The sequence below is a fragment of the Xyrauchen texanus genome, chromosome 2, assembly GCF_025860055.1.
Source record: "Xyrauchen texanus isolate HMW12.3.18 chromosome 2, RBS_HiC_50CHRs, whole genome shotgun sequence".
Classification (NCBI taxonomy): domain Eukaryota; kingdom Metazoa; phylum Chordata; class Actinopteri; order Cypriniformes; family Catostomidae; genus Xyrauchen; species Xyrauchen texanus.
The window spans coordinates 49394238-49657087 of NC_068277.1; the positions used below are offsets into that span (position 1 = coordinate 49394238).

The 262850-nt window shown below is 39.3% G+C and overlaps 7 protein-coding genes across 13 annotated transcripts; 6 read left to right on the forward strand and 1 right to left on the reverse strand.

Annotated features, from left to right (window-relative positions):
- The first annotated feature begins 1032 nt into the window (after window positions 1–1032).
- On the forward strand, window positions 1033–26601 carry LOC127655457 (histone deacetylase 8-like). Its single transcript, XM_052143289.1, has 9 exons — window positions 1033–1204; window positions 1715–1856; window positions 2175–2287; window positions 3772–3849; window positions 4331–4436; window positions 5666–5841; window positions 6240–6334; window positions 16966–17071; window positions 25152–26601. Exons 1-9 carry the CDS (start codon window positions 1033–1035, stop codon window positions 25172–25174), a joined length of 1011 nt encoding a protein of 336 aa, XP_051999249.1. The 3' UTR covers window positions 25175–26601.
- Window positions 26602–30644: 4043 nt separating this feature from the next.
- cited1 (Cbp/p300-interacting transactivator, with Glu/Asp-rich carboxy-terminal domain, 1) lies at window positions 30645–34112 on the forward strand. Its single transcript, XM_052150451.1, has 2 exons — window positions 30645–31065; window positions 32362–34112. Exon 2 carries the CDS (start codon window positions 32369–32371, stop codon window positions 32804–32806), a length of 438 nt encoding a protein of 145 aa, XP_052006411.1. The 5' UTR covers window positions 30645–31065; window positions 32362–32368; the 3' UTR covers window positions 32807–34112.
- Window positions 34113–36257: 2145 nt separating this feature from the next.
- On the forward strand, window positions 36258–50421 carry rps4x (ribosomal protein S4 X-linked; the record flags this gene model as incomplete). The annotated part of the gene is made up of 6 exons (XM_052143302.1): window positions 36258–36353; window positions 36483–36663; window positions 48786–48883; window positions 49066–49237; window positions 49509–49666; window positions 50268–50421. Coding segments are annotated over 6 exons (807 nt in total), but the record flags the coding sequence as incomplete, so codon positions are not given.
- A 2657-nt stretch (window positions 50422–53078) lies between these two features.
- Window positions 53079–171348, forward strand: nhsl2 (NHS-like 2). Of its 4 annotated transcripts, XM_052147035.1 has the most exons (9): window positions 53079–53171; window positions 53308–53890; window positions 148324–148476; window positions 161423–161565; window positions 162090–162279; window positions 164448–164585; window positions 164859–167354; window positions 167489–167627; window positions 167836–171348. In XM_052147035.1, exons 2-9 carry the CDS (start codon window positions 53614–53616, stop codon window positions 168155–168157), a joined length of 3858 nt encoding a protein of 1285 aa, XP_052002995.1. In that variant the 5' UTR covers window positions 53079–53171; window positions 53308–53613; the 3' UTR covers window positions 168158–171348. The 4 variants fall into 4 exon arrangements, with proteins under 4 accessions (XP_052002995.1, XP_052003004.1, XP_052003011.1 ...); XM_052147044.1 differs by having other exon boundaries at window positions 53117–53890; XM_052147051.1 differs by lacking the exons at window positions 53079–53171; window positions 53308–53890 and adding an exon at window positions 64303–65045.
- Window positions 171349–172372: 1024 nt separating this feature from the next.
- Window positions 172373–220723, forward strand: arhgap36 (Rho GTPase activating protein 36). Of its 4 annotated transcripts, none has more exons than XM_052145894.1 (13): window positions 172373–172642; window positions 196983–197139; window positions 201056–201124; window positions 204043–204323; window positions 209001–209202; window positions 210426–210481; window positions 210827–210977; window positions 211090–211238; window positions 214853–215029; window positions 216141–216229; window positions 217400–217572; window positions 217808–218124; window positions 219760–220723. In XM_052145894.1, the coding sequence occupies exons 1-13, from the start codon at window positions 172550–172552 to the stop codon at window positions 219826–219828; spliced, it is 1983 nt and encodes a 660-aa protein (XP_052001854.1). In that variant the 5' UTR covers window positions 172373–172549; the 3' UTR covers window positions 219829–220723. The 4 variants fall into 4 exon arrangements, with proteins under 4 accessions (XP_052001854.1, XP_052001847.1, XP_052001871.1 ...); XM_052145887.1 differs by having other exon boundaries at window positions 172375–172642; window positions 217397–217572; XM_052145911.1 differs by lacking the exon at window positions 172373–172642 and adding an exon at window positions 191358–191557 and having other exon boundaries at window positions 217397–217572.
- On the reverse strand, window positions 220270–237199 carry LOC127657221 (ubiquitin carboxyl-terminal hydrolase 12-like). The gene is made up of 9 exons (XM_052145922.1): window positions 237045–237199; window positions 235380–235460; window positions 234853–235066; window positions 232071–232342; window positions 231435–231511; window positions 231265–231348; window positions 230747–230944; window positions 229533–229611; window positions 220270–223619 (listed from the first exon to the last, which is right to left on the reverse strand). The coding sequence occupies exons 1-9, from the start codon at window positions 237090–237092 to the stop codon at window positions 223518–223520; spliced, it is 1155 nt and encodes a 384-aa protein (XP_052001882.1). The 5' UTR covers window positions 237093–237199; the 3' UTR covers window positions 220270–223517.
- Window positions 237200–244297: 7098 nt separating this feature from the next.
- On the forward strand, window positions 244298–251192 carry rasl11a (RAS-like, family 11, member A). Its single transcript, XM_052149642.1, has 6 exons — window positions 244298–244779; window positions 245454–245510; window positions 245591–245673; window positions 248231–249608; window positions 250047–250155; window positions 250966–251192. The coding sequence occupies exons 1-4, from the start codon at window positions 244629–244631 to the stop codon at window positions 248699–248701; spliced, it is 762 nt and encodes a 253-aa protein (XP_052005602.1). The 5' UTR covers window positions 244298–244628; the 3' UTR covers window positions 248702–249608; window positions 250047–250155; window positions 250966–251192.
- Window positions 251193–262850: the final 11658 nt, after the last annotated feature.

Here is a 262850-nt window from a genome sequence, read left to right on the forward strand (position 1 = left end):
CAAAATGTTTGACCCAAGTTAAACAAGTTAAAGGCAATGCTACCAAACACTAACACAGTGTATGTTTGGTAGCATATGTATATAATTAAAGCTGAAATAAATCATTATTAAACTATTATTCTGACATTTCACATTCTTAAAATAAAGTAGTGATCCTAACAGAACTAATACAGGGAATGTTTTCTACGATTAAATGTCAGGAATTGTGAAAAACTAGTTTAAATGTATTTGGCTAAGGTGTATGTAAACTTCTGACTTCCACTGTATGCAAGAGTGTGTTGTTGTTGTTGTTTTTCGTGCTTCTATAAATCATATCTTTATGATTATCTCATATCCATTTGTTTACCATCATAGAATCTATTTCTTTGATAAATTAGTACAAATGACTACTATATCATGTTGGCATTCTGTGACAATAGTGAATATTCAGTAATCAGTACTCCATATGTGTGTACACAAACATATTATACATGCATTTTCTTTCTCAAGGTGGCGCTGTTGTTTCAGTGATTGTCGAAGAAGCTAGTAAACTATAGCAAGTGTAACACATGAATAGTATGAGTTTGCTATTTTCATTTGGGTGTACTATTGAAATTATGTAAATTATGCGTCTATTTAGACTATTTGGCTGATTAGCATCTAAATCAGTGTCTCATGAAATTTCATTGTTGAAGTAATGAATCCTGTTCTAGATTTGATGTATCATTTCTTTGATAAATATCAAAATAAAACAGAATATATTCATTATTTTCTAATTGTCTTGTGAAAAAAAATGGACTCTGGGTATTTTGTAAATCCATTTGTGATAGATATACACACTGGGTCTCTCGAGTGTGTTATAATGTTTGCACCCATGCAATTAAGGGTTAAACAACATTGAGAAATCCAAAAGCAAATGTTCATTATTTCAATGCCAAAATTTTATCCAAAAATAATTGTGTAAAGAAAAATATGAAGTGCAGATTAATCAAAAACAAGGCAACAATATGTATGACATAATTTCTTTACATTTAGGGAAGATTTCTCTTAGAAATGAGTAAAATAGTGTTGAAACTGTGTTTGTACCTCTGTAGAGTTGTAAAGCCTCATTTTGCAACAATAGAAGAGATGGCAGTGTTTCACACAGACTCATACCTGCAGCACCTGCACAAGATCAGCCAGGACGGAGACAACGATGACCCTCAGTCTGTGGATTTTGGAGTGAGTAAGAATTGTGTCTCAGACAGTTCTTCTGATCTCCGATAAACAGGTCTGTGGTTCTTCCATCCTTTTTTGATCCATGAACTATCCATTGTTTTTAGCATATCAGTATTTAAAAAACAAAATAAATCAGTCAAGCAGTATTATCCCATGTGTTAGTGCATGCAGTGCCCTCTTTCTAACAGCAGTTGGCAGTATGATGCTTGAAACTTCCTCAGAACTTTGAGTTATTATGGGCAGAGTTTGAATTTGTACTGGACCAGGGCCATGAGTAATTTAAATACCTGACAAACTGACACATCATTCCTGTCTCCAGGGATAGAGAATAGTGGTATTGTTTTGAGGGGAAAACAAAGCTCTTGCCAAAGGATCTGTTTTAATTTAGCTCACTGTTTATTGTTCTTTCTCACTCTCTCTTTACCCTCTCACTTTCCTGTCGACACCTCATCCCATTGTCTCTCTCTCTCTCTCTCTATCTGTTATCAAACACCCCTCCGATCTCTCTCTTGCTCAGGTTATGACTGTCCAGTGGTGGAGGGTATTTTTGATTACGCGGCTGCCGTCGGAGGAGCCACTCCGACTGCTGCCCAGAATCTGCAGGATGGAAAGTGTGATGTGGCCATCAAATGGGCTGGAGGGTGGAATCACGCCAAGAAGTAATACAGCACAACAGGCCTTGTGCCCACCCTCTTGTGTTTCACCTCCACATCAATCATTGAGATGCCAGTGTGATCTTTATGAATAGCATAAGCACTTGGAAGATATGCTTGTTTTACTTTTAAAATTGTTACAGTTTAATTGTGGACAGCTGTAAAAAAGAGCTTAATTCTGCGTGTTTGCTTTCTTTAAACTAGTTCTCACTTTGTAACTTCACAATGTATGTTTATTAAATATGTGTCGGAAACATTTTATATAATTGTTCATTGGGTCACCGGAGCAGCTGGTGTGTTTGTGACTATTTGTTGTTGTATAAGGGACGAGGCATCTGGGTTCTGTTATGTGAATGACGCTGTTCTTGGAATCCTTAAACTGCGGGAGAAGTATGTGAGAGTTCTCTATGTGGATGTGGACCTTCACCATGGAGATGGTAATAACACTTGACTGTTAATAAGAGCCTTTGTAACCATAACAATCTGTGTCAGTAGTAGTATTTTGTCATCTTTCTTGTCTGCAATTAGTCTTTGAATAGCTTTAGAATTGGATCTGACTCCTAAATCATTGAATTAAATTCAGGTTGACATCAATAGTGAATGTTGGATGTTTAGATGTTGTTGGAAATCCTACATAATCACACTGGAATTTGGTGTGTTATTTCCAAATGTTTTTCCACTTAAGGTCAGAAACAATATGCAAATTATATAGAATAAAAATGGCCCTTGCAATACTCTTTCCTGTCACATAAATGTTCACCTGCATCTAGGGAGATACTACATTTGAAGTGCTCAAATGTTTTGGAAAATCAAATGTTTGAGAAAATTGGACATGCTGCGCCTTTCACATCACAGCCAAAGAAGTAAAATTACAAGGGCTTGGTATTTATACATGTTTCCACGTTCGATTTGATTCCGATTCACAAGCTTTTGATTTGATTTCAATATCGATTCATAATGGTATATTTAATTTGTAATGTCAATTTTGCTTACATATGAAAGAAATTCTCTTCCAGATAATCCTTTTAATTATACAGGGGACCTACTTACATTGATTTGTATCACATGTTTATAGTATAATATAAAATTAAGAGTATTTACAAGTATTTACATAGATTTTTAGAACAGGTGCTACAAATCGTCTCTGTCTCTTTAAGAAAACTAGCAGTTCTTCAAAGAGCCTCTGCAAATGACCGCATATTAAAGGGATATTTCAGCCAAACATGAAAATTCTCTCATCATTTACTCACCCTCATGACATCCCAGATGTGTATGACTTTCTTTCTTCTGATAAACTCAAATGAAGATTCTTAGAAGAATATTTCAGCTCTGTTGGTCCATAAAATGCAAGTGAGTGGAGTCCAAAACTTTGACCCTCCAAAAATCACTTAAAGGCAGCATAAAAGTAATCCATAAGAATCCAGTGGTTAAATCCATATCTTCAGAAGTGATATGATAGGTGTGGGTAAGATACAGGTCAATATTTAAGTTCTTTTTTTTTTTTTTTTTTACTATAAATTACACTTTCTCATTCTGAAAGTGAAAGTTGAGATTTAAGGTTTAAAAGGATTGAAATATTGTTCTGTTTCTCACCCAATGTGATTGCATCACTTTAGAAGACATGGATTAAACCAATGGAGTTGAATGGTTTATTTTTATTCTGCCTTTATGTGATTTTCTGAGCTTCAAAGTTCTGGCCACCATTCACTGAAAAGACCTACAGAGCTGAGATATTTATTCTGCAGAAAAGGAATTTCATACACATTTGTGTTCGAGTACAAGTATAATGGTTCAAGGGAGTCTCTGATTCTACATCAATGAAAAGGGCACTTCCTCTATGCTACATCATGCTACTCAGACCTGGTATATTATCCTTTACTGAAGCTATACTAAGTTGACCTCTGGATTGTTTGCTATCCAGGTGTAGAGGACGCTTTCAGCTTCACCTCTAAAGTCATGACAGTGTCTTTGCACAAGTTCTCCCCTGGCTTCTTCCCAGGTTGGTCCAGCATGACTCTACGCATCAGTTAAGATCAGCACATCTTTGAATTCCCTTAACTGACAGTCATGCTTTAAGCCATGCCAGAGCAGGAGCTGCAGGCCCCACTCCAGTGCCCAGAGTCTGATTACCCAGCTGATAACAAAGACTGGAGCTCTGTGGCTCCATGGAGATTCTGAGAGTCACTTCAGTAGTTTAACAATGGAGCTTCTGAGGGTAACTGGGCAAATGCTCTTTCAGGGCAACAAGTAATACATTGTGGAGTTATTATTTAGTTTTTTCCCCTTTTATTCACTTATTGGTTTGTTTTGTCACAGATACCAAATGACCTTAACAAGTATGACATACAATTGTGTTACTGATATTAATGGGCTTAAAAAGAAATGTTATAGATGGATTGATATCAGTAGTAGAGGTCTATGACCATTAAGTGAGACTGAAGTAAGACGTAATGGTTGGTGGACTGATCATTCTCTTACAGGTACCGGTGATGTGACTGACACTGGGCTTGGAAAAGGACCCTGGTACGCTGTTAACATTCCCTTTGAGGATGGAATCCATGACGATCATTACTGCCAGACCTTCACTTGATATCTAAAGATTCCAATAACCAACCCATCTAACCAGTTTTCATACGTTATTTGTAGGGATGCATTGATATGACTTTTTTCTCTCCCGATAATGATTCTAATACCTGGCCTCTTAAGTTTAGGCTGATATCGATCCAAAAGCTGTGTTCTTTTTTCTTTAGTTTAGAATATCTATTTGTCACTGTGTAGAGCTAATTGGCAGTACCCTTTTATGTGGAAAGGCTTAAACGTTTCTTTACACATTTCATTATGAAAAAGAGAAAACAGAAAAACAATTTCATAAAAAATGCGTTGCCCATATGGATGACTTTTTTCTGCTAAACACAAATTAAGATTATTAGAAGAATATTTCAGATCTGTAGGTCCATACAATGCAAGCCAACAGGTCCAAAACTTTGAAGCTCAAAAAGCACATAAAGGCAGCATAAAAGACTCCAGTGGTTTAACCCATTACTTCTGAAGCGATATGTTAGTTGTGAGTGAGAAACAGATCAATATTTAAGTATTTTTTTACTATAGATCTCCAATTTCAAACAGCTCACCTAAGCGCTCTTCTCTCCTATATTGTTTTTGGCGAGTCACATTCTTCATGCATATCGCCACCTACTGGAGAAGGAGGAGAATTTATTGTAAAAAATACTTAAATATTGATCTGTTTCTCACTCACATCTATCACATCACTTCTGAAGACATGTATTTAACCGCAGGAGTCTTATGGATTACTTTTATGCTCCCTTTATGAGCTTTTTTGAGTTTCAAAGTTTTAGTTTGTATTGAAATATTCTTCTAAAAATCTTCATTTTTGTTCTACATAAGAAAACAAAATCATATATGAGGGTGAGTAAATGATGAGAGAATTTTCATTTTTGGGTGAACTATCCCTTTAAATTTTATTATAATTTGAAATATCATATTTAAAATAATAATAATAACAAAAGCATAAATAAAACAGCTTTTGGCGACTCGTATTCAGGAAACTTGAAATGTTATGCACAAATCATATGGACTACTTTAATGGTGGTTTTATGGTTCTTTTAAATCATTCTTGGAGCTCAACAATAATGATAATCAGTACCACACACTATCAGATTTTGATTGGTCTCGTCATACCTTATCCATTAAAAACTGTCAGTATTGGAGCTGGTACTGATCCAGGTTTTGGATCTGTGCATCCCTAGTTATTTCAGTGTTTAAACTGGCTTATCTCTGCTTTTGATTTTTTCTTTCAGTGTAATGCAGGAAGTGAAAGCTTACTTCAACCCTGAAGCAATTGTGATGCAGTTGGGAGCAGACACCATGGCGGGTGACTCCATGTGTTCTTTCAATATGACTCCTGTTGGAGTGGGAAAGTGTCTGAAATATATACTGGGCTGGGAGTTACCTACTCTGCTGCTAGGAGGAGGTATGTTTCATTTTATTAGTTGAATTACCATGTGCTCTTAAAGACATAGATAGTTTTAGCAATGTTGCCTTGGTTTGCCAGCCCCATGCCTTAACACTGCCAACTCTCTCTTTTCTCCTGGTTGCCAGCTTGCTGTCTTGGCCAAAAAGTTTATTAGTGTGTTGTTACTGGCAAGGGGGGGTTGGGTTGCGAGAAGAAAGTGAACTTTGTGATTTTAGCCCGTTTTGAAATGAGCTCTAAGCTGCAGACCTGCCTAGCCAAGCACTAGATGAAAGGTAGTAATTACACTAGTACAATGAAGCCCTTTTGCTGACTTCAATCCCCCTTCTCTCTCTCTTTCATTCTCTGTGTACACAACTATGCCTCTCTCTCTCTCTCTCTCTCTCTCTATCTCTCAGGTGGCTATAACCTTGCTAATACTGCCCGCTGCTGGACCTACCTAACAGGGACCGTCCTAGGACAGACTCTGTCCTCTGAGATACCAGACCATGAGGTGAGACCCTGTTCCCTCTCTTCTTTCAGCAGCTGTCTAAAACCCCACTCACTCCTCTGTCGTCCTCGCCTCTTCCTCTTCCATCCCTGCTGAGTCACTCACTCTAATCAAAGATGCCCAAGCACTTCTCAATAACCGGGTTTGTTTTCATGTGATTTAGAAGCAGGGAGGGGGACTTGCGTGCGTACATCAGTGAAGGGGGTCTTAACAATACTACTCTGTGCCTACCGACCGACTGAGAGGGACTTGTGCTTTTCTTTCCTCAACAGTTTTTTTCCCTCAACTTTCTTTTCTTTCCTTGGAGAAAGAGAATGTGTGTACACTTTTCTGAGAGAGTCCTTTTAAGTGCTTTTTCTTGAGAAGTTTCACGGTAGAGATGAAGGGATGGAAAGGCCCTCTGAGTTTGATGTCTCTCTTTTCTTCATACGTACAAAGAAGGTCTTTTAATGTTTATAGAGAGCGCTTTCATGGTCACCACAATAAAAGATGCTGTTGTTTCAGCTGACATGGCCTCCTGCATCATGTTGACCTTTGACCTCTCTTTGGGGCAAGCAACAAAAATAAAGCAATGTAGATTATCAATAGGGCATTCACTAATGACAACGATGGTGATGATGATAATGAAAACATTAATAAAGTTGGACAGATTTGTTTTGTTGTAACATTAGGAAAGGTGCATTCATTGGCCAACACAGTTGAAATACTTGCCTCATATTTCTATGCCTGGTGGATAATTAAATGGGTGAAAAAAATCCCATAGATTTACATTGATGGAGGGACCAGTCTACAGAGAACCTTACAGGATAGGGTGGGAATTTTTTTTCTGAATAGTTTGCGTTCCTCCGCAATACGTTTTGTTCCCTCGCAATAAGTTTTGTATGCCCGTGCAATAAGTTTTGAGTTGCCTTGCAATAGTTTGTGTTCCCTCGCAATAATTTTTGTATGCCCTCTGCAATACTTTTTGCGTGGCCTCGCAGTAGTTTGCATTCCCTCGCAATTTGTTTTTCCTGTTCCTTGCAATAGTTTGTGTTGCCTCGCAATAAATTTTGTGTGCCCTCACAATAATTTTTGTGTTGCCTCGCAATAGTTTTCGTTACCTCGCAATAAGTTTTGCGGGCTCTCGCAATAAGTTTTGCGTGCCCTCGCAATACGTTTTGCGTAGCCTCGCAATAGTTTGCGTTACCTCGCAATAAGTTTTGCGTGCCCTCGCAATAAGTTTTGCTTGTACTTGCAATATGTTTTGTGTTGCCTTGCAATAGTTTGCGTTCCCTCGCAAAAGGTTTTGCGTGCTATCGCAATACTTTTTGCGTGCCCCTGCAATAAGTTTGAGGTTCCTTGCAATAGTTTGTGTTTGTTCGCAATAAGTTTTGTATGCCCTCTGCAATAGGTTTTGCTTGACCTCGCAATAATTTTTGCATGCCCTCACAATACTTTTTGAGTGCCCTCGCAGTAGTTTGCATTCCCTCGCAATTTGTTTTTCTGTTCCCTCGCAATAGTTTGTGTTCCCACGCAATAAGTTTTACTTCCGCAATAAGTTTTACTTTCCCTTGCAATAATTTTTACGTGTCCTCGTAATATGTTATGCGTGTCCTCGCAATAATTTTTGTGTTGCCTCGCAATAGTTCGCGTTCCCTCGCAATAAGTTTTGCATGCCCTCGCAAAAAGTTTTGTGTTGCCTCGCAATAAATTATGTGTGCTTCTCGCAATAAGTTTTGTTTCCCATGCAATGTGTTTTGCGTGCCCTCACAATAATTTTTGTGTTGCCACGCAATAGTTCGCGTTCCCTCGCAATAAGTTTTGCATGCCCTCGCAAAAAGTTTTGTGTTGCCTCGCAATACATTTTGTGTATTTTCGCAATAAGTTTTGCTTTCCCATGCAATATGTTTTGCGTGCCCTCACAATAATTTTTGTGTTGCCTCGCAATAGTTTGCGTGCTCTCGCAATAAGTTTTGCGTTGCCTCACAATAAGTTTTGCGTGCTCTCGCAATATGTTTTGCGTGCCCTCGCAATAATTTTTGCATGCCCTTGCAATAGTTTGCGTTACCTCGCAATAAGTTTTGTGTGCTCCACAATAAGTTTTGTGTGCCCTCGCATAAAGTTTTGCGTGCCCTCGAATATGTTTTGCGTGCCCTCGCAATATGTTTTGCGTGCCCTCGCAATACGTTTTGCGTGCTCTCGCAATACTTTTTGCGTGCCCCTGCAATAAGTTTGAGGTTCCTTGCAATAGTTTGTGTTCATTCGCAATAAGTTTTGTATGACTTCTGCAATAGGTTTTGCATGACCTCGCAATCATTATTGCATGCCCTCACAATACTTTTTGCGTACCCCTGCAATAAGTTTGAGGTCCCTTGCAATAGTTTGTGTTCGTTCGCAATAAGTTTTGTATGCCTTCTGCAATAGGTTTTGCATGACCTCTGAACTATGGTAATACAAATACTAATTATTTGGTTATGTTTTTTTTACAAGTATTTGTTGTAAACTTTAGTAACCAGAAGAATTACCATGATTAATCTATAGTAAAACCAAGATTACTATATGGATACAGTATACTGCATTAAAACTATGGTTTCTGACAAAAAATATGGTTACTTAACTTAATTTGTATAGTTACTACAGTATTACCATAGGTTTTGTCTTGTTGTGAATATTTGATGAAACTATATTTAAATATTTTTTTCTCTGTATTCTTTCCTATTCTACCCACATAATGCAGAAATTTGTATCTTCTAATTGCAGACTCATGCAGTATTATAGTCCCCACATGATGTCCAAATGAACCGACCCTCTATAAATTCAGCTGTTCGGAACTCTTCCAGTCCCCGTCATTTATAGTCTCTAGACCACCACTCTTCCTAACCAATTACCTCATCTCCTTCCCGCTCCTCTTCACTCTACCTGTAGCTTTTCTTTCTTTATTGTTCCTTCCATCAGCTTTTCAAAGAATGAAACTCTTCTCCCCTCTTAGAGAGATGAACCCCCATCTCTTCTACACCACCACTGTTATTGTGTGTCCATCCTGGCCAAACAAAACACTATTTAACTGTAGTGTGAGTCCATAAAGACAAAGTGGAGAGAGACAGAGATAAGGCTGTTAAAAGACAGAGAGAGACATCCACCTATGGGGGCATAAAAAAAAGAAGTGTATTTGAGTATTGAAGAAGCTGGGAAAGGAGAGGTGGAACAAGAAGCACTTTGTACCTGTGCAATCTCTTTCTCTCTCTCTTCGAGCCGGTCCAGCTGCTGAGACTCAGAGGCGGCTCAGTCTGGGTTCTGCCCTGCCAGGACTGCAAACAATGAAGACAGACTGGAGTGGAGGCATACAACGAGCTCATTCAGGCCCTGTCACAGACACAGAGAGAGATGAAAAAGTGAGGGTTATCTAGACAGTCCTCTCACAAGAGAGAGTCCGAAAAAAAAGAAGAGGAAAATTATGTGGCTTTCATTTAGAGATTATGTGGCGAATTTACTAAACAGTTTTGCCTCTTTTGCTGTGGTGTTTCAGTGTTTCATCTTATTCACAAATTACCTGTAATCTAGTTTGAGCAGGTGCAATCAACACTTAAAAAGAGTGCTACGTTACCCACCCACTTTTTCAGCTGTCTGGGTTTTAATATTGTTTTTAGGCAAAAAAGCATTTGAAATTGGACAAAAAGACAAAGGTACAAGAATCCCATGAAGCATTGCGAATACCATAATTGAATTAAAAATTATGGAAATATATTAAACTATTGATTTTAGGTTGTTGATTATAAATAACAATACATTTTACATATATTGCAAAATATTCCGATATACACTAATATACAGTACACTCACTGAGCACTTTATTAGGAACACCTGTACACCTACTTATTCATGCAATTATATAATATAATATATAATTATATAGTGCAATGAATAAAATCATTCAGATACAGGTCAAGAGCTTCAGTTAATGTTCACATCAACCATCAGAATGGGGAAAATTTTAGATTTCGAACATGGCATGATTGTTGGTGCAAGATGGGCTGGTTTGAGTATTTCTGTAACTGTTGATCTCCTGGGATTTTCACACACAACAGTCTCTAGAGTTTACTCAGAATGGTGCTGTGGCAGGCGGAGGGCGGGGCCAGGTCGTGATCCTACACATCCGGTCCTGTATTAGGCTAATTATGCCTCCGTGAGGGTTATAGGTCGACTGCAGAGGATCGTGCGGGAGAGAGAGATCGTTTACGGACATGTCCGTCATGTGTGCGTTTATGTTGTCTTTTAAGTGTACTATAAAAAATTTGATTTATATGGACAAGTCGGTTCTCCTATACGCCGCAGCTTGTTCCTCGGCCACTCCTCCACCCTCTATCGGACGACAGCTGCTCCTCTCTGGGCGGATCAGAGGCAGTCCTTCAGCCCCTGGAGGACGGAACGCCCCGCCGCGTTCTCGAGGAACAGAAGGGGTCTCCCTTGCCCCTGGCAGCGGTCCTCCAGCTCAATGCGGTCGCCAGTGAGCCCCTCCCCGCTTGCGGTCAGCGGTCTTAAACCCCGCTGTGTTTCAGCGGCCGGTAGGCGACTCCTGCGCCCCTGGCAGTGGCCCTGACCACTCCAGGCGGTCGATTAGGAGCCCCTTCTCCCCTCGCGGTCGGTGGCCATCGTCCTCTTTCAGGCGGCTGGGCTCCTCGTCCCCCGGCAGATGGCCACGGCTGCTCCGTTGGGGTGGCGGTAGTGGCGAGAACTCTACTACAGCGTATCCCTCCTCCTTCCCGGGCTTCGGCACCAGTGTAAAGGTGATCAATGGAAAGGAGGAGGCGAGAACGGCTTTTCAATATAAATAATAGTTTAATGATAAACTTAAAAGAAGACACAAACACACACATGACGGACATGTCCGTAACGATCTCTCTTTCCTGCACGATCCTCTGCAGTCGACCTTTAACCCTCACTGAGGCATAATTAGCCTAATACGGGACCGGGTGTGTAGGATCACGACCCGGCCCCGCCCTCCGCCCTGTCACAGGTGCCAAAAACAAAAAAACATTGGTCATGAAAAAACATGAAAACAATTAATGGGATTTTTGCTTCTGGAACAGACTGTTGAGGTCTATGGTGCTGGGTCTTGAAGTCATTGTCAGTTATTTTTGTGCAAACACGCCAACTTTGTATGTAAATTAGGCTCAATATAGATTGCGATTCATTCACAAAACAATGTGGGGGTCAAATTTACAGGCAGTAAATTGAATTTTATTTAAGAGATGTTTGTGTACATTTTCTATCACAATCACGTTATCGATTCTTAAATGACGATCTTTTACTCTTATCTACAATGCAAGTAAATCACTCACATATGTGACTAAATTTTGCTCTATGTGACTGAAAATGTCTGTGTTTAGCCAATGGCTGGTAAACTTTTAGATTTCACTGAGCAGTATATTGGCAAAGAAGTACAGCAACGAGATCCTTTCACGGCGTGTTAAGAGTAAAAGTTTGGTTTGACTCGTTCTTTATGATCAAAGACGTGATCATGCATTTGTCATTTAATAATGTAAAGAAACGTATCCTCTTGTAAGTATGCACCCACTATTAGTCTTAAAAAGACAAATTTAGCATGCATTCTACATATCAATGTAAATACTAAAAAGTACAGATTATGCAATATGTGCAATATAATGTTTGCCATTTCAAGACATTTATTGATGTAATATACAGAATTAGAATATTTTTTAAAAGCTAAAATGTGACCAATATGATGATAAACAGAGGAAATTATTTGTAAAATTAATATTTTTAATAGATCCTAGAAGGGTTACCTAAAAGGTAAGAAGGTCCCCTGTATAATTAACATCATTAGCTGGGAGATAATTTTTCATATTAAGCGATATGGACATTGTAATTGAAATATAAGCACATGAATCAATATCGAATCAATTTGAACTCTGAATCAAATAGAATCGAAAGCTTGTGAATCAGAATCGAATCAGGAAATCTGTATCAATACGTAGTCCTAGTGGAGTGATGCTGTACAGTCCCGGCAGAGTGTGTCAGATCGTGGTCATCTGCTGTCTGAACGGGACTCTCTCTAGTCTAGACTCTCTCAGTCCTTAAAGTTAATTTGATTTGATCTAAATGTCCCTTTAACATCCTCTGTATTGGTTAACAAGACATAAAAAGAGTTAAATCTACAAAAAGTCCCAGTTGATGGGCCAATATGACTAGGTTGAGAACAAATGACTTTGTCCTGGTCGAATCTTATCAGCGAGTGGTAGGAAATATGCTGTGTTTTTGTTTCAATGCTGTCAGGGACTCTGTTTGGCCTGTGGGTGGAAACGGCCCTCGCCACTCTCTGGCCAGTCACCATCTGTACATCCTCTCTTTCTTTTTAAAAACGTATTTTCTCTTGTTTCTGCCAAGTTATTTTCAGTACAGCCCAGTGAAATAACAAACACCCAGAGCTCTGTTTCCCCCTTGTAGTTGGCTAGTCAGATAAATGGTCTGTTGAATTGTCTCACTCTCTTTCCATATCTGGTTCTGCTTTTAGTAACTCAACTTTAGTGGGTGATTTCGGGGAGACTGAGAAATGGACAATCTGCATAATTTCCCCTGACTGTCCAAGCTGAGTCTCTCACAGACCAACTGTTTATAAAGTTTGGTCCATACAGTTTACAGGTTCACACACTGTCATGAGCTGAGCTCACACACAAAACACACACAATATTTCAGAGTGACAGCTCTTGTTACGCTAGTCAATTGCTGCTAAAGGGATTGTAAGGTCTTCTGTCCTGACTGAATGGCTAAAGAACGGGTTGAAGACCCCACTGGGCAGAGCAGGGTTCCTTTAGTGTGTGTGTGTGGTGCTGCTTTTGAGGAGGTGTGTGTGATTTAAGAATGAGGTCTGTTTAGGTTAAGATGCATTAATGTGAAATTCATTTGTATGCTGCTTTTTTGCAGTATTTAAATCTGATATTTGCAGTATCTATATCTTTCATCATTGACAATTTTCATCCATATTTTTATCCTCAATTTAATACATATTTAGTTTTTTTGATTAGATAATCAAGTGTTCTACTTCTAAATTGATGCGACAGCACGCAAAGAAAAATATGACTATATAGAAACATGCCTGTCAGAACATATAGTACATTGTTTCTCCAACTTCATGTCTTGTGAATAATAATAAACCAGTGTTTCCCACCCACTGTGCCATGGCACACTAGTGTGCTGTGAAATATTGTCATGTGTGCGATGGAAAATGATCAGATTCCACTAAATAAATGAATGCATGAAAAAATTATAATAATTTCAGGGATCCAAACTCCTCACCTTTCGGTAATAATCGATATAGTGATATTTATAGAGTTAAGGGTCTTTCACGTGACTCGCGTCAGCGCTGCAAAATACATTGAAGTCTATGAAGTGACGTCACACCAAAGTGTGTGTCACACACGTTTTTGCTTCACCAACAATATCTTTGAGAGCAACAAGAAATATTTAAAAACTGTCCAAATTTGTGAAGAGACATTGAATGTCTCGTAATGTATTTTAATTAAATATTACCTTATCGTTTACGAATATCAGAGACCCCATTTATTGAACTAATTTAAATTCACCAAGAAAACGCTTCCTAAACATAAACAAGCCATTTAATTTATTTCTGCTATCAAAGCAACTGCAAGCTTTTTTTCTCTCTTCCAAATACATGTTTTCAGTGTTTATTGTGCACACCTCCCGCTTTTTTCGTGGCAAACTGGTCAATTCGCCCCTCTGTGACGCTTTCTGCAACTCTTGTCATGTGGAGGGCGATGCGGCGCTTAACGCTGAGTTCAGCCCCCAGAACCAAATTAAAACTGACACGAGAAATCGTCTGTCCGAGACAAAGATGCAAAATCTAATGACAATTACCTCAGCATCAGTCACCATTGATGCGCTTGATTACGCGCAGGTGAGTTTAAATTGATGCGGAAAAGGAGGAAGGTTTGAGTTGTAGACGGAGTTCTGTTCAGTTCAGTTCTTTTTTTTTTTGTTTGTGTGTGTTTTGTTCATATTTTAATCTAATTTATTTTTAATTTTTGTAATATTGCATTGTTCATATGTCGTGTTTTAGTGGCCTCCGCTGTCACTGCAGGGAAAAAACATTCATCTGCTTCCTGTGTTCATCTGTTCTCTTCATTATTAAATAAATAAATGCATAATCTGCTGTATGCTCGTCCTGTAAATTCATGATTAAAATGAAAATGTGAACGAAAATAAAAGCTATTAATTGTCTTATTATCATTAAAATATGAAAATTAAAATGACGGGTAATAATATTTTACGAATTTTTACAACCCTGTCCGTCAAAATGACGGACGATAAGAAAGTCTAACGCAAGCACTTTAATGTGACTTTTTTTATTTTTTTGCATAGACGAATTTCAAACATTACAAGTAAACAAGCAACTAAGATGCACAGAAAACATGGACAAGTTCTTAAAAAGGAAAAATATTGACGATGGTTAGCCTATGTGGGATAGTGGTCTGTCGTAGAATATTTTAGTGGTTGAATATTTCACTTCATTTTAAAAAGTGTGCCGTTGCAGAAAAAAGGTTTGGAAACACTGTAATAAACCTTATTCCTCATTAAACTCATCTGGTGAAATATGTATTTATATAATCAAAACCCTTCATCTGGTGAATATATAGACCACCAAATTAAGGTCATTTTAAATTAAAGGTCCCCGTTGTGTTTCAGGCTTGTTTATAGTTAAAAGTCCAAATCTGACATTTTCTGGTTATTATTGGGATTTTAGACTCTTGTAGCCTCAGTGTCTGTACCCAACACAGTAAGCAAAAATGAATATGATTTGTTTTATAAACAATTTGTGGATTAATTGGTTATCGGCCTTTTTCACCACCTTAGTTATCGGTATCTGCAAAATCCACTATTGGTTGACCTCCTTTGCCCATTCCACCTTAATGACATGATTCTGCCTCTCTCTCTCTCAGTCTAAAGTAAGGAATTATTGTTTCTTTAGAGTTTCGAAATATTTCTTAGACACACACATGCACAAACTCTCATCATCTGCCAATTTTTTAGAGTTAGACAGGATGTTGTGAGTGCCAGAAGTGTAATGCATTGTCTGTTGTTTTGCCTTTTGAATCAGGTCTGGTAGTGCACTAGCAAGTGACAGACAGACAGACTGTCAGCATGGGCTTAGCACATTATGGCCGACACGTATGGACTGATCTAGAGGGGAAGGATTCCAGCCATGGTGGATGTATCTTTTGAAAAACATAAAATATACCCTGAGTTCAGCAAATCAGACTGTATGGTGATTTTGTATTTTATGATAGTGGTTGATATCTTGGGGTGAGCCAAGCCTGGAAACACTCCTTTGGAGGAGAATACAGATCTAGGGTTAGGTATTACTCAACCTCTCCTGTCTGATACATCATGAACGCTAAGATTAACACAATAACAGCAACATTTATGGTGGCCTCCATCTCCTTGATTGGGTGGGAATGTTTTGCCATTGCGTCTGGGAAGTGGCTGGCTCCCAGTATTCCGGAGTGGGATAAATGCTGGAAATGAGCTTTGGAGAAGTCCATAATAGATGTTGGGTGGTGTTGATAGTTACAGGTTCAAAAGTTCAACAGGTCAGGAGATTAAACATAAACTGATCTTTCTGATGACCTCTTTGAAGTTTGTCTCTGTCCATATTTTGACCCATAGTGTATACTTCTTCCTTGCTGGATGTGTCTTGACTTGCCCTGTTGAGAAGGTCAGGTTATTGAACTTAAATTTTATGTGAAGTTTTGTCTAACAGTCACCATTATAGATGTCTTTTTTCATATCAATTTATCATCCCAGTTTTTTCATATCAGTTTGTTTTTTCAAATTTTTTAAATAGTAAGTTCATGATTCAATATAACACAAACACTAAATTTATTTTTTTTAGTTTAGTTATCTGGGAAGTGGGCAGTGCTGTTTCAGATTTGTCTGCTTGGGTTGAGTTTATGGGAAAACATTTGGCATGGTGGGGTGTCCTGTGTGTGTGCATACTCACGCATGTTAAAATGTAAGTATTTTACAAGTGTTTGTCATATAAGCACATTTCTGATTAAGTATGTATGTGTAAAAAGTAGAAAAAAACATGTAGGAACACACATTCGCAGACTCATATGTTCTATAATCCCTAGCAGGTTGAAGCGCATTGGGACCGGAGGTTAGCCGGATAAACAAGAGAGAAGTAATTGAAAGCAGAGTTGAGCTAATGCATGTAACAGACACATACAAGCAAATCTGATGCTTGTCCAATACCAGATACCTCACCAACACAATGCAGACACTGTCTTTCTAATGAGCAAGGCAACAAACTTGGCTGTATTTTTGGCCAGCCCAAATAGTTTCCATTTCTAAAACATTATGCATTACTAATTGTAATTCAGATGTAATTCATGATAGGGGAAATTTTAACTGCTTTTTGGCTTTTAAGCAAGGGGCTCTAAATACTGTGAAAGACTGAGTGTGACTCTCCACGGTGCATTGGGAAAGTGTATGTGTATGTCGTTTTTGGAAGAAAGACTGAAACTGTTCTGGTTCTGACTGGTATCTTTGAATCTTACAATGTTTCTGTACTATATTTTTAAGTATTCTTTGTCCGTTTCTTTTAATCCCTAATCCAGTACTTTACAGAATATGGCCCAGATTATTCTTTGGAGATTATCCCAAACTGCCGACCCGGCCGCAATGAGAGCCAGCAGTTGGAGCGGGTTATCAGCTTCATCAAAGGTAATCACCATGACAACAACCAGAACCTCACCATACATAACCACGGACCAGAATCTCAACCCTTCTCCTTCCAAATTTTCTCATAATTTACTAACCCTCATGCCATCCTTTTCTTTTTTTCTGCTGAACGCAAACAAAGATTTTTAGAAGAATATTTCAGGTCTGTAGGTCCTCAGAATGCAAGTGAATCCTGACCAGATGGTGAACAGAACTTTCAAACTCCAAAAAGTGCATAAAGACTGCATAAAATTAATCCATATGACTGTAGTGGTTAAATATACACTATGTCTTCTGAATCCATGCAATCATTTTGGGTGATAAACAGATCAATATTTCAAACTTAATTTTACGATAAAGCTCCACTTTCACTTTAACCACTGGAGACATATGGATTGTTTATGCTGCCATTGTGCTTTTTGGAGCTTGAAAGGTCTGGTCACCATTCACTTGCATTCTGAGGACCTACAGAACTGAAATATTCTTCTAAAAATCTTTGTGTTCTGCAGACAAAAAGGAAGACATATATTTATCTGGGATGGTGGAAGGTGAGTAAATAAGATAATTTTCAATTTTGGGTGAAATACTCCTTTAATAGAGTGCCATTTCCACAGATGGAATTACTTTTGCCCATTTCAAAAGGGCTGGCTATAATGTCCAGAGTAATGGTCTGTTTATTTGGACAGCCATTGATGATGGGTACGATGCTGTAATGCTCCTTTCTCATGTGTCATTCATTCATTCAGTCATCCATTCAGCTCTCCCTTTACTTGCTTCAAGTACTTTGCATCCACCCCCATCAGCGACCAGGGAGACCTTTCAACAAACCATACTTGTCCCCTGTGACTGGCTCTCCTCAGCTGTAGAAAAGAGAAACATGTCTGTTTGATGTTCCCAGTGATCAGTAAACAAATAAGCAAAGGATTCTTTGGAACAGTGGAAGTTGAAGTCTCTAGAGAGCAGCTGGGATGAGAATGAGAACTAAACTAAGAACATTTGCACACATGTACGCACATGCCTGAAGACACACACATATCCACACTTATATTAAATATATCCCATTTGTGCCTTGGTTTTGTTTTGTGATTTTCATATATGTTATAATTTGGTGTATTATTTTTTATTGCAGTGTTTGTGCATGACGTGTGTGTGTGTGTGTGTGTGTGTGTGTGTGTGTGTGTGTGTGTGTGTGTGTGTGTATTAGTCTATTCTTGCTCTGTTGCCTTTTAACCTTCTCCAGGGACAATCATCTTAAGACCCAAAATAATGTTTCAAAGCAAAGCTGAGAACATTTGAACAAATGCCCTTTGGATATGATAAAGAAAATAATTTTTCCCTCCTGAGCTCATTCAGACCCTAAGATTGAATGGGGTAAAATATGTAAGTGAAAAGGGAAAAGAGGTTCATTAACATTAGTTAATGCATTAGGTGTCATGAACTAAAAATATTCTTTCAAAAGAAAAATATACAACTGCACACAAGTCTATTTTATTACCAACATTTCAGCAACAAGCCTTTGTCAAGGTACAATTTCCTTGGCGATTGAACCCACGAATATTCCCACTTCTCTCCCAGAAATGGACAGTAGAGGGGGCTTCTACGACTTGGTTCATAGTAAAGTACAACCAATAGCTGGAATCAAGTAGACGCGCATATTTTCAGAACTTACCAGGTAGTCCGTCTTCCTCGATCACTTTCCTCCAAGCGATGTCTTTTTTTGTCCGGTCTCTGTACATGTATGACATTGTGTAATACAATTCCGGTTGCCCACACACCGCTACAATTATTTTTTCATCCATTTTTCCAGATTACTTCTGCTACTACGTCAGTACGTCATTGACTTCCGGACAATCTCAATGCTGATAGGCTTTCGCGACTACGCGTCATGTGGATTTTTCACGGATTAAGCGATTTCGCGTGTTCGAGTTGCGCCATTCGGTTCATTTGCGCCGCCCTGTGTGAATTTGAGTCTATTCGCATCTTTGGATGGACTTTGTATGTAATCGCGCCGCACGAAACGCTTGCTTCGCTTTGTATGTGAACGCACAATGAGTAACTGTTGAGATCTCGTGTTTTTATCACTTCACTCCTTATGGAATGACCTGTGGATAACCACCTCTAACTTGTTTTCAGCCTGTGAGGTTTATTGCACATCAGCAACCAGATAAAAACAGACAGCACATGTCAATACACTTTATCACATCTGCTGCACCTTAACTTCAGACAGCTTAACTTTTTAGTGGCTTTTTCAACTCGAACAAACATTTCTCTTACCATTAACATCTTATTGATCTCTCGCTCTGGCCCCTGCTCTGCTTAATGTCCACTACACTTACTCCCCTTTAGAAAAGGCCTCAGATGTCTGCTGTTGACCTAAAGTCCCTCAGAGGTCACCACCTCACCTTATTAGGAAGCAGTACAGTCTGACAGCAACCACATTGCTGACACCGACACTTTTTAAAGTACAGCTTAGTTGGAATCACATTCCCTCTGCCTCAGAACTAAATCTACAAACATCCAGCGTTTAGATATGTTGTTAAATATTTTAGCTGGAATGTTAACAGTAATTGACGTCACTTTTCAGAGGATAGATTCGTAAGCAAGAAAAGGTTATGATGCAACAGTGGTGCTTGCTGAAGACTGGTGTGAAACCTAAATCTAGGTTTTGTTTATTTGTGCCGTATGAGGGCTCTGCCTATTCCAGTACAAAGCAACAAACATGCCTATTTTCTGTGCCTACACGGTATGTGTAGCATGTGCCACATGTTTGCTCTGTCCCATAGCACTAGGGTCTAAATTAAAAGGGCTTAAGGCTCAGGCTGCTCAACTTCTATTTTAGACTGGTATAGAATCCTTTGTGAAGAAACACACAAGTACAGATCAGTTTAGCCTTTAGGATCTTGTGGTTAGCAAGGGTCATTAGAGATTGAGGTCAGCTTTTAGAAAATAGAGATTTTACTGGAGCTACATAAAGTGTATTTTCTTGCATGCATTGTTTTAGGAGAAGTGACAAATTCCTCTGTGAGCTCTACTTAAATTCTATATAGCTTCTTTAGGTTAACCAATGCATTTATATAGGCATATTTGACTTTTCAGCGGTGTCCTGTTCAGCCGTGTTGAAACACAGGACTTACATGTGGTATGTGAAATGATCTATGCAACCCTACTATGTCCTAAATAGAACTGTTTTAGGGGTATTGTCAGCATCACACGACTTTGTATAAAGCAATTATCTGAGTAACTATCGTTTACATCTTAAATAAGGCAGCCAGGGCAGATTCCTACAAATGATTGAAGATAGAAAACAGTATCTACACTGATGAACCAAAAAATTATGACCACCCAGGTTAAGCAAATAATGTTGATCATCTCCTAACGAGGCCACATGTCAAGTTCTGGGTAGATTAGATTGCAAACGAACAATCGGTTCTCGTAGTCAATGTGTTGAATGCAAGAAAAATGGGCAGGAGTAAAGACCAGAGAGACTTTGACAAAGGCCAAATTGTTATGGGCAGACAACTGGGTCAGAGCGGTAAGGCTTGTGGGGTGCTCCCGGTCAGCAGTGGTGAGTACCTACTGACAGTGGTCCGAGGAGAGTCAAACCACAAACCGGCCATAGGGTGTTAGGCACCCAAGGCTCACCAATGTGCGAGGGCCTTCCCATTTGGTCTGAACCAAAAAAAGGTCCAGAGACTATTTTTATTATGGTTACGGGAGGAACCTTGCTGTGTATGGGGCTGCGTAGCTGCAGACCAGTCAGAGTGCCCATGATGACCCCTGTCCACCATCGAAAGCGCCTACAATGGCCATGCGAGCGTCGGAACTGGACCTTGGAGAAGTGGAAGAAATTTTGTCCTGTGAGTCCCGTTTTCTTTTACATCATCTGGACGGCTGTGTATGTGTGCACCATTTACCTGGGAAGTGATGGCACCAGGATGCACTGTGGAAATACGACAAGCCGGTGGAGGGAGAGTGATGCTCTGGGCAATGTTCTTCTGGGAAACCCGAATGGGCCATTTCTGGCCATTCATGTGGATGTCAATTTGACACGTGCCACCTACCTAAACATCGTTGCAGACCAGGTACACCCTTTCATGGCAATGGCATTCCCTGATGGCAGTGACCTCTTTCAGCAGGTCCTCTTTCAACACATTGTTCAGGAATGGTTTGAGGACTTGAAGGATCTGCTGCTAATGATTTGGTGCCAGATACCACAGAACACCTTCAGGGGTCTTTTAGAGTTCATGCCTCAGCGGGTCGGTGCTGATTTGGCGGCATTCGGAGGACCAACAGCATATTGGAAAATGCTTAATTCATGTGATAATACATTATACATTATAGTGCCTTCAGTGGCCACCATATTGGGACAGCACCACTTGTTTTAAGTGACAGGTAAACTGGATGTGTTGTAACACCTGGCCAGTGAATTGGAGAAGGTTGGCACTATTTGTGTGCCAGTCGTCATTATTCTTTAACCTATTAAATCTATCCAGTAGGCTTTATTTTGACCTGTGGACTGTTATGTGTCATAGCATCGATTTCATAGCATGTCATAGCATCGATAATCCAAAATATCCATACCCTTGAATTAAAAGTTTGTTTTAATTAAATTAAATTATTTGATTTATATGGGAAGAGAAAGTAGATTGTGATAAGCATTTTATTAGGCACTAAATGACACCATCAAAGTGGTTTTTAGAGGGTTTTCTAAAGACTCCTATATTGTTTTTGACAAGCTCGCACACCCGTGTGCCTCAGCTTTCTAATCAACAGCTCACATTAATTAAACCTCTTTTAATTAGGAAGCTGTGGCACTCGCTGATTGTTTACGGTCTTATTTATGTCGCATAAGCGCTATGTTTACGAGGGAAGGGAAAAGTGTGTGGATGAGGAAACAAATGCAACAGGCAACCTGTGTGACGTGAGATATCCGTCAGCCGCGCTCGTTAAAGTCCGTTCAGAATGTCTGACCTTCCCAAACATGAGCTGTGTTAATAATACGCGAAACCATTTGTCTGTGAAGAACTGTGATTGATTAACGCAGGTAATAAATAGAGAGTCTTGCAGTTGTTACAAATTAGCGGAGTTTCCAAGCACATCTGGGTAACATTTACGACACTCCGCCTTGCAAGAAGGGCAGAAAATGGGTAAACACCATACATGATTGTTTTCAGCTATCCTGATCAGTATATTCTGCAGCAGTTTAGGCTTGATAGCCATATGATTGTTAAGTGGGTATGTAATACTGTACAGTAATACTGACTGTACAGTTTGCACATAATATAGCCCACACCAAAATAAACTGAAAATTTTTGTTGGACAAAAACCAAGAGCATGTACACTGAAACAAATATTTGAGTAGGGTTTACTAAGGTAAAAAATTCCACACAGAAATTGCTAGTAAATTTAACAGATCGTGTTTTCTAGTAAAGGCTACACATAATTATTGGTATTAGAAATTCTGAAGTAAAGATTACTTTGCAATACTGTTTCAAAGTAAATTGTACTCTTTGTTTATACATTTTATTCATGCAATGTATAGCACTGAATTAAGCCATGCTTTTAAAATTGTACTGGCTTTTCAGTGCTTTTTTATGTACTTAATCATGTACCACATGACATACTGAAGCCTTCCACTGGGAAGCATGATATGTAGTCTATTAGACAACACCTTGCTTTAATAGATCTGTGCAACTTGATTTTATAAAATATTTGGGGGGATTTTCTCCCAAATTTGGATTGCCCAGTTCTCAATGCACTCTAAGTCCTGGTGGTGGCGTAGTGGCTCGCCTCAATCCGGGTGGCGGAGGACAAATCTCAGTTCCCCGTCTGAGACAGTCAACCCAGGCATCTTATCACATGGCTTGTTGAGCACGTTACTGCGGAGACCCAGTGCTTGTGGAGGCTTCACGCTATTCTCCAGGGCATCCCCGCACAACTCACCACACGCCCCACCGAGAGTGAGAACCACATTATAGCGACCACGAGGAGGTTACCCCATGTGACTCTATGCAACCTAGCAACCGGGCCAATTGGTTGCTTAGGAATCCTGACTGGAGTCACTCAGCACGCCCATTCGAACTTGGAGGAACGTTGTCTCGTTTTGCTGTGTACTGTACTAACTGTATATGGTTGAAACGACAATAAAAACCACTTGACTTGACTTGAACTTGCGACCCCAGGTGTGGTATAATGGGTTTTTTTCAATTTAAGAGTAAAATAAGGTCTGTGGAAAACTTTACTTGATGATATGTGGACATTTTGGTCTACAACATAAATCACACACGTTCATACCTCAAATGTGAATTTTGAAGGTGTACTGAATTACATCCTTTTTTTTTTTTTTTTTTTTAAACACAGCTGCTCAAATTTTTTGTAGAACAAAACATATACACGTATCGTAAGTAATGTTTACCACAGACCTTATTTAAGTTGAAAACCCCCGTTATAAAAAGTTATAATCCATAGGAAAATCCAGAGGGAACCCATGGTGAATTTGACTTCCGGGTGACGCTACTGCTGAACAGCTCTATGACGATGAAACAAGATATTAAGCTGTGCATGCATACCTAAACACTTGGTGCACAAAACACGACTATGGTAACAATCAATAGCTCTTTTTTAAATTTTGTATCTTTAACTGGTAATTTTGCATAGAAAATGAACTTTAGACTTCACAAAACAAAATGTTATCAAACGTAACAACAAAATCAACAATAAAAAAACTGTAAATCAACTTTCAAACAGTGAAAACATGATTATTCAAGCTGCATGCTGGGAACACCAGCTTTGAAAAGTTTAGTAAAATGTGCTTGTTTTATTTACAAGTGACATTTACTCAAATTAGCAAATAAATATGACAAGGTTTTCTTCTTCAGGATTTATACATTATGTCACATTATAAAGATAAATATCTATTATAAATCATATTTAATTTTAAGATAGCTAGAACATACATTTTTACATGCTTGAATGTATAATTTACTTATTTACCAAACTAATTCAATGTAGAAACAACTTAATCTTTTCTGCTACATTTAATATACATATACACTGATTTTGTGTTGTTGTAGTCCAGTAAGGAATGATGTAGCCAAGGCCATTGGACTGCTGTTAAATGCTGGATGTTCTTAGATTAATAAACATTTGCAGTTTTCTTAAGTGAAACCACCTGAATTTAAGCAATGGAAAAGCCTATTCATTTCAATTTGAAGACATAAAAATCCTCAAAAGGGCCTCAAAAGTACAACTTTCGGGAAAGTAAAAAAAAACATAGTTACAATGCACTAAAATGTTAAATATCCTGCTTCCGATTAATTCTCTGAAGATGAGTGAATGTGTTTTCCCCCCATAGTTTTGGATATGCTGTTTTGTCCATATTTTGAGCAAATCCATGTTCTGAGTCATTGTTGCAAATTGTGACCTAATTTGAGGGCGTTTAGGTTACTACATTCAAAGAGCCAAACAGAATTTCTTGAAGCTGGATGAGCTATTAAATATTGCTGGTAAAACGTAACGAATGTGAATTCATTTAAACTTCTATTAAATGTTGATATGGCATTTTCAATATTAGGTGTGCTTTGTAAAGGGTGGAAACAATGCCTTTATTTGCAACTCCATTACTTTCTCCTGCAAGCCATAATGTTATCAAAACAGCAGCTGTCGAGAACAAAAAGGACATCCTTTGTCACTGCAACTGTATAATGTTTGAATGAATGGAAGGCACAATTCCAATGCAAATTGTGGTTTGTAAAAGCATTTTGATGAAGAACTATTTGAATCAATTTGAGCTTCCTTGATGGGCATGCTGTAGGAAATCTTGCTTTTTTAGGATGGTAGGTTATTGTACAGACGTGACACAGCTGTAGATATTCATGTTTAGTATACAGTATAGAGGTAATATATGCTGTTAAGTATTTATGATTAGATAAATGTACCAGTGATGTACAATAAATTAAAGTGTCAACCATTCCCATTACAACTGATGTCATTTTTAAGGGATCACCATTTCTCAATATGTTTTTCTGTGATTTATTTTGACCCATTTTTTAAATTATCTTTCTCCTCCCCTGCTTGTTTACAGGGAATCTGAAGAATGTAGTTTAGGAGTGGGCTCCCAGCTCATGTTTCCAAATCAGGCCCTTCTCCTCTAATGAAGACAGTATGTGGGATCCATCGCCAGAGGCGAGCTTGGAAAACATTACTTGAATGGGTACATTTTTTAATGCATAAATGGGCCAGTGTTGCCCCATTTGAAAGATTTCGTCAAAGTTTGATATGGGACAAATTTCTACAGGGTATATTTTTTAAAGAAATCCAGAGCTCTTTTCAGATGAAACGCAAAGTTCAAATGCAACATGTTTTGATTGAGGTATGTCAAAAATGACTTTGCTTTTTGTTCATTGTTCTGTTTCTAATGTGGCATATTTTTACGAAGTGGACTAACAAAAATGCCTCATGGTGGTGTCACGTCACAGATGTGTCCCAGAGATACATTTAACTAGATGGTAAGGATATTGCAAGTCTTTGCGGTCTGGCTGCAAACTTCTTGGTGAAATACATTTACAGAGTCCAAACACATATTCACATGCTCCAACAGTCTGCCACCATCGGCTATAAGAGTGTGTAGAACATTTTAATACTGTACAGTTAAACAATGTCTATTTTTGTTGTGACTATGTTTTTGGGGAATGCTGTTGGATGGTGAGTTGGCCCTTTCTAGCATCTTCTACAACTTTTTAACTGAAACAACAACCAACAACCAGTAATTAGGGTGCATCATAATCTCCAGAGGGTTGTTTATGGATTGAATAAATTCAACTTAATGGGCAGACTGTCCAAATTTCAAGTCTTGTTGGCTTCATGATACTTTATGTTGCCTATGGCATGCCTTTTACTGCAATTTTTTTTTCTTGTGTTTGACGAGTGAATCCTAACTGCTAAATGTTTTTAAGCTCTCTGTCTGCTTTTAAGTTTTGTATAAATGCCTTTGTTTTCTGATTTATATTCAAATGCAAAAAGCAAATGTGTGGCTTGTTGCCCTTTCATTGAGTCTTCCGAGATCCTTCAGCAACACTTTACAAGTGCCGCCACATGTGGAAGTTTAGTATGATCTTTATGGATTTCTTGGTTGCAGAGGTTTCTCTGAATGGCACACCAAGTGTGATTCATTAAGTCCTTTATTGGCTTTGAGAGATGGGGCTTATTGCTTTTTAGTCCAATAAACTGATCCATGCTACCAAAATGAACACTGTAAAACTTGCAGAATTGAGTGGAGAGACGGGACTGATTTTCAATGGCTCGCCCTATTAAAATCCTGATGCCAAACAATATACTCAAACTTCGTATTCCTGTTTTTTCTTTTTCTTTTCAATGTTTGGATCAGGTTGCTTTTGAAACATCTACTAGGAGTTAGATGTATTCTATCTACAGTGAGAGCATAACCTTTTTCACGATTTCTAAACATTTTAAAATAGTCATGAATATTGGATGAGCTATGTTATATAAAAACTATCTCTCCGTGGTTTTGTTAAACAGGCACCATTTATGTCATGGTCTCGGTGAGTCCACAGGTTTGTTCTGTTTGTTTTGGTGTTTTCTCCCTCATGTGTTTCAGGTGCATATGGCATGCCGAATCAGCGTTTCCATGGGAACTCTGATCATGCCAACCTTCAGCAAACTGACGGCACCTTGTTTTTTTCCTTCTTTCTTAAACCCCACTCTGTCTCGTATTCAATGCTAGATTGTTGTTGTGTGTGTTCATTAACTCACCTCACACTCTCTGCCTTAGTCGTCTGTAAGTGCATTCTGTGTCGGTTACCAGTCACCGCCTGTGTGCCCTGATTACGGTTACCTTCCAATCAGCCTCTTCGCTCACCTTGACGCTTCACCTTGAGGATTCCTCACTGGTTTTCCCTCTACACTGCCACAACACACACACACACGCCTACAAACATGCTCTCCATCTCCACGCTGCAGTCGGTGCAGGATTCCTCTCTGCACACTAGCCCTGTTTGAGTCTTCCTTGCTCATAAGCATTGTTGCCTGTGTCTGCACTAATAAATTCTGTGATGTGCCACCACGCCTGGATCGCTTGTCTCATCTGTGACAATTTAAGCACAAGTTCTAACCCCAATATGTTCCCTTAACGGTAGTGTATTGTTCCCCTTATTTTTGGAAACCAACTCTTAACATTATAGGAACGATGAATTTATTATAACCATAAACTAACTTTTTCAGAATGTTGCAATGAGGTTTTTGTGTGGAATTTTTATAAAACTAGTTCCGGTCCTGGATGCTGATTGGCAGTGCTGGGTGGATTACTTGTGAATTCAATCAGTATCATAATCTCATAATTTCATTTTTGGGATAATCTAATCCGATTACTGTTGTATTACTTTCTTGTATTATGCTGTTTTATTATTCCTTAACTGAGGTGCATATCTTACTGTTGTAACGTAAAAGGAGCTCATGCTAAAAATGTTCATCTGTGAGACTATTGCAATTCAGGGTAAGAATATGATGATATTTATATGAAAATGATCAATAAATTATTAACAATTAACTGCCTTGTTAATATGTAATCATGTAATCTATAAAAAGTAACTGCAGTCCAATTACACTTATTCTAAAATGTAATGTAATCCAATTAAAAGATCTTCATTTTCTAATCTGATTGCATAATCCAGATTACATGTGATCTATTACTACCTAGCACTGCTGATTGGTCAACAGCCACCCTTTACTCATGATAAAGCTCTGACCTGTTCACAGAACTTCTACTTGTATCGCTCCGCAGCAACTTTCTGTTTACTGTTCCAGAGACTATATTTTCTGGCGGAAGATGATTTTATTAATGATTACAAAAATTTTTTAATGAACATTTGTGTCCTTAATATTTTAAATATGTGGTGACTGTTTAATGAAAGCAATAATTCACTCAAGGCTTAAGCCATTGTGAATATAGTCACAGCTGAAGGGGTTGCAGTACTATTTTTAAAGTGATCTTTTCATTTTTTTCATAGAGAGGTGTTTGATAGACAACACTCACTCCCATTAGTGTAGTACATCACGCATGTTATTAGCCCCTACATGTCAAAATTAAGATCACAGAGTGTATTTGCAGTCAAAACGCATTATAATGGTCAGATGAACGTTAAAGTACACTTTGCACATCTGAAATGTTAAAATCATAGTTTGAAAAGCATGAAATAATCAAGCTTACCATCTATGTTAATACGTGTCTTACTCGCTGCTTGTAGGATGTTATTCATTCATAATTAATCTAAAAATAGATAAACAGTCTGAAACCCCTTTGTGTCCCGGGTTGGCTATACGTTCGTGGCACCTGTTCATCTAGTTGTATGTTTGACATCCCAACGAATTTTATGCAAAGCATTCATCTGTCCACCCTGAAGACGTGCTCAACCTTTCACTGAACCATTCATTCAGAAACAAGGATTTCTTTCCTCAGTAAACGACCGAAATGAAATATTGAAGAGTCTCAACCATTATTTTATACAAAATGTGTCTATATGATATTTGTTCTTGAGTTTTGACAAACAAATTCGTTAAACCCGTTTGTCTTATTTGCATAACGTCCCCACAGGAGTAAAGCAACAAAACAAAACAAAAAAGCTCCTTCGCCACTTCCCTCTTAATCTACGTTAAGTGTCTTTATGAATGACGACAAATGCAGCCATTAAACCCTTTTGCTGCATCTCGTCATTTTTCTTTTTCATTATTGAGATGAGTTTGTTTTCTACCCAGTCTTTCACTGTAAAACACACATCGGTTTGGTTGGGTATGAGCGGGTTTAATTATCACGGCTCAATTTAATTTATGCATAATTCAAAAATAACTAGGCCTATGTAAGACAACTTGATAACGTCAATTTTTTGTTGTTGTTTTTATTTGTATAAAACGTGCATTTTATGTGTGGTCTGATTTCCATAGCCTTTAAAAAACATGTACGAGTTACTTGTCCCAGGAGTAGAGATGTTGTTTTACTGCCTTTGGTGTTTCTATGAATGATAATTATTAAGTGAGCTATTATGGGAACAGTGAGCGAAGTGTGTGTGAATAGTGAGCATCTGTCTTTCCGCGCACTTCAGTATGGGTGAAAAGAAAACACGGACTGGCACACTGAGCCCATATTAGGCCTAATGAGTAATGTAAACGGCAGGATTTCAATTCCATATTGTTTTTATGTAATTTTTTGCATCCATCTCCGTTGTTTCAATTGTATTTTCTATGCTTGACCCCATTGTGCCCTATCTTTTTTAAGTGTGCATGTTTTAAGGGGCGGACACACTATAGGCTTTGAGCTTGCAAATCTCTTTCGGACCTACGGATTCGTGGTTCAAAGTTCATAAAATTTGAACTTTCGATATGCAGCGTATGAAATTTCTCCGCATGATTGTGTTTTCGATCTCCAGTGTTCGGATGCGTTTGAATGGGAGTGAATGGAGCATGGAGCAAATGTAGTGTGATCGCATTAGATGGCGTCTAACATTTAAATGCATCTCAAGACACATGCTTTCGGTTATATTTGTTGTGCTACCTAGATCTATGTTGTTTGTTTGTTTTTTTTCTGATATTTTTCTGCTCTGATGACTGACAGGGGCCCAGCAAAACGATAAGCCCCGGGGCCCAGGACACTTGGGGCAAGAGGCCCCAAGGGGACTAAAGCAGAGCCCTTCTATCAAGGTGAGCCTACAAGATTAGCATAGCAATGCATAATGCGGCAGTCCCAATAGACATTCTACGGTCGGGACACAGGCGAGGAGAACCAGAGATCTTCTTAACAGAAATAACAACTTTCGTGCTATTACCATAAGAGAGATAGTAACGTCAACTAGTTTCTACGACAGTAAGTCAGCGTTTGCAGACACCATAGCCTACATATGAATAAAGAAAGCCGTAAACTGACAGCAACATGCCGCAAAATTGTCTGTGTCTTCTCATATAAAACAGCTATTTTATCAAAGCAAACTCCACACATAGTTCACTCTGAAAGGATTGTTTAGTGTAAAACATATTGAAGATTAGTGGACAGGCAGTTAATTAATTATATGATTAGCTGTTTCCTTACAAAAGCAGTTTATTCAGCGGAATGAAGCATCTCCTCCATAGACATCCATTAAAAAAATGACTCTTGTCTCCTCACCAGTGTACCGCCCATAGAATGCATATGGGACCACTGCTTTACGCTATTTTAGGTTAAGCTTGTAGGCTCCCCTATAAGAAGGGATCTGGGAGAACAAATGCCATTTTTTTTATGAATGTCTATGGAGATGCTTCAGTGTGCTGAATTGACTCAATTTTTGAGGAAACAGCTCATAACTTAATGAACTGACCTTTTACACACACAAACATCCTTTTGGAATGAACTATGTGTGGAGTTTACTACGGTAAAATAGCTAGTATCATAAGAGAAGACGATGACAATTTTGCGACAGCTAGGTCATTTGTATGGTATCCGCAAACGGTGACGTACTGTCGTAACGCTAGTTTACTGTTACGCTCTATCCTGGCTAAAAGTGGAGGTTGTTATGGGAGTAAAAATTATTTCTGGTTCTGTTTGTTGTCCTGCATATAGATTTTTTTTTTTTATCAAATAAATTCGGTCATCCTAAAATGGTAAATGAAGTTTCACACTTGGAAGCGTCATCTTTTCTCAGTCCGGTTCCACGGATATTCCATGTCATGCTACAGAGCGGGCTCAGAAGCCTCTTGATTGTGTGTATTTAGGCTAATGCATTTGATTCAGTAACAGATCATTGAGAGAGCTCTCCTGGAGCAGAACAGGGAAGCCTGGAAACATTTCTCTAACTTCTGATCAAGCCTCGTTCTTGGCAAAAACTGTGAAAACGGGTTTGAACGGGTTTATGCAGTAACTATTTTCGCATGTTGACAGTTTTATAGGTTATTAGTCTAATTCTTTCCTCATTCTGGATTCAGAAAATGCACGCAATTTGACAATTTCTCCTATAAAGGTAAGTTATCAAATAAACGCAATGTACTTTTCAAGTTAAATTTTTTTAATTTAGTTATTTATTTTTGCAGTGTTTTTAACCTTTCAAATTACCTATAGATTATTGTTTTTTATTTATTTTTTACATTTGTTATGATTAATTAAATGACGGACGAACATATCGGAAAATAATTATATTTCTGAAAGAGAAACTGTCAATGAATAGTACGCTATTATTTTATTTTTTTTTATCTTGATTGCGCATTAAAGACACAATGAAATCCGCATTTAATCTCGAGCAGTCCACTCGTGAATATACCTACTCCATTTGGATATTTACTTACTATGCGACATATTATATCTATCTGTATTTTGTCTAATCCAGTGGTTATTGTAGCCTGTTTAAATCAGTTTTGAATGTCACAAACATTGGCTACTGACAGTAGAGAGAAATTAGCAGTAATCAGTTGTACACCAGGCAGATTGTTACACAAGATTGATGCTTTGGGGAACTCAGAAGAACTTTCTTTAGATAATCATTAAAAGATTGTTCTTTCCCACAGGACATGTAACAGTGTATTAAATAATGCACCTCTTTACTAACCTCAATTCAACAAATTATAATAATTCTAATTTTCTAGACTTTCCCATATTGAATGCAGGCATTGCATATAACAGCAAAATTCGGTTGAACATTTGCCTAATTAAGTTGTAGGCTTATGTTGTATGTGACTGCTTCAAGGCCATGAGTAATGAACAATGAGCTAACACAAAGATCTCAAGCTGAATGCCCCACAGCTGTCAATGTCTGAAGAGAGGCGCAGAGATGAGCTTGTGTGTTGCTTGTTGCCGGAGGTCCAATGCAGCTGCATGCCAGCCTTCAGCAATTACGCTTTTCCCAAAGAAAAACGGCTTAAGTGGGGATTGAGGAGAGAAGCACACGTGATTAACTGCCTCAAAATCCAGCCTCATTATTCTTTTCCTCAGTGTGCTTGCTTGCATACTAGACAGAGAAGGATGTGGAGTCACAGGACAGCATCACATATTCCATAATTAACTCCACTTCTGAGGGATTATGAATGGCTCATCTCTACAAATAGTGTTCTTGGCAAGTCATACGACTTGCTTCACTTCTGAGCCATTGATAAACTCATGTCTTGTGATCTTAGTTAATGCTGGCCTCAAAACTCTGAAGGTACTTTTATGGTGTTTTAACCAGAATTAATCTATGCACGCCAGGCTTAACATCAAACTTTATGACATTATTACTTTTCAATATTGCAGATCCTAATCCTTCTCTTTGCTTGCTGCTTTCTAGCTCCACCATGAAGGATCGTGACACACTTTCCCTCCTGCATTACCAAGGTTCAAGCAAAACTAGCTCTCAGTTCCCCACTGCTGCTCACCACCCAAGCTCTCCTGTGTTGGGGAAGCAACAGCCTTTCTGCCTACAGTCCGGCCAGCACCTCATAGCCTCCATGCAGCTCCAGAAACTCAACAGCCACTATCAGAATCTGGCTGTATCCTCTACAGTTACCAATGGACCCAGCAGAGTGTATGGGACCACCATGCTGGGCCCAGGACAGATTGCAACCCCTGGGGCAGCACAGGCACCTGGGATCATTGATTCGGATCCAGTTGATGAAGAAGTTCTAATGTCGCTGGTGGTGGAGCTGGGTTTGGACCGTGCCAATGAGCTTCCAGAGCTATGGCTGGGTCAGAACGAGTTCGACTTCATCGCAGATGTACCGGCTGGCTGCTGACCCTCTCGGATACTCCCAAATATCTCTAATGGCTACTGTCTTCCTTCTCTAAATGAAAGTGACTATTGAATGGCAGTCAAATTGGCCTATGAAAAGAGTGTTTAAGTGTAAGATTTGAACAGTCAAGAGCTGGATAAATAATCTCAAAGTCTTGTAAGTTTGCTGTTTTGAAACTGAACCTGAAGGCTGTAGACTTCTGTCCAAAGTGAGACTTTATATAGTTTTCTGTAAATGGAGGACAAATTTTTCTTTGACCAAGTCATCAGACTTGAGCTTATGTCATAAGCTATAAACTAAAACGGAGGACTACCTACACACACCAAAAGGGTCATGTGGCCAGCCTTAAGACTTTCTCTCCGTCCCATGGAAGTCTGTTGTCCCGAGCCCTCTCACACTACTTTATAAAATCCACATCATGCTATATGATATCGATTACATCTTCAATCTTTTTATATGGTTCCAAAATCATTGTCATAATCTCAGAATAAGGCTTGAGGAAGAGACATTTGGAAAATATGGTTTGTAGATATCAAAGGTTTTAAACCAGTCTGACTTCAAGCCCAGATCTAGACTAAGAGCCGAATGGTGTTGTATGTAATGGAAGGCTAGTGAAACTGGTCCATCATTTGAGATATTCTCTCAAGAAGCCATGTCATTGGTCACAGAGGAACTCGACCTGGCCGAGCGTTTTCCATGGTTGAATAAATTAATGAGAGATGTGTCTGTTTACTCCACAGTCAGCCTGCATGGACCGATAGCTTTATTTTTTGTTTATTCTTTGTTTAGCAATGATAGGGCCATGCACGTAGAGCAACTCTGGAAAAATGTCAACATGGTCATCCATTTACATTTCTCTTCTATTTATTTTCAATGTCTTGTAGGCTGTAAGAAAAAAGAGCTTCATTGTAATGTAGATTTAAGCAGGCCAAAATCGACAAATATGTTCATGCTTTAAAAACATATGGGAAGAGGAGGGGGATCATTTCTGTCTGTTGTTTTACTTAACTACTTTTGAAATTTGGGACTCACTGAAATGTAATCAAAGATTTATTGTTTAGCACTTTTCTCCCATCCATTTGTGTTTCTACATAAGATATGTTTAAATGTGTACTTTTCTATTTTTCTGAATTTGAGATAAAGTAATAAAGCATAACCTTTCGCCTTTTTCTTTCCCATTAAAACACTTTAACACATTTACTGATGTTTATAGTGCACCAAATGAAAATTGTTTTGGGTGGAAAGATTGCCTATACCAAATTTTTTCACATACAGTATAACTGAAACAATACAATTCTGCAAAAGACAATGTTATAAGGTGAAATAATGATTTTTTTTTTTAATCTAATAATTAACTATTCAAATAAAAACAAAAATCAGAATATAAAAGTAAATGTTGAATGTGTATATATTTCATGCAAAGTGAAATGTGCTCCAAAATGATTGGAATATAAAAATTTTGCTGTTTTAAGAATAAGTCCAAAACCAAAAATACTGTTAAAGACAAATTCTGAAATTCACATTATTATTATTATTATGTAAATATCGCTACATACAGTAAACGAGCAAAGGCAGGACTTTGGCCAGGGTCCGTGTGAGTGAAATGTTTTAAATGGTTGATACTGCCATCTAGTGTCCAACTTGATAATTCAGCCAGAAATTAGTGATCGAGTATATCCGGGTTCAATACAAGTTAAGCTCAATTAACAGCATTTGTGGTATAATGTTGATTACCACAAACTATTATTTTACTCGCCCCTCCTTTTCTTAAAAAAAAAAAAAAAAAAAAAAAGCAAAAATGGAGGTTACATTGAGGCACTTACAATGAAAGTCAATAGGGCCCATTTTATTTGGAGGATTGAAAGGCAGAAACGCAAGGCTTATACTTTTATAAAAGCACTTACATGAATTCTTCTGTTAAAAATCATGTATTATTTGAACTGTAAATTTAAATTGTCATTTTTAAAGTCGCTTCAGGGTTTTTAGGGTTTGTTGACATCGTCATGGCAACAAAGTTGTAAAATTGGATGAAAGTAAGTGATTTCATCACACTGAAATCATGTTAATGTGTATTCTGTGTACGTCCTGTGGTTATACTTTTTAAATAGTGAGTATTTTAACGTTTACAGATTGAAACCATTCACTTCCAATGTAAGTGCCTCACTGATTCACAGATGTTGTATTTTTAAAAAGAAAAGGAGGGCAAGTCAAAGTTAAGCTTTCTGAAAATCTATTTTATGCCACAAATTATGTCGATTGAACTTAATTTGGATCAAATATTCCTCTAAGAGGAAGCCGAACCCGTCTAGAAAGTGCCTGATCAGTACTCTTTACATCATCTATGATGTTTTGTGAAGTTGCCGCAATTTAAACATGTATTACTTATCTAAATATAGCGAGTAGGCATATCCTTTAGATTGCCTGATTGCATGAATTAGTGAATTAATGATATAACAGCACATAAAGCAAAGAGGACAAGGACAATGGAAATTAAACAAAGCAACAACCAATATAAACATCATAATAGGAATAATGATAAGAAAACTACACATCCAAGACTCAAACAGGCCACAGAGTCCAAACTATACAGTGTTATTCTTCTAAAAACAGAGCCGCCCTGTTTTTACCCAGCACGGGATTTCCGAGCAATTTTTCCAAGATTGTCCGATTAGGACTTTATAATGAACAATATAAGATTTAAATGATTTTTTTTCCCATTAATATCATTAAAACTTTTAATATAGCAAGGCATTAACTACCAACTGGTAAACCTTTATACTCTATTATTATTTAATAGTGTATTTATATATTTAATAATTCAATATCTTGCACAGAAACGATTCGCGTTAGACTGTGATTATTGACTTCCCCACTAGAAGGCAGACACTCATACGGCTGATAACAGAAGGTTCGCTTGTCCTTCTTCGGCACCGGTAGTTCAGTTTATCTTCCTGTGACAGGAAGTGAAAGGTCCTTTTCCCCAGACTCCAACATGGTGAGTGCGTTTCGTTGACGATTCCCTCCCTAAATAATCCACGACCATCAAGGTTGAAGAAGAGCAGTCTTTTCCATTTATGGCCCAAATAATATTCTTTCACACCATCTAACATGAGTAACACACAAATTGTCATGAAAAAGAGCTGATGGATGGTTTAAAATGTTAATGGAAAAAGCTTAGCATAGTTGCCGTCTCTCATAGTCGTTAAAGAGGACCCGGTTTCATAATGGGTTAATCTGAGGTGTGTAGTGGTAAAACGTTAGTAAATGTGAATTGTGTTAAACTTTTACATATTTAACGTCCCGCTTTAGACATCATGTTTTAAAAAGTGGAAACTCAAGTTCCCGAGTTTACCTAAAGAGTGGATGTGTGAGCTAACTTGTTGCTCACATAAACGCTTGATCTATCCCTAACTATTCAGTAAAGATGTTAAGTCCTCTTTAAATTCACTACATTTACCCTGTTCTTGTCCAGGCCCGTGGACCGAAGAAGCATCTGAAGCGCGTCGCAGCTCCTAAACACTGGATGCTGGACAAACTCACTGGAGTATTTGTAAGTGATCTATCTTGTACTAATTTTGGAACAACATGTCTTCAAAGATGGTCTTGTTCTTGTTTGTGGCATTTAAAAAAAGTTAAGGTCTATTCTTTACGCAAGTTTTCTTTGTGTGTGTGTGTTCAGGCTCCTCGTCCCTCCACCGGTCCCCACAAGTTGAGGGAGTGTCTGCCCCTCATCATCTTTCTGAGGAACCGCCTCAAGTACGCCCTGACTGGAGATGAAGTCAAGAAGATCTGCATGCAGAGATTTATCAAGATTGATGGCAAAGTCCGCACTGACATCACCTACCCCGCTGGCTTCATGGGTGAGTTTTGGTGCATTCTGTTGCATTAAATCATTTTATATGGCATTTTTGCATTGCTTTAGGCTCGTTCACACCAAGAATATCTTTTATTTAACCATTAAATTGAAAAAATTGTTGTAACTCATTGGAGTCCACTCTACAACTATAACGATAATGGCATGGAGGATATCGTTGGAATCACATTCAGAGCGATTTATTTTTCTTCAGCTGATGAACAATAAAAAATATTGACAGCCAATCAAAAATCCATCTGACTTTAAAGACCAGGTATACTTCAATTTGCGTGTTGCGTCCTGCGCACAGTTTTGAAAGTATACCTCATGCAGGCGGATGAGCGCAAATGGATGCATGCAGAGTACAATTGCGTTGTTATGCTTTTTGTTGTTGCTACCAAACATTAGATGGCAGCACAGGGTCGTGTCATTTACAGGACATCCGCTCTGATGGTTAAAGAAAAACTGAGGATCTGCATTTAGCTTAAAGGGCTCAAACATTTAAAATGACTGGCAACATTGCAGAGAAGCTTGTTGCTGAGGGTTGAGAACCTCACTACCGTTTCACCCCTTTTTCAAACCCTCTTTGTATGGAGAAAACAAAAATTGGGCAACAAGGGGAATCAAAAAAACTTTGCAATAGGGCTGGGCGATAAAACGATATCAATATTTATCACGATAAAAAAACTCCATGATATCGACAATAAGCTTTTTGAGTAATTTAGCTGGTGTTCTACATATAGACGTGCGTGTTGCTAAAAACACGAGCGCTTTCAATTCCTTCATATGGAAGCAGAGCGTCAAGCTCGCAAGGTGGATTGTAAAATTGACAGCAGGGCAAGCGGTTCCCTAGCGGTGGGAGTGGCTTTGTGTGGATTTCTTCCACGTCACTGGAAACGCAGCCTCTGACTGTATGAAGTTGCTATTGCCCCCACTATGCAGGTCACCACGTTACGGATCCGGACCCCAGATTGATTCTATCTTGACTGCAAGATATCATGACAGTTTTGTAAAACTATTTAGACTGTTTAGGATTTTGTTTTCTCTTCTAGTTTGGAAATTTAAAAAAATGTGCACTGTGCAAATGTGATTTGAATATCGTGATAAATATAGATATCGAATTATATGAAAAGGAATATTGTGATAATATTTTTTGCCATTTTGCCCAGCCCTACTTGGCAAGGGAAACCAAAACTGGCTAAAGAAATGGCGAAACAAAAAACAGGTAAATAATGCAGCTTCAAACTCAAACATGGGAAGCAGTTACATAGACAAGGGAAACATTTTCAAATGTAGGAACCAAAAAGCTGAGCAATACAGACCAAATCTGGACAAGGAAAACAAAAACTAAGCAAAGAAATGAAGGAAACGATCAAACAAACTGAGCAAGACAACGGATGCGGTCAAAATACGAAAGATGGATTTTCTGTTGTAGCCAAAAATAATGATAAAATTTTTTTAATCTAGCAGCACTTGGTAATGTTCGACCTCCAGCGCGGAGATTACTTTCACTTCGTTTTCACGCTCCCTATTATTGAGTTTAGCTTGCTTGAAAGCTTGGCTTAACTAAATGCTTGTGTTTAGTCTTTTTATTTTTGCGTCAAGTGACATATTGTGAAAATTAATGATGGGATGGCGAAGGAGAACACGAGTGGGGAGGTGATTGCCACGATCAAATATTTGTTGTGAAATCCTAAAAGACGTGTCAAAAAAACACTGACGATCCATTCACGTGTGGAGAGAAAATCTAAAGGTCAATCTCCTTCATGAGCATCGAGCGCCCTGTTTGAAGCAGATGACAGTGAACAGACAAATTCACTTTGTAGCACAAGGCACAGACAGAGTACATACAGTGTTTATTTATTTAAATGGCAACCTTTTGTGGTTTAATAAACACTTTGAGTCACATAGCGACCTGCTTTTCCAGAGTGGGGAAGCACGTCATGACGTCAGAGCTACTTGGTCATAATAGCACAGGCACTTAAATAAAAGCTCCGCCAAATAAAATGTTATACTACTACAACTAATAATAAGAAATCAATAGGAATTGCATTATATTTAGGCAACATATTACATCTGTGATGCTCTGTAGTGCGCTTTATTTGACAAAAATAACTAACATACTTTAGATTGTGCTGTGAGGTTCTGTATAAATGCACTTTATTAAATATCATGTTGAAAATTAATTTATACTTTCATTTGATTAAAGTAATAAAAAAAAATGTAACACCGTTTTGATGATAAAATTGAAATAAACTGTTGATATGTAGTTCAGATAAAGAAAAAAAAAATCTGTATTGGACTCCGTATCGGTACTCGTACTGTCCAAAATAAAAAAAACAATGGTATCGTGACATCCCTAATTTTTGGTCTTAGCCTACATTTTTTTACATTTATTTAAAACCGTGTCCAAAGTAGCCAAGTAGACCTGTCATATCCGTTGCAATGAAATAAATAATTAAGATTTGATCTATTTTCCATTGTTTTGTTTTATTAACCATCTCTACATTCTGAGTGAAAATTAGGAAAAGTGATTACATTTAGTAATGTATAACAATTTCTTGTTATTTACTGAATTGTAATGCTGTCTGTCATTTTGACAGATTAAAAAAAACACATGAAACAGAATTTGTGCATCAGTTTTCATTTTACCTATCTTAATGTGCCTTCATACTCTCATTGTCTCTAAATTCCTCCTGCTCGTTTCGGTGTCATCCCTCATTCTGTGTTCGTCTTAGGGATGGGCGATATCTTATCGTTTGCGATATATTGTTGAAAATTCTCCTCACGATAAAAATGTGTCTCCTCACGATAATAACGATAAGTCTAGTTGATGACGTAGTTTTGTGCACGCGCGATTCACTGTTCACGTGCGGACATTCTCTGTGCGGAGTGAAAACAAGCATGGCGGAAGGCAGACGTGAGGCTGAGGAGGAGCTTGTTGTTTAGCGAGGAGCTACCTCCACGTGGGCCACTTGCAGATGGTGAAAGCAATCCCCTTACGTGGTGGAAGGTACATGAGGTGAATATCCCTAACATCAGTCGTTTGGTGAAAAAGTACTTGTGCATCCCCGCCACTAGTACACCCTCAGAGAGGGTGTTCAGCGCTGCTGGAAATGTAGTGACATGCCAAAGGTCTCTTCTGAAACCAGCTACAGTGAATATGTTGGTCTTCTTGACCAAAAATCTTAAGGTGTGAGCCCTGTTCTCTTTTTGAAAGCTACTGAATCACACTAGTATGTGTGTTATGCAACTTGCACTACCAGAAATGTTCATGTCAGCCTAATTTCTATATTTTGCAAGAGTATATCAGTGTTTACAGTTTAATTACACTTTTATTTAAATTTAATTTATTGATTTGTTTTTTAATTTATCATCTTGTTTTGCACTATTTTGTAAACTATCTGAAGACATAGTTGGGATCATTACTTTTTGATACAGTGTTTGCACTATTTTTACAATTTGTTCCATGGGACAAGAGTGTTGATAATTTAACTACCTAATTGGTGTTAGCATGTTCCACTTACGTATTATATTTACATTCTAAGAGTGTGTTTCACTCTGAACTTCTTTACTTTATCAGGATTTATTTGCAGTTGTACTCTGTTGTAATTTTGAAACACAACTGAAGACATGGTTGGTGATTGTTACTTTTGCTGTTTGCTTTGCACTATTTTTCCACCATGAGAGTATAAATAAAGAATCTGTGTTTACATATTAAACTTGTAATTGATTTGAATTATTATTATTGTGTAATTGTTGTTGTTGTGTGATGTTTTTCAGCACAGTCACTGGAACACAACTTAAACATAACATAATCTGATATTTTACAGAAGAAAATAATTTATTGTCATTTGTATCGTTATCGCAAAAAATCCCTGAAATTATCGTGATAAATTTTTTAGGCCATATCGCCCATTATTAGTTCGTCTATCTCGAAGTCTCACGTGCTAGGTGAAGCGTCGCACACACACACACACATACACATATATATACATATATATATATATATATATATATATATATACACACACCTAAAGGATTATTAGGGACACCTGTTCAATTTCTCATTAATGCAATTATCTAATCAACCAATCACATGGCAGTTGCTTCAATGCATTTAGGGGTGTGGTCCTGGTCAAGACAATCTCCTGAACTACAAACTGAATGTCAGAATGGGAAAGAAAGGTGATTTAAGCAATTTTGAGCGTGGCATGTTTGTTGGTGCCAGACGGGCCGGTCTGAGTATTTCACAATCTGCTCAGTTGCTGGGATTTTCACGCACAACCATTTCTAGGTGTGGAGCTTTCCACTAAGGAAGACACGGGAACCAGCGTCTGCTTCAAGGTAAGGTTCTTTAATTATATACTTTGTTTTACACAATTGCACAACACAGGTTCCTTCTAGCTGCTACTCGGGGTGTAGGCACTCTCTCTTAGGCCCTGTGGCTGCTGCTCTTTTATGCCGCTCTCCTCATGCTTACTGCAATTAGACACAGGTGTTAGACATAATTTAGCTCAGGTGTAAGCGCCCTTACCGCTTTTCTCTCCCGGACGGGCGCTTGACCACGCCCCCGCTGCCACATACCCCCACCGCCCGACTCAGGCCGGGGCGTCATCCGGCCTGCCTACCACTCCTCCCCCCATTTCTGGAGAGGAAGTCAGCGGCAGCCATCTGCACCCCCGGTCTGTGGATCACCTTGAATTTAAAAGGCTGGAGTGCCAGATACCAATGGGTGATCCGGGCGTTAGTATCCTTCATGCGGTGAAGCCACTGGAGTGGGGCGTGGTCCGAGCAGAGGGTGAAGGCCCGCCCCAGCAGGTAGTAACGGAGTGTGAGGACCGCCCACTTGATGGCCAGACACTCCTTATCCACGGTGCTGTACTTGGTCTCCCTCAAGGAGAGCTTCCGGCTGATGTACAGCACCGGGCTCCTCCCCTCCACCACCTCGCGAGTACGGCCCCCAGCCCTCTGTCTGAAGCGTCCGTCTGCAATACAAAAGGGAGAGAGAAGTCAGGTGCATGCAAAAGCGGCCCCCACAAAGTGCAGCTTTAATCTGTGTAACGCCTGTTGGCACTGCTCCGACCATTGGACCGGATCTGGAGCCCCCTTTTTAGTGAGGTCAGTCAGCGGGCTGGTGACATCCGAATAATTAGGCACGAATCTTCTGTAATAGCCAGCCAGCCCCAGGAACTGCCTCACCCCATTTTTGGTCTTGGGTCTAGGGCAAGTCGCAATCGCCGCGGTCTTGTCAATTTGGGGACGCACCTGGCCATGACCCAAGTGGAACCCCAGATACCGTACCTCCACACGCCCAACCGCGCACTTTTTCGGGTTTGCCGTGAGCCCCGCCCGCCGCAGCGATCTCAGGACAGCCCTCAGATGTTGCATGTGCCGCTGCCAATCATTGCTATAAATGATGATATCGTCTAGATAGGCAGCGGCGTAAGCAGTGTGCGGTCTGAGGATCCTATCCATGAGGCGCTGAAACGTGGCTGGTGCCCGAACAAACCGAAAGGAAGCGTCACGAATTGGTGTAATCCGAACGGCGTGGTGAAGGCCGTTTTTTCACGGGATATTGGTGTCAAGGGGATCTGCCAGTAACCCTTCGTTAGATCCAAGGTCGAATAAAATCGAGCCGTACCTAACCGATCGAGCAGTTCATCAACACGGGGCATTGGGTACGCGTCAAATTTAGACACCGCGTTGACTTTCCTATAATCCACACAGAAACGTACAGACCCATCGCTCTTGGGAACAAGGACGACCGGGCTGGACCAATCGCTGTGGGATTCTTCTATTACTCCCATCTCAAGCATCGCGTCCAATTCTTCTCGAACTACTTTCTTTTTATGTTCGGGCAAGCGATGGGGCGGCAACGTACCACCACGCCCGGCTCGATCTCGATATGGTGATGTATGATGTTTGTGCGGCCCGGTAGAGGAGAAAACACGTCTGCAAACTCCTTTTGTAATTCGGAAACTTCTGCGAGTTGGCGCGGTGAGAGGTGGTCTCCACAAGGAACCGGGGTGTTGAGATTGCGGGCTTTGTTTACCTCCGGTCCGAGCTCCGCTCTCTCCGGAACTACCGTTGCCAACGTCACAGAGGCCGCCTCTTCTCTCCACAATTTCAGGAGGTTGAGGTGATATATTTGACGCGCGCCCCTCTATCGGTACGTTTAACCTCATAATCGAGATCCCCTACTCGTCGTGTGACCTCAAAGGGTCCTTGCCACTTGGCGAGTAATTTAGAGCTTCGATGTTGGGAGTAATACAAGCACTTTATCTCCCGGTCGCGAATTCCGTAGCTGAGCACCCCTGTCATACAGCTGGCGTTGGCGTTCTTGAGCCTGGAGCAAATTCTCCTGTGTTAATTTCCCCAGAGTGTGGAGTTTTGCTCTAAGATCAAGAACGTATTGAATTTCGTTTTTACTATTAGAAGGTCCCTCCTCCCAAGCTTCGCGGATGACGTCGAGGACCCGCGTGGGCGTCGCCCGTACAGCAGCTCGAGCGGTGAGAACCCCGTGGAGGCTTGTGGGACCTCCCGTACTGCGAATAACAGGGGTCAAGCCACCTATCCCAATTCCTAAGCGTCTTCGTGTATCGAACTTACGAATCATATTTTTTAGTGTTTTATTAAATCGCTCCACTAGGCCATCAGTCTGCGGATGGTAAGCGCTAGTCTTGAATCGACTTAACGCTCAATAGTTCAGTAAAGCTCGTGAAGTGTACGTGACATAAGCGTTGTGCCCTGATCGGTGAGGATTTCTTTCGGAATCCCCACCGGAGATTATTTTGAAGAGTGCCCCTGCAACACTACGTGCGGAGATGTTGCTCAGGGGCACTGCTTCCGGATATCGCGTTGCGTAATCCACTAGGACTAACACAAAGCGATGTCCGCGTGCTGTCCGTTCTAATGGCCCGGCGAGGTCCATTCCAATTCTTTCGAAGGGACCTCGATCAATGGAAGGGGGCGCAAAGGCGCTTTTGGGGTGGCCGGTGGGTTTACCAACTGACATTCACGGCACGCCGCACACCACCTGCGGACGTCACCGCCAATGCCCGGCCAATAGAAGCGGGCTATTAGACGGAGAAGTGTCTTTCTTTCCCCTAGGTGACCGGCCATAGGATTATAGTGAGCCGCCTGGAAAACCATTTCCCGGCGGCTCTGTGGAATCAATAATTGTGTCACTTCCTCCTTTGTTTGAGCGTCCTGCGTCACTCTGTACAACCGATCTTTAATAAGCGAAAAATAAGGGTATGCAATGGCGATGCCCGGCCGGAGCTGTTGACCATCAATTACTCTCACTTGGTCAAGAGCATGTTTAAGGGTTTCGTCCCGCGACTGCGCTAGAGGGAAGTCCCCTCAGGGAATTCCCTGAGAGGTGAGGCGCCACCTCAGCCCCTTCCCTCGTTATTCGAGCAGCCGAGGACGGCCCGGCTCCGCCTCCCTGCCAAAGCATCGCACACCACACACCTCTTTATGCAGGACCTATCCACACAAATCCCCTCTAAAATATCTTTGAAATTCGGCCAATCAGTACCCAAGATTAGCGGATGGGTGAGGCGGGAACTAACCGCTGCCTCCACACTATGGATTTTTCCCCTGAATTTAATCGCCAAAGTCACCATGTGATACTTGTGAACATCCCCATGCACACACCTCACCCTCACCAGTTTAGCTAAACCCAAAGCCCCGGGTTGAACCAAGCGTTGGTGGATGGTGGTCTGGTTACAGCCGGTATCCAACAATGCTTGGTATGTACCCCCCTGGATCCTTACCGGAATATGGTACGCTCCAGCCCGATCGGGGGCAGCCTGCGGGAAGTCGGAGACCCGCACCACCGTCCCTATTTCCATCAGCGGACACTGATCCCGGAAGTGGTCCGGGTCTCCGCACCTCCAGCAGACCGGCCCAGGCGCCACGGCCGCACCCGTGCTGGCGGGCGCCCCCACCTGAGGAGGAGAGCGGCTGAAGGACGGGGAAGGGGTAGGCGGGTTCTCCCACGGCCGGGAAGTTGGTCTCATGAACCCTCCGCGCCTGCGGGGGGCAGGAACGGACCCTGGGGAGAGAGCAGAGCGAGAGGGAAGAGGGGAGGGGAGAAAAACAGGGGAAGACACAGGGGAAGGGGAGAGAGGGCTCATCCGCCCTTGGAATCGCCACCATGTGGTCCTCCGCGAGTCGTACGGCTTCCTCCAGCGACGCCTGGCGGTGGCACTGGACCCACTCCGCCGTTTTCCGGGCAAGCGCTGGACAAACTGCTCAGTACCACTTGATCGACGAGCTCCTCGACGTCGCGGTCCCCCGCAAGCAGCCACCTCCGACAGGCATCACGGAGCCGCTGGGCGAACGCAAACGGGCGGTCGGATTTATCCAGTTTCGTGGCCCGGAAGAGCTGGCGACTTTCTTCCGGGGTCCGACCAACCCGCTGCAGGATGGCTCGCCTCAAGTCGGTATAAGCTAGGAGACTTGTTGCCGGAAGTTGTTGTGCCGCGAGTTGTGCTTCCCCGGACAAGAGAGGGACGAGGCGGGCTGCCCACTGGTCGCGTGGCCAACCCCAAATTTCCGCCGTGCGCTCAAAGAGGTCCAGGAACGCCTCCGGATCATCTGCCGGCCCCATCTTCTGTAGCGCGGGTGGGGGCAGTGTGGCGCGGGTGTCCGGGGTCGCGGCTGCGTCTGGAGCAGCCTCCTGGCTGAGGACCTCTGCTTGAGCCCGCATGATCTCAAAGAACCGACGATCCTGGTCCTGTCGGAGCTCAAGCAGAGACTGTTGGTGGCCCTGATGGAGCGTAGCGAGGGACTGGAGGACTTCCGCCAGCTGGGAGGACTCTATGGGGCGAGACTGTTCCATAATTTGCAGGATTTTTTTTTTTTTTCCCAGCTAATTCCCGGGTTTCGGCACCAGTGTGGAGCTTTCCACTAAGGAAGACACGGGAACCAGCGTCTGCTTCAAGGTAAGGTTCTTTAATTATATACTTTGTTTTACACAATTGCACAACACAGGTTCCTTCTAGCTGCTACTCGGGGTGTAGGCACTCTTTCTTAGGCTCTGTGGCTGCTGCTCTTTTATGCCGCTCTCCTCATGCTTACTGCAATTAGACACAGGTGTTAGACATAATTTAGCTCAGGTGTAAGCGCCCTTACCGCTTTTCTCTCCCGGACGGGCACTTGACCACGCCCCCGCTGCCACACTAGGGTTTACAAAGAATGGTGTGAAAAGGGAAAAACATCCAGTATGCGGCAGTCCTGTGGGCGAAAATGCCTTGTTGATGCTAGAGGTCAGAGGAGAATGGGCCGACTGATTCAAGCTGATAGAAGAGCAACTTTGCCTGAAATAACCATTCGTTACAACCGAGGTATGCAGCAAAGCATTTGTGAAGCCACAACACGCACAACCTTGAGGCGGATGGGCTACAACAGCAGAAGACCCCACCGGGTACCACTCATCTCCACTACAAATAGGAAAAAGAGGCTACAATTTGCAAGCGCTCACCAAAATTGGACAGTTGAAGACTGGAAAAATGTTGCCTGGTCTGATGAGTCTCGATTTCTGTTGAGACATTCAGATGGTAGTCAGAATTTGGCGTAAACAGAATGAGAACATGGATCCATCATACCTTGTTACCACTGTGCAGGCTGGTGGTGGTGTAATGGTGTGGGGAATGTTTTCTTGGCACACTTTAGGCCCCTTAGTGCCAATTGGGCATAGTTTAAATGCCACGGCCTACCTGAGCATTGTTTCTGACCATGTCCATCCCTTTATGGCCACCATGTACCCATCCTCTGATGGCTACTTCCAGCAGGATAATGCACCATGTCACAAAGCTCGAATCATTTCAAATTGGTTTCTTGAACATGACAATGCGTTCACTGTACTAAAATGGCCCCCACAGTCACCAGATCTCAACCCAATAGAGCATCTTTGGGATGTGGTGGAACGGGAGCTTCGTGCCCTGGATGTGCATCCCACAAATCTCCATCAACTGCAAGATGCTATCCTATCAATATGGGCCAACATTTCTAAAGAATGCTTTCAGCACCTTGTTGAATCAATGCCACGTAGAATTAAGGCAGTTCTGAAGGCGAAAGGGGGTCAAACACAGTATTAGTATGGTGTTCCTAATAATCCTTTAGGTGAGTGTATATACACTGTTATATACACAAAATAGAAGATCTCTGCCTGTTGACATACTGTTCCCATGATATATATCAACATACCGCCAAGACCTGATCGTGATCCATGGCAACAGGTTGCAGAACTGGTGTTTTGAAATTGCGCTAATTGTACTGTAGTAAATTTAAGCTGATTGTAGGGCCAGTTCTCCACCATATAAAAAACACTGGCATAGAAATAGGACCCAGGTAAAATCAAATCACACTACAAGTTGTCTTGTAGACGAATGTGGTTTTTTATAATACGAGTGCGATTTTGTTCCCGGCATCCCCTGCAGCGTTGGTCCAGTTGGTTTAAAGATTTTGTCAAACCCCAGTGCTTTTGCATCATTATGCATCATCACAAACATGCGCATGATGGAGAATACAACGCGGATCGCTATATATGTGATTTTGTTTTTATTACAATTGTTTTTTATTTTGGTTTCATTATGCACACCAGAGTGAACTACACTTGCACCTCTTTATATCACATGCTGTAATTCCACAGATATGCAAGTCAGATAAAAGGTATCAGATGCTCGCAAAAGTTTCCATTGCAACCAAGCTCAGACCACTTCCTACAGGTAGTCTCTGGTTTGGTACCATGATCTGCTCCCTGGTCTGCAAAACGGCTTTCATATTACCAATTGTTCATGCTAACAGTGCTGTTTTGGACTAAACTGCTAGTGTGAAAGACCCCTAAGATGTTCACACGGACCGCTTTCTTGTCTGAAAAACGTTGGAAGTAGTGCAAATGGAACGATACAAAGCTTTTGGCATGTTTTTAACTTGACGTTGTGTAAGGTACTTAAAAATTTGACATTACAATGCCCAAAGTTGTCCAACTGATGCTTATGTTCATAGAGCAACAACCACAAATTTGAGAATGCATTCAGAACTGCTCATAAATGTGCTATTGAAGGCTTCCAGTACCATTTAAAATGGTCAGTTTCTCAGTGCCAAAGGTTCATAATGTGTAATTGCTTAAAAAGCAACTTTGATAGTCTCCTAAGCAACCAAATTGGCCCGGTGTCTAGAGTCAGAAGGGGTAAGCTCCTTGTGGTCACTATAACGTGGTTCTTGCTCCCGGTGGGGTGCGTGGTGAGTTGTGCATGGATGCAGCGGAGAATAGCGTGAAGCCTCCACACGCACTATGTCTCCGCGGTAATGAGATTCGTCCTCCGCCACCCTGATTGAGGAGAGTTACTACGCCACCACGAGGACTTGGAGCGCATCGCGAATTGGGCAATCCAAATTGTGTGTGTGTGGGGGGGGGGTCAAATTTGATCCACTTCAACTTGAGTGTTTTTGAAACACATTTTCAGCTGATTTCAGTACACATTTGTTGCAATATTAAGCATTAGCAACTGATTGGAATCTGATGCACTTGACTAGTTTTGCCATTGGGATATAGCAGAAGCAATGTATCTGTTCAATCCATCTCAGTGATTGGTAATTGTCTCAATTGTTTGTTCTGAAACAGTCCTTTTTCTAAATTGGCATCTGAAACTGTAATGGCTCTGTTTGGCCACATTTGTCTAAATGTGATAGAGCTGAGCACTGTGGTTTTATTATTCAGCAACAGTCTTAAAGCTTATTTGTTTGTGGTATTTCATTTGGCCACGCAGTTAGTTTTTTTTCGCAGTCATTTAGTTGGCTGCTGATTTCAAATTGAGTTTAATACATTAAATGACTACTCTGTATTTGCACTGAATCAAGTGTGTGAGCTGTAGCTTACCAGATGGTTGGACCACAAATGTCACATTGAGTGACTAATCCCTATGTGTTGTAACACACGTTCACACAGTGTTTCCACTGTGCACCCATACTTTCTTAGTGAGTGTCAACAGGATATCAATCTGTGATTTTTATTTTTAAGCTCAGGTGATGCAGAGAGCCGTTTGTAATAAGTGTTTAAAAACACAAGCTCCAAGACATGTGTTAATGAAACATGTTCTGTTGTGATTCCTTCAGATGTGATAAGCATTGAGAAGACCGGAGAGAACTTCAGGCTGATCTATGATGTCAAGGGACGCTTCACAGTTCATCGCATCACAAATGAGGAGGCCAAGGTGAGCTTTATTATTTTTGTGTAATACTTTGTTCATGCTATAGATGTTTCTAACACACAATAAAAGTTTGTCTAAAGCGCATATCAGTTTATTTTGTTGGACAGTTAAACATTTAGCATGTGTTCATGGATATCTATTACAAGCATTTGAGCTATTGCTTTTGCTCCATGTTTCCCTTTTAGTACAAGTTGTGCAAAGTGAGGAAAACCATCATTGGCACAAAGGGAATCCCACATCTGGTGACCCATGATGCCCGCACCATACGTTACCCTGACCCTCTGATCAAGGTCAACGATACTGTCCGTATTGACCTGGACACTGGCAAAATTACAGATTTCATCAAGTTTGACACAGGTTAGTGGGTCGTCAGTCATGCAATTGTTTTTGTTGCATTGGACTTACAAGTGTAGTTACTAAAAAAAAAAAAGTGGATTTTATTGGTCTACTGATATGACTAGAATTTTTATCTCATTCTGAGTGTACATAAAATTTTAGAAGTGCTATTTCTTAATAATTTTGGAAAATGACAGTGCAATTTTTGTTCAGATTTGGATCTTTTGTGGTGGTGTCTTGTTTGATTTCCACACCACTTATAATTGTTTTCCACTTCTCTGTGTGTAAATAGGAAACCTGTGCATGGTGATAGGAGGTGCTAACTTGGGGCGTATTGGTGTGATCACCAATAGAGAGAGGCATCCCGGCTCCTTTGATGTGGTGCATGTTAAGGACAGCACTGGCAACAGCTTTGCCACCAGGCTCTCTAACATTTTTGTTGTTGGCAAGGTGAGTTGGGGGGCTGATTCTGAATTCACAGAAAATGTTTACAGGTCATGTTGCAAAAAGTGGGTAATTTATTTTTGGAAGATAATTGTTCTCAATGTTAAAAAGCAGTTGATTTTGGTTTTGGACTTTTTATTTTTTTTCATGCTCAACCTGGGATGCAAACTACTCACTCGCCTTTCAGCTAAAGTCTCCTTTTCTGAGGCTACATACCAATCAACTGAAAATATACATTTGGAAAACCAGCTATGAATTTTTCGCCTTATGAGTTTGCATCCATGAAAAATACCCCATTGGTATTCAGATGTATTTCATACAGTCTGATTTAAATGGGGTCCAAAGTGTTTTGATATTTGTCCTTTTTGGTTGAAAACACATGTGACCACATTGTGTCTGGAATGTAGCCCATGCAATTAATGATAGTCTGTCTACTTGCCTGTCAACAGGAAATGAAAGGCATTAAATGTCTGATTGGAAAGTTTGAAAGCACATACTTGTAAATGCAGAAGAACTTCACAACCTTTTCCCCATGGAGTCAAATTACAATAAAAATGTAGTACAACTCAACTAGATAGTTTTACTAATATTATGTCTCTGTCATCAGGGCAACAAGCCATGGGTGTCCCTGCCCCGTGGAAAGGGTATCCGCCTGACCATCGCTGAGGAGAGAGACAAGAGACTGGCTGCCAAACAAGGCAGCAGCTAAATCAACAGGACTAGCACACACCTTGTTTCAAATAAAAAGTTATTTACAACAACAGCGAGTTGTGTCTTTGTGTTAAAGCGTTTTTAATGCATGTTTCGCTACAAGTTGCAGACTTAAGGGTTCAGAAACTATTAAACGGTCAAAATTCAGAAGCACCTTCAGTGTAAAAAAGGTTTAAAGAATGATTAATACAGACGTAACAACACCTACTGACTCAAGAGTACCTATGTTTGTACTGAGGGAATGGAGTGGATAACATGTTGCTCCAGTTGTTACTTTACTGAAAATGCATTTTTAAATGGGGATGAGTCACTAAGTTGTTTTTAGTTTTATACTGTGCGAAAAATACTTTTTTGCAGTCTTTCAGACCAAGTGTGCATCTGTAGATTTCCATAAAGCAAATGACCACAAGCTCATCATTTGAACTAATATGGCTTTGCAGTGCTTTAGACTATAGTTTGCATGAGTGGGTGTTTTAAAATGGTAGTCCACCCCAAAAATGAAAATTCTCTTATTTACTCACCCTCATGACATTCCAGACGTGAATGACTATTTCTTCTGAAGAACACAGATTTTTAGCTCTGTATGTCCAGGCAATGGAAGTGAATGGACACCAGCATTTTGAAGTACATATAGGCAGCATAATATTAATCCTTAAGACTCCTGTTTTATCCACATTTCTGAAGCAGTCTACTATTTTAGGTGAGAATAGACCAAACATTTGTTCCTTTTTCACAATAAATCTTGACATCTGCAGTCTCATAGGTGGATCTGGATTACTAGCTTTGAGTTGATAACTAAAATTTCATGCCAAATTAACTTGTTTACAAGTTAATTAGAATCAAAATTTAAGTTGGATTAACTGTATTTGCCATTTCAACTCCGTTGACTGAAAAGGCAAAGATTTGCCAGCTCCCAGCTGAGGTTAGTGTAGTGTTCGTGTTGTTTTTGTCATTACTGTTAGTTAATAGTTGTGTGGTGACGTTAATAGCTTATATTTTGTTTAATGGTGGAGCTTTGTATTGAAAAGTCTGTCTCCCATTCAAACAATTGAATATCTTAACATATGCTGGTGTTCTTAATGTTTGATAATCAGATCTTAAAACATCAAAACTCTAGGTGTTGCAATGCATCCTGGGTAGCATAGAGTGTCACAATTTAAAGTTATTAGAACATTCCATGTTAAACCCATATAACTGATTATAAACCGTTTTTTTCCCCCCCAGTGGATTGTTTCGTTTTCTTTCAACTTAATTTGACTGAGTCAAAGCAAAAAGACAACTAGCTTTACATTTTTTTTTAACAGTGCTCTGTTAAGTACTATCTAGCACTCTGTGCATGCATCAAGCACTAAGAAGTGTAATTGAGCTTTAAATTATGATTGTGCCTACAGACCGCAATAGCAAGGTGCACAGAGAAAAATATTGTTCTTTTCTCACCCAGAATCAATAAGATTGCTTCAGAAGACATGGATTAAATCATTGGTGTCTTATGAGTTACTTTTATAATACCTTTATGTGCTTCAATGTTCTGGCCACCATTCAGTTGCAGTGTAAGGATCAACAGAGCTGACATATTCTTCTAATGTGTTCTGCGAAAGAAAGAAAAACAAAGTGGCATGAGGTCGAGTAAATGAGAGAATTTTCATTTTTGGGTGCACTATCCCTTTAATGTAAACTAGAGCAAATATTGGTATGGCAACAGTTTCTAAATTTGGATTTGTGAGATGTAGAAGTTGGAGGAAGGAACACACCTGTGTCTATGTTCTTATTTGTGCCACATAGCTGAGGCTTGTCTCCAGAAGGCCATATGGGTCCAGCTGAGCTTCAGCCCATTTGTCCTGCAGCCTTTCTCCTGCTGGTCCACAGCGGCTCAGCACGGCTCACCTCAACACACATTTCAGGGGCTGTCTGCCAGGCCCAGAATGCAATAGAAACTAAAATAAAACTGACTGGTGTCCTTGAGTTTAAACATTCTGCAATATTTGAAACAATAGTCATCCTCATCCAGCGTTGTGTTTCTCTCTGAATATATGTTTAAATGACGAAAGCAACCACACAAGCTCATCTGATTTTAAATCAGTTTTTCAGCCATTACCCATTTGACTCGTCGCCTTGTGTCTGGTCCTCTATCGTAAATGAATTATGCCTAATAAAAGAGGTGCATGGTGATCTTGCCTATGACGTGGACTTGTTTATAAAAATGTCATCCTTTGAAAATGAAATCTGAGGCTTGCCAGACCACCTTGCTGCCTCAGAATCAACCCTGTCAGATATGCCCTCTCGGCAAGAGTCGAGAGACACGAAAAGAAGAGAATACAGTTCTTCCGATGAAACGTGGAGAAGCAGTGATGCAGTGAAGAAAGGGGCCACCAGGAGTGGTTCCTGTCATGTACAGGGCCATGTGTGGAGTGGGGAACCAGGAACAATGAAGACAGTCATACAATGAGGCAAAACAATCCCCAGATGTTTCCAATCAATTCCCCTGGATAAGATAAGGTTTCATATGAAGCCATGGAGAAACATGCTTGATAAAACTACGGATCATGGATGATTCTCAATCCAGTCCTCTCCTCATCATTCCTAGTTCACTGTACGCCCTCTATCTTGCAGTCCAGTGTGGAAAGACTGGATGAACAAAACATCTAGGTGAGCCAAGTTCTTGTCAGGGCGGGGGGTGCACGCGCGCACACACGCACGCACGCACGCACGCACGCACACACACACACACACACACACACACACACACACACACACACCAGATGTGTGTTTTGGGAGAGGCAAATGCAGAGGTTGTAATACAGTAAGTGACCATTGAAGGAATGTTTTTTTTTCTTTGTCGAATTTCAGTGCTTTCACAAAGTTTCATTTTTTGTTGTTGTTGCTTTTGCTGTCCAAGTGCAGCTGTTAACTAATTGTTAAAAACTTTAAATGTGTAGGTTCATGAGCAGAGCAAGAGATGGAGCTGGGTGGATTATGAAGGCAGGAGTTTCCTGCATAGTTCGGTTGTCATGAAAGATACAGCTCATTCTTGTTGCAAGAGTGGGTGATGTAGGAGCAGTTCACGAGAGTCTGAAGCTGTAATCTGAAGTGTAGCGCTGCAGAGCTCCTCACGGTGGACAATCAATTACAATGCATAAAACGCCTCAACTGTACGCGCAATCCCGAGGAAGAGTCTCCACCGACAGACTTCAACGCTTGGGAGAGAACACGCACTTTTAAAGGGAGTTTATCCAGGAGAGAAGATGCCCTTTTGCAAGAGGACCATCGTCCCTAAAGACGTGTGCAAGAGCAGCTCGAAGAGTCGCGGCGCGGTGTTCACGGATCTGGTGGATGTGTGCGGCTTGACTCTTTGCGCGCTGCTCCGGCAGCTGTCGGATTTGTCCCGTGAGTCGGTGAGCATCCTGGAGGAGCTGGAGGGAGAGCTCGCCTCTATCTGTTACCGCTCCGGAGCGCTGGAGAATAAACTTACCAGTCTCCAAAAACACATCTCAGCACTAGCTAGCAAGCCGCCGGTCAAACGTAAGGTCTCCAGCGTTAACTTTCCACTCTTACTGACTTACTGTAGATATTTGATAAGTTGTTTGCTTACTTATAGGCAAGGTCAAAGGTCAGAACTTCTGCTTGGATGATGATTCAGTTCTCGAAACATCACATTATTGCCGTATAAAATTCTGACTTGTGTGGTTACTATGTAAACAAAACATCATTTGACTCTCATTCTTGGAAAGCTGAAAATTTTTGAAGACATAACGTTGTTATTAAATCAGACTATATGTCTTTTGTTATAAATGCAGAAAAAGCTTTCCCCCCTCATATCTGTAAATATGTAGAGATGGAGAGATAATGGTGTTTTTGGAAAGGAGCAACAAGCCTTCTTTTGTTCACCACATTTGGGCATTATTTGGTGCTAAGTCACCAAATAATGAACTCTAGCAGAAATGTGCTGTTGTAATCAGGGTTTCCACCAAAATACCATAGTTATTACAGTTATTGTTTAAAATGAAAATAAATTAATATGATATCTTCTTTAAACAGTGTAGAAGTTTTAAAGTAATAGTTCACCCCAAAATTAAAATTCTCTCATCATTTACTCACCTTCATGCCATCCCAGATGTGTGTGACATTCATTCTTCTGCAGAACACCAACAAAGATTTTTAGAAGAGTATTTCAGCTCTGTATAGTTCATTCAATGCAAGTGAATGATGACCAGAACTTTCAAGCACCAAAAAGCACATAAATGCAGCATAAGAAGTGATCCACTCCAGTGGTTTAATCGATAACTTTAAAAGTGATATGATAGGTGTGGGTGAGAAACAGATACATTTTTAAGTTCTTTTACTATTAATTCTCCTCCCTGCTAAGGTGGCAAAGTGCACAACTTATGCGAATCACCAAAAACAAAGAAGAATGTTAAAGTGAAAGTGGAGATTTGTAGTAAAAATGACTTAAATATTTATCTGTTTCTCAGCCACACTGATCATATCCCTTCTGATGATATTGATTAAACCATTGGAGTCTTATGGATTACTTTTATGTTTCCTTTATGTGCTTTTTGGTGTTTCAAAATTCTGGTCACCATTCACTTGCACTGAATGAACCTACAGAGCTGAAATATTCTTCTAAAAATCTTTGTTTGTGTTCAGCAGAAGAAAGTCATACACATCTGGACTGGCATGAGGGTGAGTAAATTATGAGAAAATTTTTGTGTGAACTATCCCTTTAAGCTTTCATAGTTTTCAGAGATTTATCAAATGTACTTAATTTATATTTTATGACCATTATTGTCCCCCCTAATGTAACCGTTCTAGGTCTGGGCATGCGTGTGGTGTCTGTTTTTACTCTTCTTACTGTTGGTGTATCTAGGCTACATTGGAGACAGAGAGACCGATGCCATAAAACTGCAATTGTATGTAACTCCCACAAAAGTAGTCCTAGAAACAAACAAATATGAGATAGTCTTGTCTAAACGAGAAATCTGTGTCACTCAAAGTCAGTGTACAGAGTTTTAGGATACTGAACAACACAATCAGTTCTTAATGAACTGTAAACAAATGCTTTGGCCATGGCACATAGCCTGTTTATCACCAACACATTCACACATGCTTTGTGTTTTAATTTCGCATCCTGATCCGCTGTTTTTCAGTCTTTCCAATTTTTTAGAGATACATTTGGCATTTATTCCCTCTCACACCTCCTACACTGCTCTGTGCACTAAAGCAGGATAAAACCCCTGCCAACTTTCACCATCTGAAGATGTGCAGAGTATTTCCTTCCATTTCCTTTGTCTTATCAGACAGTGAGAGCCTCTCGTTGTATTGTTTAGCTTAACCCTGAGTCCGGGACATTTGGCAGTGTGCTGGAGTCATTCTTTTCCGGAGTCCTTATAATTTTAAAGTGAAACGAAGCATGGAGATTATCCTCCAAGTTCATGGAAATATAACTGATACTGTATTTGTTTAATACTCTGAACCTTCAACCAAAATTCTTGGATCTTAACACACCACCAAAAAACATGTGTTGTGTCTCCATCTTCTGATTGGCATCACCAGCAGGTGAGTTTGTTTAAGACCAAGCCTATACAATGTAGAGGGGGTCCAATAAAATCAATGTAAAATCTTTAATAGCATAAGGTGCATCCTTGCATCTCTAGATGTAGACTTGATGTTTTTTAGAATCCTAGCCCACACTCCCTCCTCCAATACCAAGTTTATATCTTTCTCCCATAATCTCTTGAGAGAAGCTGAAGCTCTGTCACCCAGACTCTGAATTAGCAGGGATAAATAAACTGCTGCCTCATGACCTTTTCCAAAAGCAGTAATCACCACTCCCAGAGTATCTGCCACTTTAAGGGGGTGTATGCTACTCCCAAAAATAGTACACAGCAGGTGACACAGTTGTTAATACCTGAAGAAGTGAGATCTGGGAATCCCAAAATGTTGAACCAATTTTTCAAAAGATCTCAACATCCCACTCTCATGTAAGTCACCGAGTGTATTAACCTCCCTCACAATCCACTCTGGCCAGTAGAAAGGGGACTTATTAATATATTATTTTGGGTTTAGACATATGCTCGAGGTGACATTTAAATAAATGTCCAAATTAAACACTCTTTATAAATTATAATTACCCCATATCTTCCAAAATTTTTCAGCTTCATGCAAGGAAAGATGAATTTCTTGAAGAAACACTATATAACATTTCTTATGCTTAAGAAGAGAAGTAACATTCCTTCTTTTTATGGGGTGCCCCAACCCATTCACATTCTCCGTGGAGAGAGACAATCCACTCATAATAACATTTTACATTTTGACATATTAGAAAAAATAAATTGTGTGTCAAAAACTAAATTATAAAGACCACATTTCAACATTAGAGCAACAATCAAACCCCAAACTTCCCCCCGAACAAAACAAACAGAAAAAAGAAAAACGTGCGCATTAACCCTGCGCTTGACTGCACAAATTGGCGTCCATCCCTCTAAACTCAAACAGTCCATGTATGCCTACAAGAGCCCATATGACAACTTTGCCATCGAAATGCTCCAGTTCAGTGTTTCTATACAAATTTTATGAGACAGAATTACACAGCAAAAGATAATCTATAAAACAATCTCCATCCAATAGGCGGAAATAAACACAAAGAACATGTAGATTCATCCTCATAACTGTACCGAAGGTGTTCCTCCACAAAAAGAATCCAGCCGCAGGCGGAACCATCACAAAAAAAATAAAAGCTGCTAATTTTCCTCTGACCGTAAAACAAATGTTCAGTGAGCCGGCCCACTTTTCCAAGAAAGCCTTCCTTTACTCCTCACCTCGCGTAACACGAGATCTTTATCAGATGATCTCAGAAATATGTCCAGAATTGATCGGGGCCTGTCTCCCTCAGCGGATCATCGAGCTGGATCCCTGTGAGCTTGCTCGATTTCCAGCTTATGGCCTATTATGTCGAGCAGAGTCAGAAAGAGCCCTCCCAGGAATTCCACCACATTCTGACCACACTCTGCTCCCTCAGGAATTACAACATTATGGATGTTATTCCACCGAATACGATTCTCCATGTCCTCCAGCTTCTCCCAGACATGCTCCAAATCCACTTTGGTCACTAGTGGGTTAGCAGCTAATTCCCTCTCCGATGACTCCAGATAATCAATCAGTTTCTCGACATCCCCCATTCTTGTAACCATCTCAGAGAATTTCATCTCCATGGCAGTGATCAATCGACGTATTACAGCAAGATCCTCCAAGTCAGCAATGACCTTCGTCAGCATTGCCGACACGTTCAACAATTTACGCCTAATTTACTTCACTTCTCCAGCCAAATCAGCTCCCTGGTCCGCGGCCTTCTCAGGGGCATCAGCTTGAGCACGTAAGTGTCTTTTAATGTCTCCAGAGCCAAAGGATTTTGAATTATTTGACATATTGTCCTCCTAGAACAGTTATGGAACAGGGTAAATCGAATCTCACCAGTTTATGATAATAATAATAGTGTTAAAACTAGCAAAGTGCACAGAGCTCGCCGTTCACACGTCCGTACCTCGCATGGTGTCACTTGACTACCAATACTGTAATTGTTAAGCATTTGCAGCTTGAACTTCTGCCATGCTTTGACATGTAGAAGACAAATGATCTAGATGTCTTTATGCAGTGGATTCTTTGGCTGGGAACTCTTCTCCAGTGCAATACAGGGACTGAGGTCAGGTCCCTCTTTAGACTGTTTGATGGGGACATGAGGGCAAGGAGCAGACTGAAGGCTTTCTTTTTCTGTGCCTGATCCAGGGCCAGTTTAGCTGTTGCATTAATACTGTGACAGTTGATTCAGGGCTTCCGGAGTGTCAGCCATTTCACCAGTTACTTCAGTGATAACTGCCTCATTCCTCAAGCGTTCATGTGAAAGTCAGAGTCAGTCACAGGACCATGTATAGCTTTACACGTGTGTTTTTGCAGAAGATAGAGGGATCAATTGGATAAAGTTAAGTTTTTCCAAACTTGGTTTTTTTAAAAGTCAACTTTTTTCCTCCCCTCTAGGAATACATTGTGAAAACCATAATCATAATCTAAAACAATCACTTCTGATTTCTGTCATAAAGGAGTCGTTCACCCAAAAATGAAAATTCTGCCATAATTTACTCACCGCCATGGCTTTATTTCTTCTATGGAGCAAGAAAGTCTGACTTTTCAAGTTGAAAGTTACTCACTATAAAGGAATTTTCTGGGTTCATTACAAGTTAAGCTCAATCAACAGCTTTTGTGGCAGAATGTTGAATACCACAAAAATGTATTTCAACTTGTCCCTCCTTTTTTTAATATTCCTTTATAGCTTAAATAGGACCTAAAAGTATCATAAAAGTATTCTATGCAGCTTGTGCGTCATATACCAAGTTGTCTGAGAAACAACCCAGTTAATACTGAAAGTCTTAGCGCTAAACAACACTAGTTCTTGAATTGTCCACATTTTGGTCTCTTTTGGTCACTTGGCCTTGGCTACTTGGTTGCCATAGAAATTATCCAATTGCCTTAAAAGATAAAAAAAGGAACGGACACATTTTGATTTCATTGACCTGACCATACAAGTAGGTGTCACATCTCACAGCCACCGTATTATCATACAGCAAAAAGCAATATGACATTTGACCTTAGATTCTTTGACCTTCTTGTTCTGAACGTTTTTCCCAAATATGAACCAACAAGCACAAAAGGAATTTTGCACAGTTTTTCTGCAATGAAATGCAACAGTTGTGCAACAAGTCCAAGTACTGCCATCTCAAGGAACTCTCTTTCTACTTCTCATGTTCTAGATTTATCTAGAGAGGTTTTTTTCCAAAGTAACTAGGGATGGGCTGATATAAAATTTGTGTGCCGATGCGGATATTCAATTATTTAGAGCAACATCTGCCAATACAGATAGTTTGGTGGTTCTGCTTTTTTATGCTGCCATGTCTCTAATCACTGATAATTCATTTACACAACTTCTGAAAAAATGTAAAGGAAAATTCCAGGTTCAATATAAGTTGAGCTCAATTGACAACATATGTGGCATAATGTTAATTACTACAAAAATGAATTTCGACTCATCCCTCCTTATCTATAAAAAAGCAAAAATCTTGGTTACAGTTATGCACTTACAATGGAAGTAAATGGGTCCAGTCTGAAAATGTTAAAATACTCACTGTTAAAAGGTACAGCCACAAGACACAAACAACACGTGTGATAAAATCACTTAATAACTTTTCTGTGTAAAGTTAAATACTATTTTACTTTGTTGTCATAACGGCATAAACCCTAAAATGATGATTTTTACAAACTCTCAAAAAAATTGCCTCATTCACTTCCATTGTAAGTGCCTCAATGTAACCTTAATTTGAGTTTTTTGAGGGACAAATCAAAATAAATTTAGTTGTAATCAACATTATGCCACAAATGCTGTTGAGCTTAAGTTGTATTGAACCCGATGTCTTCCAGTGTCTTTTCAGAAACTAGTCTCAGTTATTAACAAAACACTGAAATAAAAAGCAGATTCCACACAGTAGACATTTTCTTTCACACACAGCATGTTGTAGGCCAATTGTCTGACTCATTTTTCCCACCCCCTTTTGACCCTGATCATCAGATATTTTAGCTAATGGCTAATAGTTGGATAATTGCTTTTATCGGCCAATATTGATGTCTGACCAATACATTGGTACATTTCTTAAAGTGATGTACATTATATATTTGATCAGTTTGTGTGTTCCTTTGGTGTCAAACCCATGACCTCTACCAGTTGAGCTGCAGGTCAGAATGTGCTAAACTGTGTCTGGAACTTTCGGCTAAGAAATGGGAGCTGCAGGTATTGGCAGTATAAGCTTTTACACTGGAGATGTCACGCCGCTGGGACCAGCTCCATAACAATGTTTGTCTGTGTTCCAGATGCCTACAGAAATATAATGTGAAAGAAACTCTGCATTAGCACAAACTGATGAAGTCACAAGAGCCAAGGTTGTGCTGTAGAAACACTGTGCATGTGTTTTTTTATGTTGAACATAAGTAACACAGTGCTCGCCTTTCCTGTCCTGGCGTCCCATCTCTAGGCAGTTGTGAAACTCTTGGCAAGAATGTCTTTGGCTCTAAGACTATACCAGAGAGTGTGTGTTAGTAATACACTGCAGTCCTTCCAGCAGATACTATGACACAATAGTGTTGTAATGCAGCAGAGGTTGACATGCTATTGCCCCCCCAGGCATATTGAAGCATTACATAAACAGACACACTTTTGCTTAAATGCATGTGTAGTTTTGAGAGTATTGAGAGTATTTTTTTGAGTGTTTGCCATTTCTATAGTCCTGACTTGGATATGTTTTAAAAATTAGGCTGGGAAATGTCATGCACTTCATACACTATTTGAATGCTGTTGTGTTTACGCTGTCTTCTCCCTTTAGATTCCTATCGGAAGAGAAGGAGAAGCTACATTTCCTCTCTGCCTTGACACACACACACATCCCACAAACTGGATTAGACCAGTCACTAGTGTTTGTAATGTGTTTGTCTGAAGTTTAGCAGCTGTGCAGTTGCATCATACCGTAATGCATCTTTTCTTTCTCTCTCTTCATGTTTTAGCGATAGTAAACTAATTAGAATTACACTCAATGTAGCCTTAATAAAGTAATCAATAATACATGCCTATTTCTGTGAGTATGTAATGAAATACTTGTGCAAAAATGGCTGTTTATGTTGAGGTAGCAATTGAGATGTATGTTGTTGTAAGGTAACAAGACAGCCATATCGTCTCAAAAACCATCCACAAACAAAGAGTAACTATTATATGCTTGTTACCATGACAATAAGACAACAAACCTTCTTTTATGGGTGCAGAGATTTAGCTTTGACTGAAGTGACCTCATGTTACATCAAAAGGGGAATAAGTCATGTGAGGCATGATAGATCCATATTGCAGCTGCCATTACTATGGAGACATTTAGCTTTGGACCCTGATTGGTGGAATATGACAGGACCCTTCCAAGCATTGCTAGTTTACATGTTGTGCACCTACTGCAGTCTCTGCTCACACTCTGAGCACTGGGTGGCTGAAGAAAACAAAATCCCTCTGTTTTGTATTGTATGGACTTTAGCTGAATCACCACTCACAACTGTAATGTAATGAGAATGAATAAACAGAGCAATGCTCGAAATGTAACAGTCTCTTTGTTAAATAACTCTAGTTTTGTCTGTATCTACACCTGGTACTGGTGTAGTTCATTGTGTTTTATCAGTACACTAGCAATTAAAGAATTGATATTATGTTGGAGATTGGCTCCTTGTCAAGATCAACAAATAGTCTGGCAAGGATGTAATAGGTGAGAAATGAATTCAAGATGTTGGGGAGCAAGTGAAGTGGCTTACAGTAGAGGGACGCAAATAGAAGAGAAGGTAATAAAAGTTATTTTCGATAAGCAAAAAAATTATGTCAACTCACAGGTGAACTGAAAAACGCTGATCATCTCCCTACAAGGCCACGTGTCAAGGTCTGGGTAGAATAGATGGTCATAATGTTTTGGTTCATTGGTGTAAGTTTACTATCACAAGATACCCATTTCATTGTTTATCACAAGACAAATGAGTATTGTATTCTTAAAAATGACTTCTATATCACATTGAGTTTTTGTGCAACAATGGTTAATTATCAGTTTTCCATATATTATACATGCTGTTTGGTCATAATGTGTTGGCTCATCAGTGTATGATTAGAATAGTTCTTATCTTAATCACAGAGGCAGATTTGTTTTACTCAGAATAATGCACTTTGTGTAGTGTCATGTATGTTGCTTCTTAATTGTGTTGTATTTTTGGGAGTTGTTCCAAATAGCTCAACATCGAACTGGCAGGTTCATCACTCTGTGCGTGTTCTGGAGGAGATAGGTGTCAGAATGCAAGAGAACAGGCAGTACCAGCTTTGAGACTCACACTGAGTTTTAATTCTGGTGCCATAATGAGAACCGTATGTGTGAACACACCCCTGTGCTGTACAGCACCACAAGCCTTGAGCCCCACCCAGTCCGTACTCTCTGAAACACACGCACCTGCCTGCTGTACATGGATGCACTCAAATATGTGTGAACATTTCAAGGAATATGACTTATAATGATACTCTGCATGGCTTGCATTGCATCGCCATCTACATCAAGAGTTCCTGAGTGTTCCTGTTCCATTAGGGCCATTCCTTTTCAAATCAACCAAATTTCAGAATCATCCCAACTGTAATTTTAGATTTTGTGAATACTTTTTCTGAAAAAAGATAAACATAAATGAGGATAAGAGCTAAAATATTGGATACCATGGATCAATATTTACTGAGTTCAGTTCATCACAAAAAAATGGCATGTTAATGTGGTTATTGATAGGATATTTGTCTTAGTGGAACTGCTACGCTGATGCTGCAGAGCAAGTACAGAGACTTGCTACTGCTAGAACTTTCACAAACATACTGAGTTAAGAATCTAAACATGCTGCTGCTGCTGCACAATTAGACATAAATACAAGACATGTTACGTAAGCATGTATGACATAAATACAATATCTGTGTAGCAGATCTAGACAAATGGAGCTGGGGAGGTGGAGGGTTTCAGAGAAACCTCTTGCAGCTGTGCAGTGAAACTGGCTTACTTGCAAACTGAGAAATTTATATGTTAGGCAAAGACAGATACTCTCTCTTGTTGATTGGCTATCCGATTACACATCGAAGGACCTATCATCTTACACCATGTGAGCCGATTGGCTTGGCATATCACATGTGAGCGAGATGACTGGCTTACAGAAAACAAGTTTAAATAACCTCATCAGTTTGCACCATTCAGAGTTTCATGCCTGAAATGTATCCATTATTTTGTAGAGGTGTGTCAAAATGACATGACTATGATTTTGGAAAAAACTACAGGTAAACAATAACCTTAGAAGTGTGTCAGCATTTACCTTTACACAGAGATCAGATAAGTAGTTCTATTACTAAAATCAGTCGACTTCAGCACTCCTTGATGCATTACTGTTCTTGGTTAACATATATGTTTTTATTTATTTTCAACTTTTTACCTTCTAATTACTTGCCTATATACTTGTAAAAGAATTGTATTACTTGTATGCTTTCTATCATTACCTTTGTGTTTACATATTCTGTCTCCTGTTTTGCACAATTGGCTGTACTGTCAATGTCCTGCAGTCAGAGCCACATCTTAAGCATTTCAATGCCCAGTAAAACTTATGAAAGCTGTGGAAATGACAAATAAAATAACTCTACTTAACTTCAAAATAGCAGCCGATCCCTTAGATAAATGCATCAGCGACACAGCGCATGGCATATCCCATAAATGTATTGCTAAGTGTTTTTTTTACTCCACATCTCCAGCCATGAAAACTCAAAACCCACAGTGTGTTGCTTGTAAATAGGTTCCACTGGCCACTAATTTCCAGTCTTTGGAGTGCTTCTGACCACAACACAAACACAGAGAGCACTGGCAGATGCCATCACATCACTCAGAGCGAGGGTTGGCTTTACTGGCAGTGTATGATGAATTAATTTGAAAATATATAATATATATATATAATCAGTGTTGGGAAGATTACTTCTGAAATGTAATCTGGTACTGATAACAAATGATCAGGAATGTACTCTTTAGGTATAAATTTTTGGCTAATTGCAGGTTTTGACGAAAGTCTAATTTTAAGTGTATTAAGTTTACATTCCTTTCATTAAAAAGTAGCTGTAATCTGATTACGCACATTTCAAATGTAATGTAATATAATTACAAGTACTTGATTTTGTGATCGGATTTCATAATACAGATTACAGTACATTACTACCCAATACTGTGTATAATATAGCTCCTCTTGATTCAGCATTTTATAGTTTAATCAACTGCATGGCAACCTGTGCTGGTCCACCAAATAGAGTCCATAGAAGTATTGAAAGACATTGAAAATGCATATGATTAGTATAGCTCTCTTGATAGTTACTGTCCTGAACGGATTGAATATTGTAGGACAGCTTTTGTTAAGAGTGTCCTGAAATGCCTGTTGACACCTTGCTGACATTTTATGGGTGGGCTTCATTGGAGTTTTTCCAAGTTTTAAACTTTGGGAATGGATGAATTGGGCTGTATTAGGAGCTTCATGTTTCTTTATGTGTTTATTGAACAATAGAAGATGTAAACGATTTATTTTATTCAGTGCGTGATGAAGTAACAGGTAGGTGTGCAGTACTGGTGTTAGTTTAATTGTGCACGTTTAAGAGTGCTTGTGTGTGTGTGTGTGTGTGTGTGTGTGTGATTTAAGGCTGACGCTGTAGAATTGCTGCAGTGAGGATGGAAAGACACAGAACTGATGGGGCAAATAGAGAGAGAGAAAGAGAGAAAGTATTAAAGGGAAATGCATGCAGCTACATCCTCTCCTCCTGATTCTGTCTTAACTCTTTTAGGTGTGTGTTTGTGTGTGTGGAGTCTTCAGAGTGCGACACAAAGGTAAAAGCACATTCCAGACTTGTCATTTACCCAGCACAGACAATTTTACAGAGGATCAGCAGACAGTTTGAGTTTGTGTAATCGGACCGGTACAGTGATGCGTTGGAAAAGGCGGAGGTCTCCAGGACAGGGGAGGCTAGAGGATACCAGGGAATCGGAGACAGCGTTGGCTATGCCCTTCTTTAGAGGTAACGGACCTGTACAGCATTTATCTTTGTATTGCATCAGGTTTTAACACTGTTTGGTGTGTGTGGGGGGGCAGGTGTGTGCAAATTTATGTGACTCACAATGTAGTAACTGTGCATGATCTGTGTGTATAGGGATAGTAGTGCTGTGTACTGATGTTCGACAGTCTCAAGCATGCACTGGACACACATTCATGACACTGGACTTGCAACATACTGTAATGACACAAAATCATTGATCTGCTCACAAACGCACACTTGCTACTCCTCAGCAACCTCATGCACGCATTTCAACTGTAAAAAGCTTTACCCAAAAATCATTTACTCACCCTCATTTTGTTCCAAACCCATTTTACTTTTTTTTTTCTTCTTCATGGAACACAAATGATATTAGGCAAAATGTTAAGAAGTGACAGCTTTAGTCCCCATTCACTTTCTTTTTTCCATACAATGAAAGTGAATGGGGACTGAGGTTGCCATTCTGCGTAACTAACACCTCCTTTTGTGTTCCATGGAAGAAAGAAAGTGTACTGCAAAAAACATATTTTCTTACATTTGTCTTGTTTCGCATAAGACATTTTGTCTGCAAATATGTTGTATTAATGTATTTTTCTTTTTCAAAAGGACATCAAATATTAAGTCTTGTTTTCAGAGAAATATAACAAAAGTTTGTAACATACTTGGAATAAGAAAAAGCTATTTGCCAACGGGGTAAGAAAAATCAATTCAGAGTGAAAACACAGGTAACGTTTTAAGTGTAAAGGCCACAACATTTTGTTATATTTCTCTGAAAACAATATCTTATGCCATTCTGCTTCTCAAGTCATTTTTTTGTTTTGTTTTTACCTCGTGTGATCCCACGTCCTCAAATAAGCACATTGAATTTTGGCTTCCCTGTACCCTACACATAGTTTAAATTAATTAACCCAACTGTCCTCTATCAGGAGACTCTAAGCTTTCATTTGAAGCCTGAAAGATTATTAGAATGATTATTCGACTATTCAGGTGAATATTGCTACGATTGATCATTAGCTCTTAACCAATTATTCAGCTTGTGCCCTGACTTAAAAGGTTGTATTAATCATCTGCTTACTAACAATAAAGGGGACAAAATAATCGTTTAAAAATAACCTCTAAATGACATTCACTGCATTACATGAAAAAAAACATATTAGTAAAACAAATCATATTGTTATCATGAATTTTTTTGTTTGTTTTCCATTTAAAATTCCATCTAAAAATCCTTAAAACAAGACACATTTACTTGAGAAGCAACATATAAGATATTTAGACTCACTTTCAGAGAATGTATCTCGAATACACATACATAGATGAACCAAAACATTATGACCACCTGCCTAATATGCTGTTGGTCCTCTGCGTGCCGCCAAAACAGCGCAGACCCGCCGAGGCATGGACTCTTCAAGACCCCTGAAGGTGTCCTGTGGTATCTGGCACCAAGATATTAGCAGTAGATCCCTCAAGTCCTGTAAGTTGTGAGGTAGATCTGCCGTGGATCAGACTTGTTGGTCTAGCACATCCTACAGATGCTCAATCGGATTCAGATCTGGGGAATTTGGAGGCCAGGGCAAGACCCTGAACTCTTCATCATGTTCCTCAAACCATTCCTGAACAATGTGTGCAGTGTGGCAGGGTGCATTATCCTGCTGAAAGAGGTCACCGCCATCAGGGAATACCATTGCCATGAAGGGGTGTACCTGGTCTGCAACAATGTTTAGGTACACGTACACAGCCGTCCACATGATGTAAAAGAAAACGGGTCGACCAAGTCGACCTTCTTCCACTCCTCCAATGTTTAGTTCCAACACTCGACATTGTTGGTGCTTTCGATGGTGGACAGGGGTCATCATGGGCACTCTGACCAGTCTGCGGCTACGCAGCCCAATACGCAGCAGGATGCAATGCACTGTGTGTTGTGGCACATTCCTCCCATAACCATCATTCAAATTTTCTTTGACTTGTGCCACAGCAGACCTTCTGTCGGTTCGGACCAGACGGGTCAGCCTTCGTTGCTCTCATGAATTGATGAACATTGGGCACCCAACACCCTGTCGCCGGTTTGTGGTTTGTCCCTTCTCAGACCACTGTCAGTATGTACTCACCACTGCTGACCGGGAGCACGCCACTAGCTTTGGACTTTCAGAGATGCTCTGACCCAGTCATCTGGCCATAACAATTTGGCCCTTGTCAAAGTCGCTCAAGTCTTTACTCCTGCCAATTTCTCCTGCATTCAGCACATTGATAATTAACTTCACCTGTGAGGGGTATAATCTTACTAAAATGTTCAAACTTATTTACATGTGATCAGACATATTGAAGATCTGTCAACATGTGGAATGATGATGAATTTAAGGCCTCTTTCCTATACCTACATTAGCTTTGAATCATGTCTGATATGTTTGTCTTAAAGGGGCCATGACATGAGGAATACAATTATCCTTGATTTTTTTTACATGTAAGAGTTCATTGTACTATAACCATATACTGTAAGTTTCAGAACTCAAAACTTCCTCCTCAATACAAAAAAACATTTATTTAAACCAAGCGGCAAAAATGGCTTGTTTTAATTTATTCCTACTTTGTGACATCAGACAGATGAATAGATCAGCACATGGCTGCCTCTACAGCAAGACGTCAGTGCCTACTTTTACATCATTGCACACTTGGCCCGCCCACTTGCCCAAAGGTGTAGAGGAGAGAACAAGACAGATGGGCCTAATATTTCTGCACACCAAAGGGGACTTACAAAGAACACCTTCTTTTTCATCTTCTTGTGCCCATCTGGACAATTTTTTCCAATTAAACATTCATTAGATGAACTGCTTCAACCGTTATCATGCATCTTGTGCTGCTTTTAAAAGACACAATATCAAGATATAACTCCTAAAAGGAGACACCCATTCTGCGTCTTGCTTTTCTTCACCCATCTGTGCTAGTTTTAGTAAACATGATTGCTATGTAAACATGCATGTCTTTGAAGAACACTACTGGCTAGGAGAACCGCGTCACATCCGTGACGATAGACGATGGATAATGGCATTTGAGGTCATATTCGGTTTTCAGCTGAAAGAGAAAAAAGGCCAAAAACAGAAAACAAACATGGCAAAAACGCATTGTTTATGTTGCATATTAAAGTCCACATCCCCAAATGTTAAGGATCACTGTCTTGGTTATTAGCGCATTAATAAAGAGCATTTTCCAGTCCTCTGGTTTTCTGTACTATTGCGTGTCATGGTCATTAGTCAAGCTCTAATATGACTTGAAAGAAGCATGTGAAACTTATTATAAAGACAGTAAAGGAGAGGATTCACACTGAAAAGTAGATAATATGCTGCTGCTTCCTTTAAACATGAAGAAAAGTGAGTGTAAAGATGGCACATATCTTTTTTACATGCAATAAAAATTTGATTTAATTATCGAAGGTACAAAATATATTTTTGGAAGTTCAAATATCCTATTCAAAATCCTCTTGGATCAAAAATCTAACGGGGCACCACGCCTCTGGTCCATATGACTCGTGCATTATATTCAATGTCTCTTGAAGACACATAATAGTTTTGTAAATCGCAAAGGATGCATTTAATATGTAAACATACTGTATATAGTCTGCATGAGCAATGTGCTTTAATGAATGAGCGCTGCTTTGTTGACACACACATATAGCCCGAGTGGACACGTGATGAGCGGTGACTTTCAATATGTGAGCACTCCACACTAGCTCTATTTTAGAAATAGATATATTATGATATATCTATAAAGCATATATATATATATATATATATATATATATATATATATATATATATATATATATATATATATATATATATATATACACACTCACCTAAAGGATTATTAGGAACACCATACTAATACTGTGTTTGACCCCTTTCAGCCTTCAGAACTGCCTTAATTATATGTGGCATTGATTCAACAAGGTGCTGAAAGCATTCTTTAGAAATGTTGGCCCATATTGATAGGATAGCATCTTGCAGTTGATGGAGATTTGTGGGATGCACATCCAGGGCACGAAGCTCCCGTTCCACCACATCCCAAAGATGCTCTATTGGGTTGAGATCTGGTGACTGTGGGGGCCATTTTAGTACAGTGAACTCATTGTCATGTTCAAGAAACCAGTTTGAAATGATTCGAGCTTTGTGACATGGTGCATTATCCTGCTGGAAGTAGCCATCAGAGGATGGGTACATGGTGGCCATAAAGGGATGGACATGGTCAGAAACAATGCTCAGGTAGGCCGTGGCATTTAAATGATGCCCAATTGGCACTAAGGGGCCTAAAGTGTGCCAAGAAAACATCCCCCACACCATTACACCACCACCACCAGCCTGCACAGTGGTAACAAGGCATGATGGATCCATGTTCTCATTCTGTTTACGCCAAATTCTGACTCTACCATCTGAATGTCTCAACAGAAATCGAGACTCATCAGACCAGAAAAACATTTTTCCAGTCTTCAACTGTCCAATTTTGGTGAGCTCTTGCAAATTGTAGCCTCTTTTTCCTATTTGTAGTGGAGATGAGTGGTACCCAGTGGGGTCTTCTGCTGTTGTAGCCCATCCGCCTCAAGGTTGTGCGTGTTGTGGCTTCACAAATGCTTTGCTGCATTCCTCGGTTGTAACGAGTGGTTATTTCAGGCAAAGTTGCTCTTCTATCAGCTTGAATCAGTCGGCCCATTCTCCTCTGACCTCTAGCATCAACAAGGCATTTTCGCCCACAGGACTGCCGCATACTGGATGTTTTTCCCTTTTCACACCATTCTTTGTAAACCCTAGAATTGGTTGTGCGTGAAAGTCCCAGTAACTGAGCAGATTGTGAAATACTCAGACCGGCCCGTCTGGCACCAACAACCATGCCACGCTCAAAATTGCTTAAATCACCTTTCTTTCCCATTCTGACATTCAGTTTGGATTTCAGGAGATTGCCTTGACCAGGACCACACCCCTAAATGCATTGAAGCAACTGCCATGTGATTGGTTGATTAGATAATTGCATTAATGAGAAATTGAACAGGTGTTCCTAATAATCCTTTAGGTGAGTGTATATATATATATATATATAATATCGCATAATAATAACTACTGTGAACTAGCCTATACAGAGAAACTCAAAGCTCTTCTTGGAGTGTTCACCAAAATAAAAGCCAAAGGGTTTTAAAGCTTAGAAACTACAACAGAAATTTTTATTTTAACCACTGAGTCACCACTGCTGTCTTGTGTATGTCTCTCACTCCAATATCACTTGGATTCAATATCTGCAATTCTTTTTATACTGGCTACTGAAAAAGATAGAAAGCAGCAGAATAATGCAGAGCATTGAGTCATACCCTCTAGACATGGGGCATGGAGACCTTTAGCTCCAATCATCATATGACACTATCAGATGGGAGAGACTCTTACCTCAGTGTAGCCAAACTAAAGGTCTAGTTTTTCATGTGAGTGCTCAGTAATGGAGTGAACAGCTTTCACTGGCATTCTTTTTTCTTCTTCTTTTTTGTTGTTGTTGCCTTTGGTGCCCTATACCTCACAGAGCCTTTTGCAGTGAGTAAATGTTTTCGTGTGTGGTTTGTAAGACTTAATAGGACACCTCAGAAAAGTGTTTTGATCAGTTTAGATGTCTTTGTTGTCTTTTAAGAGTTTTAAGAGCTGGATGTTTGTGGCTCTCAGGGTGAGGCGCTTACATTTCATTTGATCCATATTTCATGAAAACCGGTTTCTCAAAATCCTCTGATTGAGATCCAGACAACGGCTCCAGAATGTTGAAGAGCCGAGATGCTCTTTGATTCTCTCTCGGTATTTGTTTTTGGAGGAGTTTAAAAGAGATATTTGAGGGACTGGTTAGTGCTGTATTGTTTTATTATTAACTCAAACAGACGGGTTTATGATTTGTTGTTACGGGTGAGACTGTTTTTGTTAAACATTTTACTTTGATGCATTTAAAGTATGTTATAATGCATTACCTGCATTTGACCATAATAGTGAATGTGATCTCAGTACACCTGCTTTAATTCAGATCCGTCTTTTATTAAAAATGTTTTAAAGAAAATTGTATAACCATTATATGCATATATTGGGTCTTTAGTGAAACGGGACCTCATTCCACCCCCTCTACTTCATAAATATTTTGGAGTTATGTCCACACCTCTTTAGTATTCCTCAAACTTTCTCTTATGAATAGTGTAACAATAATAAAAAAAATAAAAAAAAAGCCAAACTTGCAAATAAATTGCTTTACATTTGACATTGCTATTTGACGAAGAAGCACGTGGAAGTAAACTATACTATATTTCTGGCCATTTTATAGATCAACTTGTACCAGTTTGCTAAAGACATGAGGATAATGTTTGGTGAAACCAGGGACTAAAAACGGTTCAAGGAACAAAAACGAAAAACGAAAACGAAGGACATTTTTGCAGACTGTTACCGAAAAACCGTAACAAAGTGGTTTTCAATTTCAATTTTCGAGTGAAAACTTTATTTTAAAATGCTGGTAACCAGTTATAACTGGTTAATTTTGTCCCATTAATTTTTTAATGTAACTAAAGGCCAAAGGGTTTATCAAAGATTTTTTTTTTAAATACACTAAATACATTTTATTTTGCACAAAAATTTAAAAATGTTATTTGATCCTGAAGGAAACTGCTGCATCACACATTTCTTTGCTTAATTTTCCATTGTGGGTGTCTCATTCTGTGAATGAAGACCTTTTTAACAACTATGTATAATTACTACATGTACATACACGGCTAATCCAGATAGAGTAAAAACATTTCTCAGTTGTTTCCATAACTTCACTGAATTATTGTTAGATATTATGCATTAATACAGATTTGACACTGACAGGTTTTAACTGAGAAGCAGATGTGTAAATTATGCTTAATTGCTAATTAACTGTATGCTTATGATTTCTATTCTGATAAATCCACCAGACAGGAAAAAAAATGAATAGCTTATTTTTCCTTATTTTGGTGAGGCAAGTGGCTTACTTTGGACTTGTTTTTCCAGACCAGGTTTCTTGTTTCTTTTGGGAGATCTAGCAACACTGCAGTTGGTATTTCACCAACTGCCATTTTAAAGTTTTAACAGAGTACTGTCATTTTAAAAATAATGACAGTATTAAAAATAATGATATTAACCGTTCTTTTATTTTGTTCTAACCGGTTACCTTTTGGAAAGGAGGCTGCTGAACCTTTGAACCGGAACGAAAAAAGAACGTTTTTGCTTAGAACTGAAATGAAAAACATTACATTTTTAGTCCATTGGTTAAACATCAATCCATTAAAGGGTTAATTAACCATCCATTGCAACCTGAGATGGACCACAAATGCAGAGTACACTGAAGAATGTTAAGACTTTGAAAATGCATTTGATTATATGTCTGATTAAACATCCCTATGTACTTTATTTCTGTTTTACTCAAGCAGCCAAACTACCTCCAAGTAACTGACAGGTTTTGGCAGAGCTTCTTTGTAGGAAAAGTAGGCTATGTAGTCTGGGACCATTTCTTTACTCAGTTTAAGTCTTTATAAACATTGAGGTCTGGCTTGATCTGTGCCAATGCTTTGAAGGGGTTTTACAGAGGATAGCAGTGTTTTCAATCTTTAAATGTTTCTGGCGGTATTTAAAAAGTGAGGTAACTAGGGATTGTTCGGCATCATCGAGCAATTAGGCTGGTCAGATTCTTGAATTCCTGAGGTTACGCTGAGGTAATAGGTAGGTTGGATTTGTATCCGAATGAATGCCATTAGCTCATAGTGGGCAGACACAACTCGGCACTAACCCCAGTGTGTGTTGTTGTTGTTGTTGTGTTGTTTATTTTTAGAAGAAACTGCAGAGAGTTTATTGCCATCCAAGTGCCATGCTGTGAAGTCCAGAATGAGCATGCTGGGATAGATGAAACTCCATGCCTGCTAACAAGAACCAATAGTATGTGTCCAGTGTGGGTCTTCGAGCCAATCTGTGCATTATCATCATAATTGATATTTAGATTTATACAACAGATATTTCCAGTTCTCTAATCTGATTAGACAAGAGGCGTTCCAAGAGTGCTGATAGCTTACACCATCAGCACTGGGACGATTTACTGTTTGTATCACTCCACTTATGTTCGTGCCATTTTAAACGAATGTATAAGAGCAGCTAGATGTGTGAATTTGTTTTTATTTATCTCTGTAGCATTAAAGATTTTAGCCAGCAGGTGACTACAAAAGAAGAAGAGGCCTTTATTTTGTCACACATTATACATTTTGCATATATGCAGTGAAATAATTTTTTTCAGATATCTCAACTAAGCTGAGATATGACCCTCAGAACGCAGGGTCAGCCATGATACGGCGCCCCTAGAGCAAATAGAGTCAAGAGCCTTGCTCAAGGGCCCAACAGTGGCATCTTGACATCCTGACCTTCCAGTCTGTAATCCAGAGCCTTAACCACTGAGTCACCACTGCTGTCTTGTGTATGTCTCTCACTCCAATATCACTTGGATTGCTACTACACTACAGCTGAGAAATAGAGTTAAACCAAGAGCTTCAGCATTACTGCCGATCACAACTGAGCATCAATACAAACGGAAAAATCAAACACACCCGGGGCCCCTACCTGCTACTCACCGAATGTGGAGGAAAGTCTGGTTTCTGTGTCAGTGTCATTGTAGTTTTCTAGTTAGTAACGGAGGCTTAGGAGCATCTTGTGAACAAGCGGTTGCAGAACCTGTGGCGTAAGAAATTAGTTCCATATACAAGAGGGTTTTTCTATTGAACAGTTCAGTTTTTCCATACTTCTTTATTTACTTGTTAGTTGAACTGTTGTATAAAAGCAATATCACACTCGCAATCATGCTGTATTGTCCATCTAACAGTACGTCTGTGAATAACTGCGGTACTTGGCCTGTGGCCTCGTGCCTAAATCCGAATCACAGCCGTGCTGATAGCTGGAAATACAGCACTCTTGCTTGTGTGATATTTCTTTATTAGATAAAAAAAAAAAAAACACGGATCTGCAAAACATTTCTACTGAGAATGGAATCATCTACTCTTGGTTGGAATTCTAGTTGACTCTTAGCCAATCATCTCCATGGAAACAGACAGAATGACTTTCAGAAAGTAGGTATGAAGGTAGCCTGCTGAGAACTCACCTGGTGTAAAAAAGTTTGACGTGACAGCACAAAATGTCTTTATCTGCCTGCGTGGACTGATGCTCAACACTGATGCTTGTAATTACATAATCACACTTTAACGCACTCTATGCTTCGCCACTTTTCCTTTTTGCTCCATTCACTGATGTCATCATCTCCATTTTGTTAAGCTGGCTTTACATTCATTCCTCAGAGTGAGTTAGGAATGAATTTCGGGTGTGTGGTTGAATAAGTGTGCAGACCACTTGCTTATTTTGCCGTTTTACTATATTATAGAGCGGATGCAAAAAAGCCTAGCCATGCTGTCTCTGTAACTCTTTAAATTTTACTTGTGTTTTTTACATTTTGGGGGTTATGGGATGGGAGGTATAGAATGAGAATCAAGAAATGGTGCTGACGACCTGGCTTCACTTTCCAGACAGGAAATGAGAGCTGTGTGGATTGTGTAAGTGCAAGGGTGCATATGTGTCTTTTTGCATTTGTGTGTGTGAGACTCCAAGGCGCGAGAGGTGCATGGGCGTCCCCCGACGGCTCATAATGCTCAGCAGATGTTTTCCACTGTCTGTGTTTTTATTAATCCATACATAGTCATGTGAACAACAAAAAAGCAACCTTTTCTAACACAACTCTCTTGCACTCTCCATCTCTCGTCCCAATTTTCCATTCTCACAGAACTGATAGTTATCTCAGCTAGATGGCCATTCCAGAGCAATAACGTCCTCTCCATATTTCTCTCACACCCTTTTGTTCCCCTCCCTGCTTGAACTCCAATGAAAAACAATGTATCATTTTTTCAAATATACACTAAAGCCCCCCCAACTAAAGTTCTTAAAGGAAAGTTCACCCAAAGATGAAAGTTCTGTCATCCTTTACTCACCCTCATGTAGTGTCAAACCTATATGACTTATGAGATGTTAGGCTGAATGTGAGCCTCAGTCACTATGTGCTTTTATTGTATGATTAAATATGCAATAAAAGTAAAGGGTGATGTCGCTAACATTTAAGGCTTACATTCTGCCTATCTTCTTCTTTTGTGTTCCACGAAAGATCGAAAGTCATATGGGTTTGGAACAACATGATGCTGAGTAAATTACTGAATGTTCTTATTGGTCTGGTCTGCAATGAATTATAGATATTTCCTCCTTAAAAAGTCAATCGGGTTTCTTCACAGTTTGCTTTGTTTACATTTCTGTATGAGGCTTGAGGCAGAGGGCATAAGGGGGCACGGTCTTTCTTTTTTGCCATGAAAACCTTTTGTAAAAGCTCTGGTGCAAGATCAGCTTTGTTTACTTTGGGAAATTTGCGGGGTTAAGAGGAGAGAGCTGACAACCCAGACCAGTGTTAGGTTTTCTCCATACTACTGGCAATGTGGACTGATTGCACTCTGTCGTGCTCCATATGTTTGCTGGTGTCTTGACACGTGTCATTCTCGTGACACAGTTCATTCTTTGAAATGTTTTTGTGTTTGTAAGAGATGGAATTCGTAACCTATGTTTTTCGCTTGGCTGCATGCCTTTCATTCCAGTTTTCTTTTGAGTCAGAATGTTTGTTCTGGCTGCTTATTCTGGCACACACACACACACACACACACACACACACACACACACACACACACACACACACACACACACACACACACACACACACACACACTGATGCTGCAGGCCCACATTGGGAGCCTTTAACCTAACCACACACACCTCCCAATGGTGCATTGAGGCCACAGGCCCATTTATTTGTGCCGGTTAACCCATTTCAACTTCTGGGGCATCCTTCAGTGCAAGCAAACTTGTATCTAACGTTGTTAATGCACTTTGTGATCTATTATCACTAATAACAGTAATAAAACAGTAATAAAAACCTTTCAGCTAAAAGTGTTTCACAAGTCAGAGTCTCTAGACAGAGCAAAGAAAATAAAAAAATAATTATAATGAAAAAACAAGAATTACAATAAAAGCTTGAAATTGATTGAAAAAGAATTGGATTGTAGGATTGACAGCGATGCAAGCGGCTTTGAGCGGGTTCCTTCCGTGCCAGTTGAAACGCAGCCTGAGAAAGCTGAACTGCTTGCGTTTTTTGCAACACGCACCTGTTCATCTAGATATAGAACATAGGCTAAATATCGAAAATGAGTCAAAAGCTTGTCATCGATATCATGGATTCTTTTACTCAAGTTAAGCATCGAGATTGTTTATTGCCCAACCCTAGGGCGAGCTAGGTCTTGTAGTAGATATCATTAAGTACAGCTACTAAAGGACATGAATTAAACCTTGAAAAACTTTGTGGAATTAATTGACGATTTCTTAAATTAACCCTGAAGATAAGATCAGATTCTTTAGACAAGAATGTGGAGAGCACAAATAGGAGTTTTTCAGCCTCAGAAATGGAAAACATTCTTTCGCCTTTTTTCTATTATCCCTGTAGTTTTCTCCTTTTGAAACTAAGAGGTCAGAAAACTAGAGTATGTTTGCTTTTATGTCACTCTTGCAATGTGGCTGTCTTAATTATATCCTTATTGTGGAATCTCTGACACACACACACACACACACACACAAACGAGGACTCTCCATAGATATGATTTTTATACTGTACGAATTATAGATTCTATCCCCTAATCATAACCCTACCCCTAAACCTCACAAAAAAAATTCTGCATTTTTACATTAAAAAAAACAAAAAACAAAAAAAAAACATGGTTTAGTATGTTTTTTTAAACGATTTGAACTATGGGGACACTAGAAATGTCCTATTGAATCCCATTTAGAGCATAATACCCTTATAATTACCAGTTTGTGACCTAAACATTTTTCCTTGTAAACCACCCACACACACACACACCTCAGTGTCAGATTTAATGGTGGTGACAGAGTGTTATGCGAGTGGGTGTTTTGGAAGGGATGGCCACTGTTGGCATACCTTCTGGCCAGATAGAGGGAGACACACACAATAAGGTCTTTTCAGCATCACTCAGCATGCACTCCATTAGCTTTAGGTCAGAGTGAAGTGATTTAGTAGCACATCACCAGAGTATGGAACATGTGTGAATGGGCCTATAAATAATTCTACATACTACTCATGTGATACTGTGTTGATCAGCAATTTGACTGTTGCACAGTGAGTGTATCACAACATGCACTAGACTAACTGGTTTAGTTAAATACTGGAGAACCATCTTGGAATGTGACCTATTATCTTAAATTCCCCAGAATACTTTTTACCATGGATGCAACACAGTCTTGATCTGCACAAAGATATGTTCTTTCTCTTTTTCTTGATCAGTATTTGGTGAGTAAGTGTTTAGCCATGTAACCGAAGTGGGGCCTAATGTCACTTCTAAAAACCAACCAAGCTTTGTTGAGCTTTGTCAATTGAAAGTGCACATTTTCTGTTTTCAACTTTTTTTTTTTTTAAAGCATTTTGTGTGAACATTGTAAAAAAAGAAGTGTTCCTTTGAATAAATAGATTGTTTTTCAGTAATTTAATTAGCTATCAAATATTATATTAGCCATCAGCCACCCTGCTCTTTTGATATTTCTTTTGGTACTGGCATTGGTTATAAAAACACAATGGTCGAGCACTAGTTTAATCTCTAATGAGGTGTCTGCACTCTCCTTCCCTCTATTTTAAGATTGGAAGTTTAACTCAGCCCTGCTCAGGATGGGCCTTAGATAAACAAATACAGTGTAATTGCACTCACATGCCTATGTTACAAATGGGGCTCAAATTTCACTTGTCCATCAGCAGCAAATGGGCCAATTTCTTTAGCGTTCTTCTTCGTTTTTATAAACAGCTAAATTAACCTTCATAGCTTATCTGTACTTTAGCAAGTTGTAATCTCTAAAATCGGTATGTCTGTGCATTATGCAAAGAGGTGAGTTAGGAAAAAAACAAATATTACAGATAGTAAATAAAAGGTCAAGTGTGTAATTGACAGATATTACAGTGTTCCACAATATAAACTAAATAGATTTAAGAACTCATTTGTACGTTCATCGGTCAAAAATCTGTTAGCAGTTTACAGTGAGACCAAGCCAATTGTATGGGATGCAAGTGAGAGTTACCAGTTTAGACTGCATGTATTGTGTATCATGTATTGTAATGTATTCCTTTTTTTGTTATTTATGATTGTAAACGTTAACATTAATGTTATAGAGTATTCCGTACAACGTGATCATTCAGAAATTCGGCATGCTGTTTCCAAGAGTTCTGGTACCCTAGGATTGGCCACATTATTCTGACTCACCGACAAGTGGTATTTCCTACCAGACATTTTGCATCGGCTCCAACGTGTTTACACTTCCCTGTGGCGGGACCGGAAGCACGTTCCATCAGCAGCATGGAAGACGTGAGTTTGGATCCAGCGTTGAAACCAGGAAGTAATCACATTTGCACAATCAGTGACGAGTGCTATTCGGAGGTAGCATTTTTCCCTGTAACATTATATTTTTACTCCATTGATGGTAAGATATAGGTTTGTTGTTTGTGTTGGGGCCAGGGGTGAAAATTTCATCAAAATGTTGGGGGCGGGACAATAAACATAACAATTCTCAAGAGCAATTTTTGAAGGGGACACCAAGGTTTTTTTTGTTGTTGCCCCGTTTGCATTTGTATCATTTTATTTCTTAAACAATTATTTTAAGAATATATCATTATATTATTTACAATACACATACTTTAATGATATTTTAGGGGGTGACAACCCTCAGATGGGGGGTCCTGACCCCCCCGCGATTTCCACCTATGGTTGGGGGGTACAGTTAGGCATTCCTCCTCACTATAATGCAGCTGAAAACAACTCGCTTTACTACTCGCTTTTGACGCCCCTCCGTGGACATTTCTGCCGGAAAATGGAGCTCACACATGCCCATTTGTCTAATAATAGTTAAGGTGCAATCACACTACACCTCGCCCTCCATTCACTCCCATTCAAACATATCTGAACATACCCGGAAACGCAACCTCATGTGAAGAAATTCCGTACAACGCAAGTTCAAACTTGGTGAACTCTGAACCGTGAATTTCTATGAGGAGAGGACACGTGACCAATAGAAAATTGAAATTACACACCCTGGCCACTTAGCTCATTACAAAGTATACACATTTTAAAGCTGCATGTTTTATTGTTGCAGGAAAGTGAGTAGACAATATACTTATGTAAAATGAAATGTAAAATAAAAATGTTTATTATAATATTATTTGTTATTTGTGATCTATTATTCACTTACATCAGAAGCCCTGTCACGTGACATCATATCCTGGTCTGCTGCATAAAAAATTAACTTGCTCAAAGCCTAGTGTGACTCCCCCTTTACCGCTAAGGCCACTGGGGGCAGCGTTTTGCATTTCGGTTAGCACAGACCGATTTTAGCTAAAGAAAAGTCAACATACTGTTTCCGATTTCACTGTGAGATCAGTCAGTTCAGTGTCTAGCAAAGTGGTCCAAATCAAATTTCCTTATTGGGGGAAATAAAGTACAAGTATATATGCTAACAATTTGTGCACCATTAGAATCACCAAATGCAACTGTTTCACCACAAAGCCACAGTGTTTCCACTTTTAGTTGTCAACACACATTAAGCTGAGAAAAGAGATGCATCACCTTTAGCTAAATAAAATAATCATTCTGATTTTTAAGGGCTGAGAGATCACTTATGACAGTGATTAAGCTCATCTGGTTGTGGTAGAGTGGGAGATTGAAGAGGAGAGAGAGTGAAGGACAGTAAAGGGAAATTGAGATTAGTGGTTAGGAGATGGACATAGGAGGAGAGCGAGAGTGGCTGACAGACTTAATTGAGTTTATAGGCAGTTGAGAGTGAAAATAGTGGCATCTTTATATGCTGGAGAACAGATCAGCCCAGTGCTTAACTGAAAGACAGGCCAGCTGGGAGCCTATGTACAGCTCAGTCAAAGAGTCACCCCACCTCTCTCTCTCTCTCTCTCTCTGAAAGTGTGTGTGTGTGTGTGTGTGTGTGTATGTATGTGAATGTAGAGGAGGCAACACATCTAGTGCCTAACTCCTCCCTCTCTCTCTCCTCCAACCTTGCATGTCCTTTCTCTATATGTCTGTGTGTAGGCCTTACAGTTTCTGTATGCTTGCTTGGAATACAGTTGGACTAGCAATCTCAAGGTCTTTTTTAACTACATCTTTTGATTCTTGTGAACAGGTTAGTGCCTTTGATTGTAGATTTGAGTGTGTATATGTGTATATTTGTGTGTATGCATTCACTTTTCTGCCTTTGTAGTGTTTTAAACACATGCTGTGTTGCAGCACTTGCTTGCTAAAATGACTTCTGCTAATAACAATTATAGTGTATGGATACAAATACAAATACACATATTAATATATGTTATGCATACATTTGTAAGTGTGTATATTTAAAAGATTTTGTGATATATTTAATTTATGTATTTTGTGTTGTATTGCTAATTCACCATAAATTTATTGCATCACTGGATGATTGTGGGGCTTACTCTGATTTGATTTTTTTGAGAGTCAGTGTTCATTTTGGTTTGTACAAGTCTTGCATGAGTGATGGATGAATTCATTTTTAAGTGTTTTAAGTTTGTTGTTTCTTCAGCACAATCCATAATATCTGTCTGTCAACTGTGATAAATGGGCTTGTAAACTGCAGGTGTGAGTGTGTTTTTGTATACACTTAAGGGCTCAACACATTAAGCTGTCAATCAGTACATTATTAAAATGTCCCGCTCTGTTCTCTTATATTGACTTCCTTTTCTAGTCATACTTTCAGTGTGACCATTGTCTAACAGTTTGCTGAACACTTTGCTAAATGTACTTCTCTCACTGGTTTTGCAGAATGCAGCATCTTGACATACTGTACATAAGTGCATATATTGCCCTTGTAAAGCTCGGTTTTCAGAGCTAAGTGATAGGGTTGTTTGAGGCCACAACAGCAGCTGACCTTGCTGTATGAATGACAGTATTCATTAAATAAATGGATGAATGTATTGATTAATGCACAGTAATATTGTTGTATTGCCCTCCCTCTTTTGGGTATGTTCTGTCCACCCCTTAAAATATCTCAGCCTCACTGTAGTCTACCAGGGGTTTTCAAACTGTTAACCAGGGACCCCCCCAGGGGGCTGGAAAGGGGGTGCTAGGGTGCCTGTAGAAAAGGTTATAGAGTATTATATATATATATATATATATATATATATATATATATATATATATATATATATAGTGTTAAATAAAAGCTTTTTTTTATCATTTATATATTTAAGTATAATAACAATATAAAAATGTATTTTTCTCACATAGAATAAATGGGTCGTTATACCTAAATATACATAGCAGCCTTTTTATTATAGGAAGGGGTCCCTTGCAAGAAAATCATAATATTTGGGGTCCTTTTTTAGAAAAGTTTAAAAACCCATTGTCTAAGCAAATCAGTGTAAGCAAAAAAATATAGTTTTATATATATATTTCAAAATTGCTGGCTGGTTCATTCAGATTTTAATAAATGTATTACAAGTGTCCTCCACATAATAACAACTAGCATTTTAACCTGAATAAGCTCAAACCTCACTTATATAAGAAATTCTGAACAAGATTTTCGAGAAAATGCTACCAAATTGGTGCAATTGAAATAAAGACTTAAAAAAAATCTAATTATGAGTAGGTTTCCAGGAATGAATTGTAATGACCATAAATTGTACTTGGAACTCTGTTCCTAAAATCCATTTTTTGTAAAAACTGTATATAGTTCTGCAGTAGTTTTTGTAGTTCCATTAATGTCCACTAGGGGGAAGACGAACACTATTTATCACCGCTTTGAACTCGGTGTGATCTGCCTGCGTCTGCCTACAGTATCTCACGCGCACTTCATTTTGCTATGGTCTTTTTTAAACCTGGGCATAATTAAATCCTTAGCGTAACTGATGGATGGTTAATTCTCCTATATTTGTAAGACCTCGCATACCCTTCTTTCTAAGACAACAGTTTAAAAACAGCACAGAGAGATTGATTGAGCATGGCCTCAGGCCTTTGAGAGAAGCCCTTCTTTTACTGAGAGAGCTTATGGTGTCTGCAGTACTGTTTAGAGGAGGGAGAGGAAGACAGAGAGAGAGAGAAAGAGGGAGCGAGAGCATTTGCCTTAGTTGGATATAGATTGAAGTAGAGTGGGATTGTGTTTTTCCTTCCTTTTAAGGGATTATGTGCCAGTATGTGCGACTGTGTGCAGGAAATTGTAGTAGGAATTGTACTTTAATACTGTTTTATAGTCTTGCCATGAGGGATTCAAAAGGCTGGCCTTGCATGTTTATGTATTTGTATACACATAAAAAGCATGTGTCTGTGAGTATGCACACACACAAACACACATATGTTGCGACCAATAACATTACAGAGAACCAGAGAGATTATGCTTGCTTCGTTTCTTCTATTCGCTCTTCTATTATGTCTCTTGAGAGCTGAAAAAATAAGACGCAGTTCTACATCAAATTCTGTGTAAGATGCAGCCCTGCCTTCAGCTCTTCATCATAACTGTTGGGCGGCCTTTCACTACGCAAACTCCAATGGACATCTAGAAATGTGTGATTCAGAAGGATTTTTAAGTATGGTTGCAGATATTGGTTGTTTGATGATTTATACCACCTAACAAGACAAGGCTAGTTTCTGAGCGAGGCATCTTTAAAGTGGAGTTGAATAAGTTGTTAAATACTTTTGATTCGGGGATGTATAAGAGAGATTTGACTGATCTGTAGCCATGTCTAGCCATTTTGTGAGTGTCTTTGTAGCACGGGGCAACATGATGCTTCATGTGTTAATGCTAAATGGTGCAAAGGTTGTACTAGCTAGTCTACTATTAATCATATAATGCAGGCAGTATATATAAGAAATGGTGAACTGTTACAGGAACTACTGTAAGATATACATTATCCCCTATACATTCATATAAATTTGAACCTAAAGTCTTGATGCTGATCTGAAAAAACATCCATGGACACTCAATACCTGTGTACTTCTAGCTCATAATGCAGGTCCATCAGTCAGCTTGCAGCTTCTAGTTGTTACATGTCTGCAAAGGGGGGAAGTAGCTCCACTGATGCGTGATCTGACATATCTGATATAACCTAGTCTGTTTCCTGAGAAAGTTTGAACCTCAAGTGATGATGTTGTCTGATACTTCTAAAGGTGAAGTGTGTAATTTCTACACCACTAGCGTTACCAAACGGAATTTCTTAACTATTTTTTTTTTTTTCAAAAATGTTTACGAATACACCCTCTGTCTGCTGTTGGTCGCAATGGCGGAGCTAGGGGTGACATGAAAAAAATGCGAGTGGGGTGGCTAACATGTGCACACACCAAGGTCACCGCACCTCTCCGTCCCGGGTGTCATTGTATCCACCCACTCAGTTAATTTGGTTTGTTACAGTTTGCACCTTTATTAGTTTGGACAGGTAGAGTATAGGGATAGACTCCTAATGGTGAGTATTGGGAATAAGGGAATTTTTTAGACCGCGTTAGGTTAACGACATGGGTAAATATAAACTGTTTTCAATTTTTTTCTTTCTTTCCAGTTTGTAACAAAAGATTATAATCTGTAGTTTCATCTGATGTGCCAATTTGACATATTTAGTGATTTATCACAAAAGTGCACACTGTTATTTACATTGTCCACATGCGAGGACATTGGGACTTTATTTATGAAAAACCCAAGTTTCAGTAAGCATTGGGAACCAATGGCTGCATACACGAAAGCAGGAAAATGCCTTTAGAGTCGGTTGCCATTTAAACTGTTCTGAAATCAGTGCATTCATACAAAGCGCAGTAGGTTAAGCTCGGGCTGGGCGATAAAACGATATCGATATATATCAAGATAAAGAAAATCCACGATAAGCTTTTGAGGAATATTCAATATTTACTGCGTATCGCTAAAACACAAGCAGTTCGGCTTTCTCCAGTTGCGTTTACACTGGGGCGGACGAAATCCGCTCAAAGGCACTCACAGCGCTAGGAGAGAGCTTGCACCGCACCGCTGCCAATCCTACGATCCATCTTGCGAGCATGATGTTCGGCTTTCATAGGAATGAATTGAAAACACTCTCAGCTTCGCTCAAACTCGCCAGTGGTAACGTAGGGTCAGACCGGATGAACTTGCTAATGCTAGCTGCCTTGCTAACGTTTAGGCTACATCGGACACCGGATTGATTCCATCCGCACCGCAAGATTCATGACAACGGTTGCGCCCTCTCATCGTCTCTAGTGAAGAGCACAGAACAACAGTGATGTGGACAACAGCTCTGATCTTTCTGCACTGTAATCTTGAACATTGTTCTCTAGCACCAAACATTAATAATTTCTGCACTGTCCCGATCCGCACTCGTTGCCTGTTTTCTCTGCATGTGTAGACATGAAGCGCCGCATGAGTTAACGTGGTTTCAAAGCACCTTTTAGACCAAAAAGTTTTTCCCTTCTAAATGTATCTTTATTAATCAGCATGTTACAAGCCTTTAATAATAAACAAATCGATTTCTGTTCTAATTTTGTGAAAATTAATTAGATGTCTGGAATGGATAAGAAAAGACTAAAATTACTAGTTGGTAGACTAGTCTCTCACTTTAATGAAAATATACAAATGTTTTTTCAATTTTTCAAAAAACGTTTTCAAAATTTTCTCTCGGGACACCCCTGAACACACATTCAGCATCCTTCCAGTCACATGGGCTTCTATGCCCCTTATTTGGGTATCTGAATCTAACGAAATACAAAAAATATTTTATTGTAATGTAAAAATATTCCAACAAATACTGGACTACTGTCACTATGGGGTCCATGGCCACCCGATTGGCCACCCCACTCGCAATTGCTTTTTAAGTAATTTTTGTTGGTAATTTTTCATTTAAAAATCATCTCTGTACAAATGTATACACTTAACATGTGCACACACCAAGGTCAGCGCACCGGGTGTCATTGTATCCACTCAACCCCCCCCCAGAGAGAGAAACTGGATTGCTGTCACTATGCTTCAGAACAAACAGATGATCTTTTAACATTCATTTTCAATTGATAAACGGTAAAAGACAATAAAATTGGTAAAAGATTCCACAGACCCCCTGTGCAGTTTTGTAGACACTATTTTGACTGTTTAGAATTATTTATTTAATAAAAAAAGAAAGTGCAATGTGTAAATGTATATCATGATAAATACAGATATCGAACAATATCAAAAAGATTATCATGATAACAATTTTGGCCATATCGCCCAGCCCTAGTTTAAGCCATTGATTGATTAAGAAGCAATTCAGCTGCATATAGCTTTCCTATGCTGCCAAGTGCAGTCACTTCTGAATTCAGATTAGAAGTTCAGTTCAATACGTTAAACATTACGTAGATTCAGAATGAATTACATTTGATTTTTCAAACGCTACAGCACTGGCTACCACTTGTTTCTTTGACAATGCAGAGAGAGAGAGAACGTTGAGATTTTGTTGTCAGAGTAGAGACAATTTTAATAAATAATGTCATGCACAAAGCTGACTTTCTATAGCTTAGCATTATTTAAAAAAATTCAAAACATACACCTGCTCTCCCCATATGAGGACATCCATTTTTAGGAAATGATTTGCTTTGTTTGCAGGCTATTAGATGCTACTAGTTACAACCCATAAAGGGAAATGGAAAATGCACACAGCACTTTTGCCCTGGTCAAAGGAGTTTAAAGGTAGAAAGTGAGTTTTATGAGAACGAGCAGTTTTAGCTTTAACCTCTAGAGCAGCTCTAATCCTCTCAGATGGCAAAGTAGAGGGCGTTCTTTCACTGGGTTTATTCATCCTTCTCTTCTCTCCTCTCATGTTTCTCTGTTTCTTCCTGCCTGTTGAGAAACTGAGAGGCTGATTGAAGGGCCAGGTGCTGTTGCAGTAGGGAAGTTGCTCAGAACAAAGTTGTCCTGATTGCCTCACTACCCACTGTGCTCAGTTCCCTGTGCCCACCCAGTATACACTCACAGAGCTCCATATCAATTATGCCTTCTTTCTTCATTTATATTTAGCCTTACAAGAACAGAGAGATTTCCTCTCTCTGTTCTCTCTTTCTCTGGTTTACTCATAAATCGATTTAGTATACTATACTCTTAAAAATAAAGCTTCTTTTAATTGTTATCTGCAACACCTTAGTTTCAGCAAAGAACCCCTCCTTATAAAGAAACATTTTTGGCTGTATAGGCCATAGATTAAAAAAAAAGTTATTTGCATTACAGGTTCATCAGAGCAGTGTTTTGCTCTCTGGGTTTTTTGAAGCACTAGTTCATACAGTATATAATTATATAAAGGCATCAGGCTATTAAACAATTTTTGTAAGCTCGATTTTTAAGAGTGAATTCCCCATCATTACTTTCTCTTTGCAACTGCTTTTCTCTGTGTTTCTCTTTCTTTCCCCCCCTTCCCACCCTCTTTTACATACTCCTTCCTAAGCCATAAAATTCCCTCTGAGGTCGGTTTTATGATGCATTTGTATGTGTTTTGCCTCCAGATGGACCTCTGTACTGGAGGTCTATTTGTGGTTTTGTATGTCTTTTGTAAGTCTGTGTAGGCATCAGGCTAAGGAATGTATGTGTGTGTATGAATTTGAGGTCTGTGTCTTGGCTGTCCTTGTCTTACAGAGGTTTTTCTGACTGCACTCACTATGATCGCTGTATCTCTGCCTGTCTATAAACCCCACCTCGAATCTATCATCCCTCCATCTCTGCCACACTCATCTGTTTCTGCTTAAATACGTCATTTTTTGTGTTCTGTTTGGATTTCGATGGTTTTCGTCTCCTCGGATGGCACCCTCAGTTTAAATAATATTGTTTTAAGTCTTAAAGCTACAGAACTGCAACCTCCTTTGTGCTGGGAATGCAAATGACTCTTTTAAAGGCAAACGTGAATTATTAATTTACTTTAACTTCACACAAATCTTCCAGCAGTTACACATAGTTTCAAGGGTTTCTTTATAATTAGTTTGGGTCTGGTCCTCCATATTCTTTCTTTCTTTTCTTCAGTAACCTCTGTTGAGGAGATTTAGGAGGCCTCAACCCCCTCCCTACTAATCTCTCCACAATATTGTTGGGAAATATTGTTGCTCCAGAAGATGGAGTGAAAAAGAAGGGAGCGAAGCAGAGATCATGAATTGGAAAATCAAACTCGCCATGATATCTTGACATGTACGAGTTCATATCATGATAAAAACATACTGTAAATTTCAGAACCGAAAACTTCTTTGTTTGTCCAAAGGCTTTATTGAAACCAAGGTGCCAAAATGACTTGTTCTCTAATTTCTCCTCACTAATAGTGAGGTATTACATTAGAACAGGCCAGCCTTTGCATAAACAGACAAATGCCTACTTTATCGTTGACACTGCTTAGACCCGCCCACCAGTCTTGCGAGGAGTATTGGAGCAAGAGGAGTTGTCACTATGGCCACGAAGATGTTAAGATGTTGTGCAATGCCAGGTTATGGGAAACTAGATTTCTTGCATTTGCTACGCAAGGATACCAACATTAAGAAAGAGTGACTGACGTTTATTTTTAATGAAGTCCTGGTTTGCGTTCGTAAGAGCGTTTTTGCTTGCTCGCTTGATTTTACGGATGATTCTTTCACAAACAAGACACAGTTCGAAGTTTAAATAAAAGTTAATGCAGTGCCAACTATATTGGACAGTGACGTCGCAACAAACAAGTGTGAGTATCTATGTTAATTGTTTTGCATCATATGTTACAGACTGTTAGATGTGTACTGAGTATTTGATTTGATCCTATTGATTTTAGATGCTCGTGTATTAGTTTTAATGCACAAGGATCTCTAAGCAGCAATGTAAGCGCAGCGTAGTTCTAGCGGGAAGACTAGCAGCTGTACATCATCGCACCATTAGCTGGGTAATTCCCAGCCAATCACATGTAAGCCGTTTCTTTATAAGTCTATCACATTGCTATTTCAGTGTGCTAACACGGCAACCTCCACCACCCCACCATCACCAGTTGAGTCCCCTCCTCGCCCCTGCCTCCTCTCTCCGGCAGGATATGACGGTTCCGAGTACAACTTCTTCGGACCACCAGACGGGGCCTACGCCAAAGAGAGACATTTTGTCTCTCTTTTATACTTTTCTGTTTTACATTCATCAAATAAATGTCATCTTAAATTTCACTCAAGTCTGCAAGTCTTCCTGATAGAATATATTTTCTTGTTCTGTTGGCATGATGGCACAATTGCCACAGATGCACTTAAAGAGTATTGATATCAATATATTTAGACAATCTCTTTCCTTTATAATGAAAACATGACTCATTGTAATGAACAACGTATGTGTTTGTCACTACACTGAATATATGATGAAAGATAATTATATGACGAACGACAGTGCGACAAAGACTGAAGTCTTCAAGAACGCATGCCCCAAAAAACAGAGCGTTTGATTCAGAGGCACATAAACTGGATAGAAAATGGCCAATTATTCCTAAATTATGACTACTTTTAATGAAAAAAAAACACACTAACATTATAAGTGGACCTCAAGGAACATTATAAAATAAAAATCCAATTCATGAAACCTTTAAATGAGTTAAAGAAAACAGAAAACAGGGCTCTCTCCTCTCCCTTCTTCTCTTTGCTCTTTCCTTCCCACCACTCCATCTTTTCCCTCCCCTTTCTAAGTGCCCTAAATGTGATCGCCTGCTCCTGCTCCCCACACCATCTGTTTCAGCAGAACAGCAGAGCAGATGCCAGGGTCCTTTCCTTTTTCCATTTCCAAGTGGTCCTGGTCTGTAATCTAGGTGAGTGTTGGAACAGGTAAATGTTTGTTTGAATCAGCTTCTCGGACATTGCGACTAAAAACTTAAAGCTCAAGTTTAAAAATGTTTTGGGTGTTAAATTGATAGTTCATTCAAATAAGTGATTTACATATGTTAATTCACACATTTAATTCAATAAAAGTACATACCCCTACCTTGCACTTACGTTACATTTGCACATGTTCATACGCCATTCTGTTAAATGTCCTATTATTCGTATGTCTATTTATACTGGTACCTCGTTTTATATTCTGTGTCACACTGTAATGTTCTGTGTGCACTTGTTTCTCCTATCACCAATTTTTTTTTTTTAAACGTCCTTGTGTACGTGAGAACACTTGGCAATAAACTCATTTAGCTCACTCTGAAATTCTCTCATCATCTTCTCACTCTCATGCCATCCCAGATGTGTATGACTTTCTTTCTTCTGCAGAACACAAACTAAGATTTTTAGAAGAAAATTTCAGCTCTGTAGGTCCATACAATGCAAGTGAATGTTGACCAGAACTTTGAAGCTCCAAAAATCAAATAAAGGCAGCATAAAAGTACAGTGAGGGAAAAAATATTTGATCCCCTGCTGATTTTGTACGTTTGCCCACTGACAAAGAAATGATCAGTCTATAATTTTAATGGTAGGTTAATTTGAACAGTGAGAGACAGAATAACAACAACAAAAATCCAGAAAAATGCATATCAAAAATGTTATAAATTGAATTGCATTTTAATGAGGGAAATAAGTATTCAACCCCCTCTCAATAAGAGATTTCTGGCTTCCAGGTGTCTTTTATACAGGTAACGAGCTGAGATTAGGAGCACGCTCTTAAAGGGAATGCTCCTAATCTCAGTTTGTTACCTGTATAAAAGACACCTGTTCACAGAAGCAATCAATCAATCAGATTACAAACTCTCCACCATGGCCAAAACCAAAGAGCTGTCCAAGGATGTCAGGGACAAGATTGTAGATCTACACAAGGCTGGAATGGGCTACAAGACCATCGGCAAGCAGCTTGGTAAGAAGGTGACAACAGTTGGTGCAATTATTCGCAAATGGAAGAAACACAAAAGAACTGTCAATCTCCCTTGGTCTGGGGCTCCATGCAAGATCTCACCACGTGGAGTTGTAAAGATCATGAGAACGGTGAGGAATCAGCCCAGAACTACACGTGAGGATCTTGTCAATGATCTTAAGGCAGCCGGGACCATAGTCACCAAGAAAACAATTGGTAACACACTACGCCGTGAAGGACTGAAATCCTGCAGTGCCTTCAAGGTCCCCCTGCTCAAGAAAGCACATGTACAGGCCCGTCTGAAGTTTGCCAATGAACATCTGAATGATTCAGAGGAGAACTGGGTGAAAGTGTTGTGGTCAGATGAGACCAAAATCGAGCTCTTTGGCATCAACTCAACTCACTGTGTTTGGAGGAGGAGGAATGCTGCCTATGACCCCAAGAACACCATCCTCACTGTCAAACATGGAGGTGGAAACATTCTGCTTTGGGGGTGTTTTTCTGCTGAGGGGACAGGACAACTTCACCGCATCAAAGGGACGATGGACGGGGCCATGTACCGTCAAATCTTGGGTGAGAACCTCCTTCCCTCAGCAAGGGCATTGAAAATGGGTCGTGGATTGGTATTCCAGAATGACAATGACCAAAACGCACGGCCAAGGCAACAAAGGAGTGGCTCAAGAAGCACATTAAGGTCCTGGAGTGGTCTAGCCAGTCTCCAGAAAATCTGTGGAGGGAGCTGAAGGTTTGCGTTGCCAAACGTTAGCCGTGAAACCTTAATGACTTGGAGAAGATTTGCAAAGAGTAGCTCATAGTGGGACAAAATCCCTCCTGAGATGTGTTCAAACCTGGTGGCCAATTGACCCATACCAATCATATCACTTCAAAAGACATAGATTAAACCACTGGAGTCTTATGGATTACTTTTATGCTGCCTTTATGTGTTTTGTGGAGCTTGAAAGGTCTGGTCAACATTCACTTGCACTGTATGGACCTACAGAGCTTAAATATTCTTCTAAATATAATTCTAATCCTTTGTGTTCAGCAGAGGAAAGAAAGTCATACACATCTGGGATGGCATGAGGGTGAATAAATGATGAGAGATTTGGGTGAATTATCACTTAAGTGTTGAGGAACCCTGTTTGAAAACAATTATTATTTTTGCAATTCCATTTGGCGCATGTTAAAGAGTGGCTTGCTGTCATAGCAACCATGTTTCATTCCGTTTCCGTTTGTCCTAAGAAGGCCTTCTTGTTCAAACAAGGCTTGTTTAAAGGAGGACACTCGGTATACTGTAGCCTTCAAAGGACGCGTCCTACCTAGCATGCAGCCTTCAAAACGAGACACAGCTATTGTGTGAGTAACAGGGCGAAAAGTTAGAGCTATAAACTGATGATCGGACGTTTTACCCGTGATTTGTGTGAAAGGTAATTAAAGTAATTGTTGTTGTAGTGCCTCTAGTGTTTATTTTATGTGGAAACTGCTGCGATATGTACAACAATCCATATAAAAATTAGTTTATTTTAGTATAGTAATGTGATTGAATGAGACCAGGCTGCAAATTACACACTTCAGCTTTAAGCTTGTCAAAATTAGATGAAACAGTTTGAAAGTTTTGCTCTCAGTCTTTTTCATGTATCTATTTCTCTCAGATACAACTTGCTTTCTGGTGTGCTGTGGCCATTACTTTCACATGGAGAAAAATCTATCTACAAAGCTTTGGTAAAGCTGGTGTTGGGGTTGTGGGCTTCAGAGCGGTTACTTCAGTGATTGGCAAGAGTATTCGAGTGTAGCCAGATGTAAGAGAGATGTCATGAGAAATCTCCTGAACTGCTAGAATAATGAAACCTGCTTCTACAATCAATGTTTCTCCACCCCTTCTCTGTGTTTTCCCGTGTAGGAATCAACTAATGATTTTAAAGCAGGTTTGGCAGTTGTCGCTGAAGCAAAGATGCTGTTGTCAGAGCTTTTAATTTGACGGCCAGAGTGGCCAGAATATGTTATGGTTAAAAGAAGACTGTGGAGAATACTCACCATTTCAAAAGTATAGCCACAAGACAAAAACAATATGCTATAGCATGATTTTTGTGTGCTAAAATTGCTTACTAATCTTTTCTGTGTAAAGTTATATCCAACTTGGGTTTACTCAATACCGTTAACCCTAAAACTCTAAAATGACCTTAAAAACAACGATTTAAACAAACAAAAAATTCAACAGAAGAATTCATGAAAGTGCTTTTATAAAATTATAAGCTTCACATTTTTGAAGCTTATAAAACAATTATCAATTAATTATTGAAAGGATCAATTTAAGTGAGAACACAATTGACAGCTAACTCCGGGTCACCTACAAGGCTGTGCTGGGAATGAATGTGTCTGTCATGTCAGTGCAAGGCCATTTCCAAATGTTCCTGTGCTTACGTTTCTGGCAGCAGGTCAGCTGTCCTCGTTTGCATAGAGACATTTGATGTAGGATTTGAGCTGCTACGCCAGACTTCCTACATCCTATCATAGCATGATCTGAACGATAAACAAATATCCCTTTAAACCTCCCCTGCTCTGCGTGTAGAATGCCGTCCTCTTTCTCATTCAGATAAACTGAGCAGTTTAGCTGGAATTACTATCCCCTAATCCACCGCTGCACAGATGAGTTTAAAAGACACAAATGAACAGAACAATCAAATGGAATGAGTAGAATGAAATGAGAGTGAAATAAGTAAATAGATGAAAGAGAGACTGAAAACGGGATTAAGAAATGAAAGAATAGTTTTATAGACCATTGTCGAGCAGAGAGGAGAAATGTGGTTGAAGGAGTATAGGTGTGTGTGTGTGTGTGTGTGTGTGTGTGTGTATAATCCAGCGGGTGGATGGACAGTTTTGGGTTGTAATCTGCCATGCTTTTGCTTCTCTGGGCTGCCCGGCATTGAGTAGGATTATTAATCCGCAGCCAGTTATCCCAAATCTTAATCTGCAGCCAGATGTCCGCTGCTCTAGATTGAGCTTTCTGATGATCTACTAGACCTTCACGTACCTACACGTACACACACAGCTCTCAGTGACAGAAGAACATCTGATGTTGTGCTGTAAAACAGGAATCACAAGTTCGGGGCTGAATGATTGTGTGGATTGACACCATTGATCTGAACACAGTCTGGATTTACACTAAGGTACTGTAAAACCCAGTTTATCCCTTCTGTTCCTTTCCTGGATCCATCAATCCATTTTTAACTCTTTGTTTGCAGCACTCAGTGTGTGTTGAGAAAGCCACGAGTCTAGATCGTGAACCTATTTTGGTGTAAATAGACCTGGTTTGATTTTCTGTGTTGTAAAAAAGAAAGGTCCAACCTTTTTTGTTTTATGTACCCCCACAGCCACACCATTTGGACCCTAAATGTGGCCGGAAATATGATTCTTTTAACTGGATGTCGTACTTATTAATATTATTAAAAAAATATTTGTTCCTTTTTTTTTTACAATGATTTACTTTTAAAGGGATCATTTACCCCAAATTATCATCATGTACTCAGCTTCATGTTGTTCCAAATCCCTTTGAATATCTTTCTTTCATGCAGCACAACAGGCACTGACAGCCTCATCAGAATGTTGACCTCATTCACCATTCATTTTCATTGTATCTTTTTTTTCTCCATACAATGAAAGTGAATGGTGACTTGAGGCTAATTCAGCCTAACATCTCCTTTTGTGTTCTACGGAGGAAAGAAAGTCATGGGTTTGGAACAACATGAGGTTTAGGGGGTGAACTAAGTTGAAAATAAATCCAATTGATATTTTGGTTGCAAAAGAAACTCACCAAGTTGCTTCCTCCTCCTTTTATGAGGCACCTAAGCTTGTTTGTCTTTTACAAGTTTTCAAGTTTTTACAGTTCTGGTTTTGTATTGTATCTGGGGGGTGGGGGTGGGGGTGGGGGGGCAACACGGAGTGACAGCAGGAGGGAGAGAGGAAAGAGAGAGAGAAAAAAACTTATTCGGCGGTTCTCCGATACACCGTAGCCTGGTCCTTGGCTTCTCCTCCACCCTCTTGTGGATGACAGCTGCGCCTCCCCGGGCGGATCAGAGGCAGTCCTCCAGTCCCTGGTGGACAGAACACCCCGCTGCATTTTCGGTGGACGGTAGGGGTCTCCCCCGCCCCAGGCGATCGGCTAGGAGCCCCTCCTCCCATCGCAGTCGGTGGCCGTTCCTCCGCTCTCAGGGGGCCGGGCTCCTCCGTCCTTCAATGTTGGAGTGGATGGTAGTGGCAAGAACTCTACTATGGCACATCCCTCCTCCTTCCCGGGATTCGGCACCAGTGTTAGCCTGATTAGGGGCCAGGTGTGCAGCATCACGACCCGGCCCCGCCCTCCTCCCTGCCACAACACTTTATTATATTATTAAGAACAGATGACAGAAAAGCCATCTATGCGCATGTATGACACGCTGATACGGAGGTGTGCAGTCTCGTGGAACACGCATCTAAAAGGTTCTCAATCTTTTTTGTTTCTGTCATGTGTTTTTTTTTATGCAAGAACATTTTCGTCTATAAATACTGCAAATTACCTCAGACATCTCAGCTCAGGAGGTGCTTTGAGTTCAATTCACTTTATTTCCACAGAGCAGTTCATTGTGATCACAACTCTGCAGTCTATATATACATCTGTGATTAAAACATAAAAATGCACAGATGAATTTGGTTCTTTGCCAGAGAGATGTTGCCCTCCACAGCTGTTGTAAAGCCAGTTTTCAAAAAGAACAACACACATTTTAATTGCACTTAATTTTTTTCCAGTTTCATTTACATTTTTTGTTAAAATAAATTATAAATAAAGTTAAAAGTGTCTTGATTTATTGTGTAGGCTTAACCCTAACCCTGCTTAACAAAAATTTCCCCATAGTACTACCTAGCGTCCAGCCAGCGGTAATACCGGTGTTCGTCAGTTTCCTGTGAAGTTTTCTTTTCTGCGACCTACAGACCATCAAATCTTGGTCGACCAAGACTCTTCTCATCAACTAACGTTTGGTCCACTATTAGGGGGCAGCCCTATAGTTTAATGTACATAACACAGATGAATATAATGCATTTCTTTCATACACAGTAGCCCAGGCGAGTTTTATTCGCTTTTAATCATAGCATGAATGTCGAGGCATCCTTGGAGGCTGATAGCATAAAAATGATCCTCTCATTACTAAACTGACCAATCAAAATGAATATTCAAACGATACAACTTTAAATATGTGCCAAAAATTGCCTTTTTTAATGCTTTTATTTTGAATTTAGAAATAGTACATGGGATATACAGTCAAGAGACATCCTAATACAACATAAAATATACAAGTGAATGAATAAGTAAGATATAATGAAGAATCAAATATTTTATTAGCCTGAATGGATTTATTTTTCGATTACAACCGGCTAACTGTACATTATCCCACTTATTACATAGCTACTAAGCAAATAAACTAATAAATGGACATGAAACATTGATTTGCATTGAAATTATGTTATTATGTGAGAAGAAACAAATTGCAGAACAGTTGAAATCCACCTCCAATTTCTGTTGGTGTTTATTTTGTAATTAATGACTGTCTGACTGCTCATTATCCAGCTCATTAAAAGACTACTTGCCAAATAAATAAATAAATGAATGCACATGAAACATTGATTTGAGCTTAAATTATTGTATTAGCTTACTTGTAGAGATTGCACAATGATCCGAGAAGCAGGAAAGATGGCTTGCAGTACCCGGATGTGTGGTCTATGTGGATGTGCATTTGTTACTCAGAGAGATCAGACCACTAGATGGCGCTATTGACTAATTAGAACAGTGTATTCCATATGTAATAAGTACAAAAAATAAATAAATATATATATATATTCATAAATAAACTTATTACAAATATAATGAATAAATAACACCTCCAGATAACATACTCTTGTTATCTTTCCACTGGTGCTTAATGAAAAAGGCTTAATTGAGGCTAAATTAAATTTCCATCATTTTTATAAGTAACCTTTCAAGCCAATTAGAGCGTATTATCTTAGTGCATCATCAGCCATGCTTGTGGTTAGCATGATAGGTGAAGAACGACTTTCAACTGTAGCTAAAATATCAATTAAAAGTAGTGAAGGATCTCAAAATATGTGAAGAACTGGAGGACATGGTCGGAAACAAAGGAAGGAGCTGAGGATGGAGTTGCTCTTCACATATGTTGGAAATGGGGCCTTTCACACTGAATGTGTTTTACGTCCTTCTGTGCTGCTTTAATTGTTTATCTACACAAACTTTCGCTAGATGGGAGAATTTGACTGTTGTACTGCATTTCGATTTGGTTAAAAATAGCTTAAACTGTTAAAAACGTGTCTCTTGACACCTGCATACTGTTATATGGGTTGCGCTGCATCTAGATCCCACACTTGGGGTAAAAGGCCCCCCAGGGGTTTTATAGTGAAATAATATAGATATAGGGGCAGTAGTTACAGGCTAAAATGTGTCAACTTGTGCAAATACTGTACTTTTGAGGCAGCAAGATGTTTTTTGAGCAACAAATCAGAATAGTACTTATTCTAAATAACCACTTAAATTATATATCGCATCTGGCATTTCATAATATCTCAAGTGTACTTTAAAAAAAATCAGGCAATGTGAGCCCATTTTGAACATCTTTCATTACAAATCTATTTCCCTCTTTTAATGGGGGGCATTAGCCCCTGCAACAAGGGAGCTATGTACCCCCAAATACTATCCTCTCTAAATACTATAACTTATTGAACAGTTATTGTAAAACCTTTGATTTAATCACCTTGAAACAAACTGAAAATGACAAATATGTATTTTGTCTCTAAATAAATGTAACAATTTTAGGGATTTTCATTATCTACATAAATTTGCAATATTTAAAAAAATATTAAAAGTGATATCAAATTACCTCAAAATCAAACTTTAGACATGTAGTCTAAATGCAGTGACCTCATGGATCAGGAACAAATGCTGTGGTAGGCTTGTTTGAAATTTTCACTTGCAGTCTGTGGGATGAATGCATGTGACCAAGGCAGTGACCAATGAGCTTCAGGCTGAAGTTCAGTTCAAAGATACGTTTTACAGAGGACAGAAGCAAAATATTTTTCTGCAGAAAATAAGACATGGGATACTTCATATGCCATTGTCTGAACCTTGGACTTAAGATGGACCACACCGAACCAGGATGGACTTCAAAGACATAAACAATTTTATTTGCATGAACTGTAAGATTAATGACCAAACACTGTCCCTTAACACTTACTTAGTTTAATAATTTTAAACCATGACTTTAACTATACATAAGTAATATTGCCATTATATTCATGATGTTAGCCAGAGGGGAACTGGCCCCCACAGTGAGTCTGGTTTCTCCCAAGGTTATTTTTCCTCCATTAATCAACATTTTATGGAGTTTTGTGTTCCTTGCCACAGTCGCCTTCGGCTTGCTCACTGAGGTTATAAATACAATTATTATTTCATTACTTATTTTTAAACACAATTCACAATCGTATTTTATCAAATTACACAATGATGGTGCCAACATGCTTTTGAATGACAAATTAAATTATATATTATAATGATTTTATACAGTATATTTATATATTACTTATGATTATATCATAATTTATTTTATAGATACAGCATTTTTGATAATGTACTTCATAATAATAATTGTACTTAATATGTACATTTAAACAATAATTGATTGTGATTTGTCAATCGCGGCATTCTACTGTCATATATTTTTGAATGAGATCGTTCATCTGTAATCATTACTTACAAAAATATTTAATGTGTAGTTATTTACCAGGTCATTATTGCAAAATAAACCAGTCCATAGGTGACTGTACATTATGCTTTACTTAAACGCCTATTCATATAAATGTATACGATTTCACACGTGTAATAAGCAACTGTAATGTGCATGTTCTTACCTATAGATACCACTGGAGAGTTGCCAATATCATAAATGTGGTTTCGTCAAAACTTTCAGCGCTTCTACCTCTTTCCATGTGCAACACTAATTGTTGTTCATGGTTATATTTCACACAGTGCTCTTGCTCTCGGCAAGCTTCAGGTTGATTGCCTGCAGAAATGGGACGTGACAGTGAAGCATTGAGAAAAGACTAAGTGTGACAGACCCAGCGACTGAGGAGGGCAAGTTCAACAAAAACAGTCACTAAGTGTGACACTCCCCACCCAAATCGATTCGGCTAGTGTGATGCCCGCCAGATGAAAAACAATAGGATCACTGCAGCTGTGAAGCCAGCTGTCACTTTCAGCTTGAGCAAGAGAGGACAACCCCCCTGTAGTGGTACAGTGATAAGTCACAGACAGCTGTTCCTGTAAAGTTGTTATATAATGGCTAACTGGACATTAAATACATTTCTTAAAATAATTTTGTCATCCGATTTTGTACAATTTATGGCGTGTGAGGACTATGCCCATTTTTAGCATGCCCCTCATTTGCATCTATCAAGGCTTTGTCAAATAAACATCATAGTTTAGCTTGACAAACTTTACTTTGCTCTATTTTGCTGTTAGTGTATTGTACATGTATATAAAAAGGCAAAACACAGTTACTACATATTTAGTCCAAATGGACTCATGACCGAAATCAGGTCTCTTAGACTATGATCTGTCCTGTGGCAGATGAGTCAACCATGCTGAAATTAAAAAGAAAACATGAAATTGTAGTAACTATAAAATCCACACTAAAACCAACACAACTTTGTATACATTTTTCTTAGTTTCAGGGTTGGTGTAGTTACTGCGCTTTGCCATTGTAGGACAATATGGATGAGTGCTTGTGAATGAGGATATATACAGGTCCTTCTCAAAAAATTAGCATATTGTGATAAAGGTCATTATTTTCCATAATGTAATGATAAAAATTAAACTTTCATATATTTTCGATTCATTGCACACCAACTGAAATATTTCAGGTCTTTTATTGTTTTAATACTGATGATTTTGGCATACAGCTCATGAAAACCCAAAATTCCTATCTCAAAAAATTAGCATATCATGAAAAGGGTCTCTAAACGAGCTATTAACCTAATCATCTGAATCAACTAATTAACTCTAAACAAAAGATTCAAAAGATTCCTGAGGCTTTTAAAAACTCCCAGCCTGTTTCATTACTCAAAACCGCAATCATGGGTAAGACTGCCGACCTGACTGCTGTCCAGAAGGCCATCATTGACACCCTCAAGCAAGAGGGTAAGACACAGAAAGAAATTTCTGAACAAATAGGCTGTTCCCAGAGTGCTGTATCAAGGCACCTCAGTGGGAAGTCTGTGGGAAGGAAAAAGTGTGGCAAAAAACGCTGCACAACGAGAAGAGGTGACCGGACCCTGAGGAAGATTGTGGAGAAGGACCGATTCCAGACCTTGGGGGACCTGCGGAAGCAGTGGACTGAGTCTGGAGTAGAAACATCCAGAGCCACCGTGCACAGGTGTGTGCAGGAAATGGGCTACAGGTGCCGCATTCCCCAGGTCAAGCCACTTTTGAACCAGAAACAGCGGCAGAAGCGCCTGACCTGGGCTACAGAGAAGCAGCACTGGACTGTTGCTCAGTGGTCCAAAGTACTTTTTTCGGATGAAAGCAAATTTTGCATGTCATTCGGAAATCAAGGTGACAGAGTCTGGAGGAAGACTGGGGAGAAGGAAATGCCAAAATGCCTGAAGTCCAGTGTCAAGTACCCACAGTCAGTGATGGTCTGGGGTGCCATGTCAGCTGCTGGTGTTGGTCCACTGTGTTTTATCAAGGGCAGGGTCAATGCAGCTAGCTATCAGGAGAGTTTGGAGCACTTCATGCTTCCATCTGCTGAAAAGCTTTATGGAGATGAAGATTTCATTTTTCAGCACGACCTAGCACCTGCTCACAGTGCCAAAACCACTGGTAAATGGTTTACTGACCATGGTATTACTGTGCTCAATTGGCCTGCCAACTCTCAAATGGGAACTCTCAAAATCACAAATCTGGGATATTGTGAAGAGAAAGTTGAGAGACGCAAGACCCAACACTCTGGATGAGCTTAAGGCCGCTATCGAAGCATCCTGGGCCTCCATAACACCTCAGCAGTGCCACAGGCTGATTGCCTCCATGCCACGGCGCATTGAAGCAGTCATTTCTGCAAAAGGATTCCCGACAAAGTATTGAGTGCATAACTGAACATAATTATTTGAAGGTTGACTTTTTTTTGTATTAAAAACACTTCTTTTATTGGTCGGATGAAATATGCTAATTTTTTGAGATAGGAATTTTGGGTTTTCATGAGCTGTATGCCAAAATCATCAGTATTAAAACAATAAAAGACCTGAAATATTTCAGTTGGTGTGCAATGAATCTAAAATATATGAAAGTTTAATTTTTATCATTACATTATGGAAAATAATGACCTTTATCACAATATGCTAATTTTTTGAGAAGGACCTGTATTACATGAGCATTCTTTTGTCTGTAATGGTGCAGTGTGCGTTTATACAGGTAATGCTATTGTCAGTTGGTGCTTTTGACCTCAGGTTGCCCCTTGTCAAAATGGCAGCGAATCAGTAGAGGCAGGACACAAACACAGAGTAAAAAACAAAAAGCTTAATTAATAAAAAAAGACAAAAACTGAAACTACCCCAAAGAGGAAAAAACGAGGTAAAGAATGGGTTGGAGGAAAAATGGAAAAAACATGCAGGACCGACTGGACGGGGAACAGGACCGACTCAAACAAGACCAACAAACAAGACGAACTGGCACTGGACAGCACACACAAGGAGACTAAAATAGGTTAACAAGCAGGGTAGGTGTGACTAATGAAATTACAATGGGCAAACAAGGAGGCGGGGTATGATGCAGACTGCGAGACACGAGGAAAACAGAAACAAAACAAAACCACGTGCCCTCACAAAAACAGACACCCGAATGGCTCGAGCACACATCGCCAAGACAATATGTCAAAATGCGCTCATGCCAGCCAACAGATAAGACGAGAGAAAGCTTGGCAATGCCAATAAAGCACTGTCATGCATTCTCACACGAGACAAAGCCTGAGCGTACATCGCGAGGCAAACACCACGGGATACACGCAACAGGCGACAACACGAGACAAGACACCTGTGTTAGAGTTTGGCTACAAATAAGCCCGACAGCTCAGACCAAAGTGACGGAACCTCAGCACAATGAGAAGACAGATCGCGACCCGGGCGTACGGCACAAATTGAGCGCAACGCCAAGCGCATCCTTGGTCGCTAGAGTCAGACAACAACGATTGATGTGAGTGCATGCTGCCAAGATGATAATCGCAATGCACTCACGCCAATAAAAGATAGAACATGGAGCATGAGTGTCTGGATCACGACTCCAACCCAAAACGGAACCAGACGGGGAAGTCAGGATCAAGACACCGTGCTCCGGACATGAAACACAAGACTGACCGAAGAGCGCATAGCAGGGAAACCATACCAGAAACCATGCGCTCAAACAAAAGACAGAAAACAAAACACAAGACAGACAAAGAACAATGATGTCACGACCCTGTCACACAAAAACACAGAATGACAGGGTGACAGGATCGTGACAGCCTCTGTGCAGAATGCTCAACAACTGAGCCAATCTTTACTGGTGCACTTCCTCTGCCCCTTCCTTCCTCTCCCTCCTGTTTTTTAAAAGAAGATTGTTTGATCACCTCAGAGGGTCCTGGAAATTTTGACGTGGTATTTGAGGTCAAAGAGTAAACCTTTGACCTCAAGGGAGGGTTTGAGGGGGAGAGTGTCTACAGGTATGATGAGGTGGTTCAGGAATTTTTGTGAAAGCACAAAATGAGCTGTTGTGTTGAGAAACATACAGTAAAAACATTCTGGGTCTGAATTTGTGTGTAATAGCAAAGGGATGCAGTAATGGAATGTTGTGTGTGTGTGTTTGTGTGTGTGTGAGTTGTTGTTTTTTGGTTATACACTAGTAATTACGATTTTTTTGAAAATGTAAAAATGCAGAAAGTTTTTTGTGAGGGTTAGGTTTAGGGGGTGTGTTAGGTTTAGGGGCTAAAATATATAGTCTGTACAGTATAAAAATGATTATGTCTATGGAGAGTCCTCATAATGATAGGAGTTCCAACGTGCGTGTGCATGTGTGTGTGTGTGTTTTCAATGTGCATGAGGCAGGTTGTGGCAGTGTTATTATAGTTATAATTGAGTATTTATTTCTATTATATATTCAATTTGTCATTCCAAATTAGTTTTCATTTTCTCAGTTTCAGTTTAGTTTGTTTTTTATTTTAGTTTTAGTATTTTTTTTATGGCTGCCAAAGCTGAACGTTTACTGGTATCATTTAAAAAGTCTAACATCATTACATTTCTCAGGGGAGTCTTGTGATACCTCTATCTAGTTGTATTATCATGTTTAATGCAAATTTGATAATACAGGGTTACTATGGGTAAAGTCACAAAGGACTTTTAAACTTGATCCTCACTGTATCCAAATGAATTTCCTTTAATCATAATAAAGGGTTACTACACTAATCTTTGGGAAGTAGACAATTAAAGGGATAGTTCACACAAAAATGAAAATTCTCTCAGCATTTACTCACCCTCATGCCATCCCAGATGTGTATGGCTTTATTTCATCTGCAGAACACAAACAAATAATATTTAGAAGAATATTTCAGCTCTGTAGGTCCATACAAAGCAAGTGAATGGTGGCCAGAATGCTGAAGCTCCAAAAAGCATATAAAGGCAGCACAAAAGGAAACCATAAAGACTCCAGTGGTTTAATCCATGTCTTTATAAGTGATATGACAGATCAATATGTAAGTATTTTTGACATCAGCAGTCTTCTTGGTGATCAGGACTTCAAGCATGCACTCTGCCAACTCTACTAGGAAGTGCAATCGAGCTTGAAATCATGATCATTCCTGTAGACTGCAACTGCAAGATGTACAGTGAAGTAGGAGTTCAATTTTGGTTCCAAAATTGAGTCGATCGCTTCAGAAGACATTAATTAAACCACGTATGGGCTACTTTAAGCTTCAATGCTTTGGACCCTGTTGACTTGTGTTGTATGGACCCACAGAGCTGAAATATTCTTCTAATATCTTTGTTTGCGTTCACCAGAAGAATGAAAGTCATACACATTTGGAATGGCATGAGGGTGAGTAAATGATGAGAGAATATTCATTTTTGGGTGAACTATCTAACTTTTTGAGGTTTTAAGTAGATGATTTTACTTTGTGATGTGTGGCAGAGCTTATTTCATGACCACCGGTGGGAAAAGCAATGGCAAGGAAAATTACAAACAATTTTGAGGTGTAATGCTTGTAAATCAAATCCGTAATTTGGTAAAAAAGAGGGTCTTCAAAGGTTCCATTTCCCATTATTAAGCATTTCTTAATTTTTGCTTTTGACTAAAGTTGAAGACATACCAAGCTTTCTTCAACATTATGATGTTAGGTTATGTGTATTTGGATCATAATTAAAAGTTGTCCCACTTTGCCCATATTCACACTAGCATATCAAAGTGTGTGTGTGTGTGTGTGTGTGTGTAGAGAGAGAGAGAGAGAGAGAGAGAGAGAGAGAGCGAGACAGATTACAGGAGAAAGAAACCGAGAGATGTGTGTGCATGTTTACGTTAAGTTAAAAAGAGCTAAATCCCAAAAAGAGCCCCCTTTGCATACCATAAGTGACACGTAATGCGAAACGAGTTATATTTTGTCAAATAAAGTGCTGCAAAACAGAGCCTCACAGATATCAGATATTGCTTAGATATAATACAATTACTATTGATTATTATTATTAGTAGTAGTAGTATTACTGTAAAATTGAGATATGTATGCATGAGACCATATTGATTTCACACCATTTGAGCCTTTTAGTCAGCATGAGCAGGTGAGTGTACATATTTGCAGAATTAACCTCTGTGTGAGCGTGCGTGTGTGTGTGTGTGTGTGTGTGTGTGTGTGTGTGTGTGTGTGTGTGTGTGTGTGAGAGAAGGGGCGGGGCATGTGATGTTTACCAGACAGATGTCTGTGATGAATTGATAATGGAGAACAGTGTTGTGGCTTAGAATGCTAAAGCTTCAGCCTGCAGTAGAGGGAGAGACCTGCCCTCTCCACCGCAGTGTGTGTGTATTCATGTGTGTGTGTCTGCAGCCAGTCAGCAAACTCCTCTCACAAGCAGCCTGGGCTCATAACAGGATTTTACACTCATTTATTATCCTCCGCTATTTATTACTCTCTACCTTAGTTCCCATCTTTTCCTTTTGTGAATAAGAAAGTTGACACTCATCTGTCCTTGGGAAACATCCTTCCGCCACCAAACGCACATCGTTTTTGAATGCACACTAGATTCCATGTAGCAAATCTTTGTGTTATTGGCGGTGACAGTAAACTATTACTGCCGTCGTCTTACGTCACCTTTCTCACAGTGAACCTCTCTCTCTCTCTCTCTCTCGCTCTCTCTCCTTCTTCACCTTATAATGTCTGCTTTTTCTTACCTCCCCTCCTCTCAGTATTCCTCTCCAGCTCTCTCCCTTCTATGTTTCTCATTTCACATTCCCTCTACCTCTTTCATTATCTCATCTTCTTTTATCATTACCTCACTCTCTCCTTGTTTGCCGCATCTTTGCTCCTCATTCTGTCCCCCTCTCTATCTTCTCTCCACTCTCTCTCTCTCTCTCTCTCTCTCTCTCTCTGATCCCCTCCAACTGCAACAGCTCCACCTCTCCTCCGATTCACTCAGCGGCGATAAAGCATCCACCTCCCTCCTCTATCTACACCCTCCCTCCCTCTCTCTTCCACTTTCAGCATTTAGTTTTTTCCATACGTTCAGCGTTCCCTGGCTCTCAGTGAAATGAAAACAGTGCCTCCACTCTGATCGCTGGAATCAAACAGGATAGAGCGCATGCTCTCTCTCTCTTTCTCACACTCTCACACACACATGCACCCTCATACACTCACATTCACACAAATAAACAGACTCAGTCTCGCCGACTTCTCCGTGTCAAGCGGGCACACACACATGCATGCACTGCTGTGCTCACACACATAGACGCACAAACACACTCTCAGTCATTGTCAATTTGTGTGGCTTCAACCTTGGGATGAGGTGATGTTTTGGGACAGGAAACACGGAGCTATGGGCAATTCCCAACGGCGGGCCAAAGGGAGGCATAAAACCAAAGGGGCAACAGGTAAAACACACACACACACACACACACACACACATCACACCTAGACATGTGGACACCCTGCAGCAGATTTGCAAACGCTCATACATGTACACTACCTTACATGTAAGCCTAACACATACACATACGGGTGAAATTGTTTTTACAATGTCACAGTTTTATTTTGCTGCAATTTATGATGTCTTCAGGTTGTCTATGTGCATTCATGTGCGTGTTCAGTATGTTTGAGTGTTAGTGTGTGTACATGTGCACGTGTGAGAATATCTGTTAGTGTCAGTGCTTGGTTTCTATTGGCTAGTCAGTGTTGAGCTGTACATGGCTGTCCATGTTGAAAAGACCAGGTAAATCAGCATGCAATTCCTGGTTTATGCTGGTTTGGTGCTTGTCTCGCTGGTGGACCAGCATAGCCATGTTGTACGCCTGCAAAAATTAGCAGGTGACGCTCGTCAACTAGTACGCTTTTTTCTGGTAATGCTGGTTAAGTTAGTGAAAAAGCCTTGTTGGAACACTTGTATCCCATGTATTCAAAACACAAAATATGCGGTTTTCATAGTCAGGGTCATTGTAAGGTTTTAAAATCACTGCTTTCTCTCTCTCGTAATCGTTGTGAGCTCTTTGAATCATCTTGTGCTTTCTTCTCTTTATACAAAAAAGGTGGCGAAAAGGACCAAAGGAGTGACCAGTTCTGAGAAGAGAGGATGATGAGAATGAGAGGGATCAGAGAACGAGGAATAAAATATAAGATGAGATGAGAAGGAAAGGGGTGGCAGGAAATGGATTGGGAGGAGAGAGGTTTAAGACAAGCGATGAGTGAAGGCAGTTACCGAAGGCAATCAGGATAGTGTCATTGTCTCTGTGAATGAGAGAATAGGACACACATGCACACTAAACAGGTGAAAGCAAATGTATATCTTCTAACACAATCACACTCTCTCGACAACATCTTGGACACTAGTATCGCAGATCAAGCTTGGTACTTTACACACAAAATCGTACACAAATCTTAAACAGAATGCACAAAAACACACACATAGACCTACTCCAGGGAACAGAGATGACCAGCTTTTTATGTATGATGCTTAAAACTAGTGAGCTTATAGACATTTTGACATAGCAGAATAAAGCATGCACATTTTTGTCTTTCAGGATTTGATTTATAAATATTGGTTGACTGGTTTCTTATCCAGTGTCCACTGTGCATTGTATGTTTTTACTGTATGGTTCAGAAACAGTGTTTCAGAATAAAGTTACCGATTCTATTTCTGATTCCAATTCTACTGATTGTGATTCTTATTAATAATTCTATGTCTGATTCTACTGATTCTGGTTGCGTCCGAAAACTGGAAAACGCTGCCTTCAGAGGCTGTATATGGAGGTTGGATGTAAATAAGGTGCTTTTCAAATTGTTTTGAGTCCAGATTCTTTAAGAGTTCCATTCATTTAAAAAAGCCGTCATTAACTGATTATGCAGCAAGTCAGCTGCCTACATTTTTGGATGCAGACACTATTACTGATTCTAATTCTATAACATAAGCTGTGTCCCAAATGATGCACTACACACTTTGCTCTTAAAGAATACAATATGCACTCAGCCATGTAGTGTATACATTATCAAAGCATAGTATCATCCTAAATGCAGCACGCATTCGGCCTTTAGCAGCAGACGGAAGTGACGTTTCAAACGCATGCAATTGCAATCCTAGCATTAGCGCTTGGCTAGCCTCAGTTCAACATTTGTATCTCAAACAATGTACATATCCACACAGTGTGGGGTGATGGTAAAACATTTAACTCACATTTGTAAGGTGCTGTCTTGAAGTTTCGCTAGTTGCTACATTCTCCATTGTTTACGATTGTTTTCTCGGACCAGCATCGCAGCAACTCCACCCCTTCCGCAACGTACGGCAATTCGCGAGTGCATGAACTCTGTTTTGACAGATGAAGAAGAACATCATCAGGGTACTCATAGTACACTACTTTTAGTTGCATTTTCAGTGTACAACACACTCAGAGGTGGGTAGTAACCTGCTACATTAGAGTAGGTTTAAAAGTGGGTACTTTTTACTTTCACTCAAGTAAATTTAGAATGAAAAATGTACATTTACTTTGTTACAATGGGCGGTATTCCTGTTGTTACATTACTAGGTTTAATTTTAGTTAATGTGTAATTTATTGAGAGATTATTGAATGGGACATTTACGACAGCAGAAGTTCACACAGCTGTGTGCGCTGTCACAGACTATCACTCAAGCCAAGTCAATCACTGCTGCTGCATCATGCTCTTCAAAAGTGAAACATTTTCTTTGCTCCGCACAGTTAAAAAAAGAATAGTTTTGTCATTCAGTGCCTTCATTTAACACCAAGACAAGCAGATATTTCAAGATTAAAATTGAAGCTCCAACTTAAGGCAGCACGTCGAATTAAGTTGTGGATCTAATGATTACGCTGGCTTTTCTGTGACCATGTGATGGCCATTTTCAGGGTGATTCTTTAAATATGGGCTCTTATGACATACATTTTTAAGTGTACGTTTTTAAATCAGTGCAGCAATATAGCAGTACGCTTTGTCCCGCATGTCATGAGCAGTATTTATGCATTTACCCCACGCTCTCGCACTGAAACCTATTGCAGCTAATTCAGAATGATTAACTGCATGAATCCATGTAAAATTCCATATTAAGTGTAAATACCTTTTGCTCTGCGGAATGTGTGATTGACAACTGGAGTGCGAACAGACAGCATTTCATTTTCTGTGCGTGTGCACAGCGAGAGGCGTGCGTGAGAGATGTGCGGGAACGAGGCGATCGTATAGCAATTAATGTATATTTTAATATACAAAGTAAACACATTTTATCTATTGTACATCATTAACTGAGGATGAACCCAAATGCGGAAACTTTATTAACACTGAGAAGCACAACAGGTAGAAAACTTAACTGGAGAAAGACTTGATGACAGTAGACAAGGATGCAACTTGCAGCAGACTATATGAACACTGATGAACGAAGGCAGAGGCGAGGGAGGATGATGAAGATAAAAGCTATGCGGGTAAGTAAACAACATCGCGTAGTGCGGTCTGTAAAGTCCTAGTTTAGACTAGACAATGAATACTGGGCTGACGTGAGAATATATGCTGTCATAGATGAGGTGCATGGTTGATTACAGTTCTCGGGATAGTGAAACGTGAATGGGGGAGAGAGAGAGAGTTAGGTGGAGGTGTGACAACATTCAACATGAAATAAAACATTGCAGGAGTGAAGGAAGCAGTAAATTCTCAGCTCGTATGTCTTCCCCATGGTGGATTATGGGCAATTAACCATCATTGAGTGTACATCAAATGTACACTCAAAATTAGAGTGCATTATGGGCAAGAATGAGTGAACAAAATTAGGGAACGAGTGGCTCACTCAGAATTCAGACACTCCTACAAAATGGCGGACACCTGAAATAGTGCACCTTATAGTGGATAGGGGGCAGTTTCAGACACAGCAAGTGTTCCGCGACAGGGGTTGGTGCCCTAAGCAGGCTGCATACGCTGCGTTTATTGAGCGGCGGTACTGCTGTACAGAACTAATATTCTAAATGCTTACGACACTGAAAACTGTAACTACACTGAAATAAGAATCCAATCATGAGTTTAAAAGCTATGAAATAGTGAAAGTAGGCATTAATAAACATTTTATATATTATTTTTCAGAATTATATATAATGTCCCTGTGGGACAAGTTCACGTTTTCACCGTAGTAATTACTAGAAACGTTTCCAAACCTCTCTCTTCTTATTGACAAATTCATCCAGATCTGACAAGAGCCCTTAAAGGGATACTTCACCTAAAAATGTAAATTCTCTCATCGTTTACTCACCCTCATGCCATCACAGATGTGTATGACTTTCTTTCATCTGCTGAACACAAATTAAGATTTTTAGAAGAATGTCTGATGTGATAGGTGTGGATGATAAACAGATCACTTTCACATTCTTCTTCTTGTGTTTTTGGTGATTCGCATTCTTCACTGCATATCGCCTCCTGCTGGGCAGGGAGAAGAATGTATAGTAAAACATTTCAAATATTGATCTATTTCTCACCCACACATATCATATCACTTCTGATTTAACTACTGAAGGCTTATGGTTTACTTTAATGCTGCCTTTCTGTGCTTTCTGGAGCATCGAAATGTTGGTACCCTTTCACTTGCATTGTTAGAACTTTTACTTGAGTAACTTTTTTTATGTAATTGTATGTTTACTTGACTACAGTTTTTGGCAATTCTACCCAACTCTGCTCACACTTAACAGTACAAAATGAAGAAGAATAGTGCAGAAGTGTGTGGTTTGGGACACACCTTCATTCTGATTTTACTGATTCTTAGTATTGATTTTTATTCTATTTCTGAATCTGATTCTAATTCATGCCATCAGTTTATATGTGCAGTCTGTTATCTTTCTCAGAAATGTTATTGATGGATTAAGGGGCACAGCATTGGCACTGAAGTATCCAAAAGCATATCAATAAAAGATATGTTTGAATTATTTGAATCTTTACCATAGTGTGAATTTCACTGCAAACCATTTAGCATATTTCAAACAATCGGTGATGTTTGTATGCTGTCTTGTGAATGCACCACTCTGTACACACATTCCTTTCTAAACGCACTTTGTTTTCATTCATACTTCTTCACACTGACGTCATATTTCCAGAGAAGGGCCGTACCCCGACATGAACAGTGTGTGAGAGAGAAAGAGAGAGCTGTGTTTTGCTGAGTGGGACCGGGCAGTTGTTGTCATGGCAACGGACAGGTGGTGAAGCCAGTCAATTGAAAGCCTGTTCGATGCTGCCTGTATGTGTAAGTGTTTGTCTGAGTGTGTGCGTTCTCACACTGCGTCATTGTTCGTATGTCATCCTCTGAGATTGACTTTGTTGACTTTACCTCATATAACTGCATATAAATGATCTTACAGAAATTCAACATAAGTTCTCGTTATTCAGGCAGATGTTCAGAAGAAAGATGTCTGGTATCTTTACAGAAGTGTGTGAAATCTCTCACTGTGCGTTAGTCATGTCACATCCACACACTGAAACCTGTATTTGGTCTGTTTAATTTGTTCCAGTTGTGTAAAATATTTCTGCTCACTGATTTATCAGCTCTGATTGTTTTGTACAAAAAGACAGATATATCTGGTTTGAATATTTGGGCATTTGGTATTGTATACGTGCTTCTGAGATAGCGCTTCTAATCTGTGTGTCTTTGACCTTGGATGTCTCAAGCAACTTGGACATATACGCTCACTGAGCACTTTATTAGGAACACCTATACACCAACATATTCATGCGATTATCTAATCAGCCAATAGTGTGGCTGCAGTGCAATGCATAAAATCATGCAGATATGGGTCAGGAGCATCAGTTAATGTTCATATCAACTATCTGAATGGGGAAAAATATGTGATCTCAGTGATTTCGACCGTGGCATGATTGTTGGTACCAGACGGGCTGGTTTGAGTATTTGCTGTAACTGCTGATCTTCTGGGATTTTCACACACAACAGTCTCTAGAATTTACTCAGAATGGTGCTAAAAACAAAAAAACATCCAGTGAGTGGTAGTTCTGTTTGAAAATGGCTTGTTGTTGAGAGAGGTCAACAGAGAATGGCAAGACTGGTTCAAACTGACAAAAAGGCGACAGTAACTCAGATAACCACTCTGTACAATTGTAATGAGTAGAATAGCATCTCAGAATGCACAACACGTCCAACCTTGAGGCGAATGGGCAACAACAGCATAAGACCACAACGGCACTTTATTAGGACCATAGTGTTTAAACAGCTGTTGGTCAGAGAGCAATCAGATAATCCCATTAGCTATATCAAGTTGTGTGTTCTAAATGCATTGATATGCAACCACAATATTGCAGAAATATATCTCAGTATATTCTAATATGATTCCCTGGTTGCTTTATGCTTTTAAATATCACTATTTTTTTTTTTTCAAATTTCTTTTCTACTTAAAGGGATAGTCCAGAAATGAATATTCTGTCATCATTTACCCACCCTCTTGTCATTACAAAGGACTTATCTTCCGTAGAACACAAAAGCAAATGTTTAGGCGCAGTCACATTTACCAAGGCACTGCAAAATTCCATGGGCGAAGGCGTGGGTGTATATTAAGCGCATGAGAAACCATCAAAAAAGTAATTGCCAAGCAGCATCTTTTTAATGCTTCACTTTAAACTCTGTTAAAGTTCAAAAGAAACTTGCTGCTAAAATTATATCCTTTTCCATTGTGAATATTCAGTGTAGCGGTGTACGAAGCTCCGCCCACACTAAGGTCACTGTCAAACAAAACAACTTCTTATTGGCCATCATGGCGAATTCGCATGTCAAATTTCACAAAATTCTTCACCACCAGAAGTCCATTCATGATCACACGGATTCTCATTGAGACTGTATCTCGCCCGCGAAATTTCCCCTTAGAAATGTTAAATGTGACCGCACCTTTTGGCAGTATGCTATTTTCAGTCATCATTCACTTTCATTGCATCTTTTTTCCCAAATAATATTGGTGATTGGTGACTGAGGCTGCCAGTCCTTCACATTCTGCCTAAAATCTCCAGAAAGTCATATAAAGGTTTGGAACGACATGAGAGTGAGTATATGATGACATCATTTTAATTTCTGGGTGAACTATCCCTTTAAAACATACTATTATTTTTTTTTTTGTCACCTTTAAGTGTTTTGTCTACAAACGTGCTGCTTTTATGGGTCTCATGTTTCGCTTGAGTGGTTGGTTAATGTACAGTAGCTGTTGAAGCACTGTGTCTGTGTGTCCTGATGGACTTTGTGGTCTGCTGTGAGTGCCTTTAAGTGTTTCCAGGCGTCTCATTGGCTGCTTGGCTGTCACCTCCAGCAGGACAGGAAGGCACTAGTGAGCATGGGAAGGAAAAAGCAGTGCTGTGTTGACAATAGAGTGGAGAGGGGGAATAGCTAAAACATTGTCTCTCCTTCCCTCCTTATGTCGGTCAAGTTTGGTAACTCTTGTGGTCTGTGCTCCTAGACTATAGTAGCTCTGTCTCTCGATCTACCTATCTCTCTTTCCACCTATGGATGTTATTATGGAGAGGCTTGATGTCTTCAGAGGAAAAACAGGTAGGGTTAGTGATCCTATGTTTTCTTTATGTTCTATGTAGGCCACAAGTGGCATGTGTTACACAGAGAGTCTAATAGGATCATATCTTGAATATTTTAAATACAGAAACCCACTGTGACTGCTGGAAGTATAAAGATACTCTGTAGAGAGACACTGAGGTCAGACAGTAATGCAGGAGGATGGCTGTCAAGTTTATTTGAGATGGAAGATCATCTGCTCTCCTGAAGCAGGATTTTAGAGCTTATGCTGTCAGGATTTGTGTTGTAGAGGCTGTCGTCTGTCATATCTGAATACAGGTTTAAGTTTTGAGAGGTTTGTACAGGACAGCATTCATCCAGTTTGCACTAATGAAGGTGTTGGCTTGGATTAAATGCTTTTACTGCAAGAAATCTTTTTCTTAATCAGTATTTTTCACAAAAAATACCTAAACATCCTAAAAACAGGGTACATTTAGTTGAGATGTAAACTTGTGTCTAATAAAAAATAATTATTTTCAGAGCATTTAGCTTTATTTTTCTTACTCCACAGAAACGTAGTTTTTTTTTAAACATACATCTATCTGAATTGTTTATGCTTAAAACAAGAAAAAATATTTGTCTATATATTTGAATCATAAAACACCTCTGTGAAAGTGATCCTGGGTCACTGAGATTCATAACAGTCTCTCTTTCTCACAGACACACACAAAACATATTTAAGCACAAGGCATTGGGCCAGTGCCCATTTGCCATTCCAGTTTTCACTGTCCTGTTGGTTCATATGTCAGCTCTGAATTCCAGCCTACTTTTTGGCAAAATTATTGGCAGTGACATACATTTTGTGTTTTGCAAAGTTTTCTGCTTCAGTTGTTGTGGTGATGATTCATATTGTTTCTAGATTATTGTGCAGAGTAATCAGGTGCATTTTAAATAATTGCAAAAACATTATGACAAAAACCCAAATTTCACTGTTTTTTGGCCCTAGTACAAAATGATGAGCTAACATCATTTCACTAATCATATTAGCAGCACCTGGGAAAGTGTGAATAAGTACTAGTCAGGTGAAATCACTCTATCATTCTGATTGGATTATAAGAGCAGACTGATTGCTATAAAAGTAGGGAAGAAGTGCTTCCAATCATTGTGTTCTTGTTAGCAATGGTTACTCTAAAAAAAGACGTGCAGCCATCATCGCTTTGCATCAAAATGGCCTCACATGCAAATAAATTGCTGCAAAGAATATTGGACCTGAAAGAACCATTTACCAGATCATCAAGAACTTCAAGGAGAGAGGTTCAACTGCAGTGAAGAAGGCTTCAGAACATCCCAAAGTGTCTAGCAAGCACCCGGACCATCTCCTCCTGAGGAGTCAGATATCGAATCGTGTCACCACCAGTGCAGAGCTTGCTCAATATTGGCAGCAGGTTGGTGTGAGTGCATCTGCATGCGTGCATCTGCATGCACTTCTGAGGTGAAGACTTTTGGACAATGGCCTGGTGTCAAGGGCAGAAAGAAGCCACTTCTCTCCAAGAAATACATCAAGAACAGACTGAAATTCTGCAGGAAATCAAGGATTGGACAGCAGAAGACTGGTGCAAAGTTATTTTCTCTGATGAAGCCCCCTTCCAACTGTTTGGGACATCTGGAAAATCGATAGTCCAGAGAAGAAATGGTGAACGCTACCATGAGTCCTGTGTCGTGCCAACAGTGAAGGGGTTGCTTTTCATCCAAAGGAGTGGGCTCTCTCACAATTCTGCCCAAAAACACTGCCATGAATAAAGAATGGTATCAAAACGTCCAGCAAGAGCAATGACCCAGGAGCAATTTGGTGATGATCCGTGCATTTTACAGCATGATGGAGCACCATGTCACAAGGCAAGAGTAATAATGAAGTGGCTCGGAGATCATTGCATTGAAATTTTGGATCTGTGGTCAGGCAACTCCCCAGATCTTAATCCCATAGAGAACCTGAGGTCAATCCTTAAAAGGCAAGTGGACAAGCAGAAGCCCACAAATTGTGATCAACTACGAGCACTAATAAGGCAAGAATCGATCGCCATCAATCAGGATTTGGCCCAGAAGCTGATATCCAGCATGTCAAAGCGAATTGTAGAGGTTATGAAGAACAAGGGTCAACACTAGAAATACTATAATACTGCATATATTGAATATTTTTGCCAATAAAAGACTTATGAAACACTTATCATTGTTTTCCAGTATACCATAGAAACATGTGAAAAAATAATCTACAAACACTTAAGCAGAAAACTTTGCAAAACACAAAATTTATATCACTGCCAATACTTTTGGCCACGGCTGTAGTCCTACCCCACCACGAACACAGAATAATAATAATAATGGCGAGCCAGATATCTCACACTCACTTGCTATTACTTACTGAACTTATGCACGTTCTCCAATGAATCCCCTCACACATACTGTATGGTGTGAATGGAGACAGACTAAAGATGTGCTGTCATGAAACACATTCACATAGCATTGTTAGAACTTTTGATTAAAGGAGTAGTTCACCCAAAAAATAACATTCTGTCACAGTTTCTATCAAACCCGTATTACTTTCTGTCTTGTGCAGAACACAAACGGAGAATTTCTAATTAATATCGTGGGTCATTATTTTCAATACAGTGGCAGTTGACTTTAAAGCTTAACAAAGAAGCCAAAATTACCATAAATACACTCCATGCTTGTGTTGGGTTTGAGTCCACCTTAGACGAGTCTGAGTCAAGTTCAAATGGGGCCGAGTTGGACTCAAGAATCTGTTCATGAATCTGAATTAAAATTGTACTGTAAACTTAACAGTCGTTTAGCTTATTTTGAACTTCACAAATAAGAAAAACAATGTGTCCATATTAATGTAACAAAAAGTAACAGGCAGTTACCCTCTCTTGATAAACATCTTATTATATATGTCTATTTTCCCAGGAAAAAAATCTATTTAGAATCCAGAAATCACTTTATTTTCTGTATAGTTTGTTAAAAACTAAACAAATTTTACTTAAGATTATATATTTTTTTAGTGTTTAAACAGAGACCATATGATGATGTAATGAACACTTAAACCGAGTCTGCTGTTGAAGTCACGCAGCAGATCTGCTCACACCTCTCTGTAACAAGCAACAGACCCAAGAGCAGAGGAAACAGTCAAAGGATTTATTAACAACAAATTAGAGCAGTCACTGTGGAAAGTCAAAGATCCCGGCACCGGCTGCAGCAGCGGGAAGCGATCTCCGATAGCGTGCATGGCATGGAGGATTCCACGAGTCTGTTACTTGCACAGGCAAGTGGAAATCCCTGACGTATGCGTTTGAAGATTGAGTGTGTGCATTGTGGATGCCAGGAACAGACTCGTAGAATCCTCCGTTCAAGCTTAGTAAGGTGCAGAACAACGGCCAGCTGAGATGGGCGAGCTTACTCCCGACATGCGGGCAGAGACAAGGTTTCCTTCGTGGAAGACCAGCTGACATACAGCAAAACCAGAAGGCAACCACACACCCAACACGCGGGCAGAGACAATTTATCCTCCGTGGAAGACCAGCTGACATGCAGCAAAACTGGAAGGCAACCACGCACCCAACACGCGACACCAAATACACGAGACAGGACCAACTAGGCAGAGAGAGTGAGGTTAGTACTCAACATCAAACAACAATCTACCAAAGATAAGAGAACAGCATCATGCTATGGAAATGTTTTTCAGCAGCAGGAACTGGGAGACTATTCAGGATCGAGGGAAAGATGAATGCAGCAATGTACAGAGACATCCTTGATGAAAACCTGCTCCAGAGTGCTCAGGACGTCAGACTTGGATGAAGACTGTTCCAACAGGACAACGACCCTAAATACACAGCCAAGATAACAAAGGAGTGGCTACAGGACACCTCTGTGAATGTCCTTGAGAACACGTAGGGCTAAAGAAGGGAGTGAATTAGGGGAGAACAGGTGTTGCTCGGTACGCTAATCAGTGGCATGATCAGTGTTCCCCCGGGAACAAGTGTCTCCAGTGGAAACGCCGATCATGCCTGCCAGCCACACCTGCGAGACACGAGTAAGAGAAAATGACAAAACATACAAAACAAACCGACAAACTACTGGAGCTGTGACGCTCTCACACATAATATGTGGAACAGAAAATACTCAATGGATACTTTGTTTATTTAATTTTATTTCTGTTTTGGTAATAGTAAATTTAGCGCAATCCTTTGAGTAGCAGGCTAGCAGCTACAAGTTGTCAGCCGACTCCTTGCATTTCTCATTGCTTTGTGCATCACATATGTTTTACGAATCACAGGGTGCAGCACCTCCCACAGTCCCTTTTCTCCAAAAAAGTACCTGCCCTGGAGTAGGAGCTAAAAAAGTCCCTCTAAACAGCTTAAAGGAACTATAGTTCCTCATGTGCAAAAATGACAAAAAGCAGTAGTACCGAGTACTTCCAGAGAAGTTCTTCTTCATTCGGGGGTAAAAAGAAGTTATAGACAGCCGAGCAACGGTATAATGTTTGCGAACTGCTATGGGAGGCATTTAGAAGTACATTTAAATATGAGGAAGCTACATGTATAACCTTAAAATGTGTTATCGATGACTTTTTGCCTTATTCTATGAGTAGAATTCACATGAGGTCAGTAAAAGAAACTGTTTTAACCACTCAGTGTTGATTTAAAGTGATACATATGCAGTAGAAAATGTTTAATTTGTATTGTTTACACCCTGAATTCATGGCACTATGCGCTAACATGCTATACGTGTCTGTAATATGTGCCTGTTTCACTCTGTTATTGTAATTTAAGATGACTTTAATCAATTTCCATCCACTTTTTGCATTGTTCTGTTATCATTGACCCCCCCAGTCGGAACAACAATTACAACTCTGTCCGCCTCTTACAAAAAAAACAAGAACAAAACCCCCATCAAAACATGGACTTTTTAAATGAAATTTAAGTGTCTTCATATTACATTTAATATATATGACCCCATATTTATATATGACATTATTTATCTGTCTCTGAACACTTGTTATGATACTTTTTCTTAAGTTAATTACTCCCTCCATATCTCTTTCCTCTTATGTCTATTTTTATCTGCACATTAATTATTTTGGCACTTTTGTTTAATCTCCTTGGCACTGAATATTATTTCTCTTGACTGTTATTGCAGTACAATTAAAAAGAAGCTAGTTTTTTTTCTGGTGTCTTCTTATTGGCCAACATCCACTTCAGACACTTGGATAACTTAAACTGTAAATAACATGTTTACAGGCTGGACAATGCAGATTCTCAATTTTTTATTCTATTTGTTTTTAACCAGCATGTCAATCACATGGGATTAATATAACCTGGGGTTATTTTACCAGTCCTTTTGGTCACGCAGTCCATAAAAGTTCTGGAAAATCTTCCTTCAAGAATAATGGTACTGTCGTTGTCTTTAATGAAATTGAGGAAAAGTCGAGTCTCCTCATCACTCCACAGTGTTCTTCTTCACTATGCTGTTTGCTATGTAAATTCTGTCACGTGACAATTTTGGCATTAATGCTATTTTTGCTAGTTTCCAAACTAGTTTTTTTACAACATTTGACGTGTCTACATAGGATTGATGCGCTAAAGTTAGACACTTTTAACGCTAATTTGCGTTACCATAGATTTATTGTAATGAAAAAAAACGTCTTAACTCGTTACATGAAGTTTAGCTTCATACACAAACTCTGCCATTTGAATAAAACATTTTATAGTCTATAATTAAATTATAAACAAAAAAAAAACATTTTGCTGCCTATAATATCCTAATATATTAAGCAGCTCATCAATGCATTAAAGATATAGTAAGTCAATAAAACATCATGTAGGTGCTGTTTTATTGAATCATTTTAGGCTAAAGCAAACAGTGGCTCTTAACTGATGCAACAAAGCCTTTAGCAATAATGATTTATGGACAAGACTTTTTAAAAAGTTAACCAGTTCATTCATTAAGCAATTATGGACCTCCCGGGTGAGGCTTCAAGTTCAAGCTGACAACACTGCATTGACCACAATATGCCTAAAAAGACTTCATAGCCTAATATTAATACTATTTTTCGCAATTTTCATTTTGTGTTGTTTTTTGTAAATATTAAGGGACATGTGGGTGACTTGGCTCAATTCAGTTCTTGATTGTTACTGCAAGGCAAGCACTGGCTTGACTGCGCAAATGCTTAGACTAAAGAGGAACGCAGCAGCCGTGTACGATTTCACTGCCTGTCTAGGCTTTTTGTTTATAGTATGTTCACTACATACCTGTCTTTATGTTTTCTGCCCACATGGTGATAGACATTGGCAGTCGTGTAATCAATGTTATACATTATTCTCCCTAGTAACATTAAAGCATATTGGTTGACTAATGAGTGTGCCTGTGCGTGTGCGTATGTGTGTGTGCTCCACACGGTGGAACAAATTCTGGCTATGACATCAGGGGGTGCTACAGCTGCATGCAGACAAAGACGCATTCATTTTTTTCCCCTCGTTTTTGTTATTTTATTCTTGTTTTATTATTTTATATTATTATTCATAAATGCCATGGATTCTGAAAGATTATCTCAAGTCTCTGTCAAGTCCAAGTCCATAAAAGATTGAGACCCCAGCTCTAGTCCATGTGGCTCATGAGTCATATTCCAAGTCTTCGGAAGGCATATGATTTTAGTTAACAAATTTTTTTGTATTTTCATTAAAATGAAAAAAATTTAGCACAAATTTTTGCATTTACGAGCACTTTGAGACTATGAGACTGAGTTTACAAAACTTGTGTTGTTTTACACTAAAACAATGCAAGTTCTCGCATAAACATGTGTGCCACTGTGAATGAGCTTTTTAATATGAGGAAAGTCATACCAGTAAATTATGACTGAATTTAAATTTTTGGGTGTAATATTCCTTTAAGGGGCATATTGTTTTCTAACCATAAAAAACAGTGTGCAATCCATTTATGTCAAATATTTAAATTGAGTCAATTAAATTCAACTCTCAATCCTAACAATTATGGCTGTTAACCATGAAATCAAATCACCATCGAATACACAAGCAGCTGGTTGTTGCAGCTGCAACACGATATTATATTGAATGCACATGATATTATAACAAAATAATAGCTTTGCTATAATACATTTGATAATGAATTTGTATAATTAATTGGCCAGTCACTATGCTAAATTATACATTTAATGGCTCTATAACCCCCTTGTCTACTGTCAGTTGTTGGGAGTGTTTTCTATATGTTCATTGATAACGACTAGACCTAGAATACAATATTTTGCAATATCAAAAATGATAGGTAAATGGAAAAAACAACAAATCAGAAATTCACTTTGGGGCAATATAAGTTTGGGTGCCATTTTTGGCACTGTGGCATTCAACCACTTTCCTCTGCACATGTATTATACACACTCTCTTAAGTTAGACTTCCAGAGCTCACTGGATAATTATGTATGTAAAATGAGAGAGAAAATTAAGTCGCATAGAATTTATGCAAATTAGTTTCTAAATGAAGCCTTTGAGTCCAGGCGGCTACGCAGCCTGAGTGACAGTCTAAATGCCCGATAGGAAAGATCTGCAGCGAGGGTTAAACCACCGTGCCTGTGAGATTGAAAGTGTGTGCTTTTATTTTCCAGTTTATGTTCACACATGATGTTTGAGACTGCCAAACCACTGTCTTTATCAGTCATCTATTGATCCTGCCACAGACAGATACGTTCCAGCAAAGCCATCTGCTCACAAACACACAAACTCTCTCATTCTCTCTCTCTCTGTCCATCCTTCCACTTTCACACAGACACAATCCTCTTTTCATCTCTTGAGTTCCCCAAAGTATTTAGTGGCTTTTAACACAATGATTCTGTCCACATTCCTTATCTTGCACTATCCATCTCTCTGTTTCATTGTTCTCTCTATCTTTAGCCTGTAGACCCTGGTCGAAACTGTAGATACATACTTAAGCAGACAGAAGTTACGCAGAGTAATTTCTAGACATTTCACTTTATTTTAGTGTTCTTTACTAAAATAGTCCCCATAAATTTGAACAGAAACACAAGGAAGACTAAAAAGCTTCACACCATGGTCTGAAATTAACACTTGCCAAATGCCAATAAAAAGTGAATAAAATAACTTGCCAGTTGGCTGGTAAATGTATTAGCAACTGTAACATTACATGGTTTAAATTTAATTGTAAGTGCGACAGTCGGACCATCGGTGATGCAAGTGACACGCATGATCAAATCAAAGACATATAGTTTGTCACGACTCAAGTTTCTATATAAAAACTACCTCAGTGGAAATTTTATCATCACATGCTTTTCTTGGTTGCCTAAAGGCACCGATATACATCATACAAAATCTTAAAACAAATGGGTATGACATCATTTAGAACCAAATTTGGCAAATTTCCATTACCTATCATTTGTTATATTGCAAAAAGAAGGTTTTTTGTGTTCATTTCGGTGGTTCGTAACAGCTCGTCTGGGCGAACTTTTAGGAGAACTTCTAACCAGCTTCTAAACACCTTCTTTCTGCCACTGGTCCACATCTGCAGTAGGTGTGACCTGAAGCTCCACCTACTACTTTGTTTTAAGTCGTTCAATCAGTATTCAACATGAACACACCGGCATGCAGAGTTATAAGTGAGCTGGTGCAAATGTACCTACATCAGTACGATCGTTCGCATTGAAACATTTTCCAAGAACATGTCATGCCCATCCTTATATTGGCTACATCACTCTACTCTCCTCTCAATCAGGGGCGGAGCCAGGAGTTTTCAAAGGGGTGGCCAGGCAGGGGCATGCGATCAGTCAGTGGTGGCACAGAAATGTTCGGGCAGCACTTTTACAGTGCATCCGGAAAGTATTCACAGCGCTTCACTTTTTCCACATTTTGTTATGTTACAGCCTTATTCCAAAATGGATTAAATTAATTAATTTACTCAAAATTCTACAAACAATACCCCATAACGACATTAAAGAAGTTTGTTTTAAATCTTTGCAAATGTATTAAAAAATAAATAATCACATGTACATAAGTATTCACAGCCATGACACTCAAAATTGAGCTCAAGTGCATCCTGGTTCCACTGATCATCCTTGAGATGTTTCTACAACTTGATTGGAGTCCACCTGTGGTAAATTCAGTTGATTGGACATGATTTGGAAAGGCACACACTTGTCTATATAAGGTCCCACAGTTAACAGTGCATGTCAGAGCATAAACCAAGCCAAGAAGTCTAAGGAATTGTCTGTTGACCTCCGAGACCGGATTGTATCGAGGCACAGATCTGGGGAAGGGTACAGAAATATTTCTGCAGCATTGAAGGTCCCAATGAGCACAGTGGCCTCCATCATCTGTAAATGGAAGTTTGGAACCACCAGGACTCTTCCTAGAGCTGGCCGCCCGGCCAAACTGAGCAATCAGGGGAGAAGGGCCTTAGTCAGGGTGGTGACCAAGAACCCGATGGTCACTCTGACAGAGCTCCAGCGTTTCTCTGTGGAGAGAGGAGAACCTTCCAGAAGAGCAACCATCTCTGCAGCACTCCACCAATCAGGCCTGTATGATAGATTGGCCAGACGGAAGCCACTCCTCAGTAAAAGGCACATGACAGCCCACCTGGAGTTTGCCAACAGGGACCTGAAGGACTCTCAGACCATGAGAAACAAAATTCTCTGGTCTGATGAAACAAAGATTGAGCTCTCAATACCATCTCTACAGTGAAGCATGGTGGTGGCAGGATCATACTGTGGGGATGTTTTTCAGCGGCAGGAACTGGGTGACTAGTCAGGATCGAGGGAAAGATGAATGCAGCAATGTACAGAGACATCCTTGATGAAAACCTGCTCCAGAGCACTCTGGACCTCAGACTGTGGCGAAGGTTCATCTTCCAACAGGACAACGACCCTAAACACACAGCCAAGATGACAAAGGAGTGGCTACGGGACAACTCTGTGAATGTCCTTGAGTGGTCCAGCCAGAGCCCAGACTTGAACCTGATTTAACATCTCTGGAGAGATCTGAAAATGTCTGTGAACCGACGCTCCCCATCCAACTTGGAGCCTATGAGGTCCTGCAAAGAAGAATGGGAGAAACTGCCCAAAAATAGGTGTGCAAAGCTTGTAGCATCATACACAAAAAGATTTGAGGCTGTAATTGGTGCCAAAGGTGCTTCAACAAAGTATTGAGCAAAGGCTGTGAATACTTATGTACATGTGATTTATTTATTTTTAATACATTTGCAAAGATTTCAAAAAAACTTCTTTAATGTTGTCATTATGGGGTAATGTTTGTAGAATTTTTAGGAAAATAATTAATTTAATACATTTTGGAAAAAGGCTGTAACATAACAAAATGTGGAAAAAGTGAAGCGCTGTGAATACATTCTGGATGCACTGTATATCGTCGGCCTGTGGGAGTTGAGTGGATGCAATGACACCCTGGACGGAGAGCTGTGGTGACCTTGGTGTGCATACATGTGAAGTTTGTACATTTGTACAGAGATGATTTCCAAAAAAATTTGCCAAAAAATGACAAAGAATTGCGAGTGGGGTGGCCAGGGGTGGCTGTGGCCACCATGGGCCGAAGCCTGGCCATCCCATTGGCCACCCCCTAGCTGCGCCACTGCTCTCCAAGAATAGGCTGCTGTCGCAACATCCAGATGGATGCTGCACTCTGGTGGCGGTTGAGGAGATTCCCCCTATACTATGTAAAGCACATTGTATCCTAGAAAAGCACTATATAAATGTAAGGTATTATTTTTATGCAATTTTTTTTTCAAATCTACTCATACTCTCAAGTGCCCATTCACTCATGTTCCATCTACAGTGAAAGTCATTCAAACAGCTTCCCAAAGTAAGATATCACCATTCTTTTGTCATTAGCATCATGAATTCAGAACGTAAACATGAGAAATTAAACATTTTACATTGCATATATATTTAACCCCTGAATGAAGAAGTTCTCCGGAAATATATCAGGCCTTTGTTTACCTCCAGAACTCCATGTGGCGGCGACACATGTGGAATATTCCTCACATAAGCCACCAAAACAAAAATATGAGGAACAAATGGGGTGCCTTAACATTTTTTTTTTGCCAGGATCAGTTTAAATAGCCTGTGCTGTTATTAAAGAATATAAAACATGCAAATATGCAAGGAAAAACAAACAAAGCTAAATAATTCCAATATGTATAGACAGCATTGTTTTTTGTTTTATGAAAAATACAGTTTCATAGCTGGTAAGAAATATTTATGTAGGTTTTCTCAATTGACCAGCCATTAGAAGGTGTGGAAAAAGTACATTTTGAACCCTGCTTCAGATGATTTTCCAGTAACCTTCTCTGTCCGTCTATCTCCAAAGGATTTCAGATGCACCTTATCCACCCATGTGTTTTTTTTCCTGTGTAGGAAGGATCATTGAAGAAGTCCTTTCTCTCAGTGACCTTTACTGTGGGGTAATTTATCTACCCCCCTAATGGTTAGTGTATGGGTCAAACTTGGAACAACTTTAGATGCTTATACTTTAAAAGATAGCCTGACATCAGAGCATTAGAGCTGTGTCCTCACAGATTTTGGCAATGTATGACCTCTCATTGTGAAGCTGAAGGGTTATGCTCTGCTTGTGTTACACACCCATGCCCAAGTCCTTCCCTGAAAAAACAGCCAACAGCTTGCTCACTCTGTATCTACTTCTATTGCCATATTTATTCATCCACTCCTATAAAAATGTATTTTAATCACAGAGTCTGTGTGGTGTGAAAGGAAGTAGATGAAGTGCAGTTTCCTGTCAGTACTGTCGTTGGGACAATAGACACTGGACGTTATCTAAAGGGAATTGGTCTCAATTTCACTTTTTTTCTAATTTGCGTGTCTAATGCTGCACTTGCAAACAAGCTACACACACTCAAAGGCAAGTCTTAAAGGAATAGTTCACCCAGAAATTACAATTCTGTCATTATTTACTCACCCTAATGATGCGCCAAACCTGTATAACTTTCTTTCTTTTGTGGAACACAATGGGTGAATTTTTGCTGTCTTCACTGTGTTTATTTGCTGTAATGTAAGTGAATAGTGACTCTGATTTGTCAAGCTCAAAAAAGGACAAACAAAACATTAGCAACAAAATAAATTCTCCATCTTCTGTAAATATATGATAACTTTGTGCAATGAACAGAACAAAAAGTCTTTATGAACTCTCAAATCAGATCTCTAATGAAGTGCTGAAAACAAATATGGTGGCTATGTAGATAATACCAACGGAGTGACTATTTGCACCCAGGTGTAATTAATACTTTCCACACAGTGCAGCTATTTGCACCCCAATAGTCTATTGGAAACATGTACATTTATGACAAACTGCACTGTGTCATTTAATTGTTGTGGAGGGTATAGGGCTGAAACCATTAGTTGACATTATCGACAATGTCGAGAATAAAAAAAATTTGAAAAAAAGTTTAATTGTTGAATAGTCATTTGATCTCAATTACCCCAACATGAGATCACATTAAACTCTAATTATGACGTGTGGGAGCAGCACTGCAGTTTGTGCTGACTGAGGAGAGGAAGAATTACACAGCTCACAGCCCAGATCCACTCTAAACTTTTTAAACAGCTTCTGGTGATGTAGATCACAAAGTATGAGGTAAGTACAATAAGTAAATACAGAAGCACTCTCGTTGTGGAATAAGTGGAGCTGGAGCAAAACATTCGTGTCGAGCGTCTTTAAAGGAAACATCTTAAATACAGTTATATTTAATGTGTTTTCGCTTTATTAAAGCTCAAATAAGGAAGCTGGTCATGTAAATAACTACAAACTCCGAAACTGGCATTTCTCTGTGTGGTCAGCGCATCTTCAATGAGTTGCCCAAATGTCCCGATCTTAGGGGGAGAGATTGAAACTGCATCCGGCTGATGCACACTCTGTCACGGGGATGCTCGTCACACAAGTGTGCATTTGCTGCAGCTAGATTATAACGTGATTGCTCATGATTTATTGAATCATAATACATGTCACTATACATTTCTTATTGAGAAGATATTTTACAATACGCAGCTTTCTTAATATGAGAGAGTTTTTTTTTTTTGAGTGAAGGATGGATTGAAGTGAACAGAAAGGTGAGAGAGGGTAGTATTAAACCATATTTAACTTGACACAGTGACCTAAACATTTATGTTTATGACGCAACACACCCGAGACGCTACGCAGCATTTCTGACGCTTGTTGAAATTGACGGGTCCTTAAACAAGCCCTCATAATAAATATCCAACTGATTGACCAATTCACTTATGAAATGGCTTATGTTCAATAATATGGTAGTAAACGATACATTGTATTCTAAAGCCGTTTTTTGTAGTCTTATTAATGATTAACTCTTCTGCTATATATATATATATTTAAAGATAACTATTATTTCATCATTATTTATTGAATTATTGTTATATGAGGGTTTTTCTCAGCAAATATTTGTATATTCGATTAATTAATCAGGACACCATGTAATTAATTAGATTAAAAATGTTAATCGATTGACAGCCCTAATAAATATAGGGCTGTCAAAACTCCTTTAAAACAACGTACATTTTCTTTAGCAGCTATACTGCAGAGGAAAAAATGGTTATCAGAGAATGTTGAATATAATATTAAAAGCAATAACATTGCAATAATCGGTGAATAGTCGATTAATCGTTCTAATAATCATTAGATTAATCGATTATAAAAGAAAATCATTCGTTGCAGCCCTAGGAGGGTAATGCCGGTGAGGTTGTGACTTTTCGATCTGGGTTCCATTCTGCATTTTCCTATTCTGTTTCCTGTCTCCTCTCTTAATATTTTCTTTAATACTACTTATAATAATACATAAAAATCAACATAAAAGGTAGTTTTACTATAGTAATATTGTAGAAACCATACTTTTTGGTGGAAACCATAGATTTGATTTAATTAACAATGGTATTACTACAGTAATATGGTGGTTATAAAGTAACCATTTTTAATTTTGTGGTTTTTATGATTTTACTACAAAATACCATGGTAATACTATGGTTTCTATAATAAAATAGTGGTTAATTTTTTGTAATCGAAGGTCAGGGTTAGGTTTAGGGGTAGGAGTGGGTGTATTGTGTCTGTGGGATTTTAAATAAACACAATAAACACATTAATGATCCCCCTATACTGTAAGTACTTAATTAGGGGTGGACATGGCATGTGCCACTATTTGCACTAGGGTGTAAATAGCATCTAACACTATTTGCACCAGAGTGAAGATAGCATCTACCCAGAGCCTTAACCACCATAGACACTGAGGGGGACATGCCCCCAATTTTCATAATAGTGGTCTACTGATATGGGTTTTTGCCATGGTTGATTATTGATTATTGATTATTCATCTAGTCTTTTGACCAAATGTACTACATGTATGACGTCATGAAGTTTGGTCACGAGATGTGATGGGAACCAATGAGGTGATCAATATAGCTGCCACATTTGATTTAAGTGCTTTGTTTGTGAATTATTTAGAGTGAATAATGACAGAATTTACATTTTTGGGTGAACTATTAATTTAATTCAAAAGAGTCAGAGAGAGTGTGGAAATTAGTCATGAAAAACTAAATGAGGACAGTTTTTGGCACAAAAACCTAGGGAAATAAAATGATCAAAAACATAACAAATGGCACTTTTTAAATACTAAATAGTAATTTACCTTACATTTCTCAGTCAGTATCATTTAAGGCTCTAGGTTTGTCCTTTAGTCTTCACATGATTAGTTTTACTACTATTCCCTCACAGAAGAAGAATATTTCCGTTCTTTGTATTGCCATAATGAAGCACACCCTGAAGAATTTATGTTTGCCTCTGTCCTGCTATTCTCTTTAATACTCTTGTGTGTATGCATGAACAAGATACTAAAGGCTTGTTTTGGATGCTTCCATTGGTTAAGCTGTCTTCAGTCTGCAATATATGCACCACTCATTAAATGTTTTTCTCTTTGAATATTTTCTGTGTGTAGCATAGATCTGGCATGTAACACACACACACACACACACACACACACACACACACACACACACACACACACACACACACACGCAAACACAAACACACACAAAACACACACAATGCTCTGAATACTTTCACGCAGCATGCCAAATCCTACTTTCAACAAGTGTGTATTTAAATTAGGTGTCTTGTGAAAGATTAAAGAAGGCTGGGATTTGTTGCCCAGTATGAAGTCAGATTGAAAGGATACTGCAGGACCCAGACCCGAAATAAACCAGGGCAACAAATGACATCATATAATGCCTTCCCGTGGGATTGTTCTAGAGTTTTGTTTCAACACAGCAAGGGTCAGAAAATATTGTGCGCCACAGCAATCACAGCAATCTAAATGTTGATTAGACTCCTAGTCTACAAGCCTGACCGACTCCCTTATAAAGCCACAATAAAATGATCCATGGCTTTCACACAATACAGATTATTGGTTTAATATATTCCTCATGAGACTGCATTTGTTATAAGGACATTAAAGGAAAAGTTCATCCAAAATGAAAATTCTGTCATTATTAACTCAACATTTGAGGGTGAATTATCCCTTTAAAGTATGCTGTTAATCATGATAACCAAAGGTTGTTCTTGAATGACCAATAGATTTCATTGAAGCATCTTCCCATAAGAGTAGTGACTCTTTCCTTATTTGGACTTATCAAATGTGAGCTGTGGTGTCTAGAAAGTACCTGCTATCAGCAGTAGAATTCGTTTTGGCTCTGACTGCCCTGTATGACTCTGCTGCACTAATCCATATCAGCACCAAACATGTGTAAAAGGGGAAAATCCCACATTAGTTCACTGCATTTGTTGCATGAGATCACTCACGGTTTATTGAGGGGAAAAAACATAACTTTGGCCTAATGATCGAGTTGTTGCCCACTCACACTGGGAGACTTACCCCAGCTCTTTGATTCAGATGGGTGTATTTATTTAGGGACATTTGAATTTTGTAAAATATTGTTCAAGAATTGTTTCTGGTTTGTGCTACTATCTGCTTTCTTAGACTACACCCTTCCCTTTACTCTGGCTTGTGCTTTCTGTTCTTCAGAACTTTTTTTAATGCATTACTCAGTGACAAAGCTCTTGCCTTAAAATAAACGTGTCATCTCCGTTTAGCATACGTTTCCCCAGAGAATAGGACCTGTTAGAGACACATTATTCCACTATCTGTGCATGTGTGATCTGAACCCGCTGCAGTTTCATTAGGCTCTTTACAAGGTTAAGCACTGTATTTAACACCAAACACTGCATGAAAACCATATGGGACAGTTTGTTTGTGTGTCATGATTTTAGTGTTTATTGAAATACGGTAGATTTGGGTTTCCCTCCGGTGCTAACATGTTAAAGCTGCTGTTGCCTCCAAATCTGATTAAGTGTGTGGTTTTTGATAAATGACAACCCTGATAAAAATGAATCACTGCATTTTATACTGTCAATAAATGTGGAAACATAAACTCCTCAAATTAGTGCGTTAGACTTTTGTCAAATTGTTTCTTTACAGCTATTCTTCACTCCTATGGATAACGTAACCATTTAGGATTCGTCTGCAAGTTGCAAGGTCATGGAAAACCTGGAAATATCAGGGAATTAATTTGAAATGTAGGACTTGAAAAGTAAATACAAACTTTAAAAGCCCCAGAAAAGTAATGGAACATTTCTATTGTAAATAGTTTGTATACTTAGCTAAACAAAATCATTCTGTGTCATGTCTATAAAATTATTTGTTAAGGCTTTACAATAAGGTTGTATAACATCAGTTTAGTCATGCCAACTCTCAAAAAAGGTTTAGCATGTGAATGCGTGTATGATATATTGATAGGATAGTGGTCTTGCCAGACTAGATCTGCTACACTAAGGTACAGAAATTGTATCCCCTAACAAAGCAGGGAAGCTGTGCAAATGCATAACATATAAACATAAAACACAACCCCCCAAACATGCAGATCTGTCGCCAAGTCTTACGTACTGCTGCTACTCCGAAGAGCCATATGCACTGAGTGTTTGCTAGTTAGGTGTGCCTAGGCCACAGGCCAAATGGCATAATGCTAATGAACTAAATTTCTATATGTACCTTGGCCTGGCCTGGCCTGGCCTGGCTGCTGAATAGCTTAAACATTAGTGACCAGGGCTGGACTGGGAAGAGAAATCGGCCAGAGATTTTACATGCAACTGGCCCAAAAGTTGTGGTGGTGGTTCGCTGTCCTTTTCAGCATATCGTGGTGCCGGTCCGTTCTGCATAACACTGCAGCTAATTTTACGCACGTTTCACAGCCGACCCACCCACCCGCTCGGTTCTCCCGATGGCCAGTCCGCCCCTGATCGGCCCCAAAGTGCACCGGCCCACCGGGAAAATGCCTGGTATGATAGATTACCAGTCCAGCCCTGCTAGTGACCCAACTCATAATGTGTACCTGAGCTACGAAAACAGTAGATTACTTAACTTAAATTAGCTATGTGGGGATTTATTTAATCTAATGTCCTAAGATAGCGATGTGTGCCAGCCAGATTTGGCTAAGGCTTACCTCATTAAGACATGCTTCTACGTGTCATAGCCAAAGCAGACCTTACCGTGCAAGCTGGTAAAATTACAACCCCAGCAAACCACTAGAGCAAATAGCATTTTCAGAGAAAATCTTGTTTATCTGCTGAATATAAACAAAATTAACTGTGAAACTGAACCAATTAAATAAAACACAAGGAGAGATATGCAATAAGATTGCATCGTATATGTCATTAGCGAGTCAATTGGCTTAATATGTCAATTAATTAATGAATCATGAATATTAAGAAAGATTGTTCATTGTTAGTTTGTGACACGTAATGCATTTACTAATGTTAACAAATACATCCATATTGTAAAGTTTTACCAATGTTAAAAAATAAAAAATAAAAAATACAGTAAATCATGAATGATTAAAAAAATTATTTTTCGGGGGCCTGGGAAGCTCAGTGAGTCTCCAGCCAGGTCTCCAAACCAAACAAATTGGCCCGGTTGCTAGGGAGGGTAGAGTCACAAGGAGTAACATCCTCATGGCTGTGATTATTGGTTCTCGCTCTCAGTGGGGCACGTGGTTAGTTGTGTGTGGATCGCAGAGAGTAGCATGAGCCTCCACATGCTGTTAGAACTCTGCAGTGTCATGCACAGCAAGCCATGTGTTAAGATGCGTGGATTGACTGTCTCAGAAGCTGAGGCAACTGAGACTTATCCTCCACCACCCGGATTGAGATGAGTAACCGCATCACCACGAGGACCTACTAGTAGTGGGAATTTAGCATTCCAAATAAAATAAAAAAAATAAATAAAAAAAAAGTAATTTTGAAAAAGTGTGGGAAATGTGATGTTGGTTTGCACTTTGGAAATATTTTGTGTATCAAGGGAGTGTGAAGAAATAAGGAGACCTGATCCGCTCCTTGCCATCTGTGGTCGAGCTTTAGGAAGACAGACCCTCGGCAGAGGAACACAGGGCAAATAAGTGAATTGACAGGGCCAAGAGGATGTGAGGAATGGAGTGTTAAAAGATGATGAACTCCAAAAGGCCAGTGGTCATATTTCCTCTCCTCCACACACTTCCTCTGTGAGAGCGAGGGAAAGTGTTCAAGCGCATGCATGTGTTTATCAGACATACTGACACACTTTCACTAATAGTCTGGCTTTTAGCACTTGTCGTTCACACACACATACACTGGCAGCAGAGGAAACAGACAGGGATGGGATGAGGCTGAAAGGAAGCAGCAGTCAGCACTGGTGGGACCAAACACTGCAGCATATACAAACACATCACAGCCTCAGGAACTCTCAATAGCATGTTTCAGTGGAAAACACGGCTGTAATGGAGGTGTAATGGAATCTGTGTGTGCCATCTTGTGTGGCAGTGACAATGGGACAGAGATGTTTGTGGTTATGAAAGAATTGATACCTCTTAAGATGTGTGTTTGTGTAAGTAACACTGACTATACTGTAGTCTGCATCATGTGTGCCTCGTACACCATTAAAACATATGTCCAAATATGCTTGGAATTTTACGTTCCTGAAAGGTTTGTGTATAGCAAAACAAAATCTAATCTAACATCCACTGATTCTATAGGTAGAAATGGTAAAGCATGGCCTAGCAACAGTAAGATCATGGGTTTGATTACCAGGGAATATACCGACTGATGAAATGTATTGTTTAAATGCACTAAAAATCACTTTTTGAAATGTGAAAATGTAAAACAAATCCATAAAATCCAAATTCAAGTTGAGGTTTTTAGTCCATGTCTGTTAGCTTTGAAGCCATATATTTGCTAGTGTAATATTGAATGCCCAATTTTACCAGCCACTTTTATTTTTCATATATAGGTTATGTTTTTTTAACTAAATGTATAAACTATACATGGTAGAAATTAGCATGCTGTATATAGAACATGTATAAAATAGCATATATATAAAACACACAACAATACCATAATACTATTATCATCATAATGGTAAATTTGGTAAAGTCGTAATCAGACAAGGTTTTTAAGATTAATTTTAGTTGGAGGTTTTATTGTGTAAAACCTAACCTAAAACTTTGGCCTAAACCTAACCAAGTGTGTCCTAAAAGATAAACGAGAGGTGAACAAAACATACATCTTAACCTAAACACCTAAATCTAACCTGTTTTAAAAGCAAATTCGACATGAAAAGCACATTAACTGAAGCAACCATGTCATTTTGTGTCGCTTCTATGGCACTTCTGCTTCACTTTCACTCCGAGAATCCTTGGCTGTGCTCTAGGCTCGGTCTCGGAGTCTTAAGTCCAAAACTTTATGAGATGAGCTACCGCCAAAGCTAATCTTGTTGGAATATGTGTGTAAATGTAGGTGGGTCTGTAATACAGGCTTTAAACTTATCGTTTTTCAAATTATGCATAAGAGTTAACGTTTTTTAATATCATACCATAGCAGGGTGAGTAATAGTGCTAAAAATGTGTGTTTATAAAGTCATAAACAGCCATTGCAGTCGTGATTTGTGAGAAAGTGAATAAAACACACAGTTGTTGTAGCGCCTCTAGTGTTAATTTCATCAGGAAACTGCAGCAAAACGTGGAAAATTGCACATAAAACGTCTAGGTTACGTATGTAACCTCCGTTCCCCGATGGAGGGAACGAGACGTTGTGTCAGAGAAGCGACACTAGGGGTCTCTCTTGAGCGCCGATATTCACCTCTGAACTATGAAAAAAGGCCAATGAGAGTTGGCAACCAGTATTTGCATGTCCCGCCCGGAGATACGGGTATTTAAGCGCGCAAATACGGGAGTTCATTCAGGATTTTTCTGAGGAGCCGGAAATGGTCCGGCCACAACAGTGGCTCGGCTTAGCGACATGGCAGGGGAGACACAACGTCTCGTTCCCTCCATCGAGGAACGGAGGTTACATACGTAACCTAGACGTTCCCCTTCTGTCGCTCTCTCCACGTTGTGTCAGGGAAGCGACACTTGGGGTCCACTTATAAAAGTGCCATGCGCTGAGCCGTGTACGTGAACTGCTGATACAGGAGCGAGCAGGTATTCTTACGTGCAGGACGACCAACTGTATCAGGCTGCACGTACCCTTCACCAAGGCCCCATTTAAGCCATCAGGATTCCTTATCGTTACCCTGGAGGGGGGAACAAGGTGCTGGCCGCCAACCTGGGAACGGGCCAAGCCTGGCCGGGCCTCTTTTCTCTCTATGTTTCTCGCATAGAGCAACTAAGGCCGGGGCCCTTACACGCATTGAGGGAAGGGGGTCTTAACCCTTATTCAGGGCGGAGAAGACCCTGCGGAGGCCACGCCTACCCGAGAGGGGAGGCAAGTTTAAGTGGCAAAACCATCAGAGGCCTGACTTAGGGCCTATGTGGAAAAGTTGGTGCGGTGGTGGATCCAGCCTCATAGAGGGGGGAACATACAGCACGGCAACCGAGGCAGCCGTGACTGCCTAAGGGAAACACGGGAGTCCGCTCACCAGAGGGGACAGAACCGTGGTGTTACACACAGGGGGAGTCCGAAGGAGGCCTTACCTGTGGAGCACCTATACCAGTACAGGGTGGCTTGCGGTACCCGCAGTGGCTTGGGTCGGCGAGTTCCTCCGCTGAACTGCGACCCACGAGGGATAGGGAGGAATCAACCAGGGTCCCAAACCTGGGATCTCCTGGGAATGAAGGCGCACTGTTTCCCCTGGTTAGGAGGAAAGGCGCTAGGTGCAAGCGATTCACTCGGTAAGATCGTGGGCGTGCTACCGAGTTCTACGGGCACGGTACCTGAGAAAACATGGGACGATACTGACTCAACTCAGAGATTGTAGAATCTCGCAAAAGTGTTAGGTGTTGCCAAGCCCGCTGCTCTACAAATGTCTGCTAGGGCAGTGCCCCTAGCCAGTGCCCATGAGGACGCAACACTCCTGGTGGAGTGGGCTCGGACCCACAAGGGGGGGGGCACGGCCTGGGTGTGATAAGCCAGGGAAATGGCGTTGACAACCCAGTGGGCGAGTCTCTGCTTGGAGACAGCGTTCCCTTTCTGCTGTCCCCCAAAAGCAGACGAAGAGCTGCTCAGAGCGCCTGGTGCTCTGTGTGCGGTCCAGATAAATCCGTAAAGCCCATACTGGACACAGCAGTGAAAGGGCTGGATCTGCCTCCTCCCGGGGCAGCACTTGCAGGTTCACCACCTGATCCCTGAAGGGTGTGGTAGGAACCTTGGACACATAGCCCGGTCGCGGTCTTAGGATCACGAAAGTGTCTGCCGGACCAAACTCCAGGCAAGTGTCGCTAACAGAGAACGCATGCAGGTCCCCGACCCTCTTGATGGAAGCGAGCACGATCAGCAGGGCGGTCTTGAGAGAGAGGGCCCTGAGTCCAACTGAGTTAAGCGGCTCGAAGGGGGGGTCTCTGGAGTCCCGTAAGGACGACCGAGAGATCCCAGGAGGGGAACAGGTTAGGCCGGGAGGGAGTTATCCTCCAGGCACCTTTTAGGAACCTGACGATTAAGTCATGCTTACCAAGAGACTTGCCGTCTACCGTGTCATGGTGGGCCGCGATAGCGGCGACATACACCTTGAGGGTGGAGGGGGACAGCCTCCTCTCCAGCCTCTCCTGAAGAAACACGAGCACTGACCTAACTGCGCACTTCGGCTCGGGAAGAACACCAGTCCGTGAACAGGCGCCACTTTAGAGCGTAAAGATGCCTGGTAGAGGGGCTCTGGCTTGATTGATTGTATCTATGATGGTCGATGGTAGGCCGGCTAGATCTTCCGCATCCCGTCCAAGGGCCAGACGTGGAGGTTCCAGAGGTCTGGGTGCGGGTGCCAGAGCGTGCCCCGTCCCTGAGAAAGAAGGTCCTTCCTCAGGGGAATTCGCCAGGGAGGGGCTGTCGTGAGGAGTGTGAGGTCCAAAAACCAAGTCCGGGTGGGCCAGTAAGGGGCTACCAGAATGACTTGCTCCTCGTCCTCCCTAACCTTGAATAGCACTTGTGCAAGAAGGCTCACTGGGGGAAATGCGTACTTGCGCAGCCCCGCAGGCCAGCTGTGTTCCAACGCGTCTGCCCCGAGGGGAGCCTCTGTCCGGGCATACCAGAGCGGGCAGTGGGAGGTTCCTTGGGAGGCAAACAGATCTACCTGAGCCTTGCCGAACCGGTCCCAAATCAGCTGGACCGACTGGGGGTGGAGCCTCCACTCTCCGCCAGGCAAGCTTTGTCTTGACAGCACGTCCGCTATCACATTGAGGTTGCCGGGGATGTGAGTGCCGCGCAGTGACTTGAGTCGCTGCTGACTCCAAAGGAGGAGACGACGGGCGAGCTGTGTCATGTGGAGGGAGCGTATTCCGCCTTGGCGGTTTATGTAGGCTATGACCGTGGTGCTGTCTGTCCTGACTAGGACGTGTTTGTTCCGAATTAACGGGAGAAACGTCTGCAGGGCCAGAAAAACAGCCAGCAGCTGTTTTGCCAGCGCAGCGGGCCTCGGTTCCACCGGCCTGCGGCTGCGCGTCCGTTGCACACGGTGCCCCAACCCAATTTGGAGGCGTCGGTTGTGACCAGAACGCGTCGGGACACCTGCTGCAAGGGTACTCCTGCCCTTAGAAAGCAGAGGTCTGTCCAGGGTTTGAAGGTTTGGTGGCAGACAGAAGTAACTTTTACGTTGTGCGTGCCGCGGCGCCATGCTCGTCTCGGGACTCGAGTCCGGAGCCAGTGCTGAAGTGGTCTCATATGCATCAACCCCAGAAGCGCGGCCGCTGCGAAGGATGCCATATGCCCCAGGAGCTGTTGGAAATGTTTTAGCGGGACCACGGCGCCTGGCTTGAAAGAAGCGAGGCATTTCAGCACTGACTGAGCACGCTCGTTGGAGAGACGTGCAGTCATTGAGACTGAGTCTAACTCCAGACCGAGAAAAGAGATGCTCTGGACCGGGGAGAGCTTGCTGTTTTCCCAGTTGACCTGAAGCCCCAAACGGCTGAGGTGGCTCAGCACCTGGTCTCTGTGTGCGCATAGTAACTCTCGGGAGTGGGCCAGTATGAGCCAGTCGTCAAGGTAATTGAGTATGCGTATGCCGGCTTCTCGGAGCGGGGCAAGAGCTGCCTCTGTGACTTTCGTGAAGATGCGAGGGGACAGAGACAGGCCGAATGGGAGGACTTTGTACTGATACGCCGTCGAACGCGAACCGTAGGAAGGGTCGATGTCGAGGGCGAATTGAGACGTGGAAGTACGCGTCCTTCAGGTCTACCGCTGCGAACCAATATAGATGCCGGACGCCAGATAGAATTTGTTTCTGGGTGAGCATTTTGAACAAGGTCCGATTGAAAACTTGCAGGTCCAAGATCGGTCATAAGCCGCCGCCTTTCTTGGGTACAACAAAGTAAGGGCTGTAGAAACCCTTCTTCGTTTCGGTTGGAGGGACAGGCTCTATCGCGTCCTTTAATAGAAGGGAGGCGATTTCTTCGCGCAGGGAATGGGCATGTTGGCCGTGTACTGCGGAAAAATTTACGCCCACGAAGGGGGGCGGAGGTTGGGCAGTGAAAGCCACGCCTCTAAGCTCCGTGCTATGGGCACCAAGGGAATGAGTTTTTTGGACGTACCCGGCGGGGCTTCGCCACGATGCGGAACAGGTAACGCGGCGTTGGGAGGCAACGTGGCGTCCCGAGGCTCTGGTGCTGAGAATAAACTCAAAGCACTTACCTTGCTCCGCGCACCCGGCAGGGGGCGGGTTCGTGACTGAGGAGGAGGTCTGATGCTGGCGTCCTCTGGACTTGTCTGACACCGCGTCCATGGAGCCGGGACTGTTGAGGCCTGAAAGCAGAGTGCCATGAGAATTGCATTTGCGGCCCATGTGCCCCAGAGACAAAGGAAAGGCGGACGAGCCTGTGGCGGTGTGACGAGTGGAGAGGGGTGCTCTCCACAAAGACGTCAGCTCATCATGCACTTCCGGGAAAAACGGAACCGGGGGGGGCGAGGCTGTGAGCAGCGCCCAGACCCCAGGAACCAGTCGCCCAGCCGTGATGGCTGTGGGGAGGATGGAGGGTTCCAGTCCAAGCCCACGCTGTTGGCTGCCCGGGAAAGCATGTCGGTCATCTGGGCGTGCAGGCCCGAAAGCGGCAGCCCAGGGGAGTCCTCAGTATCAGATACCACGCCCTCCGATGCCGCGGCGAGCTCATCTGTTTCCATCACAAGAGGGTCGGCAGACTGGCTGTGAGGCGAGTCGCCGCCGCCTCGAGCACAGACGGGAATCAATGAGCGTGCTGGGGTGCGGGTGGTCCGAGGGGGCGTATCCGGCGGAGCTGCACCCGCTGCCATCCCCAAATCGCCTCCATCACCAGCCGCATCGTCCTCAATCCCGTGGGAAGGAGGAGCAACACGGGGGGCGGCTGGAGTGGCTTGCTCATGGTTGTAAGCAAGCCGCGATCACAATGTTGTCATGGTCATGTTCTCGCAGCTATCTAGACACACGAGACAACGCCTGTGGCTGTCTGAAGCGGAGAGCACTCTACCGCATCCAGGAACAACACAGGGGCGGAAAGGCATCTTTATAAAGACGCGTCCTTAAAAGGACGTTCAACGCCGCTGTGTTTTGCTCTTTTAGTGAAATGTACTCTTTTAATAAAAATCACTCTTTTGTGAAAAAAACTCATGAGAGCTTTTTTAATCTGCACTGTCGATGCATCCAGGGGCAGGAATGCACAGCCGTGCAAACAGGAGAAAGCCGCTGTTGTGCGCCGTAGAATCCAACAGCATGCAGCAGAGGGATAGCAGGAACTCGGTGTGTACACGCAGCAGTTGCAGACACGGACCATCGGCTCCAAGAAATGTTCTGAATGAACTCCCGTATTTGCGCCGCTTAAATACCCGTATGTCCGGGGGCGGGACATGCAAATACTGGTTGCCAGCTCTCATTGGCCTTTTTTCATAGTTCAGAGGTGAATATCGGCGCTCAAGAGAGACCCCAAGTGTCGCTTCTCTGACACAACGTGGAGAGAGCGACAGAAGGGGAACTCGTAACGTCAAAAGACGGTGAATCTAAGAGTTGCGTTCATTATGCATGTAAAACACAAACTCTTGCATGGAAATAAAGCGTACTAAACTCTAGCTGCTTAGATGGTCGGATGTCATTTGCAGCATTCAAATTCACATATACAACATTATTCTTGTGAACTGTTTCCAGATGACTGACAGAGAAGTGTGAAAACTCTTCACACATGATTGTTCCCAGAGAAGCACTCAGAGTGGCACTGAACCACTAAACAAACAGTGAATCAGACGCACATTGACAGCTTTTCTTTTGTCTGTTCTTCAAAATACAATCAGGTTTTTTTTTTCTAGTGCGGGTCTGTGTGTCTAAAGGCATTTCTTATCATATGTCCCTCTGAGACGTCTTACAGGTCACAGTGGCAGGCAGATTACCAAAATTACCCACCACTGCACAAAAAGTCTCCGCATTTGGCATGTGGCAAGAGCTAATATCATACCCTGGTCAGCAGCATCAGAGACCCAGGATCTTATTCCGCATCAAAACCAGTAGTCGCATTCGCATAATCAATGACGAGCGCTATTAAGAGGTTCCATTTCCCCTCGAAGATTTCATTTTTAATCCCCTGATGGTTAGGTTTAGGTTTGGGATTTGGGGGTAGGGTTAATAAAATATGCATTCCACCGGCACAGACCAAGTTTAGCTGAATAACTTTTAGCCTAATGTCGCTGAATTCACGGTGAGATAAGCCAATTTCCTCAACAGAGGAAAGATAAACCATTCTCATCCAGTCCTTTCATGGGGTCTTTAACTGAAGCAGAAAGCCAAATGGCTGTAAAATGAGAATTCTTCTCCCCGTTCAACCTCACAGCTTCTCCCAGGGTCCATCACACTGTACATGCAGTTACCATGGAGAGAAGGACAAACAGAAAGGGTAAAGAATTACATGATATTTCCATAAATATGAGCTGTGTCCATGTATGGTGTGAGTGTGTTGGGTTTACACTTATATCGAAGTTTCCAAACCTTAGCTGAATCGTTTCATGTAGATGTGGCAGCTGAGAGCAGATGTGAGTGTTTTCGTCATTAGCTGATTGATTTAATTAATTTAACGGATGTTTTATGTGATCACTGTGAGGACTGGGATTGGTTTTGCCTTGTATGCAACATCTGCTGGTATAAATCATGTTCATTCACATCAGTGTTTTGGAGTTTTATATTGGTGCATGCTGAGGTGTGGTGGAAAGGTTGGCATGAACCATCTCTTAACTCTGTTGGACATCTTTTGGTAGCAGATTGCCATCACCTCCAGTTCATTGCTACTATGTGTTTGCTTGTGCACCCAGTCAAAAACCCATCAAGGACTCTAGTCCTGCTTGACTGGGTGGAAAGGCTTCAATGTTACACATCGGTGAAAGGAGAAAGGGAGAGATTGGGTGAAGGGCAGAAAGAGAGTTTGAAATTGGGATTCATGTCACTACAATTATCCTGTGAGAATAATTGCATTTGGCAGCACGCTCTGTATGATCACAGAGCAAAAACACAATTTGATCCCTGTGTGTATGTGGGAAAAGTTGACGATATGAGTTGGTGAGGGACACTGACACCATTTTACAAGTATATTCTTTACTCATATTGGATTTGTGCAAGCTACTATAATCATGTTTCTAAACATGGAATTTAAATTTAAATCCCCATGTGTAAAGTAAATAGCGCAGTAAAGCTCTGGTGATAAAATATCTATAGAATATCTGAAGAAAAAGGGAATCCCTCATCAAAGCTCCCAGTGTTGGCGGAGCAGAGAATATTTAATAGACATCATTTTTGTGCAATATTTATTAGTTCATAAACATGTTCTTTGTAAATATATTGGCTTTCATTTCATTAAAATGTCTGACTTTCTATTCTAAAGTACAGTAGAGGTGTTAACATACATCATAGATTCTGAATTTGTGCTGTGGAAAGGTAGTTCCCTTCCGAGGGAACTCGCACTGCGTCGTTGAAAACGACTCTTTGGGGAACGCTCCTTAGCGTGCGCCTCTGAATTATGAATGAAACTATTCCAATCTTGATTGGTGTTGCGTCAAGACGTAACATGTGACGGCATAACCGGATGCATAAAAGTGACGCCGGCACACAAACACATTAGCTTTCGCTCTTCAGCAAGCGCTCTATGTGTATTGTTTGTCTTATTTGGTGTTGTTTGTCTGATTTAAGAATATTATGGCCACCCAACAGTTCATGAAGTGCGTGCACCCCTGCCCTCGTTTCATTACGGGTAGGGACACGCACGCTTTATGTGTGAATTGTTTGGAAGCGCAGCATGCACAGGCAGCTCTCGAGGGATCTGCCTGTGAAAGTTGTGAAGCACTACCCATGAGAGTGCTGCGCTCCCGGTTGGCGTGCTTTGATGATCACGGTCAGGCTTGCGTTCCCCACGGATCTGGTCCCGCGTCTGTTGAGGCAGCGCGGCGGTTGAGATCGTGGGGTTCGCAGCGGGATCTTGCAGATGAGAATGAGACTGCTGCGGCACTTTCTCATTCTTCGTTTGAGGATCCCAAGCCTACTGTGAGTGGTGCAGAAGCCCGCGTCGCGGCTTCTTCTGCCCACGATCAGGTCCCAATGCTTGAGCTCTCTGCTTCCGAGGAAGTGGATATGCTCAGCATTACCGTGAGTCAAGCACGCCAGTTTTCGGCCAAGCTTATGAGGAGCTGATTGAGGTTGTGACGCGTGCCGTGGCCAGACTTGATATTAGCTGGCCACAAAATGAGCAGGAAACGCAAGTTGAAAGACAAATTAGACGAGCGTTTCCTGCGGCACAGATCACAACCTCAGTGCCGGGGTTTGCCGTTTTTCCCCGATCTCCACAAAAAAATATATAAATATATATCTCGAGATCGTGGGGTAAACCGCATTCGTCCCGTGTCTCCAGCCCCAGTGTGGTGATTACAGACGATGTTTTGGGGGCACGGGATATGGGCTAAAACCCCGGCGCTGCCTAGTAAGCCCTGCAGGGATACATCTGCTTTAATAAGTAGGGCTTACATGGCGGCAGGTCGGGCTGGTTCTTGCCTGCACTCAATGGCTATTGGCCGCTCTATGGCAGCTATGGTGGCCACAGAGAGGCATCTGTGGCTGAATTTATCGGGGATAAAGGAAAAGGTTAGATCTTTTCTGCTAAAGATCCGTAAAGGAAGTCTAAATCGAGCAGGGCAAGCAGATCAGCCCCAGCCATCAGTCAGCTCCTCGCACCACAGAGTTCCCCCCCGCTGCAGAGCAACCAAGGTTGTTCTCGCAGCGGCGTCCTCAGGGAATCGGTGTCGGTTTCCCGCCGTCTCTGACGCTTCGGGCCACATCAATTTCCAGCGAACGCACACTGTGCCGTTCGTGTCAACAAAAAAAAAAAAAAAGAAAAGAGTATCCATTGTGGTCACAAGAACCGTATCGACTAAATCCTGCCAGTCTCTCGCTTCAGGAAGTCGAGAACAGTGCTCGGGAAACACCCGAGACCAGCCTCGAGACCAGCCCTTAGTAGAAGCTTCGGGAAGGAGGTCCTACCAAGGTGGTAGAACCTCGGAGGGTTCTGATGGAACAAGAAGTGCAATCTCTGCTGCTAAAGGAGGCCATAGAACGTGTTCCTCATGCAGACAGGGAGTCCGGATTTTACAGCCGGTACTTTATAGTTCCAAAAAAGGATGGGGGGTTGAGGTCGATTTTAGATCTCAGAGTTTTGAACCGGCCTTTGAGGAGGTTCAGGTTCAAAATGCTTACTATTCCTGCCATCGTGAGCCAGATCAGATCCGAGGACTGATTTGTCACGATAGATCTAAAAGACGCCTATTTTCATGTATCCATCCTTCCATGTCACAGGAGGTTCCTGAGGTTCGCTTTCGGGGGCGAAGCTTACCAATATCGGGTTCTTCCATTCGGCTTAGCACTCTCTCCCCGCACATTCACCAAATGTATGGATGCAGCTCCTGCTCCTCTGAGACTTCAGGGCATCCGCATACTGAATTATATCGACGATTGGCTCATTCTGACCCAGTCTCGAGAAATGGCGGTTCGGCATCGAGATGTCGTCCTTGGCCACATTTGAAGTTTGGGGTTGAGACTCAACACAAAAAAGAGTGTGTTACAACCATCCCAGTGCACAACGTTTCTGGGTGTTGTGTGGAACTCGGTTACGATGCAGGCACGCATGTCTCCTGCACGTATCGAGTCCGTTCTGGCGATGGTGTCCGGGTTAAAGCTAGGCCAGGCCATCACTGTAAAGCAGTTTCTAAGACTGCTGGGCCTCATGGCAGCGGCATCCAACTTTATACCTTTGGGCCTTCTACACATGAGGCCCCTCCAGTGGTGGCTGAAAGCCAAGGGGTTTTTTCCCCAAGGGGAATCCATTTCGTAAAATCAGAGTAACGCGCAGATGCCTTCGTTCTCTGCTAATATGGAAGAAACCTTGGTTCCTGTCCCAAGGGCCAGTTTTGGGAGCGTCATGTCGCCGGGAAACCGTTTCGACAGACGCCTCCCTCACTGGCTGGGGCGCGGTCATGGACGGCCGCTTTGCCAGGGGTCTGTGGCAGGACCATCATCATTCTTGGCACATAAACTGTCTAGAGATGTTGGCTGTGTTCAGGGCTCTGAGGAGCTTCCTTCCAGACATCTAAGGTTACCATGTCCTAGTACGTTCGGACAATACATCAGTGGTAGCTTATCTGAACCGACAAGGGGGACTCAGATCGCGCACTCTGTGCAGACCGGCGCATCAGATCATTTCTATGGTCCCAAGGGAAAATACTGTTTATCAGAGCATGTATGTTCCGGGGGTTCAGAATCAGGGAGCAGACATCCTGTCGAGGCAGGGGCTGAGGCCCGGGGAATGGAGACTTCATCCAGAGGTGGTGAAGTTGATATGGGACAAATTTGGACCATCGAAAGTGGATCTATTCACGTCTCGAGAGACGTCCCACTGTCCATTTTGGTTTTCCCTCTCACATCCAGCCCCACTGGGGTTGGATGCCATGGTACAGGCCTGGCCGAGGCTTCGCCTGTACGCATTTCCCCCGATCGCTCTGCTCCCGGGAGTCTTGGAAAGGGTCCGCCAAGTGGGCATCAGTCTACTTCTGGTTTCCCCGATGTGGCCGGCCCGAGTATGGTTCTCAGACATAATCTCACTCCTGATAGGTCCAACTAATTTTCCAGAAAATTTGATTTCTTAATCTAATAAGAACACATTTTTGTAAAATATACTGTATATCTCAATGGCTCAAAATGTATTCAGAGTGAGTACTTGGCCCTGAATAGAAACTCACAAACATAAGCCACATTTACATTAGGCGGTAACTATAGCAACTGTAGAGAGCTTGTGAAGTTTTTTTTATTATCAGTATCGAGCGTTCACTAAATCGACAAAACAAGTACCATCATTATCACTCTATTTTCCATTTCACTAATATCAAAAATCTTTTGTTTTGTTGATAGTTAACACACTTAGCTAAACTGTGCTACTGCCACCAAAGATAGTTTGGGTGCCATTAGATGAACTTCAACAGATTTTATGCGTACAATTACCTACAAACATACCTTTCACAAAATCAACCCCCTGAAAGTCACTATATAAATCTTAATTTTCTCCCTGCATAGAGCATCTCTATACTTTATAAGGCAGAGTTACATAAGAAGAAGAAATAGCATATTAATTTCCACTTGGAGAACTAGTGCTGAACAAGTAATTAAGTGTGCTTAGTTAACCTCTCGGGAGATAAGTGAGCAGTCTTTTTTGTATCTCTTCTCTTTGGCAGTAAACTTTATATAAAAATTAATGATTGTGCAGTAACACACCATTGCATTTAGGAAACATTTTATCCAAAAAAGAAAATTCTGTCATTTACTCACCCTTACTGTAATGTTGTTCTAAACCCTATAGCCTTAGTCACCATTCACTTTCATTGTAGGGAAAAATTATGCAGGTTTTCTGAAAATTCCACCCGATCTCCATAAATTAGATAAACAAATAATCCCACCTAAATTCATGCCATTAGTTAAGCCAATGTTGCTCTTTCTGTTGGAATGCTCAAACAGACAGAAATGTTTTGATAGTCCCTCAGAGCCACAGTGTTTACACTTTTTGGGGAAATCAAACTACAATTGGTTTACAAAGACTACATCCACATTTTTCCGAATACAGATAAAAACTGCGTTTTAATTTTTTTTAAACACTCTCCGTCCACACTGCCGTTTTCAAGCATTTTCCTAAAGTTGCTCGTCCACACTAAATTGTATGAAAACTCTTGTATCCACTTACTGTGCATGTGAAAAATTACCGTTCCATATACAGCCGTGGCCAAAAGTATTGGCAGTGACATAAATTTTGTGTTTTGCAAAGTTTGCTGCTTCAGTATTTGTAGTTCCCTATTGTGTCGATGTAGTGACACTAGGGGTCACTCTTGAGAGCCCGAGACACCTCTGATCTTTGATAAAAGGCCAATGGGAATTGGCGAGTGGTATTTGCAAGCTCCTCCCCCGGACATACGGGTATAAAAGGAGGGGATGTGCATACCGCTTATTCGATTTTCTCTTCGGAGCTGAAAGGTCAATGGTTCCATCCCTCACCTATGCTGGATCCTTACGGCGCATTACAGCGGCTTTCTTCCCTCTCTGCATGGGTGCACTGCAGAGATTGCCCCTGGGTGCTTCAGCAGATCTAAAAGAGTATATTCTGAAAGAGCATTTTCCCTCACAAAAGAGTATATTTCTAAAAGAGCGGCACATATCAGAACGTCTTTTTCAAGACTCCTGGGCTCTGACCAGTGGCGCCTCTCTAGCTGACATTTGCAGAGCAGTGGGCTTCACCAAACACCTTTACGAGATTCTACAATCTCTGCGTTGAGCCGGTCTCATCCCGTGTCTTAGCAGGAACAAACGGGTAAGTCCGGGTCGACCTCCCTTGAGCTGAAGATGTGCGTTGTTGATTCCCAGCAGTGTTCACAAATGTGTTCCCTTGTTGATTTCCTCCTAGCCCTGTGGCAGATGAGTTGCGGTGAAACTCATTATCAGCCCAGTACTTGTGATAACTACGCCCCGTACTGGGACAGGTACGCATGCGCTGGTTCCCCATAGGCAACCCCTTGCGACATATTTTCCGCTGAAAAACTTTTTCCTGTTGGCAAACTGCGTTTTCCTTGGGCAGAGACCCCTCTGCCCCTGTCTCCATGCTCATAGAGCTTCCTCCCCCATTGGGTAGGACCTACCATGGGACTTCTCCACATGACATACATCCGACTAGACTCGGCAAGACCATGTGACGTATTTCCACTTGATATCCCCCCCTCTCTGGGCAGGGTGTGGTCTCCATGGTGTCTTCCCCTTGGGAGTGACACCCCCACCCCCCCCCCCCACCCCCCCGACGTGGACACTGATGTCCCGGTCGGTTAGTGAAGTCTCTTTTTCTGGGAAGAAAAAAAAGAAGAAAAAGAGGCAAGCTTGTCCCTATCCTTTTGGGTAGTCAACTTGTCCCCAAAAGGGCTGTTCAACACTCACACTAGCGTCAGGGTAATTTACGTGCTGCCCCGGTGCCCTGACTATGCAGCATACAGCAGTCTGCCCATCGCGCACTGCCGATCCACGTAACCCAGTTCAGTTAGTTGTGGCATTTTTGTAGGGGACCCTTTTGTTGTGTCCCTCCTGCCACATCGCTGAACTACCCTGCTGAAATGGCTGGGACCTTATTCTCGGCTCCTCAGCACAAATCCTAATGAGCAGTATGCACGTCCCCTCCTTTTATACCCGTATGTCCAGGGGAGGGGCATGCAAATACCACTCGCCAATTCCCATTGGCCTTTTATCAAAGATCAGAGGTGTCTCGGGCTCTCAAGAGTGACCCCTAGTGTCACTACATCGACACAACGTCTTGTTCCCTCCTTCAGGGAACGGAGGTTACGAAAGTAACCAGGATGATTAATTTTCACATGTTTCTATGGTATACTGGAAAACAATGATAAGCGTTTCATAAGTTTTAAAGGCTTTTATTGGCAAAAACACAATATATGCAAAGAGTCAATATTTACAGTGTTGGCCTCTTCATAACCTCTGCAATTCACTCTGGCATGCTGGATATCAGCTTCTTGGACAAATCCTGAATGATGGTGATCCATTCTTGCCTTATTAGTGCTCGTAGTTGATCACAATTTGTGGGCTTCTGCTTGTCCACTCGCCTTTTGAGGATTGACCACAGGTTCTCTATGGGATTAAGATCCGGGGAGTTGCCTGGCCATGGATCCAAAATTTCAATGTAATGATCTCCGAGCCACTTCATTATTACTCTTGCCTTGTTACATGGTGCTCCATCATGCTGTAAAATGCACGGATCATCACCAAATTGCTCCTGGGTCATGGGGAGAAGTTGCTCTTGCAGGACGTTTTGATACCATTCTTTATTCATGGCAGTGTTTTTGGGCAGAATTGTGAGAGAGCCCACTTCCTTGGATGAAAAACAACCCCACACATGGATGTCTCAGGATGCTTCAATGTTGGCACGACACAGGACTCATGGTAGCATTCGTCTTTTCTTCTCTGGACTATCGATTTTCCAGATGTCCCAAACAGTTGGAAGGGGGCTTCATCAGAGAAAATAACTTTGCACCAGTCTTCTGCTGTCCAATCCTTGTAATTCCTGCAGAATTTCAGTCTGTCTTGATGTTTTTCTTGGAGAGAAGTTGCTTCATCCTGCCCTTCTTGACACCAGGCCATTGTCCAAAAGTCTTTGCCTCACTGTGCAAATTTTGAGCAAGCTCTGCACTGGTGGTAACACGATTCGATATCTGACTCCTCAGGAGGAGACGGTCCTGGCGCTTGCTGGACACTCTGGGACATCTTGAAGCCTTCTTCACTGCAGTTGAACCTCTCTCCTTGAAGTTCTTGATGATCCGATAAATGTTTCTTTCAGGTGCAATATTCTTTGCAGCAATTTCCTTGCATGTGAGGCCATTTTGATGCAAAGCAATGATGGCTGCACATCTTTTTTTTAGAGGTAACCATTGTTAACAAGAACACAATGATTGGAAGCACTTCTTCCCTCCTTTTATAGCAATCAGTCTGCTCTTGTAATCCAATCAGAATGATAGTGATTTCACCTGACTAGTACTCGTTCACACTTTCCCAGGTGCTGTTGATATGATTAGTGAAATGATGTTAGCTCATCATTTTCTGCCAGAGCCAAAAAACTGTGACATATGGGTTGTTGTGATAAAAGCTTTTTGCAATTATTTAAAATGCATCTGATCACTCTGCACAATATTCTAGAAACATTGTTAATCATCACCACAACAACTGAAGAAGAACATTTTGTGAAACACAAAATTTATTGTCACTGCCAATAATTTTGGCCATGGCTGTACTGTCTGAAATGCAATTGTCCCGAACAGAATATCTAAGTAAACTTCCCATTGCCTTTTAAGGAATGCAATGTGAAGGTTGTACAAAGTAACATTTATTTTAACAACGCTATCAAAGTGAATAGTAGGCACAACGACTCGCAACATGGGCCGCCATCTTGATTGTTTTGGGTTGAATGGATCACATGACTATCACATGACAACAAATACTCGTTTTCAGATATCGCCGTTTTCCCTGTCCACACAACAATGCGTAGATTCCGTTTTCAAATGTATCCAGTTGTGAAAGCAATTTCAAAAGCTCCATATTTGCTGTCAAAAATGCTGTCTCAGTGTGGACGGAAGGCTAAAACCTATAGAAAAAGATGTGGACATGTCTAAATAGTTGTCTTTCCATATTAAACTGGGATAGAAGAAAAGACTTTAACATCCAAAAGATTACACACTTCAACTATAAGACCACAATGCGGGCCACAAAGACCTTTTTCATAATAGTGCCATATTTGATATTTGTTATTTTGTCAGTGGAACGATCCACAACACTTTAACCACAGTACGACCTATAAAAGACACTGTAAGTCTATCCCCCACAGCCTCGTTGTCATTCCCGTCAAAAATTTAAGATGACACTGCTGTGAATTTTCTGTATTTTGGACTTACTGGGCAAACCTGACAAAAAAATTCTCAGTTCTATTTGCGCACTTAACATTGTTGACAAAACTAACTCTGATTCGACTTATCCTGCACTGTCTGTTCTATAAAAGCTTAAAACACATGACTTTGATTGGGTATCCACCTTGATTGGAATTTGCCCATATGTGACAGAAAAACATGTTAGGATTGTAGTGCATTAATTGTTATGATTACGAGATCGCCGCCCTTTGATTGCAAAGCTTTCACATGATCCCTCCATTAGATTTGGATGTCTCCACCTCTCTGCTGCTGTAGTATGCAAATATAGAAAAAGATATGCAAATTCTCTGAGTTTTTATTTATGTATCTCTTTCTCTCTCCTCCCTCCTTTCCGTATCTCCCTCTCTCTCTCTTGCTCTAACTTCCTCCTCCTATCTGCATCTCTTGTTCTCCCCTCCTTCTCTCTCCCTCTGCCAGCCACCACCAACTTGGACTCAGAGAGCAAACGAACGGCCCACTTCCAATCGTCATGGCAACAGCATGTAAATGTGTTCGGCTCGTGGAGTAGGCCGGAGTGTGTGCAGGAGCTGCACCAGGAGGCTCAACTGAACCTACAGAGTCTGCTGCAAGGTAAGAGAGTCTGCTGCAGGCTGTTTGTCTGTGTGTTTTGTTAACAGAAGAGATCGGATAGCTGGTTTGCTGAATCCCACAGCCCGATCGTCTGCCTGGATCAGTCTACCATGTGTGTTTTCATTTTTCTGTAGACGTGGGTGTGCTAGTGTGTTGTCTGCGAATGTTCTCCACTCTTATTCCAGTTCTATGTTTCCCAGCGCGTATAAGCGAGGCACTATTTGTCTGTCTATTCCTCTGTGCATCCTTATGTTTTCCCTCCTCTTGTCTCACCTCATTTTGCCTCGGTCGTTTTTCTTTATCTCTGACTCATACTTTGTCCCTCTTTATGATCCATTAAATCAATTATGATTGAGAGAATATGCCGTCTCAACCATATACATATTTAGGGTCCCATATTCATAAGGCACGTTTCTTACACAGGGAGAAAAGAATATACAGAGAAAAAAAAACAACAACTAATCTTTCATTTTTATGTACATTCAGAACTCATCCCATTCGGCATATCCCCTTCTCTTTTGCACCTCTACTAAGCATAGATTCATATGATGCAACTTACACCATTGCAGTCTTTTAATTCTGGGGCTTTAGTTGTCTTCCAATGCCTTAAAATGGCTGTTGTGATGCCCACCATAATAACAGTAAATGCACATTTTGATACATTTGGTATTTGGGACTGATCACCCAGTAGGCAACTTTGGTGTGTAGTAGTTCCAAACCAGCAACTTAAAACATCTATAACCTGTACCCAAAGTTTAACAAAACTACATTCATTTTCATTTACATTCATCTTGTTTCATCCTATAAAGTCTTGGAGTGTGGTAATATCTATTACTAAGTATCTTGAATGTGTGAACTTCCCCCTTGCTTCTACATATTTACAACACCCAGCCAGAATTCTAGACCTCTTTTCAGAAATAATTTCTCACTAAGGTCCCTTTGCAATATCATTTTTACATTTCCAAAACCACTGTTCCTAAAAATGTTAACCATTTTATAAAATGTTGAGGCTTAGCAAGCTTCCTGTGTTTTTTTTTTTAGATATTCTATGATGAAATGATCAATCACATTACAAAATTTGGCCATTATACAGTTCTGTATTTGTAAGTGCTTCCAGAATGTATCTTTCCCCAATAGATTATAGCACTCTGTTAAATTCTCAAATGACCTGAAAACCCCATCCTTGTACAAATTGTCAAATGTACTTATACCCTGGCGATGCCATTGCTTCCAATAAACATTTTTTTTTCCCAATACAGATTACATGTTTGTACCATAGTAAAGAATATTTCTGTGAACTGTGTGAATGTTTATACATTTTAGGAATTTTGGCTAGACATCCTTTGAACGTAAGAGAACAGGATTTGTAATATTAATTGATTTGTAAATTGTGTTGTGTAAATATGTTGTTTATTGTAACTGGTATATGTCTCATCACTGTCATGACTGCTATATTGCTCGGAACTGCACACAAGACTTTCACCCACTGTTTCACCCACTTTCACCTCACTTATATTTGAATGTATATGGTCGTGTGACAATAAAGTGATTTGATTTGATTTGATTTGATATTAACAGTAGTCTGTGATAATACTTCAGTGGGAGTAAAAGGTGAACACAATTTATATTCAACATCCAGTCGGTTTTATCCTCTACCTGATTCCAGTATTTTGCTATTTTTGCCATTGCAAAAGATAAATTATATTGTCTACAGTCAGGGAAACCCAAACCTCCTTTCTCTTTTGGGGCACATAACTTACTTAATTTAATCCTTGGACTTTTCCCACCCCACAGGAAATGCTTTGTTATTTTGTCAAATAGTTTACAAACTGTTGTTTGTATTATAATTGGGAGCATCATTAATATGTAGTTGAACTGGTTAATTGTATAGCCTGACAAATTTGATAATAATTGTATGGTATCCATCTGGTATGGTAAGGAGGTCAAGGGCTCAGTTACCACAGCTAAAATTTGTGAGTGGGGTGGCCGCTGCCCCCACTTGATTATCAGATCAAGATTAAGCAAACTGATGGGTCTAAAATTAAAGGGGCCCACAGTGTTTACCTTTCTAATGAATTAGACAGATCAAAGCTTCATTAAATCCAGGAGGTACACGCCGCTTCTTAAACCACCCCCGATACAACTCCTGAAGTATTTGTGCAAGAATGTCAATAAATTCTTTATAATACTCAACTGGATACTTTATATCTTTTGCTCCCAATATCGGTTTATCTTCCTGTTTAATCACTGGTATTGTATTGGAAAAGGTTTTTTTCCTCAACTGTCTGGCTTATAATTTTCCTGCCCTAAACAGAGCATATTCTACCTTTCTTTTAAATATCTCATGCAGCTGATATTTTAGCTTACAAAGCTCTTGATATTGGTTATCATAAAAATTATTAATCAGCTCTAGTTCCTTTTCCAGTTCTTGTAACCTGTTCTATAAGTTTTTCTTTTCTTTTTTGCACCCTGAGCTTTAAGTTTCCAACTTATATAGGCCTTGGAGGCATCCCAAACAGTTTAAATATCCTCAGTGCTACCAAAATTAATTTAAAAATACAAATAAAATCATCCTCTGCCTTATTGTTAGATCACCCTTTTAGGAAAGTGTTAGTGTTCATTCTCCATCTCCCTTTTCTCTCTGTATCATTATTTGTATTAAAATCGGTTCTACTGGTGCGTGATCAGTAATAGTTCTTGCCTTAATTGTACATCTGGCAATGCAAGTTAATAAAATCAATCCTTGAATAGTTTTATGACAGTGGGAGAAAATTGTGTATTCTCTCCTGCTTGGGTTGGTCAACCTCCATATATCTGTAAGACCATTGTCACTACTCAGCATGTGTAATGCTTCTCTTTCCTTGGTCAAAAATGTGCCGGCATGAAATTTTATCTAAGACAGTATACATCACTTCGTTGAAGTCACCAGCTAGGATTATCTAACCCTCTGTATCACACAAAATATTATTGATTTTGAAAAAAAAAAGACGAGTCGCTCTTGTTGGGAGCATAATATTACACAACACCATTTGCGTATCTTGTACTATGGCCACAATAAACAATTCTTCCCTCTGCATCTGTACTAGCTGCTTCAGCAAAACAAAATGTGCACTCTTATGTATCAGAATTATCACACCATTATGTTTACTTGAATATGAACAGTGAAAAATGTGGCCTACCCACCCCACTTTACATTTCTCTGCTTCGTTGCCCCACATGTGAGATTCCTGCATGAAGACAACATCTGCCTGATTGTGAACACGTTCCTTCTTTTAACTGGACTACCATATCATTGATATTCCATGAGATAATTTTTTCTAGCCTACTGGACATATCTAATGTATCTTTTATTTTTCTTAAAGTTATTTTCTGAAACCGTGCCTTCCATTATCCGTTTTTTTATTTTTTTTATCATGTACTACATTCAAACACTTCTTCGAATGAATGAATATTTGTTGTTACCAAATACCTTCCTGTTTTTTGAACAATGAAAACAGAACATCAACATTCCAAACAAAACTAACTTTGGAACATATGAACATAAACAAAAATAAGAGAAGTGAAAAGAGAAGTGTCCAACTGATCCCCTTTATTCATCCCGAAGTGACAAATTCATGGGGAGAGGGAAAAGAAAAGTAAGAAATCCCTTTGGTTCGCAGGATTGTCACAGCTACTATCTGCGCTGACTTCTTGGTCATTTCTGCTTATGCTACCCGGAGTTACATTAAGTTTACTTACTTACAGATACAAAATGCTTATTACAACACTGGCTCACCTTGATTTAATGTCTTCAAGCGTCCCCTTTTCAGGGAGAGTGCTCATTAATTTATTTCTCGGCTGCTACGGTAATTGGAGAGCTCTCGCTGTTCCCTTTCCATTTGAAGAGTAATGTCGCAGGAAAGGCGAGTGAGAAATGCACATTGAGGTCCCGCGGTTTCCATTTCACAGGTGTGAATGTCTTCCTTTGCACATTAAGTTCTTTAGACATACAAGGAAACAGGGAAAGATGGCATCCTTCCCAAACAATTCCTTGCTTTCCTTCCATTTATCTTGCATAAATCACCTTGTCTCTCGCTGACTGTCTCATAAAGTGGATCAAAACCAGTCTGGGGGCTGATCTGGGTTTGGCACTGGTGCAATTTCCCAGTGCACCCTCTCAATCTCGAATTTCCCACCTGTTTCAACATTGAGCCCCTCACTGAGTATCTACTGAACGCAGGCTTACAATGTTCTGTTTGTGCCGTAAGTCTCTTTCAAACCAACCAGACTCACATTATTTCATCTACTGTGGTTTTCAAGGACTTGTAATGGTTCCATAAAGCATCCATTTGTTTGCTCTGGTACAGCTATCATTTAGTAGCCACTCTGATGACTCTTCCAAGTGGGTAATGCACGCTTCTGCTGCACCCAGTTCTAATCCAAGTGCACCTGCCCACCTGCCCATTCCAGCAAAATGCAAGAAAAGATCAGAGAGCATCGTAGAATCCCCAACCCCCCACTGGTTAACATACAGGCACTTAAATATCCACAGCCCATCCAAACCAGGTGTTCACAATATCACAATCACAGATGGCCAGAGACAAATGACAGACAAAAGAAAAAACAAAACCAAAGAAAATAACACTGCAACACCTTGACACCTCCCCTAATACATAAAGGGAGGACTTTACCTAAGGGCCTCATTTACTAACCCTGTTCTTAAAAAGGTTAGAAATGTAACATTTTAAAATGACGACACTTTATCAAATTAAATCCCATCAACACATTTCAACACCAATTCAGTGCTCAGCCAGAGTCATCTCTCCCGTCTCACACTCCAGCAATTTTTGACGCCCAAGAAAAGCAACATTTAAGGTGAGAGAAATCAAAATGAAAGAGAAAAGCTACTAAGGTTATCAACCTCAGCAAGAGTCACAAGAAGCACTGGACAAGGTGTCATCCCGGATATTGTCCATGGCCCGTATGTGCCGAATGTCTAACGAGTAGGACTGTATAAAGAGAGACCGTTAAACGTTCGTTGATTGTTGATTTGTGATCTGCAAAGAATGTAAAAAGGTCAGTGGATTATGGTCAGAAAAAAACACAATAGGTGTAGTACCACTTGTCACATAAACATAAAAATATTGTAATGCCCAAATCAATCCTATGGTCTCCTTTTCAATTGTTGAATAATGTACTTACGAGAGAAGTAACTGACCAGATGGTCTACACCATTTTCTGAAATGGATCTTAAAAGGTGACCCAAAGCGTGGGGCAGCCAGGACAGCAGCAGTGCTCATAAACCTCTTAACATTTTCAAATGCCTGTTTGCACAGTAAGGACCACTCAAATTGTACTTTCATTGTCAGCAAAACAGTTAAAGGAGTCACTACTGATGAAAAAATTGGACAAAACTCCATCCATGCCTAAAAAAACACATTATCTCCTGCTTAGTACTTGGTGGAGGGAAATTATCAATGGCCAGAACCTTAGCCCGCAAAGGATGCACCATGCTTTGCCCAACTACTTTGCCCAAATAAGTTACCGTTGCCCTGGCAAACTCCCACTTCTCCAGGTTAATGGTTAATCGAGCCTCAGCAAGACTTTCGACCAGAGCTCTGACATAGCAGAGATGTTGTTCCCAGGTCTGACTGTAGACCACAACATCATCTAAGTATACAGCACAACCCTCGAAGCCAGACGTCACCTGGTTCATTAGGCGCTGGAAATATTCATCACAGAATAAGGGTATAGGCCAAATGAAGTGATGAACAATGCAATTTCTTTAGCACGAGGAGTAAGAGGTACTTGCCAGTGACCCTTCAATAGGTTGAATTTACTGACATAGGTGGCAGAACCATTTTGCTCTATACAACCCTCCATGCGTGACAAAGGGAAAGAAACAGGTTTCGTGACATTATTTAATATTTGGTAATCTGTACAAAAAAGGTATGTTCCATGTGGCTTATCAACCAATAAACAAGGGGATGCCAAGCTGGAAGAGGATGGTTTAACAATATTATGTTCAACCATATATTTAATTTCAGACTGTATATAATGCTGCTTATCCAGTGAGACAAGGTAGAAGCACTACCGATTTTGGTTCAGTATCTATGTCATGCTTTATTAGATGGTCCGAGTAGGATCATCTGAAAATAAAACAGAAAACTCAATAATTAAGGACATCAACTCAGCTCTTTTTTGATCAGGTAAATGTTTCACCAACTGCTCCAAATTAGCCAGTGTTTCAGAATGTTTTTAAACATGGCTGTAAAAGACAATCATCAGGTGCCACAACATCTTCTGACACTGTGGAAGAAACAGCAGCCATTGCAACCGGAATTGCCTCAGCCACAACTGAACGGACATAAAATGGTTTTAATAAATTAGCATGGCACGACTGAGTATGACTTTTATGCTCAGGTGTAGAAATTAAGTAATTCTGATTCGAAAAATTACGAACCACAGTATAAGGACCAGAAAACTTAGCACAAAAAGGTGACTGAGGCAGTTGTAACAAAGCTAAAACCTGATCACCAGCACAAAACTCACAGGATTCAGTCTTCTTGTCAAACCAGCACTTCATTTTCTTTAGCTTTTTCAACAAATTTTCTTTAGCCATCTCCTAAAAACAACCGTTTTCAGAAATCATTTACATAATGTAACAAACTCACTGGAGGTTCATCCTCCTGTAACCCATCACGAAGAACTGCAAGTGGTCCACGCACTTTATGTCCAAAAAGTCATTGGGACTAAACCCTAAACTGTCCTGCAACACTCCCCGAGCTGCCAGCAACAACCATGGTAAACCCTCCTCCCAATCACGATTTAGCTCCACACAGTAAGCCCGCAACAGAGATTTTAAGGTCTGGTGGAAGCATTCCAAAACTCCTTGACTGTGTGCATGGTAGGCAGTAGATCGATTATGCATCACCCCAAGCTGTCCTTAACACCTCCTGAAACATACTAGAGGTAAAATTAGTTCCTTGGTCACTTTGAATGATCTTAGGAATCCCAAAAATAGATAGAAATTCAGTCAATGCCTTCACTACAGAACGAGTCGTGATGGAACGAGAGGATAAGCAGCTGGATATCTCGTACTTTGACACATTATAGTAAAGATGTAGGTGTTACCAGACTTAGACGGTGGTAACGGACCAACACAGTCTACTACCAAGTGTTGGAATGGTGGTTCCACAGCTGTGATAGGATATAAGGGGACTGTTTGAGAGGCTGGTTAGGTATACCTGTTAATTGACATGTTGGACAAGTTTTTATATATTGTCCAACATCTTCATCCGAGGCCAATTACAGTAATGTAACAACTTATTATACACTTTATTAACCCCAAAATGACCAGCTACATCTCCATGGGCAGTTTTCAGAAATTTTTCTCTCAGAGATGTTGGCACAACAACCTGAATAGATGCATGACATAACAATACCTCTTTGCCAGATAGCCACTTCCTAAGTTGTATGCCATCTTCAACTAAATAAACATTTACTACTTCCTTTATCTTATTAGAGGGCAAAATAGAAGTAAACATCTCCTTTAAAGTGTTATCCTCCTGTTGAGCTTTAATCAACTCCTTGCGTGAGGTGAAAGAAAAGAGAACAGAGAGGCCAGTCACAAACATCTTTGACGAATCTTCAGGCTGAGACTCCAAATCCTACAAAACATCAGACTTATTTTTGCTCATAGCACAAGTGACTGCACAAGAGACAAACACATCAGGAAATGTGTTTCCACAGTTTGGTCCTCTAAAGAGGGATAAGCGGTTAAAATTGGTGGCGGTGGTACATCTCTGCAAACATGAACCCCAGACAGATTATTACCTACAACCACTGTACCACTAACCAGTTCTAACTGAAGAATTACTGTATGTAATGGAACAGACAAACTTTGTAATCCAATTCCCTTTATCAGCAACTCCATACCAGTACTTAGCTCAGCAGAAAAGGGTAAAGCAGACTCCAAAATAAATGCCTCTGAAGCTCCCGTATCCCTCAAAATTTTGACAGGAACTTTATTTATGCCCCCAACAAGAGACACAAAACCATCTGTGATGAATGAAGCATACATTTGCTTTTCATTACACAAAACACATTTTTCTTGTTCCAGCATACACTCGCCACCATAATTAGGAAGGTTGGCAATCTCAGACGCTACAACAGAGCTGATTTTGGTTCAGGATTGACCTCCAAATTTTGCTTTTAGAGTAGGACAATCTTTTTTCCAATGTCCTCTTTTAAGACATTAAGCACACGGATCATTTTCCTCAACAGAGGACTTTTTCTCTCAGGCTTAACACCACTAGTAAAAAATGAACAGGATTCAACATTCTCTGAAGAATTGTCTGTACAACACCAATGATTTTTTCTAACCTCACCCTTGTGTGTCACAACGTACTCATCAGTGAGAATAGAAGCCTCCTCTGCTGTTTTAATTTTCGTTCTGTTATAAAAACTGCCACACTTTCGGATAGGGTATTCTTAAATTGTTCCAACAACATCAATATATAAAGAGCCTCATAGGTATGCTTCAGTAACTAGTTCATATGTTTTCAATACAACTTCCTTAACTTTCATATAGACCTGACTATCTGCCAAACTAAGTGTAGAATCTGCCATCTGAGACTTACCTTGGAACATACACTGCAACAATAATGTTCATTCACTATCCTTCCATCCCATCAAATTTGATAAACACTCAAATAAACTAAAGAAAGTGTCCAACTAATCTTCACTAAACTTGGGCATAATATTAAGACTTCTTGCAACAACAAAACCCTGCAAAAATGAGTTACCATTTGTGACTGCATATTATTAGGCCGAGCCTCTTGCTTACCTTCTCAAATTAATTGCAGTCTCTGTGCTTCGATATCTAGTTTACAAATTTCAATTTCTTGACTTATTTTACTATATTCCAAAATATATTCTAAAAGCATCAAGTCTCTCTGTTGCTCAAAAGTTAAGGAAGGAACAAGTTTTTTGAGGATTAACTTGCTCTTTAGGGTCTTGAACTTCGGACACAGCAGGTTTCCCAGGCCTAGTTGTAAACACACTTAAATCTGCCAAGGCGGATTTTACAATCAGTTCTACACCCTCTTTTCTATGATTTTCTTTAGCTGTGAGTCCAATGTCAGAGTGTGTTGCTACCTCTAATAATTGATCTTTAGACACCTTGTCTAATTGCTCCTCAGTAGGATGTTTAAAAAAAGTATTCTAAGGCAATTTTATTAGTTTTTTCCACAAAGCTTTCACAAACCTTGTTTAATTAAACAAATTCTAATTTCTCATAATCCGAGTCTTTTCCCACTACAAAAAAACCCTAGAATTCATGCTTCAACCAAGAGCTGAGTTCCTTTAAGCCCTTATATACTGACAGCACCAATACATCTCAGATAACCAGAGAGATACAGTACAGTGGCAGTGCCCTCAGCCCAGCATCAGCACAAAAATAACAAACTAAAATAAAGAAAAGTCAATGGAAAAAGCATTGCTACAAACTATTTGGGAAAAGACACCTTTTATGAGAAACAAACATCTAACCTCGCTACAGTAAATTATTTAAAATGCCTGCGGCCATTAGAATAAACAACACTGCATAAAGCGATCTCACTTCTCGTTACCTATCTAACAAGACTAACTCATTAAACATTATAAATTCACATTCAAACTCAGTGAAATTACTTACCTAAATTTCCTCTCCTTTACATGACGAGCCCCCAATTTTGTTACAGTTCGGCTCAAAACTGCAACAAAAAAGGGCGATCACAAAATAGATATGGTTGCAAAAATACCTATTTATTACAAAGGTCTAGGGGGAAACATAATGAAATGAAAAACAAAAAAACATTGAAGCGCTGACTAATTTAACCATGGCCATGAGCTAGATGGTACAAACGAGGATCTAATGATGGTACAGGAGTTCTAATCCAAGGGCACCTGCACTGCTGAGGAAGTTAAATACACATTTTGTATAGCTTGCACACAATGCCAAGGCCATTTGTGGACCAGTTGACCTGTATACATGAAGGACGGAGCCAAGCTACAATTACATTTTCTATGTCTGTTGGTTTCGATTATTTTAGTCTGACTTAAATTGAACTTTCAAAGTGTTTTTAAACGTACTGACTGTCTATGGTGGTTATGATTCTGGTGTCGCAGGCCAAATACCTGTCTTGTGTATTTATTAATTGCACCTTTAGAAACATTGGAATTTGGGGAGCAGTTTTGTGTTTTGTATGGTCACTGTTTTGTTTGATGAAGTAATTTAAAGTTAAATATATTTAAGAGCTTAAGGCGGACTTAAGAAATGAGTAGTAAACAGAGGACCTTTTTTTGGAAAGCTTTAGTAGGTACAAATGAAAGAATAATTTTACCTAGAGCGTAATTGGCTGCTATCTTTGTGTGTCCTTAGCGGTCCAATCAACTGCTGGAGGGCATTTGGCTAGAGAGCCAACGAATATGTGCAATTAGACATGTATGCAAAGATGCAGTTAGCTGCATCTGTCTGTGTTGTTTATTCATCTGTTTATTATTTGCTAAAAATTTCATGATTTTTCATGAGAAGTCATTCATAAGCGAGTCATTATTTGATCAGAAAACATCAGTGTATCCTTTCATTATCAGTAGCTATACCTCTTAGGAATGAAAATAGTAAGCAATTGAATGATTCTGGTTTCTATTCTGATTCCTCTTAATGATTCCAATTCCTTAACAGTCCCATTAATGCTTCTTACTTTTGAGGAATAAAGATTTTGAAATTTTTCATTGCATTTACTGCCCTCAGCAGTCTATAGATAAATTATGAGATCATCTCAGATTTCAACAGAGCAGATATGAAAAATCTGATGTAAATTAAATGCAATTTTAACCAAAAACACGACTTTTTAGAGGCATAAATGCAATCCAATAACTGCTCCTACTGTTAACTATATATTAAATAAAATTTCTAAACAAACCAAAAATGTTCTAACATTTAGCATTCATTAATTCATATTTTTTTTTATAGAATTGACCGATTACAAAAAAACGCATAATATGTGGGCCTTTCTTTAGCTAAACATTGTTATATAAACAGCCAGTCCTAACTGCACTGATTTGTCCAGAGACTTAAATACAACATTACATAACATAGTAACAGTTCTTGTTTCATTTCAAGCTGGGCATGATGGCCACTGAATAGCACAGCAGGAAACTGAGTATTTTAGCATGTTGTACCGACACACCACTCCTGGTTATCAAATGTTATCAAACAGGGGCCCAGCAATGCCGATACACCAAGTTAATCAATGACATGCACTTATATAACCCCCTCCCCAAATGCTCATAAATAGTTTGTTTTCAATTATGAACAAGAAACAAAGAACAAATGAACAGACAAAAACTTCTCAAATCAACGAGAAAAGGGGCATTGTTGCTCTTGACCTCTTCCATTCCTTTCCTGCATACACAAGAAAAGGATTGACCCATTTTTAATAAATGGGTGGTTTTCAGAGTGCATCTTGTTGGGGGATGCTTTAGGGTCATTCATGGCCACTGTTGAAGCTTCTTTGCTTGATTGGTTGGCATCTTGTCTAGACAAGCCATTTGATTGGCTGATAGGCATGGAGGTTTTTGAGTCCCATTTGTTTTGCTGACTGTCCCAAGATCTGGTCAGGGAAGCATGAGAGTGTCTGAAATACCTTGACGATATGCACACACACACTCTCACATTGGTGTTGCTTCTGGTACTCTCTCATACACCTTTGAAGTTTTGATATTGCTCTTTGAAGTCTCCCCTTCCACAGAGGCATAAGTGAACCAACTGCTGTTCTGGTGAGTTCTGAGTCTGTCTAGTTCAGTTTCTTCTTTGTTAGTATGAGTTTCCATGAATGTGAATATTCTTGGCTGCATCCATTGCAAATGTGTCATCAGCAATGCACAAGTTTTTACATTAACATGAGCATCATTGCTGAACTATTTAAAATGGTGTGGATTAAGTTGGAAGGTTAATCATTTGGTTTGGAGAAGTAAGGATAGTTATGAATATTAAAGAAGGATTTGATTTGTGGTTGGTGTTTAGAATGCTTTGCATGCTGACTTGTGTTTTCCGGAGTTTGGTATTGTTACATCTGCAGCGAAGTAATACTCTAAACGCTTTCCAAAACACAAACAGCATTTAATATTTTGCCTAAATTCCTTTCGATGGGATTTTACACTTTAGATTACTTATTTTCTTTACAGTGTATTCAGCGCTTCTTAAACTAACTTGAGGTCTAAGGCTAACGGATAACTCATTGTGTAGTAACTTGAAATTCATCTGATCAAGCATCATTCTTGGAATAGAAGTGTATCTATGCCTTTTTCTTAATAAATAAAATAGCAAAAAATATTCAGAAGTTGTGCATGTGTCAATGCACAGCAGTAGGATAAACTATGATTTAACTATGTGCTGCAGTCTCACTCATATTTAGTGGAGGTTTAGGATTACAGTTGCCTTTCAGTGCCTTGTTATGCCCTGCCCAGCATGTGAAGAGGACTCAACGAGACTAAACTTGGGGCTTGGGGCTATTGTTGACTCTGGAGGTATACCATTGTCTTAGACAGCCTGCCATTGCTAGGCAACCCACACTCTAAGAGTGTGGTATCCATGTTTGAGCAAATCCCCCCAAAACACCACACTCAAACTAACTGAATAGTAAGGGGTGGAGGTCTATAAGTGGTGGACTGTGAGTGTGAGTGTGTGTGTATAGTAAGAGAGGTTAAAAAGGAATGTTTGAGGGGGATTAGAATGGCTACAAGAATGGAGTGGGGTCTTTTGAAGGGTGAAATGGCATGAAATGAAATGGCAATTGTCCTGTTTACAAGAGCAATAGACAAAATTTCTGACTAAGAGTAGGAGAGTTCATTAATACGCTTTCTTTCAACAACATGTGCTGTTCCTAAATGTCAAAATACCATAATATGTGTGTCTTCTCAGATTTTGAGGAGCAACTGTATGATAGCAGAGTAAAAGGACAGACATTCAGACACCCTTCTTCTCAGAGCTCTGAGGACACATCAACCACTCTCAGCCGATCTCCTTCCTCGCTCAATAACAAGAAGACGGAGTTTGTCTTTGTGGTAATTAACTTATCTATTGTCTTGTAGCTCTCAAACTAATAGCTAGCGCTTGAGGACTAACTTTGAGCTTTATTGAGCACTTTTCATGCAATGGAATTTGACTTGTGTGCCACCAACACACTAATCTTGTTACTGTAAAGCATGATTGCTTGGTATAAGGTTTGAAAATCTAATTAGATGTGGTTTGTCCCCTGAGTGAAAACAGTTTCAGACTTCTCTGTCAGAGGTTCTGAGCTTGTAACCATAAACATTCAGACTTGAATCATAAGTAGTTTAAACATCCTTCCAATTGATAATTCTCTACTAAAATCTCAAAACGTTTAATTGTAAAGAAAATTCATTAAATAATCTTTAACTTGTACTAAATACCAATTATATATTGACCAGCCCTGCAATACATGAAGATGTACAGTATATTGGAATGAAAATTAATCTCAAAATCCCTGTTTAGAAGTGGTCAGGCAACAAATTAGTTACACTCATATTTGTTTCTATACACATACTCTCCTTTTCTCTCTCTTTAGCCTGCAAGTAAGCAGGTGTGTGAGGATGAGACCACAACATTAGGGGTCCGGGCGCAGAACCCGACCCCATGTGGTTCAAAGAGGTCCCTTCTAGGCTGGAATGCTTCACAAAATCCCCCTGTGTCAGAGAAACCTCGCTGGCACCTTGGCCGATACACTCCTGCTCACCTTGTTCCAATTGACATTACAGGTAAGGCTGACTCATACTATCTGTCTCATGCTGATGATATCTGTGAAATTTTTTGAAATCTTTTTAAAGTCTAGCACACTTGGCCTGTGTGTTTTATTAAATGAATGCATTAAAACCCATTTGTTGCTAAATGTTTTACAGAGTTCTCCTAATTTAGTAGCTGTGTTATATTTAAAAAAAAAACAAAATGGAATGAGTGCATATCCCAGAATGAGAATATTTACTTTGTACAGCTCACAGAAACATTTTTCCTTCAACTGTCCATAAAATTGGGTATAAAAAAAACATAACATAACAAAACATGGATGGCATGACATGGGTATCTGAGCAATAGTAATCATTTATCAACCTCACTGGAATGATTGAGTACATTGAATGTCACACCCCAGCAAAGAATGTGAATGGTCTTAGATCTCAAGATGTTTGAAGCTGATGTATTTGATCAAAAGAATACGTTTTGATAAATCATATCATCTTCATCTTCATCACGACAACCCTGCTCTCCAGTTCGTATGCTCTCTTTCCCATCTGAATCTACAAGGATATCTTGACAGTGTCTGTCACAGAAGAGTTTCAATCCTTGTCACATTTTGTAAATGTACCTCCTCTCTCAAGCTGCCTCTCTATTTTGAAGTGAGACTCAGCTGTCCCACATCCATTTCTCTAATTTCTCTCATCTCCCTCTTGACTACCTTCCTCATCCTATCTCCGGCCCAGAGACAGTTGAGAGGTGGCTGGATCTGTAAACACAGTTGATGCTGTGCTTAGGCAGCATGGGTTCTGATTCCCTAAGTAGTGTTCTGCTCTTCACCCACTAAAGATTATGAACAGGTAGCTGTTGCCATGGCAACATGCAGCTCTCCCTCTTTCGCGTAGCTAGGTGGTGCAGAAAAAGCTGCATAGAGTGAGAGACAGATATAGAACGAGTGAGAGAGAGAAAACTGATGAGGATGGGTGGGAGTAACAAGGATAGAGGAAAGACTTTTCACTTCCTTTTTCTTTGTAATTTCATGAATTAAGCCAGCTCACACATTGGGAGATAATGAGGTTTCTTTGTTTTTTTTCTGAGAAAAAGGGGAATCCATGTCAAGAATCTGGCTTAAAGGTGCTGTAAGCAATTTTATCCGTTCTGGAACTTCCAAGAGACTGAGCCATTGAATTAGACACACCCCTTGTTTCCAAAAAACTGCCCTCCAAAGAAAGTGTTGAGACTGCCACTTAACACTAGAGCAGTGAGTCTTCTCATGGTTGACAGTAAAAAAAAAAGAAACAAAATAGCATCCTCAGCAGACAACTGTTATAAATCTAAATATGACATTAAACCTGAATGTTCCACTTCAGCTACTAAACAAAATGTTTGACAGGCAGAAAGCACATCAAAGACTTCTGACTGGCTGATCAAAGAATGTGTCCACGGCCTGCGGTCACATTTTCGTTTGCTGTTTACACAGTCTAGTGCTGTCACAGTGATCGGTGAGATATCTCATGACAATTATTTCAGTGATATCTTTCAGAGAGAAGGAACATTTCCTGCATACCATTCCATAACAATAAAAATCGGTTATAGCACCTTTAATTGCCACAGTTATATCTGGATCCTTTCATTATTGTGAAATGTTATACCGTATCTCACATCACTTCCACTTCCACTGCACTGGGTGTTTAAAATGATTAAATACTCCAATAGTCCAATGTGATTTATTTTAATTCTTAAAAATACTGCAGATTTGTACAAGTTCATTGTCCCATAGTCATTGAAGAAAGGTACATAAATCTGCTATTGGGTAGTGCTTATTCAATATCCAGCTCTTGTTTTAATGTATTATCCAGTGTCCATTGTCTGATTTCATTGCTTCAGATCAATCAGCCTACCATCTCATGTTAGCCATTGCTTTTATCCATAATATACTTTTATTCATAAATATACCAAAATGCTTGTCAATGCCTTTACTCAAGTTAGATTTGGCAGTCATAGCAAATGTTTTCAGCCCAGACATATGTATAGAATAATATATACTGTCGATTTGTTTTTACGTCTTCACTATTGTTTGGTTTTCGTTTATAACAACATTATGAATATTTAAGCTTGCACATAAAAAATAAACATAATTTATTTGACTCAGGACAGCCAGTTAGACTGACAGCTGATATCTCATATCTTGCCTCAGGCCAGAGCTTTGATAAGCACTCCGCACAGCACAGTGAACTCCGGGCCTCCTTTAGAACTGATTCAGCGGTCAACCCAAAAACCGTTCGCCGCCCGAGGAGTGTGGTTGCAGGCCCTGATGTCACGCTGCACTGCCAAGGTGACTAACAGAAAGTTAGGCAAGACACTGACAGGGTTTCAGAGTGCGAACAGTAATGAGGAAAAGGACAATGGGCACTGACCAATGACTTCTACCTTGAGTACTTTGTAAATCTAACTTTGGCAAACACCGGTCGCACAGATCGCAAATCCTTTTCTAGTTAACAATGTTCTGAATTTGGCCTTTCACAATCTTTACAAAAATTCTGTCTCATCCAAGTATGAAGGACTGACTTTTCTTTATAAACCTTTGTTTAAACTATTTTGTCTGTAGGTGATGGAAAAATTCTTGCTGTAGATCTAATACAAGGTGCCTGTTCCCCTGGAACTTCTCAACCCAGATCTTTGGAGTCCACCACCGAGAACACAGGCCAACAGCATATTCCCCTAAGGAAGACCCAAAGTGACCTGGAGTACAATGTACCCCCATCCCCGAAAACCCCATCAGGCATGATGGATCATGCCACTTTGATGTGCCCCAGCCCCTCCTGGAATGGTCCAAAAGGTTCCACTTTCTCCCCTTCCTGGAATGACTCCTACAACTATGCCTTGGTTACAAGCCCTGCTTCTAAGCAGTCTATATCTAAAACTGAAATGTTAACATCTGGAGGTGAAGGAGGTGGTTTAATATGTCCATCCCAGACCAGTTCAGGCCTCTCCATGAGCTCAGGGTCACACTCTAGTTCTTTCACCTCCATCTCGGAAACATGTGGACACCGGTTATACACAGTGACGCATGGGAGCGAGGTTGCAATTGGGAGACGGAATGACACAGAGGGGGAAACTTTGATTTCAGACACAGGCAATAGCCACAGAAAAAGTGAGCAGGAAAAAATATCAGCCCGATCCAATGTCTTTAAGTTTCGTGAACGTTCCCTTTCAACACCAACAGACTCTGGATCTTTCTGCTCAGCAGATAATGTATGTTCTCCAAGCGAGACTGTACCTGTCGTTCCAGAGGGTGAGAGTTATTCCCTGCTATATCCCAGCAACAGCTCGGAGGATAGCATCAGTGCAGATAATGTTTCTGTGACCACAGGTTCAGACTTTGTTCCGGATGGTCGACTGAGGACACGTTCACGCAGTATTTCACTGAAGAAGCCTAAGAAAAAGCCACCACCTCCAGTACGTAGTGTATCCCTGATGAAAAACCTGTCAGAGGCTGGAGGGATAGGCTCTTACCACAGTGAAGGGCATTTTAGAGATGGGAGACCCAAGAGTCTCTTTATCCCTCGAGATCACCATATTCAGGATTCATTCCAGCCAGACTTCTTATTTGCAAAGCCTGAGGAGGACATAGACCAGGCCCATAGTAGTTTGGAGACATCTTCTGATATTTCTCAACATCCTGACAGAGAAACAGAGCTTGGTTTTCCTCCTCACTGGCCACTCAATGAGTGGAAGTCCAACAATGATCCCTACCACTCACTGTCAGGTTCAAGCACAGCTACAGGTACTACAGTGATGGAGTGCATCAAGGTGCAGGGGAGCTCAGAGTCCCTGAATTCACCTTCAACCTCACGTGCCACCTCTCCTTCCCAGCTCTCTATTGAGGCTGAAACCAAGGTATCCCCCTTCAAGCCCCCATGCCTCATGTCCCCATCCAGTGGCTACTCAAGCCAGTCTGAAACTCCAACCCCAACTTTATCAAACACCCTCCTCACTGGACCTTCTCCGGTTGGCTGCAAGATGCGCCCAAAGATTCCAGAGAGGAAATCTTCCCTTCCAGCAACCTCTGCAAAGAATAAATCATCTCGCTCACGTCTTTCTTTTGAACTACCTGCAAACACTCAACTGGACCTGTCCTCAATCAAACCAAAGCCTAAAGCCAGCCGACGCCACTCAGACACATCTACAGCCAACAAACCAGGCAAGTTGAGCCCCAGTCAGTGTTCTTTGCCTATGGTTACCACAACAGACTTGCGAAATATTCGCCTTAGGTCAGTAAGCCGCTCAGAACTTGAAGACAGTCCTGATGGTTCTTCTGATGTCATAGAGGAAGAGCAGAGTCGAGATCTCAGCCCACCTATCACCCCCTCTAACACAACACTGTCTAAGCCACCAGTTGCAGTGAAGCCACCTCTACCTAAGCGACCCATGAATTTGATGCTTAAATCTCCTTCATCATCCCCTCTGGCACCTGAATCTCCTCCATCTTCCCCGGTGCACCGGCCCATGCCTATGGGTAACATTTATATGGTTGTAAGAAAGCCCAAACCTAAGAGATCAACTCAGTCACTACTCAACACATCTGCAATAACCGCACAAGAGCAATTCCACAGCCATGTGCCGCCTTTTCCTGAGTTTGACCTGGAGCATGGGATTCCCATTGAAGAAGATCTTCCATCCCCAAGTAGCCCAGAGACAGAGGACAAAAGTAAGACCCTTCCAAGTAGAATGACATTATCCTGTTTAGTAGAATTAGACAAAAAGAAGCCCAAGGTACCACCGCCAGTGCCCAAAAAACCCAATGTCCTTCTTCTGCCCTCTCCAAGCATCCAGACTAATGGCAACGCAGAGAGGCAAACTCTACTTTCCGACAGTGTTTCCCAGTCACCTATAGTTCCACCTGAGACTGAGGGAGATTTGTATAATGATGAACAAGACTACACCGCAGAGCAACAATTTGATGGAAACTATGAAAATCTTGAAAGTTATGAGATCCCTGGAAATCAGGAGAACAATGTGGTAATTGAAGAGGATGATTCTAAAGGTGTAGGTTCTCATCAAATTATGGAAGTGAAGACACCTCTAGCAGATTCATTAACAGGTTAAAAACAACTCTTTTAAAAAAAAGATTGTATATGATCAGATACAAACTTCATGCATTTATCAACAGTAGATACGTGTAGTATAGTCAATACATGCTTTCATTTGTGTTCTTTTTAAAATGTCGCCCCACAGAAACCAAAGTATGGGAAGAGAACAATTCATTTGCAGTTGACAAGACTGAACTGCACATTACTGAGGAAACAGACGATGATGTATTTGTTCACACTCCCACAAGTCACACCACTGAGGACCTCTTCACCATCATACACAGGTACAGAATTTGCTGTTTAACATTTACAGTGATACATTTAGCTGATTCTGTCTGTCCAAAGTTACTCATAATTTGTTCTCAAAGGATATTGTTATTCCAATCCTGGATGCAGATTGGTCAATAAAGTGTTCCAGCCATGACAAAATATACAACATTGTAACAGCTATGACTTTAATCAACAACTTTTGTATTGTTCTGCCTTTCCTAGGTCAAAAAGGAAAGTTCTTGGTCGCAAGGAACCAGCTGATTCTTTTGGAAGCAGGCAGTGTCTGGTTTCACCCGTGAAAAGCATTAGCACAGACTTCCGAACTCTGGGCCATGGGAGCACACCTAGGTCAAGCTCACGGAATGAGAATTTCATGGCTCTTCTTCAGAAGAGGAGCAGCAAGGCCAGCAGTGGGACACGAGTCTCTGCCATGGAGTTGCTGAAGAGCACAAACCCCCTGGCAAGACGAGTCACTGAGTTCTCCCAGTCACCATCAGATGTGACTGCAACAAACATATCCAAACCAACTCCACAAGACCAGTGATTCCACTAGCAGAGAACAAAATGCTGGATATCAATATGGCTGGTTTTCTGTTATGCTCCACTGCCCATCTCAATGGTTTAATTTACAAAGACCTCATGCTGTTGGTAATGAAATGAGTTTGAGTTGTTGCTTTCAAACAAGGGGATCATATTGATGATGTAAGATGTGGAGCATAGTCTCTTTGAAAGGAAACTGAGCCCACCACTGATATAAAATTCCAAAATAGATGGACAGATGTTCTATTCTGGAAATTTTACTGCGATGATGAAACACTTCAATGGAAGCTGACATCAAGAAATATTTTGAGACAGTTCACAACATTTAGCAGACCGGCCTATATATGTGACCAAAACCAGTGCAGCCCATTTTGCAGTGGTTAACTAGAAAGTGTCTTAGTAGGTTGTGTTTTAAAAGACTGCACAAACTCACAGAAATAGGAGAGTATGACATGAGTCAGAAACATACCACAGAGGTTGCAAGCAAGGTCTGGTACCCCTTAAAATGAGGCACTTTCACCAGTACAGGAAGTAGTTTACAAGAAAAAAAAAAAAAAGAAAAGCTGTTTCTTTTTATGATTTTATTTTAAAGATATAAAAAGGCTATATAAATGTCTTCTGTACAAAGCTATATATATATATATATATATATATATATATATATATATATATATATATATATATATACACACACAATATAAACAAAAATGTAACTTCAGAACTGCTTGACACAAAGCTGTCCATATCTGTTACTATTCTATGGAAACAGCCTATTATTCTATAAACTCACAGCATGCAAGGGATTAGTGGTCAAATGAACCATCCTCATGCAATAAAAATTAAGAATATCTATAGATCTTCCCACACTGCCAGAAGTGTAAACAAGCAGGACATAGCTATTCTTGTGCAAAACAACAAACCAAAATAATTTCACAAATAAATGAATTGTAAAATAATTGAAAATAAATTTTTGGAAATATGAAATGAGAGAATAGCAAGGAAATGACATTGGGCTACAGGGGGACAGTAAATGTTACTATAGATCCATTGGTTTGGCCTTGGCTGTCCATTGTGTAAAATCTCTCAGGGGTTTCTTCGCAACTCAGGAAACCCATAATGGCTACTGGTCCCAGTGTAGAATCTCTTCATAGAGATTTCACTCTACAACACACAAAGTATCAGGTAAAAGATTTGATCCTTTGGACGGTAAAAGGAGACTGGATTCAGATATCTCTCTTTCGTGACCACATTTTAGGTATGAAGACTAGGTATAATGACCACAATCCCAAATCATCTCATGAAGTTGGAACATGGTGACATTCTAATCCATGACTAAGTGCAAAGCTTCTCACTTTACGTCTATTTCAGACTATGCATCAAAGCTGCATCTGACCTGCTCTTCTGTCGGCATTGGCAGTGAATGTCTGGAAATGTTAGGCAAGGCAAAACTCAGTGTTGTATTTAGATTTTTGACCAAAAAAAGAATATAGGATTTTTTTTTATTAATGGTTGACCTCCATGTCACTGCAAAATGGGATTGTAGATCAACATTTGAATAAACAAAGACCTTCAGACTTTGAGCAAATGCTCAAGGACGCAAGTAGGTCATCTGTGGTAAATTGATCACTCATCCATCATTATGGGATTTTTGGAGACTACTGCAGACAGAGGATCTACTAAAGGCAGCTGCATTCAAAGACTGCTTTCTCTTACCATTCCATAAGAAGCACCCATTTTTCATGTGACTGTGTTCTTCTGGCTCTCAATCAGACAATGGACTGAAACCTGGTGCTATTGAGCCAGAGTGCCCTCAGCAGTCCAAGAGTGGTAACTAACTTGTGAACACATGGATCGTTTAGATGGAGTCTTGATATTCATTCATCTTCTCAGACTTGTCGTTCAGGTATTCCGACAATATGAAAAGCATAACATGAAGAAAAAGAAAAAAAAAAAGAGACACAGAATACCACCACATTAAAATAGTGTACCACCACTTGTTTTAAATATTTAGTGAATGAAAAAAAATCTGACAACCAGTGTTTATTTGCCTTGTACTCTGGCGTGAAGCCTCTGTGTTTTTAAATGCCTTGGTATTGCACTTCCGTAGAAGTATTCAAAGTTTCTTTTACTCTTTATTGATTTAATACTATAATATTTATCACTACTCTTGTGTACTCTGTGCTTATCCTTATCAGTGTCAACATTAATCTCACAGGTACAAGAAGAAGAGAGAGGGAGGGACAGAGGAAGGAGATGGGTATAACTTAGGCAAAACAAAATAGAGAACACAAGAAATGTACCTTAGTGGACTGTTAGAAGCCTTGTGCATCAATAATATACATCCCAGAGTGTTGTGTCCACCTTCGACACAGTCTTTATGCTACTTGTAATGCAGCATCCATTAGAGAGATTTACTTTATTATAATCACTTTAGTAGCATTTGACCCAGTGACATGACCAATAAAGGTATTCACCAAGTGTAGACAGATCATTTAGAGAATTCCACTCTAGAGTGTTTGGCTGCAGTTCTTGCACCTCACTCTCGCAAGTCATTTTCTGCTGAAGTTTCCACTTTCATCCCCCATACAGCCAATAGAGATCCATTCTGAGTCAATTTTCAGGTACACAGAGGAGAAACAAATCTGCTGCACAAAAATGTATGTGCCAAATGAGAGAGAGAAAAAATGGACTACAGCAAGAGGCTTACCTGTCTCTCAGCCCAAAACAAGTTTGTTACTAACCATCTGGTTGCTGTGAAGCGAAACCAGCGACTTTTAATCAATTCCTTACATTGCAAGTGAAATTTCTCACATTACACACAGGAGTACAGATTTGTCATAGTTTCACATACAGGTAAAAATAAGACTGAGTAAAAGATTCCAGTGTTGATCAGCACAAAGGCTCTCTCAGTAGTGTCTTATAGATTGCCAGAATGGGAAAAGCTTAAAAAAAAATAAATCGGATTTCTCTTATTCATTGGGAATAGAAGACAGACAGGGTGGAAAGGCAAGATAAAACTGAGAATTATATTTTTGTTATTTTTTCCTTGGAAAGACATTTTAAAATTAGCATATTATTGACCTCACCCTCCAGCAGAAATGATGAGGTTGATTTGAGATCTCTAATCAGCTTGCAGTATGTCTTGCCTATGTGGTTAAAGGTATATCATTAAAATAAATTATTTTTCTTGCATAATTGTCCTCTGCAGACTTTGTTTTTCTATACTTAACACTACACTCAGCTCTCGGAATATTCATATATGTTTGTGCATTATATATATTTTTTTAGAAGTCTGAATATCAATTTATAGTGTTACATATTCCGTGTGATGCCCTCTCTGCAAGATAGAAGATCTAAGATAATCAGTATCCCGCTTATTCCACAACAAACTTAATCACTTCCGTTACAAGGAGAAACTTGAGCAATACTGCCCCCTAGTGGTAGGTTATTTTCATTCGTCCGCTGTTAAGAGCTTGTTAGGCTTTTACCTACATGTGAGCAATCAACACTGACTAATAATTATTCTACAAGTTGTGTAAAATGACACGATTAAAAGTAAACATAGAAGAGAAAAAAAACATTTATACAACTTTTTTTTTAAAAAGTAAAACATACGTATTGCAACCTTCTGCATACTGTATAACATGCCTTTTTGTAAATGTCACCTAAATAATAGGGAGTCATTCATGAAATGTGTTAAAAATGCAAACTATTGGAAATGTCTAAAAACCCTCCAGACTAATCAATGTTTATTATTTTTAAAACACACATTCAATACAATACAGAGAAATGAACATGTGATCATCTGAATATATTCCTGATAATTCCTGTATTTCTGTCAGATCAAAAACTTTAGGAGAAAAGTTCAGTTCTCACTGCAATTGCTGCCAAGATAAAAGTGAGACAGGCTTGAGCTGACAGTTCCTCTGTAACCTTCAGACTGTTTTATGGCATGATGAATTAGAATGGGATGATAATTTGGAGTTGATCCCAGCCACCAGGACAGCCCATACTAAAGCATTTCCAGTGTTTCCTATTGCTACCTCAAAAGAAGGTTCATCAAACTATGAGCTGCCACTGGCACATTTCCTGTTGTTGACAGTTCTGTGCTCCATGTAGGGACTTGCATTTTATCAGTTGGAGTACAGACACTCATTCAAAGAGCACCCTTTCACAGGAAGAGCCGCTATCATTTCTCAGATACACACACACACACACACACACACACACACACACAGAGAGAGAGAGGAAGCACTGACACTGAACCTCGCACCATTTCCCCATAAATTGCTCCACTAATGGATTGACTCCATATATCAAGAGTTTGACTAATGAAAAAAGTGAGCAGTTATTTGTTGTGTTTACACCTGATCTGAGAGTCTACCCAGGGAGTGTAATGGTTTTGTTCTACATGGGATCGGATAAACACACATCTACAGTCATGCAGCCTGAGGACCCTGTTCACCAGGACATGCAGTTTTACTATGTGGTAAGTTCGTTTTTTTTTTTTTTTTGCACATTTTTGGTTGACTGAACATTTTTGCTCTTAAAACTCTTCTCTGGAAACTCTGAAAAGTGTTCTGCAGCACTTGTGCTTTACAAACTGGAAATACAGAAGAGAAAAGTGCACAAGTTTCATTGCAGGTTCATTATTCTGTAATTTAAAGAATTGTAAAAGTACTTTTAGGTTTATGAAACGGTTTCTATTTTCTTTCTAAGGCTCATTTACAGTGGTACATGCTTTTAAACATGCACCCTACTGTAAGACACCTGCATAGGGGTTGTTCCACAGAAATATTCATTCTGCTTTTACACAAAAACAAAATTGGTGTTACGTATTTCAATCTAAAAAATAAATTCTAGTAAATGTATTTTATTTTGTTATCTTTAACGAAGATAAACAAAACATTTCTAATATTTCAAATAATTACATTTGGTTAAAGATCACACAATTTAATTTGATTAAATGTTGCATTAATTAACATTATCTGTATTAATATCACCCTTTTGGGGTTAACATGCTATTAGCAAGCTGCCCATATAACTGCACTTTGATCCATTTGATCTTAGGTGATTTCCAGGACCATTTAAAAACTAATGTAAAACCAATGTCAAAATTGTGTTGTACAACAAAGTCAAGACACTTGCAAGAATGTTGAAACGAACAACCCTAACAACAAAACTCTTTATATGAAGAGTATAATGTTATGATCATAAATGCATAATCATTATTATGACTAGTTACTTAATAGTTAATTATGTGAACCCCAGCTTGGCTATAACGTTTATATGTTAATCGGAATGTATTTGTACATTACCTGTACATATTAGCACCTTAAGTGTCTTGTCTGTATCTAAAGTGTACATATTAACACCTTAAACTGTAAAAAAAGGTACACTGGGTGGATCTTTGAGGGTACTGCCCATGTGACAAGCTGTTGTACCTCTAATGGTCAAATGTTTACTCATTTTTACGCACAGTGAATGATAATCTTGGTTGGCTATGCAAAAATCACAGGTCCAGTCCTGGATATGCCCCATGAACTGAAAATCTGGCTGCGAAGGAAAGCCTTTAGTTGTCGTCCCTGACACTTATACCCAACGTGTTCCTCGAGAACTGTCCCAGCAATGTGAGCACTATTAGTCTCTTTGGGTGAAAAGTTTCTGCTTAATGAGAAGTAATGATGTTTAAGATTTCCCAGCTGTGCAAAGCCAATCCAAAAAGCACGACACCTTTTAAATTTGACCAAATATAGACTACACACACACACACACACACACACACACAATCATTTTATCACTCTTGAGTCTTTTCAGGAGTAGAAATAGATTGGAAAATGATTCCAAAACAAAATCTATATTTTCTTTCATGCTCCAAAACAGTGATTATTGAAAAATTGAAAGATTAAAAGAAAAAGCAGCAAATATAACCCAACATCTTGGACAGTGAGATGCAATAAAGACCATATGCTGCTATGAGGGGTGGAGGTAGGGGGTACCCTCCTATTTAATTCAGCTGTCAGAAAGATATTCATCAGCATTCATTAAAAGATAAACATCATGTGCAAAACCAGAATTACTGTAGACATTTGCACTAATTAATGCTGCAGAATCCCACAGCATGTCTCATTACATACTTTATTTGCTCTGTGTTGGAGTTACATAAAAAAGTAATCCACTACAAATTACTCATTACTTATAAATGTAATAATTACTTTTCTAACAACTTCATGGAAAAATAATCACATTAATAATTACTTAGTTACTTTCTAAAATACTTTCCGCTCAACATAGTCAAAATAATGTTCATTTCCAACTTGTTCATTGTTGCACACAAGCCATACACTCAGTACTGCAGGTTTCTCTTTCATAATGACTTATTGACTGTCACAGATATTCAAACATGCATACATATGAACATAAAAATGTATACAAATCTATGCAGGATTTCAATGCATGATCAATGAGTGGCACATATGTGTTTGAAACATGTGGGTTCACCACATAATGCTTTATAGATGTGTCCAACGTAATTAAAACATACAGCAAGAAATGCTTAAAAACTGGGGTATGGTTACATTGGATACTCTTGCCATCAGACTTGGAAAAAGTAAAATATTTGCTGGAACTGAGACAACACTTGAAAACTGTTGGAATGATTGGAGCCAGGCTAAAGAGGATTATATTGTCTGTGTGTGTCCCGATTTATAGTTGAACCAATAAAATTAAAATTAAAACAAAAACCTCACACAACCGGTCTTTTTACAGGGGTTAGAGAAAGAGGTTTAGTCTCACAGATATTATAGTGATCTATTGTTCAAAGATGGGGCTCTTTGTGTTATGCCACCTCCCTCCCAGTCTTCAGAGTCATGCTACAGTACATGAAAGCTTGTCACAAACATTTCCTCAGTTCCCTCATCACATGATCCATGTTTCCATTTGAAAGGTTTTAATCATATAAGATGGATGAACATAGAAATTCTAAAGAAGGTTTGACATTCCAAGAACTTCCCTTACATCCTCCCCTCGTCCTGGTAGATATCACAGTCAAGCCCATTGAAAGCTATGCTACAGTCACTCTGAATGACGCATGGATGATGAAGTACACTACTGCCCTTAACTATGATTTTAATTGGAAATAACTGCACTATCCGGGGAGATTGGTGCATTTCTCTGATGTGGACAGGCCATTCTGTGGAATGTGAGTAATAGGAAGTCTTGACTTCTTTGGAAAATCAGCTTAAATCCTCTCTGTGGTTTGGACTTAGAAAAGAGTAGCTTAAGACATTTGAGTTGCATCACATGTCAAATGTTGCCAGAAATGGATCAAAACCTTGAATACTCTGGAGAATTCATGGCCATTTGGAGCATCCTCAGATGAACCAAGTGAACCAAAGTGTTTTATAGACGGTCATACACTCATAAATACATTATTTTAAAGCTCCATGAAAACTCAGTCTTCTTGATTTAAAGTTGCATTGCATTTTCAGACAGTGTGTCACCAACTCATGTGACAAGCCTCTGCAAATTAAATAATTTATTGTGTTGTATTAAAACCTTCTTGAAGTTGAATGGATATCATTATTTACTGGGGCATTAGAGGTAGCCACCAATGGATAGCAAAATAAACTGTTATATTAGGAAAGGGTCAAGAGGTAAATCCATGTGTAAATGGAAAGATTTCAATCAAGACATATTTAACAATCATCATCGGGACTTAACAGAACGCTAGGCATGTGTAAATCTCCATAGCTGATCGATTGGTTAATCAAAAGAAAGCAGAGAGTCCCGTTCCAGAGTATGTCTTGCTTGGTGCCTTCAGCAATACTCTCATGATGTATGTCATGTCTGTGCTGCCTATATGGCAAAATATAATGTTGATGCTATACCTTATGTTTGTTGGTTACAATTACTGGTCATGAACGTGACATGAATTAATCTGTTCTTACATGATCAGACATTTGCTGGTCAGGGATCAGACTGGTACCTGTGGTGTCTGACACGTCCTGACCACTGGATTGAGCAACAGACTGGTCGGCTGCTGGAGACTGGACGGACTCATCGAGTACAGGGAACCGGGAAGGTTTGTCAACAGCCATCGATGGCCACCATAGGCAAGAGTACTTGGCCGGGAGTACTGGCCGTGAGCGATAGCAGCGACTTGGGAATGTGAGCCTCAAAGCATAGTCCATGAACTCAACCAAGAAAAGATCACATCTGTCTCCTGGCAGACATGATTTCACTGGCTCGTTGAGTCCAAACCGATAGAAGTCCTTGAGTTCAATATCTCCCCAATTAAGAACTTGGGGCAAGACAGCAGATAGTTGCTCGATGGTTCCCTCTCTTTGTTTGAGATCAAACATTCAAAAAGCCGTTAGATACATAGGATCAGTCAGTTGTTCTGTAACGCTTACAGGAACGAGGCGAGAGAAGGAGGATTTATGTGCAGGCTTTTAAATAAAGACCTCAAAGAAATAACCATAAGATCTCAACCACTGAACAAGCCATTACATCCATGAAAGGAAAACAACTGACAAAGTCAAAAAGAACAGGAGGGCAATATATACACAAGAACTAACCAGGTTAACAAGACACAGCTGGGATCAATCAAGGGGAACACAGAGAACAGAGACACAACAAGGAAAACACAGAACTTCAAACTAAAAGTCTCATGTCTTCTAGTGAACTTTTGGCTTCAAAAAGTTATTTAACATTCCCACCGTAATTGCACAGGAAAAAAACTATTCATTCAACACACATTGACCTTTTATGACAAAATGACCCAATGGCGGGGTATAGATAGGGTAAGTTATTACAATGGGAACATGCCATGAAAAGCATATTACAGGCTTTTCAGCAACATTATGATGCAAAATAATGGATAAAACAGCAAAAATGTACAAAAACATTAAACCATTGGTTTGCCGAACAAATTCTCGGTGTGTGCTTACTGAAATTTTAAGCATTACCCCATTGACCGAATCAGGTGGTTGAACGTATGGGCATGTGTGAGCTACAGTTTCTGGGGAAACCAAAAGCGAGTTGTAAAGCAAGTTGTTTTTAGCTGGAGTAAAAATAGCTGAAGTACAAATGTATTCTTATAGGGAAAAAGGATCACACTAATCACTGATTATCAAACACAATAATTGTTTGAAGGTAAATGAATAAATGTACTTGTTTAATTGCAGATTTTTAAACTAAGTTACTGTAGAACATATTTTAGTACATATTAGTGTGCGTAATCAGGATTGGGGAGTAATGGAATACTTGTATTGGTGTTATGTAATCAGGATACAAATTTATTTTAACTGCAATCTGTTACAGTTAAATAAAAACTCAACATATTCAGATTACAGTTACATTTGGTAAAAATGTGGATTACTAGCAGGATTAACATTTTCAATATATATATATATATATAAAAATAAAAGATCCTCCTGTCATAAAATGATAAACACCACTGCTTGCTTTACAGTGGTACGGATATGATCAGATGCATGCTCGAGATCTCTTCTGGTTCTTTCTTGTGACTGACTGTCACATGTGTATATAACACCTGTCTCACATCAACACTGCACTATCCAAAGTAGGTCAAACCATTAAAATGGCTGTTTCATCGCAATGGCCACTGTAGAAATATAAAAATCTTTGTGTAAATTCCAACATTCTTCGTTCATGTTGTTATGACAACAGTAATTGAGACCGCATTTAGTAAAAAACAATCCAGAGTGTATGCATGAATACCGAATGAATTGAAAGTATTATTAAGGTCTCAGAGGAAAGTGCATTAGATAATTTATCTGATTCTAATACTTATTAAAAAGTATCGTTAAGAAGTTCATAAGTATGGGTGAGGGAGATATTCTGGCAAATGTAACATTTGAAAACTCCTAGAAAGTAGGAATAAGTAAATCAAGACACACTAAAAAGGTTTAAATCTATTTTTATTTATTCTTTGAAACAAGATTATATATTTTTTAATATTTTATTGTTACATTATATTTATTTAAATTTAAATCCTCCTTAAGCACAAACATAGAGTCACCCATAAATGTTAGCTGGTGTTGTTTGACTGGGGATCATGAGTAAGCAGATGACAAACACTGGAGGCATTAATAATAATGACGATGAAGGTGATGATGATGATGAAGATGATGAAGATCACCTTCTTATTGCAGTCAGAAGTTAATGAATGGTCAGTGCCAATTAATCTACATGCTAACTGCAATACATGGCAGTATTCAGCTTTGTAGTGTTTTTGAATCTGAGGTATATCGTGTCAGATAAATGTGTTAAATGTTAACCAAGACATAATTCAGTGCATCTGTTCTAACTATATTTGCTTGATGAGAAAATAAACTATTTCTGTAACAGATAAACTGATTTGGATAAAATTGTGAAGTTGTTCTACATTTGAACATATTCTGTCCCTGATGTTCATGTTTATGTTCTATAATAATAGCTACGTCACTCATAACATTATTCAAATACAGTTTGTTTGCATTCAGAAGGCATGATTAAAAGTCTGATAAAATATACATTTTTGGGATGCCTCCTGCCATTTTTCACACTCAAATTTAAAGGCTTACCATTTTCACATACTATGAACTTATAGCAAAAAATGTGTTTACTTTTTTATTGCAGAAAGTTACATTTTATTTTTTCTTTATCACCTTCCATCACAAAATGCAGATCTGAAATTTATTTTAGCCATCACAGATGTGCTTGTCCATAGACATTCAGTCTAATTTTCAGTTCATGCACCACCTCCGTTGTTTCATCAAATACTTCGACCTCTGAGTGGCCTAGTAGATTTAAATTCAAATTAAATCTGATATTCTCCCCTTTGTGCTGATATCAAATATATTTCGGATGATTTGTTTTGCATGCTTTTACTGCTGGACTGCATATTTTGTTCTGGACATCTAAGATGTAACATTGGATTATGCACACAAGCAAGCTCACAGGCAAGTAAATGATGGCTAATTTTATAGAAACTGCCTAAAGTGAAAGCAGATTTAAAGTGTTTGGTCACTTGGGGCTTACAGCTTCAGTGATCAGTGCAAAAGTCGTTGTATTTGATTTCTTACAGAAATCGTATTTCACTTTGTGATTCTTGTGAAAATTTTTCGTACAGTGGTATTAGCAAAGAATAAACTGCACAGTCACATTCCTGAGAATGAGAGCTTTTATTTGATATATGACTTGTCTAAGTGATATTTTAATTTATATTTCTACAACATGACCTCTACACGGTGCTGATTTGCCATGCAGAAGTTTTCAGCCCTTATTTTATTATTTTATGTAACATACATATGAAATCAGTTTTTCTATGGAAAGTTCAGATTCTAAGCTTTCATATGATGCCACATATGCCTGACTTATGTATCCAGGGACTTTAATGTTTTAAGCGTAGACTTATTTTGCAAATTATATACCAAGGACAAAGTTTCAATGTGAACACATCACAGTTTGAAACAAGAACCTTCGTGTTACCAGGTCACACTTTAAACCACAACATTGAACCATATCCCATTGTGGACGTCAATCAGTGGTGGTTGGTGGTTGTTCCTTCAGCATAATGAAGCGGAACAGTAGAGAGCTGTGCCAATGGGTGGAGAATGTCCTGTTTAGAGAAGCATGCCATCCTTGTTGCATGTTTTTGTAAATGGTATTTCCTCTGCATGACCTCTAGGGATCTTGAGAAGAAGAGATTGAAGTTATAATAAAAGAGAGAAAAGATGGGAGGACTGAAAGGATGAAAGGAAAAGAAAATGAGACTAGCTTTAATTCATGTTATGTAATTTGTCCTCCTGAGAGAAGAAATTAAATCACACTGTGCACACTGCTACACACACACACACACACACATGCACGCACGCACACACGCACACAATGAAATTCTAATTAACAGCATGAAGTGACTGCTAGATGCCAAGTTAGTATTTCCCTAATGGTTTTGCATGGACCATTCTGCCATGCTGCACTGGAGCTCAGATTCCCTGATGTGACGCTCGTACCAAACCATGAATCAAAGTTGTCTAAAGACATAACTAATGACCTGTTAAGTCTGACAGGCACAGCTTGCAATACAGCAGATGTAATGTGTTGATCAATCAATATCAATCATTACAACTCCAAACTTACAGTTGAGATGCCTAATGCACATAGGATGATATTATCCATTGCACCAAAAGGAAAAGTATCCCCAATTTCATTATAGAATCAAATCAAATATATAAATCAGCCACAATGCTGAACACACACAAATGTTGTGCATGGATCGTGGAGAATAGCATGAGCCTCCACATGCTGCGAGCCACCACCTGATAAGAGAAAAGGAGAAAAGGGGATAAAATGTAAAGGAGGGACAAGTCGAAATAATTGTTTTTGTTAATCAACATTAGGCCTCTAACACTTGGGACATTTGCCCTAGCGTCCACTAGAGGTCACTAGGTTAAGTTTAAGACTCTTTCTCTGAAGTTCTGTGTATTCTTTTTGTTGTCATGTGATATCTTGTTTCCCTCCTGTTCATGTATCTTGTTCTCATTGTTTTATTGTCTTGTTAACTTGTTATCAGTTATGTTTTGTTATTGGTTCCTGTTCTTGTTATCTTGTTATAAGTTAAGTCTCGTCATTGGTTGTTTTTGTCATTTTTTTCCCTTGTATAGTCCTAATCGAGTATTGTTGGTTGTAACCTTGTCCAGTCTATCAAGTACTTAGTCAAGCCAAACCTAGTCATTTATGTGACCAGCACTGTAAATTAACTGCACTTTGGTTTACACTTCAGTTACTTATTCTCCATCTGTTCCTGTTTTCAGCCTACAGAATGTTACAATGCCACAAATGCTGTCAATTGATCTTAACTTGTATTGAACCCGGAATATTCCTTTAATTGGCCTCCCTTTGCTGAGATTACAGCTCTCCAGACACTGGTCAACTTCAGTCTTCTCCTTAAAATATAATATTTTCATAACACCGTGTAACAATGTTTTTTGGTTCCTGGGTAGTAAGTGTTATTTTCTAATTGCTTATGCCTCAAAAGTTTTGAAAATGTCTATTATTCCCCACAAAGTTTACTTTTGTGACCAGGACAGTGATATTTTGAAATGTACCTATTTTCCAGAACATTCCAGATAGATTCATTGCTGAGTAAACTGTTAAGAATTACAATATTCGAGCAATAGTTGAACACTAAACTTGGAGTATTGGACATAAGTTAGATGTATAACACTGAAACAAGAGACAGAAAACTGTATTAATGCATTGACACAAAATAAATGGCATATAAATGCATGTATTAAATAGACAACCAAATAACAGGATACGAGGTGCAGTACTTTGTCACTTTCCAATCAACCCACAGATCTAGACATAAATATTCCTAAATATCTTCTAAAATTCATCCAAAACCACCTGATGCTGCTCAGTGTCTTCAAACTTCGTAAGGAGCTCATTGTGGATAATGGGGATTTTTCAGTAAGTGGGGGGCACACTGGGCCGATCAACAAACTGTAATATGATTTTTTTGGAGAATGAATGGTCTAAATGAGGCAAATATGTAAATAAGTAAATTCACAAATGAGCTCCACCACCTCTTTTTATTATGAGTTCATTTCTTGTGCATTTAGTGGACTGTGGATAAAATAATAGTAATTAATATGAATGGGCAGTGTTATGAAATCCTTGTTTTAAGTTTTTATTGATCATTCATTTAGATCTGTGGTAACACTTTACAATAAGGTTCCATTTGTCAACATTATTTAACATGAACTAATGATAAACAATACTAATTAAGCATTTATTCATCTAAGGTAATGTTAATTTCGTCATATAGTAATACATTTTTAAAACCAGAATTATTTGTTAACATTAGTTAATGCACTATGATCTAACAATGAATGAACAATTGTATTTTTATCAACTTCAATTAACAAAGATTTACCAGTGATGTTAAAAAAAGATTGATAGTTCATGATACCTAATGTTTTAACAAATGTGAATGAATGGAACCTTTATTGTAAAGTGTTACCAGTTCTGTTTCCTTCAGTATATCTGTTAACTACAGAAAGAAATGCCCAACATTTGCTTTGTTATATTTGTATTTGCAACACCATTGTTGATGATGGTCAGGACAAATCAGGCTTTACCACTGAGGGGTTTTAGATCAACCCATAATATTGTTGAGATGCATGAAACCTGAACATTACTCCAAATATTCACTCTCCACCCATTGTCTGTTGATATGCAGCTTCTCATTGCAAGAGAAAACAAACACAGTACCCTCATTAACCAGAGCTCTCTAAACATGGATCATTACCTCTCTATCAATGGCTGCAGTGTGAGCACTAGTCATAGTTTACTTTTCCCCTTTTAGCATGCCTAGACAGAACTGATCCATACAGATAAAATAAGTGTTGGTGGAACAAGAAGAAAGTGTGAATTTCATGATAAATATAAGTGTCAGGTCAATGTTTGTTATTGTACTGAAGATGTCTGATCATGTATACTGTATTTATTCTCTGAAACAGACATATTTAAAGGTTTGGTTGTTCTAAAATTGCATATTTATTGTTTAAATCATTACATTTAAATGCTAGTGAAAAAAGGTCATGTGGATGACATTAATATCTCTGACTTTGGCCTGTAATGGGCAGTGCAGTTTAATGTCCAAAGTAGGCTTGTACTCTTATACCATAACAGACATCACAACCAATAACCTTATTATCTGGTGACTTATTTCTATTAACAATATCAAATTGATAAGATTACATTTGTACATTTAAATATGATCTCATAGATCAGAATCAGATTTTACATAGTCATCTTGAGAGTGACATTGCAATCTACTGTATACAGTGCATTCGGAAATTATTCAAAGCGCTTCACTTTTTCCACATTTTGTTATGTTACAGCCTTATTCCAAAATGGGAAAAATTATTTCCCATTTTGGGAATTATTTTCCTCAAAACTCTACAAACAATACCCCATAATGACAATGTGAAAGAAGTTTGTTTGAAATTGTAAGCAGCCAAGTCTTTTACTTAAAGCAGCTGAGGGCTGCTGGACAGTGCTTGTTAATGGACGCGCACGCTCGGGTTGTTATTCACTGCAATGTCCACACTTAAGTTAATATGCTTACATTGTAGATTTATTTTACCGTGACTGGTCTTCATTTATAGTAAGCAAGAATCCAACAAACGGTCAATAAATCCACAGTTCTTCACTAGTACAGATTTCCTACTGTACAGCATGGTATAGCATAACTTTAGCATGGCATAGCGTAGCGGTCAAAAAACTGTGTGCACCATCCCTCCAGCGACACCTGTCACCTGGAAGGAAGGTTCCTCCCTATATTCAGTAACCAATTACTCGAGAGACCCCTACTGGACACACACTTACATAACAAGGTTTAAATAAAGACAAAATGGCTCTTACAGAAATCTTTGCAAATGTATTAAAAATAAAAAACGAAAAAATTAAAAAATCACATGTACAGAAGTATTCACAGCCTTTGCCATGACACTCAAAATTGAGCTCAGGTGCATCCTGTTTCTACAACTTGAATGGAGTCCACCTGTGGTAAATTCAGTTGATTAGACATGATTTGGAAAGGCACACTTGTCTATATAAGGTCCCACAGTTAACAGTGCATGTCAGAGCACAAACCAAGACATGAAGTCCAAGGAATTGTCTGTAGACCTCCCGAGACAGGATTGTATCGAGGCACAGATCTGAGGAAGGGTACAGAAAAAGGTCCCAATGAGCACAGTGGCCTCCAGCATCCGTAAATGAAAGAAGTTTGGAACCACCAGGACTCTTCCTAGAGCTGGCCGCCCGGCCAAACTGAGCGATCGGGGGAGAAGGGCCTTAGTCAGGGAGGTGGCCAAGAACCCGATGGTCACTCTGACAGAGCTCCAGTGTTTCTCTGTGGAGAGAGGAGAAACTTCCAGAAGAGCAACCATCTCTGCAGCACTCCACCAATCAGGCCTGTATGGTAGAGTGGCCAGACGGAAGCCACTCCTCAGTAAAAGGCACATGATAGCCCGCCTGGAGTTTGCCAAAAGGCACCTGAAGGACTCTCAGACAATGAGAAACAAAATGGTCTGATGAAACAAAGATTGAGCTCTTGCCCTGAATGGCAAGCGTCATGTCTGGAGGAAACCAGGCACTGCTCATCACCTGGCCAATACCATCCCTACAGTGAAGCATGGTGGTGGCAGCATCATGCTGTGGGGATGTTTTTCAGCAGCAGGAACTGGGAGACTAGTCAGGATCGAGGGAAAAATGAATGCAGAAATGTACAGAGAGATCCTTGATGAAAACCTGCTCCAGAGCGCTCTGGACCTCAGACTGGGGTGAAGGTTCATCTTCCAACAACGACCCGAAGCACACAGCCAAGATAACAAAGGAGTGGCTACGGGACAACTCTGTGAATGTCCTTGAGTGGTCCAGCCAGACTTGAACCTGAGTGAACATCTCTGGAGAGATCTGAAAATGGCTGTTAACCAACGCTCCCCATCCAACCTGATGGAGCTTGAGAGGTCCTGTAAAGAAGAATGGGAGATACTGCCCAAAAATAAGTGTGCCAAGCTTGTAGCATCATACACAAAAAGGCTTGAGGCTGTAATTGGTGCCAAAGGTGCTTCAACAAAGTATTGAGCAAAGGCTGTGAATACTTATGTACATGTGATTTATTTTTAATATATTTGCAAAGATTTCAAACAAACTTGTTTCATGTTGTCATTATGGGGTATTGTTTGTAGAATTTTGAGGAAAATAATGAATTTAATAAATTTGGGAATAAGGCTGTATCATAACAAAATGTGGAAAAAGTGAAGCGCTGTGAATACTTTCTGGATGCACTGTAGGTTTGCGTAACTCTTCCTGACTTTTCGAACCATACACACCAAACTTTGCATACACTGGATTTTACTCCTGTCCACTCTATTGGGACAAGTCTGTCCCTAGTTCTTATTCCTGTTCATCCTGCATCAGGGTCATATGATCCTGTATATTCACCTAACACCACCAAAACAGGAAGAGGGCTGACCTTGATGTCGGGGTCAGAGGTCAAACACATGAAACGTATCAGCATTCTCTCTTCATGGCCAGATATGAACATTCTCATGTGTATGGACAGCCACTGGGACAGTGGTCAATTTTTTATTTTTCAGTAGAGAATGAGATTCCAGAGTTTGCGAGAACCATCTGTTTTTCATGGAGTTCAACAAGTGCTTCTGCCAATGATTTATTGGACCTAATATATAAACACAAATCAAAATGAAATGTTAATTTTTTTTGTGTTTTTATTTTTTTTACTAAAGCACGTCACTAAGGATTAATTTTTTTATTCATCTCATATAGTCCTCCCTTAAATCAGCCAAAAAGGGCTTCTTAGCACCCTTCAAAGTGATGAAGGATCGTTTGGCAACCCTGACTTTATGAAAACAGTATGATTGTGGATGGATGGTATAAGTGACGAAGGATCTTTTGGCAACCCTGATTTTGTGAAAACAGTATGATTGTGGATGGATTTTATAAGTGATGAAGGCATTTGGACTGTGTGTTCATCTCTGATGGAGATGGAACAATTCCCAGAGAGCTCAAGCCCATCCAAGCCCTGCAGATGGTAAATTAATTGCAAATACATGACATACCGCAAACAGCCACACAGGCCAAATAAATGATCCTGCACTTCACATTTAGCAGCCAGAAAACTGTCTCCTATAGGTGGCACTGTAGTTATTCTAGGTTCACATTTGTTTCAAAGACTTATTTTGAACCTTGTGCACCTCAACAGGATAAAGATAACCCTAACAGGTATGTAAATCCAGCTACAGTATATAGGGTTTTACTTCAAAAGTTCAATTCCATAAATGCTTGTTTTCTTAACCAATGGGTTTGTATGATGGTTTCAAAACACCTAGTTCAAAACTGCCTTAAATTAGAATAATTTGGGACACAATGTTCTGCTTTGTCTTAAAAGGTCCACGTCATTGCACTTTTTTCTTGGGCAATGATGGTGGAAATGTTCAATAGGTTCAATAAGTCACAACTTTAATGTACAGTATGTGCCCAAACAGAAATTAAGACTTAAAGGAATATTCCGGGTTTAATACAAGTTAAGCTCAATCGACAGCATTTGTGGCATAATGTTGATTACCACAAAAATTATTTCGACTCGTCCCTTTTTTTTTTAAAAAAAAGAAAAAAAAAAAAGCAAAGATCAAGGTTACAGTAGGGCACCTACAATGGAAGTGAATGGGGCATATTTTTTTGAGGGTTTAAAGGCAGAAATGTGACACTTATAATTTTATAAAAGCACATCATATAAAAGTCATCTTAATCGTCATTGGCAAAAAAGTTGTTAAATTGACTATAAATTTACACAAAAAATGTTAGCGATTTTGTCACACTACCATCACGTTAACAAGCATATTGTTTATATTTAGTAGATAAAAATGTGAGTATACAGATTGGCCCCATTCACTTCCATTTTAAATGCCTCACTGTAACCCAGATTTGTGCTATTATTTAAAGAAAAAGAGGGATGAGTCGAATGCTGTCGATTGAGCTTAACTTGTATTGAAACTGGAAAATTCCTTTAAAAATAAATGTACCCTAAGAAATATTCACAGGAGTAAAAAGTGTGACAACTAGCCCCAGTTCTTGAAAGCTGTATGGGTATTAAATGCCCAGACTTAAATGAAGAATTGTCCAGGAGATCCTCACAATTGTGCTATATCAGTCACAGAGGTACTCTAATGGGATCATTTGCTGAGCCGTCAGGCATTGACCAAATACACACTTGCGCTCAAAACTTGCACATACATAAACAATGTCAAAAATTTGAGACATTAGTGAAAACGCTTCCATTATCCATTCTATAAAAAAATTTCCCCAGTACAATTATATTATCAGTATAACAATTTGAGAGAAAAGTTGAATTGAACAATTAGCATGAATTTCATAGTATTTCATATCTCCCCCTTTTGCTTTAATACCAGCATTCACTCGCGTTGGCATACTTGACATCACAAGTTTATGCAAAACCTGATGATCCATGATATATCAGCATGATTTGAGAATGTTCCAAACAGCATCTTGAGTGCTTTAATGGACGAAAGGAAGTCTGATCTTTTGAAATCTGAAATATGGTCGTTGCCACAAATTAGCTTACATTTGATCTGTGATCTATAAATAGTGCAGTATCTTACAGTTAATGCTTCTTTTTCATTTGACAGTTTTTTTTCAATTGATAACAAGCATCGGTCAATACTGAAGTCACGTTGTCAAAACTCTTCACACGGTCAGCGAAACAGAAGCGTATGTGGACCAAACTGTGAATCATTTTTCATCGCTTTCACACAAAATGCATTCAATGACCACATTCTTCAAAATCCATAAACTCTTTTCTCATTCATACTCCACCACCTGCAAAACTAGGGTTATGTGCAGCATATGTTTTCAAATTCTAACACACTGTTTCCACACCTGTTAAAAACACATTCAAAACAGAATGATGGCAAATGTTGTGCATTTCTGCAGTAACCAGATTGAAATATATAGAAAGTCTTTAATCCTTCCAAACACAGCTGATTGCAGTTTCAGCTGAAAGTCCATACAAGTTTCCTGTATTTAGTCTCGTTTCCAAACAGACAAAAGAGGACGGCTTCGGAATGATTTACTGTAGTTTGGAAACATGGATCAAGGCGGACAGGTTGGTGGAGAAAGAAGAGTGGCAGGGAAAGGGCAAAGGAGCGGTGGTCTCTGATGAGATAAGGGCCACAACTATTGACCATGTTGTAACCCATGGTCTCTCTTTGAGAGAGGCCGCTATAAGGGCGCAACTGAATCTGCAGTGTTCAATCGTTGCTTCAATAGTATGAATTTCCTGCAAAACAACAGGTGAGATGTGCATCCTTCAATGATAATTGAACTACATATTATAGTACAATGCAGTATGTTCACATTTTTACATGTACTGACATTTTGAAATATATTGATTGTTTTCTGTTTATCAGTAGGATCCAAAGGTTAGAATGTTATCAGATGTGCAGGAAACTGCCATTGTTGAAGATGCATGTTGGTAATGCAGACTGTATGAAGAATTTTGAAAAAGTGGCTTCAGTATTGACCGATGCTTGTTAGCAATAGAAAAAGACACAACATGACTTTCTTTTAAAAAATTCAAAATAAAAGTTATTTTCAGGTTTAAATCCGTAAAAACAAAAACAAAAACAAAAAATTACAATTTTTAGACTTCTGTGACACCACTGTAAACACTCCGAAAAAAAGGAGACATGCTCACACACAATGCCTTGTGGCTAAAAGGTTATTGAGAAAAAGTGGAATCTGTGTATCAGATAAAACTTAGATCTGTGAGGTCAGCACAAAGTTGAAAGGTCAAGCATTGATTTGTTTTGTTGTGCTCATCACAAGGTAGCAGCAAGTTTGTGAGTGTGTGAGTGTGTGTGTGTGTGTGTTTGTCAGAAAGCCCTTTACCTCACTCTTTCTCCGATAACTTTCCCATCTCTGTTGCGCTCTCTCTTCTTTATTCTCACGTTTCACTCTTTATCCTTCCTTTGTATCTGCTTTCTGTTTTGTTATTAGCATTTCTGTATAAAGAGTTTGGTTCCTTCAGGTAACTTGCACATTGTGCAGCTACATATGAAGTCTCTGGCTGGTGCCTTTACAACAGTGCGTGTTGTGTATATGCAGTGGCCCCAAAACTTATTTGGACACTTAAGTCATGCTAAAAATGTTTTACAAAAAATGTGAAAGCTTATGATAAAAAAAATGTTTTACATTTATTTTAAAGAAAGATAGCACAAGCACATTTTGTTTCACAAAAAAAAGTGTTTGGTTTCAAACAATTAAGCAACTGATGTACTGTACTGTTTCTGGTTGTCAAACATAATGGAACATGTTCATATTTAATGTGATGAACTACACTTGTGTTAACTCTGCTATAGGACACCTGTGTTAAAGGGATAGTTCACCTGAAATTGAAAATTCTCTCAGTTACTCATTCATTACTCATAATTCATGCCATCCCAGATGTGTTTGACTTTATTTCTTCTGCAGAACACAAAGAATTTTAGAAGTATATCTCATCTCTGTAGGTCCATACAATGCAAGTGAATATTGACCAGAACTTTGTCAAAAAAGCACATAAAAGCAGAATAATCCAGTTAAGTAATCCATAAGACTCCAGAAGTTTAATCAATGGCTCCTAAAGCGATCCAATCAGTTTTGAGTGAATTAGACCAAAATGCAACTCAATTTTACTATAAATCTTGACATCAGGTGTGTCCTGGGTAGGGTGACCACCTCTCCCGCATTTTGCTGGACAGTCCTGAAATTGGAAGCTTTGTCCCGCATCCCGTAAGTCATAAGCAGTGTCCCGCATTTCAATTGTGTCTGTATTATTTATTATTATTATTTCGGCATAATTTTATTTCATTGTCCTTTAAATTACAAAATCACTATAATGAAAACTGCAACAGATAAATGATATCCGGAGCTCCTGAGAAGAAAGGCTGCCTTTGTTCATAAAATAAAGAATGGGAGAAAATATATACATGGTTAAAACCAGTTACAGGTGACCCTAAAAAAAGAGAGCTCTGCTGAAGCATATCAGTGCCCAGCTCATGGTCATTGTCAAGACAGCTCTTGTGTCTTTGGCTTTGAGCATTCCTGTCACCAACGCGTTTGTGGAGAGGGTGTTTTCTCTGATGTCCACCGCGTGGACAGAGACAAGGAACTAAGCATCTGTGGACCTTATAAAAAATGAACTCCTGATGAACGTGAACTACAGCTACACCTGCCAGGAGTTCTACAGTCATAATGAATGAGAAGGCCCAACTCGAAGCAGCCAGATCAGACAAAAAAAAAAAAAATTTATTCAAGATGCACTAAATCCGGTAAGAACGCATTTAATCTTTCTAGTCTTTAATAATGGAATTGATGTGCTTATTTGGAAATGTGCTTTTTAACGATTAGATTATTATTTTCACTTCATTATATTTACATTGAGTAGGTCTGAGCTGTTAAAACTAGTTTGTATCGTAGACCTTATGCCAAACTGTGTGACGTTCACAGCGCCGTCATTAACATTTAACATCACTACAAAAATACATCTAATATAAAATCAATATTTATTCACCTAGTACAATAGTAGTAAGTTATCTCTCCCTCGTGTCCCGCATTGTCCCGCAAAATCAGGTTTGCTGACCTGCAACAGAGCAATAGCCAGGTGGTTACCCTAGTCCTGGGTGATCATGATTTCAAGCTCGATTACACCTCCTATAGCACCATCTAGCGCTCTGCATAAGCGTCAAGCACCTGGAAGTGAAATTGAACTTGACATTATGATAGTGCCAAGAGACTGCAATGGCAAGATGTACAGTAAACATTTTGGTGTGTTACATTTTGATCTGTTCTCACCCAAATTCGATTGGATCACTTCCAAAAACATGGATTAAACCACTGGAGTCATATGGATTCATTGTATGATGCTTTTTTGTGCTTTTTGAAGTTTTGGCCACCATTCACTTGCATTGTATGTACCAAAAGAGCTGAAATATTCTTCTAAAAAAAAATATTTGTGTTTGGCGGAAGAAAGAAAGTCATATGTCAGATGTCATGATGGTGAGTAAATGATGAGAGAATTTTCATTTTTAGGTAAACTATCCCTTTAACTTGGTACTCCTGTACTTAATATATTCACAAAAAAAATTACTTTGGGACCAGTTTATTAAAAATTAGCAGAAATGTGAAGTTAGTTCTGAGAAAAGTCTAGCATTATTTATTTGCAGATGCCACCTGATGTTTTGTAAGCTAATTAAATGAAACTCACACATTTTAAAGTTTGACCTAGGTGTCCAAATACATTTTTGGGCCACTGTATATGTATTCGACACATACTTTAGGAATTAAGTCCTGGGTAGGAACTTTGTGAAAATGATCTTCATGTTGTTGGACACAAATAGAAGAAAAAAACAGGAGTAGAAACAATAGGTGTCCAAACATTGTCCCTTAGTGTGAGTTTATTATGCTGTTCATGAGTGACACTCGGGCAGAGAAAACTGTTTAAAGCCTGGCTGCTTCAATGTCAAGCTCCTCCCCCTCGTCTCGACATCACTCTGAGTGTTTACTTGAAATTTGCTCTTGGCAGCCTAGTCTCTGTGCACTGATTTACATGCGTACATGGCAGATGGAGAGAACAGACCTGCCTCTCTCTTGATCCTCTGCTTCTGTCTGTCTGTCTCATTATTGGTTCAGATTGGCTGTACCTGGCTGTGCTGTGAGAAGTGTCTGAGGAGATTGCCTATATTTACAGAGTGTGTGTCTCTGTCTGACACACTGCCTGTCTCCCAGTCTGCAGGTAGAGGGAAGGGTGAGAGTGTGGCTGTATGCAAGTTTATCTATTTAACTGGCTTAAATATCATGTCAATATTTCGTAATGACAATAGTTTATATCTGATTGTGGCTGCGATAATTTAAATTGGATGTAAACTTGATGAAGTATTTGCTTGGGGACTGTCGTTATTATAGTGTTTATATACTGTATATAAGTGTATGTCTGTGATGTCACTATTTACCCCATGTGTTTGTTTGTGCTTTTGTGTTTAATTATGTGAGTGAGTGAGTTATTTCGTTAATCTTGGCATTGTGTGACTTAACGGCTACTGCATGCTGTTTTAGAATGACATACGATCCTCCTACTGTGTATGCAGACTTGTGTATGCAAGAGCCAGGAGAGCAAAAACATACTGATTTATAGTGTGTATCTATTCAAGCAAAATTTAAACATATTGCATCGATTTCACAGTTACTTAAAGGTATAGTTCACCCATAGATGAAAATGCTGTCATCATTTACTAATTTCAAGCCATCATGACAACTATCCCTTTACAGAGGGACTCTTTGGGACTTTCTAAAGTTACCTTTTATTTATCAAAGATACAGCAAAACATGTCTTTCGCTACTACAAAAGCATAGTGTCTGTTTATGGTACTTTCCCTAGTTTTACATGGAGTAACTTAAGTTTGTTCGTCACATCGTATGAGGTTATTGTATTTGGATTAAATTTTCAGTCAAAAGTTGACTCATTTCCATCAGGTATTTTAATACAACCACTGATTAAGCCAAAAGTCCACAGTACCCACAAAAATCTTTCTTCTTCTCTCAAGAGTATTATTGACTTCCTGTACAGAATAATGAAAACCAAATCGGTGCAATGGGGAGATCCTGTCAGCCTAAATCAGTCCGAGGAGTGCAAAGAGCCATTGTTTCAACCCGGTTGCCTTCTTTTAATGTTGAGACTGTCTGAGGTTCCCTCACAGGGGATTATATATTGTTTGTGTTTTGTAGCTGTTTGATAGAGTATTTAAATGGATAATTTAGAGGCATTGATTGCATATGCTATTATTATGTTTCTTTTTTCCCACTTTACTTACATTCCTCTAAATGCACAAGCCCTTACAGCTTAGTCTCAAGAGTGAAGAGTCTCTTTCCATTTCATAGTTGCTTAACCACTCCAATTGGAGAGCTGTTTATCTTCTCACACATATGTTTGCACTCACATTTACTAATGTTCACATGCATGTCTGTGATTTGAATGGACACCAGCGGTGGTTGAAACTGGATAACAACAGAAGTTTAGCACATCAGCTTCAACAGAGATGCGCATAATACTCATTGTGCTTTAAATGCACAATAAAGTTCTGATGGTGTTACTTTGCTTGGAAGACCTGGAATGTTACTGGTTGAACTGTTATACAAACACTGGGGAATTATTTAAAGAGGGCATCTGGGAACTATCATCATGTTTCTAAATAGAAGTATTTATATCAAAGTTCTCATGAAGGACCATGAGCCAGGTTCCAAGGATCAGGAGAGCCAGAAAGGACAAATATGGTCAGAGATTAAGTATATGAAATGGAAATCAGACAAGAATCCTGAAAAGAAAAAAGAACATTGATTACAGAAGTCTTTTTAAGGAATAAGGTAAATGTTAGCTCTGAAGGAAAACTCTTCAAAGACAAATGAAACAGGTTACAACTCAAAAACGCTCTTGCAACCATATATATTGTCCCCTGATGTTTTTGGTCGGGGTCAGGTCATGCGCTCAGGTATGTTGTTGTCCTAGACATAATTGGAATCAGATTGTTGCAGCCTGTGACTTTGCTGCACTCTGTCAAACAACTGTTATTTCAGGAACATTGCTATTCCACCATATATACATCCAATAATAACCAATGGTTGGCCATGATTGAAGAGCACCAAGACTTTTTTCAGGATGTTAAACTTCTATTTAGATTATATATCTTCATGGTGTTCCATTGATTACAGTTAATACAAACAGCTTGTCGTGTTGTTTGAAGAAACATGAGCTGTAGCTGGTAATTTAACAGGTTATTTGATACATGAGCTAACTGTCTAACTATGCTTTTTCCGTATGGCAAAATCTTGAGAATTGACCTTTTCTTCGCTTGACTTACTAGTCTCCTCTCCCTGTGGTCTCAGGTTGTTCCTGAACTTAGGCGATATTCGATTACCACTCTTGTTTTACACCCCCAGGGCCTAAAAGCCATATAGCGAAAATTTCCAAGTTAAAAAGTAAACATTTATATGAATACCCGCCTCGAAACTTGTTTGTAGCTATTGTAATACTTGATCCAGTGCATGAAATGTTTCTTCTTAGCTGATATACACTAACATTGTCGTGCATTTAAAATTGCAATCATGAGCTTTACAAGCATGCACATTATTAAACCTAAATAGTTATATGAATACATATAAATGACATTTTCCTTGTGGTTTGACATGTCAACCCAAGATTCATCAATATTGTAAAATTAAAGGAATATTCCAGGTTCAATTCAAGTTAAGATCAATCAACAGCATTTGTGGCATAATGTTGATTACCATAAAAATTATTTCCTTTTATTGAGTAAAAAACAAGGTTAAATTGAGGCACTTACAATGGAAGTGAATGGGGTCAAATTTGGGGAATTTAAATGTGAAGCTTATAATTTTATAAAAGCTCTTACATTAATTCTTCTGTTTAAACTTGTGTATTATTGGAGCTGTAAGTTGTCTAAATTGTCATCAAATGTTGTAAAACTGTATATAATCTTACACAGATAAGATTAGTACGTGATTAGATCATTGACTTCCATTGTAAGCGCCTCTCTCTAACATTGTTTTTGCTTTTTTAATGAAAAGGAGGAACAAGTTGTAATTTATTTTTATGGTAATCAACATTATGTCAAAAATGATGTCGATTGAGATTAACGTGTATTGAACCTGGAATATGTTGTAGGATGTATTTTCCATTTGTTATGGCTTTTTGGTTTCTTGAATGCCATTGTATCTCACAAAAGCCTTTGTTTCTATCAAATGAACACAATATTCAGGTTTCAGTGGGCTTTGAAATGTGGTGCAGTGCTACATGTGTTTGTGTTTTGCTCTTCCCTTTTTTCAAAGAAGAGAGAGTGTATGTGAGAAAGAGAAGGAGGGAGGAGAAGGGAAAGAAAAAAATACTTTATTGCTTGCATTGCCCTGCAGCCTCTCTCATGGAGACTTGTTTATCTTCCCACACTGAATTGGTGTGACATTAATTACTATATTGTAATCTCAGTTACTTAACACAGCAGTTTTATGTTTTTCTTTTAAAGAAATGTACAAGTACAACACTTTAGATTACAGCTTATATCTCTATGATCCTAAAAGAGATTGTTTACTTATAAGGGATGTTTACAGTTGCAGAATATAATAAAATACTCTTTGCGTGCATTTTATGAATATTAATTTAAACTAATTTAAATTTACAATAAGATAAGCCTTTAGTCAGCAATTTACAACAATAGTCAACAAAACTGTGACCTTTAAGGTTTGCCTTCTTTACAACACAATGTGATGTGATGTTAGGAGCAAGTGACCCCCTTATGTGCACACTAAGAAAAAGATAAAGACACACCCACTTCTGATTAAACCTCTATGAGATGACCGCAAAGATGAATATGGATTTTAATAACTAGAGTCTGCTATGGCTCATGAGGTTTTGGCTGACAACTTCTTGAGGTTGAGATTCTATGGTTGGCAGATTTTATTTTCATGTCTTAGAAACGTTATTGGAGGCACAGTTTAACTTTAACATTTTGATTTTACTTACTCTTTTTAAGTGTCGAATTGCCATACTTTAACCTCCGGAGACCTGAGCGTGACTGCTGTGTGCATTTTTCATTTTCCCTTTTTGATTTTTAACTAGTAGCACCCAATAAACATACAAAAAATGCAAAAATAAAACAAAAACTAAAATTCCAGAGCAAATAGTTTTCCTAAAAACTATAATATAAATATAGTATGGTAACATATGTGGACAGCAGGACTAAGTTGTAAAATTTTAAATGTAAAATTAATTCTGATTCAAAATAATGTCAGCATCATCCAATCAAATTATACAATATCAAATCTGAATATATTTATTGATTACCATTGTCTCATGTCTACTAAACATGTTGAGTGGTTCAAACATCATCAGCAGCCTGAAACTGAGCTTTTGATAGGAAGTTTGGATTGAATATACTTGGCTTGCTCCCTTGCTCCCTACTTAGTGAATGACTGAAACTCCAAAGCAAAAACATTTAAGATTTTGGATGAACCCATTGCTCCCCAATGTGAGAATTCAGAGTAAATATAGGATTTCTAAGGAAAAATGCACTAAAGTACACATAAGAGTACATTGTGTTTAGCAGCGTGGTGTTTCTAAATAAATCCCTCAAATTTTAAAAATGGCATATTGGATTAAAATAGAGACTCAACCTCATTTGACTCAAACAGATTTAAATGTAAAAACATAATTAGGTTTCTTACCATATGTAGTTTTGTAGTTTAGTCCACACATATGTATGCAGGGTCACACAAGGTTAAAATAATAGTTACCCCAAACATGAAAATTCTGTCCGAATTTACCCACCCTCATGACGATCTACATATATTTCTTACGTAAACACAAAAGGAGATGTTTTAAGGAATATCACTGGCCATCTTTTCAATTCAACTTTAGATAGTTGGATAGTGCCTCATTTCATAGCATAAAAAATGTCCCAAAGGTATTAAAGTAGTTTATACTGCTTGTGTGTCATATTCCAGGTCTTTTGAAGACATAGAGCACGATTTTGCTTTGGTCAAACTGTTCCTTTAAAACATCCCATAATACCTAAAAATCTAAAAGACACACACACAATTACACACAGTATGTATGCAGAGGAAATGCATTGGGTTATAAAATGTCCACAAGCTATTGTATGTTTACCCAAAACAATGCCACTGCCAAGTCTAAAAGTAGCTGCCCTTGAAACAGAGTGAAGGCTCAAATATTATGTGTTTTTCTATTATAGGATATTTTTAGATATTTTGACCCTTCAGGCTTTGTGTGTTTAGGGCTCATATGGATAGGGCTCTTTTAGGACCTGCTTATCTATATGTTCTTTTATTAAGAAAAAAATTTAGCAACAGTCTCTCAAAAGACTGTTGGGAGTGATTTTACACTCCCTTACTACAGCACTCTCTGTGCACCATTTGATTGTTGGTTTGTAAGAGGTCAAGCAAACTATTTACTAGCTACAATATATCACTTTCATAAGGGTCAGTTGTCCTCCTGGAGATATACCCTGCAACAGAATTCCAATTTTGATCAAACGCACATGAAACAGCTTTGTTTTAGAGCAGGGTTGCAACCACATTTTCAGACTGAAAGTAATGGTTTCCTTTGCTCTTTTCCTGTAAAAATGTTTTCACTGTCTGTCACTCAGGGTGAACATACTTGGGCCACCATGCTTGGGCAAAGCTTGAGGCTGCAGCCAGTTCCCATCCAAAGTCTTTCTGAGCTGGAAAGAGTCCGTCTGCAGGAGGTGGCGCTTTACCACTTGGAAAAAAGAGACCTGGATTTTAAGATCAGCATCCCTAGAGGTACATTTAAGACCAATTTAATGATTGTTTTCGACACTTGTTTTGTAATGCTGTTTAAACATGCATAACAGATGTAGTGCATATTATTTAAATACTATGTGATAAATTGCCTGAGTTCCAATGATTTCCCATGAAATACATGCATAGGTACATCAGAGGAATTTTTGGTTTCAAATGTATGAGATAAGAGGTATATGTGTAGAAAGATAGAGCTACAGTGCGTGAAAACAGAGACAGAACGAAAGAAAGCTTGCGAGATGGAAAGTTAAAGTACAGCAGTGTCAAATGGTGATTCGCAACCCAAAAATGGGTTGCAGGTCTGTTCTGATAAGGTTACGAAGAGCAAAAAGGACAAACAATGCTAAATGCAAATAATAAAATGGAACTAACCAAATAATTAGGAATGCACTGATGCATATCAGCTGCCAATATTTATCCACCAATTATTGACCAAAAAACCATCTGCATATATGTTATAAGCATGAAAAAGGCGATATGAAAAACCAATGGTTGATCTATAATTAATTATTCGCACACTTTGTAAAAACTCTGTGAATTTAAATGCACAGTCTCGAAATAATAATAGCCACATTATGTAGAAGGGTTGGCACTCCTAAGAACATTTAATATTTAATTCTGATTCTTTTTTGTTCTTATGTTAATGCGAAAAAATGCAATAAACGGATGTGACAGTTGCGATAGGCACTTACCTATAGGCTACATGATGAGGGAAACCATTCAAAATGCTTTGAAACTATCAGACTTTGACGTTTGAGACATTGGCATGATATCCATTAAAACTGCATGATAGATTGAATTAAGATTTCAATCACAATATGAAATGATGTCTTATGCAAAACCAGAGAACTACTATTTTAGAAGACTTACATTTTTATATATTCTTCTTCAACAACACAATCCATTAAAATCATATTTATACAAAAATGATACGCAGATTTGATTTTTGCTATCTATTCAAGATCCCTTTTGAATTACATCAATTTATTTTTCTTTTATTTGCAAATATTCTTTTTCTTTACTTTTTTGCAACCCAATTGTTTGTGCCATGTGTGTGAATTATCTTGTGATTGTCCCTGTCCCCTTAAGTCCTACCATGGAAAACCACTTTGTTATGTGGGAAGTGGTATTCCCAGCACATACAAGCAACTCCACATGGTCAGATCAGAGAAGGTCATCCGCTGTCCTTTAAAGTGGAGTTTTCATATGTTCGTCTGTGAGAAGACCTTAGCCAGCACTCTAGCTTATTCATGGGGAAGCAGCCATTATAATTTATGGGAATATTTACAGAACATTTTCCTCCCAAAGGAGAAATCTGTCAGTTTCTTCATGGTGGTTTACTTGGCTGCTCCTTTCGGAATTGTCATCGACGTGTTTGGCAGATATTTCTTGCGAAGATGAATGTCCTTTGGAGAGTTTAATTTAAGCTCTGTTAAATACACATAGAATATTTCTGAAACATGTCATGAGTGATGCATCTCGGTTTTTGGACTTTTATTTTCTGGGTTCTTGGTGGTTAATCCTGGGATATTTTGAAGTTACATTCTTGAAACTTGCTTGTTTATTCTTACGTTCTATTATTATTTTTAATTTCTTTCTTTATGCAGTTTGAATCTTTTGTTTTGTCTCTGTCTCATGCCTTATAAAAGAAGTTCCTTAACTTTGTTTTCAATCTCTGTGTTGACCCTAAGATATTATTTGTCCTAAATCAGGCAAATATTTCGACATGCTCATCATCTCTTTCTCTGATGGGAGCTGGTGTTGGTTTATCCCAGGATGCCTTGGCATGTGGGGAGAGAAGGGGGCCGTTGCCATAGAAATAAACTCTCATTTCCTGCAGTCATGGGAATATGACCCCACCTAGAGCCCCTCAACATGTGTTACAATCCCTTTTCTCTTTTTCTCTCTGGACATTACAACACAGCATCTTTAATATCTGCTTTTGCTCAATAGCTAAGATTCTTTGAGAATCCCTGTTTCCACACTGTAAACATGTAACTTAAAAAAATATGCCTAAAGTGGTTTTATTAAAGTCACATATTTTATCTAATTTGACTGAATTAACCTGACTTTATTAGGTTATAACAACAAAAGTTATTTTTAAAGGCTAAGCTTAGCCAAAAATGAAAATTCCTTCATTATTTGCTTACCTTCATGTTGTTCCAAAGCCATAAGACTTTTGTTCTTCCGTGGAACACAAGAGGAGAAAATTGAAAGAATGTTTACACTTCTCTTTTTTCCATACATTGAAAATGAATGGTGGCTGAGGCTGTCAACATTCTAACGAATGTCTTTTTTTGTGTTCTACTGAATGAAAAAGGGTGAGTAAATGATGAGAGAATTTTCATTTTTGGGTGAACTATCCCTTTACAGGTTAGACACATAAACTGCTCAGCACATAATCACTTTTTCTGTGCAGATGAGCTTCAATACCAAAAAAAAATACATTTAGTGAACAGCTATGCACAGTCTATTAAAGGAAAAGTTCACTACAAAATAAAAATACTTCCATCATTTACTCACCCTCATACCATCCCATATTCTACAGAACACAAACAAAGATTTTTAGAAGAATATCTCAACTCTGTAGGTCTACACAATGCAAGTGAATCGTGACCAAACTTTGAACCCCCAAAAAGCACATTAAGGCAACTTAAAAGTAATTCATAAATTCCAGTGGTTTAATCCATGTCTTCTGAAGCTACAGTATCTAATCCTTTTTGGGTGAGAACAGACCAAAATATAACTCCTATTTCACTGTACATCTTGCCTTTGCAATCTTTAGGCACTGCCTAGTGCTTGACTCATGCACAGAGCAATACGTGGCACTAGGAAGTGTAATCGAGCTTGGAATTATGATCACCAAAGAGTCTGTCAATATTTTTGTAAAGATTGAGTTATATTTCAGTTTGTTCCACCCAAAACTGATTGTATCGCTTCAGAAGATATGGCTTAACCACTGAAGCCTTATGGATTGCTTTTATGCTGCCTTTATGTGCATTTCGGAGCTTCAAATTTCTGATACACTTACATTGTATGGACCTACAGAGCTGATATATGCTTCTAAAAATCTTCATTTGTGTCCTTCTAATGAAAGTAAGTTATACACATCTGGGATAGCATGAGGCTGAGTAAATGAGGAGAATATTTTCATTTTTGGGTGAACTATCCCTTTAAGTGTGGCAAATATATCTAAGCATTTTCCCATGTGACAGTCAACATGATATGAGGAGGACTGAGTTTCACAATATAAACACAGATATTAATTTGGGGTTGCATGTAGCAATACTGTGAAGGAAGTTTTAACCTGTAAAGGAGAACAACAGCTCATCTCACATCGTTCTTTCACTGTTCTCCTAACGGCTGTGTAGACGGTGTACATTAGGTTTATAAAAGCACACAGACTATGATGTTTTTTGTTTTAGGTACTTATTTCAACTCTCTCCAAATTTGGAATATTCTTTCTCAAGTAATATTTAGGGATAATGGTGGCTATTTATCCAGCCAGGAAAGGTTTCTGTCATTTTTAAGGACAGTCTTCTCTTATACAAATGTTTTATATAGTGCCATATCTCGCTTGCTGGGCAGCAATGATGTTTGAGGTTTCACTTTAATTTCACTTCAAACACTGTTATCAGCCATCTAAACAGATTTAAAATGTAAATACAATTTTACATGCATCTCTTGGTGCATGTGTTAGTTGCCACAAGCTATTTAATGCTTGAATGGTGTAATGAACATATCGTTTTGCATGTAACTTCGATTCTGTTACTTTGAATACATATAGATTTATGCATAATATTTTCCATTTATATAAATAGCAATCAACCAGTTATTATATGTATTATAAATAATGTATCTATTTTTATACCAACTATAATCCCTTTTGTTTCTGCAGAGATTCGTAAGAGGAGGAAATCACTGCGGAGAAAGTTTGATTCCTTTTCAAAAGAAAAGAAAGAACGGGGTAAGGGATTACCATTTCCTTTCTTTACTTCAATGCTATTTTTATAAAGCATTCTCAGATCTGTAAACCTCTATAAAATGCATGCATTTCAAATATACCAGTGGTTCCAACATTGTTAAGACTCAAACTTTGCATTGTGAGACTTAACAATGTTTAAAATATTAAACCATCTGAGCCACTCTACTTAAACACTTTAAGGACTCCGTTTGTCAGGCAGCATTCCTAAGCACATGCACTCTTGTAATCTTTGCTTGATAAACAACACACAAGACATATATACTTCATCATGTCTTGTTGTCTTCAAGTGCTCTCTTTTAGATTCTTTTAAACCACAAACAAACAATGGTCGAGCTGCATTTTAAATTTGAGCCTGATCACACGTAACATTTTGTTAGACATTTTGCAAGTTTAACAGACTCTGTCCTCGCAATGTCCATGTTAAAGCACTACGACTAAAGCACTACGACTCCTGAATCTCTCTGAATATTCATTCTCTGAATCCTCTGACCCAGGTTGACAGGGCTGTTTAGTGTGTTCTTGCCAATCTTCCATATGCCTATAAGACCTTTTAGACTGTAAGACACAAAACACTTTGTCCAATGTAGCTGTACTCCCAACAATCTATGCATCCCTGTGCACGCATATTTGGGAGTGCATGCACTCTGCTAGTGCATCAAAGACTGCAGACCTCCTCTACATATTTACTCTATTTGTCGGCCACTTATATGAGATCTGCAAAATCTAAAAACAGATCTTGAGCACAAAATGTAATTTTTTTTAAACTTACCAGGATTTACCTGTTAATCAAGCATAAACGATACAGGGTTTTTTTTTATTATTTACTGCATCCAATGTTATTTTGAGTCTTCTTTTTACCTCATACTTGTGAATTTAATTTAATTTCAGGGTGTATTTAAAGTACACTGTATTATTTCAATAAATATGTTTGAAACACTAGTATCACTACTGAAATAATAACAAATCTCACTAGTACTGATAAAGGATCAGTATTTAACTTGGCTTTAAGAGCTGTTAAATGCTTAAACTGATCTTAGACCAGCTCCTAAGCATTGCAGGAGCTAAAGCAGCACAGATTTCTGAGTTGGCTGATTTACTTGACCATGTTCCTGGTGTTCCGCCTGCCACCTGCAACCACAGTCTGGTACTTGTATCGAGCATGTGCGTCAGGTGTTTGTTCTAGCTCAAAATGACAGCAGTGGGGGATGAATGAAGGAAGAAGAATGTATTTAAAGTAAAATCAATCCCCCTATCCATCCAGACTAAATAGGTGGGCTGGCGTCCAGTGAATTAGACTAACCTGACCTGCCACCAGACATTAAGCCAACTGGTAGAGATAGGAGAAAATAGATTTTCAAGAAGGGAGGGTGCAAGTGGAGAAGCCAAGACTTTCTTTGCAGTGGAGCCATGTTTTTGTATTATTTGCCAGCCAGCCAAAACAGATTGAGTGGTAACCTCATTTTAGACCCTTATGCTGCCATTATGTAGGTACCTCCCCATGTATAAAAATAGCTGGGAGGGCATACGTTCAATTACAGTTAAGCTGCTTTAGACTAATTAGTTAAATAAAGCTTTCTTCAAGATCTAGAATTTAAGATCAAGCATTATAAGGTGCTAATACGTATTATGTTTTAATTAGTTGAGAAACCACTCATTACATTAAAGTGTTAGCAATTCCCTAAGATGCTTCTCTACAGATGCACAACAGGGACAAACTTGTAACAGTTGTTTTAATGATCTATCGATCGATCGATCTATCTATCTATCTATCTATCTGTCTTCTATCTATATGTCTGTCTGTCATCTATCTATCTGTCTGTCTGTCTGTCTATCTGTCATCTATCTATCTGTCTGTCTATCTATCTATCATCTATCTTTCTGTCCGTCTGTTTATGCATTTTAAAATAGCTTTAAGTAGGATGTGTTGTTTAAACATATGATTGGGATTAACCCCAGTGGGCAGATAAAGATGTTTTCCTGCTTATGAGTAAAGCAGACATAGAGCAGCTACAAATGAGATCACTTATAGAACAGCATGGGAACAGTGGACTCAGTGGATACAGTCTGTATATAATATATTCAAGTCATGTGAAATCCAAACAATGTGACTTGTGACTGTATTTAAATGTTGCCTATGGATCTTAAACGCAAAGGAGTTACTATATTTACACCGGGCATAAGCCCTCAGTATGATTCTTGTCCCATTTTGTCCATGCTTTACACTAGAAATCCCATATACACTATCTAGGATTGTTTTGCATGAAAAAATACAATAAAACCCTTTTCAACCGCATTTCTTCATAACCTATTGCTTTCAATCAATTTTAAAGTAAAGTAAACCACAACAGACAGCTAAATATTAACTTCAAGATACACTGCAACAAATATCACATATGATAAAAGTAAAGTATGCCTTCATACTTAATAAAACATACAATTGCATTTGATGTGATGTTCCATAATCAGATGTTTTGGCTTTATTACTGTAACGATTCACTATACAGAATCTAAGCTAGAACAAAAGAAATAGTGCCATTTAATCATGAGCTATCAGGATGCTGCTTGTAGTGTGAGGTGTGAGTTTTTGTGATGACAAGGTATATGCAGAGTCATTGTTTACAGAAATAACTGGGTTTGACTGGCATGTTTCACACACACCCTTCCTAAAATGAAATATAAAAATGGCTGTGTCCTTACAGAAGTACTACATGCATGTATGTATAAAGATTTGGATACTGTGGAAACTTGTCCTAATCCAAAATCTTGAATGATCACCTCATCTAAAATTTAGAATAATAATAACAACTATGGTTATCCAAAATTATGTCTCCTTTTGTAAATATATAAGTAATAAAATGAACTGAAAAGGCCTTCAGTTTTCTTTTCTGATTCGTCTACAGAGTCTGCACCCAAAGCGTTTGGGATCCCTCTCACCCAAGTAATCGCAAATGACCGGGCACACAAGCAACGGCAAGATGCGCTGAAAGAGAGCCGACGGGACTGTCTGGACCTTGAGGCCAGTGTACTACACTTCCGTGCTGAGAAATGGCAGCACAATGGAAACCGGCCTCTGTGCAGTACAGTCTTAACACCTGCCGCTGCCTCCTCACCAGCAGTGGAGGGCCACACCAAATCACTATCATCAGCGATCATGGACAACACCTCCCGCACACACAGACGGGTAAGAGAAGCCCTTTACTGGTTTTGTATGAACTAGACCTCACTTATGAGATGTGTACTTGTGAGTTTAGCAAAAAGATCTTTCAACGTAATATGTCTAGGCTATATATATATATATATATATATATATATATATATATATATATATATTATATATATATTTGACTCTTATATACAGTGCCTTGTGAAAGTATTCAGCCCCTTGAACTTTTCGACCTTTTGCCACATTTCAGGCTTCAAACATAAAGATATAAAACTGTAATTTTTTGTGAAGAATCAACAACAAGTGGGACACAATCATGAAGTGGAACGAAATTTATTGGATATTTCAAACTTTTTTAACAAATGAAAAACTGAAAAATTGGGCGTGCAAAATTATTCAGCCCCCTTAAGTTAATACTTTGTAGCGCCACCTTTTGCTGCGATTACAGCTGTAAGTCGCTTGTGGTAGGTCTCTATCAGTTTTGTAAGTCGAGAGACTGAAATTTTTGCCCATTCCTCCTTGCAAAACAGCTCGAGCTCAGTGAGGTTGGATGGAGAGCGTTTGTGAACAGCAGTTTTCAGTTCTTTCCACAGATTCTCGATTGGATTCAGGTCTGGACTTTGACTTGGCCATTCTAACACCTGGATATGTTTATTTGTGAACCATTCCATTGTAGATTTTGCTTTATGTTTTGGATCATTGTCTTGTTGGAAGACAAATCTCCGTCCCAGTCTCAGGTCTTTTGCAGACTCCATCAGGTTTTCTTCCAGAATGGTCCTGTATTTGGCTCCATCCATCTTCCCATCAATTTTAACCATCTTCCCTGTCCCTGCTGAAGAAAAGCAGGCCCAAACCATGATGCTGCCACCACCATGTTTGACAGTGGGAATATCCAATAAATTTCGTTCCACTTCATGATTTTGTCCCACTTGTTGTTGATTCTTCACAAAAAATTACAGTTTTATATCTTTATGTTTGAAGCCTGAAATGTGGCAAAAGGTCGAAAAGTTCAAGGGGGCCGAATACTTTCGCAAGGCACTGTATATATAGTTGAAAACATATTTGGAGTCGTTTCTTGTATTTTGATCAAGTAATCAAGGAGTAAAAAACAGCACCCATGTCATGTTGAACTTCTAACCCGATAAAACCTTCCCATTGGAAAGAAAAGTCACAAATGAGATCCCATCAATATCTCAGTTGTTTCTCCTAGTCAGCAATTACATCCAATAGAGATCAAATTGAGCTGTTTCTTTGGGTCTCCTGAGGAAAAAAAGCCACAGTAATCTGATATGGATCTCCTCTAGAGTTTCAGAGGAATCTCAACAGTTTCTCACACTATGCTCCATTTGCCAAGATCCCAAAGATTTGAGATTTCAATATGAACTTAAATACTTCTCATCAAATTCTATTCACATTCATTTTATAGTTCTGCATTCTTACTGTATGTAACAACTGTCTAATTTGTAGTTCTCCAAAGGAATTTTAAGATAAAAATCAAAAGACAAGTTGATACTTAACATAGGGCACAAGAGGGGAAAAGACATCATGGGGTAAAAGGCACGCTTGATTTTATCTTCTCCCCAAACACTAAAGAGCAACAAAAACCACCGCAGTACTTTCCTTAACACCTGTTTTGTCACTACACACTGCAAAATATTCCTGATCTATGAGATCATTGCGTGCAGCGTCTCAAGTCTGATTTTGAGATCATTTGATCTAATATTTAATAAATTTTAAAATGTTGCAAATTTGTATAGCTAATGAGATTCCCTGAAAATATCGCATTTATTTTTAGAGTAAAATCAAAGTTTTGTTAATAACTCTCCAATATGTGAAAGGATAGTATTTGGGGTAAAATGCCCCCCTGTTGCAGGGCTAAAGGCCCCTAAAAAACACATGCTTTTTTCTTAAGTGGGGTGAATAGATTTGTTATGAAGAATGTTCGAGTGGGCTCACATTAACTGATCTAATCACAATGGAGATGAATTCCTTTATAGACTATTGTTTAGAAGAAAACAATTGAAAACGAGATATTGCTGTTATGAAATGCCAAATGTGATTGAAATTAACAGAAAATGGTTAACCCTTTACTGAAGTGGTTACTTTGTGAATGTAACAACCTTTATTTGTTACTCAAAAAAGCATCTTGCTGTCTCAAAAGTATTTGTCCAAGTTGAAAATCTGGGTTACAGTGAGGCACTTACAATGGACGTGAATGGGGTCAATCTGTAAACGTTAAAATACTCATTATTTCAAAATTATAGCCATAAAACATAAACAATATGTGTGTTAACATGATTTCAGTGTGATGAAATCACTTATTAACCTTTTCTGTGTGAAGTTATTGCCAATTTTACAACTTTGTTGCCATGACATGTAATGTCAACAAACTCTAAAACGACTGTAACAATTACAATTGAAACTTTACAGCTCATAATACATGAGGTTTAACAGAAGAATTCATGCAAGTGCATTTATAAAATTATAAGCTTCACATTTAAGGCCTTTAAACCCTCCAAAAATTGGCCCTGTTCACTTCTATTGTAAGTGCCTCTCTGTAACTCGATTTTTGCTTGGAGTCGGAAATTATTTGTTGTGGTAATTAACATTATACCATAAATGCTGTCGATTGAGCTTAACTTGTTTTGAACGTGGAATATTCCTTTAAGGTGTGCCTCTAGCCCCATTGTACACAGTAAAACATTTCTGTAAATTAATGGTAAAAGACTGTAAAAATGCTACAGTAAAAAAACTTTAATTGGTTAACAACCAGTTACCTTAAAATAGGCAGTAAATAATTATAATGAATGTAAAAAAATTTATATAACTTTTTTTACATGTAAAAACTATGATTTTACCATATAATTAACGTTAAAAATGAATTGCAAGAGAGTACACGTACTTTTTATGGCAAATTATTGTTAAAATTACGGTTAAAAAAAACTATAATCAGGCGTTCCCAGAATTCCCTGCTTAACCAATCACATCTCACTATATTTTATGGGAATAGTTGTTTTTACTTATTTTTAATATCAGTTATGTAGATTGGGGTGTTCTGTGTTATATTTGATGTAGTTTAGTTAATGTTTACTGCATTATTTTAATCTCAAATGTGTTACTCTGATGGTGTTTAGTGTTTGTGTGAGTGACACTGAGCACTGTCTCTACATGTTTATTGGTCGTTGCTCCTGGAAGAGTCACTATTGGTGAACTTTATGTCATCATGTGCCCTTCTGCAATTACTACAGTGAAAATCAATACGTTATAAAGTGAAAAGCAGATTTTTACAGTTTCATAAGGTTAATATATTAGGTTTATATCATTTAATAATATAAACGGTAATGCACCGTAAAATATACAGGCATCAAAATGACATCCTGTAAACCCTGAAGCGTGGTTACCATATTTTTTTACTGTGAATTTCAGAAAAACCACAGCTGCCATTTTTTACCATAAATTTAACAGGATTTTTGTTACAGTGTATGCTAAACTAGATTTTTAAGAGCTTTGAAACATCAAATTCTGCACAATTAGTTTAGGCCTCAAAACTATATTACACCCTTAGACATGACATCACAGACACCGTATGTATCCAGCAAAAGTTTGTGCTGCTGCTTTGTGAGATTCTGTGTTGCTGAGATCTTATACAAGAGTAAATGAGAGAGGAGAACATTAACTACGCAAATAGAAATTAGGGCCAATAAAAACTGCTTGCTTTCATAAGATGGCATAATTTCATTCAAACAGTTCCTCACCATCATGTGCTGATATGGAACACCTCACAGATAAGCCTTTACATTCCTGACTGGGACTTGCAACCCACATTTAAGCAACTTCCTCACAGAAAATGTTAAAAGAGATCACGTTTGCTTTCGGACACAATTTTAATTAAGCTCAGGTACGAGATCACAGGCTTAAAAAGAGTTTGAATTTTGAACAGACAATACCTTGAACACTATACTACGCTGTACAGGTCTGGCCCAACTGTGCTCAGATTCAGAGAAATCATTGTAGAGACTATTTTATATTCCACATTATTGCATTTTGGGTTTGTAGGGCAGTATAGTGTTCCTGGTCACATCATATCCAAAACAATGTTTGTTATTACTGAGACTCCGGATGGCAGCAGGCAGAATGTTATTCAGATTATTGCCATATCTTTCTCACCTGTATCATTACTTCCACATATTTCACTCAGTAGGACTAGGAGACAACATCTCTATGGGTGGCAACAGATCAGCAGGAGGGAATGAGATCAATGTCTGTTTCTCGGCCAAATCAAACCCTCCATTCTGTCCTCCCCAACCATGGAGAGAGAAAGGAAAAATAACAGATTGCTGGGCTGTTCATCATTGCGTTGATAGATGTGACATTTGAAATGTGTTTACATGTCTTTTGTATACATTTTGAAAACATAAATCGATTTTTAAGTATTGCAACCAATTTTCCACTGTCTTTGTGTTCTTTTGTGTGACAAATAGGAAAGCATTGTGGCTGTTTATGTGCTTTAACAATTCCTTTAAATGGAACGGGTCATTTTAGCCTTCTCTCGTATATATGTTGACATTTTAATCTTTAACCTTTAAACTGTACATACATCACATTCCTGAACCTTCATTCCCTTGACTGTTGCCTACCCTTCCATCGTAAACTAACTTTATTCCTCTCACCCCACCGCTTTCTCACTCTGTCTAGGGAGGGTTATCTGTAGACTGCATCTCTGATCTGGTTGAGAGTCAGTCCAGATTACTAGAAGCTCTGCAGCTCTCTCACCCCAATGAGCTGGAGTTGAAAAAGGCTTCAGCTAATCATACACAGGCCAAGCTGAGTCTCAACCCCATCTACAGGCAAGTCCCCAGAGTGGTGGAGCGCTGCTGTAACCACATTCAGACTTACGGTGAGCTGCAAACAACATTACAGCATAAAATGTCAAGGAGGATTCCGACAGTCATGGAATACTGGATATTAGGCACTATTAATAAAAGTAGTTATTTATTTAGTTTACGGCTGAGATATTAAACACATAAATTTCTGAATACTTGACTGTTTATCACGTTTAAATAAAAATGAACGTGCAACGCAAGTCCCGAGCATAATAAACATGGGACTGATATACTGTACTGAGAATGGAGACTCCAGCCGCAAGTGGTGAGCCAGGTGTGGGAGAGACACAGGCAAGTGGCCGTATCCATTCGCATCGTCCGAAGACGCTCACTCACGGTCATCTGTCAGTGTCAATAACAAAGCTTCAGCTTTCAATTTGTATGTATAGAGTCTCAAAATTCATTGGCAGTGTATTGTACACTAAAGTTTATCTTGCCAATAAAGTTTGATATAAATTGGATCCGCTCATTTTATCAGATTATTAAAAAAGTCCATTGGAAAATGCCAGAAGATTAACTTAATAAAAGCATGTCCACTGATTTTATGGCATTTATGTACATATAAATTGTCAGTTAGATGCAAAACATTGATAATTTTAACAAGTACATATTTAAATAATTAAAATGAATGATAAAAAATTACTTACAAGTTCTTTGAGATAAAGTATAAAGTAAATACATTTATGATAATATTTTAATGTTTTATTGTACCATGATTAATCACAGAAAACTGTGTGATTAATAAGTATAAAAAAATCAAAAAATGTATCAATTCACAGCTCTAACTTATTTATTTAAATAAAATATAAAAATAAATTTTCTAGCTATGCTCAGCTCTAAGGTGTTTCATCAGGTAAATCTTTTTATTAATTTAATGCTTTATTTATTTATTTTTGTAATAGTTTAATTTAGTTTAGTAGCATTGTAAATGATGAGCAAATTAATAGAAAAGTTATGAAACATTATTGGTCAAAAAGTATAGGTGCTGTTTTTAAGAATTCTTGCGGTGACATAAAATTTATCAATATGCTTATGATGTAGCAATATGTTAGAAATACAGCATATAAATCCAAATACTTTCATCATAAGATTCATACATTTTTGTAATAACACACCCTGGTTCATGTTACAAACTGAGGGTCAAGTCACTGAGATTACCCTCAAAAACAAGAAACAGATTAAATATGAGCCCAACACCTGTTTATGATCATGGTTCTTTCTCTCTCTCTCTTTCAAGGTTTACAAACTTTGGGGGTTTTCCGTGTAGGCAGCTCCAAAAAGAGAGTCCGTCAAGTAAGTTTGTGAGTTCCAGCTGCTCTCTAGAGCTTTTTTCATATTGATTTCTAGACACACTGATGACAGCATAACACTGACAGTTTTTTAATGCATATGCAATGGCAAGAATCTCGCATACAGTATATATTTTCAGATAATGATCAGACAGTGTACAGTCTCTTGTTTACAAAGACCAGCATTGGTGTAATTGTAGGAAGCGGAGCTTCGAATGACTGTGATTTGTGTATTATATTATAATGTGTTTATTCAAGGAAACATGGATACTTGAGGCTCATGTGTGGTGGCAGCATACTTGATGATGTTTTATCCTTTGGTTGATTGTGTTCATGTGTGTGATTGCAGCTTCGTGAGGATTTTGATAGTGGGATAGATGTTGTGCTAGACGAGGAGCACAGCGTTCATGATGTGGCTGCATTACTGAAGGAGTTTCTGAGGGACATGCCTGACCCCCTTTTGCCACGAGAATTGTACCGCGCTTTCCTGCACACTAACCGTACGAGCAAACGATTGAACAATTCTTCTAATAATACACAGGATACACAGTCTTTATTTTATCAGCTGTTATGAAATAATAATCTTTATGAGATATATTGTGTTTCTCACAGTGTTGAGAGGGGCTGATCAGTTGATGTACCTGCAGCAGTTGTTGTACCTGTTGCCACCATGTAATTGTGATACTCTACTGAGGCTCCTCACCCTTCTGCATACAGTACAAGAGAAAGCACACAACTCTACTGGCCCCAATCAGGAGGAGGTACCACACCCTGGCACTCACTCTTCACATACAATTTACAAAATGTAAATTAGTGTTTCATTGTTGCATTTGTCATGCTTTAATCATTGTTCATGCCACTGAAATTGAATTTTAAGGCACCAATTAAAATTGTCCTGTGTAGCTTGATGTTGTATATTTGAGTCATTTGACTCCCTGACAAAATTACAGTTATGTCAGACGAAAAAATTTCAGTTTGTGCTAAATTTACTTTGGGATCATTACATTTTGGGCATGTGTTTTTTAGGAAAACAGCTGTATTCTCAGTTTTGTATTATTATTAAAATAGGATGACAAATCACTCACCAACACTCTCAAAAAGCAGTGTCTAAATTCCATTACGTACTCATTACGCAATTTGGTTATTATCCTGGTTCTCCTCTGTCATCTGTCTTGTGTGTCAGGCCGTTTGTAATCTCGAAATCTCAATTAAAAGCAAATGTTTTCCCTCAGAAAGAGCATTGTTGTTTAAACCAGTGATTCCTAACATGTGTTCCACAGGGGGCAGAATTTGGGGGATTTTGGAAAGATGCCATGATTATCAATGCATGATTATTCGCACACTATAAATCTAACACACCCATTAGGAATTGTATTAGTTGTAGCTGTGTTGTTTACATCATATCAGTGTCTGCCTTGCATTTTTTTTTTTTTTTAACCCTTCTACAGTTTTTAATTGTAACTTTAGCAAACCCACAAGAGTGTTCAGGTGTCAATTTGCACTTTAATATTCAAAGTCTTACAGTACTAAGTGGCATACTTAATGTGGTGTACTGAAAAGTAGCAAAATAAAACAGCATTTACCGTAATTTTAATGTGCAAAAATGCAGAACAATCAACTACAAATAAAATAACTTAAGATAAACAGTATTACATTAATAATTATAATTAGAAATATTAATCTCAGGATATTCTACAGTAAACTGAGCAAATACAAAGGCTGCTGTGTTATTAACTTACCTGCCACATCCGCTGAGGTTGAAACAGTCATGGAAGAAACAGCAGGATCAGTGGATGCAGGTGCTGGTGCTCCTCACCTGCAGAGGATGGACCTGATGATAGATGAAAATAATAATATTAATAATAAATGCTTGCCATGTTAGATGTCATATTAGAAGGTAATGCAATTGTCTGTCAAAAACGAAAAAATATATATTTTGATCTGGGACTGTTGAAACTCACTTGCTGTATCATCATCATCAGCAGCTGTAGCACTGGCACTTGGGGCAGGTGGCGTTGGTTGTGCCCCACCACAAAAATATTTCAACAATGCTCCTATAAGGAAGTTTCATAAGATAGATGAAGGAACAGAATGTCATTTTAATAACATAAATTATTATAGACAGCAGCAAGCCATCTGTACACCCAAAACAACCACTCTCAATCTATAACTAGTTAATTGAGGCATAATGATATTGGAATATATTAGCAAAGACCCCAACATTGTAGGCTAAAGTTAATAATGTTAAGCTGTTATCAGTACCAAGTTTATGGAACAGAAGCTTATTTTATTACAAATACCCAGGAACAAGTTATTTTTACACAGAAGACAAAAACTTCAATCTAAAACTAGCTAAGTAATATGTTGTATTATAATATTTTAAGATGTCAAAGTTATTTGTGGATGTTTAATCAAACATGAACTTTCCTAAAACAAGAATATATGCTACCTAGGGTATGCTAACTAACTAGCCAGCTAAAGTTAGCTCATTACAAAGCCTAGCTAATTAATATACCTTTATCTTGCATTTTGTTCTCTTCCTCGATTTCCTTCTTTTGCCTTTTCTCTACACCAGAGGGAGATGTCCTTTTTTGTGACATTTCTGTTTTGCTGCAATGCTGCTGCCTCTTCAATCAACTGTCTGACTATGTTTGCATCCTGCAGCCCGTTAACATAATATTGCGTTTCTGTATCTAGTTACCATTGTCCATTGACATGTATGTACATATACATATGTCATTTCATGTGCTCTTGGGGGTCCCCTGGTGGCCACATACTGTTACAAAAGTTAGGCAACGATTACATTAGACATGACAATTGCTAGTCATCTCAGATCAAATCAAACGGTGGAATCTATCAGATACCCGTCTAAATATTGGCCCAGAAAAATATCTTACCTGCTGTCCAGCAAGAAAAACTCAATGTCTGGGTCGATTTTAAATCCTTTAAGATCTCGGAGTGGTCACCACCTATGAAAATCGACCCAAAGTTGTTTCATATTTTATTACGGGCCCTGTCGTTTTCCCTTTTTGCTTGCAGAGTCTTCTCGGTTCGACGTTTCTTGTTTTGAAAACGGGTGATTACCCAGAGGGTTGCCTTTTTGAATGATCCACGGTCAATGTCACTCTTTTGTTGTGGCCACAAGCTTTCAACTTCAAAATACTACCACACCTGTCACCACAAATATACTCCACACACTGTAATAGCAGGATCTTCTTTACTTTATTTACATTACAATGAAGTAAACACACAGAGGCGAATGACAGAAGTATGCAATTTCCCACCAAATCCGTCCCTATAGCTCTAAAATATAAATCAGTATTACAGGCCTACCATAGTGTATCAGGGTAAGGCAAAACATGGTTTTGGAGACGGATTGTTGGTGTACTTGCTCATAAATGAAATTTTGTTAATTTCTAACAAAAAATCTTACATAGTGTAGCTTAAAGGAAAGATAGCAGAAAACATTGTTTGTTTTTAAAATAACTACTGTACAAAGGAAAGTTCCAGGATTCATATAAGTTAAACTCAATCGACAGCATTTGTGGCATTACATTGATTACCACAATACATTTTAAACTCATCCCTCATTTACAAAACAAATGAATAAATAAAGCAGAAATTGAGGTTACAATAAGGCACTACAATGAAGGGGATGGGGCCAGTCCACAAACATTTATATACAAAGTGTTTCAAAAGTATAGCCACAAGACATCATATGTGTTAGCATGATTTTAGTATGATAAAATTGCTTACTAATCTTATCTGTATATATATATTTCCATACAACTCCGATCAGCTACACGAACACGACAACTGAAATATACTTTGGCCTACAGTTACTGTAACCGTGATTTTGCTTTATTTATTTATTTATTAATGAGGGACGAGTCAAATGTATTTTTTGTGGTAATCAACATTATGCCACAAATGCTGTCGATTGTATGTAAATAGTGTACAAGATGAATTAAAAGGAACACATTTGTCAATGACTGGCGACCTGTCCAGGGTGTCCCCCGCCTTTCGCCCAATGTTAGCTGGGATAGGCTCCAGCCCCCCGCGACCCTGTACACAGGATAAGCGGTTGACGATGGATGGATGGATGGACATTTGTCAATGAAGGGTGACATTAGAAAAAAATCTGCATTTGATAAACTTGCACTCTTAGCATGAAGCTTGTCTCTAAACCAACAAGCCATAATCATGTAACCAACAGTACCATATTTAATGATTATATTATCCAATAAATGTCATTTGAGCACTTGAATTGATTTAATGTCACAAATCCCCCCAGCCCCTGTCCCCACCAATGTTTTGTTTAAACAAATTGACACCCATGGTTCTGATCTGTGTTGTAAACTTTTGTTGTTATTAGATCTCAGGTAATAAGATGACGGCAGCCAATCTGGCAGTGATCTTCGGGCCCAACCTCCTACAGAAAGAGCGAGGATCAGAAAGAGAGCTCAGTCCTCAAGCTCTGGGCATAGAGGACAGTAAAGTCATCATATCTGTTACTTTGCTGCTCATCCAGAACTACAGACAGCTTTTCACGGTGAGAGAGAGCGTGGGGGGGGGAGGGGGGAGTTTTGAAGAGAAAGTTTTACATATACATTCTGGGAGGAAAAGCAATGGATAAAATATTTGGCCCACATTTGATTTACACCAATGAGCCAAAATATTATGTCCACTCACAGGTGAAGCGAATAACATTGATCATCTCCTAACGAGGTCACATGTCAAGGCCTGGGTAGATTAGATGGTAAGCGAACAATCAGTTCTCATAGTCCACTTGTTGAATGCAGGAGAAATGGGCAGGATTAAAGACATGAGCAACTTTGACAAGGGCCAAATTGTTATGGCTAGATGACTGGGTCAGAGCATCTCTGAAACTGCAAGGCTTGTGGGGTGCTCCCGGTGTGCAATGGTGAGTACATACTGACAGTGGTCTGAGAAAGGACAAACCACAAACTGGCGACAGGGTGTTGGGCGCCCAAGGCTCATTGATGCACGAGGGCACCAAAGGCTATCCCGTGTAGTCTGAACTGACAGAAGGTCTACTGTGGCACAAGTCACAGAAAATGTTTGATGGTTATGGGAGGAATGTGCCACAACACAGAGTGTATCGAACCCTGCTGCGTTTGGGGCTGCGTAGCCGCAGACTGGTCAGAATGCTCATGATGACCCCTGTCCACAATCGAAAGCGACTACAATGGTATGCAAGCCTCGGAACTGAACCTTGGAGCAGTGGAAAAATGGTCACCTGGTCCGATGAGTCCCGTTTTCTTTTACGTTACGTGGACGGCAGTGTACGTGTGCACCATTTACGTGGGGAAGTGATGGCACCAGGATGCACTGTGGGAAGACGACAAGCGGGAGTGTGATGCTCTGGGCAAAGCTCTGCTGGGAAACCAGAATGGGTCTGGCCATTCATGTGGACGTCAATTTGGCAGATGCCACCTACCTAAACATTGTTGCAGACCAGGTACACCCCTTCATGGCATTGGTATTCCCTGATGGCAGTGACCTCTTTTAGCAGGATATTGCGCCCTGCCACACTGCCCACGTTGTTCAGGAATGGTTTGAGGAACATGGTGAAGGGTTCAGGGTATATATATATATATATATATATATATAATGTGTTTATTTCATGTCCACTTGTGCAGGTGTCAGCGGAGCTCCAGCAGGAGGTGCTAATGAGCCTCATTCAGACAGACCCTGATGTCATTGACTATCTGATGCGCAGGAAAGTCAGGTCAGCTAACTTAATGATAATTCTCATGACTAATGCAAGAATCAGGGGTGCAGGAACGAACATTATAAATCTCATCAGTCTCTTCTTACATTATGACAATTTTAAATAATTTTAGATGTTTTTGATAATCTGTTTTATGTTTTTAAGAATATGTGATATCATTTGAAAGAAAATATATCTGTTTTTTTTTAGAAACATCTGCATTCTTTTGATTGAACTTCAATAATTAGAACTAAAATGTACAAACTACGTATGAATGAAAATGTTCATATTAAACAAAAAGCATTAGCATATAATTTAATGACTGTCAAACATTTCAAACATTGGTCCAGAACCAAAGAAAAACTATTTTATGTCCTTGTCATATGTAACCTTACCGTAACAATTTCAGAATTGCTTGTGTCACCTCTCTGTCTACACTGCTGACTTGGTCACTGAACACGAGACATTATTGATCATTCAGTGTTTCGGTGAAGATGACTAACAATGAAGAGGTCAGATATATAAACCTCTCTGAAAGTTACCAAAATGTCAAATGTTTTCATTTGATTAACAACATGAACTTACAATAGTCAAAGATGACTGCTCATGTCTTGTCTCTCGAGTAGATGAGATGGGCTCATTAATATTAATCACGTTCTCTGCATCAAAACGTGGACTGTGACGTGAGAGCGTTATCCAATGGGATTAGCGCTTTTGAGTTAGTTCCGCACACTGCTGAAGCAACAAGCTGGCAGAGGCTTCCCCTGGGTCTTAAAGTCTTCGTTTTTAGGCAAACGGCGGCCATTGCACTACAATTAAGCTAAATAAACATTAAAATAAACATGCCCACCTCAGTTATAATGGTTCCTAAGCCCCTGGCAAGAATTATTTATAATAATTGTGGGATTACAAAAATAATATAATTCAGAGTACACCTGGATATTTTTAGACACAACAGAATGTTTTAACGTTGCTACATGCAGATTGACTCCTTAAAACAGATGCGCTTTGAAAAAGGTTGTTATTTGAACATGGGAAATGGGTCAGATATCTTTAAAGGCTGAATTTTTACCTTCATGTCCAATCCAGTGTGCCTGCTTACAAAGCAAAACAGCAATAATTGCCAGTTCAAACACTAACAGACTGCACTCACTGAATTAACACTCTTGAATTTCTCTGTGACAGTAGTAGTAGTAGTCCGACGATGGAGACCGACTCTGGTGAACGAAGGGACACACAGAAGTCTCTAGATTCTATGAGTCAGTGCAGTGATGACTTTCTCTTCCCAGAGACATCTTCAATTGGAAGCCTGAGCAGTGAGGTCTTCCTCAATGCTCTTCACCTCAACACCAACAGGAAACGTGAGTAGAGTTGCAGTAAGACTAACCTCCTTCAATGTAATCTTATTCTTTGATTATAGAATTATTATCCACAGCCATTCAACATCCTGATGGCTAGTTTCTCTTCACATTTTCCTAACTAGTTGTACTTTCCCATATGAGAATAAATGTGGGCAAAATACCACATATTCTTTATAGATCTTAATGACTATTGATTTAAATGATTCACCTGTGTGTGCGTGTGTGTGCGTGACAGGCTCCCCTGAAGCTCCAGCCAAGTCCATTGGCCATATAAGGCAGTTTCATTCCCACCACAACCTTCTAAGTATTGCCCAGCCTTCCCTCAATGCCCAACGTGATGACACCAACCTCCAAAGGCAAAGACAAGCTGGTTCAAGGCAGACCTGGTCAGAGGAGCACCTTCATTTCAGTCTGGGACGGCAGGATAGCTGCTCTCAACCCCAGAGCCCTAGAGAGAAGGGCATCTGGGTACGACAGAGCTCCAATGCCTCATCCACGATGTCAGAGGACAGCAAGCAGCCAAGCAACTTCTGGGACTTTTTCACTGGCAAGGTTTCAGGCTCAGAGACAATAGTATGACCCCTAGTTGGACAAATGTAGTGTGGGGGTTGTGTGTAAAATTTAACTATACACTCAACTGTGGAAGGTAAAATATTTATATAATGCAATCTTAAAGGGGTCATGACATGTCTTTTCTATTATTTTGATATGTTCCTGAGGTTCACTTCTAATATTAGTAGTTTTTTTGCACACAAAAAAAAATAGTAATATATTTGAAAAACACAATATTTTTCCACCCTCTGACAGAAATGCTCAACTTTGGTGCTGCTTCACCTGTAAGACTTGTCAGTACACACCCACTGTTATGATTGGCTTTCTGCTCTCAGTAGGCGTTGATGTGTTGTCCTGGAGGCAGTCAGATGCAGTTGTCTACCACAGTGTGACATCACAATGTAGAGGAAGTAGAGAAAGAGTCATTTTGGCAGCTTGGTTTCAACAAATGCTCTTTTTGCAGTGAGGACATTTTGATTTCTGAAACTTAGTGTTTTTATAATACAATGACCTCTTATTTGTCAGAAGATCAAGGAAAGTTTGATTCCTCATGTCATGACCCCTTTAAATAACCCCATTCCACTTAAAGGTGCTGTAAGAGATTTTAGCGGTTCTAGAATTTCCACAAGATGAGCTGTTGAATTAGCCACACCCCTTTTTTTCCATATCCCACACAACAAAGATACCAAATTAGCTTTATTGAGACGGTTATGGAGCAAAAACAGTTATCAGAAATAACAGCAGCCAAGGGGCGTAGATTTCGTTTGTACTTGCTTGTTTTGACTATTGGGGGTTACTTGTCACCATCCTCCCTGGAATCTACCCCCCTGACAGCAAAATAGCACCCTCAACTGACAAATATTATGAGCAACATGGCAAAAATTGGAATTAATCCTCAATAATTTGCTTCAACTACAATAAGAACGCAAAAAAAATTATTGACAGGCAGAAAGTGCAGTCCGTGGACAAATTCCAGAGCTGTCACAGAGACAGATATCTCACAAAACTTATTTCATTGATATCTTTCAGAGATTATGATTTTTATTTTTTTGCAAACCTTTCCATTATAAAAAAAAATTGCCTTCAGTACCTTTAAAGATGATTTTTCAGAACACACTAGATTATTTTAAAAGAACCATCAACAGGGTCATTCTAAACCTGCCAAAACCTTTTGTTATTTTTTTTACTGAGATACAGGCCTCTCACTAATATATCATAGGCCATTTTTAAAGCTTTTCTTAATAGTGAGTAACCTTTATATACACGGACTATCCTTCATACATGCACTCAGCAGGCTCTGAAAAATGTAAAATAATACAATTTGCAAAGGCATTTTTACAGAAAGTTTGTTTACATTAGCATTTGATCATTTCCGAAGTACCACTATTGCTGAAGTAGCAGAAATTGTATTTTTGTTTTGCAACATTTCAAAAGAAATGTCCTCTGATATATTGGCAGCTGGTTGAAGCTAGGTCTTAAGTTTTTCTTTACATTACAATTCCTCTACAACCAATACAACACATTTCCTTTTGAAATAAAAGAATGCATAACATTTGGTAGTTTTGAGGTTTATATTTTTAAAGAAGTGGATTATAGTAATATATAGCCTTAAATGTTGTACATGTTGCTTTTCAGATACCGATGGTCAGAAGCCCGTCACTGCAAAACTTCTTCAACAACCAATCACAGTCTGAGAAAAAATAAGTGGAATGGAGGATTTTTGTTTATGAATAAGATATTTTTGATAACTTTTGACCATTTCAAAAACATGCTCTGAACTCATCATTGAACCACAAGGGGGTGATATTTACTGGTGTTCAGCTTCAACAGAACATTTCTTTCTTTCCTAGTTGAAGCCAGGACTTCTTTGCCTACAACCTGAAGAAAAGTGTAGTTTTGCAATACTTCTACTTTATTATGAATCTCATTTTTAAAAGACAATTATTTTGTTTTTTATTAAGCAAGGAATATATCAATGCATCACCAAAAGCCTAAACAGCCCAATTAAATGGTTAATATCGCTAAATAGGACCAGTAAGGTAGTTACCGACCTGAAAGTGATTACACAAACGCAATCTATGATTGCTTAAAGACACATGTACTGTACAGTTTTATTTCATCATTAAGAAACAGAGACACCTTGAGTTGGTGTGTTTATGTTCGTTTTTATTAGGGACAGGTTGATCCAGTCCCATCTTTCATCCACACTGTCCACTCCACTCCACAACCAGAACATTCACCTGGTTTATAATTTGTACATTGCTTTATCGAAAGTGCACTTTTTTTTCCCTCAAAACCAGTTTGGAATAAACATTGTTACACAATGTTAAGGGAAGGGGTGGGGAAGATACACAAAACTAATGCCACTCCAAATTTTTGTTTTTGTCTCATGTAGTTTCTGTCTGTCTGCCAATGCCAAAATTAGCTAGCACCCTGGGTATTGTTACTGTGATGAATGCATAAATGTTTCTATAACAAACAACTTTGTCTGAATCTGATCATTCAAAGCAAACGTCATCACCCCTATATTTCTACTTCAACAATCCCTGGCCTATGTCCAAATAAAAGACTGATTAGCAAAAAAAAAAAAAAAAGAGAATGTCAAAGAAAAGTTTATATAACATTTATAATTATTAAACATAAATAAAAAAATAAAAAAGACCCAAATAAATGTCCCTTCCCCCATAACTACTAATAATTAAAAAAATTAAATATCCAGTTAACTCCGCACCGAGAAGCCTTGTTTTGAATTTAAAGACACAGCATGTGGAATTTACATAACATATGTCCATTGATTTGAACATGCAGTTGAGTTTACTTAAAGGAATATTGTGAATTCAATACAAGTTAAGCTCAATCGCATTTGTGGTATAATATTGATTATCACCAAAACATTATTTTGACATCCCTCCTTTTCTTTAAAAAAAAAAAGAAAAAGAAAAAAAATGAATGTTACATTGAGGCACTTACAATGGAAATAATTGGGGCCAAATTTTGGAGAGTTTAAAGACATGAATGTGAAGCACATTAATTCCTTTGTTAAAACTCATGTGTTAAGCGTAAGGTATTAAAATCATCATTTTTAGTCATTTTAGGATTTGTTGACATTACATTGTCATGGCAACGAAGTTGTAAAATTGGCTACAACTTTATACAGAGAAGGTTAGCAAGTCATTTTATCACACTAAAATCATGTTAACATGCATATTGTTTATTTCTTTTGGCTAAACATTTAAAATGGTGAGTATTTTAACGTTTACAGATTGGCCCCATTCACTTCCATTGTAAGTGCCTCACTGTAACCCAAATTTCTGCTTTTTTTTTTTTAAAGAAAGGGAAGGACAAGTCAAAATAAATTTTTGTGCTGACCAATATAATGCAATAAAATGCTGTCGAGCTTAACTTGCATTGAACCCGGGATATTCCTTTAAGACAGGTCCACTGACCGGCAAAATGCTTACAACCTCTTCACGGTCACTGGTGCCATGTTTATAAGCCCTTTATACATGCTTTATAACAATTTCAGGAGTTGTTATACAATGCATGCACTGATTCAAAGTAGACATATGGAATAATAATCAGCAGCACTGTCAGTTATGACCCCTCACAGATTAAAGCTCATTCTTGTCAAACAATCCATCAAATAAAACCAGTGTAGCTTACACAGGAAACCTCCAATATAAAAATAAGATAGCAATTTCATCCTCGAACCATACATTTAAGTCAGAAATATTAGGCGGGAATAAAATTAGGCTTGGAAAACAACATTTTTGTGGATGTCAAAACATTACGAAAACTTAAACTTTTGTCTGTTCTTACAAATTCCCTTGCTTGGTTTCTTTTTCATTCAATGTTTTACTAAATCACAGGATGGCTTATTTTGCTTGCAAATATTTACTAGCTGCGAGCCAATTGTGAGAAGTGGCTCATCCTACATAAGCCCTTTTGGACCCACAAATGAGAAACAACACACTTTAAAAGACTTTAAACAATCTAACCACTGCAGAGTAGTTATGCATATTTGAGAAAGTCACAGCTTAAACCTGTCACTTACAAACAGACTTAAACTGCATTTCAGCATATTGTTGTGCTTTTCATGTCATCTAGGGCTATGTTCAGTTTAAAAATGATTGTTAAAGGGCAGAGGAGAACACAGTTGAGATCTTATGAAGAGTTATTTACAGATGCAGCCAATTCAATCTGCCTACTGATTCACAAGTCGCCATAATGGAGTGTATAATAGAGCCCTAGTCGAAACAGGTATGTTTGAATTATCCAACATTTCTATTGTTAAAAAGGGCAAAACTGAATGTGTCAGCAATAACTTAAACAATCTCACAGCAGTGCCAGTGTTAATGAAATATGACAGGAAATGTATGCAGCTTTTGGTTTCAATATAACACCCATTAATGGGCTCCAACTCATATTCAGAATAATGTAAGGCCCTAATTTCTATTTCCATCTCTACATTTAGTGCACCATTAAGTTTATGCTATATGACACAATCAAATCCAAGCTTCACACTCACTTGCAGTGCACTGAATAATGAAAGAGCATTCTTAAGCTAAGATACATCCTTTACACGCACTCCCTGCTCTGATACCCACAGAGCACCCATTAATCCATTCTTGTCTTCAAAAGCCCTACGTAACATTACTTGTGAACTTCTTGACATATAAATGCTTATCCTCTTCAAGATTATTAAAACCCCATCAGGTTTATCCATTAAGGTAGAGCAGCTCTACATTGCTCATTTACAACAGGAGTCATTTGTTCTGTTGCAAACACAACACATTTATAACTAGCTGGTTGCCTGGTTTCACAGATAGCGTGATGTGCAATTTTTGACATTGCAGATGAACATAGGTGGAGAGTTTTTGTTGTAGGGTGAAGAACCATTGTGTGAGTTTCTGGACTGACCAAGAGATTGCGGCAAAGTATAGATCATGATACATACACGATAAATGTGATGCAGAAAAGTGAACCCTATCATCAAGCTACCTCAATCAAAATTAATCTTGTTACAGTGTGGTGAGAAACAAGTTTGTACAGTGTCGTCAGGGCTTCGAGACGTACATGTTGCTCATTTCACAACTGTGTATATGTGCGTTTGTGTGTGCTGCGCAACACAAAGCAGGCGAGCGAGACGACTGCTAACCAGATGGCGATTACTTCTGCCTGCCAATGCTGTGTCCAGGTCACTCTGGCATCAACTGCTCCAATCTGGGGCCTGATTGATGCTCTGGTTCACTGATAAGCCTGGATGAAAGGGACTTGACTGAGAGGGATGGCGTAGGGGCCGAGCAGTGTCAACAAAGCCCAAGCCTCCCATTCTGCCTGATCCTGTCCCTCACAAATCACACCCTCCCATTCTGTCAGTCACTCCCATTGGCTCAGTCTCTAGACTGGTAAAAGAGTATGTACCCTGACTCAGAGTTTTTGGAGATGTCCGACGTCAGACCGTAGAATTCCTCAATTGCTTGGGCATCTATTTTCTGTGGGGGAAAAAAAAAAAAGAATACATTACTGGATGTTAAAGGAATAGTTCACCCAAAAATGAAAATTAGCTGATAATTTACTCACCCTCAGGCCATGCAAGATGTATATGACCATCTTTCTACATCAGAATAGGATTTAACATTTTTACATTCACACTTAGTCAGCATCAAAGTAATCGACATGACTCCAGTCGATTAAGTAATGCCTTCTGAATTTAATCAATATGTTTGTGTGAAAAACAAAATGCGAGCTCTCTATAGCTGGTTAAATTGACCTAACTCTCGTGTGAAGTACACAAAGTACTCTGTGGTAAACAGAGCAGAACATCTGAATTCTAATGTGCATGCGCCAACGTGATGACGTCACACGACAGCAACATGAGGCATTCAGTGTTTACGGGAAGCAATTTTTTTAAAAGTTAATAAAGCTTTAATTAGCAATTCGTTTTTCACACAAATATTTTGATTCACTACAGAAGACATTACATGATCAGCGGGAGTCGTGTGGATTACTTTGATGCGGGCTAATTGTGCTTTTTGGACCGTCATTGATGTCCATTCACTTGCATTGGATGAAGCTAAAATCCTGGGATACTTTCCTAAAAATCTTAAATCCTGTTCTGATGAAGAAAGAAGGTCATATACATCTTGGATGGCCTGAGTGCATATTATCAGCAAATGTAAATTTTTGGGTGAACTATTCCTTTTAGGAAAACTTAAAGAATCGGGTGCTTAAAAACTGAATAAGAAATAGTTCAACCGAAATTGAAAATGTGCCTTGATTTAAAGCTTAAAAAAAATAACCCAAAAGTATCCAAAAATGTATCCACTGCGTCATATTACCAGTCTTCTGAAGACATCCATCAGGTTTTGGTGAGAAACAACTTAAGTATGGCAATATAGTATCAACTGAAGTGGAGTATTAATGAAGATTTCACAATTTAATTCTCGATTGAAGTCCAATTTCGATAGGAGTCGAAAAAATATGAATAATAATAACAACATTTAAATATACATTTTCCAATGTTTATTTTATCATTCGTTTTTCATCATTTGTCACATTTTAGTTTTTATAAAAATGTACAAATGCATGTATTCCATCCATTAAAATGTCTTGAAATTACATGTTTTATAGTAACATCTTTATCATTTACATGCAGAATTTGCAACATTAACATGTATATCGACATAGTACATATTAAACCTGATCATTCTGAAAACGCATCTTTTCTACATTTTTGGCCATTCCGCCCACACTGAAACAGCGAAAACAGCAAAAACTGAGCTTTTCGAAAACGTGGTGTACGCTGGCGTGTTTATCTGCCGCTTCTCACTGGTCTATTTGATGTGGTTTTTATTTTTTTTTATGCTTTTTGCTTGGAGCAACCTTTCGTGAAATACATTTTTGTCTCTTTATGGACTGCTGTCTTTTTCATCGGTTTGGGATCGACTTCAGTGTTGGTCTGAATATTTATCTCCATTTGGGCAAAAAGACTCCACCAGCCTAACTTGCCCTTGCCACATTGTTGCCCGGCAATCTCTGGCTTACCTGTGAGTAATTGGACACTTTCTCACTGCTTGTTTTGCGGGCCAGATTTGAGCCCTAAACAAGCTGCTTGATCACTGCCTCGTCTGCTCTGGGTGTGCTGGCTAACAAGGACACTAAATCTTGGTGTGCAGATGGGCTGGTAATGATGGATTATTTTTTGCTGCTCGCTCTGGCTTGTTGGAGTTTTGTAATTGATCTTCTCCATACACAGCTGGTAATGCGCTGTTTTTTCATGTTCTTCACCTACTATTTCTCAGCCTCTACGCTAGTTCTATTCACTCTACTGCCAGTCTATTTTCAGATTATTATCAGGTTCACTTTACAGATACTCTCTCCAATGATATGGGTGCAGAAGAGCTGGTTGAGGTTAAAAAAATCATGTTCTTTTATTCTTGACTCTGTTGCCCCTCTTAAGCCCGGGAAAAGGCTTAGCCTTGGTTATTTGACTCCACCTGCTCTCTCAGACAAGAGTGCATAAAGGCAGAGCGTAAGTGGTTATCAAAAATCAGTGAAAGAAGCCAAATCAAAGTTCCTCTCTAAATTAATTTCCGAAAATTCAAACAGGATTTAAATGACCATCTTCGGTTGCCTGTCCTTATCCATCTCTTGAGACCTGTGAGAATTTTTGATAATAAAATACAAAATATTTAGTTATCCATTAAGCCCTTAAAATGTAATCCACTGCTGGTATGTCCGCCGCTCAGTTATTTAACTTGCTTTCAACCAGTCTCTTCTGCCCAGCTAATTGATTTAATTTTAAAGGGGAAGTGTTAAAGTTGTAAAACGTAAGATGTTATTCTTGCATGTCTCTTCAAAGATGTCTTTGAAAATGTAAGCTCAAATGTGACGGCTATCATTAATAGCTCTCTAGTAAATGTAGTACCACCTACTAGTTAAGCATGCAGTTGTGCACCCTCTGCTTAAGAAACCTCATCTCGATACAACTGTGCTCAATAACTACAGGCTACATAACTTATTTGAATTCTTTTAATATTTTATACATTTTCCAGTCTGGCTTCAGATCTTTACATAGTACTGAATTCACACTTTTGAAGGTCAATAATTATATTTTACTTGCTGGACTCTGGATCATATACAGTTAGGTTTTATTGGATCTTAGCACTGCATTTGATACCATTGATCATAACATTTTGTTAAATCATTTGGAGAGTGGTTGGCATTCAGGGTGTGGCTCTGCAGTGTTTGGCCTCTTACTTGAGAGATAGGTCCTTGTCTGTGAGCACAGGGAATTGTTCCTCTACATCGGCACACTTATCTTGTGGTGTGCCCCAGGAGACTATTTTTGGGCTCTTTACTTTTCTCCCTCTATATGCTGCCCTTGGGCTCTGTTTTTCAAAAATATAATATCTCTTATCATTGCTATGCTGACGATTCTCAATTTTACTTATCGGTCAGACCAGACAGTATCTGCCCTTTTGAAGAGCTCTTCAAATGTCTTGAGGACATCAAATGTTGGATGGCAAAAAAAAAATTGCAGTTAAATGAAGGCCAAACTGAAGTTATTATTTAAGGCTCTTCCAGGCTCCCTCCTGCCCTTTAAGCACAGTTAGGTTCTCTTTCCTCCAACATTCAAAAGCATGTCAAAAATCTTGTGGTTATTTTTGACACATCTTTAAATTTTGCCAAACAAATCAGTGCAGTTGTTAAGGGATTGCTCTTTCATCTAACAGTTTCTCTCTCAGAAAGACCAAGAAATTGTGATCCATGCTTTTATTACATCACGGCTGGATTACTGCAATTCACTATATATATATATATATCGGTCTGCCTCAATCTGCTAGATCTCATCTGCAGATAATTCGAAAAGGGGCAGCTAGATTTTTAACTGGGATTAAAAAAGACGGATCACATTTCCCCTGTATTAGCTTCTCTACACTGGCTTCCCATTGAGTTCAGAATTGATTTGAAATTGATTTGGCCTTGCACCTCAATACATTAGTGACCTTCTGCACTCTTACTTTCCTCCAAGAATACTCAGATCAGGCATTTAGCTTATTTTACTTTCACCCATCCACGCAGCAAGTCAAAGGGTGATGGGGCCTTTTCGGTTGTTCCTCCAAAACTTTGGAATAGCCTGCCCTAGTCTGCACCATCTTTAGCTATTTTCAAATCTACCCTTAAGTCTTATATTTATTAATTGTCTTTTGATGCTATTTAAATTTACAGTGTTGTTGCTGATCAGTACTTTTTTTTTTTATGTAAGGTTGCATTTTTACTATGTATTGTTTGTTTATTTGGCGCTTTATAAATAAAGTTGGATTTGACTAGACTTTACATGTCAGTTAGAGTGCTTTTCCAGTCTGATTGGGCAGTTCATGTCCAATGTAAGCTGCAGTAGCTCCCAGACATTTGCCTTTGTAGTCAAAGGTCTGGCTACACTATGCTGGACATAACAACGGCTCAAACAATGGCATGAGTTGGAGGAGGGACAACCTGAAACTTGCTTGAAAACAGTCATTAATTTGCAATAATGTATTACACTTCTCCTTAGTGACTTTGAAGGATCTGATAACAATCTGAAAAAAATCAAAATGCTGTAAAATCACAGCAGTACAAAGAGGAAAAAACTAATAAGCAAGAATGAGTGCTATAGGTCCACAGTACTATATCTAATGAGCAAACATGGTTTATTTCCCTAACCAAACATAAAACGACAATTTGTGGTGCTAACTGACAAAATACAAACTGACAAGCAGAGAGACCTTTAACTATGGAAATTTCCCACTCCTGCCAACTCTCCTGTCTCCATTTCCAGATGCGAGTTCGGGAAGACATCAGATAAAAGGTAAAAACACATCACTTTAGCACGTAACTGACCCAGGCACTTCTCCATCAGCCCACCATTTGACATCCATGTTATTCAGAGCGAGTCACACAACCACAGTTTTTGGAATTTATAACAGACTGCCTGATAAGAGAACCACTTCATGTTTTGAGAAGAACCTGAAAGTTTGTGTTCACAACATGCATGTAACTATTTGTCTGGGTTACCATGTAGAAGAGTGGATATGTTCTCGGTGTACAAACACAAAACCACATTATATTACAAATCTACATGTTGGTGGTGGAAACTCTGCCTCAATGTAAACTCTTTCTCAAGTACTCACAGGTTTGCTTTTAAGCCAGTAGGTTAAAACATATCTCAGACTAAACAATCAAGGGTCTAGTCCTCATGAGGAGGTAATGGAAAGATGGTGCCGGGTCACAATATGTAAAGCGTTCTTCTAGAATGCTTCATTAAAAGTGGCTCATCATAAAAATGAGACTCAACTTTCTATTTAAGGTTTAGTAAAACTTTGCCAAAGTTTCAGAAAGGGATCCTGGTCTTATCACTGTCTCACTATTTCTAAAATAAGTTTGCATCATTCAGAGAAACGTAGAAAATTATTTAGGTTGATGGGAGGACAATTCCAGACAAGCACATTGAGAGGCAGAAAACACTAGCAGCTCATTCCCTGACAAGCAGGGTTAATAGTTGTATGCAGTGCTAGTCATTCAGAGTAATGTACTCTGAGCTGCAATCATATATTCATTAAAACGGTAAACGCAAGTGAAAATGCTACTTATGCAACCCCAGCTGGAAGAACCCATCAATTTAGCTGAACTGAAACTGATGCTTTAATGCTTCTGCTTATTATCGAAGAAAATTAAAAGGACAATTCAAAGTTAAATACAAAATGACTTGTCTCTCAGGTTAAAAACTAAATAAAAGAAAATAAATCAAGGCATAATGAAGAACTTCCAATGGACGTCTATGGGGGTACAAGTGGGTTAAAAAACAGAAATATGAAGCCTGTTAAAGCAGTCATTAATCATACTTGCAATTAATCTTTAAAATAAATGTTTATTCAAATTTGAGCATCCTTTTGAGGTGGAACTGCATTTTTTATGTGGATGAACTTCTGGCTATGCATTACCAATATAATTCCTATGGGTGGAGTTTTGTTAGATTAAAATGTGCTTTACAAGAGATATCCTAGCACAGAAATCAGACTGAAGTTACCAGGTTTTCTGGCTTTAAGGGTCATGGAATAAGTTGAAATTTTGGATTATAAATTTGTTGTGTTATGGTCATACTATCAGAACAATAAAACTGTTTAATGTTTCCCAGTGCTGTGCATTAACTACATAGACAGGCATTTTAAGACCATCACTGTTCATGTTTTTATTTTGTTTTTACAAACTGAGGAACGAGTCAACATTATTTGTGGTAACTGATAGCACGCACAGATGCTTAAGATACATTTAATGCAGACACTTCCCTTAAGGAATACATTTCTATGCAAGTTCTATGTTCTAAAAAATGTTTCTACAGAGTACCAAGGGATATTCTGACTCACCTCTACAATGTCATCATCAAACAGAAGCCAGAAGCCATGACTCTTCACTATAGTGATATAATGACCTCGATTTGGACCACTACAAAAGATAGAAAAGAACAATATATGATAGACTGAAACAAAGGGCAGTATAAATATTAGGGCTGTGATTAAATTAAAACTTTTTAACTAATTAAATCACACAGTTTTCTGTGGTTAATCATGATAAATCATGGTACATTCAGACAAACTTCAAAATTAAAGAGATTGGTTAGTCATCGTTTATTTTAATTATTTAAATATGTACACGTTAAAATGTGCAGGTATTTTATGAAGATAATTTGACAAATATTTACAGGTATAAATCTTTGATGCAAGTACATGTCTACATGCCATAAAATCAGTGGAAATTCTGTAATTTTGTCATTTCTGCCATTTTCCATGAAAACAGATGGACAAAACAGATTTTCTCAAAACAGAGCAAAAGAGCAGCATTGTTTATTTCTGTGGCTCTCAAATTCAACAGTGGCACAGTAGCGCACCTCAACTGACAAACATTATGAATCATAGCCTCAATGATCCGCTTCAAATACAACACTATGAGAACAAGCAAATGATTGACAGGTGAAAAGCATCAATGTCCACGGACACATTTTGCTTGCCGTTTACAAAGTCTACAGCTGTCACGGAGACCGGTGAAGTATCTCAGGACACTTATTTCATTCATATCTTTAAGGAAATAGGAACATTTTGCATAATTTCCATGAAACAAAGTCACTTACAGCACCTTTAAGTGTTTATTAGACCAATTAGGCAGTTCAGTTTCTATTGCACGGTTTCGTTTAGTTTAAACTGGTTCAGATGACAGTGAGAGAGCGTTTGATGCGAAGAGATATGGCAGCCTGCCCGTATCTCTCCCACAACTGGCTCACCACTTGCGGGTGAAGTCTCCATTCTCTGTACAGTAAATAATAATAAATAGTTATTAATAAATAGCATAATAATTAGGTGTGCACTGCTCCACACAATCAGTTTCTGTGCTAGGATGTGCAGTCGATTCGAGCATGTACCTCCCGGAAATGTATAAAAGCCAATTATAGCTACAGGAAGTGAGGAAAAAAAATGTGTGATATTTCAAGTAAAAAACAAAAACAAATACTGCATTGATTAATTTTTTAACGTTATGGTAACACTACCCAATGGCCTTGTCTGTCATTTTAAAAGCAGAACCCTACCTCCCACAGTGCACCACTACTGCCACTAGGTCGTACAATCGGTCAGGGTTGGTGGCATCCCCAGAGGTGTTGAAGAGCCTCAGCTCCAGAGGGAAGACCACGCGGTAGGAGAGCTTGGTGTAGCGATGAAGCTGGTCCATATATTTAAAGCGCTTTAGGTGCAGGGCAAGGATCATGGGTAATTTCTTCACCCGCATCCTGTGAGAGAGAAGAGCGACATGATTGATTATTTTAACTTGAAATTCTACCTCCATTCTCAGACTGCTCTTTATTTGCCCACTTCCTGAGCAACTGTATTGTAAAATGCTCCAGGATAAAAATACTTCTTCTGGTGAAAAGATTCCACACACTAATGCAATATAGAACAGTAATGCCTATTATATGCATTCAGGAAGGAGGGATATACTACATGGAAAGGTAAGGATTTGATCTATAGCATCAATCTTACAATGGTTGATGTGAAATATCAAAGCAAATAAGCCTCAGGGATAAGAGGCCCGTGTACTGCAACTCTTTACCTTTTCTGAGCCTCCTGTTTACTTCTGCATTGCTCACAGTAGTACTTGTATTCACTACATAAGGTCTCAGTGTTGCTGAAACCCCTGTCAATGCAGAGAGAATATGTTAACCTTCCACAAACATTAAAGAACATTTTTGTTGCAGTTATGTGTGAGGTCTGTCGCCTTACCTAAGACAGTGTGTGATGGAGGTATTCTGCTCCACATCTACCGAGAGGTCCAGGAAGTCCTCATCTTTACTGCTCACCTAGGGACATGAACAGAAGAGCTCACCAGTCATACAATCTTAATGCATCTGTTCTAATAGGTAATTTTGCTAAGTATATTTAGGACACCAAGAAATGTAAACTTTATAAGAAATGCTAAAGTCCACGTCTGTGACATAACTAAAGCCCAATACAAAAAAGGGATGAGCCCTTCTATTATGTCCTGGCCAAACTTCCAGTTCCAATAGAAAATGGGTCAATACAGGGAAGAAAACTGCTCTCGTCAAGTGATTTCATGGGGTCAATTCATTTAATCCACATAGATTTCAGATCTCATATCAGCCGGGAAAGTTACTAACATATTCTACAATCAAAACATTAAAATAAAATGTCTAAATGCTGTGAAGCACTGTTCAGAAATGTCCTCCATCCAAATCCACACAATCTTCCAAACTCAGATGAGTCAAATGCTCAGGGCAAATCACATGGTCACAATAACTAAATTTTACGCACACTCTCACTTCCTATGCCAATATCTCACTAAGAAAAGCAAGAACCCCTTGAGAGTGCCTCTGACTCACTCCACCTCCTCTGACTTACCGCTTCACAGTTGAGGCAGCGTGTCTCATTGGTCAGTGTGCCTTGAAAGATCTCATGCACCCATGTCTGCTGGGTCTTTTCGCCTTTTTCACCCTCTCCTGTGCTGCTACAGCTTCCACCTACTCCTCCTCCTCCACCTGCACCATTCTGCACCACCTTTCCATTCTGCTGTCTCTCTTGGCTCTTTTCCTCCTGTAACAGGTCTGCAATGGTGTTGAGCAAGTAATTGAGGAATTCGTGTGCATCCTGCTGCATGTAGTTGTCAAACAACTCTGTAGGTAAAATATTGATAGCATTAGCAGTTGATTCTTTCCTGTACATCATATATATATATATATATATATATATATATACATACACACACACACACACACACACACAGTGTGTATAAACTAGGGCTGGGTATCGCCTGGCACCTAACGATATGAAAAGCATTCAAAATAGTGCGATACATCACAATATAAAAATTTGATTATGAATCAATTCCAATTTCAGTTCCAATTAATTTGGGTATATTTCAGTTACATACTGATGTCTGATGAAGAGCGTGTAGCTTGAAAATCATGTTTTTGTCCCTTGGTGAGCTCATTAAATTGATTTGGAAGTAACAGTGTGCCAACTGTACACAAACAGTATCATGAGAAAAACGCAATATATTGTTAATTGATAGTATCAACACAGCTAGAAAAACAATGCATTATGATTCAATCACATACACAGCATTTCATAATGGTCATTATTATCATTATTATTATTATTCATTAACACAAAATAATTTAAAGACAATATATGGACAACACTTCTGTATTACACCATCTTCACTGACTGCATGTGCACACCATAAAGTTCAACCAGTGTAGTCAGATCAACTAAGGAATTACTCTTATTCAGTCTAAAAGACTGACAAACTCCTGAACTTTCAGTTTTGATCATTGGAACGAATGTTCCACTGAATGAATCACAGCGAATCACTCATTTGTAAAGAAAACACAGTATCACTTCTAGTATTTACACTGAAAGTTGAAGGGGGTTGACATTATATTATACTGGATTTATACAACATCTATGCCTTCATTCAAAATGTTTATAAACATACTGGGACATGTATATAATTTGTGTCACTATTCACAGTGCAAGGCTAAACAGTTGTTCTGTATTTAGCTAAATCTTCAAAAATATCAGTTCATGACTCTAAACACCTGCATAACATTCCCAACAACCCACATCAACAATCTGTCCAGGGTATATGCAGGTATGAAATATAAGACTTGTTAAGACTATTTAACCCTTTAATCTCGTACGGGCCAACGGGACATTTTTGGACACTAGGATAAATAATTTTTGTAATGCTATAACTTTTGATTGCTTTGCTGTATCAACACATAATTTTACTCAGTTACATGTAACATATATATATAAATGTCACATGTATATAATGAGGTATATAATGTCAAATAAGAAAAAAGTAAATTTGTGATTTATAAGCAGTTTCTTAGGCTGAGAGTCTAATTAACAAAAACTGAAAAATTCTCCCAAATTTGGAATGCCCAATTCCCAATGTGCTCAAAGTCCTTGTGGTGGCGTAGTGACTCGTCTCAATCCGGGTGGAGGAGGACGAATCTCAGTTCCAAGAGGTCAATCCACGCATCTTATCACGTGGCTTGTTGAGCGCATTACCACGGAGACATAGCACATGTGGAGGCTCCACGCTATTCTCTGCGGCATACACGCACAACTCCCCACACGCCCCACAGAGAGCGAACCACATTATAGAGACCACGAGGAGGTTAGCCCATGTGACTCTATCATCCCTAGCAACCTGGCCAATGTGGTTGCTTAGGAGACCTGGCTGGAATCACTCAGCACGCCCTGGATTCAAACTTGCAACTCCAGGGGTGGTAATCAGCTTCAATACTGAAAAGTTCTTTAAAATGATACTGAAGTCTTGACCCTAATGTCTTGAGTTATAAGCCTTTAATTTTGGGTATGTCACTGAAACAGGAAATCTTTAAAAACACCCTCAGAGAATAAAGTGTTAAGGACCCATGGGGTACCCTGCTGTCAGTCAGTCCAATCCCTTAGATTGCTTTCACACTTGGTTCAATTGCTTGTACCAAATCAGAGTTCACTTCCTCCCCTCTTCCCCTGCTGGTCTTCACATCATATTGTTTGGGTCCAAAACCGAGGTCATATTACGTCATCAATGGGAGTATATGCGCAGAATTTCCCCACTTTAACTAGGTAACAACTCAAGACATCAGCTTCACTGTGTTTTTAAAATGTAAGTCTCTGTGGATTTACCAATAAAAATGTACATGCACAGTAAGACAGTTGCATTTGTCTCCCACGGATGCTTTAAATGTGCAATGACGTGATTAATGTTAGTGTTTGTCTGCCAATGCAATACAAGAAATGTGCAGAATGTGAGCTGCTCTCTGAAGACAATTTATTTAGACACAAGCAGGTCTAAGAAATCCATTATACAATAATAATTGCGATCGAGAGCCTGTAAAGTTGCAAATTATACATCATCAAATGCGGTTCACTTCTGCGATTTGGTACGACTGCATTCACATCTGCAGTGAACCTTACCAAAGTTCACATGAACCGTAAACCAGACAACCTTTTCAAGCAGAATTGGGTGCGGTTCACGGGTGTGCACCAGAGTACGGAAAACAGCATTCACATCAATCAAACGAACCAAACTTTGACGTAATTTGAACCAGGGTGTGCACCAAAAGTGCTAGTGTGAAAGCACCCTTATTGCAACAGCCTCTCTCACCATTTTCCTTCCTCAGCCGAGAGATGAACTTCTTTGGTGGAATGACTCCAACTTTCTTCTTCTGCGTTGCAATACTGTTGAACAAGTCAGCCAGGCAGGTGAGCAGGCTCTCTTTACGTCGTGGCTGTATCTTATAGGCCAGTACTTTCTCCCGGAAGGGACGGCAGAAGTACAGTGCCTGCAGCACGGAGTTACAGTAGCAGGTGTTTCCAAACTAAGAGACCAGATTGCAGTTGGACAAAGAACAGATTAAACAGTGATGTGGTGGAAGGACATGTTATGACATACATGCACATGTGAGTGTATCAGATCTACCATTAATGCTTCAGATATGGTTAGCAATACCTTGCAAAATATGTAGAGAGGTTCTATTGCTTTTGCTGTCTTGTGTGCATGCTTGCCAAATTTGCTATTTGCTAAGTGATGGTGCAAGCACATTACATTTAAAACATTCCAGTTGCTTGATATGCCAAAGTCATCTTCTATTTATAGCATATTCGCTGCCGTTGAGAATAATCTAAACTTACATTGACCAGCCCAAAGTAGTGTTCATTAACTGGGAATTGTTCCGGTCCAATCTCCTTTTCCAAAGCAGAGGCATTGGCGCCCTACAGAGAACAGAAACACCAATAATATTTATATTTGCTCATGGGCTCTCCTTAATACAACAACCCGAGTGCACAGGAACCCCCAAGACCTTTTCTGAGACTAACAGCAACATCCTGTTTGTGGAGTGTGATGCCAGACTTGTCATTAACAGGACAGTTGCCAGGCAAGCCTACTCATTAAGTTTCACCAGGGGAGAATATGAATGGTGGAGATGTTAGCAGTATCTGCGTCTGAGGGTAGGTACAGTATGTGTCTACACAAATCCTAAAATGCCTACATAACACTATGCTCTGTGTCTGTAAGTGATTTCTGGGAGGATAGAACACCAGAGGGATCTGATTCATATATACTCATTTTCAGAAGATTTAAGCATTTCAAATCTGCAGTCTCTAGACAAGGGCTACTCAAGTTCGCAAAGGTCAGGGGCCGCAAAGCAGGATTCCTATTCCCTCAAGGGCCACACTCTTAATTTGTATGAGATATATATATATATATATATATATATATATTTAAAAAACAAATAAAAAAAAAACACATATATTTGTGTATGTTCTTGCATGTCTGAATTGCACTCCTGCATACTGGAAGCACAATGAGCAAGACAAAAGACATAAATCTATGTCTTATAAATGTCAGGATAGCTACGCAGTTATCAGTAACCACAGGTAACTAAGGAAGTTGATTTGTAGCATCTATTGATTGCTATGAATAAACATTAAACTGTTCTGCTCAAGAGAGCACCCAAAAATAACTAAAATAGTGCACTGTAGTATTTTAATACATATAAGAACACAGAATGCTATCAGTGTGCAATATAAGGACAAACAGATTCAAACACAGCTTTTATCCTACAGCAATTACCATACTCAATACTGCTAATTAATTATGAAGTAATTAATAATTTACAATTGACTGTAAAAAGGGATGTGCAATGATAAAATTTACTTTTATGTGGGTATGTGGGCATACTTAGCAGTTTTTAAATACAATGTTTTTATTTTATGAATTTATGAATGATGTACTGACTGGTGAGCACTTTAAATTTCGTTGTACTGGTGACAATAAAGGATCTATCTAAACCCTAAACTTTATTTTATGTACGAATAAATGCCAGATCTCCGGTCTAAAACATAAACGCGAAACCAGCAGAAGTGGAGCTATAGTCTAATCTATGACTTCGCCTGTATAACCCCATGTCCATCCATTCCTCTAAACAAAACAATAATAAGCATGTTAAAAGGTGTCCTGAGGACTGATATTATCTGATGGAATAACAGTTCGCGAAACGCCCGGCTTATCAAACATGGACAGTAGTGTGTATCGTTCGCTAACATGCTAGGTTTATCAGTTGAGTTTACCCTTGAGCAGGAAACCACACTATCGGTCAAAACATTGTTTTAAGTCCATTTAACGACATCTCTGAACTTCTACTGCGTCTATCCCCACAGACAGTGAGGTGTGCAAACTTTTTGTGCATGTGATGCCCTATCATGACGCGGTTGTTTATCTGTTAGCAGGCTAATCCAAACACAGGAGAGACGCAGTGGGCAGGAAAACATTCGCTCACACGAATACAAACTCACCATCGTACAAATCGAGGCGATCTTTCGGACTGTCATCAGTATTTCCATCCGTTTGCCGCCATATTGGACCGAACCCCTAACTGTGACAGCGGCACAGGTTGAATTTCCGGTGAATCCTTGAGTCGGTCCAGCTCGTACTCGTAGCAGAATGAGGGAGTGTCGCCTCGCTCAGTTCAGCAGCTGCGTATTACACACAGGTCCGGCTCGATTTTCCTCAACGTACTACGGCGAAGGCTGTACTTATGCATATTAAGTAGATCGTGCTGACGTTGCTTGGTAATCTTCCTGGAGCGTCCAGGGAGCGCCTGGTCACGTAGCCTAATTAATATTCATGAACCAAGCCTTCGTCATAGTAAAATTCGTATTCACGTGCCTTCCTCCTCACCACGCTTGTTTTTGTACCGATCATCTGACTATTGGAGAGACGTGTTTACACTCCGGTCGCCCTATATTTCTTTTGACCGATGTATATGCTTAATAGGCTAATAGTTTTGGATTAGCCAGCTCGAATCACATCATCAAGTTCGCCGATGACACGACCGTGGTGGTTCTCATCAGCAAGAAAAACGAGTCAGCATACAGAGAGGAGGTGCAGCGGCTGACGAACTGGTGTAGAGCCAACAACCTGTCCCTGAATGTCGACAAAACAAAAGAGATGGTTGTTGACTTTAGGAGAGCACAAGGTGAACACTCTCCGCTGAACATCGACGGCTCCTATGTGGAGATCGTCAAGAGCACCAAATTCCTTGGTGTTCAACTGGCGGAGAACCTCAACTGGTCCCTCAACACCAGCTCTATCACCAAGAAAGCCCAGCAGCGTCTCTACTTTCTTCGAAGGCTGAGGAAAGCACATCTCCCAACCCCCATCCTCACTACATTGTATAGAGGGACTATTGAGAGCATCCTGAGCAGCTGCATCACTGCCTGGTTTGGGACTTGCACCGTTTCGGACCGCAAAGCCCTGCAGAGGATAGTGAGGACAGCTGAGAAGATCATTGGAGTCTCTCTTCCCTCCATCAAAGACATTTACAAAAAACACTGTATCCGCAAAGCAACCAGCATTGTGGACGACCCCTCACACAAACTCTTTACCCTCCTCCCGTCTGGCAAGAGGTACCGAAGCATTCGGGCCCTCACGGCCAGACTGTGTAACAGCTTCTTCCCCCAAGCCATCAGACTTCTCAATACTCAGAGACTGGTTTGACACACACGTGTCCTGAGTTGCACTTTAATAACTGTCACTTTATAACTGTCTGCTACCTCAATAACTGCTATGTGCATAGAACACTATCTCATAGTATGTTATGTTTACATTTTTAGAAACTGTCATCTTTTTGCACTACTGAGTACTGGTCGGCGCTGCACTGTCTATTGTCCTGTTCATTGTCAGTAATTTGTTGTACTGTCCTGTACTTTTTGCACATGTTTGCACGTGCACTTTATATAGGTATATATAGGTAGTTTATATAGGTATTTTATTTCGTTGTGTAGTCTCATGTGGTCCTGTGTTGGTCCTTTGTTGTTTTTATGTAGCACCATGGTCCTGGAGGAACGTTGTCTCGTTTTGCTGTGTACTGTACTAAATGTATATGGTTGAAACGACAATAAAAACCACTTGACTTGACTTGACTAATAGATCAGGAGACAGGAAAGGGAGGAGAAGATGGCTATAAGGCGACCGTAAAGACCAGACTGTCGCTCTCTGTTTCCGTGCCGTGTTTCCATGCACACACACACACACACACACACACACACACACACACACACACACACACAAGTAGTTTTTGTAAGCTATTGAAATTATGTTGACAGTAGAAATGTTCTCATAAAACACATTTATAGCATAATACCCTTGTAATTTCCAAGTTTGTAACCTAAAAAATTGTCCTCATAAACCACATAAACATGCCCACACACACACACATACATCAATCACTGAGCACTTTATTAGGTACACCTAATTATTTATGCGATTATCTAATCAGCCAATCGTGTGGCAGCAGTGCATACAATCATGCAGATACGGGTCAGGAGCTTCAGTTAATGTTCACATCAACCATCAGAATGGGGAAAAATATGATCTCAGTGATTTTGACTGTGGCATGATTGATGTTGCCAGATGGGCTGGTTTGAGTATTTCTGTAACTGATGATCTCCTGGGATTTTCACACAAAACAGTCTCTAGAATTTACTCAGAACAGTGTGAAAAACAAAAAACATCCAGTGAGTTCTGTGGATGGAAATGCCTTGTTGATGAGAGAGGTAACAGAGAATGGTCAGACTGGTTCGAGCTGACAGAAAGGCTACGGTATCAATCCTCCACCAAATTTCACAGTGGGTGCGAGAAGTCCAGAAGGCCTCTCCAGGTCTCTGTCTAACCATTAGACAACCAGGTGGAGGATCGGTGGAGGATAGGTGATTATCTGAGGTGCTTCAAAAAGGCTGGAATCGGCAGATTCATCTTTGTGAAGGACACATGAATCAAGCCAAGCACAAGGTTATGCTTGAAGAAAACTTGCTTTCTTCTGCTGTGACAATGTTCCCCAACTCCATGGATTGTTTTTTCCAGCAGAACAATGCTCCATGCCACACATCCAGGTCAATTAAGGTGTGGATGGAGGACCACTGGATCAAGATATTGATTTCTGAACACTTCTAAATTAAAACATTGGTATTGTTGTTTCAAAATTAATATTAACTTGTTATTCGAGGTCTGAAAACACTGCGTCTTTTTAGTTTTTTTGACCATTTGTAATTTTCTGCAAATAAATGCTCTAAATGGCAGGACTTTTATTTGGGAGAAATTTTGTCAGTACTTTACAGAATAAAACAAAAATGTTCATTTTACTCAAACATATACCTATAAATATAAATCCAGAGAAACATCGGCCTCTTAATTTTTTCCAGAGCTTATATATATATTTATTTATATACACACACACACACACACACACACTAAAAACTGCTGGGTTATTTTTTCAACCCAAATGCTGGGTTGGGCCTGTTGGGTCATATTATTGGGTTATTTTCTTTCTACTGGATAGTTTTTGTGTAAACAAGCCACTGGGTTAGTGGCTGGGTGTTACGTCCCAGGGCGTATCTTTCTTTAATTTCCTTGTTACATCTGTGGATGTAGAAGTTGTATGTATATTGACTATACATTGTTTGTATGTTTTCTGTTGTCTCCCTTGTGTTCCCTGTCATCCCAACCAGGTTAATTTACATCAGCTGTGAGTAATTAGGATTGAGTGCTGAGCAGCTCTGATTGGTGCTGATCAGAAGAACATGGGAATAAAGCTGAGGTGGAAAGACTCGTTCCTCCTGCCCCAGTGTTGATAGCCTTTGTGGGTTTCTATGCTGTTGTTAATTGGAAACCACAAGTTGTTTATGTTAAACTTACCCTAATTTAAACATTGTCCCTTTGTTGGGTGTGCAATCTTTTCCACCCGTTGGTATCCATGAAAGCGGTAGAGAGGTGGGCGCCATTTTCTTTGTTAAACCGGTTTTCTCTTGTTTATTGCTAGGTAGAGAGTGAGGCAAAATTGTTGTTAATTTATTTTTCTTTGTAGGGGTAAGTAGTTTGTGCCTCCCTTTTCAGCTAGACACATTTTGTTTGTTATTTTGGCCTGGTCCCCTCTTGAAGACTTTATGCTTCCCTTTTGTTTTGTATTTAATAGAGGACAATAAAACTTGTATACTGTTTTCGTAAACTGTTGTGGTTATTGTTGGCTGGGACAGGAGTAAAGACCTTCCAAACACTTTTTTTTCCCCCCTATCTTTAAGTTCTTTATAAATTGTTAGTTTTCTTCCTGACCCCTAGACGGGGAGAAAATGTAACACTGGGTCATTTTTCACTTTGTTTCCAACTATTTTTATGCACATTTTTAAATTGTGCATAAGAAATCCTGAATGGAAATGCCTGATATGCGAATAATCTTTCTAAATTAATTGAATGCGCTTGAAGGAGTTGGATTTTCTAGAGTTTGGCATTTGTTAAAATGCGCATTAAGGTGATGGAAATTGTTTATTCACAAAACAATGACACCCATTTATTTCTACACTGAGATTCCTTACTTTCATTGGATAGATTAGAAATGCCCATCCTGGTTTGGAAACATCTATTGATTTCTTCTCCGAGATTTAGAAAAGTCCATCCTGGTTTGGAAACGGCCATTGATTTCTACACTGACATTCCCAACTTTTATTGGATAGTTCAGAAACGCCCATCCTAGTTTGGAAACATCCATTGATTTCTACACTGAGATTCCCTACTTTCATTGGATAGTTCAGAAATGCCCATCCTAGTTTGGAAACGTCCATTGATTTCTACCCTGACATTCCAAACTTTCATTGGATAGTTCAGAAACGCCCATTGATTTCTACACTGAGATTCCCTACTTTCATTGGATAGTTCAGAAACGCCCATCCTAGTTTAGAAACGTCCACTGATTTCTACACTGAGATTCCATACTTTCATTGGATAGTTTAGAAACGCACATCCTGGTTTGGAAATGCCCATTGATTTCTACACTGACATTCCCTACTTTCATTGGATAGTTTAGAAACGCACATCCTGGTTTGGAAATGCCCATTGATTTCTACACTGACATTCCCTACTTACATTGGATAGTTTAGAAACTCCCACAGATTACTGTTCTACAGAGACCACCGGGTGGGGTAGTCAGACCAGCACATCTGTTGAGTTATCTGACGCAAGCTTTTTGGATCATCTTCAGGAGTTATCGGTTCTCAGCATGGGCAAATTGGAGGATTTATTCGGTGAAGTGTTTTTATCTATAATATCATTACTGCACACCAGGGACGTGCACAGACATTTTGGGGGGCAGAGCCTCAAGTGGGAAAAAAGGGCACTTTTCATAATTATTTATTTTAAAGAAATGTTTAAGCAAAAGGTTATAACACAGCTCTGACTTCCTTACCAATTTATTTTAATTCCCTCACACTCACGCAATTGTTTCATACTCAACAGATTTCTACAAAATAATCAGTTCACACAGAAACCATGGCCTTCTTTAGTATTCACTAGATTTATCACAAGAGCACGCAACAGCAAAGGAAACTATGCCACAATGTGCATGTTTTCTATGCTACTAGTTTCAAGAATATATTTAGAATAAATGACTGCACCAAGGAGAGTGTGGTCAATTTTGAGATTTTGGTCTATTTTGCTTCCATGTCTTCTTTTACTCAAATGGAAAGAAAACTTCCAAAATACATATTTAGATGATGTTTGTTTTATGCCTACTACCCTCCGTCTGTTTGCATCTGTAGATTTCTTCTAAATTAACCAAAACAAGCTAATCTGCATATTTTAACATAATATTTCAGGGGGAAAATAATCTTGATGTAAGTCATTAACTGGGGAAGTTCTGTGGTGATATGCTTCAGTTATTTTGTTTATCATATTCACCCACAGTGCCTTGTCAAATGTATGCAAATTTGCAAATTTTAATTAGTTAATGCCTAATTTGCATATCAATATGGCGATTGCAATGAAACGTTATTAGACACAAATTTTACTGGATTCACCTGTAGTGTCTCCATTAAGTACAGTACATTAATCTGTATGGACATGATATATTGCCTTTGCTAAACATTAGCTAACTTATTACATTAGCTAGTAGTAGTATGCTTGTTAGCAAGACACAAGTTAACTATATTTGGCTTTTGGCTAATTAGCTGTAAATCAGAACTCGACAAAATCTCATCTCCCGACCTGATATTTTAATTTTTTACTCAATAAATATATTTGTTTGACAGGGAAGCTAGCTGATATTTTTATTTTTATTCAATAAATGTCTTTCTTTAACCTTTTTTCTTTTCTTTCTTATTGTCTTTTTGTAGGTTGGAACAAATATGGTTGAGTACCTCCAGCTAAGGTGATATTCCCCTAAATCATACACTTGGGTCGCACATAGAAAATGTAAACTTTTAGTGTAATTACTTTTATGGATTCATTCATTCCTTACATAAATAATGTTCTAGTACTGGACGTTTAAAGGATTATTCACCCAAAAATTAAAACTCTCTCATCATTTACTCACTTTCATCCCATCCCAGATGTGGATGACTTTCTTTCTTCTGCAGAACACAAATTAAGATTTTTAGGAGAATATCTCAGCTCTGTAGGTCCATACAATGCAAGTGAATGGTGATCAAAATTTGAAGCTCCAAACAGCATGTAAATGTAGCATAAAAGTGGTTAAATGAATGTGTCTAAACGTGAAAAACACATCAGTATTTAAGTCATTTTTTCACTATAAATCCTCACTTTCCCATCGAAAAGTCACAGGTGGTACCAGTTTAGTTTTTCTTTCAGGTGGAAATTGGAGATTTAGAGTAAAGTCTTAAATATTTACCTGTTTCTCACCCACATCTTTCATATCACTTTTGGAGACATGGATTTAACAACTGGAGTCTTATGGATTACATTCATGCTGCCCTTATGTACTTTTTGAACTTCAAAGTTTTGGCCACTATTCACTTGCGTATAATGGACCAACAGAGCTGAGATATTCTGAACAAAAGCAAATCATTTTAGAAGCAGAAGAAAGGCATACACATCTGGGGATGAAGGTGAGTAAATGAGAGATTTTTCATTTTTCGGTGAATTTTCCTTTTAATAATACAAAGGGTGTTTAATGTTTTTAATGCTTAGCGTAATTAACATTAATTATAAATGTGACATTATTGTTCTACATGCTGCTTATTAAAACATTTGTAAAATGCATTTTGCATTTTGAAATGCATTTTGTAAAGGCACTTATTGAATGTTTTGACATTCATCCAATAATAAAGGAACAATCATGTTTACACATTTGTTTATAGTGTGTTTTATTTGACAGATTTTTTTTTTAAGGATAAAACAATCTGAAAATATTAACCCATTTATGAGATCAAATTAACCCAGACATTTCAGTAAAAATTAACCTGCATTTGGGTTGAATAAACAACCCATTTGCTGGGCTAAAATTAACAACCCAACTTGCTGGGTTAGTTTAACCCAATTCTGTCCCATATTTAAACAGCGGCCGGGCTAAAAACAAACCAATATGGGTTATTAAATTAATAATATTATATATATTTTTTATATGTGTATATTATTAAAATGTATTGAAAAATATTGAAATATAAAATTGTGTAAACTATTCTATAAATGTTATGCATATCTCAAGAAATGAATTGATGTGGGTCAGAGTGCCCTGGTTTACTCACGCCCCTTGTGAGCTTTTCCCGTTGCTTTTCGCTGAAGGCGCAGCTGAGGTCTTGTTGTCTGGCGACCAGGAACTGCGGGTTATGAACTGCTCACAAATTAAGTTACCTCATTTGAGGGCCGTTATGCAGAATTAACATTCATGACTTGCAGAAGTGGAGCCAGTGTTTTGGATGTGCTGGATGCTTGTATTTTATTCAAACAATCAAAGCTTTGTTTCAAGCGGAGATCACAGAAGACTTGCGTTATGAGGACTCCAAACATTTGGAGCGGGCACATATAGTAGCTGGAGAAAGTGGAGGAGAAGACATGCATTCCTGGGCAGCCTTATAAGAATCACAGCTTCCTAAATGCGTCTTCTTACCGAGCAGCCAAGAACAATGAGCAGTGGTTCTAGCAACTTTCTGCTAGTTCCTATACCGGAGTACCCTGTACTAGACTGCGTGCCCAACAAAAACGTTAAAATAGCTGTTCTTGGGGCAAGCAACGTCGGAAAAACAGGTAAATGCATAAAATGCTTGTTTTTTTTATATATATATATATATATATATATATGTTTATATATTTAAACTTTCTGCGTTTGTAACTCATTCTAACAGGACATGTTGATCTTGATCATATACAATATATTCTAATTATATATATTATAGTGATTGAGATATTAATAGTATATAGATAGAATATACACTAACGCCAGGGTGTGACACACACTGACGCACTACTTGTGAGATGTGACATATTGCCATATGAGAGACAGACAGACAGATAGATAGATAGATAGATAGATATATATACAGACAGACAGATATATATATATATATATAGACAGACAGACAGACAGACAGATAGATAGATAGACAGACATATATATATATATATATATTAGACAGATAGATAGATAGACAGACAGACAGACATATGATAGATATATATATATATATATATATATATATATATATATATATATAGACAGACAGATATATATAGACAGACAGACAGACAGACAGATAGATAGACAGACAGATATATATATATATAGACAGACAGATAGACAGACAGACAGACAGACAGATATATATATATAGACAGACAGACAGATAGCTATAGATAGATAGCAAACACATTGTATTATACTGTATAATGATACAAATTTTCCCTTTGGTTTAATTTTCCAGCTCTGATTGTAAGATTTCTTACCAAGAGATTCATAGGTGACTATGAACCCAATACAGGTAAGCCATAAAACAATGCTATACTATAGCCTACTGAAAACTATGCATACTTTTATTCAACATTCAAACTTCATTTATAGGAGCCTTGTATTCAAGGAAGATTAATTTGGATGGGGAGCAAGTTTCTTTACAAGTGCAGGACACTCCATGTGTCTCACTGCAGGTATACCTCTAAATAACATTACCAACACTAACTACCATCTTTCAGCTAAATTTCCTAATTTTGCTTTATCAGTCATTTAGATCACTCAGTCAGTGCCTGTGGGATTCCTGCATACTTCAGATGAACTGTGGGGAATATTAGTTCAAACATCTGGCCTGTAAACAAGGCATGCAGGGCAGGAGATAAAGAGGGTGTGTTCAGCCATGAGCTCATTAGACTCATGCGCACTCAAGAGGAGGTTCAACAGTTGAAAAGCTCTTGTCAGCTGAATGAATCTGATCCTGTCTAAAGCACGGTGGTTAGTAAAGTACAATGGGACTGAAGGCACCCCTTAAAGCAGGATTTCTCAACGGGGGCGGTACCGCCCCCCCAGTGGGTGTTCAAAGGATGCCAGGGGGCACTGAGGGCCAAATTAGTAGAGAGGGGGGCGTTAGGTTACAAATCAAGTTCCTGTTTGCATTCAACTGTTTATCTAGACTCCATTATACAGGTTGGTATGCATTTGTACTGCGGTTCATCTGATTCTGAAGTAGCTGGTTTAGCAGCGTCAAATAGACAGGTGGAGTCACAAATCTCCGCTAATGCACCTGTATGGCTCTGTAGGTGGATACGGGTCAATGGACAGAGAAGCGCAAGCACAAAGCAGGTGTGTTTTTACTCACAGACAGTTCTTGTGCTCTTAAACATCATTGCAGCAACAATGATCATTGCAGAGCTGCGAGAACCAGTGAGAAGTGCGGCATGAGACACAGAAACCATTTGAATTTGCCACAGAATTTTACATGACCACCCTTAAATTTACTATAGTAACACTAACTGTACATTAGGCAGAAATATATTCATAATACATATTATCATATCACTACTTCAGCTCTATTAAAGTTGTCATAGGATACATTAGGGGAGTGAGGGAATATTATACATTTTTGTTACAAATTTTAAATGTTATATTTAGTATTTTTTGTTTTTATGTGTTTTAGAGTAGGCCTACTGTTTGCAATTACAAAAATGCCATAATTTGTTTTTTAGAAATCATGTTACATCTAACCATGGTAGTGAAGAAGATCCATGCTTCCATGTGTTTACTATGGTGTTGTTAAAAATGCCACTGTTAAAACTACAAAAAAAAAAAAATATAGAAATACATTAAAATGTTCATAGGGGCAAATGCAAAATACACTATTCTTTTAGATGAAATAGAAATGCGTAAACATAGGCAAAAAGGGAATGAAGTAGAGGGGCATTCATCAAAAAAAAGTTGAGAACCACTGCCTTAAGCGCGAGATGCCACTAGGAAATATAATTGAACAAATCTGAAAATGACAAATAACAATGTTTTTTCTCAAAACAAATGTGATCATTTCAGGGATCCCCATTAGATACATACATTTGCAACATTTTAAATGTTATTCAATGGTAGATCAAATTACCTGAAAATCAACATTTAGACGTTGCACAAAATGATCTCATGGATCAGGAACATTTTGCAGTACATAAAGACAAACAGGTGTTTTTGAAAGCGCTGTGGTAGTTTTGGTATTTAGTGTTTTGGGAGAAGTTAATTTAATCCCAGGTGGGCTTCAGCCCCACTGTACACTATATACCATATATAGCTGCTATGAAGACTGAGAAGATAATCTTTATTTTAGAGTTGCCCTCTTGGTTCCATTATTATAAATATAGTAATTGTTCAAATAAATTATTTAAAGGGATAGTTCAACCAAAATTATCTCATTTAGTCACCCTCATACCATCCCAGTTGTGTATCAATTTCATTCTTCTGTTGAACATGAATAAAGATTTTTAGCTCTGTTGGCCCATACAATGCAAGTGAATAGTGGCCAGAACTAAAGCTACATCACATAAAGGCAGCATAAAACCTAAATCCATAAAACTCCAGTGGTTTAATCCATGTCTTCAGAAGTGATATGATAGGTGTGGGTGAGAAAAAGATCAATATTTAAGTCTTTTTTTTACTATAAATTCTCCTCCCTGCCCAGTAGGTAGCGATATGCACGACGAATGCAAATTGCCAAAAACAAATGAACAAGAATGTGAAAGTAAAAGGGAAAGTTGGGATTCATTGTTAAAAATGATGTAAATATTGATCTGTTTCTCACCCACACTTGTCATATTGCTTCTGAAGACACGGATTTATCCACTGGAGTTGTATGGATTACTGTTATGCTCCCATTATATGCTTTTTTGGACATTCAAATTACAGTACCCATTCACTTGCATTGTATGAAACTACAGAGATGAGATCATCTTCAAAAAAAATCTAAATTTGTGTTCTGCATAAGAAAGAAAGTCATACACATTTGGGATGGCATGAGGGTGAGTAAATGATGAAAGAATTTTCTTTTTTGGGTGATCTTAACCTTTTATTGTTTAAATAAATTATGAAATCAATATTTTTGTAATGTGTCTAGTTCTCGCTTTTCTTTTTACATAAAAAAGATTGTCTTGATCAGCTGTCTTTTCCAATATCATGTAAAATTGTTTACTAATAATTTCATCCAACTAATCTTTAATACTGACTATTTTATCTTTCCAGGATGATGTAGAGGACCTTTATTGTCAAGAGCAGATAAACCGCTCCATTTACTGGGCAGACGGGTATGTTCTTGTCTTCTCCATCACTGACCTCAAAAGCTACCACACCATCCAGCCACTCTACCAACATTTGCGTCGAATCCACCCCAGTGGCAACATCCCTGTCATCATTGTGGGAAACAAAAGCGACCTGCTGCGTGCCCGGCAGGTCCCAGATCATGAGGGTAAGGCCCTGGCTGATGAATTGGGAGGACCCTACTTTGAGGCATCAGCCAGGGAGAACCATGAGAGCGTCCAGGCTGCTTTTCTGCATCTATGTCAGGAAGTGAACCGAGCACTGGGAGGAGGAAATGGGGAGAAGAGAAAAGGAGGGCTACATCTTGCCAGACCAAAGAGCCCAAACATGCAAGAGTTGAAGAGAAGGTTCCGGCAAGTGCTGTCATCCAAAGTGAAATCAGCTACTGCACTATGATGAAGATTACGACCAATGTGACTGCAGAGAATTCGGAAAGTTTACAGAATAACAACCAGCTGTTGCCATGAAAGGAACAACAGTGAAACTCGCCAGATGTTTCGCAACTGACATGGGACTACTGGCAATGCCCTTTTAATCTAATGTTTTAAATCCATAAAGTGTGGTTTTGTTTATTTGTTTCAGCTGCTATCATTCATGCATTTTTGTTCTCCATTTCTCCAGTGTTTTTATTCATTTCTTTAGTAACATGATTTTATGTTGACCGCTAATGTTTGGGTGAGGATTGGAAAATGAGATTGGTACTACTATTTTGTCCAAGCCCACTATATCAGTTTAATGTATAGGAAGAATAAACTAAATTTGTCTTTGACGAAGTCTGCTTATTACATTGAAAGAATCAACATAAAACAAACATATTGTATGGCCATTTATTTGACAAAAGTCATGATGAAAGACGATAGCAGTCATTCCTATAAGGTTCTCATGTAGCTTGTCCAGGATAGTCGCAACATTTAATCTGACAGTGAAGCGACATTATTCAGCTATGTTGTTTTGTAAACATGTTGGAGGAAAAGGTTGTTAACTGTGGTTCCCATGACTTTTGACATACTTACAGTGTGTCAAGGACTTTAAGTTTGCTGTGTCGTTTGGTAGTGTCTCCTTCATTTGTTCTTTTTTAGATGTCCCATTCAACCATTCAACTGGACATTTGTTTATCTTGCAGGACAGATAAAGTTGCATTCCTTTGCAGCAAGTCTTGGAGTCCTGGACTGAACTATTGGCCATGCACTCAGTGACCTTTCACCTTTAATAAACGGCTGTTCTTCCTGTCAACTAATGGCCTAATGAATAGCAGATTGGATCACAATGTGACCAACATTCTCCACTCTCTCAAAAAGTCAGAGTAGGTGTTATACTTGACAAAGTAAATGGCAGATTTGTGGTCAGATGAATATGCTGTGTTGATATTACTTCTTTCTCAATGAGCATGGCTTGGTCTGTTTAAAATCTTGCTCACCTACTCTTTCTTTTATATAAACCCACTACCTTTAATACCAGTTCAAAGACTTTCTCATGTCAGCATCAAATATGTTAAACCTGAGAACGGCACAGTTCTCAGAGCTTGTTGACCTTCCACCAGTGTTTGAAGTTCTTAAAACCCTTACCAGATTTTGAAGCTGTTGTTAAGCATTCGTTTTTTGGACTCCCCTGTTCACACTTAAATGTACATATCTAAACCAGCTGTGGGTATCTCTGAGGTCTAACTGTTCCATGTTTATAGCACTTCATCCTTTGCAAAAAAAAAAGTTTATATATATAAAACTTTTTCTGTATTTGATAGAAAAACACAGACTCAAAACTGCTGACATACACTGTTACTGGAGACTGTGCAAATACAAACATCAACATATCAGATGAAGGATGATCCTCTGAAAATATTTTCTTATCAGGTAAGCATTTAAGCATTAGACAGCATACTGTAAGTGTACAGTACACATTATTAGCTGCGCATTCATGTTTGGGGAAAACATAACATTGAATCAGCATTATTCATTTTAAGACAGTTGCTAAAAAACGAGACAACTAGAGAAAATGAAATTGTGTACGTCCATACTATCTGGCAAGACCTTAAAATCTTAGTACAGTTCTAAAAGAGTAGATCCAAGCCTTAATCAGTGGCTTCTCCCTTCTAGTTTTTACAACACAGATTTAATAAATCATCCTTCTGACATTATGATTATGAATTGCTTCCTGTGCTCTGGTATGGCCTATTAAAATGACAAAAACAGCGGGGCTTATGTCCTCTCATGAACAGTGTGAGTTGTTGTTTGCCCTTATTTTGAAAAATATGGTTTATTTGGGAATTCTGGTCAAGGACGTTTGAATTTTCAGCACTTTTATTATTCAGTTAAATTCAAATGTATTTATAAAGCACAAATTAAAACAACAGAAGTTGATCAAAGTGCTGTACAATACAAAAGAGTAAAAATAGCAATATAACACACATGGAACACACACATAATACAGAAATACAAAGCACAAACTCTAGGATTGATTAAAAGCCAATGTGAAAAAATATGTTTTCAGCCAAGTTTTTAAATCATGTATTGTTGATGCTGATTTAATATAAATAGGTCAACTATTCCACAGTCACCCCTCATCTTATCTCATCTTATTAGAGGAGAAACAGCTGTGACGTGAATCACTTATAAGAAACATATTTTTCTCCTTCTGAGCTCATTATGTTATCACATCCACAGGAAGCATGACCAAGACAGTTCCCAAAGGAGGACTGGGGGTGGAACGAAGTTGTTAGAAGGACATAAAGAAAGAGGGAGAGCAAGAGAAGGAAGTGAGGCAATGACATATCAAAAATATACTTAACATGGAAATATCTGGTTGATATTTCATGACTTTTACTAATCTCATGAGAAATTATTATTAAGACCTGATGCCATGCTACCAATGTCATATACCCCAGAAATAAAACCAGAACGCTAACACTGTACAATGTCTGTGTCCATTTTGAAGGCTGCGTGCTAGGTAGGACGTCCTTTGAAGGCTGCAGTATACCGAGTGTCCTTCTTTAAACAAGCCTCGTTTAACGAGACGGCCTTCATAGGACAAACGGAACGTAACATGGTTGCTATGACAGCACGCCACTCTTTAACAGAGAGTGAGAAGGGAACAAAGTCCCTTTAGAAGGGAATGTATGAGGTACATTTTAGGATATTTATAATGATGTATACAGAAAAGAAAATAGATTTTACAGGTGTACTTTTAGTCTAATACTTTATTTTATTTATATATTAATATAATTATACATATGATATACTCTGCACCCATCTACTGAGGTACTTAAACTTGGGAATTAACATTCCTTGTGTTTGAACATCATATTTACGGGCAAATTGGTGTAATTGTTTTTTTAGACATTTCCTTTGAAGAAAAGAATTGTGGGTTGTGAGTGCCCATGAAGGATACACCTCATGCATCCTCCGAATTCCCGGGAAAGACGGTCGCATTCGAAGTGACTCGTTTTTCTGAAACGAGACGTATGACGTATGCGGCCAACAAATGCGACCTCAGGAGGATGCATCCTTCCAAAAGAGACACAGAGTGTAACGAATGCATTTAGAAGTCAAGACAGCAGAATCTAATTGCAGCTTTGACTTAATAAGAAAATTAGGCCAGATAGAAACCTTGGAAAACACAGTAACAAAACAAAAACTTGGGGAAAGAACAAAGGTCACATCATTGGGGATAACAGGAAACAACAACTGACCAAGACACAAGCAAAAACAAGGACATCAATACACTGGGGCAATCAACGTATATGAGGAAACAGATGGGAACAATCAGGGCAGGAACCAGGAACAGAGACACAAGAAAATAAACAAAACTTCAAACTAAAATTCTCTTAAACAGCTAGCGACCACTGGTGGCCGCTTGGGCAAAAGTCTCAGGTGTGACAAAAAGGTTCTATTGGTTAAAAATGGACAACATTTACAACATTTATTACAGGTGCACTCAGTATTATTTTCTTCCTTGTTAAAAGCGTTTTACCTCTAAAGATATATATATATATATATATATATATATATATATATATATATATATATATAGTCATTTTGAAACATATGTTTAAAATCATGAACACTCACATAAGAGGAAGACTCCAGTCATATCAGTAACCTTATATAAGCTGTTTTATTCAACAGGATCTCATGAGAATTCTTACATATTTTACACGTTGGGTATTTCGTATGAATTCGCACAATTTTGTTTGCAAGAAATTCATCACGTGCAAATGCCCGGATGTCTAATACGGAAGTAAGTGCCAGGTCCTCACACGAGACATTAAGGACATGCTTATTATTATGCCCTTACCCAAACCCCTTTTCTAAACCTAACCGATCAGTAGAGCGTAAACATGATAGGAAGCTGTTGTGTGTGACAGAAGCAAGTAATTGTCTCATATTAGATGGAAACGATGTCCAGCGACGTTATTGGCTGTGATGAAAGTTGAATGATATCATACAAATTAGCCAAATATAGAATGGAGAGGGTCCACTCATGGGGGCTGCCATGTTAGGATCAAATGACCAGATGAATACTACTCACTTAAAGGAATATTACGGGTTAAATACAATTTGAGCTCAAGCGGTGGCATGTTGTTGATTACCACAAAAATTATTTAGACTTGTCCCTCCTTCTCTTTAAAAAAAAAGCATAAATCTGGGTTACAGTAGCCACATTTCCACTGTTGGCCAAATGAGGGCGTGATAGTGCATACCAGGGCCAGTCGTGTTCCCACTGTCACTTCCGGGTCTTCATCATGCCTCCTCAACGGGCAATGGCCTTTGGCCCGCTGATTAGCCTTTGGCCAAACAAGGCTAACCGGGGATTGAGGTGGGTTCAATGTAAAAGGCAGAGTTTCGCCAATCTTCCCAGGTTGAGAATCCAGCGCACAATGGTACAGGTTTGGGAAAAAATACAAATGCGGGCACAATACAAATCCAGTAAAACGGCCAATGGACAAAGCGGTGCCCAAAGAGATGACTTTCCATGATTCTGTGAACTTTCATAGACGGTGTGCTTGGACATCGTCAGACTGTTAGTGGAGAGACCACTCGGGACACCATGGCAGTTACAGTCTGTGAGTTGTCAACACTAACTTATCTTGCTGTTTAGGTTCGACATAAACTCAATATTCTAGATAACTGTCTAGGTAACATGATACCTCAGCTTGAGCTTCCCTCTTGTTTGTAAAATGGGCGGGATGTGTGACATTGCCACCACAGCGGAGTATCAAGGGCAGGTTTTAGGGCAACACTGTGGAGTTATTGGCCTAATGGTGGGAACACAGATAAATTTTGGTCTTGGCCTAAAGGTCTGAGGCTATTGGCCCCGGCTACCCAGTTGATAGGCCTTAGTTGAGGCACTTAGAATGTAAGTGAATGGGGCCAATTCGTAAACATTAAAATACACACAGTCTCAAAAGTACAGCCACGAGATGTAAACAAAATGCATATTTACATGCTTTTAGTGTGATAAAATTGCTTTCTAAGTTATATTATTGGCAATTTTAAAACAATTTTGTAACCTGCTATTACAAGTTAATGGGTAACAGGTTAACATTGTAATTCCACTAAAATAATGATTTTAACAACATTACAGCTCAAAATATAAACACGTTTTAACAGAAGATTTAATGTAAGTGCTTTTATAAAATGATAAGCTTCACATTTCTGCCTCTGTCCAAAGATGTTCCCATTGATTTCTATTCTAAGTGCCTCACTGTAACCTTGATTTTTGCTTCTTTCTTTTTTTTTTAAGAAAAGAAGGAACAATTCTAAATACATTTTTGTGGTAATCAACATTATGCCTCAAATATTTATTTATCTTAACTTGTTTTGAACCCAGATTAATCCTTTAATCTTAGTAACCGCCATGTTATTGGACACTTTCACTTATGGATTAAATGAATCATGGCTGTCTGGGAAAAATGAAAAGTGCACAATAACAACCTATTTGATTCTAATGTTCACAAAATAACTCGTTCTTGTTTTTGTGTGTATGTATGCACTAATGTAAGGCATTACCATTCTAGAAGCACTCTAAAAGAAAAGTGTTTGAAACAGGACACACCTGGTTCTGTATAATGGCCTCATAATCCTACTCTTACTGTATACAACCATACAGGGCAGTCATATTGACCAAATTAATCCCACGAGATGGCTGCCCATACATTTATGGATAACCACCAACGTTTAACAGTTTTTGCCCTTCTTCAAATCTGAATCATCTGGATATAGGCTGCAGCATTTGTTTTTCCATTGCTCAGGGGTCTGGATTTTGATCGATTTACTCAAGGTTATGCTTCATTGTGGATAATAGTGGTTGCCAAATAGCTCTTTTGCCCTATTAAACTCATGACATACAGATTTTAAGACTGGGTCACAGAGGCTGTCGATTCAATTATTCAATAATTATTATTTGATATTTTTTGACTATTAATCTATTTAGCAGCTATCCTGTGAAGTTTCCTTCTAACCCTGTTAGTGAATTACACACGGTGGCAGGGGGAGGGCGGGTCGTGATTCTACACAGCCGGTCCCTTATCAGGCTAATCAAGCCTCCGAGGAGTGTAACGCAGTTCAATGGAAAGGAGGAGGCGAGAACCGGCTTGACAATATAAATAATAGTTTAATGAGAAACTTAAACAAAAGACACAAACACATGACGGACATGCTCGTGAAATACATACCAAAATCTCTGGGCAATAAATACAAATGGCAACAAGATGTGCTTGGATTTTTTTTAACTACTATACCTCTTCACTGTGCAGCAAAAACACTTTCAACAGGAAACAAGAGACCATTTGACATTTATACACTCAAATTAATGTACAGGTCGGAATTACAATATCTGTGTTGGGGAAAGAGCGACCTCTTGTGACAGACTAGAGACGTTGCAGGTGTGGATGTGATATTAAGATCGAAAAACTCAAGAAGCTTCACTTTTTTATTTATTTATTTTTATCATCATTATGCCTATTTTTATTTAATTTCGGATACCAAATGCATTAGCAAAAGGCATAAAAGTAATTACAAAAAATAGCAAAATAATCCCCCATAACTATTATAACAACTGAATTAATAAGGAATGGATAATCTCTAAATCAGTTAGATTGTTGAACAGATATGCTGGGTTTATGGAAGCAGGCAAATGGAGTTCAAATAATTTATGTTAATATTTTCTCTTGTAGTAACCAGCAGATCATTTTAAAACAGTGCCTGGTGATACATATCTACCCTTTAATGTGTGTATACGTGTGTTTGTATAAATGTAAATGAACAGGCATTTATAATATTATATGTTTATAGTTTAAGTCATTTAGTATATGTGTAAAAAGTGTGTGTGTGTTTATCAGAAATCAACATTTGTCAAAAAATTTAAATATTTTAAACACATTTCTATTGCTTATTCATGTTGTCCTGACACTGAGGGAAATATCCAAGAATTTAGCTATAAGTGGGAGCAGGGTTCTGCTGTATGTGAATGTGTTGGGGCCATGTGTTGCCCAAGGTACTTTACATTTGCATTATATACACTTTAAGTAGTGAAAGTGGAGATGGGAGTAAAAAAAATACTTAAAAGTGCACTCAGTAATCTTTTTTTCTCATTAAAAAGTTTAACTTTTGGATAAAAGCGTCTGCCAAATGCATAAATGTAAATGTAACTCCTATAGACACAAATTGTAATTTAGCAATATATGTAGGATATCATGAGCACTCACATTAAAATGAAGACTCCAGTCACATCAGTAATCTTATAAAAGCTGTTTAATTCTACATGGAGAGGGTCCCCTCATGGGGGCGGCCATGATAGAATCACATGACCAGCTGAATACTACTCGCTTAATCTCAGTAACCATCCTGTTATTTGACACTTTCACTCGAGAATCCATGTATTCCTTGTACTGTATGTCCATCCTTGTATTCCTGTGTTGTGTACATGCTACCAGGCACAAGCCTTATATGTTCAATGTGTGTGTGTGTTGGAAGATTACTTCATGCTCGTTCTCTATCCTTGTTAAATGATTTGTGCTTTCTGTGCCCTACATTCCTGTGAGAAACTGGAGCACTGTTTTGGGACAAAGTATATACATTTTAGATTCTTAGTATATGAACTTGTTGCCCTTTTGACCTGATTTCAGAGGTTTCAGAGCTGAATTCAGAGAGCTTGGTGCTAACTTTATAGATGTTATTGTTTCCAACAATGTGCAGACGGGAGTCTTGCAAATGCGCACATACAGGATAAGAGACACTTGTGTTAGGGCTGGTGTTTCCGCCCGGTACGTCAACATACAATGCCATCGCACTTCAGTGGGTCATAACATTATGTCCTGATGCCTCTGAGTTAACTTGTAACTGTGCTAGAGTGTATAAAGACCTTAAACGTAACTTTTGGTGGTCAGAGAGACTAACAGCTCAGCTCTCTGGCTCTCCGCATCTGAATTCCAGCTTTGAGGCCTCATCTTACTATCCTTACTTTAACTTCTTTCATTTAATTACTTAATTCATTAGACAAAGATGAGACATAGTATTGTTAGATTAATTCCAGGACTTAGTCCTTGGATATATCCTTAAGATATATCTACTTAACCTTAAATAACTCTAATTTTGATGATCGTAATGATAGCATTGCAGCACTGTATATTACTTTGGTTGCTAGGAGACATCTGTCAATCAAGGTACCCCTCAAAATCACAACATAATCAATCTCCAAATTAAAAATAAGCTCCCTCTTCTTTGGCACATTTGGGTTTAGTTGTGAGGTAATTGTCACTGAATTTCGAATTAAGTAAAAAGTCACATCATGCATGATCGCCATCGAACATCGTTTTCATGATAGATCATTGCTGCCACACCCGAGTACTCGTGCCCATCCCTATTATAAACCGCTGATCATTTGGCTGGATCACAAGAGCTTTAGTATTTTGGGTTAGAATCCACCTTATTGTAAACTTCAGTAGACTGAAGTTTCAGTCATTTTGGGTTAGAATACACCACCTGTGGATTAGTGTGACTTCATGGCACAAAACCTCAGAAAATCCCTTTTACCTTTTTATACTCTATAGATTATAGCTTTGTAACGATGGGCCCTCCCTCTTCATTAAAAATCATGGTACTACAGACTTGAACAAGTGGGAGCTTACATAGTTATACATATTGGTTGTCATTGGGTCTTTTATTGGTGAATTTATAACATTTCTTGGATTTGTCATAATGGATATACAAAATAAGAAACAACCACGCAAGCTCTGGGCCTACAGTAATTCAACAAAATCAATGTATCTTAGTTTATAAGATCATTCTCTAAATCAGTGGTTCTCAACCTTTTCGACTCCAAAGTCACCCCATTGCCGGAGAAAATATTCAAAGGCTCCCCATGTAGGCAATTCTATATTTATATTACAGGATACATCTATTATAAGATATTTCATTTGATACTTCTATATTGATGACAACGTTTGTTTTCAAAGTATTTTAATGAAAGGATCTACTAGCATCAATAGATTAGAACAATTAATCATCATGATAAATTTGTAAATATTTCCTTTTTTTACAAGTGCTTCCCAAAAAATGCACTTAACATTAATGCCCAAGCACACTGTAACGAAGGCAGGAGGAAGCAGACGAGGGGTTAGGCTCCAAGTGCGGGTTTTATTGAAAACAAAGTGAAAACAAACAAGACTGGAACAAAGGAAACGTCCAAGATGGGAATACAAAACAAAACACCAAAACATCCAAAGGGAACACAGGCTGAAGAAAACATCCACGGTGGACAAAGGTAAACTAAACAAACTGGGTAAACATACTAAGACAGCTACATCCAAACATCCACATTCATCAACAATCGACAGGGGAATGGAGAAACAGCAGAGTTTAAATACACAGGAGACATGATGATGACAAACGACAATCAGGTATAGAACAATGACACAGGGCTGGCAGTGATGAGGTCCAGGAATCATGGGAAGTGTCGTTTGTGACGGTAACAAGAAACACGGGGCAGACAACAGGGGATCGTGACAGAACCCCCCAAAGGATCGGATTCCAGACGATCCTAAACAAAAAAATGACAAGAAAGCCCACAAAAACAAAAAAAACAAAATCGTCCAGGGAGTGGAGGGGGGGCTAGCAGACCAAAAGAGGGCACCAGGGGCAAACAGACAGTCCAAGGGGGCACAAGGGGCAGACAGGCAGTCCAAGGGGGCACAGAGGGCAAGAAGGCAGTCCAAGGGGGCACAGAGGGCAAGAAGGCAGCCCAAGGGGGCACAGGGAGCAGACAGGCAGTCCACGGGGGCACAGAGGGCAGGTAGGCAGTCCAAGGTGTCCACAAGATGAGGACTGGGTCAGGTGGCCTGGGAGCTGGCCACAGAGCAAAGACAGGTTCAGGAGGCCTGGGAGGCGGCCACAGGGCAGGGACAGGTTTAGGTGGCCTGGGAGCTGGTCACAGAGCAAGGACAGGTTCAGGAGGCCTGGGAGGTGGCCACAGGACAGGGACAGGTTCGGGAGGCCTGGGAGGTGGCCACAGGACAGGGACAGGTTCGGGAGGCCTGGGAGTCGGCCACAGGACAGGTTTGGGAGGTCTGGAAGTTGGCCTCAGGACCACAGCCATCGGGAACTCCGAGGGCGGAGCAGAGGTAGGCGTAGCCTTGGACTGCTCAGGAGGCGACGTCGTAGAAGGCTCGGGAGACGGAGCTGAGTAAGGCTCGGGAGGCGGAGCCGCGGAAGGCTCGGGAGGCAGAGCCGCGGAAGGCTCGGGAGGCATAGACCTGGGAGGCTCGGGAGGCGGAGACCTGGGAGGCTCGGGAGGCGGAGACCTGGGAGGCTCGGGAGGTGGAGACCTGGGAGGCTCGGGAGGTGGAGATCTGGGAGGCTCTGGAGGCGGAGACCTGGAAGGCTCTGGAGGCTGAGCCAAGGGAGGCGGCGCCGTGGAAGGCTCAGGAGGCGGAGCCGTGGAAGGCAGAGCCGTGGGAGGCTCAGGAGGCGGAGCCGTGGAAGGCAGAGCCGTGGGAGGCTCAGGAGGCGGAGCCGTGGAAGGCAGAGCCGTGGGAGGCTCAGGAGGCGGAGCCGTGGAAGGCAGAGCCGTGGGAGGCTCAGGAGGCGGAGCCGTGGGAGGCTCAGGGATTGAAGCCATGGGAGGCTCGAGGGGCAGAGCAGAGGGCGGCTCAGGAGATGGAGCCGTGGGAGGCTCGGGAGGTGCTGGCTCTTGGACGGTCATGGCTACAGGCGCTGGCTCTGGGACGGTCGAGGCTACTGGCGCTGTTTCTGGGACGGTCGAGGCTACTGGCACTGGGACGGTCGAGGCTACAGGCGCTGGCTCACTGATGTACGGGGCTGCAGGCATTGGCTTGTTGGCCGTGGTATGTGAGAGCTCTGGTTTGTTGGACAAAGGCAGAGCCACGGGAGGTTCTGGGAACGGAGCCGTGGAAGGCAGAGGCTGGAGAGCAGAAGCCTTCCCTCTTCTCCTCCTCCTCCTCCTCCTCCTCCTCCGGGCGGGCAAGGCTGGCAGCCCTGGCTCGCTGACCGTGCCAGGTGTAGTCTCCAATCTCCGGCAAATCGTAACATCGGTGTTTAGGTACACCGATCCTATAAACGACCTTCAGGAGGCTGTCATACCAACCGGTGCCGCCGGCCACGCAGGAGAAAAAGTGGGAGAACTCACAAATGTTTAGGTCCATCCGTGTTAGTTCCACGAAGAACGCCGCTGGATCCATTTTTGCGGTCGATTGTTCTGTAACGAAGGCAGGAGGAGGCAGGAGGGGTGAGGATCCAAGTGCGGGTTTTATTGAAAACAAAGTGAAAACAAACAAGACTGGAACAAAGGAACCGTCCACGATGGGAATACAAAACAAAACACGAAAACATCCAAAGGGAACACAGGCTGAAGAAAACATCCACGGTGGACAAAGGTAAACTAGACAAACTGGGTAAACATATTAAGACAGCTACATCCAAACATCCACATTCATCAACAATCAACAGGGAAATGGAGAAACAGCAGGGTTTAAATACACAGGAGACATGATGATGACAAACGACAATCAGGTGAGAACAATGACACAGGGCTGGCAGTGATGAGGGCCGGGAATCATGGGAAGTGTAGTTTGTGACGGTAACAAGAAACACTGGGCAGACAACAGGGGATTGTGACCCACACACTGCAAAATAGTCACTTACTAACATTCTCTGTAATATTGTAGTGGACTTCGTCTCACACCACAAAGGAATCACCGACACCACTGTCTTTGGTGGACCACGTCTGCAGTTTATTTAACAGAGGACAGGAATTACACACACACACACACACACACACACACACACACACACACACACCCTCAGTTCTGCAATCTCTCTGCCTCACTCAAGTCCAAAGCTGTTCTGAACTTACATCAAATTAATTCTTTAAACATGACTCTTCTCAATAATTTTCACAACATGTCAAACACCAATGCATACATTCCAGAAAGACAATATTCAATAAAACAATCTCAATATAATGAAATGTTTCATATAAATAAAATGTAATTTGTAATTTGTAAAATTACATTCAGATTCAAATTCTTCTTATATCATGTGATCGTACAGTGGTAACATCTTAGTTGCTGTATAATACATACCTGCAGTTTATTTAACAGAGGACAGGAATTACACACACACACACACCCTCAGTTCTGCAATCTCTCTGTGAGGAGTGTGAGAAGAGAAAAATTAACTCCTGCCTACATTAACACTTTTAACTGCATTAACTCGACATCTCAAATATACAGTTACAAATACATACATTTGGCACAAAACAACAAATACCCATACAAAATTCAACTGCATGATGTTTTATGAACGTTATCCACAATTCTATGTTATCTTTTGAAACCCATTAACAAAGAAACCCGCGTATAAAATGGCGCGCGGGCGGGAATATAACCAAACTCATTAAGAGCTCATTAATGCAAAATTCAAATATATCTAAAGCTAATGACAATAAAATACTTTCAGTGACTTAATCCACTCTTACAACACTTCATGTACAAGTATTAACAAGGAAACTAACCCAAGCTCTTATATTTGAAGATTTAATCACAGAGCTCAGTTACAACATACCTGCCTCACTCAAGTCCAAAGCTGTTCTGAACCTGAGTGAGATCCGATTGGTGAACCAACACGTAAGTGGAATGACGTCACTTCTCTTTTCTTTTAAATACAAAAATATTATTTTTAGGGGGGCCAAGATGGCGTCTTGCTGAGAAGGTCTGTAATTTGCACCTCTTCTGGTTAAGAAGGAATTTTTTGGTCAACGGGTCATTACTCTGCAGATGGTTTTATTCGCTAAAGACTGTAAAACAAAAGCTGGAACCCGCCTTTGAGTTTAACCCGCCTTTGAGTTTAATGGGCAAAAAACTAGTTAATAGGAACCTGCGCGCCTCGTGGAACTTCGACAGTCTGATGTCGCGTGAATCTCTAGACCAAAATATGGATGACTCCGTGCCTGAATCTGGAGATGCCTCCATTAGATCACAAGATAAGTTTGAAAATGATTTCGATGCTTGTGCTACACCCAGCAAAAGTCCTCCTGGAAAGAAGAAAAAAGCTGATAGTGTTGTATCGCTTACTGAGATATTCGACGCTATTCAGTCCCTGAACTCTAAGCAAAACGCGGTTTTTCAAAAGATAACCCGCATCGAGAGCTCCATTGAGATCACAAATGCGGCTGTGAATTCTTTGTCTGACACCGTCAATCGACTCCTTTCAGATGTTGCCACTCACGGCGAAAAGATCGGTAAGGCCGAAGCTTCGATTCAACATATGCAACAGGAAAATGTTTCTCTCATGTCTAGAGTGGAAGAGCTTGAAAGGTACAGCCGCAGATGGTGTTTGAAATTGCTTGGAGTGAAAGAACGTGAGGAAGAAAATGTCCGAACGATCACCATGAATCATCTTGCCAGGGTGGTCCCGCGAATCAAAGACAAGCTGGAGGAGGCTGTGGATGTGGTCCTCGTGTAGGCAAACAACGGCCGGAGGGCTCGCCGCGACACATCATCATTCAATTCGCCATGCGGAGATACCGCGACATCATATGGATGGAAGCAAAGAATTCTATCTACCTCAGAGAGAATGCTCTCTATGTCAAGGAATCTCTCTCCAAAGCGGACATTGAAAGTCGAAATAAACTTTGGCCCCTTGTCCTGGCGGCACGGAAGGAAGGAAAGAAGGCCGGTTTCAGCGGTCCCTTTGCTGTTATCAATAACAAGAGAATCGCTGCCAATTCAGCACAGCATCTGTAAACTGACTACAGTTTCTAACCGCATGTCAGGTTTGATTGACTTTTTTCCGCACATGTTTGCCCAGTTCAAATGGTTGACATTCTTCTAGGGGATTTTCGACCTTGATTTACTGATTCACTGATCCTTCTTAAAGGAAACAGCGTTACAGAAATTTCAAGTTACAGTAGGTGTTCAATACACATTTTGGTTATCTTTTTTCCTTTTCTTTCTTTTTCTCCTAATCTTTTTCATACTTTTATTTGTTAATGGACAACTTCGAGTTCAACCAGTTGAACACTGTTTCTTTAA

What these genes read in the sequence shown, in the direction of transcription:
- LOC127655457 (XM_052143289.1), top strand. Translation starts at nt 1,033, where the DNA reads ATGAGTAAAATAGTGTTGAAACTGTGTTTGTACCTCTGTAGAGTTGTA. An exon ending in GTCTGTGGATTTTGGAGTGA is followed by an intron (nt 1,205 to 1,714) that starts GTAAGAATTGTG and finishes TCTCTTGCTCAG; the next exon opens with GTTATGACTGTCCAGTGGTG. An exon ending in TACTCTGCTGCTAGGAGGAG is followed by an intron (nt 5,842 to 6,239) that starts GTATGTTTCATT and finishes TCTATCTCTCAG; the next exon opens with GTGGCTATAACCTTGCTAAT.
- cited1 (XM_052150451.1), top strand. Translation starts at nt 32,369, where the DNA reads ATGAAGGATCGTGACACACTTTCCCTCCTGCATTACCAAGGTTCAAGC.
- nhsl2 (XM_052147035.1), top strand. Translation starts at nt 53,614, where the DNA reads ATGCCCTTTTGCAAGAGGACCATCGTCCCTAAAGACGTGTGCAAGAGC. An exon ending in TAGCAAGCCGCCGGTCAAAC is followed by an intron (nt 53,891 to 148,323) that starts GTAAGGTCTCCA and finishes TCCCTCTGCCAG; the next exon opens with CCACCACCAACTTGGACTCA. An exon ending in AGACGGAGTTTGTCTTTGTG is followed by an intron (nt 161,566 to 162,089) that starts GTAATTAACTTA and finishes CTCTCTCTTTAG; the next exon opens with CCTGCAAGTAAGCAGGTGTG.
- arhgap36 (XM_052145887.1), top strand. Translation starts at nt 172,550, where the DNA reads ATGGTTTTGTTCTACATGGGATCGGATAAACACACATCTACAGTCATG. An exon ending in CCAAAAAGAGAGTCCGTCAA is followed by an intron (nt 210,482 to 210,826) that starts GTAAGTTTGTGA and finishes GTGTGATTGCAG; the next exon opens with CTTCGTGAGGATTTTGATAG. An exon ending in CGCTTTCCTGCACACTAACC is followed by an intron (nt 210,978 to 211,089) that starts GTACGAGCAAAC and finishes TGTTTCTCACAG; the next exon opens with TGTTGAGAGGGGCTGATCAG.
- LOC127657221 (XM_052145922.1), bottom strand. Translation starts at nt 237,092, where the DNA reads ATGGAAATACTGATGACAGTCCGAAAGATCGCCTCGATTTGTACGATG. An exon ending in ACTACTTTGGGCTGGTCAAT is followed by an intron (nt 235,067 to 235,379) that starts GTAAGTTTAGAT and finishes CTGGTCTCTTAG; the next exon opens with TTTGGAAACACCTGCTACTG. An exon ending in GTAGTGGTGCACTGTGGGAG is followed by an intron (nt 229,612 to 230,746) that starts GTAGGGTTCTGC and finishes TATCTTTTGTAG; the next exon opens with TGGTCCAAATCGAGGTCATT.
- rasl11a (XM_052149642.1), top strand. Translation starts at nt 244,629, where the DNA reads ATGCGTCTTCTTACCGAGCAGCCAAGAACAATGAGCAGTGGTTCTAGC. An exon ending in TGACTATGAACCCAATACAG is followed by an intron (nt 245,511 to 245,590) that starts GTAAGCCATAAA and finishes CTTCATTTATAG; the next exon opens with GAGCCTTGTATTCAAGGAAG. An exon ending in CTCCATGTGTCTCACTGCAG is followed by an intron (nt 245,674 to 248,230) that starts GTATACCTCTAA and finishes TTATCTTTCCAG; the next exon opens with GATGATGTAGAGGACCTTTA.